At 46.7% G+C, this 251,961-nt stretch overlaps 1 protein-coding gene and 1 pseudogene across 5 annotated transcripts; one reads left to right on the forward strand and one right to left on the reverse strand.

Moving 5' to 3' along the window:
• Positions 1–26,074: 26,074 nt before the first annotated feature.
• Tbc1d1 (TBC1 domain family member 1) lies at positions 26,075–240,441 on the reverse strand. 5 transcript variants are annotated; one of them, XM_045130255.1, is made up of 22 exons: positions 240,345–240,441; positions 223,805–224,310; positions 138,956–139,408; positions 134,251–134,340; positions 131,596–131,706; positions 129,366–129,498; positions 110,897–110,988; positions 100,550–100,660; positions 94,898–95,026; positions 93,023–93,109; positions 90,354–90,634; positions 87,796–87,960; positions 87,096–87,215; positions 86,126–86,265; positions 68,034–68,219; positions 62,358–62,519; positions 57,513–57,671; positions 47,870–48,114; positions 44,863–45,022; positions 39,846–40,015; positions 30,771–30,944; positions 26,075–27,814 (listed from the first exon to the last, which is right to left on the reverse strand). In XM_045130255.1, exons 2-22 carry the CDS (start codon positions 224,219–224,221, stop codon positions 27,608–27,610), a joined length of 3,792 nt encoding a protein of 1,263 aa, XP_044986190.1. In that variant the 5' UTR covers positions 224,222–224,310; positions 240,345–240,441; the 3' UTR covers positions 26,075–27,607. The 5 variants fall into 5 exon arrangements, with proteins under 5 accessions (XP_044986190.1, XP_044986192.1, XP_044986191.1 ...); XM_045130257.1 differs by lacking the exons at positions 223,805–224,310; positions 240,345–240,441 and adding an exon at positions 177,746–177,844; XM_045130256.1 differs by lacking the exons at positions 87,096–87,215; positions 87,796–87,960; positions 240,345–240,441.
• On the forward strand, positions 174,264–175,709 carry LOC123453310 (annotated as a pseudogene).
• Positions 240,442–251,961: the final 11,520 nt, after the last annotated feature.

Genomic DNA, 251,961 nt, shown 5'->3' on the forward strand with positions numbered 1-251,961 from the left:
CTCTCTCTGCCTCTTTCTTTCTCTGTCTGTCGCTCTCAAATAAATAAATAAAAATAAAAACAACAACAAAATATATATTTGACAGAGAGAGAAAGAAACAGAGAGACAGAGAGAGAAAGGCAATATATAAAGAGAATGGGCGTGCCAGGGCCTTCAGCTGCTGTAAATGAACTCAGAATCATGCGCCACCTTGTGCATCTGGCTTATGTGGGTCCTGGGGAATCGAACCTGGCCCTTTGGCTTTGCAGGCTAGCGCCTTAACCGCTAAGCCATCCTTCCAGCCCAGATGGGGCCTTTTCCATGCACGCATTTCAAGACCCTCCTAAGGCATCATGTGAGCAGAGATGGACAAGAGCAGTTGTTTATACTTCTTGTCACCGTGCAGGCGGCTGTGATTCATCCTCTTGTGCAGAAACCCTTGCGTATGCTTCTGATTAGTTCTTAGAGTCTATTTCTGGTGTAGAGTTAATGAGTCAGAAGAACAAATGTTTTTTAGGTTCTTGAGACTGTCCTAAAACCGCTTTCCATTGAGCCTTTTCATTAGATTTGTGGAAGAAGCAATTGACAAAGACCTAGATTTCAAGGTCTTTTTAGGACATCTTGTACAATGCCTAAATATGCAAGAGGATTTTAAGGGGTGCTTCTACCAGACTATTTGAGCTTCTCTATGCCCAAGATGTAACCCAGCCCTTCTCACCCCCACATCCCTACGTGTTTAATACTACAATTGTGTCTTAGATTGTAGAATTTTAGCGGGAGAAAGAACCCTGGTGATTATGTCTAAGCCATCTCCTTGCATTGTTGTTTTGTTTTGTTTTTGTAAATTTTATTTATTTAGCTATTTATTTAAGAGAAAGAGGCACAGAGGAAAAGAGAGAGAGACAAAGAGAGAACGTGAATGCCAGGGCCTCTAGCCACTGCAAACAAATTCCAGACACATGCACCACCTTGTGCCTCTGGCTTTACATGGATACTGGGGAATCGAACCTGGATCTCTAGGCTTTGCAAGCAAGTGCCTTAACCGCTAAGCCATCTCTCCAGCCCCTGTCTCCTCATTTTATAATTGGGAAAACTGAAGCCCAGAGGATATCACTGACTTGCTCCAAGCGTCATGGTGAGTTCACGGTCAGTCTGAGGTAAAGCCTTATTATCCGGGGTTTCTGTCTCTGCAGCTAGAAGCAGTGGCAGATGAAATAAATGTCCATGTGGTATTTTGTGATGACCCAACTGAAGGCAGACATTTGGAATAAATACTCATGGATTCAGCCTGCCAGGGTGACCAGCCTCACAGGTGGGGAGAGTATTGATTACATAGTAAGCATAAAGGGCATAAGGCAGAGCTGGGCATTGTAAGTGATATTTAGAATGTTTGGTTTTTAAATTTTTATTTATTTGAGAAAGTGAGAGAGAGAGAGAGAGAGGGAGAGAATGGGTGCACCAGGGCCTCCAGCAACTGCAAACGAACTCCAAACACATGCCCCACCTTGTACATCTAGCTTACATGGGTCCTGGGGAATCGAACTGAGGTTCTTTGGCTTTGCAGGCAAACACCTTAACCGCTGAGCCATCTCTCCAGCCCTGTAAGTGACATTTAAATGTTAGTGATGGCTACGACTTTGATGGCAAAGAGAGATGTGCCCCGCAGCAGATTTGAGGGGCCCATAGGAAAGGTCATGGGTGAGGGGTGGTTTAGAATCGTGTGCTTGGAATCTGTAGTCCTGGACAGAAGAAGACGTCAGCAGAAAGGGGCTGGCCTCACACCTACAGAATCCCAGCAGCTGGGGACAGAGTCACATGAGGCCACTCAGAGGCATAGAGATGCGTCCTTCTGCCCAAGTCAGGAGACCAGCAGGAGAAAGCGGGCCAGCTGGAAGCCCCTGACGAGGTCAGCTTTCATGGGCTGCCAGACCTCTCCAGGGAGGCCAGCTGCCCAGCCCAAAGGCTTGGGCCACCCAGCCACGTGAGAAAGCTCTGGTTCCCTCCTCACCTCGCCCCTTTCTGGGCTGCACTCCAGGTATGGAGGGGAACAGTGCCTAGTAAGGGGAGGAAGTAAGCAGAGAGAGGAGAGAAGGAGCGTGCCCCCTTCCCAGGGCAGGCGTCCAGGACAGGGAAGTCTGGGCCAAGCTGGAAGATGTCAGGCCAAATCCGTTTCAGAATCCTAACTCTGGTTTGGGACTCGGAACCCTAAGATCTAAATGGAGGTTACTTTTTACAATTCAAATAATTCTTCATCTTCATCTTCTTTTTTATTTTTTTATTTTTATTTTTTATTTATTTATTTACTTGAGAGCAACAGAAACAGAGAGAGAAAGAAGCAGAGAGAGAGAGAGAGAGAATGGGCACACCAGGGCCTCCAGCCACTGCAAACGAACTCCAGATGCGTGCGCCCCCTTGTGCATCTGGCTAACGTGGGTCCTGGGGAATCAAGCCTTGAACCAGGGTCCTTAGGCTTCACGGGTAAGCACTTAACCACTAAACCATCACTCCAGCCCTTTTTTTTTTTTTTAACTGCCTCAACATGACAAAGAAGTTACAGACAAACCGGGCAGTGGTGGTGGGGCACGCCTTTAATCCCAGCACTTGGGAGGCAGACGTAGGAAGATCATTGTGAGTTCGAGGCCACCCTGAGACTATGGAGTGAATTCCAGGTCAGCCTGGGCCATAGTGAGACCCTGCCTTGAAGAAAAAAAAAAAAAAAGTTACAGGCAGGAGGATAAGGAATTCTGCAGGTCACAGACGACATCTCAGTAGCAATGGGAGACTGTGTTTAGTTACTCCTCTCTCTGCTGTGACAAAACGACTGGCAAAAACAAGTTAAACACAAGACATGGGACATGGTGGCAGAACCTGGATGCAGTTGGTCACACGTCTGCACTTAGAAAGAAGCAAGAGAGAGAGAGAGAGAGAGAGAGAGAAGAATGCAGGTTTTCAGCTTGCTTTCTTCTGTTTTTCTGGGGTTGTTTCCTTTCTATTCAGTCCAGGCCCCCAGGGCATGGAATGGGGTGACCCAGGTTCATAGTTGCGCTTTTCTCCTCAGTTAAACCTCTTTGAAAACGCCCTCGCAGAGTCTCAGAGGTGCGTCTCCTAGGTGACTCTAAATACCGTCAACTGTGGCGGTTACCATCACAGAGATGTACAAACCTTGGGCCTGCCCCTACTCTCTTGGCTCTCATGGGCCAGATTGGTGATGGATGACAAATAGATGGATTGACAGATGGGTGATAGCTAGCTAGCTAGATAACAGGTAAGTAAATAGATGATAGAAGATAGATAGATGATAGACAGACAGAGGATGGATAGATAGATGGACAGATGATAGATAGATAATAGATAGACAGATAGATGATAGATACATAGATAGATAGATACATAGATACATAGATAGATACATAGATAGATACATAGATAATAGACAGATAGATGGACAGGAGCATTTGTTCTTCATAACCCTATTCATGTTTTCCAGTGTGCACGTGAGGTTGACCATCACTCTGGCTGTCTTACGCACACAGAGCGGTTTCCTCGATAACCTCTTTCTGCTGAAAGGATTCACTTTGGCTCTACTTTCATGCACTCACTCATAAGCAAATGGAATTTTGGAGCTGCCTGTAAAGCCCTGGCCGTATGACCGCACTGCAAGTCAAAGTTTCATTTTCTTTTTTTTTTGTTTGTTTGTTTTTCGAGGTAGGGTTTCACTGTAGTCCAGGCTGACCTGGAATTCACTATGTAGCCTCAGGGTGGCCTCGAACTCATGGAAATCCTCCTACCTCTGCCTCCCGAGTGCTGGGATTAAAGGCGTGAGCCACCATGCACAGCTTCAAAGTTTCATTTCATAAATCCTTTCACTGCTCAGAGCCCCAGCCACATCCCTTATCCAGGTCAACATTACTTTGAATACAACCTAAACTCATAATTGCCACCACTGGTTGTCAGTGTCTCCATAAAGGCCTCTGCAGCGCGTGGTGGTTTGAGTGCAAATGTATAGGTAGCCCTCACAGCCCGAGGCACTTTCCACTAAGCTTTCCACTTAAGTCTCCAGCAGGCTGCTGGAGGAGGCGTCCCTGGGGGCGGGTCTTCCAGTCCAGCCCTGAGGTGTGCAAATAGCCTGTTAGTGTTTGCTGGCCATTGGTGGTGTCTCTCTACTGCAGGTCTGTGGAGGTGAGCCAGCTTCTTCTGCCATGAGGAAGCTTCCCCTGGACCCTGTAAGCCTGAAATAAACCCTTTCCTCCCATGAGCTGCCTCGGGTGGGGTGTTAACTACAATGCGATGTTTTTATTTTCCTCAGTGCCTTCCCAGCCCCCCACAGATTATAGGTGGCTACTCTTCCACCCATTTGTCCTTCACTGGACTGAGTGGGGGCGGTGTCCCTGACATACCAATAATTCTGTGCAGTGTTGGAGTATGCACTTTGAGGCAAGCCTAACAGACTGGCTTTTTTTTTTTAAATTTAAATCTATTTTATTTATTAGAGACGAGAAAGAGAGAGAGAATGGGAGCACCAGAACCTCCAGCCACTGCAAATGAACTCCAGATGCATGCACCACCTTGTGCATGTGGCTTATGTGGGACCTGGAGAATCGAACCTGGGTCCTTAGGCTTCGCAGACATGCACCTTAACTGTTACGCCATCTCGCCAGCCTTCTTTATATTTTTTCAACGAGAGACAGTGAGCGCGAGAGAGAGAATTGGCATGTCAAGGCCTCCAGCCACTAGAATCAAACTCCAGACGCGTGCCGCCTTGTGTGCTTGTGCGACCTTGTGCTTACTGCATCTGGCTTACGTGGGATCTGGGGAGTCGAACATGGGTCCTTAGGCTTCTCAGGCAAGCGACTTAACCACTAAGCCATCTCTCCAGCCTGGAGTGTGCACTTCGGAGCTGAACGGCAGGCCCTGCTGTGCATGATCCCATGATTCTAGGGATTTAGAAGTATTACGACAGCAAGAGATAGGAATGATACCGCCATTGTGTGCAAAATGCAGTAGATGGACAGGATGCTGTGGTTTTAACGGCCTCACTAAAGCTATGTTGAAACTTTAATTCTCATTGTGCGGCACTGAAAGGGCAGAAACCTAATCTGATGACAATGTTTTGAGATAGGACCTTTGGGAGGTAATTAAGCTTAAATGAGACCATGTGGTAGTGGGGCCCTCATCCAATACGGCAGTGGCTTTACAGCGCAGAGAGACCTGAGCTTTGGTGCTGTCCCTCCCGCCATGTGACGCCCTCCTCCGTGTGCCGACCCAGCGCAGAGACTCTCACCAGATGCCAAGCAGATGCCCACATCATACTCTTAGGCTTTCAGAACTGTGAGCTAAAGAAATCTCTCTTCTTTGTAAATGTTCCAGTCTCTGGTATTTCAGTTACAGCAACGATAAACAGAACAGAATTCAGAGGCGGTCACTAACTCTGCCTGGTAACAGGTCAGACCAGCTTCATAGACAAAATAAAAAGTAAAATAAAATAAAATAAAATAAAATAAAATAAAATAAAATAAAATAAAATAATAGCGTTGTGAAGCCAGGCATGGTGGCGCATGCCTTTAATCCCAGCACTCAGGAGGCAGAGGTAGGAGGATCGCTGTGAGTTCGAGGCCACCCTGAGACTACATAGTGAATTCCAGGTCAGCCTGGGCTAGAGTAAGACCCTAACTTGGAAAAAAAAAAAAAATCGTGTGGCTGGAAGGAATCACAGGCCTTCCCAAGGCTGGTGGGCAGGGGGGAGTCAGAAAAGGGAGAGCAAATAGCACAAACATATCACACAGGTCAGCATGGCCCAAGTTAAACCGTGGTAACAAAATAACTCTGAAGTCTTGGTACCTGGGCAAAGGGTACGTTCAGTCCTTACTCAAACCACAAGTGCAACGTCCACCAGGTTGCAGTCAGGGGTAGGGGACAGGACTCGGTGCCACCCAATCATGAGTGGGGATCCAGGCTCGCAGGGCTTATTCCTGTACCACCTCGGAATGTGTGGCTTCCAAATTGGCCTCGTAGACATGAAAGAGCCCTTAGACCATGCACAGGTTGCACATCATTTCCGCTCCCAGCCTGCTGACCAGAACTGGTGCCGTGCCTGAGTGATGGGACGTGAGGATGTAGGAACGCGTGCTGGTGCTGCAGAGCGCGGCATCCTCTCCTGGGCTTAGGGAGCTGTCGGTAGCTCACAGCAATTGGAGAAGGGTGCAGAGGAAAGGGGCGACCCTATAAGACCCCACGCGAGCCTGCTCAGATGCATTCCCAGCTGTGGGACCCCTCCCATCCCAACAGGAGATTTGGTTTATCATAAACCGGTTACCCTCGTTTCCTCCTCCTCTCTGAGTGTCTGTCTGTCCCGCAGCATCTAATTCTTTGTCCACCCTAAGGACAAACCCAAACACCCAGAAGGCAACCAAAGGGTTCCCCCAACTCACCCCGCATCAATAGCTCCAGAAATGATAGATTCAAGAAGGATTTCTGTCACATTCCTAGGCTGGCCTCAAACTAATGGGGAAATCTTTCTGGGATTAAAGGCATATGCCACCACACCCAGCTTCATCTTGAGGCTTTAAGATATCACCTCTCTGAAAGAGATATTGATGTCTGGATACAAAACACCCTGACTTCTGATGATAAAGAAGAGAAATGAGCCAGGCGTGGTGGCGCATGCCTTTAATCCCAGCACACGGGAGGCAGAGGTAGGAGGATTGCCATGAGTTTGAGGCCAGCCTGAGACTCCATAGTGAATTCCAGGTCAGCCTGAGCCAGAGTGAGACCCAACCTTGAAAAGCCAAGAAAAGGGGAGAGAGAGAGATGAATGGAAACAGGAAATGTTCTGGAGATGTGAGTCTCTTGTAAGATTCTAGTGACTTCAGGGAGTGAGGAGGCCTACAGAAGAGCAATAAGGATTGGGGTCCGTGAAGACATTCACAGAGCACAGAGAACAAGGTCTATCTGAAGCAGGGGACCCCTGAAGCTCCTACAGCCAGTGAAACCACTGACACCATCCAAGGAGCTGTGCCACCCTGCCCTGGCGAGACTGGAAGGGAGCGCCACTCCGATTCAAGATGGTGACCCGAAACAGCCTCCTGGATCTTTCTCCCTCACTTTTCACCAGCCTTTTTTCCTTATTTATTTATTTATTTGAGGGAGAGACAGAGATAGAGAGAGAAAGAGAGAATGGGCGCACCAGGGCTTCCAGCCACTGCGAATGAACTCCAGATGCATGCACCACATTGCGCATCTGGCTTACGTGGATACTGAGGAATCAAACCTGGGTCCTTTGGCTTTGCAAGCAAGCGCCTTAACCCCTAAGCCATCTCTCCAGCCCGCCAGCCTCTTTTTCTACCAAGGGGTTATTTCTGAGTCTGTACTCCCTCCCTGCCCCACCCAACCTGAGGTCCCCCATATACATTTGAACTTGGCAGTGAGACTCACATCGCTTGAGAAAACCCCATCCAAGATGCCATGCTCAGAACCCTCCCAACTTGAGAGCTTTTCTGCTTTATTTTCCTAAAAATAAGTCACTCGTAACCTGCCTTTCATTGTGTCTACACTTAGCAATTCTTTGCTAATCGTAAGGCAAAGAGCTCGAGTGCCACTTGGCTTGGGGAGTTCGAAGCCCATGCAGAGCCCAAAGGCACTTCATGGCTCTCAACTCTCCTAACAATATCAGGTAACCGTCCCCAGATCCTTGGGCAAACGTTCTCATCCCCACCACGGTTTTTGAGAAACAGCCAGTTCCAACGGATACTGTGGGTGAGGAGCAAGATTTTTCTGGGAGTTAGCTAGGGCCTGGCCCACAGAGACATGCCTCCTCTGGCAAGACTTGGCAGTAAGCCATAAGTTCTTAGCAACACTTTTGGCTTCTTCCTCAACTTATTGTACCTGTGGGTTGTGCCATCCTACATCACCCTCTTGAGCCCACCAACCAATCAGGTCTCTTCCCTCACATACCCTAGTCTGACAATGGGCTCATCCTAACCGGATGTTTGATTCACATGAATGGACATAAATGGGCCTGTTGGGCGTGTATGTCTCTTGGCTCCTTCCCCTTTGCTTATTTTTTTTCTTAATATTTATATTTTATTTATTTGCAATCAGAGATGGGGGAAGGGAGAGAATGGGCACACCAGGGACTCCAGCCGCTGGAAACGAGCTCCACTTTGTGCGTCTGGCTTCACGTGGACACTGGGGAATCGAACCTGGGTGGTTAGGCTTTGCAGGCAAGCACCTTAACCGCTGAGCCATCTCTCCAGCCCCCATTTGCCTCGTGTTGGATATGGGCTCCTTTGGTGAGCTCTTGGCCTTTTGCTCATGTGAGAGAGATATTCTCCTCACCACCTTCCCACCCAAAGGGAGAGAACTACCTTGGGCTCGGGTCTTCCTGCTAGACGGAACTCTGGATCGTAACTCTCCCTTAAACAAAGCTGATAATTCATCATTTACCCTTCTCCGAGTCTGCATTTTCCAGTCTCTGAGAGCTTGGACAAGGACTCCAAGTTGGAATTCACTGGCTTGTGTGTGTGGGGTGGGGGGGGTCTCCTGAATTTTAATGGGCATCTGATCCCTCCCAGAAGTCCATCCCCTGTCACAGCACACACATGACAGATGCCTAAGGTCCTTGGGAGCTTCCCATCCTACAACCTTTCTGCCCCAGACACAGCTGAATTCAGAACTTCCTCGGGTGCCACCGAGAGCGTTCCCAACTCCTGCACCCCAAAAGTAGCACAGATGGGCTGGTCCTCAGTCGTCATTCTCTCCCACTCCCTCCTTGCCAAGAGCTGGCAAAGCTCCTGCGGCTTGTGTTCCGAGCTGCCATGAGACCCAACATGCCCGCCAGCCCGCCACACCCAGACTCCTGGTGAGCTTAAACCAACAGCCCTGGAAAATCCGACAGGCCATCTTAGGATAGGGTGGAGGGTGGGGAGACCCACCAGCTGCTGCCTAATTGGGCTTCTAAATAACCAGAGGCTGCCAAGTGCAGAAATGAATTAAATAAGCTTCCCCCCCACCTTCAGGGTGGAGTCGCAGGATCTGGGTCTCCACCCCAGTCACACCCTGGCTGTAGCTATTTATAATGTCTAAAAGCCAGATGGAACCTGCCAAGGATAAAAGCAAAAAGACATGTGAGGCCCAGTTCTCCCCAGGAGCAGGAATAGATCCTAAGGGGACCCTGGGGACTGGAGGGGTCATGCGCAAGCATGCAGAGGAACCCCCCTGCCCAGCCTTCTGGGCCACGAGACACAGGCTGTGCCTGCTGGATTGGGGTGGGTCAGCAGGGTCCAGGTGCGCGTGTGGACCTGGTCAGGCTGGAGAGCGGGGCTGTCCTCCGCCCAGCCAAAGGAGCGCCCTGTGGGGTCAGAGTGCTCCCAGGGAGACGTGTGTGTGCCCACAGTGAGGGATTCCCCCTGGGACACTTCACCTTCTCCTTGATGACACGCAGGCTGCCAGTAAACCACCCCGATGAGAATTTTTTGTTGCTGTTGTTGTTTGAGGTAGGGTCTCACTGTAGCCCAGGCTGACCTGGAATTTACTCTATAGTCTCAGGGTGGCCTCGAACTCATGGCGATGAGAGTTTTGATAATGTGAAATACGAAGAAAGTGCTCAGATTAGTTTTGCAGCACGGACACCACAGGACTTTGTGCCCGAACTAAAGTAACTTAAAATAAATAAAAATAAAAAATGGCAAGCTGGGCGTGGTGGCGCACTTTTTTAATCCCAGCACTCGGGAGGCAGAGGTAGGAGGATCACCGTGAGTCCGAGGCCACCCTGAGACTACAGAGTGAGTTCCAGGTCAGCCTGGACTAGAGTGAGACCCTACCTCAAAAAACCAAAAAATAAATAAATAAAAATAAAAAATACAAAATGTCTCTGTGTTCTCTGCTGCACCAGTGTCTTGCAGTCTTCCTCTCATAAGGCTGAAGGAACTGAAAGATGCATTGCATCTCAGTTTAGCCCTTTCGACCCCTGAGCAGACAGAGCAGATGGTATTCTCTGACTAGAGGTTCTCTCTCTTTGTGTTTCTCTTCCCATGTCTCCACATTTTTCTGTCTTTCTGTTGTGTCTCAGGCCGTGGTCTGAAACCACGAGCCCAAATAAGCCTGTCTTCCCTTCACAATGTTTTTCTCAGGTATTTTGTCACAGTGGTGGAAAGGTCACACACCTTCAAGGCATACTGGTGATCTTTTCCCCCAGCACTCCTAGAGCAAGGCTATCCCATGGAAATACCATGCGATGCACACATGCCCTGTTGTCTAGTAGCCTCAGAAGTAACAGTAAAACATTTTTCAGAGGTAGGTGTATTGTCATGAATTAGGGTCAGCCTGGGACTACAGAGTGAATTCCAGGTCCGCCTGGGCTGGAGTGAGACCCTACTTTGAAAAAAAAAAAGTAGCTAATATAAACATTATCAGTGGGACATTTTCCATTTTCCCATGTGTGTGTATGTGTGTGTTTCAAGCAGAGAGATAGAAGACAGACAGAGAGAATAGGCAAACCAGGACCTCTAGCCACTGCAGACAGACTCCAGATTCATGTGCCACTTCGTGCACTTGGCTTTATGTGGGTACTGGGGAATTGAACCTGGGCTTTGCAGGCAAGTGCCTTAACCGATGAGCCATCTCCCCAGTCCCTACATTCTATCCAGTATCTGATGTGTATTTTGCACAGCAGTATATCAAATACTTTCTCACTGCTGGGACCAAATAACTGACCAGAAGTAACTTAGAGAAGGAAAGGATTTTTAAAATTAATTAATTTATTATTTTTATTTTTTAGAGAGAGAATTGGTGCACCAAGGCCTCATCCAATCCAGATCAAGCTCCAGATGCTTGCACCATCTAGTGGGCATGTGTGACCTTGTGCTTGCCTTACTTTTGTGCATCTGGCTTGCGTGGGATCTGGAGAGTCAAACATGGGTCCTTAGGCTTTGCAGGCAAGCACCTTAACTGCTAAGCCATCTCTCCAGCCCGGCAAAGGGTTCTATTTCTGCTTTCAGTTTCATCACGGTGGCAAAAGCAGGGCAGGAGCAGGAAGCGGGTGTCACATCCTTGTGTCAGTAGGGCAGTAGAGAACATGCTCAATACTCTCACTCAGTAGCTTTCTCCTTTTGAATCCAGTGGAGACCAGAGGACAACTTTGGGTGTCATTCTTCAGGAAGACCACCCACCTCGTTTTGAGGCAGGGTCTCTCAATGGCCTAGAGTTCACCAATGAGGCTAGACTTGGCCATAAGCCCCAGAGATTCATCTGTTCCCACTTGCCCAGCACTAGGATTTCAGAGGCGGCACGGCCTCCAGCACTGTGGCAAGAGTAGTCAGGGCCTCGTGTGTGCAAAGCAAGCACTCACCTATCTATTTAGCTATCTGCCCAGCCCTCTCTCCTCTCTTGATGGCCCCACAATGCAGTCTTCCAGGCTATTTACAGAGAGGATCTAGAATCTGGGTGTAACCATCCTGGCAGGAGTAACGATATCCTGAAAAGAGACCCCTCCCTTTGGCTATCAGACTGTTGAAACGGTGATCCCTAAGGAACTGGAATTTCCCCAGGAATCTCATGCTGGGATAAGGGAAACTCTGAAGCCTCGTCTCAGCCAGAGAGAGGTGTGTCTCTGGAAGAGATCGCACAGTGCTCATGGCTTGCAGGACTCGCTGGAGCCGAGCATGGACAACAATGGGTCAATGAGGCTCGGGGTCACGCCTTGATGAGGACTGCTGAGATATGCGTATTTTTTTGCCCACTACTTAAAGCTAAATCTTGTCTCGGAGCTTTGAAGGCAGACTTGGGGGCAGTGAACTTCTGCATCTGTTCCTCTTCTCAGTGTGGCCACATTGGATAAATCTCCTCTGCTTCTTTTTATGGATGGATGGATAGATAGATAGATAGATAGATAGATAGATAGATAGATAGATATACATACATACACGACAGAGAAAGAGAGAAGGAGGGAGGGAGAGGGAGATAATGGGCACACCAAGGCCTCTAGCCACTGCAAATGAACTCCAGATGCATGTGCCACCATGTGCCTCTGGCTTACGTGGATACTGGGGAATCGAACCTGGGTCCTTAGGCTTCGCAGCCAAGCGCCTTAACTGCTAAGCCATCTCTCTAGTCCTACTTGTCCCTGTGATTGTCCTATTGAGGATGGGTGGTTGAACCTACTTTATTAGGGCTTCCAGGACCCTAATAACAACTCTGGAAACACGGAGACTTAGAGTCATTTTTGGATATGGTGACATCTATGCCTGGAAACCCAGCACTCTGGAGGCTAAGGCAGAAGGATTGCTGAGAGTCTGAGGCAAGGATCCCATCAACAATATAGCAAAACCCTATCTCAAAAAACAAAAAAAATTGAGATGGGAGGTAATATGATGGAGAATGGAATTTCAAAGGGGAAAGTGGGGGGGGGGGAATTACCATGGGATATTTTTTTATAATCATGGAAAATGCTAATAAAAAAAAAGAAAAACAAAGACAGCCAGGCGTGATGGCGCAAGCATTTAATCCCAGCACTTGGAGGCAGAGGTAGGAGGATTGTTGTGAGTTCCAGGCCAGCCTATGACTACAGAGTGAGTTCCAGGTCAGCCTGGGCGAGAGTGAGACCCTACCTCAAAAAACCAAAACCAAACAAACAAAAAGACAAAAAAAAAAAAAACCCACAAATAATAAAGGAATTGCCACATGTGATCATCAGGGGGAGGGTTAAGGAGACAATCTGAAAAGCAGGACATCTCCTGGCTGACCTGCCTTCTGCCCACCTGCCCCCAGGGAGATGCCAGTCTACCAAGAGAGGAGCCAGGAAGCACAGCTTGGCCTCACTGGACTGCTCTTACATGCATTTAAAAAAAAAGGTGGAGGGAGACCACATGAATACCCTGTCCTAAAAGTCACATTTCCCAAAGAAATTGCCACAACTCACTATGCCTTTGAAAAACATTTTTCTCCTTTATTACCATCAAATATCCAAGTTAGATGTAAAGAAATGAGGTTCTTCTGATAACTTTTTCCTAGTTAACAGGAAACTCTTATTTTAATCAGAAATACTAAAAACCTCTCACAGACCAGTGCCTGGGTCTGTTTTTAATCATCCAGGACCCTGCTGGGCTGCAGGGTACTGGGAATGCTGATGTGTACACTCACCATGGAGTCAAATCACATCCCAGACCTGCCATTGGCTGTGGTGTCTCATATCTGGTTTTTTTTTTTTTTTTTTTTTTTTTGTCTAGACTCTTTATATGAGCTTATCTTGTTGTAGTATGCCCCCTTTTCCCTAAAATTGAAGCATGAAAATTCAGTTCAAGGGCTCAAGTTCACTGGGTTCCACCAGAGGCCTGGCTCTAGCTGGAGCAAAGTGCTTCTGGCTTTTATATACCATAGCGCCTGACCGCAATTCGACTATGGGATGACTTTAGCGTTTACTTGGCAAGGGCATTTCCATTTGGCTCCCTGTGAAGTCACAGACATTTCAGTTATTTCTGTAGTGGGTGATTGCCTGGTTATTTATAAGAGCCATCCACGGGGACCCTGTGTCTCTTGTGTCTGGAGCCACTGGCGTTATCATAGTTAGGAAATGTTTATTTTTCAGATCAGCATCAGCTGATGAGGCACTTTGGAACCATTAGAGCCCTTCTGACTCAAGATCATTTAGATAAGAACATGGCTTTTTTTTTTTTTCCTGGTGGGGGTAATAACGTTAAGTGGGAGTGACTGCCACATAACCCCCTTTGAGACTTGGGGTCCCCTAGTGAGGGAGAGTGCTGCCAAGCCCTTTTGTTTTCTTTGGCCCCCCACCCCAGCTGGGAAACACAGCCCAAGGGACGCTAGGAGGTGAGATCACTTCAGAGAGGCAGGGGTACAATGATGTGTGTCACCCTGGGTATAAGAGGTCCAGAGAGAATATCCCGTGTCGGTGAGAGGTTGAGTGGAGAGGGAGAGAAATGCAAGTCTATTTGATGGGCACCCTGGTGGTGGCTTGTCAAATTGGAAGCCAGGCTCATGGGTTGAGGGACTGTGCGCACCTCTTCTGCGCACGTGCGGTCCCAGGGCAGAGCTGTGAAGCGGACTGGTCGGTCTTCCTATCACCGATCTTGCCTGGTGACTGGGACAAGGAGATCGGGAGCATGCTGGTGGAGAGCAATAAGGGGTACGGGCACAAGGAGGGTACAAACACAGGGCAGGGCCTCCTGGTTAGGGTGCTCAGAGTAACTCTGCGCTGATCCTCGAATGCCGTGTGACTGTCTTTGGACTGTGCGGTGTGTGTTGAGAGTCTTAGAGGACATTACTGTTCTGTGCAGTTTGCTGTATTTTTGAGCACATGTATGTAACAGATCTATCATAGAAAAAAATGGTTTAGAAAGATCACATGTTAGAAAGGTAGAAACTATTGCTTATTTTTATTGTTTCTTGCTGTTTTCTTTCTTTCCTTTTTTTTTTTTTTTTTTTTTGGTTTTTCAAGGTAGGGTCTCGCTCAGGCTGACCTGGACTTCACTATGTAGTCTCAGGCTGGCCTTGAACTCACCGTGATCCTCCAACCTCTGCCTCCTGAGTGCTGGGATTAAAGGCGTGTGCCACCACACCCAGCTGCTGTTGTATTTTTTAACCTTAATTTATTTAAGAGACAGAGAGAGAAAGAGGCAGATAAAAAGAGGGAGAGAGAGAGAATGGGTGTGCCAGGGCCTCTAGCCACTGCAAACAAACTCTAGACGCAAGTGCCACCATGAGCATCTGGCTTACATGGGTCCTGGGGAAATCCAGCCTGGGCCCTCAGACTTCACAGACAAGTGCCTTAAGCACAAATGCACCTCTTCAGCCCTTTGGTTTTGTATCTTAAGGGAGGATCTCACTGTAGCCCAGGCTGGACATGAAGTCGTGGGGACCCTCCTAACTCAAACTCCCTAAGTACTAGGACTATAGGTGTGAACTGCCATGCCTGGCTGTGTGTGTGTGTGTGTGTGTGTGTGTGTGTTTGTGGTGTATTCCATTGCGTGTATGTGGACAGCCTCAGGACGTTGGTCCTTGTCCTCTGTCTGTTTTGTTTTTTTTTTCCATTGTGGATGCTAGGCTAGATGGCCTCTGAGTTTCAAACTTTTGACTCCAACTCCCATTACCATAGATGCTTGGACTACCAGGCTTCTGCGAGTTTTGGGGATCCCAACTCCAGTTGTCAGGCTTACGCTGTAAGGGCTCTTAACCACTAGGCCACTTCCTGCAGGCCTTCCCAACATGCATAGCACGGGCTGACATCTGTTGGAATTCCCAGTGGAGCGAGCTTCTGCGCTCTTCCGAGCAGCCCTGGTGTAGCCAGTGCTGCTTGATAAAACCCTCGCCATCACCATCCAGGAAGTAGAGGTGGGTCTGGCTGGCCACAGCAAAGCCAGTCCCAGATGTTTTCCAGGACTCAACCTTTAGCTAAGAAATCTGCTTTTGAATGTGACCGCTGTCAAAGCAATTCACTCTGTTAAAAAAAAAAATTTCCATGGGGGAGGGAATACATTCCTGATACTGAAAACTTAAAACAGGGGTAGTCATGAGCCCTAGGGGTGTAACATCTGCTGAGGTCTGAAAATATGTATATACTATGCTTATCAAACTGCCCAGTAAGCACTTCTCCTGATATTTACACCCTTATATTAATGCTACTCTCACATTGGATAGAGTATCTTCTCTTTTCAGATGGCAGTTACCTTGGGATGACGCAGAAGGTATCATAGTGCTGGAAAGAAGTGACTGGAGTACTGAGTAATATCTCGATCACACCTTCCAAGGCTCAGGGTCTAATGCGGAAAAGGTGGCAGAAAGAATGTAAGAGCCAAAGGAAGGGTAGGACTCCTTACAACGTGCTCCTCCAGACACAAAATAGCCTGGATATTCATGACCTCACAGTGCCTGACACTACCTACACAAGACCATCATAAGAGGAGGAAAAGATCATGACATCAAAATAAAATGAGTTTGATTGAGAGGGGGAGAGGATGTGATGGAGAACAGTGTTTCAAAGGGGAAAGTGGGGGGGGTATTACTATGGGATATTTTTTATAATCATGGAAAATGTTAATAAAAATTGAGAAAAAAATTGTCTTTATTTATTTGAGGAAGAAAGAGGGAGAGAGGGAATGGGCACTCCAGAGCCTCTAGACACAGCAAATGAACCCCAGACACATATGCCACCTTGTGCAGCTGGCATCACGTGGGTACTGCTGAACTGAACCTGGGCCCTTTGTCTTCACCAGCAAGCACCTTAACTATTAAGCAATTTCTCAGCAATTCACTCTTAAGGGAAGCTCCTCACAATGTCCTTGGCTTCTCTGGGTTATCCCGCTCTTTGTGTATGAACTGGACGTGGGGGTGGGAAAGTATCTGCACTCTACCAACCAGACCCATTCCCTTCCTGTGTCCCAAGGGGAGCATGCTGACAAGCACTCCGGGCTAGGGAGACCCCAGATGCATGCGCCACTTTGTGCATCTTGCTGCAGTATTCCTTGCGCTCTCGCTCTTTCTCTCTAGCCCAGGCTGACCTGGAATTCCCTCTGTAATCCCAGACTGGCCTGAAACGCACATCACTCCTCCTACCTTTGCCTCTTGAATACTGGCATTAAAGACATGTGCTACCACACCCAGCCTTCTCGTTTCTTCCACATGTTGAGGCAGAATTTTGTTTGGTTTTTCGAGGTAGGGTCTCGCTCTAGCCCAGGCTGACATGGAATTCACTATGGAGTCTCAGGGTGGCCTCAAACTCACCGCGATCCTCCTACCTCTGCCTCCTGAGTGCTAGGAATAAAGGCATGCGCCACCATGCCTGGCTGAGGCAGATTTTTCTTATTCTTTTCATCTGCTCTTTAAAAAGAAAATATTTTATTTATTTATTTGAGAGAGAGAGAGAATGGTTGCCCCAGGGCCTCCAGCCACTACAAATGAACTCCACATGCATGTACCACCTTGTGCATCTGGCTGGGGAATCGAACTGAGGTCTTTTGGCTTTGCAGGCAAGTGCCTTAACCACTAAGCCATCTCTCTAGCCCCTCATCTGCTCTTTTTTGGGGGAGGGGGTCATGGTGAGGAGATAAATGGGTGTGTGATTGTGCTAAATAATTCCTGGTGATCATTTGTTTTTTAGTTGTCTTTACTACAGATCCCAAAGATGCTAGGTACATTGAGCTGCCAGTGACCTATGGCAGACACTGAAAATGAAATGATCCCATCATCCTTCAGTGCCGCTGTCCTGATAATCTCAACCACATCTTTAAAAAATAGTTTATTAGGGCTGGAGAGATGGCTTAGTGGTTAAGCGCTTGCCTGTGAAGCCTAAGGACCCTGGTTCGAGGCTCAATTCTCCAGGACCCACGTTAGCCAGACACACAAGGGGCTATACACGTCTGGAGTTCATTTGCAGAGGCTGGAGGCCCTGGCGCGCCCATTCTCTCTCTCTCTCTGCCTCTTTCTCTGTCTGTCACTATAAAATAAATTAATTAAAAAAATAGTTTATTAGCCAGGCGTGCTGGCGCACACCTTTAATCCCAGCACGCAGGAGGCAGAGGAAGGAGGATCGCTGTGAGTTCGAGGCCACCCTGAGACTACATAGTGAATTCCAGGTCAGCCTGGGCCAGAGTGAGACCCTACCTTGACAAACCAAAAAAACAAAATATTCATTTATAAGTATAGTGTGCAAGCTAGAAAGAGAAAGAGGGTGGAGGGAGAGAGGGAATGGACACACCAGGGCTTCAGGCCATTGCAAATGAATTCTAGATGCATGTGCCACTCTGTACATCTGGCTCTACACAGGTACTGGGAGTTGGCTTTGCAAGCAAGCATCTTTTTATTTTATTTTATTTTTTTTTCAGATAAGCCCAACAGACTAGCTTTTTTTTTTTCATGCAAGAGAGAGAGAGAATTGGCATGCCAGGGTCTCCAGCCACTGCAGTCGAACTCCAGACACGAGCGTCCCCTTGTGTGCATGTGTGACATTGCGCGCTTGCATCACTGTGCATCTGGCTTACATGGGACCTGGGAGAGTTGAACATGAGTCCTTAGGCTTCACAGGAAAGTGCCTTAACCGCTAAGTCATCACTCCAGCCCACAAGGAAGCATCTTTAACCACAAAACCATCTCCTCAGACCCAACTATGTCTTTTGTTGTTGTTAAATGCACAGATCTCCATCTAAGTGGCTCAATATCTGGCATATGGCCCCAGCTATGTTTTATCTATTATTGCCTCTTGATACTCTAAATTCCACCTTTCTTGCAACTGAACTGTGTTTGGAATTACTTGGATTTACAATCAACAGATTTACACTATGAATATGGAAAAAAGACATAAGAAAATCGCATGACCTGCAAAATATGGAAAATGGGGAAGTGAAAAACCTAAGTACAGATCAGGAGCCGACTTTTCTTAGGACCTGGGGAGACGGCACGAGAGCTCTTGCTGAACAAGTACAGGAGCCCGAGAGGGACTGATTTGCCCTGTTTGATCCCCCAGTGCTCACATGAAACTCTGAACATGCCGACAATCCATCCTGCAAGAACTGGAGCTGAGAGCATGGCTGAGGCTTACTGGTCAGCTCGAGTCATTGAAAATGGCAGCTCCATGCCAGGCAGGGTGGCACACTCAGGAGAAAGAGACAGGAAGAGCATCGTGAGTTCAAGGCCACCCTGAGACTCCATAGTGAATTCCAGGTCAGCTTGAGCTAGAGTGAGACCCTAGCTGGAAACCCCTGCCTCACCCCACTAAAAAACGCAGCTCGTGAGCTGGAGAGATGGCTTAGTGGTTAATGGTGCTTGCTGACAAAGCCAAAGGCCTTAGGTTCAATTCCCCAGGACCCACATAAGGCGGTTACACAAGGTGGCGCATGCATCTGGAGTTCATTTGCAGTGGCTGGAGAATGGCACACCCATTTTCTCTCTCTCTCTCTCTCTGTATCTTTATTTGCCTTTCTCAAATAAATAAATAATTTTCAAAAAAAAGATTTAAAAAGTGGCAGCTCCATGGACTGGAGAGGTTGCTCAGTGGTTAAAGGCACTTGCCTGCAAACTCTGATGGCCCAGGTTTGATTTCGCAGTACCCACATAAAGCCAGATGCAGAAAGTAGTCTATGCGTCCAGAGTTTATTTATAGTGGCAGGAGACTCTGGCACGCCCATGCTCATTCTCTGTCTGCCTCTCTCTTGCTCTGTCCAAATAAATAAATATTTAAAAAAATGGCAGCTCCAAGCTCAATGAGAGACTCCATATCAAGGAAACAGAGGGAGACATAAATGTTCTCCTCTGCAGAGTGCACACACATGCACACACTGTACACATACTACGCCACGTATACTACATACATACACATGCAAAAATTAAGACTTTTAAGCCAGGCATGGTGGAGCACGCCTTTAATCCGAGCACTCAGGAGGCAGAGGTAGGAGGATCACTGTGAGTTCGAGGCCACCCTGAGACTCCATAGTGAATTCCAGGTCAGCCTGAGGTAGACTGCCTTGAAAACCCCCCAAAATAATAAATAAAATACACTTTTCATAGTGATTGCTGTCACTTACACAGATGCTTTTCCCCTGCAGTGTTTGTCCAGTGAGATTCTCCCCTTCACACTAATGGCTCATAAACTTCAGTGCACATCTGAATCCCCTGGAAGACTTTAAAATAAATTTTTTTAAAAAAACAGTGCTAAACACACCCTCCAGTTTCTGAGTCAGTAGGTTGGAGCAGAGCCATTGGATATGTCTCTGACAAGCCCCAGCGCACACTGATGGCGTTGGTCTGGGCCTACGCTTTGGGACCCTGCCCTTCCCATAAATAGGGAACCTGGCATAAGAAGTGCATCTTCCTCAAACCAGGTCATCTGTCCTGCCTGTCATCAGTCAAGGTCCTGTCACGCACTGTGTGTGCTTGGAGGTGTCCCCACATCTGAGGGGCACACTCCCCACCTCTGCATCCAGCTGACTGACAGTTGTCCACCAGGCTGGCTAAGGGCCTACACAATCAGTTGACCCTTAAATGAATTAAAGCCCACCAGGCAAGTAATGAGTTCTTAGCCTCAATCCATTATCAATTACAGCAGTTTTCAATCTCTACCAAATTTTAACGTCACTAGGGAGTTTAGAAGACGAGCAAGGAAACCAATGGTCAAGCCCTGCTTACAGGTGTTTGCACATATTAGCTCGGAGACGCTGTCATCTCTATGGCACTGGGATTTTTTTTTAAATATATTTTATGGGCTGGAGAGATGGCTTAGCGGTTAAGCGCTTGCCTGTGAAGCCTAAGGACCCCGGTTCAAGGCTCGGTTCCCCAGGTCCCACGTTAGCCAGATGCAAAGGGGGCGCACGCGTCTGGAGTTCGTTGGCGGTGGCTGGAGGCCCCGGTGCGCTCATTCTCTCTCTCTCTGCCTTTCTCTCTGTGTTTGTCTCTCTCAAATAGATAAATTTAAAAAAATATATTTTATTTATTTATTTGAAAGAGGGAGAGAGAGAGAGAAACTTGATGCATGCGCCCCCTTCTGCATCTGGCTTACATGGGTCCTGAAGAGTTGAACCAGGATCCTTTGGCTTTGCAGGCAAACGCTAAGCCATCTCTCTAGCTCTGATACTGGGATTTTTAAACTCTCTCTGGGTATCCTACTGCCTGACTGGGACTGAAAACCACCATTTAGAGTTCTTATTTAACCTTTTAAGCAATCCAATTGCACACCTTCTGCCTGTGTAAAGTTTTAATTGATTTATGATTAAATCACTTAATGTCAATATTTATGTAGGAGAATGTCAAAAGCATTGCTGACATCAAGATATATTTCTCTATAGCTGCCCTTTTTGATATTGGGCCTATGCACTTTCAGAAACAGTGTTATATTATGAAACGACTCCTACTAACAGTAAAGATTGCCTATTTCAAATATTTACAATCTGTGCAGGAATATCGCCTGGAGGTGACTTCAAGCTCACTGATCCATTTAGTTTATGACATCATGATGTAATGAAAGCTAGCATTTATTGTTAACTTGCTGTCAGCCATAGAGCCCAGTCCTTTCCATAAATATTCATACAACCCTCCTGCAGAATGGTTCTTTTCATTTTATAGAGAAAGAATCAGAGTTGATTCTACGGCCTGAACATGCTTCTCCTGTTACGGCTAACAGGCTCCATTGCATTCATCAAATATATGGAGGATGTTCGATATTTGAGAAAATATAAGCAAGCCAATCTATGCTACAAAGGACACCCTGTGTTTTATTTTATTTATTTATTTTTGGTTTTTCGAGGTAGGGTCTCTAGCCCAGGCTGACCTGGAATTCACTATGTAGTCTCAGACTTGCCTCAAACTCACAGCAATCCTCCTACCTCTGCCTCTTGAGTGCTTGGATTAAAGGCGTGCGCCACCACGCCCAGCTTGTCTTTTTTTATGTATATATTTCATTTATTTGATACACAGAGGGAGAGAGAGGGAGGGAGGGAGAGAATGGGTGCGCCAGGGCCTTCAGCCACTGCAAACGATCTCCAGATGCATACGGCCCTTGTGCATCTGGCTTACGTGGGTCCTGGGAATCGAACCGGGATCCTTTGGCTTTGCAGGCAAATGCCTTAACTGCTAAGCTATCTCTCCTGACCCACCCTGTTTTTTGTTTTTTTTTTTTGTTTGTTTTGTTTTTTTTTTTTGAAACAGTGTCTGTAGCTTTGCCTATTCTAGAATTTCCTACGTAGACCAGGCTGACTTTGAACCCGTAGTGAGCCACATTAGGCCTGAGACTTTTTTTTTTTTTTAATATTTGTGTGTGTATGGGCACACCAGGGACTGTTGCCACTGTAAATGTATGCCAGATGCCTGAGCCCCTTTGTCAACCCCTGCTTTACGTGCGTACCAGAAATATGCACCACTTTGCAGTTGGCTTTTACACGGGTGCTGGAGAATTGAACCAGGGTCAGCAGGCTTTGCAAGCAGGCACCTCTATCTGCTGAGCCATCTCCCCAGGCCCCTGAGTCTCTGTCTTAATAAAATTAGATAAAATGAAAGCACAGACTAACCAGAAATAAAGCAAAAGTGGCCAGAGTTAGAGTAAGTCATGGGTCAGGACTAAAGCTGGCCCTCTGTGATGAGAAGACATGAATTTGGCTTTGAATGTTTGTCAAGACAAGAGAGGATTGGGCGCATGTTCTGTTTATGCAGTTAACACTGGGTTAACACAGCTCGAGAGGGATAGCTGTAGAGGTCCGGGGGTTTCTTAAAGGCACCAGGATTAAAGGGGCGCCTGCAAGAACAACTCATGATGCCTGCACCAAGTGCCCTGGGGCTCCGTGAGCCACAATTCATACCATCCACTTCCTACCTCTTTACACTCTGTGACCTGCTATGTTCCCATCTCCAGAACCTCTTTCCACCATTGCCAAGTCATTCCACAGGAATACAAACAGTAGGGACTGTGGAGATGGCTCCGTGGTTAAAGGCAAAAACCTGAGAGCCGAGGTTCAGTTCTCCAGCTGTCCACTTAGTCAGGTAAGTGTACCCATACACACACACACGCAAAAATAAAAAATAAAAAAATTTAGAAGACAGGTGTGGTAGTGCGCGCCTTTAATCCCAGAATTTGGGAGGCAGAGGTAGGATTGCCATGAGTTTGAGGCCACCCTGAGAGTACATATTGAGCTCCAGGTCAACCTGGGCTAGGGTGAATCCATACTGTGGTGGTTTGATTCAGGTGTCCCCCATAAACTTAGGTGTTCTGAATGCTAGGTTCCCAGCTGATGGAGATTTGGGAATTATGCCGCCTGGAGACAGTGTGTTGTTGGGGGCGGGCTTATGGGTGTTATAGCCAGTTTCCCCATGCCAGTGTTTGGCACATTTTCCTGTTGCTGTTGTCCACCTTATGTTGGCCAGGGGTGATGTCCACCCTCTGCTCAGGCCATCAGTTTTCCCTGCCATCGTGGAGCTTCCTCTTGAGTCTATAAGCCAAAATAAACCTTTTTTTTTTCCCCCACAAGCTGCTCTTGGTTGGGTGATTTCTGCCAGCAATGTGAACCTGACTGCAACACCTATCTCAAACAAACAAACCAAAAAAGTTCTAAAGACGAATAATAATTAAGCAACTCTTCTCAGCCTTCTCAGTGACCTGAAATGTAATTTGTACTGTCTAGAGCTACTGACGAGTTTGGTTGAGTTTCCTTTATCCTCTCATTCCATGGAATTAACACCTAACTTTTCCTACCCTCTAGCAATGTCTTCTCTCGCAATCGTTACAGCATGTCCATGGGCTGCCCGTGGGGTCTGCAGACAAACCCACCATGGGCTGAAAGAAGGTTGCCCCTGTCAGGCACCATCACAATGTCCTTCTCACCAACTCATTCTTCCTTGTAGATTAATGCTAAATTGAGAACAGTAGATTTCACTATGTCCTTTGAAATAGTGGGTCAAGATAAATAATTTGCCATTCTGATTTATGAGGCATTAATGGAAAATTTATCTTGAAAAATATTGGTTAAAAAAAAAATTGAGGGCTGGGCTTGGTGGCGCATGCCTTTAATCTCAGCACTGGGGAGGCAGAGGTAGGAGGATCACCATGAGTTCAAGGCCACCCTGAGACTACATCAGGAATTCCAGGTTAGCCTGAGCTAGAGTGAAACCCTACCTGGGGGGGGGGCGGGGAGGGAACACAACAACAAAATATTTGATGTAAGAGCCAAAGGAAGGGTAGGACTCCTTACAACATGCTCCTCCAGACACAAAATGGCCTGAATATCCATGGCCTCACAGTGCCTGACACTACCTACACAGGACCATCATAAGAGGAGGAAAAGATCACGACATCAAAATAAATGAGCGACTGATTGAGATGGGGTTAGGGTTAGGGTTTTCAAAGGGGAAAGTGGGGGTGGGAGGTTATTACCATTAGATATTATTTTATAATCATAGAAAATGTTAATAAAAATTGAGCAAAAAATTAAAAAATTGTAAAAAAATCATTTGAGAGCGATTAGAGAGAGAATGAACACACCAGGGTCTCCCGCCAATGCAAATGAAATCCAGACACATGAGCCACTTTGTGCATCTGGCTTTAAATGGGTACCAGCAGGCTTGGCAAGCAAGCGCCTTTCACCTCTGAGCCATCTCTCCAGCCCAATATTGGTATTTTTGAGTCATCTGAACAAGACGTGCTGTTATGTGAGCTTCTTATCATGGGATGCTTAGACTGGATGATTTATCAACAGAGATTTGCTGCTCACAGTTCTGGTAGGAATCCAAAACTGAGACACAGGAGAATGGAGGCTGGTTATCTCACAACTCGAGTGCTCTCACACTGGGTCTCATCCACGTTCCATGTGGCAGCGCCTCCTGAGGGCTCACGTCTTAGCACGCATGTGTGGGGCCCTTGGTTTGGACCCCAGCATTCAGTCCGAGTCAGGCACCGGGATACCCAGAATTTAAAAACCTAGTGCCACAGAGATAACAGCGCCTCCGGGCTAATACGTGCAAACACCTGTAAGCAGGGCTTGGCCATTGGTTTCCTTGCTCGTCTTCTAAACTCCCTAGTGACGTTAAAATTTGGTAGAGAGGGCTGGAGAGGTGGCTTAGCGGTTAAGTGCTTGCCTGTGAAGCCTAAGGACCCCGGTTCGAGGCTCGGTTCCCCAGGTCCCACGTTAGCCAGATGCACAAGGGGCACACGTGTCTGGAGTTCGTTTGCAGAGGCTGGAAGCCCTGGCGCGCCCATTCTCTCTCCCTCCCTCCATCTGTCTTTCTCTCTGTGTCTGTCGCTCTCAAATAAATAATTAAAAAAATAAAAATAAAATTTGGTAGAGATTGAAAACTGCTGTAATTGATAATGGATTGAGGCTAAGAACTCATTACTTGCCTGGTGGGCTTTAATTCATTTAAGGGTCAACTGATTGTGTAGGCCCTTAGCCAGCCTGGTGGACAACTGTCATTCAGCTGGATGCAGAGGTGGGGAGTGTGCCCCTCAGATGCGGGGACACCTCCAAGCACACACAGTGCGTGACAGGACCTTGACTGATGACAGGCAGGACAGATGACCTGGTTTGAGGAAGATGCACTTCTTATGCCAGGTTCCCTATTTATGGGAAGGGCAGGGTCCCAAAGCGTAGGCCCAGACCAACGCCATCAGTGTGCGCTGGGGCTTGTCAGAGACATATCCAATGGCTCTGCTCCAACCTACTGACTCAGAAACTGGAGGGTGTGTTTAGCACTCTGCTTTTTTTTTTTTTTTTAAGTCCTCCAGGGGATTCTGATGTGCCCTGAAATTTATGAACTACTGGCGTGAAGGGGAGAATCTCACTGGACAAACTCAGAATTGGAAACATTTGTGTGAGTGTCAGCAATTGCTATGAAAAGTGCATTTTACTTTTGCTTGCCTCACCTTTGTGCATCTAACATGGGATTTGGAGAGTTCAATACGGGGTTAACCACTAAGCATCTCTCCTGCCCCACCTTGTTTTTTTTTTTTTTTTTGAGACTGTCTCTCACTGATTCAGCTAGACTTACTAGCACAAGGTTGCACAAGCCCAATAAGTGGCACAAGCGTCTGGAGTTCACTATCAGTGGCTGAGGCCCTGGTGCACCAATTCTCACCTCTCCACAAATGAGAATAAAATAAAATAAAACAAACAAACAAAAAAACAAGGTAGAAAGCCACTGATGAAGATACCTGATGATCTCTGGCCTCCACACACACATGCACACATGTGTATCATGTGCAACCCAAGGTGACATGAAAAAAGAACTTCCAAGTGCACATATATGTGCTTATGGTTGTGTGGTGAGCAAAACATTAATATGGAAGTTTCATTAACATTTTTCCAGAGGATAGCCAGTGATGCGAGTTGACGCTAATGTCTATTTCTTTCCTTGCTAAGCCACAGGCTGTGACTATGTCTAAATTATGCCCGTGGGTCTGTGTGAACAGTGCTCTGGTCCACTGCAATCTTGTAATGGCGCTCAGCGTCATGCACAATGGGAGGGGCCGAGGTGATGAGCCCCGACAGTCCAGCTCCTGTGGAGAGCTGTCTCAACACCAGCAGTGCTTGCACACTGGTACTGGGAGCAGAACTGGTACCTCGAATGACGACACTGATGGTGAGGTCACACTCATTCACACTGAAGATACCATGGCAACAGGCAAGAAGTACTTGTTTTATTGCTCTGGTTTCTTACTATAGAGTCAATGTTTTCAACAGTAATAATAATATGTCCAAAATTCAACATTATTAAACATTCAAATAGTAAAATACAATTGGAAAGAAGCCCTCAACTGTTGGCTCTTCTAAGCTCGCTCTGGCAAAGCCACTTGGAAATGAGTCAACTGGGATTGATCATCTTGGTTTATGGAGAGAATGGCTCCCCTCTGACCCAAAACGAGGAGTCTCAAAAGCCCCCCAACCGTATGGCCTCCCTTGGAAATGGCGGGAACATTCCTACTGACTCCAAGTCTGGTGAGTGCTCCTTTCTCACTCCCCACCCCACAAGAGCCAGGAGACCACTGTGGGTCTGAGGGAATTACGATTAGAACTCCAAGGCCAGAGCTGATTCTGTTGTTGAGGCGACCTATGCTGGTAGGTCTCCCTTCAACCTTTGTAAAAAACCACAGAACTCTAAGCACACAGGGGCGACACCTTGCATAGGACCAGTGAAAGGAGGGAGACTGAGCAGCATTTTGCTTGGAGGCACAGGGTCTGTTGCCCCACGGGAGGAGTGCCACTGTGCTTCAGTTCCTTTGGCAACACATGCCCTTGTCAGCTCTACACATCAGACTGGAAGTCAAGCCCGATCTCTTTTTCCAAGGTTCTAGATCTTGGATACTCCTGGAAGTCTTGACGTGCCCAGTTCCTTCTATGGAAATCAGATTTCCAAGGGGCACTGGAGACTCAGAGGAAGACGTGGCAGCAATACATCATACAACAGGCAAAAATAAATATGAGACTCAAGTGGAGATAAGAAACGATCACAAAGAAATAAATACCTCGGGCCCCACAACTGCAGGACACGCTAGTAATGGCTGACTGAGTCGAAAACCTGGTGATTTTTCTTATGAAACATTTATCTGCCATGACTTTGATCAACTATACTTCAAGAATGAGCAAAAGTGGATGGAAACATAATATTGTTTAAAAAGATAAAAACTTCCTTCAGTACCAGTGAGTCACATTTTGGTCAACAATGAGCAAGATGTCTAAACAGATCTTTCAGTTCTTCCCCACGGCTATCTTAGGCTTCCGTAGTAAGAAGAACCAAGGGGCCAGCTGCACCTCCTCGTGCTATGTGGAGGGTGTGGCCAACATGAACTCTCACACTTTGGCCTGAGGAGTCACCTCAAGCCCTTCCTGCTTCTGAAGTCCCAGTGTCCTGAATGTTCTTTGCCAACATGGTGCCACCAGAAAAGGACATGATGAAGCACAAAGGGGCATTATTTGTGCCCATGCCATCTAAAGCTAACCAGTACAGTAATCAAGACTGGAAAAAGAACGGATGAGAACCCAAAATGACAACAGCTCTAGGCCCTTTCCCTCCTCAACTGCCAATCTGAGCTCAAAAAGAACCTTCAGGCTGGTGAGCCTGTTTCCTCCCTGAGAAGTTCTCTGCCTCCAGCTTCTGTGTCTGTCGATTAAGGCCTGGACAGTGAGTGGCGTGCAGTCTCTCCTGCGGGCTGTCAGTCAGCTGTAGGCTCAGGCTGGGCACAGTGTGGCTCTGGGGCACCGGGCTGGGTGTGGGCAGGGTGTCTCCTCAGCTCCTCCACCAGCTGCAGCAGGGCGCAACGCTCCAGCTCCAGGGCCTGCGCGGCCTGCTTCAGCTTGCTCTCGCTGGTCAGGAGCTTCTCCACTGTGGCTTCAAGGCTTCGGATCCTACCATTTGCCACCTGCAGAATGAAAGGAGGGAAGAGGATGTACTACTGGGCAGGAGAGATGGCTTAGTGGTACTTGCCTATGAAGCCCGAGGACCCAAGTTCAATTCCCTAGTACCAGTGTAAGCCAGATGCACACAGTGGTACATGTGTCTGGAATTCGTTTGCAGTGGCTGGAGGTCCTGGTGCACCCATTCTCTTGGCCTCTTTCTCTCAAATAAATATTTTTAAAAACATGTACCACCTCTGATTACACAGGGAGACTCTTGTCATCCAGCCTTAGGGGGGATTTGGCAGAGACAAACCTATGGCTGATGACCACTTCTGGCCTCAGCTTCCTGTGCAGGCAGGTGGTGGGGCCCTCACAAACACCCCGAGATCCTCTAGTGCTTCCCTCCCTGCTGTGGGCTCTCTAAATGCCAGGTGTTGAGGGGGAAGCTGACCACTGGCTCGCCACCATGGGGCGGACCATGCTGACACAGCCAAGAGTCCTTTGGGACAAAGGGTGGTCTCAAGGACACACGGGCCACTGTCATGCCAGACATTGGAAGAAGGAGCTTTCTTACTTGCACCTCAAGTGGACCATGTCAACTAACCACAGATATCTCCATGAAGAAAACAATCTGAGACCGGCAAGTCCAAAGTGGTTTCTATGTGAAGGTCCAAGCAGTACTCGCTACACTGATGTAAGTATTTTCACAGAGTAAGAAGAGATCACGACGCAGGGAAACTGGGCATCTCCCCCGGGGCATGGTGTGTCCAGAATGGCAGCATCCTAAGAGGTTTCCCTCCACTGTCATTTGCCGGCCACCAGCACCCTTGGAGAGCAGGTCCTCGCTCCCCAGGAGGGGAGGACGCACCCTCTCAGTGACCGAGCATCTAGCACACACCAGGTAAAAGCAGAGCTCGACACTTTTCTAGCTATTGGCTCCTCCCTGTAGCCCAGGGGGGCAGGCATCCCAGGCACCGAGGTTTGGTGACACTGTGGGTTCTCTGAGCACTGCAGAAGCTCTAACGTTTTACTGAGGCCTCCACGGCCTTTCGGCCCGCTCTCTGGCTCCTGGTGGCTCCTGAAGCACTCGGTCAGTAGGGGGCGCTGCCAGTGGCTCCACCGCAGCAACCAGTCCAGCCAGTCCCTCTGCAGGAGACCATTTATTTTAGCTGGGGACAAAAGGCACTTTTTTTTTCAAATCATTTTAAAACCAGGAAATGGTTTTTGAACAAGACAACCTTTGTGCCAGACAGAAAACCAATGACTCAAGTCTACCTCCGGCTATGCTGCTCGAGTATTTAAAAGGGGAAGATGATTGGCAGTGGCAGTTCATCGGCTTCAGAGGTGGAGGTGGGTTGTTTGGTGCACGTCCCTAACAGCACCAAAATGTGACCCACTGTCAAGGCCTGGGCCAAGTCCTGTGTCCGTGTTCTGTGGTGGACCACACAGCTCAACACAGCTCAGGCGGCAGTGACCTCGTCTGTATGGTCGGTCATTCAGCACCCAGCTCAGGAATCAGCTCATGTGTATGGCCATGCTGCACTTTACTGACTATCTCCCCACCCCCAGGATTTAGATTTCAGAGCAAATTTTCGCAACTCTCTCACCTTAGAACATGTGCAGCTTTCTACTTTCCCTAAGACCCACATGAGTATGAGAACCGTGTGCATGTGTGTGTGCGTTACTGCTGAATGCTTCGACAAACTACAACGCGTATGTGCACACGAGCTCACTCAGAAGTGATCTCTTCGTGATCGTCTATGTCAGGCCTCCACTGCCAATGTGGAGCCACTGAAAATGATCGCTTGCATTGGCCCCGTGGGCCAGAGCTGGCTTGCTTTATGCTCTTATAACTTCCCTTCACATGAAAACTGAGACTTCCACAGAGGATGCATACAGGCATATTTTCATTACTTTTTTTAAAAAATAGTTTATTTGCTTGAGAGAGAATAAGAAAGAGGCAGACAGAAAGAGATTGGGCACACTAGGGCCTCTAGCCACTGCAAACCAACTCCAGATATATATATCATCTTGTGCAACTGGCTTTACTTGGGCCCTGGGGAATAGAACTCGGGTCCTTAGGCTTTGCTAGCAAGTGCCTTAACTGCTGAGCCATGTCAACTCAGATCAGGATGGAGAACTTATTCTATAGCGAGCCTAAGGAGTTCACACATGACTGGTTCCAGAAACCTCTCCAATTTCTAAGCAGTGAAGCCTTCTCCCACTTAGGACATTAACAAAGTAGAATGAAAGGTCACTCGGTGCCACCTCACCAGGCAGGAGCTGACTCTGCACTGAGGCCTTTGTTCCGTCCTGACTCACAGATGAGGGCCCAGGACACTGCCTGGGGGACAGTGGGGGTAGGCTTCCCCAGTGTGGTAGGGCCTGAGTCTCTCAGCTGTGCCTCAATGCTTGCTTCATGCATCCCTTCAGCCTTCTGCTGGGGCCTCATCTGCCCTGATCCGTGCTGAGATGGAAGTTTCTAGTGAAGCAAATTGTGTCCCCCAGTAATCAAATCTCACTTACACCAAAGACTTTCAAATGGCTATATGTTCTAGTTTCTTCTGTGAGGTAGATTTCCATGGCACTTCGTGCCTTCATTGTCCCTCCCTGACCCAGCTTGTCTTGCCCATGGCAGGGAAAGCCCTCGATGGGGCCATTGTTATTCAAAGCACAAGTGCCAGCATTCAGCTCAAGGCACCAGAGCATCCGGAAGCAAGTTGCAAGTTGCTCTCTGGGCCTGTCTTGTGAAAGGCTAAGTGCAAAAAGAGCCTGTCAGAGCTCCAACTCCGTGACCTTAGCACGGACGACCTGTCTGCTCTGCAATAAAGAGGACCGATTCTCTCAGTACCTTTGATCACAACTACAAACAGACAGGGGCGGGAAAGGTCCTCTGGTCATGGGAAAGCCCAGCCTGCGCGGCCTGGTGAGCTCACGAGCGACGACTCTGGCCCCGGGAGCCGCGGGGACATGCTCTACCTGCAGCTGCTCCAGGAGGTCGAGGTTCTGCTTGCGTAAGCTGCTGTTGGCTTTCTCTAGCTTATCCATTCGCTGGTTGTCACTGAGAGGAGAGGACTCAATCAGCTCTTCTTGAAGCACATGGTACTCAACCTCATACGCCTGTAGCTGCTTAACGAGGTCCATCTCAAACACCTGGGGATGCAGAAAAGCCGTCAGGCTCCGAGCTGCCACAGGCATTTACATGTGCATCCATGGTCACGCCAGTGAGCACCCCATCACCCTCCTGGCTTAGCTTGGTAATATACAGGATAAATAAAGGAAAACATCCCAGCACTGAGGTCATGATTTTGTGTGGGGAAAAAAGGATCTAATGAGAATCTAGAAATAATTCCAAGGGAACAGGTTCTTGATAGTCATCTTCCAAAAGGCAAAAAAATAAAAATAAAAAAAAGATAAAAACTTACATAAAGTTTATGTTTAGTTTTTTACTTGTTTTCTCTGAAAATTCTATTAGGTCAGATACATAAGTCATGGGTTAAAAGGAGAGAAAACCAGAGAATCAGCCCATTTGCATAGTCACCAAGTCAAAGTTTCATTATCATTCAGCTGGGTTTTCAGAGTTGCAAAAACAGTGAAGTGATGGAACTGCTTACTAAAAAGTCCTTTGTACACAGACAGGCAGAAGTGCGCTAGCCCTAAATGTCACCACAGAGGAGTGAGTACAATGCCTGAGCCGTCTCCTTCCCGTAACAGCAAGAGCGACGGCAAAACCATACGCGTGCAACAATCTCCAAGTGCACGAGTGACTCAGGTGAGGGGTGTGTGCTTTCTCTTGGTAAGGAAGCTGGAGGAGAGGCAGGCGGTCAGCGGTCAGAGGAGACACAGTGCTGCCCAACACGCCCACCTCCCCTCCCGAGACTGTCTGGAACAAGCCCGCTAGAGGCGAGCACACTCAGAGATGTGGTCAGGTTTCATGAGAGCAGACGCTGCCTCTCCACCGCACTTCCTCATGAAGGAAAGCCTGGCACAGTTCAAAGCCAGCGGAGAATAAGCTTCCCCTGGACACCCTATGAGCGGTCCAAGCCTTTTCAGACACCATGCTACTCTTACCGTACAAAACGATCTTATGTTCCCTTCCTTAAGATGGAATGTGTAGTTTCCTAGCTTTTAATATTATTTTATTTATTTATTTGAGAGCGTCAGACACAGAGAGAAAGACAGGTAGAGGGAGAGAGAGAGAATGGGCGCGCCAGGGCTTCCAGCCTCTGCAAACGAACTCCAGACACGTGCGCCCCCTTGTGCATCTGGCTAACGTGGGACCTGGGGAACCGAGCCTTGAACAGGGGTCCTTAGGCTTCACAGGCAAACGCTTAACCGCTAAGCCATCTCTCCAGCCCAGTTTCCTAGCTTTAATCTAGTGATTTAAACTAAGTTCAAGTCATTCTATGACTGTACATTAAAACACCTGATATGGGCTGGGGAAACGGCTTAGCAGGTAAGGTGTTTGCCTGCTAAGCCTAAGGACCATGGTTCAATTCCCCGGACCCACATAAGTCAGATGCATAAGGGGACACATGTACTGAGTTCATCTGCAGTGGCCGGAGGCCCTGGCATGCCCATTCTCTCTTTCTCTCTGTCCCCACTCTCTCTCTAAAATAAATTAAAAAAAAATACTTAGCTGGGCATGGTAGCACACGCCTTTAATCTCAGCACTCGGAGGCAGAGGTAAGAGAGTTCAAGGGCACCCTGAGACTACATAGTTGATTCCAGGTCAGCCTGGACCAGAGTGAGACCCTACCTCAGAAAAAAAAATTAAAAAAATACATGATATTGGGGTAAAGTCAAATATCTGATTTTTCTTTTGTCCCTCAGAGTGACCAATCATATGGTCAGTAGGGCTGCCATTCTATTTCACAGTGCAGGTAACTGACTCAGGCTTTGGAATTCAGGTTGACCCTGAGCCTCCTGGCTCAGTTCCTGGCCTCCTCCAGGGTGGTAATAACTAGCTCCTGGCACTGGAAATGAAAGGAGGGAACTCACAGAACTGCTCAGCACATGCCTGGAGCTCGGTTATGAGTCCGGGGATCTGGTTCCAAGGACCTGTCACAAACCCTCCAACTTCAACCTCGTACCTCAGCAAAACAACGATGGAGGCCACATCACAGGTCTTCTGACTAGTGAGAGCAAAGCCAAACCCAAAACATGAAAAACAACACTGGTGTGGTACACATGTGCATGCCATGAAACCTAACACTGCCATGGCACACGCATGTAACATGAAACCAACACAGTACAACTGTAAGTGCCACACACAACCCCATCACTGCTTTCCATCAAATACTTGCTTTTGTTAGAGAGAATGAATGCACCAGGGCCTCCAGCCACTGCAAATGAACTTCAGACGCATGTGCCACCAGCTTACGTGGGTCCTGGAGAGTTGAGCCTAGGTCCTTTGGCTTTGCAGGCAAGTGCCTTAGCCACTGTTTCCTAATGTGGGACACCAAGGCACAAAGCCTCTGGCCTTTGAGGTAGGTTGATGATGTGTTAAGGTTAAGGATGCTCAGCTGTGATCACATGCGACACCTGCCCGGGGACCGTGAATCCTAGGCCCTGAGTGTCTAGGCTTAGCTGATTCATTATCTCCTGCTGCCCAAAACTACTTACAGCCCTTGGCTCTGAAGCTGTGCCTTGGGCCTGGTCCCAAACACCCATCTTTGGCTGGTGCGGGAAGAACCTTGGTCTCTGAGTGGTACGGTCAACTTGTGGGTGAGGGCTTGGGCAAGGAACAGAAGAACAGGAGGGGTGGACCCTGTCCTAGAGTACTTTGAGGGCACAAGTGACAATGCTTAGCTGAAGACGACAGAGCAGAAAGGCTCAAGATTAAAGTCTCACCTACTATTTTTATTACTGAAGCAATGAAGCTATAGCATGCAAGCCATGGAGGAAATAAAAACCACCAAGACAACCTCTGTCATCTCACACTTCCTTTCATGTTTACTATTGCAAGCACACTTCCCCAGCTGTAAGCACAACATATATTTCCTGTCCCACCATTTCCACTTAGCATTATACATAAGGCTTGACCATGCTGCTGCGTTCCTCAGAACCACAGACGTGACGAGCTCCATGGTACTCAACAGCCCAACCCACCACAGACAGACCAGCCCACTCCCCACGCACAGGACATTTTGACACTCAATGTGTGCTATCATAAACGACAACTTGTTCCACAGCAAATTCCTCACACTGAAATATTCCCTCCTGGAGGAGGGAAGGAAGAGCCAGGAGGTCAACAAGTCTATGAGAGCTGAAACGGAAAGGTCACAGGACACTCCCCAAGGTCATAGGAGCAGTAAGCAACTGTTGGGGAGCAGACTCTGGTCAGGGGTGGATAGTGATTTTCTAAACTTAAAAGGGGGCTGGAGAGATGGCTTAGTGGTTAGGCGCTTGCCTGTGAAGCCTAAGGATCCCGGTTTGAGGCTCAATTCCCCAGGTCCCGTGTTAGCCAGATGGACAAAGGGGGCGCACGTGTCTGGAGTTCGTTTGCAGTGGCTGGAGGCCCTGGCACGCCCACTCTCTCTCTCTGTCTGTTGCTCTCAAATAAATAAATAAAAATAAATGAAAAAAAATTTTAAAAAGTCTTGAACTTAAAAGGTCCTAAGACCCCTCCCTCCCTAAGGCTATAAAAAGCGCATGGAGGGAGACTCTGAGAGACACACGCAGCTTCCGAGAGGCGTCGCCTGGGTTGAAATGGGCTTTTTAATGACACGGCTGCCTTTTGAGTCATATGCTGCTCCTATGAGCCACCGCTCAGCCTGCTCTGGAAGTAACTCCAACAGACTCACGGGTCCACTGAGACTGGTTTTGGCACGATCATGCTCTGATCTGTTGTGAATAGACAGGTGTCCGTGTCTCCCCAGGGAAAAAAATTACACACAACACACAATCCGCAGAGAATCTCTGTATGCATATGGCTTTTCCTGTAGTTTGGACTAATGCCTAAGGATGTATTCCAAAACTTGAGAATACTGAATCAAAAAGGCTATGACTATTTCACTGACTTAGGATACATGGTGCCAAGTTGATGCCCAAGTGGGAGCAGTCAAGGTAGAATGCCACCAGCACACAGTGCCATGCCAGCTCTAGTCTTCCCTCGGTGTGGTGGGCTGGCATTAAAGACAGGTTGTTAATCTAGGAGGTGAGGCATTCTACGTCATGCGTACATTTAAAGTAAACATGAAGGTAAATCTTCAGCCAGATGCATGTCTGCTAGATGGCTCTCCTCTTCAGTGAACTATGTCCTTGGCTCATTTCTCTGCACAGTCTGTGGACAGGGTACAATGAAGCCACTAACAGATGGCTTGCAGAGCTAGCCCCGTTCTTAACTGTCTAACTTCTCACCCTTGCCCCAGTCTGGTCTCGTTGGCAGCCAGGGCGAGAGCAGTGGGAACAGTCTGCTCGGGTATCAGCAACAAGGGGCACAATCTGCAGTGAATTTCAAAACGACAACAGGGCTCATGAAATGCTGGCCTGCTTTCCGATACGGAGCAGTTCTAAACAATGTCAGCAGGAGAATACATCTCCCTGCTGCACTCCACCCTCTTGGCATGGCGTGGCAACTGACTGTGCTTTTATACAGCTACTTTTCTTTCTTTTCTATTTTCCCTTTGGTTTTTCAAGGTAGGGTCTCGTTCTAGCCCAGGCTGACGTGAAATTCACTCTGTAGTCTCAGGCAGGCTTCGAAATGACAGTGACCCTCTGCCTCCCAGAGTGCTGGGATTAAAGGAGTGCACCACCACGCCTTGCTACAACTACTTATTTTCTTCCTTTTTTCATATTGCATTGTATTTATTTACTAGAGAGAGAGAAAGGCGGGGGGGGGGTAGGGAGAGAAAGGACACACCTGGGCCACTAGCCATTGCAAACAAACTCCAGACACATGCGCCACCTTGTGCATCTGGCTTACATGGATACTGGGAAACTGAACCTGGGCCCTTACGCTTCCTAGGCAAGTGCCTTAAACGCTAAGCCATCTCTCTAGCCCCACAACCACTTATTTCCCAAGAGCTAAAGTCTCCCTGCAGGCTCAGAAGAGGCTGTCTCACCACGACAGCATCCTCTGAACACAGTAGCTTGGTGAAGATTCAGGTTTCCATCCACCAAGCTCAAGTGCAACACTAAATCGCTCTTCTAATGCTGTCCACTGCTGAGCTCGCACATGGTTTTGTGTATGTGAACCCCGGGGGATCTTGTGAATGTGTGGATGTTGAATCGACACGTCTGGGTATGGGGCCCCCATTCTGCCTTTCTCATAAGCGCCTTCGTGATCTGATGATGCTGGTCTGGGCCCTGAGCCGGCCTGACAGAGGCTGCGACCTCTGCCTCCCAAAGCTGCCCTCTGGCCCTTCCTGCAGTTTATTGAGCGGAGGCTCTAGAGTCCACAGCACCGTGACAAGGCTGCGACGCTGCCCCCGCCGCAGTGCTCATCATCCCAGTCGCTTTTCTCTGGCCAGAGAAGTTTGTGGTTGACACGTGCTCCTGCTGAGCACAAGGTCACGCTGAGGAAAGCCACAGAGGCTCACAGACCCCGCACTGTCTGCTCTAGACCGCCAACCTTGGAACTGACTGAGTCCGAGGCTGCTCTCGGCACGATCATGGCGACCCGGGGCTCTGGAGCCCTGTCCCCAGCTGCTTTCTCCCATCCGGAAGCCAGGCGGTAGCCCAGCTGCTCAAGCTGAGGCGATTCGCAGAGAAGGTAGTTAATGAAATGGGACCATGCTCCCGCCACAGCCCGTCTACACAGAGGGCCACACGCTCTGCATGGGCAACACTAGATCTACCAGTTCCATGCTGGGGACCTCCATGGTCACAGCCTAGGAGCCTCGCTGCACTCAGACACGCACTCTGTGTAGGACTCAAGAGTCAAGCGTCCAAGTGCAGCAGGGGGAGTGCTCGGAAGTTCAGCGCTGAGACACGGGGCAAGGAGGGCCGGCAGCCGCCTCACTCTTCACGAGCTTTCTTTCAGAACTAATGCTGCAACGAAACCCAGGCTCTGAACGCTGATTTCACACAGCCTACCCCCTTGTGACTTCACTACCAAAGCCAGAACTGCTGTCTTTCTCACTCTAGGCTCTCTGACATGTGCTGTGATCTTCTAGCTCAGGGCTCAGTAAACTAGCTTGTGGACGACCTATGTATCCTATTGTCTGCTTTTATAAATAAAGTTTTATTGTCACATGGCCGCTTTGTGCAGCCTCAAAAGCAAAGCTGGTTAGCTGTAGCACAGGCCTTGGGAGCTGCAAGTCCTGAAGCACCTCTTATCTGTCTTCTACACAAAATGCTGGCCACCATGACTTAGCTCATTCTTCTAGGCCCAGCTGGACTCTACCTCAACTCTAACTGCAGCACTCAGGCATCTGGTGGCCTTACTCCCACAGGCCCTGCCAGTATACACACAGAGTCCTGAGTCTACTTAGTCTCCTCATTATAAAGGTGGAGATTAGAAATGCTTAGGGGTCAGTGGAATACTGAATGCCAAGTTTAAGAACAGATGCTTGAACCAAGTCCACACGGTCCTTCCAACAGAGGACGTGGTGCATACTAGAGTACACGGCAGCCTCAGTGAATGCTACTCTTCACAGAAAAGGAGAGATATTCTTTATTTACTTATTGAGAGACAGGCAGAGAAAGGGGGAGAGAGAGAGAAAGAATGGGCACACCAGGGCCTCCAGTCACTGCAAACAAACTCCAGACGCATGCACCACCTTGTGCATCTATCTGGCTTTACATGGGTCCCAGGGAAACTGAACCTGGGTTCTTAGGCTTCGCAGGCAAGTGCCTTAATGGCTGAACTCTCTCTCCAGCCCTTTTGTTTTGTGTGTTTGCTGAAGCTGTATGTCCAGGAGATAAACCAAGTGTCTGCCAAGATGGCATGCCTTGGAGTCTGGGGCAAGGTGGGAAGTCACCATTCATGGGATAGAAGCTAAGTAACTGGGACACTCTGGGTTGATCCCAGAGACTATGAGACAATTATTTGCAATGAAACTGTAAGATGGGAATAAAGAAATAAAAGGACATCAGAAATTAGGGATTCAAAAGTTTATCTAGCATCAAAACACAGGTAAAGTAGAGAAAAATGCCATAAGCAAATAATCTCTTGAGATATTTGGTATTTAAAGCTGCTAAAAGCATTCTGAGATTTGCAAACACCACCTCTGTCTTTTTCAGCAGAATGAGTGTGGGCCACCTGGCTCCCCACTTTCCATCTTTGAGAATGTGGTCATGACTGCATAAGGTCATGCGTAGATGGATTCCCAAGGAGGTGACCAGCCAAAGCTGTCCACACGGGTAGGGTGGTGCCAGGCAAGATGGAGAGCTCATCAGTTAATGAAAGGTAAGTGAGGATGACGAGAACGCCTCCTCCCGGCACGCGCATGGGCAGAGACGCAAGGCAACTGCCCACAGGAAGCCCTCGCCGTTCTCCTGGCCAGGTTGCATCTCCATCTGAGCTTCATGCCTAGGGTGGAACAGCTACAAGAGCCGCACACCTTACCTAGAGGTGATCCACTGGAACTAATGCACTGCCCCGGAAGAACACGAACCCTACTGGGTTTTAGCCGCTTTCTCGAAGCCTTCCTATGTTGAACATATTCTAGGCAGAGGACAACGCTGATTGTTCACTCTGCAGTGACCCAATGGTGAAGCCCTTCCCAGGGGGTTCTCAGTGTGATGGTTCCTCTGGACTGAAAGATGCCAGGAAACTGGTAAAGCACACCTCTTGGTGTGTCTGCGAGACTCTTTCCAGAGATGACTGGTGTGTGTCACAGCAACAATGGGAGGAAGGCCTGCCCTGAAGGTGATCAGCATCATCCAATAGGCCGAGGGCCCAGGCAGTACACAAGCTGGAAGAGGAGGAAGCTGGCGGGCAAACATAGCTACTGCCACTGCCACGCTCTGCAGACATGGCTCCAGCTCCTCTGGCCTCTCAGCCAGTGGCTCCCTGAGGCTTCCAGGTCTTCAGCCTTGGACTGGGGGTTCATCATTGGCACCCCCTTGTCCTGAGACTTCCAGCGTGGACTGAGCAGCTATCAAATTTGCTGGCTTATTAGTATGCAGGTGGCAGGTGGAATATCCAGTCTCAAAATTGTGTAAGCCAATCTGATTACCCTCTTCAAAAAAAAAAATAAAATTATTTGCAAGCAGAGAGACATAGAAGAGAAAAACAGAATAGGTGTGCCAGGGCCTCTAGCAAGCATCTGGCCTCATGTGGGTACTGGGAAATTGAACCTGGGTTGTTAGGTTTTGCAGGCAAGTGCTTTAACCACTGAGCCATCTCTCTAGCCCTGATAGCCCTCTTTTTATAATTATGTGTATTTTATGAGTCCTATTCCTATAGGGAACCTAACACACTCAGCCACCAAATCTTTGGACACTTCTGCTTGTGACCCCCCCCCCCCCACACACACTGTTAGGCAGCTCAATCCTCCATTGGCACCAATTATTACAAGATCCGCCTGCTAAAGAACCAAGGTTGCCTCACCTAACCCATTCACAATCTGGTCCAGCTTTCATGCCCAGCTAAATCTACCTTCATTGAAACTTCCAACATTTTAGAGTATGGTTTGAATGCTTGCAGAAACTATGTGTTAAATCAGATGTGAAAGTGATTTCTGAGAAATCCCCTTCCCTCCAAAATAATAAAAAAACACCAAAGGAGAGATTTGTGGAATATATGTTCCTTATTATAACTGTTAACTGTTACAAAGAGTCATTTCAGAACATCTAAATTAGTATCGCTGACCAGAAAGATTAACACACTCATTTAACAAAGTCCTTCAGTTCACAAATGCACTGACTAGTGCTTAAGCGTCTTAAATGTAAGACACTATTGTTAACTTGGTTTTGCTGGTGTCTTTTTACCACTGACATACAACACACACACCCAGTCACACTTTCAATTGTTCAATGCTTATTTGTGACGTGCCTCCCCCAGTGCCCTTCCACACACTGTTCAGAGCAATAAGTATTGGAACCAGCTCCCACCCAAGACCTCCCCAGGCCTTTGCAGATGTGAGGACGTGGGGGAGACCGTACCTGACTGATGGTCTTCTCCATCTGCACCAAGCCCAGGTTGGGTAGTGTGTTCTTTATAAAGTCCACTATGGTTTCGAGGTTTTCATGCTGGAGAATCAACGGCTTGTGGCTTCCCAGCAGACTTAAAGCCACTTTAAATATGACCTCTGATCCCTGAAGAAAGATCATATCTGGGGGAACACAGAAACGCAGGGTTGCACCAAGCAAGTTTCTGGTGGAATGCCATTCTGTTTTGTTTTTCCTCATATCTTAGTGTAGAAGGGTGGGGAACAAGCCCAAAATGCAAATTGTTTCCTTTTAAAAGATTCTCTTTCAGATAGGGTTGCCAGGACAATACTGCACATAATTAAAAGAAAAATATATTGCTTAGTCTCTGTCATAGCTTCAGATAAAGCCTTTTAAGCCCATCCTTAAAATCAATTAAATTTAAGAGAGCCAGCCACTGCGGAATGTGGTGTGGAGGTTCTTAAAAACCTAAATACAGATGGGTTATGAGACCATTCGTGGAGCACAGACCCTAAGGACTCTACCTCCACTACAGAGACGCCTGCTCAGCTATGTGCACAATAGCTGGGAAATGGACATCAGCTGACGGAGTACAGAGATGTGCAACAGCCATGTATGGTGGCGCACCCCTTTAATTCCTGCACTCAGGTGGCGGAAGTAGGAGGATCGCCGTGTGTTCAAGGCCACCCTGAGACTACATACTGAATTCCAGGTCAGCGATCTAGAGTGAGACCCTACCTCAAAAAGCTCCCCCCCCCCAAAAAGATGTGGAACATATATACAGTGGAGTTCCATTTAGATATAGAGAAAAATGACATTATGAAATTCTCAGGAAAATGGGTGGGTCTGGAAAAAATTATTCAAAGATTAACTTGGGCTCAGCAAAACAAATGCCTCATCCTCTCTTTCATATGTGTATCTTAACAATGGAATGGTTATATTTGTTGGTAAGTTACAGACGTGTCAGTAGAGGAGGCCAGGAAGCCGGCAGGAGGCTTGGAGGCAGGAGTGGGGAGGGACCGTAGAAAGGCAAGGAGAGGGACACAGTACTGCGGTGCGGTGCTAGTTTGAATGGGAGAACGTAAACGGGTGCCCCATAGACTCAGGTGTGTTATTAAAACTGAGTTTCTAACTTCAACCTCCAGGAGGCGGATTCCTGTTGGGCATGGGGAGGTGGTTACTGGGCGGATTGGATTCCCACCCAAAGGTGTGGAGAGCAGTTTGGACTCTGGGGTGCTTGCTTGTTGCTTTTGGTGTTTGCTGGCAGTTTGGTGGTTTCTCTCTCTTGGCTTGGATCTATGAAAGGGAGCCAGATTCTTCCACCATTGATCCAGGGACTTCCCCTGGATCTGTAAGCCTGAAAGAAATCCTTTCCTCCTTAAACTGTGTCTGACTGGATATCCAACCTGCCAACTATGGCAGCTGACTATGACAGGTGGAAAAGTAAGGAGTGGTACACAAAAGTAAAGATGAAAGTCCTACAAAAGCCTACCTCTTTGTTAGCTAATTAAAATACAGAGCTTGAGAGAGAAACAGAGACAGAGAAAGAGAGAGAGACCCTGAATTGTGGAGGAAGCTTTCCCTGAGCCACAGGTTGTTGCAGGGCTGGAGAAGGGTCACCTCCCCAAATGAGGTGTTAGTCAAGGAGACCCGAGGGCCCCAAAACAATGCAGGCCACTGCCCAAATGCTTGGTTATTCACTACAGCCAGATGGTAAGAGCCTATTGTTGAAGACACAGTATGCTGCAGTTGCAGGATACTGGGAAATCAAACTGGAATTGTGACAGAACCCCTCTCCCTGCCCACTAAATGTCACATTGCTGGAAAGTGCCTATGTGAGCTGCTGTGGTGGGGGAAGTCATCAACCGTTTTAGCAAGCAGGGGACCCTGCAAGCTACACAATCAATGAGCCAGGCTCAAAGGTTTAATAGTGGCACCTAAGTTATGAAGGCAATCAACTGCTCTCTGATGGGGTATGAGACAGGCTTAGTGGGAGGGAATTCATGCTTTGTACTGAGGAGTCAAAAGCCCATGGCTTGGAAGGTTACAGACTCTCGAGGGAAGCTTCCACTGTTCTTTGGCTATCAATGCTATGCACATTAAAACACCTTGTAGGGCTGGGGAGATGGCTCCATGGTTAAAGGCACTTGCTTGCAAAGCCTGTTGGCTGAGGATTTGATTCCCCAGTGCCTATGTAATGCAAGAAACAAAGTGGCACATATGTCTGGCATTCATTTGCAGGCAAGAGATCTTGGCATGCACACATGCACACAAACACACACAGGTGTAAATAAATAACAAAGCCTTCTAAAGGTTTATGTCTATACTCTTTCCAAATTAAGCCAGGTGTGGTGATGCTCACCTTTAATCCCAGCAGTAGGGAGGCAGACTGCTGTGAGTTTGAGGCCAGCCTGGGACTACAGAGTATGTTCTAGGTCAGCCTGGGCTAGGGTGAGACCCTACCTCGAAAGAAAGAAAGAGGGAGGGAGAAGGGGGGAATAAATTAAGGGCAACAGTCAATATTTCTTCTCTCTCTTGTTTTTGGTAAAGATGACACTGCAATGTCAAATCAAGGAAATGAAGGCACAAGAGCAGGTAAGCAGAAGAATCGCCATGATGACAGAAAAGTAAGGGCGGGGAGGGGCTGAGGGGATGGCTTAGTGATTAAGGCATTTGCCTGTGAGGCCTAAGGACCCAGGTTTGATTCCCCTGTACCCACATGAGCCAGATGCCCAAAGGTGGTATATGCATCATTTGCAGTGGCTGGAGGCCCTGGTGTTATCTCTATCTGCCTCTTCCTCCCTCTTTCCCTGTCTATCCGAAATAAATAACTTCTTTTTTAAAGGAAGGAAAAGTAAGGGTAATCTGCTGCCTACTGGCCGAGTGAGCTCTTGAGATGCTCAGGGAACCTTTTCAAGTGCCTGAGGTTTGAGTCCTGAAGGCTGGGCTGGACTACACAAAACCCCATCAGTGATGGTGTACTAGAAAGTCTGTCTTGAGATCCCACTCCCTGCCTGAAATCCCAGGAGAGCTTGTCAGCCAGAGAGGAGCCCACAGTGGAGCACAGCACAGCTGCAGGACCCAGAAGGTGCGCAGACACTACTCTGGGCGGACTGCATAAACTCCCCAAGACTCGCCACTGGCATAGATCCTGCCTCTAGCTTTTCTTTATTAGAGGTTTTGTTTGTTTGTTTGTTTGCTTGCTTGCTTGTTTTTGAGGTAGGGTCTTGCTCTAGCCCAGGCTGACCTGGAATTCACTACATAGTCTCAGGGTGGCCTCGAAATCATGGCGATCCTCCTACCTCTCAAGTGCTGGGATTAAAGATGTGTACCACCACGCCCGGCTGGCTTTTCTTTTTTACAGTCTGAGTTATTCTGCAGCAGAAAGGCTGTCAGCTCCAACAAGGGAGCTGCTTGCGTTCCCCGTGGTGTATGCTTACACAGCCAAGATCTCTTTCCTGGAACCCAGAACTTTTGGCAGGCAGCATCTCCAGGAATGACTGTGACTTGCCATTAGTTCCTCAATTCTAGTCCCCTATGTGACCCTTATGAAAAACAGAACTAAAGAATTAGAAAAAAAAGTAACAACTTTCTTTTCATTTCCAGGATGTAGACATTAGGAGGCCGAGAAGCTACTGGCAAGAAAGACTGAAGCCCGAGAGAGAGAGAAAGAGAGAAGGGGGGGGAGGGGAATTGTTTGAATGAATGTGGAAGTATGGAACATGTTCACAGCATTTCACTGGGCTGCTAATACCCAGAAGTCTGGTCCCATTCATGACAGCTCAAGGCAGTGTTGAGTATGTGTGAATGCCAAGGTTCTCATACAAATCAAGAAAAGAGGAAGGCTGGGCGTGGTGGCACACACCTTTAACCCCAGCACTCAGAAGGCAGAAGTAGGAGGATCGCTGGGAGTTCGAGGCCACCCTGAGAATACAGAGTGAATTCCAGGTCAGCATGGGCTACAGTGAGACCCTACCTTGAAAAACAGAAACACAAAAAGAAAGAAAAGAGGATGGTACTATGTGTGAAGCTCTAGATTTAACCTTCAGCACTAAACAAGAAAAAATATAAAAGAGGAAAGGAAGGAAAAGGGGGAAGGGAATGGCTTGATGTGTGAACAACCAATGCTGACTGTGTGGCAAAGAAGTGCAAGTGGGGCTGGAGAGATGGCTTAATGGTTAAGGTGCTTGTCTGCAAAGTCCAAGGGCCCAGGTTCCATTCCCCAGTACCCACGTAAACAGATGCACAGGTGGCACATGTGTATGGGGTGTCCAGTGGGGCTAGAGGCCCTGGCGTGTCCATTTTCGCTCTGTCTCTCTCTGCCTCTTTCTGTCTCAAATAAGAAAATCATTAAAACATTTTTTAGAAGCGGCCATGACACTGGAAATGTGGAGTCAGCACAGGAAGTGTCACTTGACACCATGACACAGTAGAGAAAATGAAGAGCCCAGGGCGGAGTATGAAGAAGAGGAGGAGGAGGAAGAAGAGACAAAGGGGACCCGGGAGGGGCAATGGTTCAGCAGCTACAGGCTGAGCATGGCACAGCTTATTAGTCACCAGATGGTAAGGCTGGCGCTCCCTGGCCAAGTCTTCTAAAGGTCTGCTCTAAGGTGGACCTGGTGGTAGAGGAACCAAGTGAACTCGCAAGATGAAGACACCTAAGGGAGCCCAGGATTACCAAAAACTTAGCATGGCACAAAAGTCCCCAAACCAACTCCAACTAACCCTAGATGACTAACCAATTCCCTGTTCATAGGAAGATGCAGCTCTAAAAGTAAGCGAACCCAGCCTGGTGTGGTGACGCACACCTTCAATCCCAGCACCCGGGAGGAGGATCGCTGTGAGCTCAAGGCCGGCCTGGGACTACATAATGAATTCCAGGTCAGCCGGGCCAGAGCGAGACCCTACCTCAAGAAACAAAAACAACGAGCAGACCACCAGAAAGTGATGACAAATGCTTCTCAGGTGACAGGAGAATGCTGGTGCTGGGGGACAGAAGAGGGCAGCTCACCGAAGACTCTGGCTACAAAGCCCAGCGGGAACTGGGAGGCGAACACGGTGAGAAACCAGGGGGCGGCATAGAGGCTGGGGCCGATCTCATGCTCCTCCAGGTGGTTGTAGAGGTCTCGGTGGTAATCGTGGAGAAGCCGCGAGAGCTGGTACATCTGGATCTGCGGGGACAGACACCCACAGGGGCTGAGACACAAATTCCCGTGAGGCTAAGACTCATTGGCACACTGAAAATAATTCTGCTCAGCTGCTCAAGATCCAAGCAGAGCTTCCTGGAGCCTGCCACATGTGAAGAAGCACTGGGTGGGATAGACGCACACCACCAAAGCTGGGTCTCCTACTGCTTCCTGCGCACTGTCCCCTGTGCTCCTTGGCTAAGAGAACCCAAACATCTGCCCGTGTAAACATCTCAAAGGTTCTCTCACAAATACACACTTTTACAAATACACATTCCTAGAAAAATTCCAGTCCAGGGGAAATATAAGCAAAAAGCTTCTGCTGTGAGTGCGTGCCTTCCAAAGGCCTGGAGGGCCTATCACGACCCACAGAATAAGCCCATTGTCTGTGGCCACACAGTCAATTCTCTCTGGATTCCCCAAACCACCCAATGGCAGGGCAAGTATCATTTCTTTATAAAACGTGAATTGTGTGGATCCTGGTTAAGTGTTTGTCTAAAGATGAATCAGTGAGTTTGTCAAGCCCAGTGTCAAGGGTTGCTTCTCCAGGGAATGATGTGGCTCTGGTACTCAAGCCAGTCCAGATTTGAGCAGTCCTATGCCTGGGCCTAAACTGAAAGTAACCTAGATGGGCCCAAATCTGAGAAGATGCTCTGAGAAAAAATAAATAAAAGTGTTCTGGAGGCTCAGACCATAAACTCCTTCTACGCAGCAGCCGTGTCTCCTCAGTATCTAAGAGCCTCATCAACTGAGGCCCAAAAAGACTGAATTACATAAAATCGAAACATTCCAATCTGCTGACAGCTGCCCCACATTAAGACACTGGAGAAGATGCAGAGGAGCCTGGGAGCTGGGGTCAAGTCTCCAGTGGAAAGCTTCCTTCCATGGGATTCCTATGTACAGGGTTTTTAAAAGAAGAAAAGTTATTACAGACAGAAAGCAAGTTTAGACAAAAAGCTAGCTGCAGAGAGAAAGGAAACTTTATTGTATAGAAAAAGCGGTGAGAAGAGTTCTTATATGAGGAGAGTGTATATGAGGGAACCCACAGGCCGCCTAGTGAAAAGCAGAAGTGCCAAAAGTAAAGGTTCTCTACCAGAGAGAGGGGTCCCAGAAAGTGGGTTGCCAGCAGATAGATTAAAAAATATATTTATTTATTTGTAGGGGGAGAGAAAGGGAGGGGGAAAAATGGGCACACCAGGGTCTCCATCCATTGCAAACGAACGCCAGACACGTGCACCACCTTAAGTATCTGGCTTACTTGCATCTTATTTGCATCTGCTACAGGGAATACAACCTGGGTCCTTAGGCTTTGCAGGCAAGTGCCTTAACGGAGCCATCTCTCTATCCCTAGTAGATTTCTAACACTTGATTTCTGCTCTTAATGATACTCTATGTGTGTGGATGTGCGTGTGTATGGAGTGGTCTAACAGATAAAGCATCTGATTCTGAGTGCCCTTGTATGTGGAGGCCAGAGGACGACCTTGGGTGTCATTCCTCTCCACCTTTTTTTGAGACAGGCTCTCACACTGCCCTGGAACTCAACAAGCGGGCTAGACTGGCTGCTAGCCAGCCCCACAGCCCCTCCGGCGTCAGTCCTCCTGGTGGTGGGATTGCAAGCGTCCACTACCACGTCTGCCTGCTGCTGCCTTTTTTTAACATGAGTTCTGGGGATGACACTCAAGTCCTAATGATTACAAAGCAAGCACTTTGTTGATAGGACTATCTCTCCAGTCCCTCTAACTTGGTGTTTTTAAAGTTCTCAAGTTACAGAAGCTTGCTATATGCTCCAACATTGTAAGGAATATTCAGGAATATTCCTGAGTCAGGACCCAGAACCCTTTCTCCACCTCTAAGAAGCACCAGGAACAAGGTCGGTCACACGGAACACACTGTTGTGCTGGATCCCTTCCTTTCCCTCCCTGCTGAGAATGGAAGATAGGACCCTGATATATGCTAGACAGGCGCTCTACTACTGAGCTATATCCTCAGCTCTTGGCTTGTTAGGACAGGGCCTCACTATGCAGCTCAGGTTGGCTTTGAACTTGCTATACAGGCCAGACTGACCTTGAACTTCTGATCTGCCTCAGTCTGCCAAGAGCCAGGATTACAGGCGTACAGAACCAAGCCCAGCTTGGTTTCCTTTTCATACGTTGTTCATTCAACAAATACTGACGGGGTGTCTACTTCATCCCAGGCGCTGCTCTAGAATTGAGGGGTACAGGTCCACAACTAGCAAACCCTCTCCTCGTGCAAAGCTTAGACGTGCAGAAAAATCAGAAAACAAACAGGGAGGCGAACAAGCAAAGCAAAGGGGCAATTGCTGGCAGGAAATGCGTTGTGCTGAAGACGTGAGACGAGACATCACGATTCAGTGTGCCTGGGGTGGCAGCAAGGGGAGGCAGAGTCTGTGTGGGCAGAAAGAGCTTCTCCTGCGACAGTGGAGTTGAGCCCTGAGACATACAGGGTGGGGAGGGGGAGGGGAGAGGATTCTGGGCAGAGAAAAGAGGGTACACAAGCTAGGAGGCAAAAGCAGAATGGAGGAGATAACAGCGATGGCCTTGGAGTTGGATGGGCCTGGGTCTGAATCCTGGCTTGGTCACTGACTAACTGTATAACTGCTTTAGGCCTCAGTTTTCCTATCTACAAGGTAAGCCAATACACAGTGTTGTCCCGCGGGTCATAATGAAGTGAAATGCATGCGAAGCACAGGGACCAATGCCCAACAGAGGAAGTCACCAGCGAAGACAGCCATCGCGGTGGAAAGTCCCTTGAGAAGGATGAAGTCCCCATTCAACATCTGTTTACACTCATGACCTAAGGACTGCTCGATACCTGCAAAATGATCATGTCCGGCCGATACTGTTTCCGCAGTCCCATGTCAAACATCAGGAACTTGAGCATTTTAAATGCCTCTTCCTCACTCATATGAAGGAGCAAAATGCCTGCCACGAAGCTGAGGCCCTGGCAGTACCCTACTTCTTGGTCCAGAAGCGAGTAGGCCTTCAGAATGTTGTACAATGACAACTGCCCGGCTCCGAGCTGGGCAGAGAAGTAGGGATGTGTTGGAAAGGTTCGTCCTGTGGGAGAGAATACAGGGATTGGTTGAAATGAGAAAGCAAGCCCACTAATCCGGACATGCAGCATGCTTCAGGCTAGGGAACTGGGACCTTGAGGAGCTGGGCCGTGGCACAAACCAGCTCATCACCTAGGTCAGGTGGCAGTTCCTGAGATAATGTTTACAATTAAAATCACCAACTGCGATCTGGAGAGACGGCTTAGTGGTCAAGATGCTTGCCAGCAGAGCCTAAGGACCCAGGTTCTATTCCCCCAGTACCCACATAAGCCAGATACACAGGATGGCACATGCTTTTAGAGTTCATTTGCAGTGGATGGAGGCCCTGGTATGTCCATTCTCTCTCTCTCGTTGTCTCAAATAAATAACAATAAAATATTTAAAAGACATTTAAAAAATAATCACTAACTGGGACTGGGGAGATGGTTCAGGGCCACACAAGCATGAGGATCTGAGTTCAGATCCCAGCACCCATGTAAAAGCCAGGTGTGGCTGTGTGTGTCTTTAATCCCAGTGCTGGGGAAGTACAGACAGGAGACTCCTTGGGCATGCTGGGTGGTTGTCTGTGCTCCAGGTTCACTACAATATGTTGCCTCAAAAAATACAGTAGAAGGCGGGAGAGATGGCTTAGCAGTTAAAGGCACTTGCCAGCAAAGCCAAAGGACTCAGGTTGGATTCCCCAGGACCCACATAAGCCAGATGCACAAGATGGTGCATGTATGTGGAGTTTGTCTACAGTGGCTGGAGGCCCTGGCACACACTAATTCTCTCCATGTCCCTCTCTCCTCCCTATCTCTCTCTGCTTGCAAATAAATAAATAAATAAAGATAAAATTTTAAAGTTATGGTAGAGGGCTGGAGGGTTGGCTTAGCGGTTAAGGTGTTTGCCAGCAAAGCCAAAGAACCCAGGTTCTATTCCCCAGGACCCACGTTCGCCAGCTGCACAAGGGGCACATGCACCTGGGGTTTGTTTGCAGTGGCTGGGGGACCTCGTATGCCCATTCTCCCTCTTTCTCTCTCTCTCTGTCAAATAAATAAATAAATAAATAGTTTTTTTTAAAGTCATGGTAGAAAGACACCCAATATCAACCTCTGTCTTGCACATGAATGTGCACACATGCGTGCATGCACACGCATGCACGCACACATAGTCACAAAAATCATTTTTTTCTTTGGGGTTTATTTAAAGGAGAAACCACAAAATGTGGGGTTTAGCAAACACTGCATAGTTTATGAGGTTTAAGAGAAACTTTTTTTTAAATTTTTTTATTTATTTATTTGAGAGCGACAGACAGAGAGAAAGAAAGATAGAGGGAGAGAGAGAATGGGCGTGCCAGGGCTTCCAGCCTCTGCAAACAAACTCCAGATGTGTGCACCCCCTTGTGCATCTGGCTAACGTGGGACCTGGGGAACCAAGCCTCGAACCGGGGTCCTTAAGCTTCACAGGCAAGCACTTAACCGCTAAGCCATCTCTCCAGTCCAAGAGAAACTGTTTTTATTTATTTATTTATTTTTGAGAAAAGCTGGACTAGAGTTGCAAGCATGTGGGCTTAAAAGAACAGGAGGCTTTTAAAGAGAAATTAGAGTAAAGCTGCCGGCGCACGGAAAGTAGCACCTAGGAGCTTGTGTAGGACACGTGGGAAGAACCCGCACACAGCAGATTCAGAATCCAGAGGAAAGTCAGGCATGTAATCAGAGAGAGAAGCTACTCCAAACTATGAAGCAGAGGGAAACAGAAAAGCCACCCAAAGCAAGAATCGGTTTTATGTTCTTCCTTGCCTGCTCCCCGCTCTCTTCCTGCCCCCACAGCCAGGCTGGGTGAGGGAAAGTGGATTCAGATGTACTCTTGAGGTCCTGGTGAGAGAAGTGGGCAGGCGGAGCAAAGAAAAGGAGATGAGCTGAGCAGGGCAGGGCCGAGTAGACTAATTCTGAAAACTATCAACTAAGTCTTTTTTTTTGACAGTGGTTTCAGTGAAAGAAACTAGAGTTAACTTTATCTTGCAAATATCTAGATTTCAAGCGAAAACAAAAACTGCTGGTGCTCTAAACATAACCTCTCAACTCAAGAGGGGCACAAGGGTGGCCTTTTCTTCACTCTATCCTGTGTCATTCAAATGTGACCACAAGACCTGGCCCTGCGGCAGACCTGCCCCGCCAGCTTTTCCTGCACCACACAAGTTCTGCCCACAAATGGGTCTCACCCCATGACACTTCTGCACTTGAACCTAGAGGCTGCATTCTGAGACAGCCCGAGGGCAGCAGGTGCCACCAAAAATTGGCATCCAAACACTTTCTTTTTTGGTGGTTTTCAGCAGGCTTTTGGGACTGATACCCTTGGACCATGAACAAGGGAGAGGGGTTTGCTAAGGAGGAGGAGGTACCTGGCTGAGGTCAGCGTGGGGCCCAGCAGTCTCGGCGGGAGCACGAGGACACATGTGGGGGCTCCTACTCAGCTTCCTGCATTTGGGAAAGGCATCATGCCAGACACGCACGACTTACCCTCAGCCTGGCTTCCCGTCTGCTAGGGTGAGGAGACGGGCTGTAGGGTGAAAGAGCACACCTGTGACGCCCTCGGCAGCAGGGCCTGGGGCTTCATACAGGGCACAGCTGGACGCACACACCTCACCACTCACTCAATGCCTGATGCCTACAGGCGAAACAGTGGCCCCTGTTAGCTACACTCGTCCAGTTTTATTTTTATTTTTAAAAAATATCTTATTTATTTATTTGCAAGGAGGTGAAGGACCACTGCAGAAGTATGCAACACTTCGTGCATCTGGCTCTACATGGGTACTGGGGAATCAAACCAGGGTCATTAGGCATCGCAGGCAAGCACCTTAACCACTGATACATCTCTCTAGCCCAGAGATTTTTTTTTTTTAATGAGGTAGGGTCTTGCTCTAGCCCAGCCTATGTGGAATTTACTACATAGTCTCAAGTTGGCTTCAAACTCACAGCAATCCTCCTACCTCTGCATTCTGAGTGTTGAGATTAAAGGTATGTGCCAAACTGGAGGGATGGCTTAATGGTTAAGATGTTTGTCTGCAAAGCCAAAGGACCCAGGTTCGATTCCCCAGGACCCACGTTAGCCAGATGTACAGGGGACGCACACATCTGGAGTTTATTTGCAGTGGCTGGAGGCCCTGGCGCACCAATCCCTCTCCCTCTTTCTCTGCCAAATAAGAAAGAGAGAACGAAAGAGGAGAGTGAGAATCCTACCTTGAAAACCAAATAAACAAAGGTATGTGCCACCATGCCTGGCTACTTATAGGGTTTCACTCTATCCCAGGCTGACCTGGAATTCACTGTGTAGTCTGAGGGTGGACTTGAACTCACCATGATCCTCCTACCTCTGCCTCCTAAGTGCTGGGATTAAAGGCCTGTGCCACCACGCCTGGCTCCCAGCTATCATTACTTAAAAAAGAAAAAGTTCAGGGCTGAGTCTCTGCTCCAGCAAGCTAGGCTGGGGAAGGCCAGGGACAGCAGAAGATCCCACCACAGGGTAAAATAACTCACTTCTGCCAACCATGAGGGAAGTGGGCAGAGCCTGTAGAGTTCTCCTATAAAAGCACCAGAAGAAGAGCTGAGCGTGTGTGTGAGTGTGTGTAGATGCGTGTGCAGGGCAAGCACGGCCACACGTGGCTTACCACACAGAAGAAGAGCTGAGCGTGTGTGAGTGTGTGTAGATGTGTGTGCAGGGCAAGCATGGCCACACGTGGCTTACCACACAGAAGAAGAGCTGAGCGTGTGTGAGTGTGTGTAGATGTGTGTGCAGGGCAAGCACGGCCACACGTGGCTTACCACACAGAAGAAGAGCTGAGCGTGTGTGAGTGTGTGTAGATGCGTGTGCAGGGCAAGCACGGCCACACGTGGCTTACCACACAGGTGCTGGGGTTGAACTCGGGTCCCCATGCTGGCGCATCAGTGCTCATGCATCTTATAACTTACCACAGGGTGGAGAGAGAGGGAGGGAGACACTGGATACCACACGCTGGCTGCTGCACACTCAAATACATGCCCGCACATATACTACCACACATGCATATCACAGCCATGCTCACTCACGTATGAACATGCATGTATACCTAACGCATACACACAGAAAATTAACAGCAATAACAAAGGCATCCCTGTGGGGTATGGACCACACTGCCGCTTTATACAGATACAACCCACAGTAAAGAGACCGTAAGGAGCTAATGGGGGAAGACGAGCAGCTGCTCCTGCTGTCAGACTGGCGACTTCCTGTGTCTGCGGACTATTAGCCGAAGTTCCTCCTGTCACAAGAGGCTACCCAGTGCCACTGGGAAGAAGCAGCATGGCTACTGGCAGGGAGCAAAAGGAGCCTGAACGGGCTGCAGAGACAGCGCAGAGGTTAAGACACTGGTCTGCAAAGGCAAAGGACCCAGATCCAGTTCCCCAGGACCCATGTGAGCCAGATGTACAAGGTGGCACGTGTGTGTGGAATTCATTTGTAGCTGCTGAAGGCCCTGGCATGCCCATTCTCTCGCTCAAGTAAGTAAATAAAAATAACAATATTTTTAAAGGAGCCTGAAGGGGAGTCTAGCTAGTTGTCCAGTGTCCCAAGCATTCCCCAATCGAGCAGAAGGCAGGACGACTGGGGATCCATGCTGCTCGCCCAGGACGGACAGTCCTGGAGCTGAGAGTCTTCAGATGGCTGCATGAACGGATGTGGCTGGAGCCAGAGTAAAGGGTGGGGTTGGGACAATGATCAGCCAAGTGTCACCTGCTAAGATGGGGAGCAGCGTTTTTCCAGGCTAGATGCGGCCCACACTGAAGGAGGGGTGAAGGATGCCCTGTAGGGAAGGAGTGGGCAGAGCCATGAAACACAGAAGCAGCCAGGCACGGTGGTGCATGCACTGGTGAGGCAGAGAGAGGAGGATCACTGTGAGCTCGAGGCCACCCTGAGACTCCGTAGTGAATTCCAGGTCAGCCTAAACTAGAGTGAAACCCTACCTCGAAAACAAAACAACAACAACAAAAAATAAACAAGCGAACAAACACAGAAGCAGTGGATGTCCTGGAAGAGGTGGGTCACTGAGACCCAGGAGACCTAGAACTAGAGGCCCCAGAGTGGCCGGTCACTTGGGCAAAACATTCAATCTCTCCTGCCTTGCTCATCACTACCTTAGTGGCAATCCCACACCATGCTGTGAGGGACAGAATTGGGCCAAGTTGAACAAAATATCTTACAAACTAGAAAACACATCCAAACTATAAGGCCTGCTAATTTTTAGAGGAATAAATCTATTTAAATTAAAACCCAATTTCAGAGCTGGGTGTGGTGGCGCATGGCTTTAATCCGAGCACTTGGGAGGCAAAGGTAGGAGGATCACCGTGAGTTCGAGGCCACCCTGAGACTACATAGTGAATTGCAGGTCAGCCTGGGCTAGAATGAGACACTACCTCGAAACCCACCCCCCCAAAAAAATTCAGCTGGGCATGGTGGCACACACCTTTAATCTCAGCACTTGGGAGGCAGAGGTAGGAAGACTGCCTTGAGTTTGAGGTCACCCTGAGACTACATAGTGAACTGCAAGTTAGCCTAGGCTTGAACAAGACCCTACATTGAAAAATCACACACACAAAAAAAGATTTCAAGCCAGGCATGATGGTGCCTGCCTTTAATCCCAGCACTCAAGGCAGAGATAGAAGGATTGCTGTAAATTTGAGACCAACCTGAGACTACATAGTGAATTTTAGGTCAGCCTAAGCCAGAGTGAGCTCAATCTCAAAAAACCAAAACAGGGCTGAAGAGATACATGGTTTAGCAGTTAAGGAGCTTACCTAGAAAGCCAAAGGACCCAGGTTTGGCTCCCCAGTACCCACATAAGGCCAGATGCACAAGGTGGCACTTGTGTCTGGAATTCGTTTGCAGTGGCTTGAGGCCCTGGGATGCCCATTCTCTCTTATCTGTATTTCTCTTTCTCTATCTGCCTCTTTCTAATAAATAAAAATGAATTTAAAAATGGAACTGGGTGTGGTGGTGCATGCTTTTAATCCCAGCACTTGGGAGGCAGAGGTAGGAGGATCACTTGTGTTCCAGGCCACTCTGAGACTACATAGTGGATTCCAGGTCAGCCTGGACTAGACAGTGAGACTCTCCCTCGAAAAATAAAAACAAACAAAAACAACAAAAAAAAAAAAAACAATTTCAGAAAGTAAAGCAAGAGTCAAGAAAACGCCCATGAAAAGCCAAAATACTTTCAATAAACAAGCACCTTCCTTCCCCAAGCCAATTCTGGAAGACCACTTTAAAAAACAATGGAAATGTCCTCTCTTTTTGTCCCTAACACCTGCATTGAGCCTTGAGTCAGCCACAGCACAACAACATACAAGTGTGGACTGAACAACAGCCCCTGGGGAGAGAAGGGAGTTGTCACAGGAAAGTGGGAGGTACCCATGCCAGGCCTCCCTGATCCTGACTCACAAAGCAGATCTGAGGTCCAGCAGAAGGGCACCAGACCCACCACTGGATTTGCGAGAATGTCCAGCCTGCCTAGTTCAAGTGGGCTGAGAAGCCGATGTGAGGAGGGTCCCCGGATAAACCCTGGGCATCTGGTATAGGTGACTTGGGAAATGGATTACTGCAATCAGAGGGGTTAGGGTTAGGCCCTTGGGAGATGTATGAAGGGCAGCCAAAGTGGAGGCCTGATCAGCGCTGGGCCAGAGGTGAGGAGGAGGACTGTGTGTGTGCGTGTGTCTGTCTTGGGGGTGGTGTGAGACCTGAGTGCAGAAGGGAGAGGGTGGGGCTTGACGGGGTCAGAGAGGATGTGAATCAGGGGCTGTTTACTGGGGGAGAGGCCGGGGCTCCGACAAACACTGCTCCCTGGAGACAGGCCTGGTCTGCCCTGCCCAGCCAGGCAGGGGCTGTGGGACTGATCTGGACTTTCTTCTCACTTTCTCAGCAGCCTGAGGCAGGGCTGACTGTGTCCTGGAAGAATGAAGGCGATACTGCAGGGAGCCACAGGAGAAAACGCAGCGCGGACCCAGCTCTTCTCTTCCCGTCCAGGGAGTAGAGAGGAGATGAGCAGTATTCAGCCCTTCCAAACTCCAGCAGCCAATTCATTTTCTACTTCTCTTCATGACAGAAACATGATGTCACTTTTCCTGTCACACATCACATGAGCAAACACGGCTGCTGCTGCCAGTGTATGGAGCGGCGGTCTGCGGGCCCCTGTGGGTCAGGCAGCCTGGGGCCCTGAGGCTGGCCATGGCTCTTAGCAGCATCGCTAGCTCAGTGTCCCCTCACCAACCAACCTGGGTCCTCCTGGGCTTAGGGGTCTTAGAGATGGCAGGACCTTACTGTGTGCAGAGTGACAGTGATGGTATCCCCACTCTGAAGATCATGTGACCTGACCGCTCAGTGCATGTCTCCTTACTTCTTAGGGTAGAGGGAAGCGGTGGGGGTCACACAAGGCTGTGGTCCCTCCCAGTCAAGATGACAGACAGATTATGGAATGCTGACTACATGTCGGGCGCTGTCCTAGGAGTTGTGGTACCCTGGTAAACAGTTCAATTCACCCAGTGGAAGGCTGCAGACTACAGGGGAGAGATTAGGGATGTCATACTGCTCAGTAGCAAAGTGGCCTGTGACATTCAAAAAACTATTTTACTTATGAGAGAGAGAGAGAGAGAGAGAGAGAGAGAGAGGGAGAGAGAGAGAGAGAGAGAGAGAGAGAACGGGCACACCAGGGCCTCTAGCTACTGAAACACACTCCAGATACAAGTGGCTGCCTTGTGCATCTGGCTTTATGTGGGTAGTGAGGAATTGAACTCAGGTTCTTTAGGCTTTGTGCCTTAACTTCTATACTATCTCTCCAGCCCTGTCTATGACATTTTGAACTAGTTTTGTAACCTCGCTCTATACTAATTTTTAAAAAATATTTATTGTTCATTTTTATTTATTTATTTGACAGCAACAGAGAAAGAGGGAGAGTGAGAGAGAGAATAGGCGCTCCAGGGCCTCCAGCCACTGCAAACGAACTCCAGACGCGTGCGCTCCCTTGCGCATCAATGTGGGTCCTAGGGAATCGAGCCTCGAACTGGGGTCCTTAGGCTTCACAGGCAAGCGTCTAACCACTAAGCCATCTCTCCAGCCCTCTATACTAATTTTTTAAAAATTATTTTTGTTATGAACTTACTTAGTATGGAAACATCATATGTTGGTACCATCCTTTCCCTCTCCCCTGCCACTTTTCTGAAGGGGCCCTCCCCGTGGATGCAGGTTATTGGGAGAGGCCAATGCCTCTGGGCATAATGTCATAACCTGTGGCTCTTATGCTCTTTCTGCCCCCTCTTCTGCAAAACTCTCTGAGCCATATTGGGTGCATTTTAAGTCTACTTTAGTGATGAGCTCTTGGGTGTCTTTATTTTCTTCCTTCACCCTTGCACTGAATTTTTTTTTTTTTTGCTAATTTTCTTAAGATCTATGTGATAGTATTGTAAGGACTAATGCAAGTAGATTAAGTAACATTAAACAAAATTCAGCCCAAGGTTGAACCATTAGCACTAAGTAACAATAGCATTAAGAAGAGCAAATGGGATACTCATCACAGAGGAGTAGAGAGTGGGATGGGGAGGAGGGGCTTAGCAGAGGCACCCAACGAGACTGGATGTGGTGCACGAAGCTCAAAGCAGGCACAGGCTCTCAAAAATGGCATGCAAGGTGAGCCCGGCAGCGTCACCCCGAGGGCTCTGAGAGCACGAGGTCACTGGGGCTGCGGGTGGCACGGAGCGGGGCCACTGTGGCACCCTGACCGCTGACAGTCTACCACAGAAGTGAGGCGGGCCTGGGGAGAGGCACGAGAAGGCATCCGGCTCCTTCCACCCCTACCAACCACTGACAGTCAGAGTCTTTGGTTCAGCACAATTGCATTCCAATTCAGCGAGGTCTTCACCATGGCAACCACAAAGATGCCCAGCGCAACGCCTCCATTTTTGTGCTTTCCAAAGTGTTCCACAGGCAAGGTGCTGCGCTGTTTCCAAAATAAAACTGCCCCAGGTACAAGCACAGACTTGTGGCTTTCTAAACTTTTTTGATGATTTCAACAAGTCTATGTATTTCCCAGAAACTTCCTTCGGTTGACCATGAAGCATCCAGTGGGTGCGTGAACTACTGAACTGAGTCATAGTGTGGACTTAATGAACAGACTAAAGGACACTGCATTACTCTTTTTATGCCAAGCAACATAAGGCAGCCACCCTGAGAAGGTGGGTTTTGTACTCCAGAGGAGGGTGTCTGTGATGACCCCAGGGCTTGTAACAGGAAAAGGCGCTCGCGTGCACTCGCACTGCTGACGGCAGCGGCAGATCACTAAACGCCCTGGGCCGCGTGTCCAGGCCTTTCCGGTGCAGGAAGCCCCTCTGCAGACTCACTCACCGAGGTCAATGAGGATGGCGTGCTGCTGCGAGGTGAGCTGCTTCAAGAGCTCTTTGTAGGGCACATCCTTCGGCTGCTGCTTACTGGGAAACGGGTGTTTAAGGTGGAACTGCTCAGCTAGAAATTTCCAGATTTCACCCCGGTGATGACGTGGCACACCTTTCAGAGGAGGAGGATAGAAAACATAATGTCATGTGCATGACTCAGCTTCTTAATAAAAATGAGTTGTGCTTCATTCCACGGCTGCACATTCTTGCTCTGCGATGAAGTAACTGTACAAGAAGCAACCAAAACTTTGTCGTCCCCCCACTCCACCTCTCTTCGCTTGGCCCTCTTTCATCTCACCTCTCATCAGACATTTTGCTTTATGGTCTGACTAGATTAGACTCCACAGGGACAAACCCAGGAAGATGATGTGAGCCCCACCTACTGCTGTTTATAATAATGTAGAAAACAAGATGAAGGATTAAAAAAACAAAACAAGGGGGCTGGAGAAATGGCTTAGTGGTTAAGGTGCCTGCCTGCTAAGCCAAAGGACCCAGGTTCGATTCCCCAGGACCCATGTAAGCCAGATGCACAAGGGGGCACATGCATCTGGAGTTCATTTACACCGGCCAGAAGCCCTGGCGTGCCCATTCTCTCTCCCCCCACCCTTTTCTCTCTCTCAAATAAATAAAGAAAAATAAAATATAAAAGCAAAACAAAATCCAAGCACTCAGAAGGCAAAGTAGAAGGATCGCCCTGAGTTGAGTCCACCCTGAGACTACATAGTAAATTCCAGGTCAGCCTGGGCTACAGCGAGACCCTACCTCAAAAAAGCAAACCAAACCGAACACGAAGAGAATCAGTGAGGCAGAGCCCAGGAGAAGGAACGCTTGCCTGACAATGAAGGCTGCACGGGCAAGCCTTAGGGACGAGTGAAAAGGAGACAAAGCACCCAGAGGAAGGTAACTTAGACACGTCAGTTCACCTTGTGCAGCTCTGGACTTTGGTGTCGTTCCCCCCACCCCCGTGTATTATCAACTAGAGACAAGAGGGTGCGTGTGCTGGCCTGTGGGATAAATGGCACAGGCCAGCTAGGTGACCACAGCCCATGCCTCCTCCAAATGTTTGTCTAGGCATTCATCTTATGATTGAGGAATAAATGAATGGTGATTCCTGAAAGGATATATGCCTGCTTCCTAACCAACCCCTGGAGCTCATGAATGTGACTTTATTTGGGAAGAGCATTTTTGAGCTAGGGAGTGCCTAAGTGGTTAAAGGCATTTGCTTGCAAAGCCTGCTGGCCTAGGTTCAATTCCCAGGTACCCAGGTAAAGCCAATGTACAAAGTGGTGCATATATCTGCAGTTTGTTTATAGTGGCATGCCCATTCTCTCTCTAACATTTTTGAAAAGCAGCAGCATCTTTACACACACACACACACACACATTTTCAAGTCAGGATGAGTGATGAGGAGGTCATTATGGATTATAGTTGGACTCTGCATCCTAGGACAAGTGTCATGACCACAGACACACACAGGAGGAGACCAGAAGAGCCAGTGTGAACATGGAGGCAGACAGTGGGGCAGCCTCAAATCGAGAAGATGACAGCTAGCAAAATCGAGGAGATGCCCAAGGACAGCCCCACTTGGACTTGACTTTAGGCTTCAGAACAATGAAAGGAAAACTTCTGTTGTTTCAGTCACCAGTTCTGTAGTCATCTGCTGTGGCTGCAACGGGAACCACCGCACCCTGATAGCGCCTCTTTATATGATTCTGTCTTTTCTCTTCCCCTACTGGTGAGACCTATGTTGTAGAGAGACATGGTCCCTAACACTTCAAACCCCGACTACAGGCAAATGTGAACAGAAAATACCACCATGATAAATGATTTATGGATTGATTTTTTTGGGGGGGGTATTTTCAAGGTAGGGTCTCACTCTAGCCCAGGCTGACCTGGAATTCACTCTGTTGGCTCAGGGTGGCCTCAAACTTACAACAATCTTCCTACCTCTACCTCCTAACTCTGCTGGGATTAAAGGCATGAGCCACCACGCCCAGCTAAATAAGTGATTTATAGTGGGGCTTTTTTGCCCAATACTTTCTATCACTAGAAAAATTTCCTAAGCCTATGAGATGTGCAATTTCCTCTTATTACTACATCACTGTCACGCTCTTATCGGCACTTCATGTTTTGGAGGAAGAGAATACTGGCTGGGTCCCTGGAGACCAGACATTCATCTTTCAGGATGAGCTTACAGCATGTGATGTAAAGCAAAGGTTCATGTTGTCAAACCCAATGCTTTTGCTAAGAATGACCTAGAATGCCCTTCCCTGCACTTAGTTTTGCTTTAAGCCTAACTCAAGAAAGGAATCTGGCTGTAAAGGAAGGGCCTATAGGCAGGGAGAACTGGGGAGGCAGGAGGCTGTTCACTCTGCCCCTAGGTAAGTAACTTTTTGTTTTTACTAACTTGAAAAGTAATATATGCTCACTGTTCAAAGAGAGGAAAAAACCCTTTAACATCACAAAAGGTAGAAAGAAGAAAGTGAGTAACACCCAGCACCTAGGGTGGCATACAATTTACCATCCAGACGGAAAGCTTCTGAACGTTGAGAGAAGAGCTATGGAGTGTTTCCCCGGGATGAGAGCTGGGAGCAGGGGTGCAGCCATCCACCTGTAACGCACACTCTGGCAAACATCCCACATGCAGAGAAGCCGTCGGCTGCGCAGACACCACATGCACACGAGACCATGACAAAGTGCACTCTCTTTCCTCCTGGAACTGGTTACGTCAGGTACCAGGTACGTAAAGACAGCTACTGTGGGACGTTCACGTGACTGCTTGCCTGCTGTGAGTTTTGGCTATTAAACAAGGGCACAACAGGCAGTCCTTACTGTAGCACACTCTGGGCTGATTCTGGGCACTGCTGGGTCTAAGGTAAGAAGAGTGTATGTCGGGCCCACACTGGTAACTGCTGAGATGGCCACTTTATATGTATACTGTGAGAAAAATACTTACTAATGCCCAGATTCCCTGTCTAGTTATCTTTAGAGAAGACTACATTTTGAATCACCTGATACCCTACAGAATTCTTCTCCCAAGATGATTCCTTAATCCTGTACTCCCATTTCAAGCGAACTTGTAAACACTTCTAACTCCCTTTATTTTGCCTCCCGAGGGGCTGGAGACCACGGGGAGGAAAGGCTTCATCACCTATGCAAGAACTGTCCTCTCTTTCAAAGTTTCTGAGGTGACTTGGCCTCTACTTCAATGTCAAAGTTACAATTCTGATTTAATTTCATTTTTAAAATCTAAGTCACCAGGCTGGGGAGATGGTCCAGGGTTAAAGGTATTTGTTTGCAAAGCCTGCTGAACTGTGGTTCAATTCCCCAGTGCCCATGTAAAGCCTGTTGACCAAAGTGGCTGACAGAGACCCTCAAACTACCAGACAGTGTGTGGGGCATGGTGGTGTTCTAGGGAGGGGCTCCTGCCAGCTGAGGCCATGGTCCACACAACGGGGAAGGTAGTAGGTCACAACTAGCAAAAAGTCACAACTAGCAAAAACTACCCACGGTCTCTGTCAGCCAGCGACTTCCACGTTATGAGACTGACAAGTCTAACCAAAGTTCAGCAGGCTTTGCAAGCAAATACCTTTATTGTTTTGCTTGAACAATGAAATCCATCTAGACTGAGCTTTAAGATGTTGCTTCTCAAACTCCTTATGACGGATCAGTTCTTTAGTTTAAAAACATTTCCAGGCCAATTCAGACTGATGTTTTTATAATATATATTAAAAATACATGAGAAGAAAACAAAATGAGAGGGGCACATAGAGAAGGGAGGGGGAGATGTAATTATAAACAAAGTCTAATAATACACATGTATGAAAATGCCATAACGAAACCCATTATATTGTATGCTACCGAAAAAATTAGTACTATAAAAAAATGAGAGATGCTGAATGATAAAATATGTAACTACACATTTTCTAAATCAGGATCACTGGAAAATTCATCTCGAGTTCTGGTCTGGAAGCAGCTCTTCCCGGAACAAGGGCAGGTCGGAGTGGCAGACCAACACTTCCCAGCTGTAAGACCTTGCAGGGCAGCAGCTACACGTGTGTGGCGTGTCCTAAAACTCAGCTAATCCCTCTTCATAACCACTATCACCACTTACATCATACACATATGGAAACGAGAGCTCCAAGAGATTCAGATTAAAGTAACTTTTAAAAATATTTTAGTTATGAGGGAGGGGGTGCAGATAGGGGAAAGAGGGAGAGAATGAATGAGAATGAGCATGCCAGGGCCTCTAGCCAATGCAACAAACTCAAGATGCATGTGCCACCTTGTGTATCTGGCTTACATGGCTACTGGGGAATCGAACACGGGTCCATAGGCTTCACAGACAAGTGCTTTAATGCTAAGCCATGGCTCTGGCCCAAGATTCAGTCTTTGCTTAGTATCACTCTGCAAATACTTGGGCAGGCTGGTTTCTAAACCCAGAATGACTGTCTAGAATGTGGTCCATGACTGTCTATGTTGTCTCCCTAGAGTACCCATAACGTTTGCTTCCTACTCCTTTCATCACGTCACTCATCCAAAGTAAAGGCAACTAAACCCTGGGCTTTCCTTTGTCGTCTTACTGTTTCCTGGATTTCTGGGCATTTTAATTAATGTAATTTAGACCATGAAAGATGATGGAACACCAATTAACTAAGACATCTGAAAACAGAGAGGTCAAGATGTGATCAAAAGGAGGGATGGCTGTTAAAATCAGCCCTGAAAATGTCTTCACTCGACCCTTCTCCCAGTCAGCATTAAGGATGAAGCTGGCTGGACCTCACTTGAGACAGCTTACCCTGCCCAACAGCTGTGTGCATTTTTTCCATGTCAAACTTGATTTTTGCTCTTCCTGGAGTGCTAAGCATCTTTTCCCACACTGCGGTGACTTCCTTAAGACAAGGTGTGATTTCTTCATAATCCAGCTTCAGGCGCTTGTTCAGTAAGTCGTTCTCAGAGGCTGGAAGAGAGAGGTGAAGGCATGTTATGTTAGAAGCTTTAAAACCTCTAGCACCGACGTGCCCATCTGCTTCTTGCTACTGGGACAGGGAGCAGCCACAGTCAGCTTGGCAAGTCAAACTGAAGTGCCTTGTCTTAGAAATGCTAGGACTCCTCTTTGCCCACACCACCCTAACTGTGCCCGAACAGGTGACCTCAGAGCCTAACACAGGGTGAGAAAGTGAATGGGAGAAGTGTGAAAAACCTAGGGGAAAAAAGTCCTGATTCCTCATAACCACTCACTCTGTCCTGTTGGCCCTCTTGCACAAATATCTCACTTCCATTCCATTCTCTCAATCTCCATGGCTACCCTGTTAAAGCACAAATACCTCAAGGGCAGGGGTTCTGTGTTAAAATTCCCAGTGTTTAACACTGTCAAGCTCAGTAACTTGCAGCTCAACCAGGAGAGACGTACTAAGTGCTCTGTTTTGAGCCAAATGTCGTTCCGGTATTGCCAACCATGGGTCCTGCTTCTGCTTCCTGCAGCTTAACCAGAGTAAGTCTACCCCTTTCGTAGGATACCTCCTGACATATATGAAGGTAGTTATGGTGTCCCACCAAATCAAGCCCAGCGCTATAATAACAAGAATTAGACCTAAATTATTAAAGCATGGGGAAAATCAATAAATGAAGATTTTAAATGACCATTTAGTTGGATTCCTAGTGTAGCCCCTCACCTCAGGGACACAGAGCCAAGACTGAGAGAGACTAAGCAACTTGCTTCTTAACAAGCCCTCAGACTCTATGGCCCCTTCCCACCATCTTTCCCTACGATATTGAAGAAGTACTTGTAGGTCCTGCGAAATAGTTCCCCACGTCTCTGGAATTTACATTCTTATTTTTTAATATTTTATTTATTTATATGAGGGAGAGAATGGGCGCGCTAGGGCCTGTAGCCATTGCAAATGAACTCCAGATGCATGGGCCACCATGTGCATCTGGCTTACATGGGTACTGGGGAACTGAACCCAGGTCCTCAGGCTTTGCAGGCAAATGCCTTAACTGCTAAGCCATCTCTCCAGCCCTGGAATTTACATTTTCTTAAAAGCAGCCAACTTGGTTTTCTTTTCTTGGCTATGAGAAATCACAGTAATTGTCACTAGAGTCAAGTTCACCCTTGTGCAAATCAGGTTCATGGCCAGCTCACTGGCGCCTGCCTTGGGCTGTCAGCACCAGTGCAGCTTCGCTGGCGGGGAGCCTGCCATGAGCGCCATCTGGCTTCTCCAGCAAAGACCCACGAAAGATGTGCTCGCTCTGAGGTGCACACAACTTCACGGCCAGGAACAGCTGGCCAGAAGATGTGGCCAGTAGCTTCATCCAAACGGCATCCTGTTTCAGAACCCGGACAAATAAGGCTGCCAAAAATCAGTGGCCTGTGAAGTGCCTTATTCACCAAGGCAGGTGACACAAACTGCAACATCAAGAAAGCAGGAGTCTTAGCTGTGGAACACACCCTTCACAGTATCACACGGAACCGCACGCCCGCAGTTCACGAGCAAGACCACGCGGGCTGACGACAGCGCAAGTCGTTCTGCCCGAGTTTCCTGAACGTCCGTTACCTTGTAACATGGGCGCTGTGCCAACCTGGACTCCCGGGTGCTGCTCAGCTCTGGGGTGTGAACCTCCCCCCCCCCCCCCCGTGCAAGGCATCCTACTGCTCACAACTGCTGCCACAGACAAACTCTCCCCAAGTGCCACCATCCCTTGAGGGCTCAGAAACAAAGCTAAGCGGCTCACCACTGAAGAACCCCCACGCTGGTAGAGACTTCAGGAAGGGTACAGTGTTCAACCTTTATACACGTGCGTGCGTGCATGTGCCACGGCCCACACGCAGTGACTTACTCTGACAAGCACAGACCACAGCTGTGTGGAATTCATCAGGCCATTGTGTGCATTAGGCTGTTCACATCTTTATATAAGTATATGATTTATTTATTTGGGTGAGGGGCACTGCAAGGCCTTTTGCTATTGTAAACAAACTCTAGATGCGTGTGCCACTTTGTGTGTTTGTGTTTGGCTTTATGTGGGTACTGGGGAGCTGAACCCAGGCTAGTAGGCTTTGTAAGTGCTTTAACTGCTGAAGCAACTCCTCAGCCCTCTTTATTTTAGTTTTATTTTATTTAAAAGAGGGAAAGGCAGCCTTGCAGAGAGGTGCAGCTTAAGGCTGCTGGCAGGGAGAGGACATGCAGTTCAGTCCCAACACCAGTGCAAAGTGTCTGTGGATTCAAAAGGCAGAAACAAGGCTTAACCAGGAGAACTTTTCTAACTTGCTTCTCTATTTTCTTTCCCAAAGAGGATGTAGGATCAGCCTGAACTCTGGTCAAGTTCCAGAGCCACTCACTTTGACCACATGATAAACATATGTTAAGCTTTAAAGACCTAAGAGAAGGGCTGGGGAGATGGCTTAGCAGTTAAGTTACTTGCCTGCGAAGCCTAAGGACCTATGTTCTATACCCCAGAACCCCCATAAGCAGATTCACATGGTGGTGCGTGTATCTAGAGTTTGTTTGCGTGGCTGGAGGCCCTAGCGTGCCCATGCTCTCTCCCTCCCTCCCTCTCTAACAAATAAATAAATAAAAGTTAAAAACAAGTAAGAGCTAAGAGAAATGAACGCACACAGTAAAAGTAAGCACGGTGGAACAGGCAGCAGCAGAAGAGGCTGGCAAGGACCACTGCACTCAGGGCACAGCTGGTGAGGTGCTCCAGAAACCGTCCTGCTTTTCCAGTGTCTTGTCACCACTGCACGGGGCCAGGTGCTTGGCTTTGTGGTATGCTATCCACCTCATCAGTTACGATTAGTCCAGACTTCTCCCAGCATTCCCAGAAGCCCACCGGCATCATTCTCTTCTCCGGCTGCATCCTTAGTTTCACTTTCTATGGCTGTCATTCCAGATCAGCCAGCCACGCTGAGGGTTTCACCACCCACTTGATGAGCATTACTGTCCTGCTTTTTTTTTTTTAAGGCCACCCCTTAGTCTTTAGACCAGCCCTTTTTAAAAATTAAAACATGCAAGAGAGAACTGGCACGCCAGGGCCTCCAGCCACTGCAATCAAACTCCAGATGCATGCGCCACCTTGTGCGCATGTGCAACCTCGTGTGTTTGGGTCACTTTGTGCATCTGGTTCAGTTGATGCCACTTAGTAATGTTATGACTGTTTAATGTTTTTGTGTTTGCTTTTGGTTTTTTGAGGTAGGGTCCCACTCTAGCCCAGGCTGACCTGGAATTAACTATGTAGTCTCAGGGTGGCCTCGAACTCACAGCCATCTTTCTACCTCTGCCTCCCGAGTGCTGGGATTAAAGACGTGTGCCACCACGCCGGGCTTGTGTTTGTCTAATGTTTTAAGTTGCCTGCTGCTACAGTTCCCTTCTTGCAGGGATAAAGCACCAGACCAAAAGCAGCTGATAAGATGAAAGTTTTTATTTTGGCTTACAGTCCCAAGGGGAAGCTTCTTGATGGCAGAGAAAGCATGGCATGAGGAGAGGCTGGACGTCACCTCTGCCACAGCAGGTGGAAAACAGTAGCAGGAGCAAAGGAAAAAGCTTGGCTCTAACAGCCCTAAACCAGCCCCCAACAACAGAATTGCCTGCAAGAGCCCACAAGAAAATGGTAGAAAAATAAAGTTAGAAAAACTTAGCACCCATCTGTTAAAAAGTTCCCTTCCTGTACCCTCCCATGGCACGCACCTTCCATGACACCCTGACAGGATCATCTCTCTCTTAGCTTCAACACTGTGTACTGACTAAAGTGCTGGCTCATTTCTAAGCAACTATTCCAACCAATTACTTTACATTTCACTTTTTTTCTGTCTAAAAATAATACATCTGGGCTGGAGACATGGTTTAGCAGCTGAGGTGCTTGCCTGTAAAGCCTAACAACCTGGGTTTGATTCCCCAGTATCCACATGAGGCCAGATGCAGTGGCTACAGGCCCTGGTGCACCCTTTCTCTGTTTCTGTCTCTCTTCTTACAAAAAATAAATACAAATACTAAAAATAATACATCTATCTTGGTTCTGCATCTCTTTACATTTCATCTATCTATACCTTTCTCAACAGCAGCGGCAGCTGTCTTCCTGCCCCACAGCGCCTCTGCGGCTCACGAACACCGGCAGTCAAGCCGGACACTTCCAGCTGGCCAACAGCACTTGCCAAGAGCAACAGAGGTTCCTGCATAGCAGAACTGTATGAGACACAGACGTTCTTGTGACTTCATTCTTTAGATTTGGTGTCTTAATGACTTTCCACTCTATGCAAACATCAAGCTCACTACTAGAAGACATAATTTGTGATTAAGGAGATTGCTCAAGGAAACATTCTTTGAAAACTGCTTCAGGCAATGGCAACACCACTGAAGACCCTGCTATGGCCTCCTACTGGAAGAGTAAGTCAGACTTCACACTCAAAATCTTCACTACTTTAAATCCAGGCAGCAGTCCACACCCTACAGCCCATACCCTTTCCATGGAGCACACAGTTAAGCTACTCTGGAAATGTTCCTTGGAATGGAAGTAGGAAGTGAACAAAGTCTCAACTCTCAACAGTCACTGTCCTATTAGCTATTGTTGGTATCAGTACAGGTAGAGCTCAGCTAGTGTTTGTCAGAAACCCATAGGAACATCACACCAAACAAGGCTTCAAACCTTAAGGACTCACATATGATCATTTTATACTTAATATCCAGACAAAAAAAGATGACTGAGGACAGAGTAGGGAGAAAAGGGAAAAATTACAAACCAAAAAACATCAACAACAGAGGGTTAGAGCTTAAATGACAGTTGGCATCTCAGGAGCTCTAGACACCGGTAATAATGAGCACATAGGGTAAGTATTATAGTAGTAACACTCTCTTTAAAATGTCCAGAAAGTAAACAGCATTGACATTACTTTGAAAAAAATAAGCGAATCTGGTAAACAGCTAGCTATGTATGTTAAGCACTGAGATGGTTAAGTTTTGTGTCAACTTGATTTGTTTAGGAACCCACAGACATTCCTCATAAGTGGGTGTCTGAAGTTCCTTCCAGGAAGGATTAACTAAAGGAGGAATCCTTCCCCCAGAGTGGGGCTTTATCTAAAGAAGCTCTGGGAAGAAAAGCATTCTCCTCCCTTCCCACCTGGCCGCTGTGTGGCTTGCTGCTTTCCAGTGTGGACCGAAGCCCAGCGTGGACGGAAGAGCAGCGTCTCTCCAGGGCGCCTCCAGGCCTTTGGTGCCGGATGGGGACTGCTGAGGCCTCCAGCCTGGTGGACTGAGCAGCTACCAGGTTCCTTGACTCTCAGGCCTGCAACCTGCTCTTGTTGGACTGCCATGAGCTAATCCAATAAATGGCCCTCTAAAACAATTCATTCTATCAGTTCTGTTCCTCTAGAGAACCCTGACTAACACAAGCACGCCTGAATGTTTTCAGACACCGGTGCTTGGTTTCAGAGCCCCATCAGCTAAGTTCACCTGTCCTAACACCTTCAAAACATCAACCCTACCTTGGAGCTTCTGATTTTCCTTCTCCATTCTGAGCAGCAGTATTTGCTGCAGAATAGCCTTTCTCCACAGTTCTCGAAGCTCACGTGATGTCCTTTTCTTTTCTTCCTGGACAGGGCCAAATGGTCCGTCCTCACAAACCGGCTCTAAAGGAGATCGTGGGGGAAGCTCTCCCAGTTCTGAATAATCTGGAAGAGAAACAAGTATTCCAGAATGGTCATTTTCTACCAAAAAAAAAAGTCTACATTCTAATTTGGTGCCAAGTCAGCAAATTCTCCTCATATAATGAAACATGATATTACCAAATTTAAAAGTTAAGAGTTTTTTGTTGTCTTTTTTAAAGTATTTCTTTATTTACTGAGAGGGAGGGAGGGAGGGAGGGAATATGGGTATGCCAGAGCCTCTAGCCACTGCACACAAACTCCAGACGTATGTGCCCCCTTGTGCAGCTGGCTTACATGGGTCCTGGGGAATTGAACCTGGGTCCTTTGGCTTTGCAGGCAAACGCCTTAACTGGTAAACCATCCCTCCAGCCCTGTTTCTTTTGGGGAAGGGTCTCACTCTAGCCCAGGCTGACCTGGAACTGACAGTGATCCTCCTATCTGTTTCCTGAGTGCTGGGATCAAAGGTGTATGCCACCACGCCTGGCTAAAATTTATGTTTTAATATTCACGGGAATAAATTATATCTGGCTGGCAAGCATGAAATAAATGACACATCAAATAACAAGCACAAGCTGGAGTGGCTGAAGGATTTTCTGCGTGTGCAGTGTATGTGGTATGGGTTTATGCATGGTATGCATGTATGTATGTGTGCACGCAGAGGCCAGAGAACATCAGGTCCCCTTCCTCCATCCATTCATCTGTGTGTTTTCTTGAGCTGAAGTCTCTCACTGATTCCCAAGCTCCACTGACTTTCCAATCTCTATTCCCCACGTGACTGGGGTTATGGGCATGTGTAGCTATGCCCAGCTATTAACATGGGTGATGGGGACTGAACTACGGTCATCTCAGAACCCCTCGTCCCTTATGCTGGTACGGAAATGCTCCCAATTCCTGAGTCATCACCCCAGCCAAGGAAATGTTAAATGATGCTTCCTTTTATTGTTTGTTTTTTCAAGGTAGGGTCTCACTCTAGCCCAGGTTGACCTGAAATTCACTACATAGTCTCAGGGTGGCCTTGAACTCATGGTCATCCTTCTAACCTCTGCCTCCCAAGTGCTGGGATGAAAGGCATGCACCACCATGTATGGCAAATATTTACTTTTTAGAGTATAATGCTATCTTCTGAAGTTATTTAGTAACTGTATTTTGTGTTATGTGGCTTTAAGTGGGTACTGGGGAATTGAACTCTAGCCAGCAGGCTTTGCAAGCAACCAGCTTGCAACTGCTGAGCCATCTCTCAGCCCCCTAATGACTGTACTATTGGCAGTAACAATCACATAGTAATTAATGCTTATATAATCACTTATTCAATATCCATATGACTCCAAGACACAGGCATGCTAGCTATTTAGTTTCATATAAAAACAAACCAACAGGCTGGAGAGATGACTCAGTGGTTAAGACACTTACCTGCAAAGTCTAACAACCTGGGTTTGATTCCCCAGTACCCATGCTAACCCAGATGCACAAAGTGGTGCATTCATCTGGAGTTCATTTGCAGTGGCTGGAGGCCCTAGTGTGCCCATTCTCTCTCTGTCGCTCTGCTTGCAAATAAATAAATAATTAAGAGAAAAAAAGGGGAAAAAATCTAAACTGAGGTGTGGGTTATTTAAGCAATTTGTGCCCAACATCACATAACTAGGAAGTAGCAAAGACAGCCTGAAACCCAAGAAGTCTGGCTTCATGAGCATTCTCACTGTCCTGTGGCTACCTTTTCTGGGAGGAAATTAAAGCATGTGAAAGCCAATAACAACAGTGACATTTCCTCTGTTTCCATAGTAAATCCTGCTTGCCTGATTTTAGACAGTTGAGTTTACCTTTGACTAGAATAATCTTCTTACTTCCAAAGTCACATCTACTTTATTGCAGTTACCTTTGCATTGCCCAGACAAAGCACCCGACCCAAGGAGGAAAGGATTTATTTGGGCTTACAGTCTTGGGGAGAAGCTTCATGATGGCAGGGGAAAGATGGTAGATCAAAAGTTCACCATCAATAGTGGCACATCTGTCATGGTGGAAACCAACTACCCTCTAATTGGACTAAAGGCCCACTCCATGGGAGGAAATACATCCCTGATACTGAAAACTTAAAACAGGGGTAGTCATGAGCCCTAGGGGTGTAACTTCTGCTGCTGTCTAAATGTATATACTATGCTTATCAAACTGCCCAGTAAGCACTTCTCTTAATGTTCATACCCTTATATTAATGCTACTCTCACTTTTGGTAGAGAATCTTCTCTTTTCAGATGGTAGTGACCTTGGGATGACTCAGAAGGCATCATGGTGCTGGAAAGAAGTGACCACAGTGCTCAGTACTGCAATATCTCTATCACACCTTCCAAGGCTCAGGGTCTACGGCGGAAGAGGTGGCGGAAAGAATGTAAGAGCCAAAGGAAGGGCAGGACTCCTTACAACATGCTCCTCCAGACACAAAATGGTCTGGATATCCATGACCTCACAGTGCCTGACACTACCTGCAAAAGACCATCATACGAGGAGGAAAAGATGATGACATCAAAATAAAAGAGAGACTGATTGAGAGGGGGAGGGGATATGATGGACAGTGGAGTTGCAAAGGGGAAGGTAGCTATGGTGGTTTGATTCAGGTGTCCCCCATAAACTTAGGTGTTCTGAACGCTAGATTCTCAGCAAATGGAGATTTGGGAATTAACGCCTCCTGGAGGCACTGTATTGTTGGGGGCGGGCTTATGGGTGTTATAGCCAGTTTCCCCAAGCCAGTATTTGGCACACTCTCCTGCTGCTGTTGTCCACCTGATGTTGGTGAGGAGGTGATGTCCACCCTCTGCTCATGCCATCATTTCCCCTTGCAATCATAGAGCTTCCCCTCGGGTCTATAAGCCAAAACAAACCCCTTCCCCTCCCCCCCCAAAGCTGCTCTTGGTTGGGTGATTTCTGCTGGCCATGAGAATCAGACTGCAACAGTGAGGATGAGAGAGAATTACCATGGTTTGTCTATACCTATGGAAGTTGTCAATAAAAAAAATTAAATAAAAAAACTTCCACACTTTGGTAGTATTAAGGGCTGAGTTCGATTATATTATCCATTTTGTTCTCTCTGTTGTTTACCATCCCATTTCCCAGGCTAGCCAGACTGCAAGCTTCCCACAGGTTCTCTGCCTCCCCGTAGGTGTGCTAGGATTACAGATGCTCGCTACAGCGACTAGCTTTTTACATGCATACTGGGGATCTGAACTCAGGGTGTCGTGTGTGTGTACGCCAGCGCTTTATCCTCTTAGCCATCCCCAGCCCCCGGCACTGATTTTTAAGGCGTTGTCAGACCCCCCCCAACATTCACCATGTACACCGCAGACACTCTGGGAGTGTAGCCACTGCTCAGACCCAGTCTGGTTCTGGCAGAGAAGGGAGACGCGCCTGACGAGCCCTGACAGCACGCTGGTCCAAGTCGACCGAGCCCGGGCCATGAGCTCCGTCTTCGGGACTTTGGTTCTGAGAGCGGCCGTTGCAGCTGCCACGCCCGCAGCCCCCCTGCTGTCCTGAGAGCCCCGCTCCCCTTTGTCCAGAGCTGCTAAGGCACAAACTCCAGGGAAGACTCAGAAACCGAGGTTTTGAACAACTGAGAGTTCTAATTTACACAAAAGTTTTGAGAGCCCCTTTTTCTGTCATTAATTTAGGTTATATGTTTAACTCAATTGGTGGTGTCATATTATGTGACATTGTTAACACCAGGAAACAAGGACATCTTTTAAGTTTTACAGTTCTGGGGATTTAACCCAGGGCCTTGTGCATGGTAGGCAGTCGTTCTGCCGCCGAGTTATACACCCAGCCTCAGGAGTACCTTTAAATCAACTTAAAAGTAATCAAACAATGACTCTACCTGTCATGTGCACCCTGACCATTTAATAAAGTACAAAAATACATCTTGCTCTTCAAATGCTGGCCAGATTGCAGTATCTTTGACACAGGCAATTGTTTAAATGAAAATTAATACCATTTTCTTTAGAACTGACCCCTCCCTGGTGACCCAGATCACAACCCACATTAATCAGCAATAACAAATGTCCTTCCAGAAAACTTCCAGAGCTGAACATAAAGAGACAGACCAATGAGTCACTCAGCACAAACAGAAAAATGCATACTAAAAACTAAGAGCAGGATTTCCCAACCCTGTGAGTTAGCCATCTGCAGGAAAACAGCTGGCTTACATGACGTCCCTTACCCCTACTGCTGCTGCCCCACTCTGGCCCCTGCAAGCTGGGGCACTCCTGGCCACCACTCTGCTGGGACAGGTGTGCTCAGGATCTCAGGGGCTTTCTGTGTCTCTGATTTCTGTCACATGGTGAAAAGAAGCATAGAGGGGGACAAAAATATTCCTCACCTTCAAACTTCCCCCAACCACAGCAAAGGTGCTACAAGGGCCAAGATTAGACCTACAAAGAGTAAAGTCAACTGCATTCTGTAGCAACAACTCTTCAAACTAGACTGCAAGAAGGGGCTTTCAAAGTCCACGGCTGAGGTGGGGCGTGGTGGGGAACAGGGCTATCTTGAGGGTTTAGACTGTTACCTTCCAGGCATGACATGTCCCTTGACCCTTTGAACCATTAGCATCTGAGATCACCCAAAGGTGATGTGCACAAGATTGGGCCCACAAGCTTTCTGTCAAGGAAGGGGGAGGGGCTAGTGAGGAGGCCATGTCCCCCCCCCACAAGGATTTAATTGAATATTTATTAAGCTTGGAGTATAAATGGACTACTAGTAAAGTTGTAATACCCAAGCTTGTGAGATGTGTGCCAGGACACAGTAGTCTATCAATAAAAGACAACATATCTACCTTCTCTTACAGTGCAAAATTTCTAACTCAGAACCTTGAACTTGGCTATCATATTCCTAGCATTCCCCATTCTTCTTCTACCTTGGTGTTTGCTATTTATCTCCCTCATTATTATTGAGTGTTCCTTTATTGATCAGAAACCCACTTTAACCCAACCCCACTACAGTGCTTAGGATACAAGTCTGCACTCAAGAGGTTAATACCTGATAAAATCATCTCATCACACCAGGACAGGGACTGTAAACTGTAAACCTACCTCCGTCTCTCTCTCTCTCTCTCTCTCTCTCTCTCCCTCTCTCTCTTTCTACCTACCTACCTACCTACCCACCCACCCACCCTACCATCTGCATTCAGACACCTGCAAAGGAACTCCAGATGCATGCACCATCTTGTGCATCTGGCTTACATGGGTACTGGAGAATTGGACGTGGGTCCTTAGGCTTCACGGGCAAATGCTTTAACTGCTAAACTCTCCAGTCTTAGATATTGTATATGTTTTTAAAGGGAAAAGTTACCTATAATCCTACCCTCCCAAAGATAAGCATTTGTATGTATCCCTGTATTTTCCTTTCAGTCTGCCACTGGATTTTCCATGGATGTTTACATTTTGACAGCATAGCAGCATGTCCACAGTTACCTCTTTATAGCAACGAGATCAGATGCAAGGCACAGGGTCTAAAAGCATCAAACAAACACGTACACACACATGCACATGCACACACGCACACTGGGTCAGGGCTCGTTGGCAGGAGGATCATGATGTCTGGTTCATAAAGAGGCAGAGCATGAGCATGAATTTGTGCGCTCATCCCTGGAGAAGGGCACTGGAAGCTTCTCAGCCAGAAATAAGGAGAAATGAGCAGGTCATACCATGGCCCACGCTAGGACAGAGACTTGGTAGGAACCGCTGGGAGGGGGAAGAGAGTGGGGATGAGGAGCAGGTGTTGTCATAAGGAGCTCAGGGAGACAGAAACATGGGCATACAGAATAGAATGTGTGACCAAGGGGAGATGCAGGAAAGGCATGATGTATCCAGGTGACAACCAAAAGTCCAAAGGAACCCTTGACTGGGTTACTCTTGCACAACAGGCCTGAAGCAGACAGAACTCGGTGCTGTTGTGGCTGGAGAAAAACTGACTGCCGGACACTGTAGTCCAGATGCTGTCCTGTGCTCTCCCCTGCCTGGCGTGCAGCCAAACGGCAGCTCCACCTACCCATACAACGCTTATCTGGACGTGATCTAGATGGGAACCCATGAAAGGAAGACCTTGACCTCCAAGTTAGGAAACACTTTTGTGCTTTGCTAGGGAGAGGAGAGGGGGTAGTCCATGCAATGAAGCAAGAAGTTTAAAATAGAGAGAACTGCTCCGCCTCCCCGGATGTTCAATGAGTTTTATGTGGAAATGTGACCTTTCCACCTGGAAACCCCCCACAAAGTCCATATCCTGGACAGAATTGTCTTTGAAACCAGCAGCATTCTCCCCAGGTGACCATGACAAGCTGGAAAGCCAAGGCAACTGGAGTACCAAGCACAGGTCCTCTTTTGGCCACACGACTGTCCTCTAATGTCAAGTTGCTGTGAGCTCAGCATGGTTGTGGAGACACAGCCCATAATGCCAGCACTCGAGAGACCAAGGCACAAAGACTGAGAATATGAGACCAGCCTGGGCTATACTGAAAGACTTCAGGTCAAAAAACAAAGCAGGGCTATGGAGGTGGCTCAGCTGTTTAAGGTCTTTGCTTGTAAAGCCAGGGTTCAATCTGCCAGCACCCATATAAGGTCTTGGCATACACTTTCACTCCTCACAAATAAATGAAAATATTTTATAAAGAACAAAACTAAGCCAGGCATGGTGTGGCATATGTCTTTAATCCCAGTGCTGGGGAGACAGAAGCAGAAGGATCACTGAGTTTGATGCCAGCCTGAGACTACATAGGTCAGCCTGGGCTAGAATGAGTCCCTACCTGGCGGAGTGGGGGGGGGGGGCAACTAGAAAGCAAAACAAAACAGACCAGTAGGGAAAGCATAGGGCACAGTGACGCATGTCTAGAATCTAAGCACTTAGTAGGCTGAGTCAGGAAGAATGTCAGACCAGCCTGGACTGCACAGTGAAGTGTTTCAAAACAACAGAACAGAGAGTCCAATCCCCAGCACAGGGCAAAACGTAGAGCATAGGGTGGGGAGGGGACTGAAGTTATACATAAATAGCCAACAAGGATATGGAGAAGTGCTCCAAAAGTCATCAGGGAATGCACATCAGAAACAATGTGATGATCTGCACACCCATTAGGGTGGTTGCTCCTGAAATAACCAGGCAGTGGCACACGTTGGCGGGCAGTGGGCAAGCTGGAGCCCTGGAACACGGCCGGGAATGGACAGCTGCTGTGGAAACAATATGGAAGCGCCTCAAGAGATGAAAAACAGCCAGGCGTGGTGGCGCACGCCTTTAATCCCAGCACACGGGAGGCAGAGGTAGGAGGATCACTGTGAGTTCAAGGCCACCCTGATACTACACAGTGAATTCCAGGTCAGCCTGGGATAGAGTGAGACCCTACCTCAAAAACAAAAACAACAACAACAACAACAAAAGATTAAAAACAAAAGCCCGTATGATCTAGCAATCCCACGTGTAGGCATACACCAAAAGAATCAAAAGCAAGATCTCAAAGAGACATCTGCGCCCACGTTCACAAGAAGTATTTATTCTCACAACCAAGAGAGGCACAATGTGACTATCCACAATTAGGTGTGAGCAGAAGCCAGATATGGTGCACACATATAACAGATTACATTTCAGCCTTAAAATTGGGAAACCTGTCAGGCTACCATGTGGATAAACCTGAGGATATTAAGTAAAACAAGCTAAAAACAAGGGCTGGAGAGATGGCATTGCTTGCAATGCCTGACAGCTTGGGTTCAATTCCCCAGTACTCACATAATGCCATATTCTCAAAGTCAAGTGTGGTGGCTCACACCTTTAATCCCAGCACTCAGGACGCTGAGATAGGAGGATTGCCCTAGGCTACAGGGTGAGCTCTAAGCCAGCCAGGACTAGAGTGAGGCTCTACCTAAAATAAAACAAACAAACAAAAACAGACAAAGGAGGGCTGGAGAGATGGCTCTGAAGGTACTTACCTGCAAAACCTAGTCACTCAAGGTTGAATCCCCCAGTACCCACATAAAACTGGATGCACAAGGTAGCACATGCATCTGGAGCATGTTCATTTGCAGTGGCTAGAGGCCCTGGCATGCCATTCATTCATTTTCATATTCACTCTCTCTCTCTCTCTCTCTTGATCTCCTTGCAAATAATAAGAATATTTTTAACAACAAAAAAAAAGTTCAATAGCCTAAACACCCTTGACTGGAACAATGCATGGACTCTACAACTAATCAGGCATTTCCAGTTATACAGGGTTTGTCCTTTCCCTCAGGGGGCCAGAAACCACAAGTAGAATTGTTTACCACAATGTTGATTTTTTCGTTTGCTTTTGTTTTCTGGGATAGGGTCTCACTCTAGCCCAGGCTGACCTGGAATTCACTATGAAGTCTTAGGTTGGCCTCGAACTCACAGCGATCCTCCTACCTCAGTCTCTCGGGTGCTGAGATTAAAGGCATGTGCGACCATGCCCAGCAAACAAACTCCAGACTCATGCACTGCTTTGTGCATCTGGCTTTACATGGCTACTGGGGATTGGACCAGGCATTACAGGCCAACACTTTAACTGCTGAGCCATCTTTCCAGCCCCTTCCTTTTTAATTTTTGCAATGCCAGCCTAGTGTCGAACTCTCTGATCTTCCTATCTCAGGCTTCCAAGTACTGAGGTACTGGCATGCCCTACCATACCACTCAACTCCTGATGTGGCTTTGCTTATCTCGTGACCAGCAAACAAAGCAACAGGCAATGGGGAACGCTACAGAACCCTGTTTAGATGGTGGCAGCTGAGAAAGGTGCGTGTGAGAAAGGAGGCCTGTTGCAAATGAAGACCTGAGATTCCAGTCTACCTTTCCCAGAGGTCTCACCACTTTGAAATATGAAACCCCAGCATTCCCAAGATCTGCTCTCCATCACATCTCTCTTTAGTTCTCTGTGATTTTCTGAGGGCTTGCACTTTTTTGTCCAAGGGAGGCCCAAGCATGTGCAATACTGCCTCTCGTGGTATGAGACAGTTACTGCTAGCCCATCTTACACAAACGGAAACTGAGACAGGCGTGACAACCTAGAGGTTGCAACCCAAAGCCCAAATCTGCCCATTTCTAATCTCCCAACCAGAAGCTCTGTTGCTGACCAGAACATATGCAGGCTGCTGTGGTTATCAGGCTTTTGGGCTCAGACTTCTAGTCTATAAAACAAGCACTAAATTAAAAACCCACTTTTTCACCAGGCATGGTAGAACATACCTTTGATCCTAGCACTCCAGAGGCGGAGATAAGAGGCTCACTGTGAGATGGAGGAGGCCACCCGGAGACTACAGAGTATGTTCCAGGTCTAGAGGAAGACCCTACCTCAAAAAATGGGCTAGAGGGCTGGAGAGATGGCTTAGTGGTTAAGCATTTGCCTGTGAAGCCTAAGGACCCCGGTTCGAGGCTCGATTTTCCAAGACCCACGCTGGCCAGATGCACAAGGGGGCGCACGTGTCTGGAGTTTGTTTGCAGTGGCTGGAGGCCCTGGTGCACTCACTCTCTATCTATCTGCCTTTCTTGCTCTGTCGCTCTCAAATAAATAAATAAATAATGAACAAAAAACAATTTTAAAAATGGGCTAGAAAGAGAGCTTAGCAGTTAAGACACTTGCCTGCAAAGCCAAAGGACCCAGGTTCAATTCCCAGTACCCATGTAAGCTAGAGGCACAAGGTGACACATGTGTCTGGAGTTCATTTGCAGTGGCTTGTGGCCCTGGTACACACTCATTCCCCTTTACTGTCTTCCACTCTCTTTTCTCTGAAATAACATGTGAATAGTTGCCGGGAGTGGTAGCGCATGCCTTTAATCCCAGCACTTGGGAGGCAGAGGTAGGGGGATCACCGTGAGTTCGAGGCCACCCTGAGACTCCATAGTGAATTCCAGGTCAACTTGGGCTAGAGTGAGACCCTACCTCGAAAAACAAAAAACACATGAACAGTTGATACGTGCATGTGCATAGTTATGCATGAGTAGAGTTGCTGTGCTTGCTCAGCAGCAGAGGCTTGAAGGTGACACCAATAACCCGAGGCAGTAAGCTGCACGCCACTAGGGGCAAAGGGAAGCCCTAGAGAAGCATCAGGAAAAGAGAGGCTGATGGTGCCTGTGAGGAAAGAGGAGCAACGGTGGCCTGACAGCCTGCCCCAAGTCTGCCAGTGCTAAAGTATCGTGGTTTGGCTGGGGCGTGGAGGGGGGGGGGAGGGGACAGTGAGTGGGAAGGGCTTTCTGGACAGCGGAAGTCATCTCTGCAGTCACGGGCTGAAGAACGAGGCACAGCAGGAGCGCAGACACTCCACACAGGACGCGCTGCAGGACCTCAGACCCGCCGTCAGTCCCTTCTCCCCAAACCGTGGGCAAGATGGCAATGTCCTCAGCCGAAATCCATGCCTCCCAGCTTCCTGGTGGCTACAGGTGGCCAGGGGACAGTGACATGCTAAAGGCTGTTGTGGTAGCTTGAATGTGTGCCCCACAGACTCAGGAGCTGTATTAAAGCTAGTCTCCAGCTGCCTGGCTGGCGGAGGTATGGTGGGACGGATCCTGGGAGCCAGCCCTGAGGTGTGGCTGGGGGAAGATCTGATCTCCAGCCAAAACTGTATGCAGAGGTTTGGGCTCTGTCTGGTTCCCTGTTGTCTGCTGCCTATTCGTGCTTGCTGCTTTTGCTTTTCAAGGGCTGTCTGGTCATTTCTCTCTGCTTGGATGTATGGAAGCAGTTTCTCCCACCATTGGTTAAACTCCCCCCCTGGATCTGTAAGCTTGAAATAAATCCTTTCCTTCCATAAACTTTGTCTGATTTGGATGTTCATCCCAGCGATGAGGAGCTGTCCACAACAGCTGTCCAGGAGGCGTTTCTGGAGTTTTGCTCTCTGGGTAAGAGCTTTAAGGTTCTTCCTTGATGCGTCTTTGCTCTGCTCAGAAATGCAAGGAAGGCTGATGGGGAGACATGTGCATGGATGAAACAGAAAAGAAGGGCCCAGGCTGTCAATATCACCGAATGAGCTTTGCTCCACCATCGCATAGGCTTCGTAGGAGAGACAAATTAGTTCCTCTTTGGTGACATCAGTGTGCAGTCAATCAGATATGATCCCTAAATAATCCAAATTTTGGAAACTGGAAGTGAGGCTCTGAAAAAAGAGAGAACTGCAGGACAAAGACACCTGAGCAGTGGAAGATGACGAGGAATCCAAATGGGTGGATGAAAATCCAAACGAGGACAGTGTGTGTGACCAAGGTGGCGGTGCTATGGTTAATGAAAACTTTTCCAGTGTGGTGCATACTGGTTTCTTTGAAGAGTGATGAACTTGAACTATTTTCCTTTTTATAAACAGTGACAAGAATAAATACCACATTGTGAAGGAAGGCATACCCCCCCCCCCAAGGCTTCCCATCTAAGGCCCCACTGAGGCCTCGCAGGGCTGAAGGAGCCAACTGTGTCTATCCTGCACTCCAGCCCCAAACAAAAGCCTTGGCAGGGGAAAAGGCTGGCATCGGAAGGAAGAAGAAAATCCTTATCTCGGTTACTATGGAAGATGCTGGTTCAAAATACAAGCCTAGAGCGGACACTGAAGTGCCAGCTGAGACTGGATGTGACTTCTGGTGAGCCCTCCAGCCAAAGCACATTTATTTCAACACCCGGTGACAGCGCTAGTCTCCTCTCCAACAGAAAACGCATAGCTTGGTACTACCTGTTAGTCTAAGAGCTCTCTACTCATCCCCTGCCACCCTCCCCTTCCAGCCTGGCTGTGTTAACCCTGGACTGCCTCCCGCTATGATGATGACAAGGGAAGGTCGCCTTCCCCAGGCCCTGCGTTCTACACACCGCCTGAGGCCCCTCCCTCGCAGAGCCGTTGCTCAACTCTTCCCATAGCACCCTCCCTGACGGCTCTCCTCTTCTGGATCTACTTCTCAGGTGAGAGCATCTCTCCTTTCCTCCCCTCTCTTGCTCTGGTGCATACACCCCCTTTCTCTTCTCTTCTTCTCTTTCTCCCATTTTCCCTCTCCCGTTACAGTCAAGTCTTAGGTCCAAAAAGCTGTCCAATTTGGTCCTCCCTTGTGAACCCCAAAATCCAACACTAACCATTTTCAGAGTCGTGCACGTCTGTAACTACAGTGTTCCTACTTTGGGGAATGATGTTTACATCTTTCAGGACTTAGGCAGCAAATATTTTCACTGGTATGGAAGTGTTACAACAAATGTACTTGGGAAAGTCCATTAGTCAGCAGAATAACGTTCTCCTTTGGCTTTGTCTCTAGACTCTTACAAAGTCAAGAGCTCGCTCAATGTGCCAACAGTTGTAATGCTGGAGCCTCCAGCCTGTGCGCAGCGGGTGCACTTGGCCTCCCTGTCTGCAGCAGACACACGTTCCTTCACTTACGTAAACGTAACTGACAGAAACCATTCCGCTAGGCAGAGTCAAATCCTGCTAAAGCCCTAGTTACTGGTAATGCCTAATTTCAGCGTGCCTCCTAGCAAGCCTGCCACTGTCACACAGCCCACTGCTGCATGAACACCGACTGCGGCGAGCAAGGCAGCCCAAGCCCCTGATCATTTGTTCCTAACGTTGTGAACGCTCCATGTGACAGAATAGTCACACCTCAACTGTGTTGACTGAGCGCTGGGGGAGCCACGGAGTTATCATTTCATCTCTAGCCTCGTGTCTTAAGCTGGGCAGTGACACATGAGAAACTACGATGTAAAAACAAGGACACCAGATGCTGATGACTTGGTGGGGACAATCACAGTGGCTACTATTAGTGTCTGATGAGTTCCACGCAAAGAAAACAGGACTATGTGGCTGCTTCGGCTGTAGAATGTATTTCTACTTTTCAACCCGTTGTCTGTTTTTAGATCAGAATAGGCCTTACCCTTTCCTGGCAGCCAAGGCCACCTGAAGGCTCCAGCCAAGAGTCCAATCCTCAGAATGAGACAGCTGGGGGGAGGAGGTGATGCAGAGTACCCTGTTTTCACAAGCCAAAGAGATTCTAGGGCACACTGGACTTCAAGATGGTTGAAAAAAATCTGGCTCTTTGTAGATGCCACTAATCTGTGACCCTCGGGCTGGGTCCCAGGGGTGGGTGAGGACAAACTGTGGGAGCTCTGAGGGAGGCTTCCTGGCAACGTGGCTTCCCACGAGCGCGTGAGAGCGGCCGGAGGAGCCAACACCCCCCACCCTGCACATTTGCAGTCTGAAGCAGAAGAAAGGCGAGCAAGGCCAGCTGGCAGGGAAACCTGATGTTCCTCCCCCACATCAGCCTAACCATCCCAGCCCCATCTTAACAGCTTCAAGCGTTCCCCAGTGCCTGCAGATTAAGAGTTTAAAGGTAAAATTACGTATGGAGGTACACACCTCCAACCCCAGCACTTGGGACGCAAAGGCAGGAGAACCAGGAGTTCAAGGTCAGCTTCGGCTACACAGTGAAGCCTGGGCAGATCAAATCTCCAGCTTTGGAACTGAACAAAGACCTGGAGAGAGCAAAGTCCAAAAAGCTGAAGAGTTGATTTGCCCTCAGTAGGCATAAGGACATAGGAGGAAGAGGAATGCTCTGGCATCCAGGTGCTAGAAGCAAGTCATGGTCACTTGTGTCCCATTGTGAGAAAGTAGGGATCAAACTCTAGTTAGGTATATCCTGCTCCAAAAGCCTGCCTACCAAGAAGCAGGGGTCAGGTGATGTCTTCCAATCACCTTTAAGCACTGGCCTCACTCAAAGTTTAAGGACTGGTTGTTCATACGCTAGTGACCCTTGAGGAAAAGGTAACTTGGTGCTAGCTGAGCAATGTTAACAAGCCTAAGAGCAGCAAGCTGAGGTAAAGTCCTGTCATCCACTGTGGTGTCGCTAGCATCTGAAGGGACATGCCAAGAAGGCACCATGTGGAAAAATATCTTGCTACATCAACTGACAAAATGTACATGCAATCAGATCCTGGCCCTGCAGAAAATGCTTCCTCTCACAACTGGTCATTATTCACCACAGAAAGGAAAGTTATATGAGAGGCAGTTAAGAATCTTGCCAGTTATGGTAGCACATGCCTGTAGTCCTGGCATGTGGAGGCTAAGGCAAGAGGATCCCAAGTTTAAGGCCAGTCAGGGCTGCACAGTGATATAACTTGTCTCAAAAAAGTAATTTTTATAGCCGGGCATGGTGGCACACACCTTTAATCCCAGCACTTGGGAGGCTGAGGTAGGAGGATTGCTGTGAGTTTGAGGCCACCCTGAGACTCCATAGTGAATTCCAGGTCAGCCTGGACTAGAGCGAAATCCTACCTGGAAAAAAAAAAAAAAGTCATGTGTTTGTGTTAGCTGGAGACAAGTTTGCTGTCTCACTTTGCCCATGCCATAAAACCCTACGGAGACAGAGAAACATCTGGAGCCGGAACTAGCTTCCTGGTCAGACACGTTGCGAATGGGTCATGAGTCACTATCATAACAAGGTCTCACAGAACACTGAGGAGGAATAGGAAGCCAGCACACCTCCTTGGCTTACAAAGAAACCAGGGCCATCAAGACAAGGGAGTCACACTGCCACCAAGTGGCGACAGTTTCTCCAGTCTCTCGAGGTCCACTGGTTGGCTGGTCTCAATGGCAGTAGCTATCAAAACTCTCAGTGGGGAGGGAACACCATGCCAATGTCCTGCCCCACGCTCGTGACCTGGGCAGGTCTAGCTTGGACACTTTAACCCCTACCTGGGTGGCTGAGGACGGAGCTCCATTAGTAGAGTCGCCTTGCACCCGCAAAGCCCTGGGTTTGAGTCCCAGCATAAAGACAAAACAAAACTGAACTAAACAAACCAAGGGAAGTGGTTTACACCTATATTCTCAGCACTTAGGAAGAAAGATCAGAAGTTCAAGGCCATCCTCAGCTACATAGTAAGTTCAAGGCCAGCCTGGGCTTTCAAGACTCTGTCTTGAAACAAAACAAAACAAAACAAAGGGCTGAGGAAATGGTTTAGTGGTTAAGGCATTTGCCTGTGAAACCTAAGCTCAATTCCTAACCTGGCTCAATTCCTTAGGACCCACGTAAGCCTGATGCACAAGGGGGTGCATGTGTCAGGAGTTCATTGCGCCCATTCTCTCTCTCTCAAATAAATAAAAATATTTTAAAAAACACAGCCAGGCATGGTGGCACATGGCTTTAATCTCAGCACTTGGGAGGCCAAGGTAGGAGGACTGCTATGAGTTCAAGGCCACTAAGACTACAAAGTTAATTCTAGGTCAGCTAGAGCAAGACCCTACCTCAGGGGAAAAAAAAAAAAAATCCTGCTTAAAGCAAACAAAGAAACTCTCTTGCCTCAAAAAGGGTCCCAGATGGCTCAGTGGCAGAGCACTTGGCTAGCATGTGTGCAACCCTGTGTTCACAAAGAAAACAAGATCACTGGTACGTGAGACATAGTTGAGGCTTGAGTTCTTGGGAGATCCCGAGTCCATCTGCAGAGACACACGGAGCTTCCTGAGAAGCCAGGATAGGACTAGCCGACCTGGACCTACCTGTCCTGACTGCTTCCTTGGAGCCCTCACTACTCAAAGTGGACCAGCCACGTCGAGAGGAGCTCAGGATGTACCAGAGCCACCAAATCAGAATCTGCCTTCTGACAAGACCCCACAGGACTCTGATCCCATGGTGAAATGCGACTCTGACCCACGGCTGATCAAGTGACTTAATCTAGGTGTGTTCACATCTCCATCTGGGGGGTGTGAGCACCTCCACTTGCCTGCCTCCAGGAGGGAGCAAGAGGGAGGCTCCAAAAGGCAGGAACACAGGCACAAGTACCACGCTCCTCCACTCAGGCCAGTGAGTGTGCCACCAGCCATATCCCCAGGTGCATTCCTGAGCACACCAGACTGCAGCCACTTGGACCCGGTTTAACTAGCACTCCCCTGAGACCCCCTTTGATCCACTGAATACTTTACCAAGTATGGTTCTTTCCAGTGCTCAGTGCTGCAAATTTTTCAGCCAGGGAATCCAAGGAGAGAGAGAGAACATGGCTTCCTGGGACAACAGCCACAATGACCATGACAAGCCCCGTGCTTTGCCTCTGAACCACCGCGTAGCTCCCAGTGTCCTGCTTCAGACCGTGCTTGCTTCGCTGTGAAAACACTCGCCTTGCCACGTGGCAGTAACACCTGCTCTCTCTGACTGGTCACACCGAATAAAGAAGGAAATGGGCTAGGGCACAGCCTGGTGGTGGGGCGCTTGCCTGGCAGTGAGAGTCCCTGAGCCCCGGGCACAGCATGGGTAGGTGGGGGGCAGACAAGACTTGGGGAGGTTTACCTTGGTCTTACAGACAGTAAATTTCTAAATCCAAAGTAACTTCTACCTCTTTCACATAGATTTCTAGGATGTAAAATTTAGATTCTTGAAACTTAATTATTTCAGAAACTTGTACACAGAAATTGTCACACATGCCTAAATGCTGGGTTAATTTGGTCAGAGACAGTCCAGTCTAATCTCTCTATACCTCTAGCCCCAGTGCTGAACTTAGCACTTCTTTTTACACATTTATTTTTTAATTTAAATTATGTTTTTGTTTGCAAGCAGAAAGAAAGAATGGACAGACCAAGGCCTCCGGCTACTGCAGACAAACTCCAGATGCACACGCCGCCTCATGAGCACGTGGCTTTATGTGGGTGCTGCGGAATCGAACCTGGACCGAAAAGCTTTGCACGCAAGTGACTAACTGCGGAGCCACCTCCCCAGCCCTATATATATTATATATACTTATATTATTGAAGCATACTCCTCAGTTACTAATAGGGTTACTGCCAGGCTTTAGCAATTTTGTGAAACTTGGAAACCCCAAACCACCCCTATTGTTTCTTTAGTGGCACCATCATCATGAAGACAATAGCATGGTGGAAAAATAATTGGTAGCTTATTTTAGCAGCCTTGCAGAGCTCACATGTTCCTCCTGGACTCCTCAGGACCATGCCCGTTCCTCATAGAGTGCTGCTGGGATCTGGGAGGAGGAGGATGAAGCCTCGCTGTGAGGCAGAAGAAGAATGAGACACTTCACTGTGATGCGCAGGCTAGTGTGCAACAGCAAAACCATCACGCTGCTTGTGGACCGCTCTACGCACGCAGCAGCTCCCCCGCAGGAAGGGGTCAACAGAGTGAGTGGCAGCGAGGTAAGAGAAGGAGTGACCAGGAGCACAGAGAAACCACATCACCAGAGGTGACCCTATTCTGGAAATATCTGCATGGGTGATTTTTGTCAGGTTATGATTTTTTTTAATAAATATTTTATTTTTATTTATTTCTTTGACAGAGAGAAAGGGAGGAGAGAGAGAGAGGAGAGACAGAGACAGAATGGGTATGCCAGGGCTCCTGCCACTGCAAATAAACTCCAGATGTGTGCGCCCCCTTACGCATCTGACTTACATGGGTCCTGGGGAATTGAACCTGGGTCCTTTGGCTTTGCAAGCAAATGCTTTAACTGCTAAGCCTTCCCTCCAGCCCCCCTTTTTATAAATATTTTATTTTTATTTATTTCTTTGACAGAGAGAAAGAAGGAGAGTAAATTTTTATTATTATGTTTTTGTTTTGTTTTTCAAGTTAGTCTCAGGCTGGCCTCAAACTCACAGCAATCCTCCTACCTCTGCCTCCCAAGTATTGGATTAAAGGCGTACATCACCATGCCTGGCAAATTTTGAATATTTTAAAAAATATACCAGTAATGTTATCATGTTCCCTTGTGCCACTGTAGCAAACAGCATAATCAGTAGTGTGGCAGTTCAGGTAGCTGGTTCTGGTTCATGGCTGGACACAACCAAGGCCGATGCCTGACCACCTGAGTGTCCCAGTGCCGCTCCTGCTTTCGGGGAGGGTGCCCTGAGTGACTCCTGAGTTCCTCCCTCAAGCACCTCTGGTCCTCTAGGGAAGAAGCCAGGTCTCCACTTTCCTCCGGGGGGGGGGGGCATCAGGAGAGCTCTCAGGGTGGGCCTTACCTTCATATCTGCTTGGGGAATCGCATGCCTTCTGCGGAGTGGCCACTCGGAGGAATATCTGTTGTCGCCATGAGTGTCGCCGGGTCTTCACAGGCGTCCCATCAGAGTCACCCAGGGGGGTTGCTTTGGAGTCTACATCCCTAAAATTGCCAAACAGTAGATTTAGGACTAATGAGGAGGTGGGTGTTAACGGTTTCTTTTTAGCTTGACTCCTTTTTTGAACAAAAGAATTAAATTGAGAATTATCTTCCTACAGACATGGAACCTGAGAACAACAGAGGCTGAGCTCCTGGCCAGCGGCAAGCTCACACCGTTCTGACTGCAAAGGCACTAAGAAATAGGCTCGCAGACCAGTGGGTCTCTTGCGTCCGTGTGACTACAAACAAAGCAGCTGCCTGGAAGGGGTGTTGTATCAGAACCCCAATCCACGGCGGCCTACACGTGGGACTCTTCTCAGCACAGGCCTAAATCTCCGAGATCACCATGTAAGAAAGAAAGAAATGACACAGAACCACTGAGCAAACACCACGAGGTCACTTGCAGATGGCGTGTGCTGCAATGCCTGGAGTTTGGAAACCACAAGTGTAACTGAAGTACATACAAAGCGTCTACTGATAACTTTCTTTCCATTCACAGGACAGCAGGGGAGGCCCTTATATTTTACAGTCAAGTACATACCCACTGACACATCAGGCTTACTGAGGACAGAAACACGTTCACTGTCCAGAAACGTTCTGCTCCCACAGAACAGGTGAGGACTCTCAATATTCTGAAGGTGACATTACAAAACAACTACTCAAAACTGTAAAACATGCTAGCTACACAATGTAAAAAATGACATTCACTGAGAAAAAAGTACAGGAAAGGGCACAATAGACTTAGACAAAATAATTTTTTAACAGTTAAAATCTCCTCATATATCTAACAATTCAGCACTTACAATGTTTGATATATCTAAAAGAAGCCCTACCTTTTTGTGTTCATAAAGTCAGAGGTGTTATTTTCATCTACAGGAGCCAGAAATTTTAGAAAATTTGGCACAGAAGAGGAAGAATGCAGTTTTTTCCGCAGGGCGTTACGGTAGGAGATGCTAAGAGTTTGGTTGAAAAAAGAGTTTAGGATAATGAAATATAAATACACTAAGTATAAAATACAAACTTTAAGATATAAACATTTTCACTCCAATGCCAAGAAAAGTAAGGTAGGTATGACATTAAAAGTTGCACATAAATGAAATGTAACTTTCATGTGCAGCCACTAAAGATTCAATTTTAAATGAATGGCTCATTGGATTAAAGTTTTGACTCTTCCTTTCAAGCTGGGAAAAAAATAACTTCTCAAAATTAATCAGGAGGTTTCTGATATGGCATAAACCGCCTTGTTCCTAAACACAGTTGTTAGCCTGTGCACATGCATGTGTGTTCACACGCTATGGTGGAGGGATGTGAAATTAAGTATGCAAAAAGCAGTTCACCATCCAAACTTTTATATTAAAGAAGATTAGTAACAAACGGAGTCACTTCAAATGACAGCTGAAAATAAAACGACCCACATAAAGAAACCGCACACAAGCAGTGACGGGGCTTCCCGGCCCGGCAGCCCCATGCCGCCATGCTCAGGGCGCTCCAGGCGCACGGACGACACCGCACCTGCCATGCGCGTGAGCTCACCTCTTCGGCACAGCATTCCCGCTGTTTTCTCCACTGGAATTGTGTTTTAGGGACTTAAAAAAGTTTGGCGAGGAAGCAGAGGGGTTCAGACGAGGAGGAGGAGGGACAGGAGCTGCAGACTGACCTGGGCGATGCTTAGGCTCGCTCTCAGGAGGGCGGTCCACACTAGACAGCAGAAAGAGAAAGCTGGGGTTAGAGGGGACGGGGGCACCGCAGGTGGGGGGCAGAAACGGAAAGACAGCCTGGGCCTTGACTCATGATCTCCATGGGACCTCGTCGGACGGAGGAGTACTTCCGCCCACTTCCCGTGTCAGCTCTTGGGGACAAACACAGCTCTCAGTGAAAACAGCACGAGGTTCGGTTCAGTCCTAGTCTAGGCTCCCAATCATACTTCTCTCTCCCCTTTCTGAGAACTAACAGAACACTTTGAACGAAAAAAGAAAGAAAAGAAAGAAGGGAAGGAGGGAGGAGGAAAAACCCTAACTTTCAAAATACACATCCTTTCAAAATAAGCCACATCTGAATGTAACATCCTGTTTCCTGTAGTTTAAGGAGAAAAGTTGGCAAGACAAAAAGAAAGCACAATGCACACCTTCAATCCCAGCACTCAGGAGGCAGAGGTACAAGGATCACCGTGAGTTTGAGGCCACCCTGAGAGTACAGAGTTAATTCCAGGTCAGCTTGGGCTAGAGTAAGACCCTACCTTGAACCCTGCCCCCCAAAAAATAAATAAATAAAGGAAATCACAACGACCATGCAGAGAAACAGTCACTCCCCTGCTGATGTGCAGCACGACCCATCACAAAGCTAGTTCTTAGTGTCACTAGTAGTGCCACACGGTCCCTGGCCCTGTGCTGACATGTGACAGCAGACTTGGCATAGTATAGGGGCTCTTCAGGTAGGAACCATCCTCACTAAAAGCACCACAGAGGGAGCGGAGGGGCACACGGCAGGGGACAGAGAAGGAGCAGGGGCGCAGGGTGCTAAGAAACACAGGACACGGGAAGACGATGCGGGCCAGCGAACCTCGCCTTGGGGATGTCCTACTTGTCAACAGCTTCCAGCACACATCACATTTCTATGACCTGGGTTGCCCACGTGACGTCCAAAGAACCAATCACAATTTCCAAGTGACGAAAGCAAAGGTGACAGCTCTGGGATGTGGTTCCAGGACTGTTCACACATGTCACGTGCTCCCTCAGAACGCCTCACGCGGAGCCATGACTATTCACACATGTACCTCTTCACATGTGTCACTTCTTCCCTCAGAATGTCTCACACAGGCCCAGGACTGTTCACACGTTTCCTCTTCCCTCAGAATACCTCATGTGGTTCCAGGACTGTTCATGCATGTCACTTTTTCCCTATAAACATTTCAAACTGCACAAACTCACGTGGCTGCACAGACCCCCCCCCAACCTTTACCTGAGCATGAGCCACGTGAACACACGTCTGTTGCCAGAAGGCAGCCACCATACACAGGCATGGCCTTTGCTCACACTTAGGGGAGAGCATTTTAAAAGTTATTTTCAGGATATTTCTGGGTCCATTTACAGCCTCTGGCATTTAGGATTAATCAATAAGGGACCCTGAAAGGAACAAGGAAAGCTGCTATCATATTGCTTAAACTTCTGTATAATGAGAATATTCTAATTGTTCATTTGAAAAAAATGAGTAAACTTTCTTAGCCGAATGTAAAGTTCTCATAGTGAGAGATTTTAGAAGTATCGACTCTGGATTCTGTCACACACAGCTGTTTAACTAGCTCAAGACTAGACAGGCTGGTGGGTCCACCCTAGGCATCCCGGCACACCGCTCCCACTCTGCTGGTGTGGACACTGTCCCCATCCAGGTCTACTCAAACGAGGAAACTCCTCCACTCACCCGCTTGCCACCTTCCCCAAGGCCAGAAGCCAAGTCCCAAAGTCAACAACTCATGCATTCAATGAGCATCATTCAAATATAGTAAGGCCCATTTTGGCTCATGATCACCTGCTTCCCAACAATGCTGGAACCTGAACAAGTTGCAAGCCTTTCCTATATCTACACACTCGCCAAGGGAGCCACAGCCTCCGTGTTTTTTGTTTGTTTGTTTGTTTGTCTGTTTTGAGGTAGGGTCTCACGCTAGCCCAGGCTGACCTGGATTCACCATATAGTCTCAGGCTAGCCTCAAACTCACAACAATCCTCATACCTCTGCCTTCCCAGCGTGGAAATTAAAGGTGTGTGCCACTCTGCCCAGCTGAGTTTTATCTTTTTAAGCCAAGAGGAAAACCTTACTTGAGTTCTCTTTCACCCAATAAGCATACCCAGGTGGCACATACCTGATTAGTTAGATATGCCCTTTCTTAGCTGTGTATGGTGGTGCTCGCCTTTAATCCCAATACTTGGGAGGCAGAGGTAGGGAAGATTGCTATGAGTTCTAGACCAGCCTGAGACTACATAGTAAATTCCAGGTCATCCTGGGCTAGAGTGAAACCCTACCACAAAAACAACAGCAACAAAATGATATGCCGTTGCTATTTACACAACAACTTTTATAGTTTAAAGGAATCTTACTTTCGTTCGTGAGGTGTCTCTGTGCTCACAGAGTGGTACCTCATAAGCTTTCTTTGCAAGACCCCTGGAGAGCTCTGGGCAGGTTCTGGAAGCGCCGGGCACTCCACAGGGAAATGACTCAGGGTGTTCGCCCGCCTTCGGAAGGCCTGCTGGGGTGACAGTGGAGTAATCTCTTCCATAGCGTGGCTCTCCGAATCACTGGACAGGTCATCTGAGGAGCCAAGGAGCTTGAAGGAACACTCAGAGCTAGGCAAGGCCTCCTTGTCCCCCAAGGACAGCTCCTGGCAGCAGACAAATAGCAAATTAGACAGACCATGGTGGAATGCACAGGGCTGTCTAACAGAGGTGCAGGGTAACATTTAATGTGGGCATCTGGTGAGAATGCCATCCAGAGTCCACCAAAGGATACAAAGGTTTGTGAAATGCTGCTTCTAGGAGATAAAGTGCTAGTTTGCTGAAGAGTGCCATCATGTGCATCTGACTTATGGGAATTGAACTAGGGTCCTTAGGCTTTACAGGCAAGTGCCTTCACCACTAAACCATCTCTATAAATAAAAATTTAATGGGGGGAGGGAGAGCATTACCATGAGATATTGTTTATAATTACGGAAGTTGTTAATAAAAAATAAAATAATAATAGTAATTTTAAAAGAATAGAAAATAATGCTAGTATAGGGCTGGAGAGATGACTTAGTGGTTAAGACACTTGCCTGTGAAGCCTAAGGACCCATGTCCAACTCTCCAGATCCCCTGGTAGCCAGTGACACAAGCGCACAAGGCTGCACATGTGCACAAGGCGGCACATGCATCTGGAGTTCCATTCCTGTGGCAGAAGGACTTGGTGCACCAATTCTCTCTCATTATCTCACATAAAAAAAAAGGCCAGCATGTTGGGCCTGCCTCAAAAGTAAATAACTAAAACTGTAGCATGTATGTTGCCTATTATCCAGGGAATATTACTTAATTTTGTGTGGGTAAGTATGTGTGTTTATGAACTACATCACAATGTTAAATGTATTTTTATTTGGTTTTGTGTGTGCCCCTCTGTCTGTGTGCGGGAGCACACGTGTGCGTCTGGAGAGAACAGAGGTTCACCTCCGTTCTACTTGGTTGCCCTCCACCTTGTTTTCTGAGACAGGGCCTCTCATGGAACCATAGCTCACCGATTCAGCTCATCTAGCTAGCCAGCTTGTCCAGGGATCCACCCACATCTGCTCCCAAGTGCTGGAAATATAGACGTGTGATGTGAGTCGCCATGCCTGGCATTTATGGGGGCATTTTGTGGATCCAAAACCCAGGACTTATTTTTGCATGGCAGATGCTTTATCCAGTCGTCACTGCAGGCCTGTTAAATGCTTTTCTCACTGCTGCTTCTGACCTGAAAACTTTGAAATCCACTTGTCTAGGAGGGAATCTCAGACAAATATAAATCATTCCTGTGGTGAGGAGCTGGAATCCACAACATCCTCCTCCTGGTACCCGAGCACCAGACAGAAGGAGGAAGCTAAGCTGCCTCCTGAGCACCAGACCCCAGGCCAGTCTTGGTTGAGCCAACCAGGTTTAAATATGCTTAAATGCCCACAAGCAGGATCTGAAAACAAGGACATTCACCCAGATTTGTCACAAGGGGACTGTTATTGACTCTTCACAGCTGTGCTAGGTGACACACAACAGGACTAACCTTTACCGCTTGTTTTAACAAAACACTAATGTGTAGTTACAATTGCGGGGTCAGCTAGAGGACAAAGTCTCAGGTTCAGTTACACACTTTCCAAGTTCACAACCTCCCTTTTAAAGTTCTCTCAATTTTTCTTTTCTTTTTGTTGTTGTTTTTAGAGGTAGGGTCTTACACTCTAGCCCAGGCTGACCTGGAATTCACTGTGCAGTCTCAGGGTGGCCTCAAACTCATAGCGATCTTCCTAACTCTAGCTCTTGAGTGCTGGGATTAAAGGTGTGACCCACCATACCTGGAAAGTTCTCTCAATTAAAAAAAATTTTGTTACTGCAATATCTACTTGGGTGAGAAAACCATCGGTTGTATTGTTACATGCAAAGTCTTATTCATCTCAATTTGTTGTTTATGGATCATGTTTATAACTTTTTAAAAAATTTATTAGTTTTCTTTTCAGCAAATACAGGCAGTTTGGTACCATTGTTTAGGTTCACCCATGATCTACCCCCTCCCAATGGACCCTCCTTGTTGATGTAAATGGGTCGTGCATTGTGGAGTTAGTCCACAGTTATTGGTACGATAAATGTTTATGCATATGACCCAAATGTGGCTCTGACATTCTTTCCGCCCCCTCTTCCGCAAAATTTCCCTGAGCCATGTTGGGTTCATTTTTGGTCTGCTTCAGTAATGAGGTGTTGGGGGCCTCTGAGGCTCTAGCTCTCTGATTTGTAGGAGTTGATTTTTCTCTGTGTTGGTCTCCTTCCCCTTTGTGCTGGTATCCAGTTCATCAGGGGATCATGTTTATAACTTTTTATAGAATCTCTTTGTTATTATGGTAAAATTGCATGACTAGCCCTCCTGTGCCAGGAAGTCTAAAGCTGCACATTTTTATGACTGGAGAGATGAAGGTTTCTGCTCTTTCTCTTGGAGCCCAGTAGGTAACAAGACACACTGGCTGGTTTCTTGGATGTGTCACTGAAAATAAAAATGTGCTTACTTTGCTGGTATTACTTAATGTACTAGACAGGGAGCTGTCCAGGTCCATGCTGGCAGAATGTTCTTGAAGGCCTCTGGCTTTATTCCCCTATATAAAGAAAAGGCAATCGAGTTAGGAGCCTGGAGACTTTGCAAAGGCACAAGGCATAGGTGGCATGATCTATGGAAACAAGCTTAGGAACAACGTGCACTAAGACCAGCGCATCTCTGTCATCTTGAAGTGCCACACCGACCTATGTCCACAGCACCTTGTGGAGCAGCCACTGCAAGGATGGTGGGCAGAAGAGGAACACACCTACTTGTCTATGAAGACGGGCTATGTTTCAGCAAGTACATTCAAGAGCTCACAATTGGTCTGGAGAGGTGGCTTAGCAGTTAAGGAGCTTGCCTAAGAAGCCTAAGGACCCAGATTCGATTCTCCAGGTCCCATGCAAGCCAGATGTACAATGTGACACATGCCTCTGGAGTTCATATGCAATGGCTAGAGGCCCTGGCACGTCCATTCTCTCTCTGTGTCTCTAGAAAATAAATAAATTATACACACACACACACACACACATACATACATATTAAAAAAAAATACAAAAACTGCCAGGCTAGGTGGCATAAGCCTTTTATCCCAGCACTGGGGAGGCAGAGGCAGGAGGATTGTTGTGATTCCAAGGGCAGCCTGAGAATACATAGTGAATTCCAGGTTGGCCTGGGCTAGAGCAAAACCCTACCTCAAAAAAACAAAAAACAAACTTTACAAAATCAGGAGATGGGGGTGGGCTGACCTATGGGTCAGATAGACTAGAGGTCTCTACTACAGGGACTTCCAGACACTGAAGAAAAGCAGCTGACAGTTGTTTTTCTAAATTGTCCCTAGTAAAAGGGGAAAGAACAAAGCCACACCTTGGCACACTTAGTGTATGTCCTTTATAGGGACTACATAATGACAACCTCTTGAAAAGAAGAAAAAGAAATCCCATGGAGCAGAATACAGGAAAACAGAACTTCCGAGCACTCAGGAAGCTGAGGCCGGTGGATCAAGAGTTTGAGGCCAGCTTATATTTCGCAGTGAGTGTGATGCTATCTCAAAAATAAATGATTAAATAAAAATGTTGTCAATATTGTTCTAAGTTGATGGGACAATAAAGATTCTACACTTGGGGCTGGAGAGATGGCTTAGTGGCTAAGGCACTTGCCTGTGAAGCCTAAAGAGCCAGGTTCAATTCTCTAGGTCCCATGTTATCCAGATGCACATCGGGGCACATGTGTCTGGAGTTCGTTTGCAGTGGCAAGAGGCCCTGGTGTGCCCATTCTCTCTCCCTCTCTCCCTCTGTCCTTCTGTATCTAATAAATAAATAAAATGATAAAAAATTAAAAAAATATTTTTTAAAAAAAACTCTACACATTTTTGATTTCACACTTGTCTAGTTTATGATGAACAATAACACAATAAATGCATAGAGCTAAGTCTTATGTTCTCTTTAAAAAATGTTTTAGGGGGCTGGAGAGACAGCTTAGCGGTTAAGGCGTTTGTCTGTGAAGCGAAAGGACCTCGGTTCAATTCTCCAGCACCTATGTAAGCCAGATGCACAAAGTGGTGCATGTGTCTGAAGTTTGTTTGCAGTAGCTGGAGGCCCTGGCACACCCATTCTTCTAAGTAAATAAATAAGTTATTTAAAAAAAAAATTTGACAGATGTGGTGGCACAAACCTTTAATCCCAGCATTTGGGAGGCAGAGGTAGGAGGATCGCCATGAGTTCAAAGCCACCCTGAGACTACATAGTAAATTCCAGGTCAGCCTGAACTAAAATGAAACCCTACCTCAAAAAACAAAAACAAATAAAAATAAAGATTTAACTTAAGTCAGAAAAACAATGCTACTTACCCGGGACAAAATGCTTTCCAAAGATTCTGTTAAGGATCTCTTTGCTTTGCTCTTCAGCATGTCTAGTCTAAATCGAGTAGCGCTGGGCGCTAACTCACTCCCAATATTCTCAGCTGCCATTTGCGGGATCTGAAAACAAGAATGAACAAAAGCTAAGTCTATTAAGTGTCCCTTTCCCCCTCTCCCCCCGATTCAGAGAATGAGTGTCTCTAGGACCACCTTCTGAAAGCAGGCCATCTTCTGAACCTGCCTGTGACCCCGCCTGTTCCTTCAGAGTCATGGCTCCGGTCCAGGAAACAATCTGCCTTGCGAGGAAAGCAGCCCACAGCTGAGGGCTCAGCGACCCCGGCCACACACCTGCCACCTGCCGACTGTGGCCTTGCACCCGTTTCCCACTTTCTCTGGGCTACAGTTTCCTCCAGTTTCTACTAATTGGGAACAACAATAATGTAATCACAACACTGTGTTGTGAGACTAAAACAAGCAAAACTATGGAAAACGCTGCACATAGAATCTCATACAACAACAGCTCTTGTGGGGGTTTCCAAAACAAAGTAATACTTAACTTTTAGCATGTATCAGAGTAAGACCAGTAATTATCAACCGAAAATTTCCATTCTTTCCATCCTACTTCCTTCATCCCTGCCTATAATCTGTCACCCTTCACTCCTCTGCTATTTCACGCTCTCATTCCTGTCCACACCCCAGCTTCTCCCCCACCCAAAGCGCCACGCTCAGGGGGATGATCCAACTTAAGTAACCAGGACATCCTCGCTGCGCCACGTACACCAGACGCTATTCTCTCCCTGAAATGGTGCCAGCTCACAGGCCTGGTATCAGCACCCACAAGGCAGAAGTGGGGGATTCCTGACAATGCCCTGTTCAGATGTTTACAGGGCAGCATCAGGGATCTTCCACTTCTCCAGCTCTGACAGCTAGCCGCGAGTCTTTTTAAAAAGTATTTTATTTTATTTTATTTTATTTTTATTTGAGAAAAAGAGGGGGAGAAAGAGTAAGAATGGGCATGCCAGGTACTTTAAATAAACTCCAGATGCATGTGCTACCTTGTGCAGCCGGCTTGGTGGGGCCTGGAGAATCAAACCTGGGTCCTTTGGTTGTGCAGGCAAGAGCCTCAACCACTAAGCCATCTCTCCAGCCCCCGGGGTTCTCTTAATACAGCTCCCCTAAGTCCTACTGCTAGAAAGCTTCTTTTAATTCTTTACTTTTTTCAAGGCATAAGAAAGAAAGACAAAGTTTGGATAAGAGCTACATTCTAACAAGGTGGGAAAACAAAAATCAAAGCCGTGGTGGTCTTGGGAGGGGGCAGAGAGGACTGGCTGGGAAAGGAACATCCTTTCTGGTGTGACAGAGACACTCACAGATTTTGTCAGGGGTTTGGGCAACCTGATGGAAGTTCTCAAAACTCAGCAAAAGCTGACACTTCACTGCTATATGTGAAATTTACTTCCAAAACATTGTAAGAAATCCCTGATGGCTAGGGTGTAGCTCAATGGTCATTGTAACAAGAGCTAGGTAACTGTTCAATTTTACATGATTTTATTCCTGTGAGACTTGGAACGAATATGAAAACAATGCCTATTAGGTTAAAAGTTCCCTCAAGACAGCAGAGACCTTGGGTTTGATTCCTAGCGCTACAAAAACCAAGCAAACAAACACAACCTTCGAATTTTAGTTGATAAGATGTATGCCAACATGTTTGTACTCCTTGCTGGGACAAGATACCTGACAAAATTCAGTTTAAGAGAGGAGGAAGATTTATTTTGGCTTACAAGCCACACTCCACCATGATGGGGAAGGGAGGGCGGCAGGAGCTCTAGGAAGCGCCGCCATATTAAGCCCTCAGGAGAAAGTGGGGAGCAATGACGGCTGGTTCTTAGCCAGCTCTCTCCAGGACCCTGGCCCAAGGAATGGTGCCACCCAAAGTTAAGGTGGGTCTTCCCACCTCAATTAACCAAATCAAGATGATCCCTCACAGACATGCTCCGGATACCCTAACCGGGATACACCCTCAGGGACATGCACAGAGGATGCCCTAACCTGGATGCCCCCTCACGGGCTGCTCTTGGCTGAGCGCTTTCTGCCAGCAATGGGAAGCTGACTGCACCACAGACAGTCAGCTAGGAGTTCCTGGCCAGCCGGGCTACGGCGTGAGAACTAGTCTCAAGAAAGTTGTTGTGGCCAGGTATGGTGGCACACACTTTTAATCCTAGAACTCAGAAGGCAGAGGTAGGAGGATCACTGAGTTTGGAGTGTGAGGCCAGCCTGGAGACTACATAGTGGGTTCCAGGTCAGCCCGGGCTAAAGCAAGACCCTACCTCAAAAAAAAAAAAAAAAAAAAAAGTTGTTGTGGACTGGATGAAATAATTCATTTAGCAATCAGACCTGCCTCTGATAGATGGCAATTACCCAATTAGTATCAATGGATGTAATATTATTTCTTATACGACCTCCGTAAAATAGAAATTATATAAAATTAGGACTGGAGAGATGGCTTAATGGTTAAGGCACTTGCCTGCAATGACAAAGGACCCAGCTTCAATTTCCCAGACTCACATAAGCCAGATGCACAAGGGAGCACAATGTCTGAGTTTGTTTGCAGCAACTGGAAGCCCTAGAGCACCCATCTCTCTCTCTCTCATCTGTCTGCCTCTTTCTCTGTCTCTCAGATAAGCAAATAATAATATCTTTTTAAAAAGAAATTATATACAATTAGTTAAAACATGACACCTTTCAAGTCCATACGGGTACATGTATATACGTGTATGTACACAAGCACATGCACACACAGAGTAACTTGCCCAAAATGACTCCTTTTTTTTTTTTTTTTTTGGTTTTTCAAGGTAAGGTCTCACTCTAGCCCACGCTGACCTGGAATTCACTATGGAGTCTCAGGATGGCCTTGACCTCACGGCAATCCTCCTACCTCTGCCTCCCAAATGCTGGGATTAAAGGCGTGCGCCACCACGCCCGGCCAAACTGACTCCTCTTTTGAGTTTTCAAATTGAAGTTTTTGTTCGTGACTGTTAAGAAGTCGACAACTCCCGGCACTCTTCGTGTCACCACCGACTCAGCCTCACGCGGCGTCCACGTACGGGCTGGCAGACGGTTCATCCAGTCGAGCACTTGCCACACAAGCATGGGAACCCGAGCTCAGATCCCCAGAATTCCTGCCAAGGCCAGGCATTGGGGGCAGGGGATCTGGTAATCCCAGCCTTGTAGAGATGGAGACAGCTGGATCCCCAGGACATGCTGGCCTGCCAAACTGGTGAGCTTTGAGCTCCAGTGAGAGATCTTTGTCTCAAAACGTCAGGTGGAGAGAGACTGTGGAGATCCATGACCTTGACCACCAACCTCCACATACACACTCCCACACATATGCACACATATACATTGAACATACATCCACATAAGCATGCACACCACACAAGCACAGAAAGAGAGACTTCTTGTCAAAGCCATGATTCCACCCATGCAGGTTACAACGTAACACACTGCCAAAGGCTTTGAGAACTTTCAGGTGCAAGCAAAGGCCATGTGGCGGCAGAAGATGTGGGCTGGTGAACCCCAGAGACGTCGCTCCTTCTATGAAGCAGCTGCTGCTCAGAGCTCGTGAGGGTGCGTGGCCTGGGGGCACCAACTGCACCTACAGACTGGAGCAACTTCTTTTTTCCAAGGTAGGGTCTCACTCTGGCCCAGGCTGACTTGTGTAGTCTCAGGGTGGCCTCAAACTCACAAAGCTCCTCCTACTTCTGCCTCCCAGGGGCTGGGATTAAAGGCGTGCGCCACCACGCCTGGCTGGGACAAGTTCTTTATAGATTCAGACATAAGCCTTCTTGACCTCAGGCTGGCAAGAACCCCTGGAGAATGTGTTGACGTGCCAGTCCCGACCATGAGGCCCGGTCTTTTTTATATTAATTCTCTGATGATTGGAAAATGAGGCAACGTCATTAAGTCTATTTCTCCACTGGTCTGATCTATGCCCAAATCTTAATGATATTACCTAGGCTCCAAAAACCTCCGTTTGCACTTAGGTGAAAGGTTTCCATCCACCAAATGTGCTTAATTTCCTTTGCTCTGGGTATAAATTATTTCAAAGTTCCAATTTCCTGTCAGAACATGCTAGACTCATTCAGGAAAAAAAAAATCAGAAAAGAGAAAAAAATTATTGAGCCAAGAAGCGAAAAAGGAGTGGAAGAAAAAGGGAAGAAATGGATTGAGAACTCCCTGAGAACCTAGACTAACTGGAGCCATCCACAAGTAAAAGGGTGGACCCAGAACCCCAAGGCTTTCTTACAGGAACATCTGGGAAGGGAGGGATGGCAAGAGGCTGAACGCCAAGGGCACTGATGATCTGCAGGTGTCAGTCAGGCCACTGCTCTGGACCTGGTTCAGCTAACGAGGTAAGAAAAGGAAACAAAACACAACAACTTCAGGTTCTATACAGCTCAGGAAGAGTAATGGTGCCCAAACCAACTGGCCAGCAAATCAAATGAGCAGAGTAGCTGTGTGCGTCCAGTGAGAAGAGCCAAGCGTTCAGCTTCCTGGGCGGCGAGCGCCTGTGGGTGAGGGGGGGACAGGTCTGCACATTCACGTGCCTGGTGCCTTGGGAATCTGCATCTGGAACTGGTTTTAAAATAAAAGGCAGCACAGTTCTGCAAAGTTGAGGCACCTGGACACCCTTCCCTGATTTCATTTCCCTCTGGATTTTCTGGAGCAGTACCTTAGCAAATATAAGATACTCACAGACTGAAGCTATGAACCATGCCCTGACTTACAAGGATTCAAGAGAGTCTAACCTGAGTCTAACCGCAAATAGCAAAGCTACATAAAGCCTGTGGACAGTAAAAGGAAGAGAAAGCTGGGCGTGGTGATGCACGCCTTTAAAGTCAGCACTTGGGAGGCAGAGGTAGGAGTATCGCCATGAGGTTCAGACAAGAGGGAGACTGTACTTCCATCAACCAAGTGAAATTAATGGGAGTTCTACACTGAGTAATACATAAGCCAGGCTTCCTGACAATGAACCTGACATTCACACAGCACTTTTATTACCAACAACTTTCACACGATTTATAAAATGCCAAAGGCATCTGAACAACATCATTCCAACTTTTCAAGGATAAAGGACAGGGACAGAGACCAGCTTCCCTCAAGTCACACAGCTTGTCATGGCAGTGCCACGCTTGGCTTCTCCTGTGCTAGGGAACTGCTCAGGTCAGAAAATTGGCTCCAGTCCTCAACAACGCAGACAGAAACTTCTCTCATCATCCTTTAAATATTTTATTTTATTTTATTTACAAGCAGAGAGAGAGAGAAGAGACAAAGAAAGAAAGTTGCAGAGAGAGAGCATGGACATGCCAGGGCCTCTAGCCACTGCAAACAAACGCAACACATGCACACTGGGGAATCAAACCCAGGTCGTTAGGCTTGAAGGCCTTAACCACTGGGCCATCTCTCCAGCCCCTTCTCTCGTCATTGTTAAGCTCAACAAGGACTCTGAAATTTGTTTACGTGCAAAAAAATGAAAATGAGGGGGGAAAAAGAGGCTTCAGCATTTCAGAAAATCCCAAGGCTTTCTTCATATAGTATCTTTGTAAAATCTGCAAGGAGAGGGTAAAACACAAAGTGTCATACCTGCTTCACGTCTCCAATGTGCATGTGGTCTTTTTGTTTCTCTTCATATAGACATCTCAGAAAAGATATAATTAATTCATTCTCTCGTTGCTCATTTCTTGGTCTCAATTTCTTTAAAAAAATCAGAAATAGGAAATGATACATTTAGTTTAAATTGTCAACAAAATTGCTAATCCATCCCTGTCAGTACCAATAGCCTTTGCCAGCTAGCTAGTGCTTTTACCCATGGGTCTCACTAGGGGGCACCAGTGAATCGGATAGTGAAGGTAACTTTTAAAAAGGAACAGCCAGCCAAGCCTTTAGGCCAGATTTAGCAGCTGATCTCTAATGTTCTCTTACCCAAAATAAATTTTAACATCAGATAAAGGCAGCTGAAATATTTAATAAACAAACATCTTAAAAAGAGAAGGGAAAAATACAATCTATGAAAATACCCAAAGGTCAGAGGCCAGAATCAAGACATATTTAAAAATTCTTAGGTCAGGGAACTGGAAAGAACATGCAACTGGATTCAAGGTCACAGGGTCACAGGGCCAATGTGTTCATCATGAGGTACTGTGTGGCAGACCCATGAAGCAGGCACTTCCATACAAAATTTGGTGTCATGTTCTACTCCCTCTAGCTCCCCCCCACACACAATCCTTCCCCTTAATTTTTTGAATTCTCGCTAGGACTTTTAATTTGTAGACAGTGGCAAACTCACTGCTCTAGAAATCAGGACATGTGGGCTCCATACAGCCTTACTGACAGAAGCCCCGTCATTTCATCCTAGCTTCCCCCTTCAGTAACATAATAGACTCCACGCTAAGTTCCCATCATTTGAAATATTAGTAACTGTCCAGTTTCAAAGTACCATCTAATTTAACATGACTTTCCCTGAATGTGACGAAAACTCAATGAATTACCCTACAGATACACAAAATTTTGTCTGTACGCCGTGAAAATGCATCCCTTGTATTGACAGTTATCTACAGCCCTGTTCCTTCCTCCTTTCTCCAAACATCTAGCCTGTAATCAACAGAACCAGAGTGACAAGCGGATTAAGTCTGAGTAAATGCTACTTTTGGCAACTTTTCCCCAGCTAACTAAGGATTAATGGTATTATCCTCATGTCACCAGTGTTAAGAGCAAAGTAACTTTAACCGAGACACACACTCTCTCCCTTAGAGGACAAAGGCTGCTGCTGCTTTACCGCAGGAAGACAGTGAGCAATGACAGGGTTCGTTTTTACTCAGGCTCCCTGCACTTGCTCATGTCACACTTGGCTGTTCAATATTGTAGAACCCAGAATGGGCACTCCCAACCTGGACCTGGAGCCACAAATCTTGATACAAAATTTATATGACCTGTCCATCAAGTGGCTTTCTCCACAGTGTTTCCAGTGACTGGGTCCTCAAAAAACAAAGGTGGTGGCCACGGACTGCCATGCCAGCTAAGTGTTTCCTGGACCTTGATCACAACCTAAGAGCCCACAGACCAATAGCAACTCTCATTCGTCACTGCTGGCAACGCAAAATAGTATACTCATGTTGGAAGGCAATATAGCAGGAATTTTATTTTATTTCTGAAACAGGACCACGGATACAAATCTTTCTGCTTCAACCTCCCAAGTGCAGGAATTATAGTCACATACCATGACACAAAGCTGGCACTTTCTTAAAACGAAACATAATCTTACTTAACCTAGGGGGAGCTGTTATTGCTGCTTGGCTAAATGGATCTATTATGCCCACAAAATTGCTCTCTAAATATTTATCTTTATGCCATGTATTTATTGGTGCTGTGTTCACTTTTGGTTATAGAAGCTTCTCTTTTAGTGACTAGTGGGTGCTGAGAAGTGACAGTAGAGTGTTCAGCACTAAGTAAGACATTTGTATCACACCATCAAAGCACAGGAACCATTGTGGAAAAAGCAGGGAAAAGAATGTTAAGAGCTGGCTTAGTGGTTAAGGCACTTGCCTGCAAAGCCTAAGGACCCAGGTTCAATTCTCCAGAACCCAAGTAAGCTAGATACACAAGGTGGCGCATGCATCTGGAGTTCATTTGCAGTGGCTACAGGCCCTGGCATGCCCATTCTTTCTCTCTGTCTCTCTCTCCCCCCTTCTCTCCGTCTCTAATAAGTAAATAAATCAGAGGAAAAAAAGAATATAAGAGCCAAAGGATGGAGAGGAGTGCTTTGAGACACTGTCTTCCGGACACAAAGTAGCCAGTGCCTTCCTGACCCCACAGTGGTTGTCACTGCCTGCACAAGACCTGCACAATGTTGTCCTGGGTGACAGGTGAGGACAACAATACATAATACATAATAAATAAGAGAGGACTAGTTGGAAAGAAGGGCTTCAAGAGAGGGATATGGTGGAGGACAGAAACAGAGGGAGGGAGGAGGGAATGATCAGTGTACATTGTACATATGGCGGTTGGCAAAAAATCTAGTTTTGAAAAATGTGGGGGCTGAAGATATGGCTTTGCAGTTATGGCATTTGCCTGCAAAGCCAAAGGACCTCAGTTCGATTCCCCAGGACCCATGTAAGTCAGATGCACATGGGGGTGCATGCTTCAGGAGGCCCTGGCACAGCCATTCTCTTTCTCCTTCACTCTGCCTCCTTCTCTCTCTCTCTCTCTCTCTCAAGTAAATAAATAAAAATAAAGTTTTTAAAAGATGTATTCTTACCACATGACTTGGCAATTATATCTTGTACTATGCATCTAATGAGTTGGAAACTTAGGGTTATACATAAACCTGCACAAAGATGGCAGCCTCACTCACAGTTGTTAACACTTGAGGGCTGGCAAGATGGCTCAGCAGTTAAAGGTGTTTGCTTAGAAAGCCTGCTGACCCAGGTTCAATTTCCCAGCCACCTACACGCAGCCAGATGCACACAGTGGCACCTGGAGGACAACATGACATTCTTCTGTGACATCTGCACAAGAACACATGGGCATGCCCACATGCCACCCACACCATAACCCTGGGCACACACAGACAGGTGCAGGACAACTGAGGACGCCTGGCATGCACAGAGCGACGTAGCCAAGAACACGATCGATGGCGAGAAGCTGCCCCCAGTGCAAAGATGAGGGGGGTGTCCTTGCCCTAAGTCTCCACTTGCTTGAGGCATCTTGTGCAGTGGCAAAACACTGCTTCTTCACCAGAAACAGACCTGAGGGAAACCACGTGAATGAGTTGGCTAACCTCGCTTTGTGATCCACCATCACCCCTCTAGTGCCCAACGAAGGCAGCAAGGAGCTCAGAGAGAGGAAAGGTTATCCTTCTCAACCTTGGGCTGCCCATGCAAGTATAGGAATTTTGTAATAATTCAAGGGCTGGGAAGATGGTTTAGTGGTTAAAGCACTTGCCTGCAAAGCCTAAGAACCCAGGTTCGATTCCCCAGTACTCACGTAAGCCATATGCACAAGGTGGTACATGTATCTGGAGTTTGTTTGTGGTGGCTGGAAGCCCCGGGGGCATCCATTCTATCTACTCCACCCCTCCCTCCCCCATAAATAAATAAATAAAAAGAATGAAAGAATTCAATAATATAGGCTAGAGATGGCTTAGTGGTTAAGCGCTTGCCTGTGAAGCCTAAGGACCCTGGTTCGAGGCTTGATTCCCCAGGACCTACATTAGCTAGATGCTCAAGGAGGCACACATGTCTGGAGTTTGTTTGCAGTGGCTGGAGGCCCTGGCGTGCCCATTCTCTCTCTCTCTCTCTCTCTGCCTCTTTCTTTCTCTGTCACTTTCAAATAAATAAAAATAAACAAAAGTTTTTTTTTTTTAAAAAGGAATTCAATAATACACACATACACTTTCAATTTGCGAGATTTTTATTGTACCATACTGTACTGTATTGTATTGTACTGTATTGAAAAACAAACAAACAAACAAAAAAGAACACAACACTCTCTGTGGATCCTAGCTATAGGTGATTGGACTTCTGTGTGAGTAGGAAAAAAACTCAGTAGCAAAGGCAGTAAGCTAGAAAAGAGATATAAAGGGAAGAGAAAGGAAAGGAGGGAGGTACTTGATAGATGGTATTGTATATATGTAAGTAGAAGAAGAGATTAGGCCCAAGTGCGGTCAGGGAAAGAGGTTGAATAAAGGAAAGGTGGAAGGAGGGCTAATAAAAATTTAACAGGATATAAATAAATCATATGGAAACCTACTTCTTTGGATAATGGAACACTTAGGAGCCATAATTGTTACTAGAAAATTTTCAGTGCCAGGGATGGGATACCTTCCAGTGAGTTGTTGGCCAGGGAGGTCTCTAATGCCCCCAAAACATTACAAGCCATTGCCATGGCCCTTGGTTTCCCACCAGGAATAGATGGTAAGACCTTATTGCTGAAGACTCCATATACTTGGGCTGCAAGGCCACCGAGAAATCCTGCTGGAACTGAGTTGATAACCTTCTCCATGTAGACCAACTGACAGAAAGCTGGAAGAAGCCATTCTGCATGCAGTTCAATGGGAGAGAGAGAAATCACCAGTGAAGATACTCAACAGTGGACACTGCAAGCCTTATATTTGGCCAGCCAGGCCAAATGAGCCAACGGGTACAATAGTGGCATGTCTGTCATGGTGGAAACCAACTGCCCTCTAATTGGACTAGAGGCCCGCTCCATGGGAGGAAATACATCCCTGATACTGAAAACCTGAAACAGGGGTAGCCATGAGCCCTAGGGGTGTAATGTCTGCTGTCTGGCTAAATGTATATACTATGCTTATCAAACCCAGCACACACTTCTATTAATGTTCATACCTATATATGAATGCTACTCTCACTTTTGGTTAGAGAACCTTCTCTTTTCAGATGGCAGTGATTTTGGGATGACTCAGAAGGCACTATGGTGCTGGAAAGTGACAGAGTACTCAAGCATTGCAACATCTCTATCACACCTTCCAAGACTCAGGGTCCAATGCGGAAGAGGTGGCAGAAAGACTGTAAGAGCCAAAGGAAGGGTAGGACTCCTTACAACATGCTCCCCCCAGACACAAAATGAGCTGGATATCCATGACCTCACAGTGCCTGACACTACCTACACAAGACCATCATAATAGGAGGAAAAGATCATGACATCAAAATAAAAGAAAGACTGACTGAGAGGGGGAGGGGATAGGATGGAGAATGGAGTTTCAAAGGGGGAAGTGGGGGGAGGGAGGGCACTACTTTGGGATATTGTTTAACAAATCATGAAAGTTGTTAATAAAACAATAATAATAAAAAAAAGAAACACAACAAAGTAGGGCATGGTAGCTCACATCTTTAATCCCAGCACTCAGGATGCTGAGTGAGGTAGGAAGATCATTAGGAATTCAAGGCCAGCTGGGGCTACAGAGTAAGTTCCAGGTCAACCTGAGACCCTGCCTCAAAATAAACTAATGCTTCCGAAAGGAACAAAACTAATTTTCTTGTTTCATTAATCTCATTTCTATAAGGGATTCAAGAAATATTATAAAGGCAACTGAAAAATTCCCAACAATGATAATGACTATCAGAAGTCAGAGTGTATGCAGTGTCCCACAGGAAACTACTCAAAAAAAGGATACGGCTCCCTTGGATAATGCACTCCCAATATCTTTAACACATGATCATATAAAACCATGGGAAGTTGGGCATAGTGGCACACAACTTTAACCCCAGCCCTCAGGAGGTAAAGGTAGGAGGCTCGCTGTAAGTCTGAAGCCGGTTTGGGCTAATAGTGAGTTGCCGGTCACTCTGGGCTAGAGTGAGACTCTGACTCAAAACAAAATAAGAAAAGGTTTTTCTGGCTGTTTCTTTTTAAAAGAATTTAATTATTTAAGGGGGCAGAGAGAGAATGGGTGTGCCAGGACCTCAGACTGCAAACAAACCCCAGAAACATGTGCCACCTTGTGCATATGGCTTTCCTGAGTACTGGGGAACTGAACCTGCTCTTTAGGCTTCGCAGGCAAGCACCTTAACCGCTAAGCCACCTCTCCAGCCCATTATTTTTTTTAACTTGTTAACCCTGTTTAATGCTGAGCATGGTGGCACATACCTGTAATCCCAGCAATTAGAAGGCAAGAGGACAGCCACAAATTGAGACTAGCCTGGTCTACATGGTAGAACTCTGTAGTGAGACTCTGGGAACAGGGAGTGAGAGAAGGAAGAAACAAGGGAGGGAGAGGGGGAAGTGGGTAGGTAGGTTATCTGTTTAATGAATCGCCATTGCCTACTGAGTACATATCTACTTGATTTATCTATTCAGTGTTGAATTAAACCATCCCTTGAAATCCACTCATCCCAATTAGAAGAGTCAGAGTTTGAACTTCACTAGACCCACTTCAGCCCAAAAGCAACTCTTCATGCCAACACAGTCATTTGATTCAGGGCCACTTGGCTAACAGGAAACTGCATGGGTGCCCAGCCAGGCATGCTTCAAAGCGATGCACTTGCTACCCTAAGTCACATGATACAAGAACCAGCTCACAGCTAACAAAGGAGTGTGGAGGAGTCACAAGTTCCTTTAGAATGGTAGGGCTAATGAGCCCAGCTGCTCATTGGCACCAAATTCTCACAGAGCCTAAGGCCAGCACCATCATCATGGTTATAATTTACTTCTTTTTCTTTATGGATATGCCGCACTTATTTCACATTATTTTTATTTACAAAACACTGAATATGGCATGCATGTTTTAGTAATCATTCATCACTAATTTCTTTTTTTTTTAATTTTATTAACATTTTCCATGATTATAAAGTGTATCCCATGGTAATTCCCTCCCTTCCCACCCCCACACTTTCCCATTTGAAATTCCATTCTCCATCATATTACCTCCCCATTACAATCATTGTAATTACATATATACAATATCAACCTATTAAGTATCCTCCTCCCTTCCTTTCTCTATCATCACTAATTTCAACAGCAGTCAGATTTGCCTTATAAAATAACACACCCTCAGAGGCATTCTTCAGAAACAATCTACTTCCCAGGAAAAGATTAGATGCCACCTTTTTCCTTAGAACCGTTTTGCATTGTATGATTTCCAAACACATTAGTAGGAACTGCTCTGCAGAAAGACACCAAAGACTGGGTTTAGAAAATGCTTTGGAAAAGTAGGATGTGGTGGTACAAGCCTTTAATCTCAGCACTTGGGAGGCATAGGTAGGAGGATCCGGCTGTGAGTACAAGGCCAGTCTTGGAATGCAGAGTGAGTTCCAGGTCAGCCTGAGCTAGAGTAAGACCCTACCTCAGAAGAAAAAAAAATGTGTTTTGGAAAAACCAAGAGTGGTTGTTAAGGAAATAACTCGGTGAGACCATCAGTACGCCACCATAAAAGATAAATGTTAGCTGGGCATGGTGGCACATGCCTTTAATTCCAGCAGTAGGAAGGCAGAGGTAGGTGGATCACCATGAGCTCAAGGCCATCCTGAAACTACATAGTGAATTCCAGGTCAGCCTGAGCTAGAATGAAACCCTAACTCAAAAAACCAAAAAAAAAAAAAAAAAAAGTCAAATTCATATCATTAAAAAAGTTCTATTTGCAATGATGACAGTGAGACGTGAGCTGGGTTTTCTAAGCCAGGGAACAATATGACTACTTTTGATTCACAGGGAAAAAAAAAAAAAAGACATGGGTAAAACATAGTGGGGGCTTGGGGTATTAGCTAAATACTTTAAAAAAATTTTTTTAAATTTTTATTTATTTATTTATTTATTTGAGAGCGACAGACACAGAGAGAAAGACAGATAGAGGGAGAGAGAGAGAATGGGCGCGCCAGGGCTTCCAGCGTCTGCAAACGAACTCCAGACGCGTGCGCCCCCTTGTGCATCTGGCTAACGTGGGACCTGGGGAACCGAGCCTCGAACCAGGGTCCTTAGGCTTCACAGGCAAGTGCTTAACCACTAAGCCATCTTTCCAGCCCAATACTTTAAAATTTTTTAAATATTTTTATTTATTTGCAAGGAGGGAGACTGAGTATGGGCGTGCTGGGGCTTCTTGTCACTGCAAACAAACCTCAGACACATGTGCTACTTTATGAATCTGGATTTATGTGGGTACTGGGGAACTGAACCAGGGCCAGCAGGGTTTGAAGGCAAGTGCCTCTAACCACTGAACAACTTCTCTAGCCCTAGTACTTCTGGTTTATTATTACTTATTTATTTTATTGTTTTTTTTTGAGGTGGGATCGTGCTCTAGCCCAGGCTGACCGGGAATTAACTTGGTAGTCTCACGGTGGCCTTGAAATCACGGTGATCCTCCTACCTCTACCTCTCAAGTGCTGAGATTAAAGGTGTGCGCCACCACGAGCGGCTTGTTCTGTTGTTTGTTTGGATGCAGGGTCTTACTCTAGTGCTCATCTGGACCTCAACTCTCTAGTCTCAGGGTGGCCTTGCACTCAGTGATCCCACCTCTACCTTCTGAGTGCTGTGAAGAGCGTACACCACCATACCCAGCGACTTCTGCTCTTTAAGGGAACTTCTACCATCTGCTTTTCTCAAGTCTCTGCTCAACTGTGTTAGGTGTCTGAACACCTGCATGTTTAGATGGGAAAGATACGCAGACACACATCATTAGGAACTCTCCCTGCTGCACGAGGACTTTGAACCGTCCACACAGTCATCACCTCTCTCTTAGGGAATGTTGTATGGTGCGGTCTGTATAAAGTGAGACCCACATTAGGAAAGGAAGGTCCACCCTCCATGCCTGTTGGAAGACGCTCCCCTAAGTGACTTTCATCTGTCTCAGGGACTGTGCACTTAGAACTCTAAAGATTCTTTCAATAAAAACAAAGTAGTGAGCCTGAAGTTAATTCAGTAAATAAAACACAAAGCAGTTGAAAATTGTGAAAACAGCTCTCTAAACTGTGTGTGAAAATTAAAAATATATATATAACAGGGGGCTGGAGAGATGGTTCAGTGGTTAAAGGCACTTGGTTACAAATCCTGATGGCCTGGGTTTGATTCCCCAGTGCCCACATAAAGCCAGATGCACAAAGTCGTGCAGCAGCCAGAGGCCCTGGTGTGTCCATTCTCAATCTCTCTCTCCTTATAAATAAAAATATATTTTTAAAAAATAACCAGGTGGCACATGCCTTTGATCCCAACACTCAGGAGGCAGAGGTAGGAGAGTGGCTAAGAGTTCGAGGCCACCCTGAGACTACATAGTGAATTCCAAGTCAGCCTGAGCTACAGTGAGACCCTATCTGAAAGAAACAAAAATAAACAAACAAACAAATAAATAAGACTCCTCCTCCTATTCTTTCTACAATGTATGCCAATCTTACTGCAGGAGAGAGAAGACTCCTTTAATTCTTGCCTCCACAAAGGGCGACCTTAGTCCCTGCAGTGGCTTCAGTGTTTGGGTTCAATCACTCCTTATCAGTAGAACCCACCCAGTCACTACTGACCTTCACATACACACACAAAAGATATATTAATTTTCGGTCCCAATGTGCTCTCCTCCCTTGAAAGGTGCCAGGAAACCGCACACCTGGCCCCTGGCGGAGGTAAAAATGGAGTCTGTGCTGAGCTCACTGGGGATTCATGCAGAGCAGGGCTGCAGGCGTACCAGCCCTCGCAGCCCGTTTCCCCAGACACAGCAGCTCTGTGCAAGGAGAGCTGAGGAACTTGCCTTTTGTGTGAGGCATTTCTGTTTTGGTTTCATTTGCTCTGATTTTTCAGCCTTAACATATTATATAGCTCTATATATAACACGACCGAAATTTGTTTTCAAAATTGAAAGGAGGAATAATTGTGTTCAACCCCATGCATAAATGTCTCAGGCAACTCAAACTTGTGGCTGACTGAAGTCCTGAGTGGGACTGAGCTATTGGAGGTTCCCAGGGAGCACAGGAGACCATGGAGGACTACAACCAGGAGTTTATAACTCATCTTAGTCTAACACTGAAGAGAAAGAGATGCCCCTGTTTTCCCCATATAAATCAAGAAAGTTTGCCCAGGGGCTAGACAGATGGCTTACTGGTTAAGGCACTTGCCTGTGATGCCTAAGGACTCAGGTTCAATTCCCTAGTACCCATGTAAGCCAGATGCACAAAGTGGCCCATGCATCTGGAATTCCTTTGCACTGGCTATAGCACCTGGCATGCCCATTCTACATCTGTCTATTTCTTTCCTTCTCTCTCTCTCTCTGTCTCAAATAAATAAATAAAATATTTTTTTTCAAAAGAAAGTAAGTTTGCCCAACATGCATCTGTATCTCCAATCTACCCACTCTAGGGGACTCCTAAAGCTTAAACCAACAGCGCTGGAGCCCGCCCCAGGGCCGGGGCAGTGAGACTCCCACTCCTTGCACAGGACATTCACTCATGGTCTGCCTAGCTTTGTCTTCCTGCTGCGAGTAACCACAGTGTACTACTGTACCTGAACCTCCTCAAATATAGTTGCTTGCTCCTGATTGGTCAATGTGGTCAGGTGCTTCTGGAGTTCTAGCTTGGTTTTAGAAGAATTCATTCCTATTTGGGAGAAAGGATAAAGACAAACACTGTGAAGATTAGGAGGTAGGCAGAGACCACAACCTCACCCGCCCACTCCCGGCTGGCAAGGCTGAGTGCACATCTCACGATACTGCCATCACTGTGAGCCACACGATGACAGACCAGGCCCTGTACACTAACCTATATCACTTCACGAAGTTCTCAAAACTACCTGATAAAGAGGATGCCATTATCCCCATGTCACCATTGGAGCACTGAGGCTCAGAGTGTTCACACAGTTTCCAAACATTGCATGCCCCCAACTATGAGTGTCTCCAAGTTACTTTTTCAACACAGTCTGAACATTCTCTTCAAAACTGATAAACATGGGCTGGAGAGATGGTTCAGAGATTAAGAAGCTTGCCCACAAAGTCTAAGGACCCAAGTTTGATATCCCAGTACCCACGTAAAGCCAGATGCACAAGGTGGGCATGAGTCTGTCTGGAGTTCCCTTGCAGTGGCTGGAGGCCCTGGCATGCCCATTCTTATCACCCTCATTCTCTCTCAATTTTTTTTTAAAGATAAACACTTGTGAACATAAGAGAACATGAAAATGTTTCCTTAAGGAAAAGAAACGTGTACTGTTTGAAAACTGACTTACAATCTTGGGCTGGAGAGATTGCTTAGTGGTTAAGGTGCTTGCCTGCAAAGTCAAAGGACCCAGGTTTGGTTCCCCAGCACCCATGTAAACCAGATGCATGTGTGCATGTGTCTGGAGTTCGTCTGCAGTGCCTAGGGGCCCTGGTGTACGCGCGTGTGTTCTCTCTCTCTCTAATAAATAACATTTTTAAAGATTGGGGAAAAAAAGCTGACTTATCTCCCTTGAAAGCTATTAAATGTTCCTTTCATATAAAGTTGATTTACATATCTAACAATTTTCCTTTCACCATTACATATTTAATATAGTCTCAAGACTATTTCATTAACAGTACAAAGGATTTTGAGGGAAATTTATGACAATTACTATAGAAAATGATAGTGCTCATTAGAATCTCATACTTAAAGAGGTTCCATTCCTACATGAAGACAGCTCACGGCCTGTTTCATCTGTTGTTGGGTCCAGAGATAACTCACGCAAGATGAGAAGACTGTGAGGGAAGGAATCTGCTGACACAACAGCCCGGACAAAGCCCGCGGCTGGTCCCGACCCTTCCCTCCCAGGGGTGGCCTGCCTCCCACAGCCCCATCTCAACTTGTTCCTTCTATTCCAAGACAGCCTTCCCTCACCCACCACCAATGTCATCTCCTGCCCTGAGCGGTGAGGCCCTGAGCAGGGGCCAGGCTAAGCCTGGAGCTTGAGCAGTGCTCAGCGCGCCTCCATGACTGAGGAGGGCCAGCTCAGAAAACACGCCTTTACTAGAGTTTGCTGACACCCACGGACGCCTGGTAACACTGCAGGGTCAGGGGGCCCACCAGCAGCAAGTCTGCCCCACAAGCAATGCTCCTCACTCCCTCCCAGCAGGCTGCTGGGCAGAAGGTACACACTGCGCAGCCAGCTCCACTTCTGGAAAGGCCCCCTTTGATTTTGTTTCGTTTTAACCCAAGATAACCAACCCTAAACGGCCAACATAAAAACAGCCAGTATTTCTGGAGTGACTTTTAGGCTATGCCGCTCAACAGTTTACAGTAGTATTTCATTCAAGTCTCTAAATACTTGCAGGTTTTTGTATTTAAATATATATTATTGATTTATTTATTTGAGAGAGAGAGAGAGAGAGAGAGAGAGAGAGACAGACAGAAAAAGTTAGAGAGTAGGAGAGAGAATGGGCGTACCAGGGCCTCCAGCCACTGCAAACAAACTCCAGATGCATGCACCACCATGTGCATCTGGCTTACATGGGTCCTGGGGAACTGAACCTAGGTCCTTTGGCTTTGCAGGCAAAACGCCTTAACTGCTAAGCCATGTTCTCCAGCCCCAGGTGGTTTTTTTAAAAACTAATCCCTATGCATAGATGAAGAAACTAAGACACAATGAAGTCACACATTTGTCCAAAGCCATCCACTGAATATGGGAGTGTGAACCACATCTGTCTGCCTCCAGCAGTCTCTACAGCCTCCCTTGATAAGCAGCGATGAGTGACCTAACACACAGGTGTCCCCAAGCACAAGTGACTTCAGAGGTGGTGAGGTGCAGAAAGGGTTCGTCACAGTGTAGCTCATGAACTCTTCCAGCCAGCTGCCAGGGCACCAGAGTCAGGGACTCAAACACAAGGCTTTCTAGAGCAGCTACTTAGAAGTTTGAAGCAAGGAAGTGCTTCAAATTATGAATGAGGGCTAGAGAAATGGCTAGAGGTTTAGGTGCTTGACTGCAAAGCCAAAGAACTCGGGTTCAATCTCCCAACACTCATTTAAGGCAGATGAGCAATGTGGTGCACACATCTGGAGTTCATTTGCCGAGGCTGGAGGACCTGGCCACCCATTCTCTCCTCTAGCTGCCTGCTCTCCCCTCAGGTAAGTAAATAAATAAATAAAACTTAAGTAAGCATTCAATAATCATTAACTAATAATCCGTCCCAAATACGGAAGGCTAGCTGTCTGACGCAGTGTAAACATCACACCTGGAGATTCTGTATTGTCAGTGGGAGCTTCTAAGCTCTAGTGAGAGTGAGCGTCAGAGTAAAGAGGACGCACTTGAGCGCCTCAGGTGAAATCATAAAACCACAGCCTCTTCTCACTTCAGAACATACACAGGGGTCCTCTGACCAGTTAGCCTGACTCCGTGCCTCAATATACCACGTCCAACCTGAGCACTTCCACACAGCAACCCCCCCCCAGGGCTCCCTGTGATGCCAAATGGGTTTGACTTGGGGGCAGGAAGTATGGTAGGTAGAGTAGAAATGGGCAACCAGAACAGAGGCAGCCCCACTGGCAGTGAGCTCCTGTGAATGACCCTGCTCTGCCACAGGAAACCCGGCGGAGAAGAAAAGAAGCCGCAGCTCAACTTGTTTCTTGGAGAAAGCATCATCATTAATTCTAGTCATTTCCAAAACACTCCTCAACTTTAAAAGAAGCAGGGCAGCCTTTAAATGCGACAGTGGCTATACGGTTTTGCAGATCACACACAAAGTCAGGGGCATCCCACAGGCCATCAAGCATGGAAGAGTGGCGGTCTGGTGTCGCCGACACACACAGGGTACTGAGTTCTATGGCAAACAGTCTAGAAGTCCATCTTGTGGCCGTGTCAACGGTCCTTCTGTGGGTTCTTGGACAGACCATGATCTCTTTACAAGAATACGCGATATGAGTTGGAGAGAGGGCTTAGCAGTTAAGACACTTGCCTACAAAGCCTAAAGAGCCAGATTTGATTCCCCAGGACCCAAATAAGCCAGAGGCACAAGATGGTGCATGCACCTGGAGTTCATTTACAGTGGCTGGAGGCCCTGATGCATCCATTCTTTAAGGAAAAAAAATACACGACAGAAAAGACAGGGCAGCAAATCTGCCCGTGAAATAATGAGCTCTCCTCTCCTGAGCAGCCCCCATAGTGCACTAGCAGCCCATTTCACACGGCTTCCCACACGGAGGGGGGAACACGACCTCCCCAGATTCCTAAATGTCTCTGTGTAGTCGCTGGGTTTGACATCAGTAGCACTTTGGGCCTCAGCTGAATTTTTATCAGGTAAAAGCTGAGTTGAACGATTCTACCCCCAAAGTACAGTGATCTCAGTCCTGATTAAACCTGTCAGCTGCAAGTTTGCTAAACACAGCTCTATCAAGTGGGACTCTGGCTGTCCTCCAGTTCCGCAGATCATAATCTGCTTTATGTTCAAGGCCAAAGTCATTCTGGCTTCCTAACAAGCTCTTAAGGAACATGTCCATCATCATTTACGTTATCTTGACAGCCACCATGGAAAGGGTTAGTGAGCCTCTCAGCTGAGATCGCCAGTTCGAGAAAAACTTCTCTCATTCCCAGATATATTTTGTATGCTGTCAGCATACAAAACAGGAACAGCATGAAAACAGCTGATATATGAATCATGCTCATTTAAAGAGCGCGGTCATGTCACAAATGAACCCTCCCAGGCCTAAAGATGTCAACTGTTGATTTATTTCATTTTAAAAGATGAACCAAATAGGGCTGGGGAGATGGCCTAGTGGTTAAGTCAATGGCCTATAAAGCCAAAGGACCTCTGTTCTATTCCTCAAGACCCATGTAAGCCAGATACAGAAGGTGGCCCATGCATCTGGAGTTCATTTGCAGTGGCTGGAGGGCCTGGTCTGCCCATTTTCTCCCTCACTCTCTCCCTCCCTCTGCCTTGTTCTCTCCCTCAAATAAATAATAAAAATAAAATATTTTTTTAAAAATAAATGATACCTTTAATCCCAGCACTTGGGAGGCAGAGGTAGGAGGATCGCTGAGAGTTCGAGCCCACCCTGAGACTACAGAGTGAATTTCAGGTCAGCCTGAGCCAGAGTGAGACCCTACCTTGAAAAACCAAAAAATATAAATAAATAAATGAAAGATGAACCAAAGAAGAATTATGATCACAACCATCACTTCACAGAAAAAAAAAGAAGGAAGGAAGGAAGAGTGCTGGAGAGATGGCTTAGCAGTTAACTGCTTGCCTGTGAAGCCTAAAGACTGGGGTTCTAGGCTTGATTCCCCAGGACTGATATAAGCATAAGGTGGTACATGTGTCCAGATTTCATTTGCAGTGGGTGGCAGCCCTGGTGCACCCATTCTCTCTCTGCATCTTTCTGTCTATCAAATAAATAAACAGAAATACGCAAAAAAAAAAAAAAAACAACTTTTTAAAAGGAAATAAGGACAATAAGTTTTGTTAGGGATATAGAGAATGAGGATCCCTGCATACTGCCAGCATAATCACTGCAGGAATGGTAGTTCCTTAAAAAAAGAAATAAACGTGCAATTACCACAGAACTCCTCCAGTTCACATCTGAGGATCCACCCCAAGGAGCCAGAAGCAGAAACTGGACAGATATTTGTACAGCAGTGCTCATGGCGTCAATATTCACAACAACTCCAGGGTAAAAACGACCCAATGTCCAATGGGGAATGAGTAGATGGTTGAAAATGACTACTTTCAGTCTTAAAATGAAATGAAATTCTGACACATACTACATGAGTGAACTCAGAAGACATAATTCCTCAGTATGCATGTAAAGCCAGATGCACCAAGTGGCCACACATCTGGACTATGTTTGCAATGGCTGGAGGCCTTAGTGTGCCCACTCTCTCCGCATACCCTTTGTAAACATGAAAAAATATTTAAGGGGCTGAAAAGATGGCTTACCGATTAAGGCAACTGCCTGAGAATTCTAAGGGCTAAGGTTCAATTCCCCAGTACCCATGTAAACCAGATGCAAAGGTGGCACTTGTGTGTGTTTGCTGTGCCTAGAGACCCCCTACACTCATTTTCTCTCTCTCTCTACCTGCCTCTCTTTCTTAAATAAATAAAACATTTTTTAAAAAATTAAAACAAGGTGAAAATGGTAAATTTAAAGTTTTTGCTACAATTCTTTGGAAGTAAAGGAATTTAAGTCTAATGTCAATGAGGTTGTTCTTTACATGATTATAATTTCTAACATTTGGGATTTGTTTTGTTAAACAAAAACATGGGTAGTTTAAATCATACGACGTTCTAGACCAGCCTGGGGTATAAAGTAAGTTCCAGATCAGCCTGGGCTAGAGTGGTACCTTACCTCAAAAACAAACAAAAAGAGCTTAAATTAAAACACACAAGACCCACTTCCGGTTAAGATGGCGGCGTAGATACCACGCCAAAGCAGCCGAGGGGGGAAAAAGACCAAAAAAACTCAGCAAAATACACACTTTTACTAAAAAGTGAGGTGTATAGGAAATTGAGGCGGCAGCAGAGAAGTAGAAGAGTTATAGAGCATCCAGAGCCTGTACAGGCGGGAAAAGCGGCTCCGGCAGCTCGGCCAACCGCCGTGGCCGCGGTGCACCAGAAAGCCGCCAGACTCGGCTCGAGCCGCAGGACAAGCCAGGTGCGGGATTTTCCCCTCACACCACGCTCTCCGCAACGCGGGAAACGTGAGGGGAGAGCGGCAGCGAGCAGCGGAGGAGCAGACCGTGAGGTAGAACACGTGGAGCAGTGAGAGAACCAGAGCAGCCGCAGCTCCCTCCCCTCCCTCACGGCCTGAGCCCAGCTCCAGCGAACAGAGCAGCAGCCCGGTACCTGGCCACGCCAACTTGGGCTGACAACGGGACCCAAGCAGGAGCAGAGTTCCGGAGCAACATCAGCGGCTCCAGCACCGGTACCAGCGGCCCCAGCAGCAGCAGACCCAGGAGCGGCAGCAGCGGCAGATCCCGCAGCAGCAGCTTCAGGGGGAGCAGCGGCAGTGGACACAGCAGCAGCAGCTTCAGCAGCAGTGGTGGCTTCAGCAGAGGCAGCTACAGCAGCAGCAGAGGCAGCAGCAGCGGCTCGGTTTGCCCCGTAGGAAAAGCAAGTGCCCAGCTCCAGAAATCAGAACAGCAGCCCGACGACCCAGGCAGCAACTTGACTGAGACCAAAATCACCCAAGGTAACTGGGATTGCACCAGGGAAGGGTCTCACTTGGTCACAAGCTGACTTGGATCACTCAACAGACGAGAAATCTAAACCTCTTTGTTGATAGAGGATCTGGTCATTATAATAACTACTCTTGCATACATACTCGGGGCTGTTTTTGATTGAATGTGTACAGTGTTTAGTTAAATTTTAGAATCTACCTGTATTTTATTCCACTCAGCCTGCTTGAATACTCCTATAGCAGGGAAACTCAACCCCTAAGAACATCTTTGTAGATACTCTGAGAGTCTTAAGAGCCACACCTAATACCTTAAGGTCCTACCCTGAAAATATATTACATCAAATCAATTGATACAGCTAAGAATACACAGCGAGCTAGAAAATCCAAGCATTAACTTAATCCAAGATGCAAAAATATATACATTATAACACAAGAAACACTAAAAAGCAAGACGATATAAATCCACCTAAAAGTATTAATGCATCAGAAATGTCCTCCAGTGAGAAAGAGTTAGAGGAAATGCCTGAGAAAGAGTTCAAAAGAATAATTATAAATATGTTCAAAGAGGTCAAAGAACACATGAAAACAATCAAAGAGGAAATCAAAAGAATCAAAGAAGAGGCAGGACACCAATTTAATGAAATAAAGAAGGCAATACAAGACATAAATAGGGAAATAGAAATAATAAAGAAAAACCAGTCAGAATTACTAGCAATGAAGAACACAGTTAATGAAATAAGAAACTCTGTAGAAAATCTCACCAGTAGGATGGATGAGGGAGAGGACAGAATATCTAAGCTAGAAGACCAGGTAGCAGACCTAATGCAGTCCAACAAAGAGAAAGACAAACTTATAGAAAAATATGAGTGGGAATTTCAAGATATTCGGGACACTATGAAAAGATCCAATATAAGAATTCAGAGCATAGTAGAAGGAGAAGAACAACACTCCAGAGGCATAGTAGGCATCTTCAACAAAATCATAGAGGAAAATTTCCCCCAAATTGGGAAAGAGGTGCCAATACAGATACAGGAAGCCTTTAGAACCCCGGCCAGACAAAACCCAGAAAGAACCTCTCCTCGCCATATTATAATCAAACTTCCAAACACACACACCAAAGAAAAAATATTGAAAGCAGTTAGAGAGAAAAATCAAGTTGCCTACAAAAGCAAGCCCATCAGGATTACAGCAGATTATTCAACACAAACTTTTAAAGCCAGAAGGGCTTGGAGTGATATATTCCAAGTTCTGAAAGATAACAACTGTCAACCAAGGTTACTTTATCCTGCAAAGTTATCCATTCAAATAGATGGAGAAATAAAGACATTCCATGACAAAAGCAGGTTAAAGGAGTATTTGAAGACAAAACCAGCTCTACAGAAAATACTTGATAGAATCCTCCATGCTGAACAAAAGGAAAAGCACACATATAAGGAACCTAGAAAAAACAAGCTATACTCAAATACCAGTTAACAGAAGAGAGCACAGGTAGAACCAGAAACACACACACACACACAAAATGGCAAGCATAAATACACACCTTTCAATAATATCTCTTAATATCAACGGTCTCAATGCCCCAACGAAAAGACACAGATTTGCAGACTGGGTTAAAAAGCAGGATCCTACAATTTGTTGTCTCCAAGAAACTCACCTTTCTACAAAGGATAGACATTATCTTAGGGTGAAAGGTTGGAAGACGGTGTTTCAAGCAAATGGGCCTAGAAAACAAGCAGGGGTTGCTATCCTAATATCAGACAGGGTAGACTTTAGTCCGACGTTAGTCAAGAAAGATAAGGAAGGTCACTTTATATTGATTAAGGGCACACTCCAACAGGAGGACATTACAATCCTAAACATATATGCACCTAACATGGGGGCTCCCAAATTCGTCAAACAAACACTATTAGAACTAAGGTCACAGATAACACCAAACACAGTGGTGGTGGGTGACTTTAACACCCCACTCTCATCAATTGACAGGTCATCCAGGGAAAGAATAAACAGAGAGGCATCTGGACTAAATGAGGTCATAGAAGGAATGGACCTAACAGATATATACAGGACATTTCATCCAAAGGCTGCAGAATATACATTCTTTTCAGCAGCACATGGAACATTCTCTAAAATAGACCATATATTAGGACACAAAGCAAATCTTAACAAATTCAGGAAAATTGAAATAATTCCTTGCATTCTATCTGACCACAATGGAATTAAACTACAAATCAGTAGCAAGAAAGGCTATAGAGCATACACAAAATCATGGAAGCTAAACAATACACTACTAAATGATGAGTGGGTCAATGAAGAAATCAAAAAGGAAATCAAAAAATTTATAGAGTCAAATGATAATGAGAACACAACATACCAAAATCTCTGGGACACAATGAAGGCAGTTCTAAGAGGTAAATTTATACCTTTAAGTGCCTATATTAAGAAATTAGAAAGGTCGCAAGTAAACGACCTAATGCTTCGCCTTAAAGCCTTGGAAAAAGAAGAACAAGGCAAACCAAAAATCAGTAGACGGGAAGAAATAATAAAGATTAGGGCAGAAATTAATGAAATAGAAACAAAAAGAACAATCCAAAGAATTAATGAAACAAAGAGTTGGTTCTTTGAAAGAATAAACAAGATTGATAAACCCTTAGCAAATATGACCGAAAGAGAGAAGAGACACAAATTAATAAAATCAGAGATGAACAAGGTAACATCACAACAGATTCCAGAGAAATTCAAAAAATCATAGGGACATACTATAAAAGCATATACTCCACAAAGTATGAAAATCTGAAAGAAATGGATGATTTCCTTGATCTATATGACCTACCTAAATTAAATCAAAATGAGATTAATCACTTAAATAGACCTATAACAAACATGGAGATCCGAACAGTTATCAATAATCTCCCAACTAAAAAAAGCCCAGGCCCGGATAGATTCACTGCTGAATTTTACCAGACTTTTAAGGAAGAGCTAACACCATTGCTTCTTAAGCTTTTCCAGGAAATAGTAAAAGAAGGAATTCTACCAAACTCCTTCTATGAGGCCAGCATCACCCTGATACCAAAACCAGGCAAAGATAGAACAAAAAAAAAAAAAAAAAATACAGACCAATCTCCCTCATGAACATAGATGCAAAAATTCTCAACAAAATATTGGCAAACAGAATACAAGAGTATATCAAAAAGATCATTCACCCTGACCAAGTAGGCTTTATCCCAGAGATGCAGGGATGGTTCAACATACGCAAATCTATAAATGTAATACATTACATAAACGGGTTAAAGGACAAAAATCACATGATCATCTCATTAGATGCAGAGAAAGCATTTGACAAAATCCAACATCACTCGGGCTGGAGAGATGGCTTAGCGGTTAAGCGCTTGCCTGTGAAGCCTAAGGACCCCGGTTCGAGGATCGGTTCCCCAGGTCCCACGTTAGCCAGATGCACAAGGGGGCGCACGCTTCTGGAGTTCGTTTGCAGAGGCTGGAAGCCCTGGCGCGCCCATTCTCTCTCTCTCCCTCTATCTGTCTTTCTCTCTGTGTCTGTCGCTCTCAAATAAATAAATAAAAATTAAAAAAAAAATCCAACATCCCTTCATGATAAAAGTCCTACAGAGACTGGGAATAGAAGGAACATACCTCAATATAATAAAGGCTATTTATGACAAGCCTACAGCCAACATATTACTAAATGGGGAAAAACTGGAAGCTTTTCCCCTAAAATCAGGAACAAGACAAGGGTGTCCACTGTCCCCACTTCTGTTTAATATAGTTTTGGAAGTCTTAGCCATAGCAATAAGGCAAGAGACACACATAAAAGGGATACAAATTGGAAAGGAAGAAATCAAGTTATCATTATTTGCAGATGACATGATTCTATACATAAAGGACCCTAAAGACTCTACTAGCAAACTGTTAGAGCTGATCAAAACCTACAGCAATGTAGCAGGATACAAAATAAATACACAGAAATCAGTAGCCTTCATATATGCTAACAACAAACACACAGAGGATGAAATCAGAGAATCACTCCCATTCACAATTGCATCAAAAAAAATAAAATACCTTGGAATAAACCTAACCAAGGAAGTAAAGAATCTATACAATGAGAACTTTAAAACACTCAAGCGAGAAATTGCAGAACACACTAGAAAGTGGAGAAACATCCCTTGTTCCTGGATTGGAAGAATCAATATCGTGAAAATGGCAATCTTACCTAAAGCAATCTACACATTTAATGCAATCCCTATCAAAATTGCAAAGGCTTTCTTTATGGAAATAGAAAACATAATCCAAAAATTCATTTGGAATCACAAAAAACCTCGAATATCTAAAATAATACTGAGCAACAAAAAAGAGGCTGGTGGTATCACCATACCTGATTTTAACCTATACTACAGAGTCATAGTAACAAAAACAGCATGGTACTGGCACAAAAACAGACATGTAGATCAGTGGAACAGAATAGAGGACCCAGATGTAAGCCCAAGTAGCTATAGCCACCTGATATTCGATAAAAATGCCAAAAATACTCATTGGAGAAGAGACAGCCTCTTCAGCAAATGGTGTTTTGAAAACTGGATAAATAATCTGCAGAAGGATGAAAATAGATTCTTCTCTCTCGCCATGCACAAGAATTAAGTCCAAATGGATTAAAGACCTTAACATCAGACCGGAAACTTTGAAACTGCTAGAGGAAAAAGTAGGGGAAACCCTTCAACATATTGGTCTTGGCAAAGACTTTCTGAATACAACCCCAATTGCTCAGGCAATAAAACCACAGATTAACCACTGGGACCTAATGAAATTACAAAGATTTTGCACCGCAAAGGACACAGTGAAAAAAGCAAAGAGGCAACCTACAGAATGGGAAAAAATCTTCGCCAGCTATATATCTGATAGAGGATTAATATCTAGGATATACAAAGAACTCAAAAAGTTAAATAATAAGGAATCAAACAAGCCAATCAAAAAATGGGCTAAGGAGCTAAATAGAGAGTTCTCAAAGGAAGAAATACGAATGGCATATAAGCATCTAAAAAAATGTTCTACGTCACTAGTCATCAGGGAAATGCAGATTAAAACTCCAATGAGATTCCATCTCACTCCTGTCAGATTGGCCACCATCATGAAAACAAATGATCATAAATGTTGGCGGGGATGTGGAAAAAAAGGAACCCTTCTGCACTGCTGGTGGGAATGTAATCTGGTCCAGCCATTGTGGAAAACAGTGTGGAGGTTCCTAAAGCAGCTAGAGATTGATCTACCATATGACCCAGCTATAGCACTCCTAGGCATATATCCAAAGGACTCATCTCATTTCCTTAGAAGTACATGCTCAACCATGTTTATTGTTGCTCAATTTACAATAGCTGGGAAATGGAACCAGCCTAGATGTCCCTCAACAGATGAGTGGATAATGAAGATGTGGTACATTTATACAATGGAGTTCTACTCAGCGGTAAAGAAAAATGAAGTTATGAAATTTGCAGAAAAATGGATGGACCTGGAAAGGATTATACTAAGTCAGGTAACCCAGGCCCAGAAAGCCAAGCGCCACATGTTCTCTCTCATATGTGGATCCTAGCTACACATGACTGGGCTTCTGTGTGAGAATGAAAATACTTAGTAGCAGAGTCCAGTAAGTTGAAAAGGAGACATAAAGGGTAGAGAAAGGAAGGGAGGAGGATACTTAATAGGTTGATATTGTATATATGTAATTACAATGATTGTAATGGGGAGGTAATATGATGGAGAATGGAATTTCAAATGGGAAAGTGTGGGGGTGGGGAGGGAGGGAATTACCATGGGATATATTTTATAATCATGGAAAATGTTAATAAAAATTAAAAAAAAATAAAACACACAAGACACTGATTTAAGTGGATTAATAATACACTACAGAAAAGCTAGATGAAGAGCCAAGAATGGTGGCAGATGGCTTTTATCCTAGCACTACAGAATGGGTTCCAGGTCAGCCTGGGCTACAGCAAGACCCTACCTTCAACTGCCACCCCTTGCCCTATACCTCAATGTTGCAAAGAGAAACTCAGTCAAAAAGACTCTAAGAGCTGAGGGTGTTGATGCACACCTTTAATCCCAGCACAAGGGAGGCAGAGGTGTTGCAGTCAGGTTCGCATTGCTGGTAGAAATCATCTGACCAAGAGCAGCTGGTGGGAAAAAAAGGTTTAACTTGGCTTATAAGCTCGAGGGGAAGTTCTACGATGGCAGGGGAAAATGATGGCATGAGGAGGGGGTGGACGTCACCTCCTGGCCAACATCAGGACAACAGCACCTGTGTGTGTGTGTGGGCACCACACCTGGAAAACATCAGAAAACAGTGGGGGGGGGGGGGTCACACCAAGGGGGACAATAGCAACAGCAGAGTGTGCCAAACACTGGCATAGGGAAACTGGCTATAACACCCATAAGCCTGCCCCCAACAATACACTGGAGGTGTTAATTACCAAATCATCAGCTGGGAACGTACCATTCAGAACACCTACGTTTATGGGGAACACCTGAATCAAACCACCACAAGAGGTAAGAGGACTGCCGAGAGTTCCAGGCGATCCTGAGACTACAGAGTGAATTCCAGGTGAGCCTGAGCTACAGGGGGAAAGTGGGAGGAGGGGGGCATTACCATGACGTATTGTTTATAATCATGGAAGTTGTAGATTGAAAAAAAGGGAATATTTTAAAAAGGAAGTGGATTGATTTCAATGATTGTATGTAATCTGGAACAACCACCACACCTGTCTACTTCCACCTTACTTCCCAAATTAGACTTTGTCTGAGATTTCGATCTAACCTCCAGTGGAGGATGACTTGGCAGGTGTGAAGCTGCTGGGTTTCTTACGTCTTTCTTGGGGTTTTCCCGCATCACAGCTCTTCCCCTGTCACAGGCGGCTGCGAGGACTTCTTTCAAGGATGCTCAGTTCAGGTAAACAGGGCACTAGTGATCGCCCAGCATAAAATCAACACATGGTTCTTATTTGTGTCTAAGGTGAAAATTCACTCTCTGCCTTCATCTGCATGCTAGTAGACTGGCAAGTCCACTACAATTGTTTTTCGTCCATGAGATAGAGATATAGAGAGGGAGATAAAGAGAGAGAAAATGAACAGTGATACCAACTACCTTGCTGGCCATCAGGCCCATAGAAGGCAGTGGGTAAACTGTTTTTTTTTTTAATTTTTTATTTATTTATTTGAGAGTGACAGACACAGACAGAAAGACAGGTAAAGGGAGAGAGAGAGAATGGGCGTGCCTGGGCTTCCAGCCGCTGCAAACTCCAGACCTGTGCGCTCCCTTGTGCATCTGGCTAACGTGGGACCTGGGGAACCGAGCCTCGAACCGGGGTCCTTAGGCTTCACAGGCAAGCGCTTAACCACTAAGCCATCTCTCCAGCCCAACAGATCTAGTGCCTACTGGCATGCCTTTGGGGGACATGCCAGTGGTAAGGGTGCAACCCCACCCCGTTTCTATGGTTGTGATGGGAAAGAGCCAGAGGAGAGATGGGAAAGGAAACAGGAGGAGTGGGATCTACTTGCATGTGACTGGGGCATTGGTTTGAGGGGGGGCTCAAGGACAAAGGGCAAAGTAGAAGGAGGGTGGGGAGGTGGGAAATGGGAGGAGGCACAGAACTGGCACAATGGACAGGGACGGACGGGATGGGGGGGCGCAGCAGGGGGAGCTGGGGTGGGCAGCGTGGAAGTGGAGAAGGACAGAAAGGGGGCAGCAGAGAGGACAGGCCGGGCAGCCCGAGGGGCAGTGAGCGCTGCCTTGAGCCGCTCTCTCTTCTTGTGTCTCATGGCCCGTAACCGCGCCCTCCTCATCTCGCTGGCGCTGCCTTGACTTTGCTCCTTAGGCAAGGCGAGCAAGTCCTGCCTGAGGTCCAAACACGGAAGCTGGGGCGGCACCGGCAGCTCCCCTCGACCCCAGAACAGCTGCAGCGGCAGCGGGGGAGGCAGCGGTGTTGCTGGCGGCCTTGACTTTCTCTTGATGGTTCTCTGAAGACGGTCTCTGGGTGCAGCACGCCTCGCTGGTGCTTGGCTGCGACATTCTCTGCCTTTAACGTCCTTCCACGACCCATGAGGAACCTCACCTGCCTGGGGGACGGGCTGAGGCTCTGCCCTGGCCACTGTCTCGTGGACTGAAGGGCAGGGTGGCGCTGGGTCGGGATGCCCTGGGGCACAAGCACCAGAATGCCCAGAAGTCTGGACAACCCCAATGGGGCAGTGCCCAGTGCACCCTCTAGCAGGAACAAGTTCTGCCCTGGTCATGTGTGTCCTACATGTCACTAAAGCCCCAGGGCCACATGAGCCCCTTTGTTTTCCATCTGGGACACCTGCCTCTTGTACCTGGTACAACAACTTTGTCTTCTCCTTTTCCACTTTCCCCACCTCATTTAGTTCATCTTTAATCTCTGCCTCCTCCTCCTTTTCCTCTACCCCCACTACTTCCTTCTTCTTTTCCAGATGCACCTCTCTTCTCCCCTCTGTATCTGTATCCCCTCTGGCCCTTGCCTCCTTGTCCTTCTCACAAAGCTCTGGGCGGGGTTCCGCTGTCACAGCCTCCTCAGCCCCTTGTCCCAGGCGCACTGTCAGAGAAGGTGACAAAGTGTCCTGCCCAGAAGGACAGATGCACACACTTCTGTGGCATGAGGAGCTGTTAGTTTTGACCATAGCTTCCCTGAGGATGGCACTGGCATCGTGGGGGCACTGTCAAGGATGCTCTGCAGAAGTGCGGGAAGGAAGTCGGGCCTGGGCACTGGCAGCTTGGCCTGACCAGCCAGGGGTCTTGGAGGGGAACAAGGAAGCTCGACCTTGGCAGTATCGGGGCTGTGTGCGGCAGGCAGGGTGGGCTGACCAGCCAGGGGTCTTAGGCAGCTACGATCAAGCTTAACCCTGGCAGGCCTACCAGGGCTATGTGCGGCAGGCCGCATGGCCTACCAGCCAGGGTTCTTGGAGGGCGATGATCCTCCTTGACGGTGGCATGAGTACCAGGTCTGTGTGGGGCAGGCAGGGCAGACTCATAAGCCAGGGATCTTGCAGGGGAAACATCCACCTTGACCGTGCCAGGAGTACCAGAGCTGTGTGGGGCAGGCAGGGCAGACTCACAAGCCAGGGAGGGCTGCCGGCAGGGTGGATGGCCACGCCGTCTCAGAAAGCCATCCATACTGAGTAAGTTTTGCAGCAACAATGATGCGCAGCAGTGGGTCTCAGGAGAGCTCACGCCAGGCTTCTCCAGCTTGTGGCTCCAGAGAAGTACTAAGGGTCCTGAGGGCCTCTTGCCACTTATGAGCAGTTGGCCTTTGTGACATCAGACTGGGACTTCTGACCAATAGGGGCCTCCTGGGGGGGAGGGGTAGACCAGGAAGTGGGTGATGAGCACAAAGGGGGTGGGGAGGGGTAAAGAGGTGACTCCCCCTGGGCAAGGGAGAAAGAAGCCCACTGTACTTTAGAGCTTCTTGACTTTCAGATGCTCCCGCAGGTGTTGGAACTAGAAGGTCCACTGTGCACAGGGTGGGGATCACAGTCATGCCCAGCAATGCTCCTCACCCCTGCCAGGGCACAGCATGTCCAAAGACCAGGGCCCAGGCAACTCGGCCCTCCAGGGGCCTCTCCTGAGTCTGTGTAGTTTTGCAGCGGCCACCTTCGCAGTGATGACCCTAGGGGACCCGGCTACGCTGTACTTTCCTGGTTAGAGAAGCGTCTCTTTTCAGGTGGCGATGACCACTGGGATGACTCAAAAGACAACACATTGCTGAGAAGTAGAGATGGAGGAGTGTCCAGCACTGAAACATCTCACACCCTCCAAGGCTCAGGGTCCACTGGGGAAGAGGTGGCGGAAAGAATGTAGGAGCCAAAGGAAGGGTACCACTTACATACAGCTGTCTGGACAGAACTTGGCCTCGATATCCAAGAGCTCCCATTGCCTAGCAACACCCACACAAGACCTTCATAGTAGGACAAAAGACGATGCCATCAAATTAAAGGAGAGACTAATGGAGAGAGGGAGGGGTGTGATGGATAACAGTTATGAAGGGGAACGTGGGGGAGGGGACCATGGTTTGACCTTGTCAATAAAAAATATTGAAAAAAGAAATAAACATTGGTTTTAAAAAAGAAAGACAATAAGTTTTGTTAGAGATATAGAGAATTAGGATCCCTGCATACTGCCAACATAATCACTGCAGGAATGGTAGTTCCTTAAATAAATAAACGTGCAATTACCACAGAACTCCTCGAGTTCACATCTGAGGATCCACCCCAAGGAACCAGGAGCAGAAACTGCACAGATATTTGTACAGCAGTGCTCATGGCGTCAATATTCACAACAGCCCTAGGGTAAAAACGACCCAAATGCCCAATGGGGAATGAGTAGATGGTTGAAATTGATTACTATTCAGTCTTAAAATGAAATGAAATTCTGACACATACTACATGAGTGAACTCAGAAGACATAATGCTAAGTGAGATGAACCAGAAAAAAAGGTATCAAAACCTATTTATTCAACTTATATAAAGCACCTAGGATAATCAATCAGTAAGCATAGAAAACAGAATGTTGGATGCCAGGCAACAGGGAAACTGAAAGAGACGAGTATTCAAGGAGTGGCGATTACAACAGATGGGCAAGATTTGGAGATGGGTGGTGCTGTTGGTGGTTGACACAACACTGGAAATGGACTTAAGACCACTGAAGTACACAAGCTTCTTTAAAAGAGGTTAGAATGGGACTGGAGAGATGGCTCAGCAGCTAAGGGGCTTGTCTGCAGGGCCTAACAACCCAGGTTTGATTCCTCAGTATTCATGTAAAGCCAGATGCACCAAATAGCCACACATCTGGACTACGTTTGCAATGGCTGGAAGCCTTAGTGTACCCACTCTCTCCGCATACCCTTTGCAAACATGAAAAAATATTTAAGGGGTTGGAAAGATGGCTTAGCGATTAAGGCACTTGCCTGAGAAATCTAAGGGCCCAGGTTCGATTCCCCAGTACCCATGTAAGCCAGATGCAAAGGTGGCACTTGTGTTCGCTTGCTGTGCCTAGAGACCCCAGTACAGTCATTCTTTTCTGTCTACCTGCCTCTCTTTCTCAAATAAATAAAACTTTAAAAATTTAAAACAAAGTTAAAATGATAAATTTAAAGGTTTTGCTACAATTATTTTGAGGTAAAGGAAGTTAGGTCAAATGTCAATGGGGTTGTTCTTTATATGATTATAATTTCTAACAAGTATTTAAATACATAAGCCCTCATCAAGTCTATCATTTTGGTTTTTTTTAACAATAACATGGGTAGTTTAAATCATACAACATTCCCAAATCTTGCCAAATACTTCGGACATCCTCCTATAAGTGGAACAAAATACACACTCCAGAAGAGAAACCAACCTGTCACTTCGGGGATTCCCGCGCAAGAGCACCCAAACCATCATGTCTCCTGTAGCCTGTGTTGCTCCCCGCCAGGAAACTATCCTGCTGAGGGCCGTGGTGACCCTCTAGTTTGCAATCATCGTGGACGTCCCCTAGGTCTTACCTCACTAGGTCTCGCTGTTGTGGCCAATATGACTGACCTGCCCCCACACACACCTTGGCCAATGTTGGCAGACATGTTTCCCTAACACTTCCACACTTCAGAGTGCTTTGGAGGGGAGACGGAGTGAAGGGACGTGGGTTCTTATCTTTCTGTTTATAGAGCCCAGAAAAATCAACTGATGTACCAAAGACAAGAATCCACCTACAATCCCTGTGCTTGACACAACCTGTCAGTCAGAACCTTGCAACAAGCGCTCCCTCTTAGGCTTCCCCACAGGCACCTGTGCTGTAGCCTGAAAGAGGCCACGCTCACCTTCGATCCTCTCGCAGAGCTTGTGCAGGCTCTGCAAGGGGCAGTCCTCACACAGCTGGGCTGGCGCCTTGGTCGTCTGCTGCACCGCGGCCACCGTGAACGCCTGCTTCAGAGTCATCATGATCTCGTCAACCTGAGGAAAAGGTGGAACCAGCAGAATGTCAACTGGCCATTAGCTGGACCAAAATGTTGGCAAATTCATGAAAGACTTAGCACAAACTGACAGAAAATAGTGGCAGTAACTGACAGACTACTGTTAGATACATTACCTAGAGATCCAATGATCTTTATTTGTATTTGTATTTATTTGCAAGCAGACAAGAGAATGAGCAAGTGACACGCTCCTGCAAATGCATATGGACTCTCGAATCATGCACCACTTTGTAAATCTGGCTGTACATGCATACTGGAGAATCAAACCCAGACAGTTAGGCTTTGCAAGCAAGCGCCTTTAACCACTGAACCATCTCCCCAACCCTGGATTCATCAATATTAAAACAGGTAAGGTACAATGTAAGTGTGTGTGGGAAGGGGGAGGTAAGAGATACTTTTGATCTTCTTTTTCCTGTTTGGTATTTCGAGGTAGGTTCTTACTCTAGTCCAGGCTGATCTGGAATTCACTCTGTACTCTCAGTGAAGGCTTGAACTCATCCTAACTCTGCCTCCCCAGTGCTGGATTGCAGGCATGCAGCATCATGCGCAGCTGAGTTCGATTTTTGAAGCAGGATCTCACTGTAGTCCCATAGTGACCTGGAACTCACTTTGTAGGCCAAGCTGGCCATGAACTCATGGTGATCCTCCTACCTCGGCCTCTTGAGCACTGGGATTAAAGAAATGGGTCACTGGGCTGGAGAGATGGCTTAGCGGTTAAGTGCTTGCCTGTGAAGCCTAGGGACCCCGGTTCAAGGCTCGGTTCCCCAGGTCCCACGTTAGCCAGATGCACAAGGGGGCGCATGCATCTGGAGTTCATTTGCAGTGGTTGGAAGCCCTGGCATGCCCATTCTCTCTCTCTCCCTCTATCTGTCTTTCTCTCTATGTCTGTAGCTCTCAAATAAATAAATAAATAAATGAACAAAAAAAAAAAGAAATGGGTCACCATGCACAACCCAAGTAAAAATATTTATACTAAGTAAAAAGCAAATGCCTTGGGCTGGAGAGATGGCTTAGTGGTTAAGCGCTTGTCTGTGAAGCCTAAGGACCCCGGTTCGAGGCTCGGCTCCCCAGGTCCCACGTTAGCCAGATGCACAAGGGGGCGCACGCATCTGGAGGCTGGAAGCCCTGGCGCGCCCATTCTCTCTCTCTCCCTCTATCTGTCTTTCTCTCTGTGTCTGTCACTCTCAAATTTAAAAAAAAAAAAAAAAAAAGCAAATGCCTCTCTGTCTGAAAGTGCAAAATTATTTTTGCTTTTAAATGTGTGTGTGTGTGTACTTATTTATTAATTTATTTCCCAGAGAGATTTATTAGTGGTTAAGGCTCTTACCTGCAAAGCCTCTTTTGACTCTTCAGATCCTTCATCAGCCAGACACACAAAGGTGAGGCAAGTGCACAGTCACAAATGCCCACCAGGTGGCACAAGCATCTGGAGTTCGACTGCATCAGTTAAGGCCTGGTATGCCAATTCTATGTATCCCTGTCTCTCTTAAAAGAATTATTGGTAGGCAGGGAGAGAGAGAGAGAGAGAAGACAGACAGAGAGAATGGGCATGCCCGGGCTTCCAGCCACAGCAAATGGACTCCAAATGCATGGGCTACTTTGTGCCTCTAACTTCACATGGGTACTGGGAAATCAAAATTCAGGCTATTAGGCTCTGCAGGCAAGAGCCTTAACCACTGAGCCATCTCTCTAGCCCCAATTTGTTTGTTCTTAAACTTAAGATGGGGGTTTCACGATATAGCTCCAACTAGTCTTGAACTGGACATGTAGCTGACCTGGAACTTGCAATCCTCCTGCCTCCACCTCCAGAGTTGTGGAAGCACAGGTACAGGCTACCACACTCAGCCAACATGATTATCAAAATGTTACACCACACAAGAAAATAAATGGATCATGCTCTTCAAAAATAATGAAAGTTTAAAATGATAATTCAAACAAGCTTCAGATGCATCAGACAGCATTAATCATGAGTGAATAATTAAAAGCAAATAACAAGTCAGTGAAGATATGCAGTTGTGCTAAGAAGGACTGGAGTGCCTCCCAAGGTGCCGTGTAGGAAGCGCCCATCCTCTCTTACCAGAGCCTCACTGGTGCACTGGAACACGTAACAGACGAAATGAAAGCCGCCGCCGCTGCTGCCCGAAGACTCCCGGCAGATGAACCCAAAGTGGTCCACGTGGCGGATGCCCTGAGGGAGGCAGGGGAAGAGGACAGAGGGGCTGAGTTCCATCCAGCAGAGACGCTGCTGCCAGAAAGGCAACCTCAGAGGGACACCGCCTCATCTGAGAGAACACCACGAGACCACTATTTTCCCTAGTAGTTTTAAATTTTTAAAAATCTATTATATGAAGATCAACCATCATAAAATGTTGTTTTTATTCCACACTGAGAACTAAGGTTTGAAAATGCAAGTTATTTTTTAGAGAGAGTGATAGTGAGAATGAGAGAGAGAGAGAGAACTGGCACACCAGGGCCTCAGCCACTGTAACTGGACTCCAGGGGATTGTGCCACCAGGTGCAACTCATTTTTGTACTAAAAAAGTGGAGAAAAGCTGACAGAAATTTTTCAAGTTTTCTTGAGCATTATAAAACTACCTAATAATCCGGGCATTGTGGTGCACACCTTTAATGCCAGCACTCTGGAGGCAGAGGTGGGAGAATCACCATGAGTTCAAGGCCACCGTGAGACTACATAGTGAGCTCCAGGTCAGCCTGGGATAGGTAAGAGTGAGACCCTACCTCAAAAAAACAAAACAAAACAAAAAAACCTAAGCAAAAAAACAGCCATAGATAAAGAAACACATCTAGGGCTGGAGAGATGCCTTAGCTATTAAGGCATTTGCCTGCCAAGCAAAAGGATTCCAGTTTGATTCTCCTGGACCCACGTAAGCCAGATGCACAAGGGGACACATGCATCTGGAATTCATTGGCAGTGGCTGGAGGCCCTGGCATACACATTCTCTCTTTCTCAAATAAATAAATATGTTTAAAAAATAAACTGTAACATATACATGAACAAGCACATACAAGTCGTGTATAAATATGCTAAAAAAGAGACTTAAAACATGGTTGTACTCTTAAAATAACTAACAAGTAAATACTAAAGTAAACTGACTTGAAAAACTTTTATGTATACTGAGTAGAGAAGACTTTTAGGCATAGGATACTAAGGGCAAGGCTCTGCCCCACGGTCCTAAGAGCTCTTTCTGATAAACATCAACACACAAACTTGTTTTGAAGGCACTGGCCAACAGAAGCAACCTAAATACAAATGGCATCCTTCCTATGAATGTTAATGCACCAAGGTCTGACAGGCATAGTCATGGAGAAACATAATTTCTAGCTAATTGTATAAGCATACAAACTAGTTCTTTAGGAAATAAGATTATCACACTCAGAAAAAGAAAATGTATAGTATTAATTTTTCAACATAAATGCAGCAAAATTTCTGTGCACAATTTCACTTTCAAGCACAGCACATTTCAGTACATAACTGCTGGCACAGCCTTGGATTTCACCATGTTCTCCAAGAGCAGATTAAGCATATAATTACACAAATTAAACAGAGGGAGTGACTTAGGGGAGTGGAATTTAGAAAAGCATCTTCTTTGAAGATATACAGGAGCAGTTCCCTCTTTAATTTATTTAAAACTTTAATTGCATCCTTAAAAATCACCCCCTCTTGGGTTGAAGGGATGGCTTAGCAGTTAAGGCATTTGCCTGCAAAGCAAAAGGACCCAGGTTTGATTCCCCAGTAACTACATTAGCCAGATGCACAAGCGAGCGCATGCGTCTGGACTTGATTTGCAGTAGTTGGAGGGTATGATGCGCCAATTCTCAATCACACACTCTCTCTCTCCCCCCCCCTTGTCTGTCAAGTAAATAAATAAAAATATATTTCTTTTAAAAATCATCCCCTCTTGATTTGTTAAGTAGCTTACATTATAGACCACAGGCACTCAGATTTTCACTCTATCTCATTAGTTATGGAAATAAAAAGTCTGAGTTTGAAAAAGAAGAGTCAAAGACTAGTATAGGGATCTATTCTCTTGGGACAATCTGGTGGAAAAGACACAGCTCAATAGACTTGACAGATTCCAGAAGTAGTAGTAGACACTACATTCTAGGTAAAAACATCCTCAATGATCAGCACAACTTTTGCATTTTAGAAAAAAGAAATAATTGTGGTTGACATTTAAAACTATGAATTTCTGCTGGGTGTGGTGGCACAGGCCTTTGATCCTAGCACTTGAGAGGATTGCCCTGAGTTTAAGGCCACCCTAAGACTGCATAGTGAATTCCAGGTCAGCCTGGGCTACAGTGAAACCCTACCTCAAACACACACACACACACACACACACACACACACACATATATGAATATATATATATATATATATTTATATGACTTTCTATAAAGTAGAAAAGTATGCATGGTATATATGTCAGTATATGCACAAAATGCATACAAGGATACCCATGACGATAATGCAAGGCTTCACTACCAATAACTGGAAAAAGAAAGAAAGGCAGGTTTATTTTCTTCAGTGTGTTGGTGCTTAAGAGCAATATTCTTCCATTTCAACCTTACAATTGGGCTTGATACACTAAGGGAGAAAGAAAGACCACAAACTGAGTACTTAAAACACATCCATGTGTCACACAACAGAACTTCGTCAGGGTGACAGATATGAAAAGAACCTGGACCACATCACGAACCTGTCTGCACGTACCTGAGAGCAAAAGGAGATCTCCTTGAAACTCTTCTCCAGTGCTACTTTTTTGGTGTCAGGACTGATGAGGTAAACTTCCGATTGGCCAATCTAAAAAGACAAACAAACAGAAAACAAGCTGGCTTCTCATGGAAATTTAATTCATTTTTATTATAGAGGTCATGACCCATGAAAATAAAAGGTGGCAGGCTCTTATAAAATCCTAACTGCTAGCTGGAGAGATGGCTGAGTAGATAAAGTGATGGCTTGCAAAGCCTAATGGCAAGGGTACAATTCCCTAGTACCCAAGTAAAGCCAGATGTACAAAGTGGCATAGGCATCTGGAGCTCATATGTAGTTGCAGGTGACCATGGCATGCCCATACTCACTCACTTACTCTGTTTCTCTCTCCTTCTAAATAAATATATATATATATACACACACACATATATATATATACTATAAAACTTCCAACTAGGGCTGGAGAGACGGCTTAGAGGTTAAGTAAGTGCTTGCCTGTGAAGCCTAAGGACTCCGGTTCGAGGCTTGATTCCCCAGGACCCATGTAAGCCAGATGCACAAGGGGGCGCACGCGTCCAGAGTTCGTTTGCAGTGGCTGTAAGCCATGGCACACACATTGTTTCTCTCAATCTCTCTCTCTCTCTCTGTGTCACTCTCAATAAAAATGGAAAAAAAAAATTTAAAACTTATAACTATATCACTGTAGAAAATAACTTCAAAAGGTCATAGTTTATGTCACCGATTTCAGCTGACAAGCGGAAACTACAATACCTTCACCTATATAAAACAGCAGGCTTCAGAGAGGAATGGGCCACATATCTAAGTCAGTAGTAAGCCTCACAGCCCAGGACCCTGTCAAAGGCAGCGAGCTGGGCATGGAGCACGCCGCTAATGCCAGCACTCAGGAGGATGGCTGACTTTGAGGCCAGCCTGGGACGACACAGTGGGGCAGGATCCGCCCGGGCTAGAGTAAGAGCCTACCTTGAAAACCAACCAACCAGAACAAGTAAATAAATAAAAACAATATAAAAGAAGTGAACTTGACACATATTTGAAAAATTAAAACTTTCAAAACACTTTCTATCACCATGTTCACAACCCATCAGTGTTTTAAAATTACTGTCAAAAGTATCATTTGTACAGCCGCTATTATCGGACTTAACAGTGGGACACCAGCTCGACGTGGCGCTGACGTGCGGAGCCGGACGTCGTGACGCACAGCGCAGCGCGCGCTACCCCTCACTGCCATCGGCGCATGCGCTACCCGCCTCACTGCCATCGGCGCATGCGCTACCCGCCTCACTGCCGTCGGCGCATGCGCCACGACGGCCGCCGCCTCCAGCCCTCCTGGAGAGGGCAGAGTCGCACCCCACGCCGTCGCTCACTCACTCCTTCCTGTCTTCTGAGCGTCCATACTCTGCAGTGGACTACGACTTGCGTGAAGGCACGGGTTACAGGCTAGGAAGTACCCATTCTCTCCCTCTCCAAGTATTTAAAAAATAATAATAAAGGGTCTGCACTTCCATAATTACTTCTCAGTTTGTTTGTTTGCTCCTTCCTTCCTTCCTTCCTTCCTTCCTTCCTTCCTTCCTTCCTTCCTTCCTTCCTTTCCTCCCTTTCCCCTCTCTCTCTCTCTCTTTCTCTCTCTCTTTCTCTCTTTCTCTCTCTCTTTCTTTCTTTCTTTCTTGGTGGTAGGCTCTCTCTAGCCCAGGCTGACCTGGAACTCACTCTGTAGCTCCAGGCTGGCCTTGAACTCACATTGATCCTCCTACCTCAGTCTCCCAAGCACTGGGATAAAAGGTGCACACCACCACTCCTGGCTCATTTTTAGTCTACAGTTCTACTGTATCGTCTACAGGGCACAGGTAGGCTTTAGGGTCAGAAGTTTTCTCTTCCAGTCCAGCCTAGAAAGATGACCTGGAGGCCTTACATCCTTGTCCTTCCACAGAATTCAAGCATGGCAAATACATACGGTCAACAGTAGTATCTTCCTACAGTAGCCCGGACTGTGTCTCTCTGCAGTAAGAGCTGACTCAGTATTCCTCACTTTGGATATATTTCATCTTATCTCATTATAGAGGTCGATGATTTTAACCAACATAATGAAGATAATCCACCCCCTCCCCTTTTTCTTGAGATAGGGTCTCTTTTTTTTTAAAGATAGGCTGGTCCTCAGCTGGGTGTGGAAGTGCACTCCTTTAATCCCAGAATTTGGGAGACAAAGGTAGGAGGATCACTGTGAGTTCCAGGCCAGTTTGGAACAACAGAGTGAGTTCCAGGTCAGGCTGGGCTATAGTGAGACCCCACCTCAACAAACAAAGCTCAAATGGTCTCAAATTCACAATGTAGCTTAGAATGACCTTGAACCTCTGACTCTCCTGGACCATCATGTACAGTTTTGCATGGTGCTGGTGTCCAACAAATGGTCCTTGTGCAGGCCCAGTACTCTTTTTTTTTTCAAGGAAATCTGAAAAATCTCACAGCTGAGGAGCAGAGCATTTTTATTTAGTTGAGGCAGGGCTATAAAGACCCCATCAGAATTAAAGTCAGGCGAGGCTCCCGAGAGCCTTTGCACATCCTCTCAACACTCTGTCCCTCAGCTCCACCTCCTGACATCTCGTCCATCCATCCACCCTTCTCCACTCCACTGCTGTCACAGTCCATGCACCCTACCTCTCGCCTGGAGTACTGCAACTGCTTCTGAGTCCTGCTTTTCCTCCCCCAGGGACGTCCTTGCTCTGTAACCAAAGCCACTGCATGCTGTGTTTTAAACTCTGCAGTGACTCTCCATTGCTTTCAGACCTAAAACAAAATTCTGGCTGGGTGTGGTGGTGCATCCCTTTAATCCCAGTACTTGGGAGACTGAGGTAGGAGGATTGCCACGAGTTTGAGGCCAGCCTGAGACAACACAGCGAAGTCCAGGTCAGCCTGGGCTATAGCAAGGCCCTACCTGGAAAAGCAACAACAACAAATCTGAATGTAAGCCATAAAGTCCCTGCTCCCCACAACCCATCTCTACCCACCTGTCCACTTCTTGGACAGTCCTCTGGCCCTGTCCCTCAGCAAGGACCACCTGAACACCTACCCACCAGCTGTGCTTCAGGCACTAGTGACAATGGCAGTGAGAACACAGATGGAAACCTACACTGTCATGGAGTCTAAAATTCTTAGGTTTCATGGAATATAGAATATTTAACTTGTTTCTTTGTAATGAGGGTAAGAAGCAGTAATCGGGGGTGGGGTGCTATTGACATCACTGACGTATCTCCATGACGTATTACCCTCTCATCAGAGACCTAAGACGGTAAGGAGGCAAGACCCAGGACAACTGAAGGGAGTCTGCCAAGCACAGCAGCCGAGCAACGGCTTCGGGCTCTCTCGAGTATTGCGCTCCTTCCCACCCTTCATGCCTTCTCTCCTGCGGCTATCTGGACCCAGGACACCCTGACAGCTGGCCACACTGACACCACTGCTTGGTGAGACCTGCATCCTCAAAGATGCCTCCTGCGGTTCCCTGGGTGTTCCACAGCAACCTCTAGCTCCTTACACAGCTCAAGGTAGTTGTAACCGGATAGTCACTGGAGTATCAGTTGACTGTCTGCCTTTCTGAAATCTAACGTCCACGTGGGCAGAGGCTGTTCCTGTCTTGCTCACTGCCATGTTTCTAGCATGTTACAGTCCCACAGTAAGTGCTTGTAAGTAAATACCCCAAAGCAGCTAGCTCATCAACACCCCACAGTGTTTTTGAAAAAAATACATGGACTGCAGATTAAAACACAAGTCTCATGACCAACAAACAGCATTCCCCAGTGTCCTGGGTCAACTGAGATAAAAGTGACATCTGCCTTTTTCACTGACATATTATCTGGATTTCAAACCCGCAGCATTAACCTATGTGGCCAGCTTCCTTACTCCTTGGCCATTTTCCTGCCTGGGTTAAATACGAAAAAAGCTACCTTACATTTAAGTCAATTTGACTAGGTAGAGTCAGCAATAAACCCAAGAGGTGGAGGAGGGCAGCGTGGAGAATCAGTTCCCTTGGGCAAAGCCCATCACTGCAGGGAGAGTTGAGTCCTGTTGGTTCAGACCCAGGAAGTCCCAGAAGACAAGCCAGTCCAAAAAACCCTTCAAGTCAGCCACAAACCCCAACAGCAAGGCCAGCTGCCTCACCCATTTCCTTTCTGGTATTTGTCTATCAACTTAACAATTTCTTTGGAAAAAAAAAATTACTCTTCGGCGGGGGGGGGGGGTGATGGTGGTGGTGGGGAAAGTCACTAGCTAAATTAATATTCAAGTTTGGGCATAAGTTTTAAATGTAAAGCTATCCAAATATCAAATTACCCTAATGAAAGGTAAACTGTTTATAAATTCATAAAAATATTCCTATCTAGAAAAAAATCTGCTGAAATTTAGAGGCATTGTTTAAAATCCCTTTTGGAATGATTTTGTGTAATTATTCTTTCCACATTGAAAAGGAATCTTTACAACCATGGGCATGGTGGGGGGGGATTCCAGTCACTCAAAAACATTAAGAAGGATTCTCTTAAGCTTTCTTCAGATGCTAGGGCTATAAATACCATATGTGAGGAATTACTGGGCATAACAATATGGATTTGCCCACCACTACAAAAGCACGTGCCAAGAGTGTTGCATAAGACAGATTTCTCAGAGAGCCGGAGAGCAGAAAGCTTGACCAGTATTTTACCGTGAAGAGCATAGTCCGGTTTTCCTCCATGTCTGTGGGCTGCACAACACTGTGCCCGCCGATGAGGTGATTCTCGATGTCGCTCTCCTCGAAGGAGCTGAAGAAGGCCCTGCTGCGGAGGCCGGCGTCCTGGAACTCCTTGCGGAAGGCCAGCGAGCGCAGGCCGGGCTGCGAGAAGGACTTGCGCATGGGCTTGTGGCCGGGCTCGGGGTGGGGATGCGGCTGGGGCGGGGCGGCCAGGTCCGCCCTGCGGCTGCAGCTCACGTGGTTGAACTTCTCCATGCACTCATCGATCAGGGCCGGAGGTGCTTTCTTGTGTCCCACTGTCACACGGCCACAGAAGAGCACCTCGAACTTCTTGGCGAAGGTGTCATCGAACTCCGAGGGGCAGCGCAGCTCCTCCTGGCGGGCGATCTTCCCCGCCTGTCGGATGGAGCTAATGATCTCAGGCACCTGAGGAGGAAGGAAGCCTAGCTCAGCACAGCGGTTCTTATGAGCACCCACACCCGTGCTCTGGGCCCATGCAGGAGGGATGCACAACCTCCACACTGGGAGCAATGCCACCTTGCCCGCCAGGCCCCCTGCTAGGCACCCACAGGCCAGAAGTCCCCTACAGGGTTAACTGACCAGCCCCAGAGCGCAGCTCAGTGAGCAAGCAGGCTTTGGCCTGTAAAGCGAAGGATCCTCTGGAGAAGTCACCTCCAGAGAGGTTTGTCTCCAACATGGTTCACCAAAACATGCTTGATTATTCTAGAGTTGGAGGGCGTGCCCTTGGGAAAAGTCTTCCTCAGTAAGTGGTAAGATAAAGAAGACTGAAATGGTCTTATAAAAACATATTTAAGCCGAGTGTGGTGGCACATACCTTTAATGGCAGCACTCAAGAGACAGAGGTAGGAGGATCGCAGTGAGTTTCAGGCCAGCCTGAGACTACATGGTGAATTACAGATCAGCCTGAGCTAAAGTGAAACACTACCTTGAAAAAAAAAAGCATATTTAAAGCCTGGTGTGGTGGCCCATGCCTTTAATCCCTGTAGTAAAGAGGATCACCGTGAGTTCAAAGACACCCTGAAAATACATAGTGAATTCCAAGTCAGCCTGAGCTGGAGTGAGACCCTACCTCAAAAAAAAAAAAGCGTGGTGGCAGAGCCAGCCTAGACCGAGAAAGTCAAGTCATCCTGAGCTAGAGTGACACCCTACCTCGCTGGGATGGGGGGGTGGGGAAATGGAAACACTTTAAGTCACAGCATCATTATTTTCTTGTTATGATTTGGTCCTGTACTTCCTCGTGTTGAACAACACAGAAAGTTAGGAGGTTTCAGCCAGGCAGTGAGCAACACACTGGGGCTTCTTCACAGGAAAAACATTTGCTTTCTACTGTGAAAGTCATGATTAATAGAATGTCGCAGCCAGGTGTGGTGACACACACCTTTAATCCCAGCACTGAGGAGGCCGAGGTAGGAGGATCACCATGAGTTCAAGACCACCCTGAGACTACATAGTGAATTCCAGGTCAGTATGGGCTAGATAGAAACCCTACTCTTAAAAATAAAACAAAAGAAAAAGAAAAAGAATATAGCAAGCCAGACTTGGAGGCACACCCCTAAAATCCCAGCTGAAGCATGAGGACTGCCAAGCTTGAGGCTAGCCTGGACTACAGAGTGAGTTCCAGATCAGCCTGGGTTAGAGAACCTACCTCAAAACAAAACAGAAAACTAAATAAATAAATAATGCAGCAAAGATTAATAAGGGTGAAAGGCCCAAGTGAGGTCAGGGGAAGAGATTGAGTGAAGGAAAGGTGGAAGGAGGGCTAATCAAAATCTAAGAGGATATAAACAAATTATGTGGAAACCTACTTTTTTGGACAATGGAACACCCAGGAGCCGTAGACTTGTTACTAGAAAATTTTCAGAGCCAGGGATGGGATACCTTCTGGTGAGTTGTTGACCAGGGAGGTCCCATATGGCCCCAAAACATTATAGGCTATCACTGAGGCCCTTGGTTTCCCACCAGGAATAGATGGTTAAGATCCTATTGCTGAGGACTCCACATACTTGGGCTGTAAAGCCACTGAAAAATCCTCCTGGAACTGAGCTGATAACCTCCTCCATGTGGACCAGCTGACAGAAAGCTAGAAGAAACCATTCTACATGCAGTTCAATGGGAGAAAGAGAAAACATGAGTGAATATACTCAATAGTGGACACTGCAGCCAACGGGTACAATAGTGGCATGTCTATCATGGTGGAAACCAATTGCCCTCCAATTGGACTGGAGGCCCGATCCACAGGAGGAAATACATCCCTGATACTAAAAACCTACAACAGGAGTAGTCATGAGCCCTAGGGGTGTAACGTCTGCTGCTGGCTGGCTAAATGTATATACTATGATCATCAAACTGCCCAGTAAGAATTTCTCTTAATGTTCATACCTATATTTTAATGCTACTCTCACTTTTGGTAGAGAACCTTCTCTTTTCAGATGGCAGTGACCTTGGGATGACTCAGAAGGCATCATGGTGCTGAAAAGAAGGGACAGGAGTGCTCAGCACTGCAATATCTTGATCACACCTTCCAAGGCTCAGGGTCTATTGCGGAAGAGGTGGTGGAAAGAATGTAAGAGCCAAAGGAAGGGTAGGAATCCTTGCAATGTGCTCCTCCAGACACAAAATGGCCTGAATATCCATGTCCTCACAGTGCCTGACACTACCTACACAAGACTATCATAATAGGAGGAAAAGATCATGACATCAAAATAAAAGAGACTGATTGAGAGGGAGGGAATACGATGGAGAATTGAGTTTCAAAGGGGAAAGTGGTGAGATGGAAGGCATTACCATGGGATTTTGTTTACAATCATGGAAGTTGTTAATTTAAAAAAAAGCAGCAAAGGGTCTCACGGCTGCAGAGTCATCCCCACCACTAGACTCCTGGTAACTGACAAGAATCTCCCAAGCAGCACCAGAAACTGTCACAGATAAACACCTGTGCAAGCCTTAGGTGACCAAAAGCCACCGGCCTCCCTCTTAAAGTATTCACGGTTCATGAAAACAAGGCAGGTAGAAATTTAATCTTCCAAATGAAAGACCGAGTTAACCCAATTTTCCATTTTTCTGAGTGCAGAACATCCACAGGCATTACATAGGGGAAAACAAACCCTTTTCCATTTCAGGTGAAGGACAAATCATCAGGTACAGGAAAGAGGGATCTACGCGTTTAAAGCTTGCCTTTATTATGTAGGTTCAAGTGCAGGTGTAATATGTGTACAAAGGAGATAACTAAGGTTTTCAAATGTCCCAGTCAGGAGATCGGCTCATACACAAGGGCGTGGCTGAAGCTTCGGGCACAGTGAAGGAATGAAGCAGGGTCCTGGACAAGCTGGCAACACTGCAGGAGGAGACGAGCAGGAGTGGAGGAATGTGAGGCAAGGAGGATGCCTGGGAGTTCCTTAAGATAGGGGAAGGGCTCAAGAGTGCTTAAGGCACTTGCCTGCAAAACGACTCGGGTTCAGTTCCCCAATACCCACACAGAGCCTGACGCACAAAGTGGCGCATACGTCGGGAATACATCTGCAGCACTGGAGGCCCTGGCACACCCATTCTCTCTGCCATGGCCCCTGGGTGCATGCTCACGGGCTGTGGGTTGTACACTTCTGGCCTCCGTGTACATGCGCATGGCATGTGCACATCTGCACACGCATCATACCACATATGCTATACACATGCGTCAAAAAGAACAGAAGGGATGTCAATATTAACCCCAAGAGAAACAGACCAAAAGAGGGCCTGTGTGATCTCTAAAAACATACTTCAGGTGACAACCTTTCCTGCAGAAGGACAGACCCTTCTAGACTAATAGACTGAGGTCAGTAGAGTTCATGGCTCTGATAGGATCTGGTACTTAGTTCTGTTTGCAGATAAGCAGATAAAATTAATCAGAACTTAAACACAGCAAAAGAACCTGAAAGGGTTTTACTAGAATCAATTCAACAAGGGTTTGATCTTCATTCCAGATACAATATGAACCTCCACAAAAAGATTAGATATAGATAATTAAGATCAATTACCAACAACTAACCAAGAAGCAAGTCTATGAAGACAGAAATCCAGGCTGGGTGTGTTGCCCAGTGGTAAACACAGCACATGCAATGTCCTGGATACAACTCTTTGTACTACCACGAAACTCCTGTGTTCTCAATCAACTCTGCGATATACTAAACCACAGATGTGCTTATGTGTACATCTGCACGCCGTCCACAAGTAAAACAAGTTTCTATAGAATCCCCATAACAACAAACACAGTCAGATGGCTTTTTCGACACAACCCCCACACTACGCACACACACAGGAAAGGACGACGGTTCTGGCACAGGCTGAGGTGAACACTGTTTTATAAAGTGCAAGGGAGGTGACACTCTTAGAGAATCCGAAAATATTCGCGTCTGTAAATAAAAATCCTTCTTTATGCATTTGGGTCAGCTTTCTTTTAAGGATTTAGGGAATTTCAGGGATTATGCACATACTGCAAGTGTAATTTTCTCTGTGAGGATTTAAGAAAGAGCTCCTGAAACAACCTTAGAACAAAAAAGTCATTTTAGATTGCACTGACGCTTTTGTTTTGTGCCAGAAAGTAACAAATATTAAATGGCATTTGTGTTTCAATCTAGCAATTGTCCCTGTTAGCTAACACCACGTCACTGCAGTCCTGCCAGAGCATGGCAGGACGCCCTGCAGAGACACCGTCCTCATCACAGGGCGCTAAGGAAGGCACAGACTGCAACCAGAAACACGTCTACTCAGCACAATTCCTTTCCAAGAGGAACCGCCTGTGCTTTGTTATTGATGATGGTAATTAGTGGCTATTTGTCTATTGGTCATAAAAGGGAGCAAAAGCTCAATTAAACCAAGTTTTTCCTTATTCAACCTTCCATGCTTTGAATTTCATATCAAAAAGAGTATTTTGCTGGGCGTGGTGGCAAACGCCTTTAATCCCAGCACTCGGGAGGCAGAAGTATGAAGATCGCCGTGAGTTCAAGGCCACCCTGACACTACACAGTGAATTCCAGGTCAGCCTGGGCTAGAGTGAGACCCTACCTCAAAAAAACAAACAAACCAAAAAAAGAATACTTTACTAGTGGCCCAATAAGTATTATTATTTTAAATATTTTATTTATTTAATTGCAAGCAGAGAGAGGGAGGGAGAGAGAGCGCCAGGGCCTCTAGCTGCTGCAAACCAACTCCAGATGCATGCACCACTTTGTTCATCTGGCTTTACGTGGGTCCTGGGGAATCAAATCCAGGTCATCAGACTTTGCAAGTAAGCACCTTAACCACTCAGCCCAAGAATTATTATGAATGAGAAAAAATAATCTTCAATCACTAGCCAGATACAACACATGTGGCCATTTGTGGTCCATACCAGCTTGGCCTCACCGGCTGGACTCAAGCATGAAGGTGACAAACACACTGCCTCCGATGACTACAGCACGCTCCCCGCCCTCAGAGGACATAGTCTAGGCAGTCAGAGACGCCTGGAGACATGTGATTGCCAGCAGGACAGGATGGATGCTACGACACACACACATGCACAGCCACCAACCGCATGCACCCGAGACTGCCCTGCGGGCCGTGGCTTCACAGGGTGAGCCGCCGCCGCAACACCTGCTCCGCGCTGACAACGAACCGAGAGGACGGGCACGCTCCACCTGCCGGAGCTGGTAAAGCCCCGGAGTTCTGCACACACACACCAGTCAGATTCCTAAAGAACTGTTTGAAAAGTTCACTACTGGCCCACCAAATCACCACCTTTCTACAAGCTTTCAAAGTAAGACAACCATAGAAGTTAAGTTAAAGGCTTCAGGAGCTAAGAGAGGGTGGGAGAAGGTATGGAACAAGACATGGAAGACGCAGTTATGAAGGGAAGAAAGTGGGGCTAGAGGTGTGGCTCAAAAGATTAAGATTATGTATCAGGTTTCTACAAATCAGAACACTGGGCTGGAGAGATGGCTTAACGGTTAAGGTGTCTGCTTGCAAAGCATAAGGACCCAGGCTTGGCTCCCCAGAACCCACGTAAGCCAGATGCATAAGGTCGCACATACACATAAGACAGCACACACGTCTGGAGTTTGATTTCAGGGGCTAGAGGCCCTGGCATTGCTCTCATAAATAAATAAAATTCAGAACACTGGTCAGTGGCATCAACAATGACAAAATTCACAGGTGTGCTGAAAGCTTGAGACCTGGATGAAAACGTGGGGCCTCAGAGTCTAGCAACCTTTCTCCCTGAAAGCATCAATTTCCAATTAAAATGTGGCTGACAACAGAATGGCCAGCACTCCTGAGCCTGATGTCTGCTGCCTACTTCTAACTGGGGCCACCTATTTGGATGCAGATGCCTGGCATGTAGTTTTTAAAAGTGGCCCCAGCCCTGTTTACCAATGGGCATTTGGGGGTCCCTCGTCAGACTTTGTCATAGGAAACTTTTCCCCCGGGGAGACGCAGACACATGAACTTCACCCCATATAGGACTCAGGCCAAAGTACAATTATACCAACACCAGCTCGATGAACCAGTGAGTTTATTGGGGGTAACATACAGGAATGTGGGGCCCCAAACGTGCCACTATGATGGAGATTCCTGTGTCAAGATTAACCTTCAACCTACCTCAGGGGAAAAAAAAGAGAGAGAGGAGAGAGGGAGGGAGGGAGAAGAAAAGGCTTTGCTCCCTTAACAGGCCTGAAGGAAAACAGCAAAGCTCCCTGGGCAGGCGTAGCAGGGCTCAGGGCACAGGCAAAGAGAAACAGACTCAATTTTTTCTCCATACCCTGGTGACTCCAACACAGGCTGGCAACCATGTGCACACACTCAGGTGGAAACTGAGACAGAAACACCACACGTGGCCTTCTGAACCATGACAGCCACTCTCAGCGAGCAGAACGTGCCATGTCTGAGACGCCTATGACGAGCCCCGCGGAGGCAGCCCTCGTCATCTCAACCCGCCAGAGCCAAAGGAACACTGAGGAGATGGACGTTCTGTCCTTGCCGTCTTCCCTCTTTCATTTTAAGAGGACAATTTCAAAAGTGTACTTCCTCCCCCCACCCCACACACACACCAGTCTCCGCTAAGCCCAGTCTGAATGAGCCGTGGATGCTGTCTCCAGACAGAACACGCACTGTCCCTGGAGGGCCCAAGGTCCCAGGACTATTGCTAGTGAACAGAGCAGATACACCTTGCCTCACCCTCCCCTCCCCGCCCCTCCCAGAGGCCTTGGCCCTGGCTTTGGGCTGTTTCTAGGAGCTGCTTGGTGAATATTATCATTCTATCATTTTCCAATAACTTGTCTTCTTTTTCAAACAGAGCAGCAGAATGCAGTCTTCAATTGTCTTCATTTCTGATGGTTAATACACAACCACATAAAAGAAAAGCACAGAAACATACACCTACCTAAAATCCTGACCCCCAAAAATATTTCATTTATTTATGTTAGAGAGGGAGTGGCAGATAGGCAGAATGGGTGTACCAGGGCCTCTAGTCATTGCAAATGAACTCCAGACACTTGCACCACCCTGTGCATCTGGCTTTATGTGGGTACTAGGGAATCGAACCTATGTCCTTTGGCTTTGCCAGCAAGCACTTTCACTGTGAAGCCACTCTCCGGCCCCCAGGTGGGTTTTTGTATATAAGTGAGTGTAAAAGGGTCACAGCACCCCACACTTTCATCATCACAGGCTTATTTCTTTGGGTTCGTTTCCACTGTGCAAATGCACTACACTACACGTGGTACTGTGTTACATCAGGACACCTTCACGAGCATATGCTGCCCAGGGAGCACACTGCTCGCTGACTACAGGTATTTCATTGACACAACAGCCCATGCCGAAACACCTTGTTCCTTTTTGACAACCATGGCTCAGATCTTACTTACTTTGTGCCAACACCGATACAAGGCATTTCTGTTGGGATCTTACATGTCACCCAGAAGGTCATACGCCAGCTGTCCCTACTGTGCGGCAGTGGAAACTTTAGGAGACGGAGTCTACTTGGAAGAAGTAGTCCATCGAGGGTGGGCTCTTGAAATGATCTTGGGGGTCAGGCCTGTCCTGTCTGCCCTCCTTACTTCCCTGTCACTGTGAGGTGGGCAGCTTTCCTCTTCCATGGCAAACTGCATTACCCAGAGAGAAAATGACAGGGCCAAGCAAATGTGGGATGATCCCTTCAGCCACAAATAATCTTTCCTCCTTTGACATTGTGTTTTTCAGGTATTTTGTAACAGTGACAGAAAGCCAAACAACACACAAGGGAAGAAAAGGTGGCTTGACTTTGTGCAGTGTCTTGAAGCCTAGTCAAGCTCCACCATGAACACTGCTCACTAGCCAGCCACCGTAGCAAACACACGATGATCACCCCAAACTGACCAAACTCCCTGCTGCTTGTGTGCACACTGGAGGCAAGAGAGGGGTAGGGAAAAAATGTAACAATACACTTACTATTGAAATCTAGACCACAGGGGCTAGAGAGATGGCTTAGCAGTTAAGGCATTTGCCAGCAAAGCCTAAGGACCCCAGTTCGATTCTCCAGGACCCACATAAGCCGGCTGCACAAGGGAGCACATGCGTCTGGAGTTTGTTTGCAGTGGCTGGAAGCCCTGGACTGCCCATTCTCTATGGTCAACTCCTCTCAAAATAAATAAATAAAAACCTAAAACAAAAAACTAGACTATAAGCATTCCATTGGGAGTAGAAAAAGATACAGAGTAACCGTTTTTACAAAGATACATGTAGACTTTGGCTGCTGGTCAAAGCCTCTAGGAGAAATCAGCCCACTCCTGCTACAGCTGAGCCCATGAATCTCCTGTGCTGACAGGTCACCCAGAAAATCTGTAGCTGGAACGCCGTGTGTCACTGATTCCTGTGTAGGCCACCCAAGCCCCGGGACCTCGGCTGGCTCTTCTACCAAGTGGGACACCACCAGCTATCTTGTCGGCTCAATTTGCAGACAAAATTAAATAGAAGACAGCCTGGCAGCTAATAGTCGACTGCCAATGAATGCTGTTCATCTTGATGTCTGCAAGGTATAGGAAGACCAACTCTCAAGTGCTGAGAGACAGAGAGAAAGAGGCAGGAGAGAGACAAAGGGCACACCAGGGCCTCTAGCAGCTGCAAACAAACTCCATAAGCATGCACCCCCTTGAGCATGTGACTTACATGGGTCCTGGGAAAATCAAACCTGGGTCAGTTAAAAAAAAAAAAAAAGCACAAATAGAGGGCTGGAGAGGTGGCATGAAAGTTAAGGCATTGTTTGCAAAGCCAAAGTTTCAATTCCCCATGACCCATGTAAGCCAGATGCACAAGGGGACGCACATGTCTGGATATGGTCTCCAGCAGCTGGGGGCACCTGCGCACCCATTTTCTCTTTCCCTCTCCTTCTCTGCCTCTTTCTCTCTCACACAAATAAATAAAAATAAAATATACTTTCAAAAGGAATGAAGTTGAACCTTCTGTGTTTTGTTATCAGCATATGTGCCAATAACCACAGGCCAGCAAAGCTGCATTAGTGCTGCAGAAGGCTGAGGTGACGGGCAAGACTGCTTGGGAACAGAAGGCTTCTAAGGTGAGAGGTGGTCTCAGCTCTCTCTACCGCACACCCCGCATTCCTAGCAATTCTCCATGAAACTCCTCTACCTTTGTCTCTCTCCCCTGAAGGCACCCCAAGGGATAAAGCAGGGTCTTTCTTCTTTTTTTCCCCACAGACTTTGACAACCTTTTAAAAATTATTTTTTTCAGTACATAAAACAGAACACAAAGGAATATAAAAGAACTTAATTATTCTGAAATTATCCCAGCAATGATGATGAAGTGCTGTATCTTGCTACCGTATTTAATGAGATCTGGTGGTATCTACTTATGGTAGGGATAAGGAGCAAGGTAGCCCCATTTGTTGACAGACAGGAGCACAGGCCCCAAATAACAAACAGCAACTTGTCACAGATGGACCAGGAGACAGCTCCAGATGCAGCAACTGAAGTCCAAAAAGTCCTGACTCATCAAGATGTCTGACCATCACCCTCTGTTTTTAAAACCATTTCTCTTTTTATTTACTTATTTCAGAGAGAAAGAGGCAGATAGAGAAAAAATGGGCACATCAGGGCCTCTGGCCACTGCAAACAACTCCAGATGCATGCACCACCATTGGCATCTGGCTTACATGGGTACTGGGAAATTCAACCTGGGTCCTTAGGCTTGGCAGACAAGCAAGTGCCTTAAACACTGAGCCATCTCTCCGGCCCCTTTGTTTTACCTCCTGGTTTCTCCTCCTTGGGACCTTTGGTGGGCATCTCCTGGGCATGCTCCATTTTGTTCCAGGTCGCCCACTTGGGAGGGGTGGCTGGTTTCTCTCACACGTTACTCCTCGTGTTCCAGAACCTCCCTCTCTGCCCCTATTCCCCTACTTCATATCCTCACAAGAAGTACTGAAGACACTGTGGCTGCTGACTACATTAATAAGGAGATCTTAATGGTAATTAGTGAAAATAACAAGGTAGCATTTTTTTCTCTTCCAAGTGTATGGAACTCCTGACCCCAGGTAAAGACCACTGACTAAAGGAGGCCCAGGGAGAGGAGGGAGCCGGCAAAAGACCCAAGAAAACGGAGACGGGCTACACAGGCGCAGGGAGGGCAAGGTGGCTGGAGGCTGATGCAACTGCAGAGCCGGTCCAGAAACGCAAAACCAGCTGGGGCCACATGACTACCGCGATGACCACCAACTGTCCCTGGCTCCATCACAGTGGCACCTCCATGTCACTAGCCTTGCAAAAGCACCTGCTCCCATCAAGCATCTGCCTTATGACACATCCAGAAAGCCTTAGGTGAGGACAAAAAAGTTCATCACACCAAATTCCTGAAATTCCCCACCTTACCAACTTACCACAGGAATACTCTCTCCTTCCACGAAAGTTTGCCATCAAACGAGCCATCCAATCTCCCAGAGACGTGAGCCTCTGGCTACGCGCGCTCTTCCTCTACAGTGGGTACCGCTGGCCTTTTGTGAAACATCTGCCTCAGCATGAGACAAGTGGAGGTCTATCTTTACTCCCTTTTTCTTTTATTTGGCTGCTGCACGTGCACACGGGTGAGTGGGTGCGTGCTCACTGCCACATGTGCCGTGCGAGTCAGAGGACCTCCAGGTGCAGGTCCTCACCTTCCGCCTCATTTGAGGCAGGTCTCTCACTGTCGTTCACTGCTCCATCTACCACTTTCTGGGATATTCTGTCTTCACCTTCCTTCTCTCACTGAGGTACTGAAGCTCGCCACAGCTTCCAGCTTGAAGTGGGGTCTGGAGATCTGAAAACAGGACTCGAGTACTTTATTCACTGAGCCATCTCTCTACGTCTTTGATGTCGTTGTTAATCCTTGTGTGTGTGCACGTGCACGCCATGCAGGTCAGAGGACTATCGCGTGTTAACCCTCAGTGTTGACCCGTGCTTGAGGCAGGGGCTCTTGCTGGCTGACGTGTCCTCCAGGCTAGCAGGCCAACAACCTTCCCCGATTCTCCGGTCTCTGCCTCTGATCACTGAAGCAGCACTCGGATTTCGGTGTGTCACCACATCTGGCTTGATGTAGGTTCTTGGGAGCTGAACTCGGGTCTCACGCTCTGTGTGGCGAACGCTTTTTATCCGCTGATCCACCTCCCCAGGCCCCCAGTATCTTTGTAAAAATAAACCCTGTACTTTAATCAATAAAGTCATTCTTTACCTAAAAATCTCCAAGTGTGTGTCATATTGGCTCACTATATATATATATATAGGAGGTTGCCCCAGGCTGGCTTCAGACTTATGGCACTCCTCCTACCTCAGCCTCCTGAGTGCTGGGATTCTGAAATTCTTAATTCTTTTCTAAGGTATAAGTCAAAAAGATCCCAGCCGCTCCCCCCCACTACAAACACACCAGTAGCGGTCTCAGGAGACCACCACCCCGGTTGCAGTCAGCAGCACTGGGTTACATCTCCACAGCCACACTCCTCATCTCCCTTGCCAGCAGGTAATATGTGTGTGAGGGATCAAAGCCATCTTGTTACTGGTATGGTTCAGAGTCCTAAGGTCACCCACTGGGATTTCAGCTCTTGTTTTCCAGAACAAAGAATTGGACAAGGAACACATGGATATCTGTAAAAATAGAGACAGTCTATTAAAGGAGCACTCCCAAGGGTGGAAGTGGGCACAGAGCTGGGAAAGGTTAGAAGCTCAGCTGCCCAGGCTATGAATCACGATCGTTTACACAGCAACGGCGCCTCCACTGGTATACCGCACACTTTTTCACAAACGCCCTGTCCCCCCACATGTACCCCCTGGTTGGGGGTTTCCAGTCTTTCTCTGCTGTTACTCTTTTATTTATCTATGTGTGTCTCTGTGCACACGCACACACGTGTGCACCAGGCTCTCTTGCTGCCACAACACTAGATCAAGTGCCACTTTTCATGTGTGAACAGTGACACCAGGACGACAGGCGGCTCAGAAAAACTGCCCAGGCCTCTCTGACATTCTGGACAAAACCTGCTCACAAATACTGTTCTTAGTAGTAACTATGTATGCACAGCTATTCTTTCTCTATTTATTTTCATCCCATTTCTATTTATTTTACAATTAAATAGCACTTACTAACAAAAGACTCAGGGCGGGGCTACCTAGTAAGCTCTAGATGCTTCGGGGGTTTTCTTTTTGGTTGTTTCCCTTTTTTTTTTTTTTTTTTTTTTTATCTTTAGAGGTATGGCTTCACTCTAGCTCAGTCTAACCTGGAATTCACTATGTATTCTCAGGATGGCCTCTAACTTACAGCAATTCTCCTACCTCTGCCTCCTGAATGCTAGGATTAAAGGCATGTGCCACCATGCCCAGCAACTTTGGTTTTTTTTTTTTTTTTTTCAAGGTAGGGTCTCACCCTAGCCCAGGCTGACCTGGAATTCACTATGTCATCTCAGGGTGGCCTCGAACTCACGGCAATCCTCCCACCACTGCCTCCCGAGTTCTGGGATTAAAGGTGTGCGCCACCATGCCCAGAAATTTTGTTATATTTTTAATACTAATTTTATTTAATTGAGAGAAATAGAGAGGCCGGGGGGAGGGGGGTGAGGACAGAATGGGTGTGCCAGGGCCTCTAACCACTTCGAACGAACTCCAGAAACATGTACCACTTTAGACATTTGGCTTACATGGGCCCTGGGAAATCAAACCTGCGTCCTTAAGGTTGCCCAGACAAGTGTCCTAACCTCTAAACTATTTCTCCAGCTATACTTTGTTATTTTTGATTATTTGCATGGCATATCACCCTATAATTTACACAAATCTACATTTGTAAACTTTTTTGTTGTTTGTTTTTCAAGGTAGGGTCTCCCTCTAGCCTAGGTTGATTAGGAATTTTCTGTGGAGTCTCAGACTGGCCTTGAACTCATGGCGACCCTACCTCCGCCTCCTGAGTGCTGAGATTAAAGGCATGCTACATCCACTACACCTGGCTTGCTTTTGTAACCTTAAAAAGCATTTTGAATTTAGTTTATTATTTGTGCTATGTGTGTGGAGGTCAGGATGTCTGTCCTCTCCTTCACTTTGCTTGAGACAAGGTCTCCCTTGTTGCTCTGTTCTGTGGCTTCCTGTGTGCGCCAGTCTAGCTAGCCCATGAGCTATGGGATCTCCAGGCTCCACCTCCCACTGCCGTCAGCACATGGAGATCACAGGCACCTGTGTCCACCTCGTGTCCGCTCTACGTGGTGCTGGAGAACTCAGGCCAGCAGGCTTGCACGCAAGCATCACCAACTGCTGAGCCCCTATTTTTAGTTTACATTTTAGAAAAGAATAATTTTTAAAAATATTTATTAATGGGGCTAGAGCGATGGCTCAGCAGTTAAGGAACTTGCTTGCAGAGCCTAATAACCTGAGTTCGATTCCCCAGTACCAACATAAACCCAGATGCACAAAGTGGCACATACATCTGAGGCCTGTTTACAGTGGTTGGAGACCCAGGCACACCCGTTCTGTCTCTCTTCTTTCTCTGCTTGCAAATTAATAATTAATATTTGTTGATTTGAGAAAGAGAAAATGGCAACACATGCCCTGCAGCCCCTGCAAACTCCAGGCACATGCAGCACTGGTGCATCTGGCTTTATGTGGGTACTGGTATTTTTTATGTGGGTACTAGAATTCAGACCACCAGGCTTTGCAAGAAAGCACCTCTAACTGGTGAGCCATCTCTCTGGGTCTCTACTGATGCCTTTGTTCAGCATGTCACCTGCAAAAACATACCTGGCAGCCAAGTGACAGCCCTGTCACCAGCACCTGTGAGTTACACAGCAGTTTCCAAAGGAATGTGTCAAACTTGAACTTGCTGATCCATGAGGTGGGCTCAAACATCAGAATGAGTTCTGCTCTGATTTCTCCTGCAAATCACGCATCTGCCATCCTTCAGCACACCACACACAATGTTACAGCGGTACAGCAATCCTGTATAGTACCACACACGTCCAAGACTCCTGAACTTCGTTCAGACCAGTGGCAGAAGCAGATCTTTGCTCCCCTGACCCTCCTGCCTCCCCCCTCTTCCTACAGGTGGGCACCACAAGCGGCCTGCCTTCTCTCATACCGTTCTGAGTCTTTCCTTATAATATCGAAACCTTTTCCTTACTTCATCCTTTTCTTTAACCTGGTCCACAGGCAGATCAGAACTTGGCCACTAGCAGCTCAGTGAGAAGCAGTGTAATGATCCACATCACACTTTACACATCTTGAACTCTACCTAATACCAAGTGTGACAGAATTATAGGGCTGCTGTTGGTTTTCTCCCAGGTATAAACATGAGACAGCTACAATATATACCTGTGAGCCTCAGGCCGCAGCCTCAGCACAGATCCCCAAACACAGCGGCCGGCCTTGTGCCACCGTCCACAGATGAAGCCATCGCGCACACATGCAACTGAGGCAGCATCAGGTCCCACAGAGAACAGACTCGAGGTCGTCAGTAGAAGCTGTGCCTGGCCTGCCACGAATGTTTCTCTTTGTCGCTTTACCTGCCCAGCTCCATGAGAGTAAAGCACACCTGAGGCACCAAGTGTCCCTCCACGCCAGCTGCCCCAGGGTCATCTCCTCCCCATGTGCCATAAGAAAGGATTAGATTATTCCCATCACTTCTCATTGCAAAATCCTACTATCCTATAGCAATACGACAGCCAAAGGGGCCCAAGTCCAGGAAAGTCTCCAGCATCAGCAGCGCAGTGATTTATGTGAAATATTACATGTGAATTGCCAAAGACAACAAGAAGTGACAAAGAACCCTCAACTGCCAAAGTACCTACGTGGCAGACCCAACTGGCCAAAAGATCATGTGAACTAGATTTAAGGATTTGGCTGTAAGCCCAGGATAAACCCACAGAATGGCCTGGATACAAATAAATGGAAGGAAGGAATCGCTAGGGTAGTAGGAGAAATGTCAACCTGAAGTCAACAGAGGGGTCACAGCCTCCCCATCGTAGAGGAGCAGGCCAATGAGTGAGTTTCACGTTTGGTTTTAGTAGCCTTCAAAAGCAGCAATGGGTGCTGGAGAGATGGCTCAGCAGTTAAGCGCTTGCCTGTGAAGCCTAAGGACCCCGGTTCGAGGCTCGATTCCCCAGGTCCCACGTTAGCCAGATGCACAAGGGGTGCACGCATCTGGAGTTCGTTTGCAGTGGCTGGAGGCCTTGGTGTGCCCATTCTCTCTCTCTTTCTCTCTCCCCCTCTTTCTCAATCTGTGGCTCTCAAATATATAAATATAAATAAAAAAAAATTTTAAAAAAATTTAAGCCATCTGGCTTAGTGGTTAAGCGCTTGCCTGTGAAGCCTAAGGACCCCGGTTCGAGGCTCGGTTCCCCAGGTCCCACGTTAGCCAGATGCACAAGGGGGCGCACGCGTCTGGAGTTCGTTGGCAGAGGCTGGAAGCCCTGGCACGCCCATTCTCTCTCTCTCCCTCCATCTGTCTTTCTCTCTGTGTCTGTCGCTCTCAAATAAATAAATAAAAAATGAACAAAAAAATATTAAAAAAAAAAATTTTAAAAAAAGAAGCTTGCCTACAAAAACTAACAACCAGGGTTCAGTTCCCCAGTACCCACATAAAGCCTGATGCCCAAGGTAGTATATGCATCTGGAGTTTTGGTTTTATGTTTTGTCTTGCTTTGCAGTGACTAAAGGCCCTGACACACCCATTCTTCTCTCTAAGTAAAGGAAGGAAGACTAAGGCACAAAGAGATTTGTGGTGTGAATGCCACAAAGTATCCCATAAGTACACATGCATTTCAGTAACTGTCCATTGAAATTTAAAAAAAAAAAATTGGAGCAAAAGAAAAATGACAAGCCCTGAGATCCTGTCTGAATCTGAGTGTCAGCACTGGTCCACAACATGGGCAGCAGGCGTCTCAAAGCTCAGACGTCCTCCACTCTCAGCTCAGGCCCAGCTCCTCTGGACTTCTGGGCCAGGGTGTGATTTCAACTCCACTAGATCTGCTAGTTTACAATCAGGAACATTCCTAGATATCCAGCCCCGAAACCAAGGCTGACAGAGATAACGACTGAGGGCAGCAGCCAAGAGCTGCTGGTGGGCACGCGCCCAAGGCTGGCTGCCTCTCCTGTGCCAGGGGAGCACTCGAGTGTGTCCAGAAGCCTCCATGACTCACTCTGGCTGATCTCTGACCTCCCCACCATAGTGAGATTCAGTCCACCCAGTGGGAACTATAGACTGTGAATCCTAACATTTCCAAAAGTGACATTCACCGTGGTTTACGAGGACAAGGGGGACAGTAAAATGAAGACAGGCCCATGAGGAGGAAGGCAGCTGTCCCATCTGGCTGACATCACTGCCTCTAGAAGGCCTTTAGTAAGCTGTGCTCACACTGCAAATGTGGGGATGACTGCTGTGTCCTGCTTGTTTCTCCCCTCTCTCTCTAAGGGTCACATCTACTCTCCCCCAATGCCAACAGAAGATCTGTTTAATCTACATCTCACGCCACCCCCCAGCAAATTCTTTTCTAAACTTAACTTAAACCTCCAATCACCTCTTTTTAAAAATTACCAAAGGTCAGGCATGGTGTCGCATGCCTTTAATCCCAACACTCGGGGAGGCCAAGGTAGGAAGATCACATTGAGTTCAAGGCCACCCTGAGACTACATAGTGAATTCCAGATACCAGATCAACCTGGGCTAGAGCAAAATCCTACCTCAAAAAAACAACCCCTCCCCCCAAAAATCACCTATATTTCAAGCAATTTGGCCTTACAATAGCCCAAACTATTCGTTCCTTCTGCCTGTAAGTAGGCCTCTCTTCTTACTCCTTGTTTTACATATGTTTTCCAGGCTATCGGACTCAGAACCTGGCAAGTGACGCTTCTCATTTCTCCTCCCTGCGTCTCAGCATCAGCCAGCAGCGTGGACTTGGTCTCTCAGCATGAGCTCTGAACCTCAAGGACTGGCCCAGACCTGCAAGGTGCTCAGCCAGACCACAGGAAGACTTTCACCTTCCCCAGGACCCTGCCAAGCACCCATCCATCCTGCTCTTCAGCAGTCCTTGGGAAGCACGAGGTCAGCCCTCTGCCCACAAACCTGCTAGAGTTCCTGGTCAGCCTCTACCCAAACACGGCAGCTGATCCCCCCCCACCACCACCACCAGTGGACCACCATGAGTGTTACCAATTAACTCTTGCTGCTTTACTTCAACTTCCCTGAAGAAGTTCGCTCCCAGACATGGTGCACAGAGATGCAGTCTCTGCCCACTGCTTTCAGTCCACCTCCACGCCTTCACTCAAGCAGCTTCTTCCATCTGGAATGTTCTCAAGCCCTGGATGAGACCCTCCCATCACTCATTAAACCAACTCATTTTCGAATCAGGAAAGGCAGCCACACAAGGCTGGAAGGATTGAAACCAGGTCACAGAGCCAGGCTGCACAGAACTAGAACCGGACCTCCCCAGTCAAGACTGCTTTTCCAGATCAATGGTATGCTTTTAACAAATGTGTTTGGATATGAAATTTCTTCTGGGGGCTAAAGTCTCTCAACTTAGCGAAGTAAAAGAAAAAAGGTTAGCGCCCACATTTCTAAAGAACTGGGGAACATCTGAGACCCACAGCCTGACCACTTTTGCACTCCAAGTTGAGCAACACAAGCCATGTAAGCATGAACACATGCCGGGCTTGCGAGCAGTCACTTCTCCCTCAGAGGGTCGGGTCAGGCTGGGGCTCTATGCCTCCGTCTATTTAATCAGGATTAAAGCACAAATTTGCCAAAGTCTACAGACAAAATTAGCAGAGACAGGTGTTCCACGACAGTGTGGCCTTTTCCTAACACCAACATCCCCAAACCGCAGCTCTAGCTCCCAGCCAGACAGCTTTTTTTTGGGGGGGGGGTTGGGTTTTTCGAGGTAGGGTCTCACTCTAGCCCAGGCTGACCTGAAATTCACTATAGAGACTCAGGGTGGCCTCAAACTCACAGCGAGCCTCCTACCTCTGCCTCCTGAGCACTGGGATTAAAGGCATGTGCCACCATGCACGGCCTGACAGCTCTTTTTAAATGTTTACTTGAAAGCGACAGACACAGAGAGAAAGAGAATGGGCGCACCAGGGCCTCCAGCCACTGCAAACGAACTCCAGACACATGTGCCCCCTTGTGCATCTGGCTTACGTGGGTCCTGGGGAATTGAACCTCAAACCGCTTAGGCTTCACAGGCAAGCACTTAACCGCTAAGCCATCTCTCCAGACCCCTGACAGTTCTTTTAAGGATGACAATAAGTAAGTCGTCTACAATTGGTTTTGATTAGTCCTGATTAAAACTGACAGTGCAACTGTAAAAAGAAGGGTATACTCTATACTCTAGGCATGCTGAGAGGCCTGAGAGCTCCTAACCTGCCCTCTGGCAGGGCTGTTGTGACCGACTTTGCACACACATGCCTTCTCCTCCCAGGTCAGGAAACCTGTCAGTGCCCCATGCACAGCAGACACGCACATGTACTCACACAGCACCGGATCAAACTGTGCCCTCAACTTGGAGGGGCAGCAAGACTCAGCCAAGAACGTCTGGCGACACCACCCTGCTCCGCTGGATGGCGCGGTCACCCCACACTACACACAGGGGGCACCCTGAGCGCTTTCTCTGGAGGTCAAAGGTCAGATATCCAGTCTCAGCAGACTTGCACGCTAGAGAGAGGCCAGTCAAGCCAACTTGGTGAGCATTCTTTCAAGCACACTGACGTTAAGTGGCACAGACCACCACAACAGGGCAATACAAAGTCCTGTGTTTTACTTTCATCTGTCTAGAAACAGGATGTATTTCAGAATCCCTTCTTGTCATTGAAAACATTCAGGAATAATGCTATTTCTGAGCCAGTAATGGGATGTAGCAGACTAGATGTCTTAATAGTATTTCATGTGTATAAATAACCTATTAATACTCAATACATAGAATCACTAGCTTATTACTCCTAAGTAGGCAAATTTAGTAAGTTCCAGTATGTTATATATTTAGAAACATACATGTGTTCTTTTTTAAACTGGCACAATACAGGCAGGCACAATAGGCTGTGCAAATGTCTCCAAGCAAATATGGTCAGAAAAACCTTACTGTTCATTTTCACCTCATGACTGGTTTCCTTTGGGCCCACCCAGTAAAACAACTTCTGCAAAATATCATTATTGGCTAATTCTCTGCCTCTGGCGGACCTATAATTATAAACCCCACTAAACTAATAAACTTCCTGCCTATTTGTAAAGATTTCAAAAACTGGAGAATCAACATGTTTGGTTGGCAAACATTTTCCCGAGTATAAAAATCTTGGCAATGAAGAAATCCATTTTGGTGCTTTGACCAGAAACTAGAAAGCAACCTCTCTGGGCCCCTATTTCTGGCAAGGGCAACTAGAGACACAGAATGTGACCTTGGGCAAGGTCACTCAGGCTGCTGGTGGCAGAATGAGTGTACTTCTTTGAGGCCCACTTACTTTCCTCTTATCTGATCTCAATGACCTGTGGCCTGACGACAGCATGCTGTTCCTGTTCTGCACTGCTGAGCAAGACCTCATGGCGACCCACACAGAGTCTCCATCTCCCAGCAAGAGATGCAGAGAGAGCTCTCGAGCAAGCGTCAGACAGCTTGCTGTAATAGTGGTTAACCCTCTAAGAGAGCCATGTCCCTGACAGAAGGCTTCTTGTTTCTTATCTTTAAAAATGAGGGAGGGGCCGGGCATGATGGCACACGCCTCTAATCCCTGCACTTGGGAAGCACAGGTAGGAGGATTGACATGAGTTCAAGGCTAGCCTGGGACTACATAGTGAATTCCAGGTCAACCAGAGCTAGAGTGAGACCCTACCTCAAAAAAAAAATGAGGGAGGGGGGCTGGAGAGATGGCCTGCTGGTTAAGGCACTTGCCTGCAAAGCCTAAGGACCCAGGTTCAGTTCCCCAGTACCCACAAAAGCCAGATACACAAGGTAGTGCATGCATCTGGAGTTCGTTTGCAATAGCCAGAGGTCCTGGCATGCACAATATCTCCATCTGCCTCTCTCTCTCAAAATAAATAAATAAAAATAAATAAGAAGGAGGGGCTGGGGAGACGGCTTAGGGGTTAAGGCGCTGACCTATAAAGCCTAAGGACTTCAGTTCAATTCCCCAGTACCCATGTAAAGACAGATGCACAAAGTGACACAAGCGTCTGGAGCTCATCTGCAGTAACTGGATGGTCTGGCATGCCCATTCCCCCCCCCCCAAACTCGGATCCTTAGTTGTTGCAAGCAAGCACCTTAACCATTGATCCATCACTCCAGCTCCTCACTGGTGTTCAGAAACACAGAAAAAGGTTGACTCCCAGGATCCTTCTCCCCTCTGTGGAAGTAGATGAAGATTTAAGACCCTTGGCCTACTGCAGTCAGAGAAAAACAGGCTCAAACTGGAGAAAGATACAGTGGCTGATCATCTGACTCCACGTGCCCGTTGGAGATCAAGGACAGACCCAGGGAGGCGCAATATGCACAGGTTCAGGAAACATGTAAGCACGTGGCAACTTCCAGTTATTCCTACAAACTTGAGCGAGAAAGGAGAAAAAAGGGGAGAGAAGGAAAAGAGAGAAGAGAGACCCACAGAACAAGTCAACAATAAAATGAATGAAAACAGTCTGTAGTCACCTCAAAACTGAGTCTAGGGCTGGAGAGATGGCTTAGCAGTTAAGCGCTTGCCTGTGAAGCCTAAGGACCCCGGTTCGAGGCTCAATTCCCCAGGACCCACGTTAGCCAGATGCACAAGGGGGCGCATGCGTCTGGAGTTCATTTGCAGTGGCTGGAAGCCCTGGCGCGCCCATTCTTTCTGTCTACCTGTCTATATCTGTATATCTTTCTCACTCACTCTCAAATAAATAAATAAAAATAAAATATTTTTTAAAAAAACTGAGTCTAGCGAGGCATGGTACCACACACTTTTTTTTTTTTTGATGTGTAATGGCACAACTGTTATAATACGACCACCAATCTTCACAAAATAACTTTTAATACTTTGTGCCTGGGTAGCAGCATCTTGCACTGTGACATTCCTATACATACCTGAGCATTTTATCCAAGTACAAATGTTAAAAGCAGAGTAACGTAACCAGTTGCCTATACAAAGGTAAATAGACACTGTACATTATTTTTCTTCTTGAATCATTTTTGCTGCATAGTAAATTACAATTACATGTCAGTATTATGTTACTTATTCATAGAATACCCTTTGAACTGTGAGGTATGGAAACTCCCTGTGAGAGAGCTTAACATGTAAACCTCAAATTTTTGAGTGATTTTTTTTTTTCTTTAGCTGCCATGGATGGGAAAGACAAAGAAAATCTAGCACTCAAGACCCTAGAACCTTATTTCTCTAAAAATAATAATAACAATAATAATTAATAAACAGGATCCAGGCATGGTGGCACAGGCCTTTAATCCCAGCACTCAGGAGGCAGAGGTAGCAGGATCACTGTGAGTTTGAGGCCACCATGAAATTACATAGTAAATTCCAGGTCAGCCTGAACTAGAGTGAAATCCTACCTAAATAAATAAAAAATAAACTCTAAGCTATCATTTCTTTACCCGAGTGTTCTTTAACTGACAAAGATAATGTAAATACTGAAATGAAGCTATGTTTGTTATGGAATTATGGATTAAAACGATTATTAAAAAAAATAGGCCAGGTAACTGTTCATTTACTTTACTCCAAGTTGAGATCCTAATATACACATCTCAACTGTATAATTCAAGATTGTAGTTAATGGTTTCTGATTCACTTGAATTACCATGGTAATTAGACAAGTTAGGAACCTTATATTTTCTTACAAAGGACATGCTTAACATTTTGTTACATTACTTCTAAACACATATTAAGCACAAAATCCCCCTAAAATGAACAGTCTGCTCTAAAAGTTACGTGGTCAAAAGTTGGTATCAAAAGCTATCATACTTTTACCATTACCACCATAAGATAAATTCAAATCAACAAAGTTAACTATTGTCTATACATCTAACAGATCTGAAGTTAAAATGAACCAATTAGCTAAAATACTGCCATTCCATCTTGAATATTTTCAGTATGTTTCATACTTTCAAAGTGGACAGTAATGAGGTTCCCTGTTTTAACACAATTTCACTTTAAGTTTTGTATCTAGATTTCATACTTATGTTTAAAATGGGTGGTTTCCCATGCCATTCAAATCCTCTAGAAAATAAATCGTGATTGGTCATGTTTATCACAACTATCACAAAACATTACTGGAAATAAGAGTCACAAAATGGAGCCAAATAGAATAAATAGGAAGAACTACTTCAACAGAAAACAGAGCCAAGAAGAACTAAACTTGTGATAATAGACCTCGTGTTTTGTCCACAGCATCAGTGTACTCAAAATGACGGCAGTCCCTATGGGTACCACACACTTTTAATCCCAACACTAGGGAGGCAGAGGTAGAAGGACTGCTGTGAGTTCAAGACCAGCTTGGTCCTGTAGAGCAAGTTCCAGGTCAGCCAGAACTACAGTTAGACCATACTTGGTGGTGGGGTAGGGGGTAACCCGAGTCTATCATCTGATTGCCCTTAACATTCTTCCAATACTGACCTACCTGTAGTTTTCTATCCAAGTTTCTTTCCTAATTCCTGGTTCCCCCGCCCCCCTTTTCTTCTTTAGTCAAGAATGCCATGAAATACAAAAGCAATAAAAGTATCTGTTACAGGCTAAGGAGATTGCTCAGTGGTTAAAGGTATTGTTTGTAAAGCCTGATTGCGGGGGTTCAATTCCCTATTACCCAAATTCCCCATTTCCTACATAAAGCCAGATATACAAAGTGGCGCATGTATCTGGAGTTGGACTGCAAAAGCAAGAGACACTGTCAGGCCCATTCTCTCCCTCGCTCACTAGCTTTCTCTCTCTCTCCCTCTCCCCACAAATATATAATATTTTTAAGAAAATATTTGTTATGAGCCATGCGTACTACCGCACGCTTTTAATCCCAGCACTCTGGAGACACAGATAGGAAGATCGTTGTGATTTCAAGACCACCCTGACACTACATAGTGAATTCCAGATCAGCTGAGACTAGAACAAGACCCTACCTCAAAAAGCAAAAATAATAATAATAAAATATTTGTTGTTTCAATTGGTATGAGCCTTGTACTCCTATTTTTTCACTGAAAGGAGAAAAGTTCAGTCTGTCAGAGGAGAAGATACTTTTCAAAATTCTGCCAACCTTGTTTTACATGCTGAGTGTGCCCAGCACTTCCTGTTACACAGAAAGCACAGCTACACCAGGGAAGGTGTGCATTGAGAGCCGGGGCCCGGCCTCCAGTCTTCACAGCTGTGACTTCAATGTACACCCTGGGGACTGCAGTCAACCACACATCATACACTCGAAACTGCTAAGAGAAGGGATAAAGTGTTCCTCCACAAAAGTATCAACTATGTAAGATAATGCATGTGCTAATGAGCTACATCCAGTCATTCTACAATGTCCATATAGTTCAAAGTACCAGGATGAGCATAGTAAGTACCACTTTATCTCCCCATTTAAAAACATAAGTTTAAAACAATAGTCACAAGTTACCTAACCTCTAGACTTAACTTTTTTGTATGTTTTTCAAAAAACACAAACAACTAGGCATTAACACTGGCACCACAATTGTTCCAAGAGTCAAGTCAGCTACAGGATTTGGCTTCCAACACAATGGCTGGCCTGTGGTGAGTGTTCAGAAACACACTCATCTCCCCTCGTCTGTGGAGAGCTGCAATGTGCCGCGCCCTAAAGATGGCGTCGGCTTCCGCCTTCCGCTAGCCTGATAGCGAGCGCTCTCTGGGATAATATTTGGCTGAGGCTGCCTAACTAATTCTGCTTCCTTAATCGTGGACCTATCTGCATGGGCCACGTGGCTCACTAGGGTTGGCTAGCGCAGGACTACTTAGCTTGTGGGTCGGCTCTCCCCGGGGTCAGAAGATAGTTCAAGGTTCCTGAATAAACAAACTACTTAAAGAAGAGCTCTCGGGTCGCGTCATTCTTGCTGGTCGAGGTGGTCGCGACACTCGTTGGTATGTAAATGCTAACCAAATCTCCCCACCTCCTTAATGCCCGCTGCAGGCAGTATTTTTCCAGACAACATCCATGTTTCCGACTAGAGATGCATATACAGTCGCCCATATGCCTCCCTGGACAAAAGAGACCTACGTGGAATAGGGGGTCCCAGCAGGGCAGCTGGGTGTGAGGACGATGAGATCCCACCCAACTCCAAACACTTTCACTGCACACACGCTCAGGCCATGTGTTCGTCCTGCACACGTCACGCCTGCCTGGTCCTCCACACTAAGGGAACCTTGTGTTTACCACACCTTTCCCATGTCAAAGGATCTTCACCCACGCCCACTACCCACACGTCCCCTGACCATTCTCTATGGCCACACGGACCTGAAATTTGTAGGTAGACTCTCAACTGATGAAATAAAGTATTAAGAAGTACACTATATTACCTCAAAGACATGTACACTTTTCTGTTCTTTTTTATTTTATTTTATTTTTATTTATTTTTTTATTTTATTTTTTTTTTTTTTTTGGTTTTTCGAGGTAGGGTCTCACTCTGGTCCAGGCTGACCTGGAATTAACTCTGTAGTCTCAGGGTGGCCTTGAACTCACGGCGATCCTCCTACCTCTGCCTCCCGAGTGCTGGGATTAAAGGCGTGCGCCACCACGCCCGGCTTATTTTATTTTTATTTATTTATTAGAAAGAGAGAAAGGGTGAGCCAGGGCCTCTAGCCACCACAAATGAATTCCAGACACTAGTGCCACCTTGTACATCTGGCTTACATGGGTTCTGGGGAATCGAACCTGGGTTCTTAGACTTTGCAGGCAAGCGCCTTAACCACTAAACCATCTCTCCAGCCCTGCTTGTCACATTAGAACATTTTTTAAATATTTTTTGCTTATATATTTATTTATTTGAGAGTGACAGACAGAGAGAGAAAGAGGCAGAGAGAGAAAGAGAAAGAAAGAGAATGGGCGCGCCAGGCCTCCAGCCACTGCAAAAGAACTCCAGATGCGTGTGTCCCCTAGTACATCTGGCTAACGTGGGTCCTGGGGAGTCGAGCCTCAAACCAGGCTCCTTAGACTTCATAGGCAAGCGCTTAGCCACTAAGCCATCTTTCCAGCCCACGTTAGAACATTTTGAGACAGAGTGCCAACAAATCAGCAAGGCAAGGTCTGCAATAATCAGAACCCAAGGTATTCGGGTTTCAGTGCTGCTGCACACTAGCTGCAGGAGCTTATGAACAAAAAAAAAAAAAACCAAGTTCTTCACTGTTCTGGGTGTCCATTTCTTTATGCAGAAAACAAATGGAATTATAGTGGAAGCTGTGTGAATAGGAAGAAAACTCAGCAGAGACCAGTAAGCTAGAACAGAGATATAAATGAGCCAACGGGTACAATAGTGGTACATCTGTCATGGTAGAAACCAAATGCCCTCTAATTGGACTGGAGGCCCGCTCCATGGGAGGGAATACATCCCTGATACTGAAAACCTACAACACAAGTAGTCATGAGCCGTAGGGCTGTAACGCCTGCTGCTGGCTGGCTACATATGTATATACTATGCTCATCAAACTTCCCAGTAAGCACTTCTCTTAATGTTCATACCCATATATTAGTGATACTCTCACTTGTGGTAGAGAACCTTCTCTTTTCAGATGACAGTGACCTTGGGATGACTCAGAAGGCATCATGGTGCTGAGAAGTGACAGAGGAGTGCTCAGCACTGCAATATCTCTATCATACCTCCCAAGGCTCAGGGTTCATTGTGGAAGAGGTGGTGGAAAGAATGTAAGAGCCAAAGGAAGGGTAGGACTCATCTGCAATGTGCCCCTCCAGACACAAAATGGCCTGGATATCCATGACCTCACAGTGCCTGACACTACCTACACAAGACCATCATAATAGGAGGAAAAGATCATGACATCAAAATAAAAGAGACTGATTAAGCTGGGTGTAGTGGCGCACACCTTTAATCCCAGCACTCTGGAAGCAGAGGTAGGTGGATCACTGTGAGTTTGAGACCACCCTGAGACTACATAGTCAATTCCAGGTTAGCCTATGCTACTGCGAGACCCTGTCTTGAAAAACCAAAAAACAGAGACTGACAGGGGTGAAGGGACATGATGGAGAATGGAGTTTCAAAGGGGAAAGTGGGGAGAGTGAGCGTATTACCATGGGAAATTGTTTGTAATCATGGAAGTTGTTAATAAAAAAAGTAATAAATAAAGGGAAAATTTTTTAAGATTTTTTTTAAAAAGGGTCATTTAATTCTGATCTCCCTGAGTCCCAGTGATTTGGTTAATATGCCTTCTTCAAGATTAAAAATGACTGGTCTTGGGCTGGAGAGATGGCTTAGCGGTTAAGGCATTTGCCTGCAAAGCCAAAGGATCCCGGTTCCACTCTTCAGGACCCACACGAGCCAGATGCACAAAGGGGCACATGTACCTGGAGTTCATTTGCAGTGAATGAAGACCCTGGTGCACCCATTCTCTCTCCCCCCCCCAACTCTCTCTCAAATAAATAAATAAATAAATATAGTTTTTTTTAAATGACTGGTATCTAAAACAAGACAAGAGCCAGGAAAATGGCTCAGTAGGGAAATAAGGTAACTGTGATGAAAGCAGAGGACCTGAGTCGTCTCCCTTGCACCCACATAAAGTTCATATGTCCTGCACACTTCACATGGGCAGGTGGGCCATGCCATGATCCCAGCACTGGAGAAGCAGAGACAGGGGATCCCTGAGGCGCACTAGCTAGCTAGCATAGCCAAATTGGTGAATTGTAGCGTCATGAGAGAGCCTGTCACCAATATGGTGGAGAGCAATGGAGCAAAACTCCCAGTGTTGACCTCGGGCTTCTACATGTGCGTACACACACACATATTCACACACATACACACACACACAAATGGTAGAAGTGAACTTATATAACAAGCGTCCCACAGCCTAGCTAGAGAAGGTGTCACGGGGAGTGGATCTTGGAGTCCATTCCTAAAGTGGGAAAAGAATAGTCTGGAGCTCTGGCTGTTGGTGGTATCTTTCTACTTACATCTATGGAAGTGAGCCAGCTTCTTCCAAGACTGATGGAGTGCCCTTGGAATTTGTAATCCTGAAAGAAATCCTTTCTTCCCATAAGCTGTGTCTGGTTGGGTGTTTGTCCCAAAAACCAGAAGCTGATCTCAACATTCATGCAAACATCCATACACACACACACATACATGCATGCAAAAAAAAAAAAAAAAAAAAAAAAGCAGTTAGAAAATAACCCAAATAATTCTGAAACATGCTAAAAATTAGCAGAATACCTATTATTCTCAAAACCAGCTGCATCATGATCAACACCTGCCCTTTTCTACAGACTTCACTCACCCTCACCTCCTCCCCAGGGCCCTGGCTGGCTACCTGATTCTCTCTGCAACAGCAAGAGTCACAATATAATAGTTCAGCAGTTGTCACGGGTCTCCTCTCCCCATTAGACAGCAAGAAGCAAGAAGGCTTGGAGTGCCTTCTCATCTCGGTCCCCACAGCACATAACATCACCATGTAACAGCCTCGGACTTCCACTGCCCTGTTCTGCCAGGAAGTTTTCCTCAGGCTTTCATAAGCACATTTTGACATTACTCTGTCATTTATAAAAAGAAATACTGAGCTGGAAAGATGGCACAGGATAAAGTTACTTACCAAAAAAAAAAAAAAAAAAAAAAAAGGAATACCAAAACCTTAAGTATCAGGTTAAATTTTATAGATGAGAAAACAGGCTTAGCAAAATCAACTTAGCCAAGCCGGGCATGGTGGCGCATGCCTTTAATCCCAGCACTCAGGAGGCAGAGGTAGGAGGATTGCCATGAGTTCAAGGCCACCCTGAGACTCCACAGGGAATTCCAGGTCAGCCTGGGCTAGAGTGAGGCCCTACCTCAAAAAAATAAAAAATTAACTTACCCAAGTTCAAAGTAAGTAAGCAGAGCACATGACTCTTATCTCACTATTACACATGGCAAATACAAAAATAATTTTAGGGAAAACAACAACAAAGTACACAAAAATTAAGGAAGTTATTTGCTATTATTATCTTTGTAGGTTTTTTCCACGTTCACAAATATCACTGTATAGAATTCAAAAGACAACATTATTTCTTCTCCTTAAATTAATTACATGACAGTCAGAAAATACAAACTAAAACAGCCCCGAGACATTACTTCATTCCTATAATTACTAAAACCCAACTCTCAGCCTCAGTACCCTCTTCCTCCTAGAAACTTCTGTGTCATGAGCAAAGCAGAGGAAGCAGCAAACGTGCAATTGGAAGTGTACACAGGAAAGATGAGGCAGGCGTCCCGGGAATGAATGGAGCCTGTGCACCCACCGGGCCTGCAAAGACAGGAATGCCCAAGGCTGGAGACACTGGCACAAGCTTTAGGACAGCATGCTACTGTTGATAATTTCTCAGTGAATCTAGAAGTTTCATCACCATCTCATGGCCAAGACCACCCCTCAGAGTCCTTCCTTGGTTAAAACCCAAACAATGTTGGTCAGATGGACTTGCGGCACCCTGGGATAAGTTCTTAGTTGTGTGCCGTAAATGATGTCTTCAGCTGTTTCAGAAGAAATAACAATAACGGGGGCTGGAGAGATAGCTCAGCAGATACAGACTTACCTGCAGAGCCTAACAACCCCAGGTTCGATTCCCCAGTATCCACGTAAAGCCAAGATGCACAAAGTGGTGCATGCATCTGGAGTTCGTCTGCAATAGCAGCTAGAGGCCCTGCTGCACCCATTCTCTTCCCTCCCCTTATCTCTTTGTTTGAAAATAAATAATTTTAAAACTTAAAAAAAAAATAACAACAATAAAAAATTTGCCAAGATTCAAATGCTGGTGAGAACACACAGCATGAAGAACTGCCACTCATTGCTGGTGGAAATGCACAGGGGTACATGGGGTAGAAGACAGTTTGGCAGCTTCTTTCAAAGCTAAGCAAACAGGCTGGAGAGATGGTTTAGTGGTTAAGGTGCTTGCCTACGAAGCCTAAGAACCCAGGTGCTATTCCCCAATACCCACGTAAGGCAGATGCACAAGGTGGCACATGCACCTGGCACTTGTCTGCAGTGGTGAGAGGCCTTGGTGTGCCCATTCTCTCTGCCTCTTTGTCTCACTTTCTCTGTCTCTCTTAAATTTATTTTTAATGTTTTTTGTTTTATTTATTTACTTGAGAGTGACAGAGAGAGAAAGAAAGAGAAAGAATGGGTCCGCCAGGGATTCCAGTCACTGCAAATGAGCTCCAGATATATGTGCCCCCTTGTACATTTGGCTAATGTGGGTCCTGGGAAACTGAGCCTTGAATGAGGGTCCTTAGGCTTCACAGGCAAGCACTTAACCACTAAGCCACCTCTCCAGCCCCTAGATAAATATTAAAAATAAAAAACTAAGCATATTCTTACTGTATGACTTGGACAGAGTGCTCCATGCGGTGTACAAAGACAAGGTGAAAATATGTCCACAGAAAAGCCGATACATAGATGGTCACAGTAATTGTATTCAAAGCTGCCAATACTTGGAAACAACTAAGGTCTCCTTCTAGCACAAGTCAACTGGTCATCCACAGAACATCTACGGCAGCTCTTTTGCCCACTGCTGTGATCAAACACCTCACTGGAAACAGCGTGGGGGGGGGGAGCTTCTTTAGTCAGCTTACTTTCCAAGGGAATGCTTTCCGTGCTGGTGCATGGACAGGAGCCCAGCGGGGCACATCACATCCCCAACCAGGAAGCAGAGAATGAACAGGAACCAGGCCAGGCTGTGAACCTCAAAGTCCACCCTGCAGGGATACTTCCTCAAACAAGGTTCCACCCCTTAAAGGCTCCACAGCCTTCCCAAACAGCACTACCAGCTGGGGACCAAGTGGTCAAATCCACAGGCTTATGGGAGACATGTTATTGTCAAAACCGCATCCTTTAAGTAATGGAGTGTTTTTCAGCACTTAAAGGAAATAAGCTGTAAAAAGACAAGGGTGGAATATGAAGGCGTATCACTAAATGAAATTAAACCTGTATTCCTCTCACTACATAACACTCTTTACAGGCAAAACTCTCTTTGCAGAGAGTTAAAAGACACCTGAGGGTTATAGGTGTACAGAGAAATGACCGAGCACGACAAACTGAGAACAATGAAAATGTTCTAGACAGTACGACAGCAGACGTGTCACTGCACAAGGACTGGGACAGGAATGAAAATGCTCCATACGATAAAGATGGCAGACACGTCACGACACACCGTGCATCTAGTGTAATGCCAGCGGGAGCTGTAAGCTCCGGGTGACCCAGCTGTGCCAAGGAGCGCTCACCGTGAGTGACAGCTGTGCACTCCCGTGGGGGTGTGGGTAGCACATGCGCCGAAGCAGGCCTGTCTGGGAAATCTCTGCGCACACTCTCAGGCACACGTGCACGCATACACACGTGCTCTGAGCAAAGGTGGGTTTTTTCCTAAGAAAAGGAAGCATCAATCATTTTAACAAATAGTGTCTGATGTCTCATCTCCAGTTTCAATAACACCCTAACAGTATACGAGGCAGGGTTAAAACCACTGAAGAGTGAAGGCCAGAGGCATTTGTAATTTGCTGAGAGGAGTAGTTAACACAGAACAAGTTCAATTGTTTTATATTTTGGTATGTGATGTGTGCACCATGGGAGTGTGTGTGTGTGTGTGTGTGTGTGTGTAGGTATCTGCATGGTGTGTGTGTGTGTAGGCCAAAGGTCAATGTCAAGTGTCCTCCTCTACGACTCTCCACCTTACTGAGACAGGAGGAGTCAGCATTATTTATTTACCATCTCATTGCTGGGACAAACATCTGGCCAGAAGCAGCTTCTGGAAGGAAAGGGCTCATTTCAGGCTTACAGATCCCAGGGCACGCTCTACCACAGTGGAAGAAGCTGGCTCACTCCACAGATCCACAGCACAGAGACAGCAGCCAACACACAAGCATGAACGGCCAGAGCTCAAGCTGGCTATTGGGCCGGATCCACTGCCAACCACCAACAACAAGCGGGTCTTCTGCAGCAGGGATCTATCTGCTGAAGACCTACGTAGGAAGTTTACTCAAAAATGCCTAGATCTGGCGGGAGGGATGGCTCAGGAGTTAAAGACACTGTCTTGCAAAGCCTGATTGCCTGGTTTGATCCCTCTGTACCCACATAAAGCCAGATGCCCAAAATGACCCATGTATCTGAAGTTCATTTGCAGTGGCAAGAGTGCCTGGTTTGCCCATTCTCTCCCCTCTCTCTGCTTCAAATAAATGAATAGAGAAAAAAATTTTAAATACCTGAGTCTATGGGGAGCACACATTAGTATTCAAACTTACTGAGTGTGGATTCAGTAAGCCTGCCAGGTCACTCACTTGGCTAGACAAGCTAGCCAGCAAGCCCCACAGCTCTTTCTGTATACATCTCCACCTTATGGGTGCACACCACTGAACCCAGCATTTTATATGAGTGCTGGGGACCCGTACAGCAAGCATTTTACACATTGAGCCAGCCCCAGAAAATTCAATTTATTTTATTTTATTTCTATTTATTTGAGAGAGAGAGAGGTACAGAAATAGGCAGGTAGAAAGAGAGAGAGAATGGGCACTCCAGAACCTCCAGCCACTGCAAACGAACTCCAGATGCATGCACCCGTTTGTGCATCTGGCTTACGTGGGTCCTGGGGAGTTGAACCTGGGTCCTTTGACTTTGCAGGCAAGCACCTTCTCCAGCCCCATTTTTTTTTAAGTGAACGAAGTATATGATACAAATGTTTTCTTCAACGTGTCTTCTAAATACCCAATTAAGAGACCTTTGCTTTTGGAGGTTTTTTTTCGTATTCATTCATTTGCAAGCACATGAAAACAAGCAGAGAGAGATCCAGAAAGGGTGTGCTAGAGTTAAACCATAAAGAAAATGGGTAGCCATTGTTCCTCCTCACTCCCCAAGTCCAAGCCGCCATCACCTCTAACAAAACCACAACAGCCTCGTCTCCCAGCTTGCGTCCGAAGTACACGGCAGCCAACGTGACCCCCCCCCCCACATTCTTCTCTCACTTCCCACTGTAAAAGCAAACCGAAACGGTGCTCAGAGCCACCACCCAGAGGGCCAGAGGCCTCTACACACCTTAGCCCACCCCTCTGCACCGGCTATCCTGGGCCTTCTTCCTGCTTCCAGACCCAGAGTGTGCCAGGTGCCCACTGTCCACTCAGACGTAACATGGCCCCCCACCTGCACTAAGCACCATCAGAAACCCCCTTGTCCATCTGTCTGCTTTGCAGTCTCCCCTGGTCAGAATCTGAGCTCCTCAAAACAGGGCCATGGGCTGCTTCTGCATGGCTAAACCCAGCTCATCTCACAGCCTGGCAGAGAGGTAGGCCTGTGCGGCATGCTTGTGAAGTGACCTATTGAATGAATGATGGTGAGAAATCCACCTAGAGGATCAAAATGGAAATGGAATCGTGGTTTTACATAAAATATTAATTAGTGATCAATTATGTTTCAAAACCATCATTCCTTCCCTGTTGTATTTTTAAATATATGCCTTACAAAATGTCAATGGAGTTTTTTAAATGCTTTTATTTATTTATTTGCAAGTAGAGAGAGACTGACAAAGACATTAGGTGTGCCAGGGCCTTTACCTGCTGCAAACAAACTGCAGATGCATGCACTACTTTGTGCATCTGCCTTTATGTGGTTATTGGGAAATTGAACCTGGGTAGTCAGGCTTTGCAAGCAAGCGTCTTAACCACTGAACCATCTCTCCAGCTCCCAATGTGTAGTTTGTTCAATGGATAAATCTGTTATGCAAAGTGAATCAATTCCTCCAGGGCATGAATTCTGAGGGGTACAGAGACAGTACCCAACAAACACCTCCTCAATGAACATAAGGAGTGGAGAGACAGGAGAGATGGCTTAGGTGTTAACGGCTGCAAGCCTGTTGACCCACGTCCAGGCCCCAACACCCAGGGAAAGCTGGATGCAAAGTGGCGCAGGCATCTGTATCCCACTAAGCCTAGTGCAATGAGTCAAGGCCAAAGAATCCCAAAGCTCTCAGCCCACCCAGACTAGCCTTTCAGGTGGCAAAAAGACAGTAAGAAAAATCCTATTCAAAAACAAGGTGGGGCTAGAGAGATGGCTTAGCAGTTAAAGCACTTGCCTGCAAAATCAAAGGACCCAGGTTCAATGCCCCTGCCAGATGTACAAGGTGGTGCACGTGTATAGAGTTCCTTTGCAGTGGCTAGAGGCTCTAGAACCCATTCTCTCTTTGCTTCTTTCTTTCTCTCTCAAAGAAATGAATTTTTTTAAAAAGTAGTATTTTAAGCTGAGTGTTGAGGTGCATGCCTTTAATCCCAGCACTTGGGAGGCTGAGGTAAGAGGATGCCCTTGAGTTCAAGGCTACCCTGAGACTACAGAATGAATTCCGGGTCATTCTGGCCTAGAGCAAGACCCCACCTCAAGAAAATGAAACTTTAAAAAGAAGTGTGCCAGCCAGGCATGGTGGTGCACGCCTTTAATCCCAGCACTCGGGAGGCAGAGGTAGGAGGACTGCCATGAGTTCGAGGCCACCCTGAGACTCCATAGTGAATTCCAGGTCAGCCTGGGCTAGAGTGAGACCCTACCTCGAAAAAAAAAAAAAAAAAAAAAAAAAAAAAAGAAGTGTGCCTTTCTTTCACGCCCTCCCACCCCATAACAGATCTCATTAAAACTTTCCATCTTGGGCTGGAGAGATGGCTTAGCAGTTAAGGCATTTGCCTATGAAGCCTAAGGACCCCAGTTAGATTCCTGAGGACCCATGTAAGCCATATGCACAAGGGGGCGCATGCGTCTAGAGTTCATTTGCAGAGGCTAGAGGCCCTGGTGCACACATTCTCTTTCTCAGTGCCTCTTCCTCTCTCTCTATCTATCTAAAGAAATAAAATATTATTTAAAAAAAAACTTTCATCTTGACTCATTACGGAATTGCTCCCAGGACACAGTCAACGCTTAGCAAAGAAAAACAACTTCTGCTCTCTCAAGAGTCTCTCTTTGTCTGTCCACACCCACCCCCCTTTTTCTTTTCCTACCAGGTGCTGAGCTGCAGTTGCAAAGGCCAAAATGGGAAATAAATCAGCTAAGTGACTGGGGGGCAGGTGCCATGGGTTGCAGGTGTCGTGCCTCATATGTTTGTCACTTGAGTGCTCTTAAAGAGTTATTTTAAAATCAAATACATGGGGCCACACGAATTTAATCCCAGTCCTTGGGAGGCAGAGGTAGGAGGTTCCTCGTGAGTTTGAGGCCAGCCTGAGATTAGATAGTGAATTCCAAGGTCAGCCTGGGCTAGAGTGAGACCCTACCTCAGGGGGGAAAAAAGTGACAGTTATAGATTTATACCAAAAACACTGAATGAATTCTTGCTGTTGGTGTTCTGAGGTGTACAAAGCAGTAATTCTGGAATAACATGATTCAAAATGGAATCTGGCCCACAGTCCACAGCTCAGCCCCTTAATTCCTCCGAAGTCCTGCCATTTGGAGGAGAATGACAATCTTCACAAAGGTCCTTGGTGCTTCTGAAATGCCCCTGGTGTTTTCACTGTCCTCTCTGTAGCAAAGTAAACAGAGATCTACCTCACTCCTACAGTGAACAGCAACTTATAAAATATGTCTGGAAAAGTAAATAAAACCTACAAACAGACTAACAGTAGCAGCTTTTAAAAAGAAATAGCCCCCGCGTCCGCCGCGGCCGCCATGGGAGTGCAGGTGGAGACCATCTCCTCCCGCCCCCCGAGGCAGGCGCGGGGGCACCTTCCCGAAGCACGGCCAGACCTGCGTGGTGCATTAAACCGGGATGCTTGAAGATGGAAAGAAATTTGACTCCTCCAGGGACAGAAACAAGCCCTTTAAGTTTATGCTAGGCAAGCAGGAGGTGATCCGAGGCTGGGAAGAAGGGGTGGCCCAGATGAGTGTGGGTCAGAGAGCCAAACTGACTATTTCCCCAGACTATGCCTATGGAGCCACCAGGCACCCAGGCATCATCCCACCACATGCCACTCTCGTCTTTGATGTGGAGCTTCTGAAATTGGAATGACAACAGTGGCCTCCTCTCTTAGCTCCCTACACATGGATTGGCCATGGAGGGATGCGGTGACTCCAGACGCGCGCACAGGAATCCGCGAGGAGCTGTTCCCGATGTCCCACTACACTCTGTATAGACATCTACCCGACTGAATGTGTTCCTCACTCGGCTTTGCTTCTGACACCCATGTCCTCTTCCCTTTCCCCTTGTATGTGTGTTTACCTGAACTAGATGCCATCAACCTCAAGTTATTCATTTTGTTTTGGGGTGAAGGATTCAGTTTCAGTCTTTTGGATCTAGGTTTCCAATTAAGTATATTGTCAAGTATTAACAACACAAACAATGGGTTAGCTTTAGAATAGGAATTGGTGTTGGGGGTGGGGTTTGCAAGAATTTTTATTTTATTTTATTTTTTGGATGAAATTTTATCTATTATATATTAAGACATTCTTGCTGCTGCGCTGTGAAGCCATAGCAGATTTGAGACGCTGTGGAGGGCTGAACTCTTCTCCGTGTGAGAGACGTCCTGTGAAATTCCAAGCCCTGCTCAAACCGAAGTGGGGAGGGAGGGAGAGGGCTTTGCCTCCACCAGCTTCTCTCACCCTCCCCTGAAACCCACTGCCTTTTACAGCAGGTCACTTTCACTGCGATGTTGGACACTACAGGTATCTGTCCCTGGGCCAGCAGGGACCTCTGAAGCCTTCTTCATGACCTGGCCTATTTTTTTTTTCATCCTATGTTTTTTCTAAAGGATTTTCAGGGCTTTTGTAACCTCATAACTATCCAAGCTCCACTTTCTAAATATTAAGAACTTTAGTCGAAAGTTTAAATTGAAGGTGCTGTTTGTAGACTTAACACCCAATGAAAGCCCAGTCATCACAACAAATCCTTGAGTGTTCTCTAAGAAAATGATGCTGGTCATCACAGCTTCTGCCTCTCCTGGGTTTTGATGCTTGGCTCTCTGCTGATCTCCGTTTCCTGGTTCTCCTCCCTTGTTCCCACTTCACCCTCCTGTCCTGTGTAGTGATTTGGTGAGAGAAACTATTGCTTTTGTCCCCATCCCCTGCACCACATGAGTTTCAAGTTTTATTATTGCAATAAAAGTGCTTTATGCTGGCTTTTCTCAAAAAAAAAAAAAAAAAAAAAGAAATAGCCCATCTTTGAAACTTACTCCGCCGCTGGAGAGATGGCTTAGCAGTTAAGGTGCTTGCCTGCAAAGCCAAAGGACCTGACTGTGATTCCCAATTACCCATGTACAGCCAGATGCACAGGGTGGTGCATGCATTGGAAGTTAGTTTGCAGTGGTTAGAGGCTCTGATACACCTATTGTCTCTATCTGCCTCTCTCTCCATCAATCAATCACTAAATAAAATATTTTAAAAATATTAAAATGTACCCCTTACTGCTTCTGAAACAAAACAGCTCAGGTGTCTCAGTTTCTACCCCCCTACATGTGGCTTTACAGGTACAACAATAGGATGACACATCGCAAGCACCCCCCTCCAGCATGAGCTAATGACAACTAAAGATTGTCAGAGAGAACGAGCCATTCTCTTCCCGGACTCAGCCACTGGTTAAGGGATGAGGAGTGTAGTGAGAGGGATGAAGGAAGGCAAAGTGGGGTACAAGTGATCAAAATATAATACATACATATGAAAGACCAAAAATAAGTGCAAGCCCTTGGGAAGCTGGGGTAGGGGAGGATCATGGGAGTTCCAGGACAACTCGGGACTAGAGTGAATTCCAGGTCACCCTGGACTATAGCAAGACCCTACGTCAAAAAAAAAAAAAAGAATAGGAATAATAGCAAACTTTTTTGTTGATTTTTCTTGTGGTAGGGTATTGCTTACAGCGATCCTCCTACATCTGCCTCCTGAGTTTGTGTGCCACCACACCCAGCTAATTTATTTTTAAGAAAAGCATAACAAAAGCAACTCAACTCCTCAACCTAGATTGAGTATAATCCCATAACACACTAAACCACTTTTCAAATTGCACTAATATTTTCAAGATTTACTATTATATCTAAAAGATGAAGATCCTTCGAACCAGAAAATGTGGACAAAACAATCTTATAATGACTCAAAACTGTTTTTATAAGCCAACTCATTCCAACAGCAGCTGTTTCAGAAGGCGGTTCTGATGGGGATGCAGAAGGAAGGTTATTACGCAGGGCCTGCCTCGGAACTAGAGCTAGCTAGTTCCTCCCCGTCTTTCTTGTCACTTAAATTACAGGTGAAGCCACATGTGCCCACAAGCAGGTATTAGGAAAAATGTAATTAAGTTTAAAAAAACAAACACACTATAAAAGCATCACATCACAACTGCAGATGTAACCCCCACCTAGCTGGTATTTGTAAAGGGTCAAGAGACTAGTTCTCTCCAAGACATGTTTATTATTCAGCCCGTCGCCCCCCCCCATACAGAGAGGGTGGGAGAGACCAAGAGCCCAACAAAGGATGAGTGTCCCTGGGTGTTGCTAAGAGTCTTTAAGGGCTACGAGGAAGGTTGTCGCACACACCTGGGGGTCCCAGGCATCTGGAACAATCACGCGTAACCTGGCTGGAGGGCACCCTAGCAATTCCCAGCAGTGGAAGTGCCCGGACTTTGTAACAGTTCTGAAAGGGCTCAAGTTGTAGACATAAAACTTTTTGTTTCTTTGAAAAAGGCTCTCACTCCAGCAAGGGGCTGACCTGGATACTCAGAGGACAAGCCCAGGCTGGTCTCGAACTCGTGGCGATCCTGAGAGCGCCACCACGCCGCGAGACATGAAACTTTATGGAAATGGAAAGAACAGTTTACACTTCACAGGCAGACGTCAGAGCTGGTCCTTTTTCTTAAAACCCGGGGCTAAGACCGTGTGCGGGCCCCGGGCTCCCCCAGCGACCATCCATGCCAGCCTCCCGGGCACAGGCGCGGCTCCGGGCGGGCGTCGGGGGCGGTCCCGCCGGGACACGGCGGCTGCCCGCCAGCGCCCACGCTCGGGGGAGGTCGCGCCGGGCGTCCCCCTGTGGGAAAACGGGCGGTCGGCCCCCGGGGCGGCAGGATTCGTGGAGGAACCGGCGGTTGGACGGCCCGAGACCCCCACCGCGAGCCCCGGCCGGCCGCGGGAGCCGCGCTCCAGGGCGCCCGCCCCGCGCCCGACACCGCCTACCTTGGCCACCCAGCTGAACAACGGTGACATCGCCGCCCGGGCGGCGGCTCCTCGCCCGCCGGCTCCGCTCACAGGCTGCTCCGGCCCGTGGGCCCGCGGGCGGCCGGGGCCGGGCTCGGGGCGCGGCGGGGCGCGGGCATCCTTCCCGGCGGTGGCGGCGGCCGAGGAGGCGGCGGCGGCGGCTCGTCCCCGCGCGCGGCCGCCCAGAGAGAGGTGGCGCCCGCGGGCGGCCGGGAGAGGAAGGGGCGGAGCTGGGGGCGTGGTCAGTAGTAGCCACGCCCACCGGGCCCGCGGCGGGAAGTTAGGACGCGCTGGGTGTCGCCCCCTACAGGAAGCTCAGGAAAAACCCGGCTGACTTGAGCAGCTCAGGGGCTTTCCAGGCCTCTGGGCCTTTTTGTTTTTGTTTTTGTTTTTGTTTTTTCTTTTTCTGCACAACTTGAAGAAATCTTAGACGTCTCCCCGCCCAGCCCGTGAGGTTTAAAAACCGAAGAGTTGCCCAGGGATGAGGGGAGAGGGATGGTGCACACACTCTTAATCCCAGCAGAGGTGAGTTCGAGGCCACACTGACTCCTGGACTAGACTGAGACCCTACCTTGAAAAAAATAAATAAATAAAATAAAACCCGCAGACTTGCAGGGGACACCATGACATGCCAGACAACTATCCAGGGCTCACCCCACCCTCACTTTGCTCGGATCCCTGATAACAAAAGGGCCACTGTTGCCTGGCCCTCTAAGACGTTTATGTAACCAGAGGTGCTTTTCTTTTTTTTTAATACAGTTTATTTATTTATTTACTTGAAAGAGATAGAGAGAGCAAGTGTGTGTGTGTGTGTGTGTGTGTGTGTGTGTGTTTGAGAGAGCAAGAGAGAGAGAGAATGGGCACACCAGGGCCTCCAGCCACTGAAAACGAACTCCAGATACATGCGTGTCCCCCTCACCTTGTGCATCTGGCTTACTTGGGTCCTGGAAAATTGAACCGGGATGCTTGGCTTTGCAGGCAAACACCTTAACCGCTAAGCCATCTCTCCAGCCCAGAGGTGCTTTTCCTGGCTTCCTAACACCCAGCTACGGAAGAGTGGAATGGGTTAGGGTAGTGGCAAAAGACCTGAGCTTCCAGCTACCTGGTGGTAAAAATCCACCTACAAAGACAGACAGACCCAGAACTGAAGTCATTCATTTTCTCTAGGCCAGATGAGGAGACAGGGTAGTCATTTTATGGCCTCAAAGGTTAAAGTGAATTTCCAGGCAGAAGCTCCTGACTTCCACGTAGTGACCAAAAATAAATAAATAAATAAAAGTCCAAAGTTTATAGTGGCTGATATGGGATGTATGTGTCACAAAGACTTACTTACAGTTCCTTAGCCAGCTGGCCAGCCCAGCCCACAAAATCTACTGTTGTGACATTAAGGGAGCATTATCTTCACAGTGAGACAACATGATACTTTTTAAATTTATTTTTATTTATTTATTAGAGACAGAAAGAGAGAGAGTGAGTGAGAGAGTGAGACAGAATGGGTGCACCAGCGCATCCAGCCACTGCAGACGAACACCAGATACATGCACCACCATGTGCATCTGGCTTACATGGGGCCTGGAGAATCGAACCTGGGTCCTTAGGCATTGCAGGCAAGTGCTTTAACCACCAAGCCATCTTTCCAGCCCCATCATGATATTTTGATATCCTCCAAATGACATCACATCTTCATTGATGTTACTTGTTTATTATCACCTAACAAACTACCTCCAAATGGAGATGCATGCAATAACAATTTCTGTGGGTCAAAAACCCAGGAATAGCCAGCCTTGGTGGCCCACGCCTTGAATCCTAGAACTTGGGAGACAGAGGTAGGAGGATCACAGTGAGTTCGAGGCCACCCTGAGACTACATAGTGAATTCCAGGTCAGCCTGGGCTAGAGTGAGACCCTTCCTCAAAAAATAATAAAAAATTTTAAAAAAATAAACAGGAACATCTAGGCTGGGTGTCTGAAACTCAAGGTTTTGCTTGAATTTCAATCAAGCTGTTAGCTGGGACTGCATTTATTCCACACTTGAAAGGGACTAGAAGGCAGGCGTGATAGCACATGCCTTTAATCCCAGCACTCTGGAGGCACAGATAGGAGGATTGGTGTGAGTTCAAGGCCAGCCTGAGACTACAGAGGGAGTTACTCCAGGTCAGCCTGGGCTAGACTGAGAACCCTACCTCAAAATTAATTTTGTTTAATTAACCACCTCTAAGCCTTCATGAAGAATTGTTCCAACTGTCAAGGCCTGTGGGATATGGACCATGTCTTGCTGGTCTTCACAGAGCTGCTCAGCTGGGATCCCCCAACACCTCCATGTCCAAAAGAGAAGTTAGTCATTTTTTCAGACAACTTTGTGTTGCTGGCAGAAAACAGCTAACTAAGAGCAGCTTGTGGGAGAAAGGTTTATTTTGGCTTACAGACTTCAGGGGAAGCTCAATGATGACAGGGAAAAATGAGACATGAGCAGACAGTGGACATCACCCACTGGCCAACATAAGGTGGACAACAGCATCAGGAGAGTGTGTCAAACACTGGCAAGGGGAAGCTGGCTGTGATACCCATAAGCCTGCCCCAAATAATACACTGCCTCCGGGAGGCTTCAATTCCCAGCCTGTCACCAGCTGGGGTCCTAGCCCTCAGAACACATAAGTTGGGCTGGAGAGATGGCTTAGTGGTTAGTGCACTTGCCTGAAAAGCCAAAGGACCCAGGTTTGATTCTTCAGGACCCACAGAAGGCAGATGCACAAGGTGCCAATGCATCTTTTGTTGGTTTTCAGTGGCTGGAGGCCCTGGCACACCCATATTCTCACTTTCTCACTGTGTTTCTCTTCCTTCTACTCAATTAAATAAAAATTAAAGTATTAATAAATTAAAAAAACACAACTTAGGCTGTGTGTGGTGGCATATGCCTTTAATCCCAGCACGCATAGGGCAGAGGTAGGAGCATCGCCATGAGTTTGAAGCCACCCTGAAACTACACAGTGAATTCCGGGCCAGCCTGGGTAGAGGGAGACCCTACCTTGAAAAACAACCAAAATAATAAAAGAACACGTAAGTTTCTGGGGTACACCTGAGTCAGACATATTGTTAAATTCACTACCCAGCACATTTGCCTTTGATTCCTTAATACAAAGAAATGTCGGAGCTGTATTTAGGGAGAAAACACAAGGGCATGATAAGAAACAGGAAAGGATTGGGGGCAGAGTGGACACCCGCCCCCTTCCTGAGAACACAAACCACAAAGGCACAGGGAAAATCCAGAGTGGTCACTCCAAGGCCCAGGGTACTGCGAGGGGCCTTGGGCACATCTTAGGGAGGCACTGTGCCCTCCTTCTTTAAGTAGTGCTGTTCCCTGAAGGTCACAGAGAAGAAGCCCGGCGTGCCACAGCCACTTAGCTGAAGCTATCAGCACACCACTTTCTGAGCAAGCTGAGCGGCTCATTAAAGGGAGATCCCTTCTCTTCTAAGCCTGTCCACTCAAGGTGTGTCCGGGGACCAACAGCACAAACATCAACTGTCAATTCCCTACAAATGCAGGACCTAGGGGACTGGGGAAATGGCTCAGTGGTACGGAATTGGCCTGCGAAGCCTAAGGACCCAGGTTCGATTCCCCAGGACCCATGTAAGCCAGAGGCACAAGGGGGCACATGTTTCTGAAGTTCGTATGTAGTGGCTAGAGGCCCTGACGTGCCTCTTTCTCCCTCATAAACAAATAAATAAAATATTGGGCTGGAGAGATGGCTTAGCAGTTAAGTGCTTGCCTGTGAAGCCTAAGGACCCCAGTTTGAGGCTCGATTCCCCAGGACACACCCAAGCCAGATACACAAGGGGGCACATGTGTCTGGAGTTCCTTTAAAGTAGCTAGAGGCCCTGGCTGCCCATTCTTTCTCTCTCTCTCACTGTCAAATAAATAAAGAAATAATAATAATAAAATAATAATAAACAAATAAAAATAAACAAAGGCACGCACCACCACATCTGACTACTTTAAAAAAAAAAGCAGAATCTAGAGCCAGTGTTGCATTTCACAACTTTATTCCCACACTCACTCACACTCCAGAGGCTGAGATACAGGGACTGCAGCGAGACTGGAGGCAGCCTGGCTTAGAGTGAGACCCTATCCAGCGCCCCCAAGCTACCCCTGAAGAAGAAATGCAGGACCTTCGCTTTCCCGTGATTCCTGGCACCATATGATACGTGTGCTTTGGCATCTGTCCCTGCCTCATAACACCCTCCTGAAAACCAGCCAAAGAAATGAACTTTGCTTCCCCCGAGCTGGCCACAGAAACTAATCTTCCCTCATCTTTCTTCTCAGACCTGGCCAGAAACAAAGTCTCTGATCCAGTCTATTCCTGTCCAACAGCAGGTCATAGCCTCGGTCATGCCAGAGGGGCCTGCCCTACATCCCAGCAGGGGAACGCTGCACACAGACATCACGAGGAGCAGTGACGTAGATGGACCTATGCCAGTGAGGGCTCCATGATCCCAAAGGACGAGGTTCCGAGGTTTCAGAGAGCTGAACGTGGGAGGATCCAGGAGAGCAGTGTGCTACAGGGGCAAGGGGCTCCACGTCTGCCCCCCAATATCTCACCCTGCACATCCCACCTGTATGCTCTATAAAATCTTTTACAAGAAACTGCTCACTGTGTTCCTTGAGTTCTCCAAGCCACTAGAGCAAATGAACCCAATGCAAGGAGGGGACTGGGGGAGTTTGTAGAAAGTGGGTCAGGAGCACAGGTAAACTAAGTCAGGCACGGTGGCACACACCTGTGGTCCTAGCACTCACGATGCTGAGGCAGGAGCATCCCAAGTCACAGCCAGCCTGGATTACACACTGAGAGGACCCAAGAAAGGAAGGGAGGGAGAGAAAGAGAGAGAGAGAGAAATAAAGAAAGAGAGAAAGAAAAAGAAAGCCAGGGAAGAGAAGAGCAGAAGAGAATGAGAGAGAGAGGGAGGGAAGAAGGGAGGAAAAGAAAGAAGGGAAGAAAGGAAGGAAGATGAAAGGAAGGAGGGAGGGAAAGAGAAGAGACAAAAGAAAATGAGAGAGAAGAAAGGAAGAAGGGAAGAAAGAAAGAACAAAAGAAAGAAAGTAGGAAGGTGGGCTGGAGAGATGGCTTAGCAGTTAAGCACTTGCCTGTGAAGCCTAAGGATCCCGGTTCGAGGCTCGTTTCCCCAGGACCCAGATTAGCCAGATGCACAAGGGGGCGCACACGTCCGGAGTTCGTTTGCAGTGGCTGGAAGCCCTGGCATGCCCATTCTCTCTCTCTATCTATCTACCTCTTTCTCTCTCTCTGTCCATCGCTTTCAAATAAATAAAAATAAGAAAGAAAAAAAAAGAAAAGAAAGTAGGAAGGAAGGAGGGAAGGGAGGGAAGAGAAGAGCCAAAAGAAAATGAGAGAGGAAGGGAGGAAAAGAAAGAAGAAAGAACAAAAGGAAAGAAAGGAAGGAAGGAAGAGAGGGAGGGAGGGAGGGAAGAAATCACACAGGCAAACCAACCTGGACCTGCATCTGAGGAAGGGTAGTGGTCTTCCCAGTTGAGTCCCTCTCATTATCTCATTGCTGAGACAGAGTACCCAACCAGAAGCAGCTTACAAAAGGAAAGGGGTTGTCTTCAGCTTGTGCTTTCAAGAGGCCGTTTCATCATGGTGGGAAAGCTTGGAAGAAGGAGAGGACAGGTGGGTGTCACACCACCTTGGCAGCGGGGAGGAAGGAGAGGGAAAGTTCAGTGTGACAAGTAGGGCTGAGCCATAACGCACCAAGGCCCATCCCCGGTGACACGCCTTCTCACTCAAGGGTCACCAAAGGCTGCACGAGCTGGGCAGGAAGTATGAGGCTCAATCACAAGCACATGAGGCGACGGGGGACAGTCTGCATTCACATCACCACAGGCTCCAACCTATGGGACTTGACACTGTCTGCAGGTGGTGTCAGACTGGATTGGATTAGATGGTAGCAGTGGCTGTTTGTTTATGGGTGGGAGGAAGTCCATACGTTTTGAGGCTATGGAAGTCTCCTGTGTGGGTTATGTTGTAAGGACAGCAGGCAGCTAGACACACCCAAACACTAGCTTACATTAAAGTTTGAGAAGCACTACTATGACATTCATTGATATCAGTGTGGGTTTTTTTTTGGGGGGGGGTTTTCGAGGTAAGCCCTGGGGTGCCCATACGCTCTCCCTTTCTCTCTACTGGCAAATAAAAATATAAAAATATAAATTAAAATATTTTTAAAGACTTTTTAATTTTTATTTATTTATTTGAAAGTGACAGACAGAGAGAGAATGGGCACTCCAGGGCCTCCAGCCACTGCAAACCAACTCCAGACGCGTGCGCCCCCTTGTGCATCTGGCTAACGTGGGTCCTGGGGAAATCAAGCCTCGAACTGGGGTCCTTAGGCTTCACAGGCAAGCGCTTAACCACTAAGCCATCTCTGCATCCCTAAATAAAAATATTTTTTAAATGAGAAAACAACCTTTAATCCCAGCACTCAGGAGGCAAAGGTAGGAGGATCGCCATGAGTTCAAGGCCACCCTGAGACTACATAGTGAATTATTCCAGGTCAGCCTGGGCTAGAGTAAAATCCTGAGGGCGGGGGGGCGGGTGGGGAGAGGAGGAACAAGTGAACTATGACCAAATCCTGACTATAACAGCTATAAGAAGAAAGTATAGATGGGTGAAATTGGAACAGGCTTCATTGTTTAAACGTAGACTCAGACCTCTATGTCTATACGTCTGTCTGTCTGTCTGTCTGTCTGAATGAATGAATGAATAATGATGAATCCAGGGTGCAGGCTCAGGCAATTCTAATTTGAACTTAACCTTAAGTTCATGTACTTAAAGATATAAAAAAGGAGACTCACAGAATTCTCCTTTTGAGCTATGTCTCCCAGCCTGTGCCAAGAACGGGCAGAATCACTCCTTTCATGGGAAGGTAGAGGCTTTTACAGTGAACTTCACAGTAACTTCTGGAACTTTAACACCAAGTATTTTGAGAAACATACGTGAAAGGCCCTTTTTTAGTTTACTGGCAGCATGTAACTTAACAGTCACAAGGCACAAAGAAATTCTGTGTTATAGTCTACAATTTCATTAAAGGGAAATTGCTAACGTCAGACAATCAACTAACTGCTCCTACATTCAAAGGACAATTTACCTTAAAATACTACCTTTCCTCCCATCTGAGCAATGTCTCTTTCCCAAGACACTGTATTCCCCCACGAAAAGACTCTATGTGGGCTGGACGGATGGCTTAGTGGTTAAGGTGCTTGCCTGCAAGGCCACAGAACCCAGGTTCAATTCCCAATACTCACATAAGCCATATGCACAAAGTGGTCCATGCGTCTGACACTGCAGACCTCTACATGTGACACTACTGTCACCACAGAAAATCCAGGACTGCTGCCTTTTGAAGTGAATTTGTGTGTGTGTGTGTGCATCTGGCTTTATGTGGTTACCGGGGAATATAACCTAGATCCTTTGGCTCTGCCGGTACGTGCCTTAACCAATAAGCCATCTCTTCAGTCCATGACTTTCTTTAAAAAAAAAACAAACTATGCATTTCAGAAAAAGAGAGGAGAGAGGGAGAGAGAGAATGAGTGTGTCAGGACATCAGGCCACTGCAAATAATCCCCAGATGCATGTGTCACTTTGTGCATCTGGCTTTACGTGGGTACAGGGGACTTGAACCTGGACCTGCAGGCTTTGCAGACAAGTGCCTTTAACCACTGAGCCACCTCTCCACCCCTTCAAGATGTTCACAGATCACTGACGCCGCTCCTCCCCTCTCAGTTTTCCTGAACACTAAGGGAGGGTTTCAAAGGTGGCAGACCTTAGGAACGGGACAAAGCATTCCTACTAAGCCTGACCATTCCTTCCCCCAACAAGCCCAGACTCTCCTGCCCAGCTTTTGTGCCAAGTTCCTCCTTTGAGAAGGAACAAGAAGCAGAGACCGGAAGTACCCAGAGTTCAGGAGGTGAGGGCAGACAGGCTGCAAGCCTCCAGCTCAAAGGAGGAGGGCAGGGAGGCAAGGGAGCCCATATGAAGACATGACCTCACTCAGCCTGCGAGCTCCTGCCTGCCGCAAGCCCTGGCTAAAAATGGGCCCATTGTAATCCCAACTCCACAAGAAAATCCAACTGAGTTGCAGTGAATCAGAACCCCTGGGCAACTGCTCAGGAATGGATTCAGCTCCCAAATATGAATATTCATTAGCATATATACTGTAAGGCAGAGTCCTTGCAGGAACCAAGGAGAGTGAGTCAGATGCCAATCCTGCCCTCAAGGCGTATAAAAAGTGGCAGGAAGCATGAGCAGGAAAGACTGGAAAATACCATGGAAAAGGTGATGCTTTGGGGTATTCCCACCAAGAAAGAAAAGTCACTCCAGGCTGCAGAGGAAGAAGGGCTAATAAGACATGGTGACACACAACTTTAATCCAAGCACAGGATGCTAAGGTAGGGGGTTTGCTGACAGCTTGAGGCCAGCCTGGGATAGGGTGAGACCCTGCCTCAAAAGAAAGAGAGAGGGCTGGAGAGATGGCTTAGAGGTTAAGCGCTTGCCTGTGAAGCCTAAGGACCCCGGTTCGAGGCTCGGTTCCCCAGGTCCCACGTTAGCCAGATGCACAGGGGGGCGCACACGTCTGGAGTTCGTTTGCAGAGGCTGGAAGCCCTGGCGCGCCCATTCTCTCTCTCTCCCTCTATCTGTCTTTCTCTCTATGTCTGTTGCTCTCAAATAAATAAATTAAAAATGAACAACAACAACAAAAAAGTATTTAAAAAAAAAAGAAAGAAAGAAAGAAAGAAAGAGCTAGGCATAGTGGTACATGCCTTAATACCAGCACTAGGCAGGCAGAGGAGGAGATTGCTGTGAGTTCGAGGCCACCCTGAGACTGCAGAGTAAATTCCAGGTCAGCCTGAGCTAGAGTGAGACCCTACCTCAAAAAACCACACAGAGAGAGAGAGACAGAAAGAGAAAGGAGAGACTAGTTGGAAAGAAGAGACTGAGTGGAGAGGGTAGAGGAGATAGGAAAAAGAGAAGGTGGTGGGAGATTATGATCGTGTCATATTGTCTGAGGTTGCCAATAAGTTTGAAAACAAATACAGAGCAAAGGAGCCAGGCACGGTGGCCCACATCTTTAATCCCAGCACTCAAGAGGCAGAGGGAGGAGGACTGACATGAGTCCCGGGTCAGCCTGGAACTACAGAGTGAGTTCCTGGGCTACAGAAAGACCATACACTGAAAAATAAAAAAAAATTTTAAAAAAACAAAAAAGAGCTGGGTACATGGCTCAGTAGTTAAAAGCACCTCTTTTTCTTCTTCCTCTTTAATTTAGAAAGACAATTTTATTGTATAAAACAACCATCTATTTCTTTATTTTTAATTTTTTATTGACAACGTCTATACTTACAGACAATAAACCATGATTATTTTCCCTCCCCTCTCCCACTTTCCGCTTCACAGATCCACACTCCATCATCCCCCTCCTCTCTCCGTTAGTCTCTCTTGTTGATATCATCATCTTTTTCTCCTATTATGAGGGTCTTGTGAAGGCATTGCTAGGCACTGCAAGGCCATGGATATCGAGGCCAATTTCTGTCTGGACAGTTGCATTGTAAGGAGTGGTACCCTTCCTTTGGCTCTTACGTTCTTTCTGCCACCTCCTCCATAATGGACCTAGAGTTTTGGAGGATGTAAAAGCACTCTTTATAAAACCTGATGACCCAGGTTTGATTCCCCAGGACCCACATAAGCCAGATGCAAATAGTGGATCATGCATTTGCAGGTCCTTCTGCAGTGGCTAGAGGCTCTGGCATACCCATTCTCCCTCTCTCCCTCTCTCTCTCTCTCTCCCTCCCTCTCTTCCCCCCTGAAATAAATTTAAAAAAAAAAACATAATTTAAAGCAAAGGAAAAAATACATCAGTAGCTACCCTGGAGGAGTGGAGAGTAAATAGAAAGAGACTGCTAATAAAAACTAGGTTTCTCTTTGCAGTGGAGAAAGTGTTTTGGAATTAGATAGAAATGATGGTTGCACAAGTGTGTGACCTACAATTTTATAAGAATGAGTCATGCCTCAGTTTCAAACATCTCAACGCACGATGATTGCGCAGCATCAGACGAGCTAATTCCTTGTGCTTTTATCGTAGCGGGGCTTGTACGGAACAGAGCTGGCTTTGGGCCTGAACGAGAAGAAATGTGCAAAGCAATGAATGGGAGTCGGGGCATGCAGTAGGTGCTCAGAAAAAGTCACCGAGCAGGGCGTGGCGGCGCACGCCTTTAGTCCCAGCACTGAGCAGGCAGAGGTAGGAGGATTGCTGTGAATTTGAGGCCAGGCTGGGACTACAGAGTGAATTCCAGGTCAGCCTGGGTTAGAGTGAGACCCTACCTCAAGAAAAATCAAAAAAGGAGGCGGGGAGGGGGAGAGAAAACGTCATCAAAAGTGTGATGACAGCACTAATTATTGCCATGCAACAATGATACTACAAGCTTTTTTCTTTTATTTGTTTTTATTATTATGATGATGATGATTACGATTATTATTTGGTTTTTTGAGGTAGGGTCTCGCTCTATCTCAGGCTGACCTGGAATTCACTCTGTATTCGCAGGGTGGCCTTGAACTCACGGCGAACCTCCTACCTCTGCCTCCCGAGTGCTGGGATTAAAGGCATGCACCACCACGCCAGGCTCTTTCTCTTTTTCTTTTGAAGCACATATGCCTACACAGTATGCAGTCTGTATGATGTGTGGTATATGCATACGTGTGCGGATGCATGCACCCTGTGTACACACGTGTGGAGGCCAAAGGAGAAGTTTTGGTGTTCTCCTCTTTTTCTCAGCCACTTCTTCGGAGTATCTCACTCAAACCACAGCCGCCAATTTCACCATTTTTTTTTTTTCCTTTTTTTACTCAACAAGCACCAGTAACCCTCCAGTCTCTGGCCCTCACAGGATTGGGGTTACATACATATATGGGTCTACGTGGGTACTGGGGAATTGAACTCACGTCGTCTCAAAGCCCTCATGTATAGCAATCTCTCATTAACTAACTGCTCAGCCATCTCCCCCAGCCCCTGGTGTAAGTTTTTTTTTATATATTTTTTTGTTCATTTTTAATTTATTTATTTGAGAGTGACAGACACAGGGAGAAAGACAGATAGAGGGAAAGAGAGAGAATGGGTGCGCAGGGCTTCCAGCCTCTGCAAACGAACTCCAGACGCGCGCGCCCTCTTGTGCATCTGGCTAACGTGGGTCCTGGGGAAACGAGCCTCGAACCGGGGTCCTTCGGCTTCACAGGCAAGCGCTTAACCGCTAAGCCATCTCTCCAGCCCTGGTGTAAGTTTTAAATGGAGAAGTCCAATACAGACTCCAAGTTCAGAGCTGGGTTTACAGAGACATGAAATATGACAGGAAAGACAGTTACGATCGCAGAGGACGTTGTGTGTGAACCCAAATCAACTCCTGCAGGCCTTCAGGATGCCTCTCAAGGTTTCTCTCTCCTGGTTATGAGCTGCTATGACTGGCAGCAGACTATGCTCCGCTGATGACTGGAACCACGTCCCAAAGAGTCCAGGTCTCCTGGGCAAGTTCCTATCACTCCCGCTGGGCAGAGCTTCTGCCTGTGTGCACTTCACTGGCCCTTTCTCTTTCTCACAGGCTCAAAACTCCTCCCAAGGCCTGCTTTCTTTCCTGCCACTTATGCAGGGTTCCACCCTCCCTTTTTCACCCCTGTCCACAGCTCTGACATTCTCTCCAGGACATACTCACACTCACTTAAGTCATGTCCAAACAGAGCCTTTGGGGTCAAGACTAAGTCAAATTCCAAACCATCGGTGTTCAATAAAGGGGAAAAGTCATAAAGCACATGAAGCTCAGGCACAGATTTGGTGAACACGTATTTCTGGCATTAGGCTGTAAGCTCAGGTGATTATTTACACAACATTCTACAGGCTGGATATCCCATGCTTGGGACTGAAGAGATGGTTCAGTGATTACAAGTACTTGCCAGCAAAATCTGTTGTGTCAAGTTCAACTCCCCAGCACCCACTTTAAAGCCAGAAGCACAAAGTGATGCATACATCTGGAGTTCATTCACAGTGGCAAGAGGCCTTGGTGTGGCCATACTCTCTGTCTCACCATTAAATAAATAAAAACAAATAATTTTTAAAAAAGATGGGGTTGGAGAGACAGCTAAGTGCTTAAGGCATTTGCCTGTGAAGCCTAAGGAGCCCTAGTACCCACGTAAGCCAGATGCACAGGGTGGTGCATGCATCTGGAGTTCATTTGCAGGGGCTGGAGGCCACTGCAAATAAATAAATAAACACAAAATAATATTTTTAAAAAGAGGCTGGAGAGATGGCTTAGTGGGAAGACATCTGCCTGCAAACACAAAGGACCCAGGTTTGATTCCCCAGTACCCACACAAAAGCAAAAGCATGCATCTGGAGTTCATTTGCAATGACTAGAGGCCCTGAAATGCTCATTGTCTTTCCCTCCTTCCCTCTCTGTCTGTCTCTCTCTCTCCCCCTCTCTCTCTCTGTCTCTTTTTCTCTCTCTATCAAATAAATAAATAAAGTAATTTTTAAAAAGAAATACATGGAACTCCCAAGTGTTTCAGGTTTCGGAGTTTTGCTTGCATATATCCAGTGAGGTGTTTGAGGGATGGGACACAAGTATTTACAAAAAGCTCATTCATAATCCACTTGCACCTTATATAGACAGGGTGAAAAATAATCTTATATAATTCACTGCACCTCCAGTTGACTGGCCCATCACAGGACATAGGTTTTCCACTTGAGGCATCATATTTGTATACAAAAGGTTTGGATTTTAAACATATATATATTTATTTGCAAGGAAAGACAGAGAGAATGGGTACGGCAGGACCTCTAGCCACTGCAAATGAACTCTAGATGCATTTACCACCTTGTGCATCTAGCTTTATGCCTATGAAGCCAAAGAACCCAGGTTTGATTCCCCAGATCCCACGTAAGTAAGATGCATACAGAGCACACACATCTAGCTTTATACAGGTACTGGGGAATCAAACCTGGGTCATTAGGTTTTGCAGCCAAGTGTTTTAACTGCTAAGCCAACTCTTCAGTCCCATCCATGCCAATGTTTAAGTTCAGATCTCTGGTTTAATGTTTTCATTTTGTGCACTCAATTGTAACAGTGAGCAAATTTAACATGAACATTTTCAATGGTTCCAGCCACCTTTAAATTTATCCCAAAGCCTGGAAAAATCAAAAGCTGGCTATAGCTCAGCTAGAACTACCAGAGTGAGGAGGGAGAAATGGCTTAGCAGTTAAGGTGTTTGCCTATGAAGCCAAAGGACCCAGGTTCGATTCCCCAGGACCCACATAAGCGAGATGTACACGGGGCACACACATCTAGAGTTCCTTTGCAGTGGCTGGAAGCCCTGGTATGCACATTCTCTATCTCCCTCATTATAAATAAATAAACAAACAAACTAGAAATACCAGGGTGACTGGGCAGCATAAACAGGGATGGTTGAACTTGTAATTCTGGGAAAGCCCTCTTTACAATGAAGTCCACAGGAGCTGTTTGAGGCGCCTCTTTTCTCTAGCATGCAAGTCTTGTTAAAACTGTAACTTATCTCTTCCACTAAAATGATAGCCAAGTCAAAATGCTGCAGCATTTCAAAAGCTACTATATTACACAACCTACATTTTTCTATTTGAATACCTGTTCCTGTCACAATATTTTGTTAATATGTACACTAGCCATGTTCACTTTTTAGCTCATAAAGCATGCCAAAATTAGAAACAGCGTTTATCTATTTTTAGTTCAGTCTATACAGTTTAAGCAAATAATCTCCTTTCCCAAAGCACTGCACATATGTTTTAAATTCCAGAAAAAAAAAACCCAGCAGTAATGAGCTCAAAAAAGAAAACAGTAAAAATTCAGAGTCAAAAGATTTTGACATACCCTGTGTTGTAACAAAACAGAGGTTCTTAACTTTAAACCAAACTTCCCATTTCCTCTGTTTCCAGAGTAAATCCCGCTTGCCTGATTTTAGATAGTTGAGTTTACCTTTGACTAGAATAATCTTCTTACTTCCAAAGTTACATCTACTTTATTGCAGTTACCTTCGCATTGCCCAGACAAAGCACCTGACCAAAAGCAGCTGATGGGAGGAAAGGATTTATTTGGGCTTACAGTCTTGGGGGGAAGCTTCATGATGGCAGGGGAAAGATGGTAGATCAAAAGTTCACCATCAATAGTGGCACATCTGTCATGGTGGAAACCAACTACCCTCTAATTGGACTAGAGGCCCGCTCCATGGGAGGAAATACATCCCTGATACTGAAAACTTAAAACAGGGGTAGTCATGAGCCCTAGGGGCGTAACGTCTGCTGCTGTCTAAATGTATATACTATGCTTATCAAACTGCCCAGTAAGCACTTCTCTTAATGTTCATACCCTTATATTAATGCTACTCTCACTTTCGGTAGAGAATCTTCTCTTTTCAGATGGCAGTGCCCTTGGGATGACTCAGAAAGCATCATGGTGCTGGAAAGAAGTGACCACAGGGCTCAGTACTGCAATATCTCTATCACACCTTCCAAGGCTCAGGGTGTAATATAGAAGAGGTGGCAGAAAGAATGTAAGAGCCAAAGGAAGGACAGGACTCCTTACAACATGCTCCTCCAGACACAAAATGGCCTGGATATCCATGACCTCACAGTGCCTGACACTACCTACACAAGACCATCATAAGAGGAGGAAAAGATCATGATATCAAAATAAAAGAGAGACTGATTGAGAGGGGGAGGGGATATGATGGAGAATGGAGTTTCAAAGGGTAAAGTGGGGGGGAGGAAGGGTAGTACCATGGGATATTTTTTTATAATCATGGAAGTTAATAAAAATTTGAAAAAACAAACAAACAAATAAATAAATAAAAGCTCACCATCACCTTCTTAACACAGCTGCAGGAAAGTGATGCAAACTCACATTGGCAAGACCCACCACCTCCTCCAGTAAGTCTCCACCTCCCAAATGACCATCAGCTGCATATCAGAAATTCAGAATGCATGAGTTCGTGGGGGATGCCTACTTCAAACCACAACATTCTGCCCTGGCCCCCGTGAACTGACGAAAACCCATGATGTAAAATGCAATGCACCCAGTCCACCTTTAAAAGTCCTCGTACTAGCCAGGTGTGGTGGCACACGCCTAATCTCAGCACTTAGGAGACAGAGGTAGGAGGATCACCATGAGTTCAGTCAGCCTGGACTAAAGTGAAACCCTGCCTCAAATAAAAAGAAAAAGAGGGCTGGATGAGCATGTTGGTACAAGCCTTTAATCTGAGCACTTGGAGGCACAAGTAGAAGGATCACCATGGGTTCAATACCACTCTGAGACGCCACAGTGAATTCCAGGCCAGCCTGGACAAGAGTGATACCCTACCTCAAAAAGCCAAAACAAGGGCTGGAGAGATGGCTTAGCAGTTAAGCACTTGCCTATGAAGCCTAAGGACCCCGGGTTTGAGGCTGGATTCCCCAGGACCCACATTAGCCAGATGCACAAGGGGGCACACGTATTTGGAGTTCATTTGCAGTGGCTGGAGGCCCTGGTGAGCCCATTCTCTCCCTCTCTCTCTCTTTCTCTGTCTGTCGCTCTCAGATAAATAAACAAAAATAAAAATAAATTTTTTAAAAAGTCAAAATAAATAAATAAACTTTAAAAATTAAAATAAAACACCTGAATCTATCATTGATCTATTGGGGGACGTACATTCAAACTACCATGCAGCCCTTCTCGAAACTCAAGGCTCAGGAGAGAGAGAATGTCCACTGAGCAGATGTTGCCCGTTATTATTTCATTAATCATTGCAACCCTTGCAGCTAAGAGAGGTGACAATGGTAATAAAAGCCCATGCAGATTGAGAGTGCTATCTGCCAGACCCCACTGAAGCCAGCAAGCCTTGGAAGGAGTCCACTATACCTCAGGCAGTACTCCAAGTGTTCCCAATATGTGCAGGAGGATCCTGGTGACCTATTGGGATGGGAACTCACAGCACCTAGCTGGAGGAGACCAAACCGAGGATTTAGATGTAGGCGCTCTACCAACCTCACCACGTAACTCCACAGTCCCTAATTACCATCTTGGAGACCTGCTGCAAGGCATTATTTGCTCTGTTTTGCAGATGCGGAAACTGGGCTTCAGAAAGTTGAGAGAGGCTCTCCCCAGCTTGGTGCTGTGCCCTTATGGGCCACCAAGCAGATCCCAGGCGCTATAAACACTAACTAGGCTTTGTGCTGTAAGATCGTGGGTCCCGGGCTGGAGAGATGGCTTAGCGGTTAAGCGCTTGCCTGTGAAGCCTAAGGACCCCGGTTCGAGGCTCGGTTCCCCAGGTCCCACGTTAGCCAGATGCACAAGGGGGCGCACGCGTCTGGAGTTCATTTGCAGAGGCTGGAAGCCCTGGTGCGCCCATTCTCTCTCTCCCTCTATCTGTCTTTCTCTCTGTGTCTGTCGCTCTCAAATAAATAAATAATAAATGAACAAAAAATATATATATATTAAAAAAAAAAAGATCGTGGGTCCCATATGGCCAAGAGAGACTCTTGAGGCAGCTGCTAAGTTCCGGAAGCTTCTATCCACTGTGGGCTTTGTCAGGGAAGGGGTCCACCTCTCTGATGAAGCTGGGGGTGCTGTCTGACGCTAGGCTGGAAGGTGAAGGGTTAATAGCTTTCCTGAAAGCCAGATGGAACTAAAGAGTTAATAACTTCCAGTCTGGAGGGATGGCTTAGCAGTTAAGACACTTGCCTGCAAAGCCAAAGGACCCAGGTTCGACTCCCCAGGACCCACATTAGCCAGATGCACAAGGGGGCTCATGCATCTGGAGTTCATTTGCAGTGGCTAGAGGTCCAGGTGCGCCCATTCTCTCTCTCCCTCCCTCTTTCTCTGTCAAACAAATAAATAAATAAAAATTAACAAAAAAAGAGTTAATAATTTTCCCTAAGGCTAGAAGGCCATAAAAGAAACAACAGAGGCGTTCGGCCCTGACAAGCCCGACACCTCTCCTGACTGATGTAATCACCTTAGCTCAGATGGCTTTGAAGGACCAGAAGCCAACTGGGTATCCTCCCCTGGACAATCCTGGCTGAAGAAGCCTATTCTAAACAAGGACACAAACAGCTACACGTTCTTTAGCTACTGTACCCAGCACAGTGTGTTTCTTAGGATCCTCCTTGCAAACCTGAACCCCAGCCTGGCTCAGTTTCAAGCCTCCACCCCGCGGGGAGGTGGCTTCCCCTCACTGTTCCTCTCAATACGCAGTATGTCTGTAGAGATCAAGTCCCAAGTTCCCCTTTGCTTTTCTCTTACACTTTCCTCACGGAAGGAATGGAGCCAGAAATGGCAGCAAATTCTAATGAGTGAATGGATGAGAAAGGAAGAGAGGAAGTGAAGGAGGGAGGGAGGAAGGAAGGGGAGGGGAGAGAAAGGGAAGGGGATGAAAAGGAAAGGAAAAGAAAGGGGGAAAGAGGTAGGAAGGGAGGAAGGAGAAATGAAGCAAGCTCTCTTCGGGTTTGAGGCAGCATGACCCTTCTCAGGGGCATAGCCAGGCCAGAAGCTCTTTAGAAGGAAACCAAGCTAGCTGCCCCTTGAGGCCATGCAGGGCGCTGCAAGTCAGATGGACCTGCACCCAGAATAAAGTAGGGCCTTTACGGCTTCAGGGATTCAAGTAACAATCGCATACATGCAACCCGGTTCACTGTGAGTGTTACAGCACTGACTGAGAGGTGGGCTCCATGGATCAGCCACTCAGTCACCTACCACATGTCTGTCACACATCACCACACCCCAGTCCCTAGGGTGCTGCCCTTAGTGGAACCTTTTCTGGTCCAGCAAGCCCACACCACAAGCAAACAGGAAGGGGCACAGCTGGTGATAAAAGCAGGAGGAGAGCTATGAAGACGTACAGAGAAGGTTCCAAAGCCAGTATCAGAGCCCCATAAGGCAGCCTGGGGACCTAAGCAGTGTAGAAATGCCAAGCTGAAATTGCCACCCCCCCCCCCCCCGCCATGGGAGACGAGGTTCAGAACAGTCTTCCGGACATGAACAGTGACCGTCACATTCACGACATCTGCTATTGTTACCTGCACAATATTGGGCCAATCAACATTCCGTCATGGATGATGGACGAGGGCAAAAATCAAAGGACATTAAAATAAATGAGGAAGGAGGCTGGGCATGGTGGCACATGCTTTTAATCCCAGCACTTGGGAGGCTGAGGTAGGAAGATCACTGGGAGCTCAAGGCCAGCCTGAAACTAACTCCAGGTCAGTGTGAGCGAGAGTAAGACCCTTCCACAAAAACTCAAAAAAAAAAAAAAAAAAAAAAAAAAAAAAGGAGGAGGAGGAGGGAACTAAAGAGTTAATAACTTTTGGTCTGGAGGGATGGCTTAGCAGTTAAGGTACTAGCCTGAAAAGATCTGGGTTTGATTCCCCAAGTCCCACATAAGCCAGATGCACAAGGTGGTGCATGCTTCTGGAGTTCATTTGCAGTGGGTGAAGACCCTGGTGTACCCATTCTCTCTCTCTCTCTCCCTCTCTCAAATAAATAAATAAAATTTAAAGAAAATAAGAAGAAGGGGTTGGGTTGAAGAGGATAGGGATGAAAGAAGGTAACAGAGAAGCCGGGTGTGGTGGCGCACACCTTAATCCCAGCACTAGGGAGGCAGAGGTAGGAGGATCGCTGTGAGTTCGAGGCCACCCTGAGACTACATAGTGAATTCCAGGTCAAGCTAGAGTGAAACCCTACCTCGCAAAAAAAAAAAAAAAAGAAGAAGGTAATAGGGAAATTATGATCAAGATACATTATGTGTATGTATGAAAAAATGTCAATAAAATGTTTAAAAAATAGGGCTGGACAGATGGCTTAGCAGTTAAGGCGCATGCCTGCAAAGCCTAAGGACAAGACTCAATTCTCCAGGTCCCACATAAGCCAGATGCACATGGTGGCACATGCGTCTGAAGTTTGTTTACAGTGGCTAGAGGCCTTGATGTGCCCATTCTCACTCTCTCTCATCTCTCTCTCCCTGTCTCTGTGTCTAATAAGTAAATGAATGAATAAAATCTTTTTTTTTTTTTTTTTTGGTTTTTCGAGGTAGGGTCTCACTCTAGCTCAGGCTGACCTGGAATTCACTATAGAGTCTCAGGGTGGCCTCAAACTCATGGCAATCTTCCTACCTCTGCCTCCCAAGTGCTGGGATTAAAGGCGTGCACCACCACGCCCAGCTAAAATAAAACTAGGAGTCTGGGGAAACGGCTCAGTGGTTAAAAGCGCTTGCTTGCAAAGCCTCCCAACCTAGGCTCAATTCCCCAGTACCCACACAAAGCCGATAACAAGAGACCCTGAGGGCTGGAGAGATGGCTTAGCGGTTAGGCGCTTGCCTGTGAAGCCTAAGGACCCCGGTTCAAGGCTCGGTTCCCCAGGTCCCACGCTAGCCAGATGCACAAGGGGGCGCACGCGTCTGGAGTTCATTTGTAGTGGCTGGAGGCCCTGGCGTGCCTTTTCTCTCCTCTCTCTCTCTTTCTCTCTCTCTCTGTCACGCTCAAATAAATAAATAAAAATGACCAAAAAATTTTTAAAAAAAGAGACCCTGAGGTGTCTATACACACACGAGCACGAGAGCAAGCACGGGCAGCAGGCACACACTCAGGTTCCAATAAATAAATTTAAAAAAAATTTTTTTTGTTTTTGTTTTTCAAAGTAGGGTCTTGCTCTAGCCCAGGCTGACCTGGAATTCACCATGTAGTCTCAGGGTGGCCTCGAACTCATGGTGACCCTCCTACCTCTGCCTCCAGAGAGCTGGGGTTAAAGGTGTGCGCCACCACACACACCCTTTTTCTTTTTTCTTTTGGTAAAATATTTTTAAGAAGAAAGTATCTCATTTGGGAAAAAAAAAAAAAAGGGAGAGATTATTCCAAATCTATTAAGGACTAAAATCAGATACTAGAGTTTTAGGGTAGTATTCTTGTTTCCTGTAGTTTCTTTGCCAGGTAAAATGCCCCAGCCAATTAAATAACATAGGTCAGAGAACTTGGACAAAAGTGCATGGCCATTACATAGAAGAAGCAGGGTCAGGACCAGGAAGTCCGAGTCAAGAAATACTTCCTGTCTTGTCTTGACATACGCCTATCATACTTGGCCTGAATTCAGGAAGCAAAGATATGACTCCTCCAGGAGAAAGAGGCATTGGCGTGGACCTAATACGATCATCTTTATACAAGAAATCCAGTTCACCCGGCCAAGAGGGCCATGAATGGGTAGGACCAGATGCCCACTCCTACTGTAAACTCACCTTTGGTCTGTGTGAGCCACTAACCCAAGACAAAGGTACTGGGCATAGAGAGGCTTACTGCAGAATTGGCTCCACAGCAAGGGCGCACAGGGTGAACAAAACAGAAACTGTCTGTCCTCACGGATCCTTGTAGACAATGCAGGCAGTAAGCATGCCTGTCCCAAACATTTTGTTATTTTTTTTATTCATTTATTTTGGCAGCGATAGAGAGAGAAAGAGGCAGAGAGAGAGAAAGAATGAGCACCAGGGCCTGCAGCCGCTGCAAACGAACTCCAGACGCGTGCGTCCCCTTGTGCATCTGGCTAACATGGGTCCTGGGGAACGGAGCCTCGAACCAGGGTCCTTAGGCTTCACAGGCAAGCGCTTAACCGCTAAGCCATCTCTCCAGCCCATATTTTGTTATTTGTCGTAAGTTGCCAAACTTAAGAAGCCTTTTCTTGATTTAAATATCATGGAAGCAAAAAGGATTTTAAAAAAATAGGGATGGGGGCTGGAGAGATGGCTTAGCGGTTAAGCGCTTGCCTGTGAAGCCTAAGGACCCCGGTTCGAGGCTCGGTTCCCCAGGTCCCACGTTAGCCAGATGCACAAGGGGGCGCACGCGTCTGGAGTTCGTTTGCAGAGGCTGGAAACCCTGGCGTGCCCATTCTCTCTCTCTCCCTCTATCTGTCTCTCTGTGTCTGTCGCTCTCAAATAAATAAATAAATTTAAAAAAATATTAAAAAAATATTAAAAAAAAATAGGGATGGAGGAGAGACACAGCTGTTTAACTGATGATAGGCCGGAATGTTATATGCAAGAGGCTCTTGACCTGACCCCGGCCTTTTTCTCTTTGTCCGTTGCCATTTCCTGTCTCCTGTTTGCTCTGCTGGAGTAAAACACGGTTCTGAAAAGGGAAGTCCTCGCTATAGAAGGACTTTACAAGCAGAGAACAGCTGAAGACAAGTAAGTGGGAACAGGACCAGCTGTATTTAAAGATGTCAATGGTGGAAATCAGTGCTGTGGTGACCAACTTGCATGCTTAGCACATGACCCGAGAGCCCAGACCACAAACACCACGGAGAACGCCTCGGCTCACATTCCAGACCATTATATGATAGGAACTACAGTGATTTTAATGAACATAGGGAAGTGTTCTGTGCTTATGGAAACATACTGACTTAACTACAGAAAATGAAGACATTTCATATTGTCCTACTGTCATTCCTTAGCATGTAAGCATCAAATTAGTATATCTTTGGATGGAATTGTGTTAGAATATTTGATTTTAGGTCTGGAGAGATGGCTTCACAGCTAAGGCGCTTGCCTGCAAAGCCAAAGGACCCAGGTTCAGTTTCCCAGAACCTATGTCAGCCAAATGCACTAGGTGGCACATGTATCTGGAGTTCATTTACAATGGCTGAAGACCCCTGTGCACCCACTTTCTCTCCCTGTCTGCCATGTCGATGTCTCTGTTTCAGCGACTGTTGGGTAGACAACTGCAAATATGAAAAATTCAGCATCATAGTAAATTTCATCACTGTAAATGTTTATGAGGAAAGGGGCGCATGAAAACTGGCCACAACCCAGCTACTGTGGCCTGAAAAGAGATCAGCAAAAATAACATCATTAGGGGCTGGGGAAATGGCTTAGTGGTTAAGCGCTTGCCTGTGAAGTCTGAGGACCCCAGTTTGAGGCTTGATTCCCCAGGACCCATGTAAGCCAGATGCACAAGGGGGCACGTGCGTCTGGAGTTCATTTGCAGTGGCTAGATACATGTCCATTCTCTCTTTCTCTCCATCTGCCTCTTTCTCTTTTTCTCTCTCTCTCTCTCTCTAATAAATAAATAATGACTGGGCTTCTGCGTGAGAATGAAAATACTTAGTAGCAGAGGCCAGTAAGTTAAAAGGAGACATAAAGGGTAGAGAAAGGAAGGGAGGAGGGTACTTAATAGGTTGATATTGTATATATGTAATTACAATGATTGTAATGGGGAGGTAATATGATGGAGAGTGGAATTTCAAATGGGAAAGAATGGGGGTGGGGAGGGAGGGAATTACCATGGGATATATTTTATAATCATGGAAAATGTTAATAAAAATTAAAATAAATAAATAAATAAATAAAAATTTTTTTAAATAACATCATTTTTTTTAAAAAGCTATAGTTGAAGTTATATTTTCCAGGAAAGTTTCCATGAGTGACTGCCGATCATTTTATTTGGCATTTAAAATTAAATATGCCATCGGGTGTGGTGGTGCACACTTTTAATCCCAGCTCTCAGGAGGCAGAGGTAGGAGGATTGCCATGAGTTTGAGGTCACCCTGAGACTACATAGTGAATGCCAGGTCAGCCTGGGTCAGAGTGAGACCCTACCTCAACAACAACAAAAAAATTAAATATACACTCTTTGGGCATCTTGGAAAACTATCACCCTTCAAACCGGGCATGATGGCGCACACCTTTAATCCCAGCACTCGGGAGGCAGAGGTGGGAGGATCATAGTGAGTTCAAGGCCACCCTAGAAGTGCATAGTGAATTCCTGGGCTAGAGCAAGTGAGACCCTACGTCTGAAAAAAAAAAAAAAAAAAAAAAACTGTCAGCTTTTGCAGTAATAAACAAGAGGAATGAAAGGAAGAGTGAGGGTGATGAAGTTTGGCATCAAGCGTAAGAATCAACTTAAAAAAAAAAAAAAAAGCAATCCCAGGCGCGGTAGCACATGCCTTTAATCCTACCAGTCAGAAACAGAGGTAGGAGGATCATTGTGAGTTCAAGTCCAGCCTGAGACTACATGGTAAATTCCAGGTCAGACCCTAACTTGAAGAAAAAAAAAAAAAAAAAAACTAAATAAAGAAATAATGTGGTGGGGGCAATGGCTCAGTTAGCAAAGTGCTTTCTGCCCAAGGGGATGAGGGCTTGAGGTGGGATCCCCAGCAGCGATGAAAGAGGCCAGGCATGACGAGCTCACCTGTAACTCCAGCGCTCGGGACGTGGAGCGTGCAGTCGCTCTAGAGCCTACCAGCGAGGCAGCCTAGTGGAACAGGTGAGCTCCGCGTGCAGCGTGAGCCCCTGTCTCGACGCGGACCCCTGGGCTCTCCGCACAGGAAGCTTTACAGCAGAGCGCCCTCCCGCCGCGGCGCTGGGGATGCACGTCCGAGCGGCCATGCTCAGCTTTTGACGAGGGTGCTGGGGACTTGCTTGTTGCATTGGTGCAGAAAGCACTCATTTGCTGAGCCATCTTACCCAAACCCTAGAGTATTTGTTTTTATACTTTTTTCTTTCGTTCTTTTCTATGAAAGAGAGAGAGAGAAAAAAAAAAAAAAAAACTGGCACGCCAGGGCCTCTAGCCACTGCAATCGAACTCCAGATGTGTGTGCTACGTTCAGCGTATGTGTGACACCTGAGCTCTTGCATCACCTTGGGCATCTGGCTTACATAGGACCTAGAAAGTCAAACATGGGTCTTTAGGCTTCACAGGCAAGCACCTTAGCCACTTAGCCACCTATCTAGCCCTTACTTTTTCTTTCTTTCTTTTTAAATAGTTTTTTTTTTTTTTTTTTTGAGGTGGGGTCTCATTCTACCCCATGCAGACCTGGAATTAACTCTGTAGTCTCAGGTGGCCTTGAACTCACAGTGATCCTCCTACCTCTGCCTCCCGAGTGCTAGGATTCAAGGCGTGTGCCACCACACCTGGCTTAAATAGTTTTTTTGACTCTGGTTCTTACTCTAGCTCAGGCTGACCTGAATCTCATTTTAGTCCTAGGCTGGCCTCGAACTCATAGCAATCCTCCTACCTCTGCCTCCCGAGACCTGGAACTAAAAGCCTGCACTACCATGCCCAACTCCCCTATTGTATTTTTGTTAATATTTTTATATATTTACAATGAGTGAGATTGAGAAAGAACGGGCATGCCACAAACAAACTTCAGATGCATGTAATACATCTGGTGTTATGTGGGTACCGGGAAATCAAATCAGGGTACTTAGTCTTTGCAGGCAGAGCCTTAACCACTGAACCATCTCTCTATCCCCCTCATCCTCAGGAGCTCCACCGACCCCCTCCAGCCATGCATAGTTGGTTTTTCTTTCTTTTTATTTATTTATTTATTTATTTATTTATTTATTTATTTTGGTTTTACAAGGTAGGGTTTCACTCTGGCCCAAGGTGACCTGGAATTCACTATGTAGTCTCAGGGGTGCCCAGAACTCACCAAGATCCTCCTACTTCCCACCCACTGCAATCCACCTACCTCTGCCTCCCAAGTGCTAGGATTAAAGGCGTGCACCAAAATACCTGGTTCTCTATACCATTTTTCAATTTTTTAATTTTTTGGCAGGCAGAGAGATAGAGAGAAGAGAGACACAGAGAGAGAGGCAGAGAGAATGGGCACATCAGGGCCTCCAGCCACTGCAAACAAACTCCAGACCCATGCACCCCCTTGTGTGTCTGGCTTATGTGGGTCCTGGGGAATCAAAACTGGGTCCTTTGGCTTTGCAGGCAAGCACCTTAACCACTAAACCATCTCTCCAGCCCTATAGTATTTTTAAAAAATTTTTATTTATTTATTTATTTGAGAGCGACAGACACAGAGAGAAAGACAGATAGAGGGAGAGAGAGAGAATGGGCGCACCAGGGCTTCCAGCCTCTGCAAACGAACTCCAGACGCGTGCGCCCCCTTGTGCATCTGGCTAACGTGGGACCTGGGGAACCGAGCCTCAAACCGGGGTCCTTAGGCTTCACAGGCAAGCGCTTAACCGCTAAGCCATCTCTCCAGCCCTATAGTATTTTTAAGCAAACTAAAATAACTGAGTTAAGGAGGTTTTGGGTCAATAGATAATGGCAGAAATCAGTTCATGACACATTAAGTGAAGCTCAAAGTCACAGAGCCATGGGTAATATGGCCATATGTTAACTACAGAGTTGCTTTTTTTTTTTTTTTTTTTTTAAGCCACCTACTATCATATAGCTGAGGAGGTTATCTCAGTAAATCGTGTCTTCCTTATGGTGTACACATGATATCCACACCTGGAGACCCTTGCCTCACAGCGGCCTTCCAGGTGCAGGACTTCCTCCCGTCACCACCTGTCACCATCCTAAGCCAGTCCTCTCTCACCGGTGTCACTCCGAAAAGCAGCTCACCACCTACACCTGGCCGTGCTGCTGACGTCACTGTCTGGCTTCCCCAGGGATGACTGGATCAACTCGCTCTGTGCAAGAATTCCCAGGCCCTTTCAAATCTGTCCTCAACCTGCACATAGCAGATCTCGATTCGAACTCAGTAACAATTCCCCGTGTCCTCTTCACTGTCCCAATGGACAGACCCTTGTCCTCAGCTTCCACTCCAAGGGAGACTCCTGAGTTGTCAAACTGTCAGCAATGATTCTTTTTTTTTTTTTATAATTTTTTATTTATTTATTTGAGAGCGACAGACATAGAGAGAAAGACAGATACAGGGAGAGAGAGAGAATGGGCGTGCCAGGGCTTCCAGCCTCTGCAAACGAACTCCAGACGCGTGCGCCCCCTTGTGCATCTGGCTAACGTGGGACCTGGGGAACCGAGCCTCGAACCGGGGTCCTTAGGCTTCACAGGCAAGCGCTTAACCGCTAAGCCATCTCTCCAGCCCTCTTTTTTTTTTTTTTTTTTTTTTTTTTTTTGAAGTAGGGTCTCACTCTAGCCCAGGCTGACCGAGAACTCACTTTGTAGCCCAAGCTGGCCTCAAACTCACAGCGATCTTCCTGCACCCACCTCCCCAGGGCTGGGACTAAAGGGGTACACCATCACACCCAGTGGCAGTCAATTTTTTAACACAATGAATGAACAGTATATAGTGGCTATGCCTTTCGGCTTACCAAAACTAAGTCTAAAAGTCAACATGTGGGCTGGAGAGATGGCTTAGTGGTTAAGCGCTTGCCTGTGAAGCCTAAGGACCCTGGTTCGAGGCTCGGTTCCCCAGGTCCCACGTTAGCCAGATGCACAAGGGGGCGCACGTGTCTGGAGTTCGTTTGCAATGGCTGGAAGCCCTGGCTCGCCCATTCTCTCTCTCTCCCTCTGTCTTTCTCTCTGTCTGTCACTCTCAAATAAATAAATAAAAAATGAACAAAAAATATTTTTAAAAGTCAACATGTGACCCAGACCCGGCTAATGAGCTCTGAATAGGCACCTGTGCCATGTTGGGGAAAGAGCTACAGCTGCTGTCATGCAACTCTGAGGCTAGAAACAAAAGGCCAAAACGCAGATGGGCATGGTGGTACGGGCCTTTAATCCCAACGCTTGGGAGGCAGAGGCAGGTGGATTGCTGTGGGTTTGAGGCTAGCCTGAGAGTACATGGCGAATTCCAGGTCAAACGGGGCTAGAGTTGAGACCCCACATTGAAAAACCAATTAGGAAAAAAAAAAAAAAGAGGCCAAAAAGTCCCCACAGCAAATATAGCAGAACAGAAAGAGATGAGAGCTCCCACGACTGATGAGGAGGACCCAGCCGCACTGGAATGGCACACCTCCAGACCCGTATTAAGTTAGATATCTAAACAAATTTATTGTCTAAGCCACATTTTAATGTGCTAATGAACTCTTGGAAGTCTCACTAAAATGAAAATTCTGGTTCGATAGAGCTGGGGCAAGGCCTGAGAGCCAACATTCATTACAGGCTCTCTGGGAAAACTGCCAAGTTCTATGTTACGAGGGAAGATGTAAAGCCACTATGAATTGAGCACTTTGTGACTGGCTGAAAACACATCCTCACTGCCTGCCTCCACATCCAACATAACCTCATGAAGCCTCCCAGACTTCTTTTTTTGTTCTTGTTGTTTTTGAGGTAGGGATCACTCTGGCCCAGGCTAACATGGAATTTACTATGCAGTCTCAGGGTGGCCTCGAACTCACGGCGATCTTCCTACCTCTCCCTCCCAAGTGCTGCGATTAAAGGCGTGCGCCACCATGCTGGGCAACTCCTCCACCCCAAACTTCTAACTCCACACAAGCAGCCTAGCAGACCTGGCTTGAACTCCCCCAGCACCCCCACCACCACAAGGAGCTATCAGCTACTGTGCATTTATTTTTTGTTTTTTTTTTAATTTTTTTTGTTTATTTTTATTTATTTGAGATCGACAGACAGAGAGAAACAGGCAAAGAGAGAGAAAGAGGCAGAGAGAGAGAGAATGGGCATGCCAGGGCCTCCAGGCACTGCAAACGAACTCCAGATGTGTGCGCCCCCTTGTGCAGCTGGCTAACGTGGGTCCTGGGGAAATGAGCCTTGAACCAGGGTCCTTAGGCTTCACAGGCAAGCGCTTAACCTCTAAGCTATCTCTCCAGGCCCCTACTGTGCATTTCGACACCACCCCACACATCAGCCTCAGTCACTTTTCCCATAACCATCTGTATCTGTGTTTTCCCAGATGTAGTTTTTACAATCTTATTAAAGTCATCAGTAAACAATGACAGTGACATACTTAATGGGCAAACTGCTACTGAAAGACTTCACATTTAATTGCAAAATGATTTAATTCCCTAGTTCCTATACTATATACCATATCAGGGGTGTATGTCAGGGACGTGGGAATGTAAAACCACAAAAACAGCTTTCCGTTTGCAGTCATGACACGCAGGTGGCCCTGCCTGACGAGGCTGGAAGTGCACATGGCACTTGGAAAGCATTTTGTTTAGTTATAAAAACTGCTATAATTAAAGCCAGGCATGGTGGCGCATGCCTTTAATCCCAGCACTCAGGAGGCAGAAGTAAGAGGATCACTGTGAGTTCAAGGCCACCCTGACACTACATAGAGAATTCCAGGTCAGCCTGAGCTAAAGTGAGACCCTACCTCAAATCAACAACAACAACAAGAAAAAACTGCAATAATTATGTAACAGCATAAAACTGAGGCTGGCCAGGTGTGGTGGCAAACATCTTTAATCCAAGCACTTAGGAGACAGAGGTAGGAGGATCGCTGTGAGTTCAAGGTCAGCCTGTGACTTCATAGTGAATTCCAGGTCAGCCGGGGATAGAGGGAGACCCTATCAAAAAAAAAAAAAAAAAAAGAAAGAAAAGAAAACCAGACAGGGAATGATGGCTCAGTAGTTAAAGGCACTCACTTGCAAAGTTGGCTAGCCCAAGATTCAATTCTTTTTTTAAAAAAAAAACCTTTTTTTTAATTTTTTTTTTTTTTTTATTTGAGAGCGACAGACACAGAAAGACAGATAGAGGGAGAGAGAGAGAATGGGCGTGCCAGGGCTTCCAGCCTCTGCAAAGGAACTCCAGATGCGTGCGCCCCCTTGTGCATCTGGCTAACGTGGGACCTGGGGAACCGAGCCTCGAACCGGGGTCCTTAGGCTTCACAGGCAAGCACTTAACCGCTAAACCATCTCTCTAGCCCCCAAGATTCAATTCTTAAGCCATCGACGTAAAGCTGGATGAAAAAGTAGTGCAAGCATCTAAAATGCATTTTCAGTGGCAAGAGGGCTTGGATGACCCCCCCCACACACACACACATTTGCAAACAAAAAATATAAAATATCAATCAAGCCAGGCATGGTTGTGCACGCCTTTAATCCCAGCACTCGGGAGGCAGAGGTAGGAGGATCATCAGGAGTCTGAGGCCACCCTGAGGTCACATAGTGAATTCCAGGTCAGGCTGGAATAGAATGAAACCCTACCTTGAAAACCAAAAAGAAATAAAAATGAAAATATAAATCAATCAAAGTCTGTTCACAAAGTATAGCACAGATACCACTGTGAAGTAGGATGCAGCTGTCTGTGCAAGTGCAGAGGATGGACTATGGGAATCTCCGCATCTTCCTCTCAAGTTTGCTTGGAACCTAAAACTGCTTCATAAAAACAGTCATAAGATGGTTTTGAAACCATCAATTTTGATGTGAAGTTTTCCTACACAGGTACTTCTTAGTTATTTATTTTTATTTTACAGAGAGCAAGAGAGAGAGAGAGAATTGGCACACCAGGGCCTCAGCCATTGAATTTAAACTCCAGACACTGGTGCCACCTAGTGGACATTTGCGACCTTGCACTTGCCTCACCTTTGTGTGTCTGGCTTACATGGGATATGAAGAGTAGAACATGGATTCTTAGGTTTCACAGGCAAAGTCCTTAACTGCTAAGCCATCTCTCCAGCTCCAGCACAGGTGCTTTTCCATGAATAAAGGATCCACATGATATGCTCAGCTCAGGACTCAGCAACAGCTAAATGCCATGCTATTGGAAGTCTGCTATGATTTTGCTCAGATTAACACATAAATTCCTCCTGATAGCATTTTGTGTAGGCTCTGAAATAACTAAGACATATTTATTTCTCTGAAAGCAGAGAGAAAAAGAGATAGAGTAGGCACGCCAGGGCCCCCTTCCACTGCAAGCTCCAGATGCAAGCGCCACTTTGTACATCTGGCTTTATGTGGGTACTGGACAATCAGGCTTTGGAAGGAAGTACTTTTAACTGCTGAACCATCTCCCCAGTCCAGTAATGCCCATTTTGAGATTAAAAAAAACAAACAAACAAGGCACAGAGAAAGGTCATCCACCCAGGGTGATTAAAAAGCTGGAGAGATGGCTTGGCCTTTAAGGCATTTCCCTGCAAAGCCAAAGGACCCAAGTTCAACTCCCCAGTACCCACGTAAGTCAGATGCACAAGGTGGTGCATGTGTCTGGAGTTCGTTTGCAGTGGCTGGAGGCCCTGAGTGCCCATTCTCTATCTGCCTCTTTTTCCTTCTCTCTTTCTCTCAAATAAAAAAATAAAAATAAAAATATTTTTTAAAACAGCAAAACAGCAGCTCCCAATTCCCTCCTTAGACTGGGGTGATGCGGCATTAAATACCACTGTTCTGGCTTGTCACCTGGGTCCCCAAAAATAGCCCCAAGGAGAGAAACTGGGCCAGGGAGTTCATCTTCTCAGAGAGTTCATGAAATACCCAAGAAGTTTGACCAGGCATAGGGAAGAAAGAAAAGAACATGGGAATGAACGGGTTCCCTCTGGGAGGGTCACTGGGGTCAGGTTCCCAGGAGATCTCTGGAGGAACTTCGAGGACAAGGGGTCAACATGCAACAAGCAGCAGATCATATCCTCCCCCAGCAAAGCCCTTTTCCTTTTATAAATAAAGTTTTATTGGACTATAGCCCAGCCCAGTCCTTTCATACATGACATGGCTCTGTTGCTAAAGCTGCAGAGTAGAGGAGGGGCCACAGAGATCTTATGGCCCTGGAGAGCAAAGGTTTGCTGACCCCCGATGTAGAACATCCGGAAGGAAATGGGGAGTATTTATTCACCGCATGTGTGTTAGGTCACCCCGGGGTTCTTAGCTGACTCGGCCTTCAGGCAAGTCTGAGCCAGTGCTGGGGGCTGGCAGGAAGCCCAGATTCTAGGGCTGATGACGGGCATGGGAACCCAGAGGCCAGGCGGAGGACCGGGCGCCGGAGTCCGAGGGCATCGGAAGTCTCCTCCGAACCAGGGAAAGCAACACCTCACTCAGAGAGTGGTTAGGAGCTGTACCAGAAAATACATGTTGGCCTCACAGCAAATGCCTACCGTGTGGGGGTAAACATTACCAACCAGCTCACAAACACTCTTCCTAACGACACTAATAATTAGGAGACATGATCATTGGTGCCTATGGTCCAAGTCTAAATTCTGTGCTACACAGGAAAATATTTCAGAAGAGTCCTCACATATTTTCTTAATTAGAAAAGAAACCAGATGGCCTGTAACTGAGAGCCTTCTGCTATAATGGCGTTTGTGCCTGTGATACCCACCCCGTCATGCGTGCCTGTGGTATATGTACGTGTGTTCAGATATGTGCTCTCCACGCTCATGTGTGTGAGACCAGACAAAGATGTTGGGGTCCCCCACTATCACTCTTCTACCCACTTTTCTTGAGATAGAACCTACAGCTCAACCTTTTTTCAATTAGACAGGCAAACCCCAACAATCACCCTGGCTCCGATCCAGGGGCACATCTGGGCACGCATGGCTATGCCCAGCTTTCTACAAGGGTGCTGCACATCAAATTCAGTTCTCATGGTTACGTGACAAACACTCTTCCTTGCCATCTCTCCATCTCTTGTATAAACAAAAGTGATTTCCAGGCTGGAGAAATGGCTCAGTAGCCAAGGCATTTGCCTGCAAAGTCGAAGGACTAGGGTGAGATTCTCCAGCACCCATGTAAAGTCAGATGCACAAGGTAATGCATGCGTCTACAGTTCATTTGCTGTGGGCTGGAGGTCCTGGCACACCCATTTTCTTCTCCCTCATCTGCCTTTTTCTCGCTCACAAATAAATAATTTTTTAAATGATTTCTAGCTGAGATTGGTGGTATGGGCCTATAATCCAGCACTCAGGAGGCAGAGGCAGGAAGTAAGTTCTAGACCAAACGAGGCTACATAGAGTGTGGAAGGAAGAATGTGCAAGGACAGCCATAGCTATGCAGGGAGATGCTACGTCAAACATAAGGGTTAGGGGCCAGGGGCAAAATGCTGGCTGGCACAGTGTTCGCTTTGTATGCATGAGGTCCTGTTCTCCATCACAGGACTTAAGAAAAAAATAAACCAATAACTGAGAATAGCTGCATTATTTGTAACAATAGAAAAATAAAAATAACCCAAGTGACCATCAGTTGATGATCAGATAAACCAAATTCTACACAATGTAATATCATTCAGCTATAAGAAAGAATCAAGTGGGTGAAGAGATGGCTTAGCGGTTAAGGCATTTGCCTGTGAAGCTAAGGACTCAGGTTCAATTCTCCAGGTCCCACATAAGCTAGAATGCACATGCACCTGGAATTTGTTTACAGTGACTAGAGGCCCTAGCACACCTATTCTCATTCACTATCTCTCTTTCTCTTTCTCTTTTTCTCCCTTTCTCTGTCTCTAATAAATAAATAAAAATAAATCGTAAGAGCGGGGTGTGGTGGTTCATACCTTTAATCCCAGCATTCAGGAGGCAGAGGTAAAAGGATCACCATGAGTTCGAGGCCACCCTAAGACTACATAGTGAATTCCATGTCAGCCTGGACTAGAGTGAAACCCTACCTCAAAAAAAACAAGGGGGGAAAGAAAAGAGGGGGGGGGGAGGAGAAGAGATGGAAGGAGGAAAGAAAGACAGCAAGAGGGGAAAAAAAAAGAGGGCCTTTAGCCATTGTAAATGCACTCCAGGGCATGCCCCACCTTGTGCAGCTGGCTTATGTGGGTCTTGGGGGATTGAACCTGGATCCCTTGGCTTCACAGGCAAATGCCTTAACCACTAAACCATCTTTCTCGAGCCCTTTAATTCCAGCACTTAGAAGGCAGAGTTAGGTGGATCACCATGAGTTTGAGGCCACCCTAAGACTACATAGTGAATTCCAGGTCAGCCTGAGCTACAGCGAGACTGTACCTCGAAAAAAAAGCAAAACAAAACGGGGGTTGGATCACACTGAAAGGCGATATCATTACCCTGCTACAACGTGTTTCCAACTAGAAATAATCAAGGAAGTGAGAAGATGAGAACACAAGATTTTTTTTTTAGGGTGTCTTCTGTTGGAAGTATAATTCTGAAACATTTGTTCATAATGTTTTGATGGCTCTTATGTTATTACTGTGTGACAATAAATATTGTGAGGTTGTTTTTATTTTTTAAAAAACTAATCAATCATCAGTGCACACCAGGACATGGATGACCGCTGACAAACACTAAGAGAAAGCTGTCAGGCACACGGGGCTCAGAGGGTACGGCCACGCATCCGAAGCCCAGAAGAGGCAAAAGTAAACAACAGAAAGTAGATTAGTGGTTCATGAGGCGGGAGGATGGGAGGCAAAGACGGAGTGACAGGGGTCTTAGGAAATCACAACAGCTGTGCATCCCTGTGACCCGCCTGCATGAGATCTTGGGCCAGTTATTTTTTATTTATTTATTTATTTATTTATTTATTTATTTATTTATTTGAGAGTGACAGACACAGAGAGAAAGACAGATAGAGGGAGAGAGAGAGAATGGGCGCGCCAGGGCTTCCAGCCTCTGCAAACGAACTCCAGACGTGTGCGCCCCCTTGTGCATCTGGCTAACGTGGGACCTGGGGAACCGAGCCTCGAACCCGGGTCCTTAGGCTTCACAGGCAAGCGCTTAACCGCTAAGCCATCTCTCCAGCCCTTGGGCCAGTTATTTAATCTCTCTGACCTTCAGTTTCCTCATCTGTAAGGTAAAGAAGTTTCCTTTCTCTGTAAGATAAAGATACTAATGTTCATTTGTTGTTACTACTATAACATATTTATTGAACACTTACTAAAACAGATCTTGCTCCTCCTTTGTACTTTTTCAAAAATATTTTTAGTGTCAACTTCCATAATTACAGACAACAAACTACCTCACTTTCCCCTTTGCAACTACATTTTCAACTCTTTTACTTAAAAAATATATATATATATGTTTATTTATGAGAGAGCAGATAGATAAATAGATAGGTAGAGAGAAAGAGAGAGACAAAGAATGGATGTGCCAGGGCCTCTAGCCAATGCAAACAAACTCCAGATACATGTGCCACCTTCGGCATCTGCCTTAAAAAAAAAAGGTGGAGGCTGGAGAGATGGCTTAGCAGTTAAGCGCTTGCCTATGAAGCCTAAGGACACTGGTTCAAGGCTCAATTCCCCAGGACCCAGATGCACAAGGGGGCGCATGCATCTGGAGTTCGTTTGCAGTGGCTGGAAGCCCTGGCACACCCATTCTCTCTCTCTCTCTCTCTCTCTCTCTGCCTCCTTCTCTCTGTCTGTCACTCTCAAGTAAATAAATAAAAAATAAACAAAAACAAAAGTTTTAAAAAAACAAAAAGGTGGACAGCCAGGTATGATGGCATATGCCTTTAATCCCAGCACTTGGGAAGCAGAGGTAGGAAGATCACCGAGAGTTCAAGACCACCCTGAGACTACACAGTGAATTCCAGTCAGCCTGAGCAAGAGTCAGACCCTACCTTGAAAAGCTATGATTGTCAGCAGGGCATGGTGATGCACGCCTTAATCCCAGCACTCAAGAGGCAGAGGTAGGAGGATTGACGTGAGTTTGAGGCTATCCTGAGAATACATAGTGAGTTCCAGGTCAGCTGGGCTAGTATGAAAAAAAAACAAAAAAACAAAAAAAAAGTCCCCATGATCTTAGATCCTTTTGGCTAGCTCAGAAGTGTATGCTCAGAGCCAATATCTTTTTTTTTTTTTTTTTTTTGATTTTTGAAGTAGGGTCTCACTCTAGCCCAGGCTGACCTGGAATTCACTATGTAGTCCCAGGGTGGCCTCAAACTAACAGTGATCCTCCTACCTCTTCTGCTGGGATCAAAGGCGTGTGCCACCATGCCCGGCCCCAATGTCTTTTAAAAAAAGTATATTGTTATTTATTTGAGAGAAAGAGGCAGATAAAGATTAGATAGATAGATAGATAGATAGATAGATAGATAGATAGATAGATAGATAGATAAAAATGGGTGCACCAGGGCCTTCCAACCATCAGTCAGTACTCTTGATTGTATCAAAAATATTTCCTTGGAATACTCTGGCTGTTTTCCATTCCACCTGCTCCTACGTTGCTTATGGGGGTTATAATCAGCCTCCCCTCACCACTGTTTGGCACACTCTCCTGTTGCTGTTGTCCTCCTGATGTTGGCCAGGAGGTGATGTCCACCCTCTGCTCATCATTTTCCCCTGTCATCATGGAGCTTCCCCTCGAGGCTGTAAGCCAAAATAAGCCCTTTATTTCCCCACAAGCTGCTCTTGGTCAGGTAATTTCTGCCAGCAATGCGAACCTGACTGTAACACATCTCTTCTCTGCTTTCCCCATGAACTTTGGCTGGAGCACAGTTGTGAGGTGGACTGTATTGCTGCCACAAATGCCCACTGATTGTCCCTCCAGAGGGAAGATGCCATCTTGACACCCTACCAGCCCACCCACAGGGGACGCGTCTCTACAGCAGGAACTCTGGGCTCTCTGCTAGAGGTTCGGGGGTCCCGCGTTGCTCTGGTTGGAAGAGGAGCAGACCCCTGAGGAAACGCAGCCAAGTGGGGCCTCTGCAAATTTCCCTTGGTCAGATGCCCCTCTGCTGACCACCGCCGGTTTCCATCCTACTAGAAGAAAACCCATCTATGCCTCTCTTCTGCTCTGTCATGTCTCCTTTCTGGATCTATCCTAATTGTGTGTGCGGCGGTTGCGGGGGCACAACAGCAGAGGCAACCCATCTTCCCCGTACCCCCTCCGATCTGTCCTTGCCCTGCTGTGGCCTTTGACTTAAATTCTTTTTTGTTGTTGTTTTTGCTCTTGTTTTTCAAGGTAGGGTCTCACTCTAGTCCAAGCTGACCTGGAACTCACTATGCAGTCTCAGGGTGGCCTTGAACTCACAGGATCCACCTACCTTTGCCTCCCGAGTGCTAGGATTAAAGATGTGCGCCACCACGCCCGGCTGACTTAAATTCTTAAACCCTGTCTCTAGTGCTCAATCCCATTCTTTGGCCTGATTCTGGCTGAGCTCATTCTTGGCCCTGTCTCCATCCTGGGGTGACTTGCGTGGGCAGCCTGCAGTCACTCACGCTGGCCAGTCTCTGCACGCGCTGCCCCTGGGCTGCCCAGGCCCAGCGTCACTCGTCCTGCGCTCCCGGCCTCGCTGCTGGGTAGACGCCTGTGGGGTCAGTTGACCTCTCCAGATCCCAGGCGGTCTGGTTCCGCCCAGGGCCACAGTCCGGCCTGGCAGCCCCAGCACTCAGCCAGCAGGTCCAGAGGGGCACGGCTCACCTGGAAACAGCTGGCTGCACCAGTGTGTTCATGTATGCAGAACACGTGTGGCATAGGGGCTCTGCCCTCCTTGGGGCCTCCACGTTCAAAGCTTAATAATACTTACTGTCTTCCAGACACAAAGTGGCCATGGTTTTCATGACCTCACAGTGGCTAGACTCTACCTACATATTAGAACCTGCATAAGAGGAGGGGAAAAATGACAACAAAAAAGAGAGGGGGGACTGGAGAGATGGCTTAGCGGTTAAGTGCTTGCCTGTGAAGCCTAAGGACCCAGGTTCAAGACTCGATTGCCCACAACCCATGTTAGCCAGATCCACAAAGGGGCGCACATACCTGGAGTTCGTTTGCAGTGGCTAGAGGCCCTGACGTGCTCATTCTCTCTCTCTCTCTCTCTCTCTCTCTTTACCTGCATTTCTCTCTGTATCTGTCCCTCTCAAATAAATAAAGAAAAAAAATGAACAAAAAAAAGAAGAAGAAGCGAGGGCTGGAGAGATGGCTTAGTGGATAAGGCATTTACCTGCAAAGCCAAAGGACCCAGGTTTGATTTCCCCAGGACCCCCGTAAAGCCAGCTGCACAAGGGGCGCACGTGTGTGGAGTTCATTTGCAGTGGCTAGAGGCCCTGGTGTGCCCATTCTCTCTATATATGTCTCTCTTCTCTCTATCTCTCTCTGCTGGCAAATAAATAAATTAAATTTTAAAAAGTCAGAAGCTGCCTGGCATGGGGGTGGTGACCCTACCTCAAAAAGAAACATAAATATCTTCTCCAAGTATGGAGGGAAAAAGAGTTTCATTTTATATGAACGCCCATCTAATGACTGCATTAAAATTAAACAATGAAGTTCATTAGAGGTCATTCTTAGTTTTTTGCATAGTTAAAAGTTCAGAAATGAAGTTAGATATTTTTCTTTTAGTGAGCCAAAGAGCTCACCAAGAAAGGAAGGGGCTGAAGAGACCAGACACGGGCTATTTTTATAAGGGGCAAGTAAACGGCTCCAGCAGAACCCATCCTTCAGCAGTGCCGGGAGTTGGGTTTCAGAGACTTTGCTAAACACTCGGACTATTTATTCTGGCAAAAGCCCATGAATGCAATCTTTAGCTTCACTGGGGAAAAAAACAGTGACAGATGAGTTCAAGATATTCCAAAGAGATTCCAAACATTCCCCAACCAAAACTCATGGGGTAAATATGGAAAAGATACAAAATAGAATTTAACGCATTATTTTTAAATTTTGTTTGTTTGTTTTGTTTTGTTTTTTCAAGGTAGCGTCTCACTTTAGCTCAGGCTGACCTGGAATTCACTCTGTAGTCTCAGGGTGGCCTCGAACTCATGGTGATCCTTCTAACTCTGCCCCCCGAGTGCTGGGATTAAAGGCGTGCACCACCACGCCTGGCTCATTATTTTAAATTTTATTTATTTTTTATCTATTTATTTTTATTTGAGATAGAGAAAGAGAGAGAATGGTGTGCCACGGCCTCTAGCCACTGAAAAGAAACTCCTGAAACATGTGCTACCTTGTGCATCTGGCTTACATGGGACCTGGAGAATCAAACCTGGATCCTTAGGCTTTGCAGGCAAATGCCTTAACTGCTAAGTCATGTATCTAGCCCTAAATTTTACTCCTTGATCTTGATGGGTTATTACCACAGGGAAAATAAGTTAAATTTGAAGTACAAGTCTGAGTAAAAGTTGTTTTACATTAAAGGATGACTTTATAAAACATCTTCTATGAATGAATTTGAAGAGAATGGGATAGGGGGAGAAGAAAAAGGTCAAGGGATTGTGGGCCTAACAGTTCTTTGTGGATGGGAACTTTTAAATTTTATCGAGGGGGGGGGTCTGGATGGATGGCTTTGTGGTTAAGGCATTTGCCTTCAAAGCCAAAGGACCCAGGTTCGATTCCCCAGGAACCATATAAGCCAGATGCACGAGGTGGTGGGTGCATCCTGAGTTCGTTTACAGTGGCTAGAGGTCCTGACGTGCCCATTCTGTCTCTCTCTCCCTCTTTCTCTCTGCCAAATAAATAAATAAATAAAAATAAATTATGTTTTATCAAAAAGAATTTTGTGTGTGTGCATGCATGCATGCATCTGTGTGTGGTGCGTTCCATGGTGCACACGTGGACATCTGTGGACAACCTCAGATTATTTCTCTTGTCTAGCACCCTTTTTTGGGCTTTTGGGTTTTTTTTGAGGGAGGGTCTCACTCTAGCCAAGGCTCATCTGGAACTCACTTTGTAGTACAAGGCTAGCCTTGAACTCACTTCAGGCCTCCTACCTTTGCCTCCAGAGTGCTGGGATGAAAGGCATGCACCCCAGCTTCCCTGCTCTTGTTTTGGAACAGGGTCTCTGGGGGCCTTTGGCGCATATGCACAGTCTAAGTGGTCCACAAGCCTCCAGAGTCTTAGGGCTCGGTCTCCCATTGCTGTGGACGCACTGGAAATCACAGACATGCGCACCAGTTTGTGTCTGTATTTATGCGGGTGCCTTTAACCACTTAGCCATCTCCCCAGGATCTGGTTAGGAATCCTTTAGATAATTAGAAATAAAATACGTAAGTGAGTGGCCTACACAATGTATTGCAGTCAGCTTCACATTGCTGGTAGAAAATACCCGACCAAACTCCATAATGGTAGGGGAAAATGATGGCATGAGCGGAGGATGGACATCACCTCCTGGCCAACATCAGGTGGACAACAGCAGCAGGAGAGTGTGCCAAACGATGGCAAGGGGAGGCTGGCTATGACACCCATAAGCCCATCCCCAATGATACACCACTTCCATGAGGATCCAGTTCCCAAACTGCCACCAGTTGGGGACCTAGCATTCAGAACACCTAAGTTTATGGGGGACACCTGAATCAAACCACCATACTAGGCATGCAAAAAAACAGTAACAACTAATAAATAAAAATGAACAAAAAAAAATTTTAGTTAAGGGCTGGAGAGATGGCTTAGTGGTTAAGCGCTTGCCTGTGAAGCCTAAGGACCCCGGTTCGAGGCTCGATTCTCCAGGACCCACATTAGCCAGATGCACAAGGGGGCACGCATGTCTGGAGTTCTTTTGCAGTGGCTGGAGGCCCTGGCGTGCCCATCCTCTCTCTATCTACCTCTTTCTCTCTCTCTCTCTGTCACTCTCAAATAAATAAATAAAAATGAACAAAAAAAGTATTAAAAAACAGTAACAACCGTCCTTCCTATGCACTTGGTTGCTACAAACACAAACACTCCTCAACGTACAAGGTCTCTATAAACCCATTATAAGTTAAAGTGTGGGAAAACGTCTTTAGTAACTGGAAGATGCTTAGGAATGGAACTTCAGGATCACTGAGGGCATCCAGCAGCTTTCCACTGCCGTAACAAAGTACCTGAGACAGGCTACTTTATAAAGAGAAAGAGGTCTACTGAGCTCACAGCTTTGGAAGCTCAAGGGCCTGGCACCTGCGTCAGCTCTGTTCTGGTGAGGGCCCTCCCTCTGAGCTGGGACATCATCCTGACAGATGTGCATGTGTGGAAGAGCTAGACAGCCAAACAGGAAGAGGGAGGAGAGATTCCACCATTCTTCCCAAGGCCACTCCTCAGTGACCTAAGAAGCCCCAGAAGTGGAGCCTCCAATTACAATGGTGTAATTTGGTGACACGATCAAGCCATTCCAAACCACAGCCTAGGATCTGCACATGATCACCTTTTGTAGATAATAACAAGGCCCTGTCCAAAGTGACAGTCCTATTTCTCTTTCATTCATTCACTTCTCAGTCTTTTTCTATTTTCCTGTCATTCCTCCCTTTCGTCATTTTTTTTTCTCCCTAAGAGACTATAGCACCTCCTCCCAAAAAGTCAGTGAATGACAGCCTCACCATCAACATATTCAAATTGCAGCAGTTGACAGAACACATTTCCTTTAGGAATTCCTCTACAGATAGGCCAACCTCTATGTACCTATTGAAGCTGATATAAACATAATCTTTGTTGATACCCTATGTTTGCAAATGATCTTTGCTACCCTATGAAAGGGAAGCCTACCTTTTTCAAACCAACTGCCAGAAAATGTGGAGACAAAGTCACCCACCTAAAGTAACTCAATAGGTCAGTCAGCACTTCTAGAGTGCATCCTCCACAGACACCCTCATCAGGGTTTCAGTGGGTCAGGGGGGAGCGAAGGCATATTCAGAGATCCTAGAGGGACACCCAGGAGCCCGCATTGGTGACACATCCCTTACAGGGAGTCCAGTGAATGTCAGCATTTGGCTGCTGGTTCTGCATTCTCACACTTCCGACTTGCATATTAAAACCATTGTTCCTGGGCCGGAGAGATGGCTTAGTGGTTAAGGCATTTGCCTGCAAAGCCAAAAGACCCCAGTTCAATTCCCTAGGACCCACATAAGCCAGATGTACAAGGGAGCACACAAAACTGGAGTTTGTTTACAGTGGCTGGAGGCCCTGGCCTGCCCATTCTTTCCCTCTCTCTCTCTCTCTCTCTCTCTCTCTCTCTCTCTCTCTCTCTCTCTCTCTCTCCCTCTGCCTCTTTCTCTCTCTCAAATAAATAAATAAATAAATAAAATATATTTTTTAAATGTTTTTTTAAAAAACCTTACTGTCCTTCTTTGTCCTGGCACACATTTTTTTTTAAGAACAGAAAGCAAGAGACAGGAGAGACAGGGAATTGGTGCTTCGAGGCGTCAGCCACTGACCTTGTGGGAAAATGCCACCTTGCTCTTGCCTCACCTTTGTGCATCTGGCTAACATGGGGTCTGAAGAGACAAATATGGGTCCTTAGGCTCTGCAGGCAAGCGCCTTAACTGCTAAGCCATCTCTCTAGCCCCACAATCTTTTTTGTTTTGTTTTTCAAGGTAGGGTCTCACTCTAGCCTAGGCTGACCTGGAATTGGAATTCACTATGTACTCGAACTCATAGCGACCCTCCTACCTCTGCCTCCCAAATGCTGGGATTAGAGGCGTGTACCCGCCAGGGCCAGCTCACAATTTTAACCCATTAGTAATACTGGATTTCTTGTACACTTGTGAACACTGTTGTGGTTTGAATGTTTAATCACCCCTAAACTCAAGTGTTTGAACACTTAATCCCCAGCTGGTGGTGCTGTTTATAAAAGAGGAGGAGACTTGAAAGAAGCGCAGCTCAAGAGAGAAAGTGGGATTTAAACTGGCTACAGTAGGAGAAGCCAGGGCCTTACCACAAGGATCTGGAAGCCAACAGAAACAGACACTCAACCAGAGAGAGGAATCCAGACTCTGATATCAAACCTCCACGCTGCAGCCTGCTTTGCATTGCTGGACAACCACCCGACCAGAAGCAGTTTATGGGAAGAGAGGGTTTACTTGGGTTTACAGGATCCAGGGGTACACCACCACTGGTGGAGGAAGCTGGGTCACTTCCATAGACCCACGCAGAGAGAGACAGCGCTCACAGCCAGCGCCACAAAACCACCACACTCTAGCTGCTCTCCACATACCTTAGGACTGCACCTTAAGATCCACCCCCAAACACACCTCAGGGCCAGAATCCAAGATCTGCACCCAGGGACATGCCCCCTATAACAGGGATCTGCTTGCTAGAGGCTCAATTTTTAAAAGCTGTATTTCTTAGAAAGAGACAGAGGCAGAGAGAAAGAGAGAGACTGGGTACACGAGGGCCTTCTGCTACTGCAAATGAACTCCAGACATATATGCTGCTTTGTGCATCTGGCTTACGTGGGTCTTGGGGAATTGAACCTAGGTCCTTTGGCTTTGCAGACAAGCACCTTAACCGCTAAGCCTTCTCTTCAGCCCCAGAGGCCCAGTTTTAACGAGACACCTCAGTCTATGGGGCCATACATTCAAACGATCACACGTAAACCACCTCACTGTCCTACCCAAGAGAGAAAACTCCCTAGTTAATTCATTACCAAAGGCTTACAAAACAAAACACTGCTCTCTGTTTAAGATATTTAAACATCCGGTATTCGCCACTGTTGGGTAGAATCACAATCTGCTTGCTCAAAGAATTAGAAAAGAAGCCAGGCGTGGTGGCGCACGCCTTTAGTCCCAGCACTCGGGAGGCAGAAGTAGGAGGATCGCAGTGAGTTCGAGTCCACCCTGAGATGACATAGTGAATTCCAGGTCAGCATGAGCTAGAGCAAGACCTTACCTTGAAAAACCAAACTAAAGGAGGGTACTTAATAGGTTGATATTGTATATATGTAAGTACAATGATTGAGATGGGGAGGTAATATGATGGAGAATGGAATTTAAAAGGGGAAAGTGTGGGGGGAGAGGGAGGGAATCCCATGGGGTATTTTTTTATAATCATGGAAAATACTAATAAAAATTTAAAAATAAATAAATAAATAATAAAAGGAGGAAAAAAAAGAAAAACCAAACTAAATTTAAAAATAAAGATAAATAAACAAAAATAAAATGAGGACTGGAGAGATGGCTTAGAGGTTAAGGCACTTGCCTATGTAGCCTAACGACCCAGATTCGATTCTCGAGGTCCTACGTAAGCCAGATGCACAACATTGTGTATGTGTCTGGAGTTCATTTGCAGTGGCTACAGGCCCTGGGGTGCTCAATTCCACCCCCTCTTTTCCTCCCTATTTCTCTCCCTAATATATAAATAAAAATAAAAACTTTTAAAAATTATTTTAAAAAAATAAAATAAGATAAAATAGCCAGGCATGGTGGCACACGCCTTTAATCCCAGCACTCAGGAGGCAGAGGTAGGAGGATCGCTGTGAGTTCGAGGCCACCCTGAGACTACAGAGTGAATTCCAGGTCAGCCTGGGCTAGGGTGAAATGCTACTTTAATAAAGAAAAAATTAATTAATTAATAAAAAATAAAATGAGTCACAGCAAGCTAGCTGAAGCCATTGGAGGCAGAATTTATTCACAGAGGCACGAAAGGAGGGGCTTTCCTCGTAGTGTGCATCCAGTGTCTCTGGCGCCGTCTCTGTCTCTGGCCTTAGCATTAAGTAATAATGTTTAATGCCAGAACTTGCCATCGTCTTTCCTGGAGAGGTCTTCCTCTACACCTTCCTTGCACGGTACCTTGCTTCCAAAGCCACGCATTCCATCCACACAGTCAGAGCTCACGCAGACAGAAGAGGGCACGTTCTTATGGTGACCACACTGCCATCCCAGGACACCATCTGCTGATTTTCTCAGATAAATGCTCTCCAAACAGCACGACATAAATCAACTGTACCTGAACTGACTGACTTAAACGTGTTAAAGGTGGATGGGAGCACTTTTGGGGCCAACTTCTCCCTTTGGTTTTATAAAATAAATGTATACCTAACGACTCTGATCTTTTCCAATAGAAGCTGTTACATCATTTTGTTAATGTAGTATAACCTTTCATGAAAAAATTTCTCTCTCTATGGCATGGTGATAGGGTACTATCTGGGTTGGCTTATTTACTTATTTATTTATTGGGTTTTCTTGTTTGTTACTTTTTTCAAGGTAGGCTCTCACTCTAGCTAGGGCTGACCTGGAATTCACTATGTAGTCTCAGGGTGGCCTTAAACGCAAGGTGATCCTCCTACCTCTGCCTCCTGAGTGCTGGGTTTAAAGGCATACAGGGGATGGAGAAATGGCTTAGTGGTTAATGCACTTACCTGCAAAATCAAAGGATCCAGGTTCAATTTCCCAGGATCCATGTATGTCCATTCTCTCTCTCTCTCTCTCTCTCTTCCCCCTCTGCGTCTTTCAAATAAAATATTTAAAAAAAGAAGAAGAAAGAAAGGGAGGGTTGGGAGAGGGGAGGGAGGGAAGGAAATAAACAGAAGAACCATAGGCTTCACCGTTATTCCACCACAGGAACCAGGCATCGTCATGCAGTAGATGTGACCCAAGGCTAAGATCACACGGGAGTGCTTGTGCTGAGTACTTAAGGCAGTGGACAGATTCCTCCGCCCACCCATGGGTGCACTGTGAGCCTCTCTACTGTTCCTTTCTTGTGTACTATGCCAAATGGCATCCCAACCCCCCACCCCTTGGGCCCAACTGTGAAAGTAGCTACATGGATTATATTTTCAATTTGTGTAAACTAATCTTTATGAAATGGAAAGTAGCTTTAAACTAGTCCTGCAAAGAACTATAAATGACGCAGGTAATAATGCAAACAGGAACGGACAGGAAAGGTGGTGCATGCATCAGGACTTCATTTGCAATGCTAGAGATCCTGGTGCACCCATTCTCATTCTCTCTCTCTCTCTCTCTCTCTCTCTCTCTCTCTCTCTCTCTGTTGCTTTCTGTCTCTCAAATAAATAAAAAATAAAACTATTTAAAAAAAAAAAAAACAGGAAAAGAACAGACTTCTGACCAAGTCTAGTATTTTTCTCTGAGACACAGGAGATAAAACAGTAACAAGGTAACCAGATCTGACAAGAAGTTGGGGAAAAGAAAAAGACACAAAAGAAGCCCAGACTGTGTCAAAACGTGACTCATATCCACCATCCTCATCAATGACCTTGCCCAAGTCAACAGTATGCCTTGGGAAGCTGGCTAAAAGTAGGTTGATGCAGTTTGTAAATAATCGCGTGTTTCTTAATGGGATTGAAAAATGTAGAGCTGGGCTGGAGAGATGGTTTAGCAGTTAAGTGCTTGCCTTTGAAGCCTAAGGACCCCGGTTCAAGGCTCAACTCCCCAGGACCCATGTTAGCCAGATGCACAAGGGGGCGCACGCGTCTGGAGTTCGTCTGCAGCGGCTGGAGGCCCTGGCGCGCCTATTCTCTCCCTCTCTCCCTCCCTCTCTCTCTCTCTCTTCTCTCTCTCTCTCCTCTCTCCCCCTCCCTCTTTGTCTGTCGCTCTCAAATAAATAAATAAAAATAATAAATAAAAATAACAAAATAAATTTTAAAAAAACTGTAGAGCTGCCAGGCAAGGTGGCACTCGCCTTTAATCCCAGCACTTGGGAGGCAGAGGTAGGAGGATCGCCTTGATTTCAAGGCCACCCTGAGACTGAGCTAGGGTGAAACCCTACCTGGAAAAACTAAAAAAAAAAAAAAAAAAAAAGTAGGGCTCACTAAGAAATTCCTTACCCATCATGCAACTTGCAAGGGTAGAGTGTAGGCATCACCTGATCCTGATCACATGCGGGAAACAGTCTTCAGGTCCAATAACTCAGTCAGGATTTGGAAAGGGGATGCGTTATTTTTCTTTTCTTTTCTTTTTAGAAAGATTAAAGCTTTAGAAGACACTTGAGTCCTATCACTTTGGTTCTTTTTTCAATTTTGGTTTTATTTATTTATTTGACAAAAAGAGGCAGGTAGAGAGACAGAGAGAGAATGGGCATGCCAGGGCCTCCAGCCACTGCAAACAAACTCCAGATGCATGCAACACCATATGCACCTGGCTTACGTGGGTACTGGGGAATCGAACCTGTGTCCTTTGGCTTTGCAGGGCAAGCACCTTAACCACTAAAGCCATCTCTCCAACCCATTTTTTGGTTTTTCAAGGTAGGGTCTCACTCTAGCCCAGGCTGACCTGGAATTCACTATGTAGTCCCAGGCTGGTCTTGAACTCACTGCAATCCTCCTATCTCTGCCTCCCAAGTGCTGGGATTAAAGGCGTGTACCACAATGCCTGGCGAGATGTTAATTTTTCTTTTTTAACTAGACATGCCAGGGCCACTAGCCATGGTGAATGAATTCCAGCTGTATGTGCCCCTTGTGCATCTGGCTTATGTGGGTCCGGGGAGTTCAAACCTGGGTCCCTTGGCTTCTCAGGCAAACGCCTTAGCTGCTAAGCCATTTCTCCAGTCCACAATGTTGAATTTTTGAACATATACCTTATGTTTATCATTCCCAACAACTGTTATACACATCCTTCCAAGAAAAAAAAAACTATTAATTATCCCATAAATCCCAAAATCAGTTAAGCAATCTGTATACAGCTGCCAGCATTTTCTGCTTATCCAATCCCAGTGTACTCCTTTGCCACACAGACCATGCAGCCATGCCCTGTGGTTTTGGTCCCGCCTCACACTTACTTTCGTTTGGTCATCAGCCTTGAACACATAGCAGACGCTCTGCCGGGGGGCGGCATCCTCCTTGAGGAGACAAGCGAAGTAACTGGGGTCGTGACTGTTGTGGATCAGCTTGTGCACATGCTGAGGCCTGCAATCGAAGATGCTAGAACAGATCAGAGGGTCCCAGTGCTGACTTCTCCCGGGCTCAGGCTCACATCGCAGTCCACAGGGTGAAACGCAGAGCCGGACTTGCTTGGTTGCCCCTTCCTTCCTGGAGCACTGTCCGCTGAGTCTCCGGACCTCTGCCACCACCCAGGGCAGCATGGGCATCGTGGTGAGAGAATGCACGGGCAAGGAGCCCACCAGCTGCAGGCCGAAGTCCACCGAGGCCTCGTGGGGGGCCACATGCCTCCTCGCCGTGAAGGTTATGGGTTCCATCTTAGGAAAGACCTCAGCAAAACCTCGCCCGTGTTTTCCCGCTTTAGAGCGAGTGAACAATCTGTTGGACACGCTTCTGATGCGCAACCCTGGGGAAGAAAAACAGGGCATTAGGACATAATAGCTGGACCCTACCTTGAGAAACCAAAAAGACAAAAAAATTTATGTCAATGCTGGAGAGATGGCTTAGTGGTTAAGGTGCTTGCTTATGAAGCCTATCGACCCAGGTTAGAACAAAAAAAGAAAATTACAGACCAATCTCCCTCATGAACATAGATGCAAAAATTCTCAACAAAATATTGGCAAACAGAATACAAGAATATATCAGAAAGATCATTCATCCCAACTAAGTAGGCTTTATCCCAGAGATGCAGGGATGGTTCAACATATGCAAATTGGTATATGTAATACATTATATAAATGGACTGAAGGACAAAAACCACATGATCATCTCACTAGATGCAGAAAAAGCATTTGAAGAAATCCAACATTGCTTCATGATAAAAGTCCTACAGAGACTAGGAATAAAAGGAACATATCTGAATCTAATAAAGGCTATTTATGACAAGCCTACAACCAACATATTGCTAAATGGGGAAAAACTGGAAGCTTTTCCACTAAAATCAGGAACAATACAAGGGTGTCCACTGTCCCCACTTTTATTTAAAATAGTACTGGAAGTCTTAGCCATAGCAATAAGGCAAGAGATGCACATAAAAGGGATACAAATTGGAAAGGAAGAGATCAAGTCATCATTACTTGCAGATGACATGATTCTATACATAAAGGACCCTAAAGACTCTACCAGCAAACTGTTAGAGCTGATCAAAACCTACAGCCATGTAGCAGGATACAAAATAAATACACAGAAATCAGCAGCCTTCATATATGCTAACAACAAACACACAGAAGATGAAATCATAGAGTCCCTCCCATTCACAATTGCATAAAAAAATAAAATAAAATAAAATAAAGTCCCTTGGAATAAACCTAACCAAGGAAGTGAAGGATCTGTACAATTAAAACTTTAAAACACTCAAACGAGAAATTGCAGAAGACACTAGGAAATGGAAAAACAGCGTTTGTTCCTGGATCGGAAGAATCAATATTGTTTGGTTTTTGGTTTTCTTTTTTCTTTTTTTTTTTTTTTTTGGTTTTTCAAGGTATGGTCTCACTCTAGCCTAGGCTGACCTGGAATTCACTATGGAGTCTCAGGGAGGCCTTGAACTCACGGTGATCCTCCTACCTCTGCCTCCCGAGTGTTGGGATTAAAGGCGTGCACCACCACGCCCGGCTCCAAAATGTATTTTTTAAGGAAAAGATTAATTTGGGGTCATGGCTTCAGGGCTCCAGTCTCTGACTGGTTGACACTGATGAAGCGGCACACCGTGGCAGGCTATCTAGCAGAGCCACGTTGGGAATAAACGTGCAGGAGAAAGTGGCTGGTGTCCTACTCCGTCTTTCAGGGTCGCACCCTCAGTGACCAAAAGACCTCCTTTAAGGCCTCACCTCTCTTCCAGGGGACTAACCCTTTACCGTGCAGACCGTTAGGGAACATTATAGATCCATACCACTGCACTGGCCATAGAGCCATTTAGACTCCATCCCATCGCAACTTCTCGCTGACACCACTGGAAAAACTCATCACGAATTGAAAGAGGGGGTGGGAATTAATAGGACAGTATTGTATCTATGTAAGTAGACGAACAGACTAAAGGGGGTGAAAAGGCCTGAGTGAGGTCAGGGGAAGAGATTGAGTAAAGATGGAGGGAAGGCTAACCAAAATCTAAGAGGATATAAATAAATCATAAGGAAACCTACTTTTTTGGACAATGGAACACTCAGGAGCATAGATTGTTACTAGAAAAATTTCAGTGCCAGGGATGGGATACCTTCCAGTGAGTTGATGGCCGGGGAGGTCTCTGATGCCCCCAAAACATTACAGGCCATTGCCAAGGCCCTTGGTTTCCCACCAGGAATAGATGGTAAGACCCTATTGCTGAAGGCTCCACATACTTGGGCTGCAAGGTCACTGAGAAATCCTGCTGGAACTGAGCTAAAAACCTCCTCCATGTAGACCAGCTAACAGAAAGCTGGAAAAAGTCACACTGCATGCAGTTCAATAAGACAGAGAAATCACCAGTGAAGATACCCAACAGTGGACACAACAAGCCTTATATTTGGTGAGCCAGGCCAAATGAGTCCAAGGGTACAATAGTGGCATGTCTGTTATGGGGGAAACTAACTGCCCTCTAATTTCACTGGAGGCCCGCTCCATGGGAGGGAATACATCCCTGATACTGAAAACCTACATCAGGTGTAGTCATGAGCCCTAGGGGTGTAATGTCTGCTGCTATCTGGCTAAAAGTATATACTATGCTCACCAAACTGCCCAGTAAGCACTCCTTTTAATATTCATACCCATATATTAATGCTATTCTCAGTTTTGGTTAGAAAGCCTTCTCTTTTCAGATGGTAGTGACCTTGGGATGACTAACAAGGCACACAGTGCAGAGAAAAAGTGACAGAGGAGTATTCAGCACTGAAATATCTTTATCACACCTTCCAAGGCTCAGGGTCTAATGCGGAAGAGGTGGCAGAAAGAATGTAAGAGCCAGCCGGGCGTGGTGGCACATGCCTTTAATGCCAGCACTCCGGAGGCAGAGGTAGGAGGATTGCCATGAGTTCAAGGCCACCCTGAGATGACAGAGTTAATTCCAGGTCAGCCTGGACCAGAGTGACACCCTACCTCAAAACAACAACAACAACAACAAAAAAAAGAATGCAAGAGCCAGAGGAAGGGTAGGACTCCTTACAACGTGTTTCTCCAGACACAAAATGGCCTGGATATCCATGACCTCACAGTGCCTGGCACTACCTACACAAGACCGTCATAATAGGAAGAAAAGATCATGACATCAAAATCAAAGAGAGACTGAATGAGAGGAACGGATGATATGATAGAGAGTGGAGTTTCAAAGAGAAAAGTGGGGGAAGGGAGGGACTTACCATGGGATATTATTTATAATTATGGAAATTGTCAATGAAAAGAAAACACTCATTTCCTCTCCTACAAAAAAGGAGCACCATCCTTCAATCCGTACCTGAGAAACTAATGTTTTTTAAGTAAAGCCTCACTCTAGCCCAGGCTGGCCTCGAACTCACACACACACACACACACACACACACACACACACACACACACACCATGAACTCAGAGTATGAAAGTTCTCTTTGGATCTGCAACTTGATACGCTCCCACATGACCTCCTTCAGGCCCTTTTTGGCTTTGAAGCTAGAAACCCAGTCACAGTTCCCACATAAGATGTGATTTTTCCTGGCCCTGCGCCACAGGGCACACTGTCCCCCTCTCTCTTTGGAATGTAATGCCAATCACAAACTGTAAAGGGCCTGACATTTTATCTTACTAGCAAGCTAAAAATTGACCTGTCACAAGTTAACTTGCTGAGAGAATAAACAAGATTCCTAGGTCAGAGGCAAAAGATAATTGATCCCTTGGATCAACAGTGGTAGTCACAGAGTCAGGACTTCTGTCAATTTCCTGGCCCCCAAACCTACCTCGGCAAGGTGACACTTGCATCACGGGGAGTTTCAGGGAGGCTGTGTCATTACTGTGGGGAGTGATCCATCCGTGCGGGGATGGGAAAGGTCACACAGAGCCAAAGCACCCCGGTCCCTACTCCTTGTCCCACAAAGGATAGCTATTAAATTAGCATGTTTATTTAGGAAAGTACAAAACCAAGGGAAGGAAAATGAATAACCCGTGTGGTCTGGGAGCCCATGTGGGTCTAGAAGAAACGTGGAAAGAGGAACGAGATCTTAGAGAGAAAGGATGAGCAAGTGCAGAGTGCGCCTGCGTTGTGAAGGGAAGAAGTGACAGAGAGGGTCACGGGGTTCTCTCCTGCTCTTGGCCCAGAACCCAAGCAGCCGACTCTTGTCCTGGAATTCCAGCGTATAATTCCACCGTGGTTGGAGCTGCCACAGCCTCTTACTTCCTACATGGTCCAGAGCAGCTATCAGCATGCCCTTTTTTTTTTATTAATTTTTTTTATTTTTTTATTTGAGAGCGACAGACACAGAGAGAAAGACAGATAGAGGGAGAGGGAGAGAATGGGCGCACCAGGGCTTCCAGCCTCTGCAAACGAACTCCAGACGCGTGCGCCCCCTTGTGCATCTGGCTAACGTGGGACCTGGGGAACCGAGCCTCGAACCGGGGTCCTTAGGCTTCACAGGCAAGCGCTTAACCGCTAAGCCATCCTCCAGCCCCAGCATGCCCTTTTATCTTTTCATTTTGTGCCTAATCATCATATTGAAGAGTTTGAATAGGCATCCATCACTATCCAAACTTTTAAAAATATTTTTTTCAGGGCTGGAGAGATGAGTTAGTGATTAAGATGCTAGCCTGCAAAGCCCAAGGAACCAGGTTCGATTCCTCAGTACTTGCGTAAGCCAGATGCACAAGGCGGCTCATGTATCTGGAGTTTGTTTTGTTTGCAGTATCTAGAGGCCCTGGAGCACCCATTCTTTCTCTCCTCTCTCTCCCTCTCTCTCTCTCTTTCTCCCTCTTTCTCTTTGTTAAATAATATATATATGTTTTTCAAGGTAGTGTCTCATTCTAACTCAGGCTGACCTGGAATTCACTATGTAGTCTCAGAGTGGCCTCAAACTCATGGTGATCCTCCTACCTCTGTCTCTTGAGTGCTGGGATTAAAGGTGTGTGCCACCACACCTGACCTATAAATATATTTTTTTTCTTATTTATTTGCAAGCAGACAGAAGGAGAGAAAGAAAGAAAGAATGGGTGCACCTTGTGCCTGACTTCTCTGTTCCCTTAATATATGGCTATTTCTGACAGTGAAAATAGTATTGAAGTTCATAGATTCCAACCAAAAATTCATTCTCCCTCCCTTTCTTTTACTCTTTCCTTTCCTACCTCCTCCCTCAGCCTCTCTCTCCTTCCCTCCTTTCCTCCCTCCCTTCTTTCTTCCCCCTCTCCTCTCTATACAGGTGAAAATGGCATTAAATGTCTGGCCTGACCTCCAGTCCTGTAACTGAATCTGCTTTCAGTTCTAACCGTTGACAGCTGCTAATCCCAAGACATGTTTAAAGAAGTTCTAGAATTACCACAAAGGACACACCCGAGATCTATCAATTACTTTAGGGTAGGCAGTTATTAATCAGGCAGCAACAAGCATAGAAAAATCACTTTCACTGTTCTTGTCATTTAAATCACTTGATAAGTAATGAGCGGTCAAATTGGTTCTGCCATGTTATTAACAAAACTATTTGAGGAGTGGAGAGATGCCTTAGAGGGTAAGGCACTTGCCTGCAAAACCAAACGTCCTCGGTTCGAGTCCCCAGGTCCCACATAAGCCAGATGTTCAGGGTGGGTTATGCATCTGGAATTTGTTTGCAGTGGCTAGAAGCTCTGGCATGCCCGTTCTCTCTCTCCCTCTCTCAAATAAATGAATAAAATTAAATAAAATAATTTTTTAAAACTATTTGAATACTTAGTTTTCACTTTTCAACCATCTGCGGCAGCTTTCATTTCTCCGTAAAAGTAGAGTCGGTGGTAACTCTGCTCAGAAAACACTAAGTTGAACAGCAGACACAGCCACAATTATTTATAAATAGTTCAGATTCTTCTGGCAAAGGCATTACAGCTTGGATATGAAACATCCCCCACAGGCTCCTGTTTGAAGTACTTGGTCCTTAGCCAGGGGCACTGTTTGGGGAGGTTGTGGAAACTTTGGGACATATGGCAGCCGCCGTGGGTTCCTGGGGACAGGACTTGAAGGTTTTATCTGCCTCTGGTTCCTGCCCCAGCTCTGCTTCCTGACCATCCAAGATGGGAGGACTCCCCAAGATAGGAGAAGCCTCCTCCAAGATATAGCTACCCCCACCCCATATTCCCACAACATAAGACTGGTCCACTTCCACCTCCACGCCTTCTCCACCATGATGAACTGATATTTACTGAAACCACGGGACAGAAATAAATCCTTTCTTCCTACCATGACTTCTTTCTGATATTTTGTCACAGCCACAAGAAAGGTTGCTAACGAATGCAATGAGATTCTGGGTAAATAATTACCTTATTTTCCAAAGGGTCAAGAAATAGATGAACTATTCAGTAATACTAGCAAGCCATTACTGTACTCTTTTCTTTTTCCCCCTGAAGTAGGATCTCACTCTAGCCTAGGCTGGCCTTGAGCTCACAGTGACTCCCTACTTCCACATCCCGAGTGCTGGGATTAAGCACAGGTGCCACCACACCCGGCCACTGTACTTTCAAAACTATCCTGGGCTGGAGAGATGGCTCAGCAGTTAAGGCACTCGTCTGCAAAGCTGAAGGACCCAGGTTTGATTCCCCAGGACCCACATAAGCCAGATGTACAAAGGGGCACATATGTCTGGAGTTCATTTGCAGTGGCTAGAGGCCCTGGCATGCCTATTCTCTATCTGGCGCTTTTTCTGCTTCTCTCTCTCAAATAAATAAATAAATAAGCAATTAAATAAGTGGCAAATGCATCTAGTGTTTGTTTGCAGCAGCTAAAGGCCCTAATGCCCGCATTCTCTCCATCGGCCTCTCTTCTCTCTCCCTCTCTCTCTCCTTACAAATAAAAATATTTTTTTAAAAAAAACTATCCCAGGGCTGGAGAGACATCTTAGCAGCTAAGACACTTGCCTGTGATGCCTAAGGATCCATGTTCAACTCCCCAGATCCCCTGTAAGCCAGATGCACGAGGTAACACACGCACAAGGTCACCCATGTGCAAAAGGTGGTGCACACATCTGGAGTTTGACTGCAGTGTCTGGAAGCCCCGGTGCACCAATTCTCTCTCCCTCTCTTTCTAGTTAAAAAAATCTATCCAAGGGCTGGAGAGATGGCTTAGCGGTTAAGCGCTTGCCTGTGAAGCCTAAGGACCCCGGTTCGAGGCTCGATTCCCCAGGACCCACGTTAGCCAGATGCACAAGAGGGCGCACACATCTGGAGTTTGAGTGGCTGGAGGCCCTGGCACGCCCATTCTCTCTCTCTCTCTCTCTCTCTCTCTCTCTCTCTCTCTCTGTTGCTCTCAAATAAACAAATAAAATAAAACAAAAAATTTAAAAAAAATCTATCCAAATAGATAGTAAGAACCTATTCATGAAGACTCCACATACTTGGGCTATAAGGTCACTGAGAAATCCTGCTGGATTCTGAGCTGCAAACTCCTCCATGTAGACCAGCTGACAGAAAGCTGGAAAACACCACACTGCACGCTGTTCAGTAGGGGAGAGAGAAATCACCAGTGAAGATACTCCACAGTGGACACTGTAAGCCTTGTATTTTGCCAGCCAGGCCAAATGAGCCAACGGGGGCAACAGTGGCACGTCTGTGATGGAGGAAACCAAGTGCCCTTTAATGTGACTGGAGGCCTGCTTCATGGGAGGGAACACATCCCTGATACTGAAAACCTACAACAGGGGTAGTCATGAGCCCTAGGGGTGTAACATGTTCTGCTGTCTGGCTAAATGTATATACTATGCTCATCAAACTGCCCAGTAAGCACTTCTCTTAATGTTCATACCCTTATATTAATGCTACTTGCACTTTTGGTTAGAGAACCTTCTCTTTTCAGATGGCAGTGACCTTGGGATGACTCAGAAGGCACCATGGTGCTGAGAAGAAGTGAAAGAGGAGTGCTCAGCACTGAAAGGTCTCTATCACATCTTCCAAGGCTCAGGGTCCACTGAGGAAGAGGTGGCGGAAAGAATGTAAGAGCCAAAGGAAGCATAGGACTCCTTACAACATGCTCCCCCCAGACACAAAATGGCCTGGATATCCATGACCTCACAGTGCCTGACACTACCTACACAAGACCATCATAAGAGGAGGAAAAGATCACGACATCAAAATAAAAGACTGAACGAGAGGGGGAGGAGATATGATGGGGAGTGGAATTTCAAAGGGGAAAGTGGAGGAGGGAGAGAATTGCCATGGGATATGGTTTACAATCATGGAAGTTGTCAATAAAAAATCTATCCAAGCCACATGTGGTGGCACACAGAGGTAGGAGGTTCGCCATGAGTTCGAGGCCACCCTGAGACTACATAGTGAATTCCAGGTCAGCCCAGACTACAGTGAGACACTACCTCAAAAGATAAAAACAAAAAAGTCTATCCCAATCCAAATTATTTTCACTCAGGCTGAGAATGAACCATTGGTAACTTCAGTCCCTGGGGGCCTCTGCCATGTCATATCCACAGTAGGAAACACTGTGACCCATCACTCCAGGGGGCTTGTGTACCAGGTAATTCCTCTTGACAGCCCCTTAAACACACCAGCCGCCCAAAGCCAAGGAGGCTCTGCTCCCGGGAGACTGTCCATTGCATGACGTGGGCTCTGCTGGACCGCCTGCCACGGGCTGACAACCGGACACTTTAAGGAGAGCCAGGACCTTTTAAGCCATTTAGAAACTCCCCTCGTATTTGAAACACACCAACTGAGTGCCGTTAAGTGGCTTGTCGAAATACAGAGACAGGACAGGGCAGTGCCCATCCCTGACTCCAGCCCGCAGCTGCAAAGACCCTCAGCTCCTCACAAGAACACTTGCCAGTGGGAAGCCGAATACATCTAGTCACTTACCTTCTCCACATCCGAAGTCCATTCTTTTTCTTCAATATTTTTATTTATTCATTTGCAAGCAGAGAGAGAGAGAGAGAGACAGAAGACAGAGAGATAGAGAGAATGGGCACACCGGGGCCTCCAGTCCCACAAACAAACTCCACATGCATGTATCACTTTGTGCATCTGGCTTTACTTGGCTAACTAAGGAATTGAACTCAGGTCTTTAAGCTTTTTTGTTTCCCCCTGGCTTATGGAGGTGGAGTCTTGATCTAGGCCAGACTTGCGATCCTCCTACCTCTGCTTCCCAAGTGCTGGGAGTAAAGGCATGCGCCACTACACCCAGCCCTGTAGTCTTTTTTTTTTTTTTTTTTTGGTTTTTCAAGGTAGGGTTTCACTGGTCCAGGCTGACCTGGAATTAACTATGTAGTCTCAGGGTGGCCTCCAACTCATGGCGATCCTCCTATGTCTGCCTCCTTAGTGCTGGGATGAAAGGTGTACGCCACCATGCCCAGCTTAGTCTTTTTGTTTTTGTTATTTGTTTGTTTTTCAAGGTAGGGTCTCACTGTCTGGTCCAGGCTGACCTGGAACTAACTATGTAGTCTCAGGGTGGCCTTGAACTCATGGCGATCCTCGTACCTCTGCCTCCTAAAAGCTGGGATAAAAGTCGTGCACCACCACGCCCGGCTGAAGTTTATTCTTATAGAAGGGAAAAGGCCGATCAGCTCCATGTTTCCTTCTGTCTCTAAAAGCTGGTGAATGTAATTTTCATAATTTGAAGTACCAAATGTCCTCAGCATTGTGTGAGGATACAAAGCTGCTCCCATCCTCCCTCCAGGAACAAAACTGCGGGGGAGGTTCATGAAGGATGGGACTTATGGATCAGGAAGTAAGAGAAGCATGAGTAGGTTTGGGGAAGCTACTGGGAACCCCCACTCTTTGAGTCCCATATGCCCCCTGCAAGGGAACCGCAGAGGGTGGTATGGGGACTTGCCAGAGCTAACAACACAGGCCAGCCTCCGCCAGATCAGGCCTCACCTCCTGGCAACGCTGGCGAGAGGGCACTAATGGCTTGAAGGGAGTTCGAGTGCATGTCCTGAAGATTCGTGCCCTGGAAGTTTGCCCTTGGTGCACTGGAGTTGGAAGAAGGTAGAACCTTTAAGAGGAAGGGCCTGATGCAAGGTGACTGAACCCTAACTGCTCTCGTGGAGTAGGTGATTTCTGTAGGAGTCTGTTAGTTCTCACGAGGAGACAGGTGTGGGGGCGCACGCCTTTGATCCCAGCACTGAGGTTAGAGGATTGCTGTGAGTTTGAAGCCATCCTGAGACGACATGGTGAGTTCCAGGTCAGCCTGGGCTAGAGCGAGACCCTACCTCGAAAAGCCAAATAAATAAATAAATAAACGGAACAAAACAAAAACAGCACTTTAATCCCAGCACTGGGGAGGCAGAGGTAGGAGGATTGGCATGAGTTCGAGGCCACCCTGAGACTCCATAGTTAATTCCAGGTCAGCCTGGGCCAAAGTGGTACCCTACTTTGAAAAACCGAAAAAAAAAACAAAACAAACAAACAAACAAACAAAAACTGACTCTTCAAAGTCACTGGGTGATCTTAATTAAGGTGTGGTGGTGGGTTTCAGATTTCAATCTAAAGATATGCAAAAGTGTGCCTAGCTGGAGTTCCTGAAGTGTGCTGTGGCTTTTGACCTTTAGGCTTGTGTGCTTCTCTCTGCTTGGGCCTGTGAAGGTAGGCCAGCTTCTTCTGCCATTATGGAACTTCCCCTGGATCTGTAAGCTTCAATAAATCCATTTCACCATTAAAAAAAAAAAACAAACTGCCTCTTTCTTTGTCTTTTCTCACAAATAAATATATACAAGTATTTTGCAAAAGCAAATACAATAACCATAGCAATGAGCAACTCTGAGTGCACACGCGCCAGCTACTGCCTTCGTAAGCTCTGCACGTGTGTAAGTTCAGAAGTTCTGACGACGAACTGGCAAGCGCTTACTTACTTTGGAAGTTTATATTCACTGACCATTTAAAATGTCTTGTGTGTGGTGGTTTGTTTTTGAGATACTGGGCACCATGCCAGGCAAGCGCTCCAACACTGAGCTGTATCCCTCACTCCTTTTTCTTTTGAGTCTCGCTAAGTTGACAAGGTTAGCCTCAAAGTTTAAATCCTTCTGCCTCAGCCTCAAGAGTAATCGGGATGATAGGCATGTGCCTATATATATATATATATATATATATATATATATATATATATATATCTCCATCTATATATCATGTTTTGCTAAATGAGTACATTATGTGTGGAAGGATTTGCTTGCTTGGGTTTTTTAAAAAATATTTTATTTACTTGTTTGCAGAGAGAGAGTGGGTGCTCCAGGGTCAACCACCACTTGCTAGAAACATGCTCCAGATGCATGTGCCATTCTGTGCATCTGGCTTTACATGGGTACTGGGGATTTGAATCTGGGCTGAACTCCAGGCCAGAGGCTTTGCAAACAAGTGCTTTTATGATATTAACACCTGAGCCCCAGACCTGTGGAATTAAAAAAAAAATTTTATTTATTTATTTGCATACAGAGAGAGAAGAGAGAAAAAACAGGTGTGCCAGGGCCTCCAGCCGCTGCAAACGAACTCCAGACGCGTGCGCCCCCTTGTGCATCTGGCTAACGTGGCTCCTGGGGAATAGAGCCTCAAACCGGGGTCCTTAGGCTTCACAGGCAAGCGCTTAACCTCTAAGCCATCTCTCCATCCCAACACTATCTTTTTAAAGAAAGAAATGGCTATTGCCTTGAAGAAAACAGGGGCACTCAGAATTAAACATAATTGTTAGTGGTAGGATATAACCCTATATTCTTCATGGTTTTACTGGCAACTAATTGTCAAAATTATTTCACATGGCCTAAATATTTTTCCAAACATTTGGAACATAAAAAAAGGATACATTGCCTTTAAATCTATGATCCCATTAAATTTTGATTTGAAAATATCAAAACTCTTGAAAATGGAAACCATTGTGTCTTTTGTGAATAATCTCCTTTAAAAATATTTTCACAAAGGGTGGAGAGACAGCTTAGCAGCTAAGGCACCCACCTGCACAGCCAAAAGACCCAGGTTTGATTCCCCAGGACCCACATAAGCCAGATGCACAAGGTGGCACATGTGTCTGCAGTTCATTTGCAGTGGCTAGAGGCCCTGGCATGCCCATTCTCTATCTGGTGCTTTTTCTGCTTTTCTCTCTCAAATAAATAAATAAATAAATAAGCAATTTTTTAATTGAAAAATATTTTCACTGGAATGTAGGATTGAAGAGGAGAAAAGACAGCAAAAGGAAACTACAAGGAACAATTCTGATTGAAGACTAAATCCTTTGCCAGGGAAATGGCTCAGCAGTTAAAGGGGCTTGTTTGCAAAGCCTACAGGCTTGGGTTTGATTCCCCAGTACCCACGTATAGCCAGATGCACAAAGTGGTGCACGCATCTAGAGTTTGTTTGCAAAAGCACAAAGACCTGGCGTATCCATTCCTCCCTCTCTCTCTCTCCTCTGGTAAACTAAAAACGAAAATTCCTTTGTCACTGCTACAGTGACAGGAAACAGTACTCTTGGCTCCTAAGTGGATTCCGTCCTTTTTATGAACGGATTCTACTTCCCTGAGCTGTCATGGCCAAGAAAAGAACAGGCTGCGAGACAGATCACGTACTGCGTTCACCGTAGTCCTTAAACTTGAGAAGGGCACACAGAGAAAGGGCAAGACAAACTGTGCCAGATGTCCCCGAATGGACGTGTGTGTTTGAGGCTCTCAATGGGCGTGGGGCACCACGCCTTTAATCCCAGCCCTTGGGAGGCTGAAGTAGGAGGGTCTCCATGAGTTGAAGGACAGCCTGGGCTAGAGTGAGACCCTGTGACAGAAAAAAGAAAGAAAAAGAGCAGGGAAGAAAACTAGACACGAGAGTATTTTGTTTTATTGTTTGTTTCATTGGAGGCAAGATCTCACCGTAGCCCAGGCTGTCCTCAAACGCACAGTAACCCAGCTCCTGGTTTTCCTCTCAAGCAAATGATAGCGCAAAATAAAAACAAATCAATAAGAAACACCCTCCTCCAGGCATGTTCCAGAAGATCTGGGTCAGAAAAGGATGCCTGCGCACACCTAGCTCTGCCCCTCCTGGTCAGCACAGCAGTTCTTCATTCTCTTAGCATATTTTCAGATACTGTGACAAAAGTGTGGTCGAGAAGAAGCTCAAAGTTAAGCTGATTTCCTGAATTACTGTAAGGGTTAATTACTGAGCCGGGCATGGTCGCGCACGCCTTTGATCCCAGCACTCTGAAGGCAGAGGTAGGAGGAGGATCAGCGTGAGTTCGAAGCCACCCTGAGACTACATAATGAATCCCAGGTCAGACTCGGCTAGAGAGAGACTTTACATCAAAAAACCAAAAAAAAAAAAAAAAGAAAGAAAGAAAAAAGAAAAAGAGCTTATTAATGAGGATCTAAAACTTCTCTGTACCTTTTTTAGGAGATGGAAAAATTCCAAAGAAGGAACTGTCCAGAAAGGGCCCAAAGGGATGATAAAAATGGTTTAGGTCAAAACAAAGTAAAATAGAGTTCATAATTAGGGTGGCGTGACAACAAAAATGAATGATAAGCAAACGAACACATCTTGTTTGTTCACTTCCCCCTCCCCTTGGCTACGAAAACTATAAATTAAAAATAGAAGCTCGGGGTCCGAGCTTCTGTGGAGGGCTACCCCAAGCTTCTTGGCCCCCAGGTAATAAGCTCCTCCACTTTCACTCACTCCAAGCTGGAGTGATCTTTCCAGAGAATTTCTACAACAACGGTATAAAAAGTGGGTACCGGCCAGGCATGATGGCATACACCTTTAATGCCAGTATTCGATGAGGCAGAGGCGGTGAATTTAGTGAATTTCAGGCCAGGCTGGACTAGAGCAATACCCTACCTTGAAAAAAACCAACCTACCAAACAACAACAAAAATGGCTGCTGTCACGTCTGCCACTCAAGCAGAAATGTCAAAACTTTGTCATGAGCCAGGCCTGGGGGCTCACGCCTTTAATCCCAGCACTTGGGAGGCAGAGGTAGGAGAATCATAAGTTCAAGGCCACCTGAGACTACGCAGTGAATTCCAGATCAGCCTGGACTAGAGCTACACAAAAACATAAAAACAAAACAAAAAAAAAAAAACTTTATCATGATGAACCCCAAGGCTGGTTAGGAGGTCTACAAAACTTTCCTCTCCTGCTAATAATTCATAAATACACAAGCAAGTTTTTCCTTCTTCTAGTTGTCTGCAAATAGCTGAACAAATCCACAGAAAGGCACTTATTTTAGTCATCACCTGATTCGTTAATGTACTCTTCTGAGTCACAACTGGTCCCTCTAGCGTCTTTGACATCAGTTAATCGGGACAGTGCACTTGTTTTGGGCATCTTACAGGGTTCCCTCTAACTCATAAACTGTGCTCACTGGCCAGCACCTCATGTATGTGGATGGCTACTTACAGCCAAATGTCATGGCAATGGCTACTTATGGATAAATCCGGAGAGTTATGCTCTCTCCTCCCCCCACCCCATGACTTTGTAGAAAAGCACAAACTCTCACACTTGTAAATAAAACACCTGCACTGGGGAGGTAGAAGTGGGAGGAGCCCCTTGAATTCAAGGCCAGCCTGGTTTACAGAAAGAGTTCCAGGTTGGCAGGAGCTAAAGTGAGGCCCTACCTCAAAAGACAACCAACCAGAGCTGGAGAGATGGCTTAGAGGTTAAGGCGCTTGCCTGCAAAGCCAAAGGACCTCAGTTCGATTCCCTAGGACCCACATAAGCCAGATGCATAAGGTGTCTCATTCTGCCTTTTTCTGTCTCTCAAATAAAATAAAATAGCCGGGCATGGTGGCACACGCCTTTAATCCCAGCACTCAAGAGGCAGAGGCAGGAGGATCACATGAGTTTGAGGTCACTCTGAGACTGTATACATAGTGAATTCCTGGTCAGCCTGGGCTAGAGTGAAACCCTACCTAGAAAAAACAAGAAAGAAAGACAGAGAGATAAAATAAAAAAGACAACCAGACAGATCAGAGACTGTGATAACATCCAATCTCAAATAGTTGGGAATTACCTGTATATAGCTTTTTCTTTTAACGCAATTTCATGACTCCTTAAGACATTCTTGGGGTCCCCAGGCAGGAGCTGATAATGAGACACTGTTTCCTAACCACAGGAACCCCCAGAACTCACTTGCTTTAGGGAGCTGTAATATAAGCAAGTTACAGAACATGAAAAGTCAGCTTGGTCAAAAGTGCTACCGGCTTATTAAAAATCCCAACACTTGGGAGGCTGAGGTAGGAGGACAGTGAATCGGAAACACGTAAAATAAAATTTAAAAACAAGTGATTGCCAAGGAGCATTCCTGCCTCTTGGACCAACTGCTGTTCTTTTCTTCCTCCCAGCCCCGCCCACCCAGAGCAAGCTTCCCAAACCCCCAAAACCCAGGAGTGGCCATCCTCCAGCTCCCAGCAATTCCACCTCACATGGGGGTTGGGGGAGAAAAATTCTTCGGCTCTCCGAAAGGAGGGTTCTTTCTCAGGGCCTGGACTTCTGTGTAGGTGGAGAGCAAAGAGTTTAGGGGTTTAAACTCGTGGAGATAGCCGAGTTTCATGGGTGTGACTCACTGCAATCAGGTCATTTAGAAACTCATCCTGAAGATGTTCATCAATGAGATCTTCCAGTCATATAATGCAAAAGGAAGAATGAGGGCTCTATGACGTGAACACCCAGCTACCCACTCATATGGAGCACTGAAAATTAAACAGTTTGGTGACAGGAACAGCCATCACTTTCAATTTCTTTTCCCTTTGATTAAAAAAGCAGCTTCCGGAGCTCAAGCAATTTTAAATGAAATAACAAGTAGGAAAGCCGCATCTTAGGTGAGTTTCAAACAAGATGTAACGTCTTTTAGAAAAGAGCGAAAAAAACACCCCAAATCAGCCACGCGTGGTGGACTTTGAGGGAGTCTGACGCTCACCGAGCGATGCGGAAACTGCTAGAAACAATTAAACGGGGGTTTCAACATGCCTGGGACAGGATGTGCCCATAGAAAGAAACGTTGCGCGCTCCGGTGACGCCGCCGAGTTAACTACGGCAAAGTACCATGTACTTTGAAAGGGTGGCGCGGGGTCACGCTGACCACCGTCCCCCCCAGTCTGGTGACCTCACAAGCGCGGCGGGCCCGGCGGCACTTGGCGGGCGGAAGGATGGCAGGAGATGCCAGGGAGGAGAGGCGGGGGCAGGCCTGATCTCCAGATCTCCCGGGCGCTCCCAGGTCCACCCGGGGACACCGAGTGTCCAGTGCGGGCACCTGCGCCCCTCCCCCGGGCCCGACGCCCCGCGGGGGAGCAGTGCGCAGCGCAGAGCTGGGGATGGGGAGCCGCGGGATGGCCCGGAGGGGACCGCGGGCCAAGTCCCCGAAGGTGCCTACCTGAGCCTGGGCACGCTCAAAGCCCGGGGTCCGAGCGGGGCGTGGAGGTGCCCGGGGGCGCCCTGGAGCCGGCCTGGGCGGGCGGGGTCCCCATCAGCATCCTGCTCACCCCGGCTGCGCTCCGGCCGGGGTCGGGAGCTGGGCGAGGGCCGGAGGACCTCTCGGCCGTCCGGCGTCTCTTCTCCTCCGGGAGGCGGACGCGGGGTCCCGCGGCGGCAGCAACAGGCGGGGGGAGCGGGCGGCGGCGGCGGAGGAGGAGGAGGAGGAGGCGGTGTCTGCGCGCGGCTCGCGTTTCCTCCTCCTGGGCTGGGCGATCGGGGGAGGCGAGGGGGAGGGCCGAGACCGGGATCTCTCTCCTCCGTCCCGGCAGAGACAGACAGATAAACGGGGGTTGGGGTGGGGGGGTGTGCAATGTCCCCCTCCCCCACGGCGCCGCGTGATCGGGACGCGCGAGCAACAGCTGCTGCAGTGCGGTGTGCCCGCGCCTCTCCTCCCCTCCCTCCCCTCCCCGGAGGTGCATCCCCACCCTGCCCCGGGGGCACCCAGCACCGCCCGAGGAAAGCCCGCGGGGAGGGTACTCGGACCGCCCATCTCCCCAGTGCCACCCAAGGGCCTCTCGGGGGAACGCGGAGACCGCGCGTTATAAATAAAGATTTGGAGAGAGAGAGAGAAAAAAAGCCCTCGCGGCGGGATGTGTGGCCGCACACGGTGTTCTCGGCCGCCTATTTATAGCAGGTGGCAGTGCCCGCTGGGCTGTCCAGAGACGCTCGCGGCGGGAGCTTCACCAGCCCTGCCCATCCGCGCGGTCTACTTCTCCCTCCGAAATGGACCTGGTGCAAAATGCGCAGCAGCGCCCAGGCCACCCGGGCCAGCGTCGCCCTGCTTCCCGCCCGGGGGAAGGATGCGGAGCCCAGGCCAGGATGCCCCAAGGGGCGCTGGCACGTCACGCGCGAGAGTCCGGGGAGACAGCGAGGCTGAAGTGCCCTCCTGGGGTTAATCATCACTACGGCAGGTTGTGACCAGGTGCGGGGGTGACGCAGAGCCCGAACTGCGCGCGCCAACACACAGGCACGCGCGCGTGTGTACACACACACACACACACACACACAGAGGCAGACACGCACACACTCGTGCCCGTCCCAGCTCACCGGGAAAGTCCCCAGCGGTGTTGGGGCGCGTCGGGAGAGACACAGGGGAGATGTGAAAGGAAGGCCAGGAAAGCCAGGGCGCCACGCAGGCTCCCAAAGCCCTGTCCCACTGATGTACCTGGAGGCTGTTTGACTCCCCAGAGGAGCTGAAAGCATCGGCGTTAAGTGGGGGACACCGAACACCACCTCCAAGGGGAGAGCAGAGAGCAGCTAGCTGGAGGCAGGGGATGCAGGGCTGGAGGGACGCTGGTGGGGAGGGGTTGATGCTAAGAGCAGCTGAAGGCGGGCTGGAGGGGAGCTGCTGGCCCCTGGAGCTGCGGGCTCGCATTGTGGCCCTGTTTGTAGCTGTCTTGTGCTTAGCTCGTTCTTCACGATAGCAAGTGGTGAACTTAGCCTTAGATGTTTCATAGGCGATCAGCGGGGCTGGAGAGATGGCTCAGCGGTTACGGAGCTTGCCTACAAAGCCTAACGACTCGGGCTCAGTTCCATCATACCCATGAAAAACCGGCTGCCCAATCTTTCTGTATGTCTTCTTTCTCTCTTTGCTTGCAAATAAATAAAAATATCGATTGATTGATTGATTGATTGATTTAAGAAGAGGGAGAGAGAGAGAGAGAATGGGAGCGCCGGGGCCTATAGCTACTGCAAACGAATTCCAGATGCCTGCACCACCTTGAGAATCTGCCTTACTAACCACTAGGCCATCTCTCCAGCCAATAAAAATATTTTTAAAAAGAGGTGAGCTCCAGGCATGGTGGCACACACCTTTAATCTCATCACTTGGGAGGCAGAGGTAGGAGGATCGCTGTGAGTTCAAGGCCACCCTGAGATTACATAGTCAATTCCAGGTCAGCCAGGGCTAGAGCAAGACCCTACCTGAAAAAAAACAAATTTAATTAATTACCTAATAAATTAATTAAAAAAGAAAAAAGGCGAAGAATAGATGTGTTGAATAAGTTATGAATTACTTAGCTTATGAGAATTGTTCTTCAGAAGAAGACCAGATAAACCAGTTAAACCACATTGTTGTCTCCAGGATCACTACTTCACATTTTTATCTTCAATTCCACTGTATGGTTACCCACCCTTCCCTCTGCTAGGCCTGCTGACTGTCCACCCCTCCCCCAAGGTCTGCCATGTCAAGACTGGAACACACATGACCAACCATTCAAGGCCATCCCACTCTGTGGGTCACACTTCCCTGAGAGATGAAACTTGGAACCGTTGCTAATCACCCTACCTAGTAGCCCCTGCTGTGGGAAGAAGGGGTCAGGCCAAGGAGAGGACAACAGATTTGCTGGACACTTCTTCTTACAGTGTGTCCTGGACAAAGCCCTCTCTCTCCCTGCCACTCCATTCCATGTGTGCATATATATTTATATTTGTATCATTGTACATTCCCTTTGTAAAACAAATAATTAAAAAAAAATAAAGTAAAAGGAAGCCAGGCATGGTGGCATACACTCTACCTCATAAATAAATAAATAAATAAATAATTTTGGGCTGGTGAGATGGCTTGCTAGTTAAGAGGCTTCCCAGCAAAGCCTAAGGACCCAGGTTCAATTCCCCAGGACCCACTTAAGCCAGATGCACAAGGTAGTGCATGCATCTGGAGTTTCTTTGCAGTGGCTGGAGATCCTGGGTCAACCATTCTCTTTCTATGTGCCTCTTGCTCTATTGCTTGCAAATAAATAATTTTAAAAAATAATAATTTTTGCTGGGCGTGGTGGCACACGCCTTTAATCCCAGCACTGGGAGGCAGAGGTAGGAGGATTGCTATGAGTTTGAGGCCACCCTGAGACTCCATAGTGAATTCCAGGTCAGCCTGGGCTAGAGTGAGACCCTACCTCAAAAAACCAAAATAATAATAATAATAATTTTATCTATTTTTTATTTATTTGAGAGCAACAGTCAGGCAGAGAAAGAAAGAGGCAGGGAGAGAGAGAATGGATACCCCATGGCCTCCAGCCACTGCAAACGAACCCCAGATGCATGCGCCCCCTTGTTGCGTCTGGTTTACATGGGTCCTGGGGAATTGAGCCTCAAACCAGGGTCCTTAGGCTTCATAGGCAAACACTTGACTGCTAAGCCACCTCTCCAGCCCAATTTTGTCTATTTATAAACAACAAGAGACAGACAGAAAAAATGGGCATGTCAGAGCCTCTTGTGGCTGCAAATGGACTCCAGATACATCTGCCATTTTGTGCATCTGGCTTCACGTGTACAGCAGACAGCTCCAGGTTCGCTGAGATGAACTTCCAGACCAGGCACAGTTATGGGGGAAGGGATTTATTGAAGCTTACATACCCAGGGGAAGTTCCATAATGGCAGAAGAAGCTGGCCTGCCTTCACAGGCCCAAGCAGACAGAGAGAAGCACAAGCCCAAAGCCACAGCACACATCAGGAACTCCAGCTAGGCACACTTTGCATATCTTTAGATTGAAACCTGAAACCCACCACCACACCTTAAGATCTACTACTCAGTGACACTGCCTCCAACCAGGTAGCCAGCAGATGCAAACTACAAACAATAAAGAACTGAATATATTGGGGGCCATCTATTCAAACCACCACAATGTTTATACTGGGGAAGTGAATTCAGGTCTTAAGGCTCTGCAGGCAAGCACCTTAACTGCTGCTAAGCTCTTTCTCCAGCCCCCCCCCCCCTTTTTTTCCATGTAGGGCTTCACTCAAGTCCAGGCTGACCTGACATTCTCCCTGTAGTTTCAAGGTGGCATCGAACTCAAGGTGATCCTGCTACATCTGCCTCCAGAGTGCTGAGATTAAAGGTACGTGCTCCATGCCCAGCCCCTCTTTTTGTTTTTTGGGTTTTTGTTTGTTTGTTTGTTTCTTCATTTTATTTATTTGAGAGAGAGAGAAAGAAACGGATACAGAGATATAGAGAATGGGCCTGCCAGGGCCTCTAGCCATTGCAAATGAACTCCAGATGCATGCATCACTTTGTGCATCTGGTTTTACATGGGTCCTGCACTCGGATGACATGCAGGTTCGTGAAGCGGTCCATACATTGTGGGAACTGGGCATCCACAGCGTGACATCACCTTAAGGTGCTAGGAAAAGCCTGGTATTTGCATCTAGTTACTTATGAAATCTGTTTTGAAGATGCGTTTTCCAGCACGAACTGGAACCTGTCAATACTTCATCATACATGAGACCCCAGACACCTCCCAGGGTACTTAATAGCAAATTGTGGTTGTTGGAAGGGCGAGTCATGTTCATCAGCGATGTGGCCTCTAGTAAACTGCTCATCCTATAGTAAGTAAGCTAATAACTAATGGGTTTATTAAAAAAGAAAGAAAGAGGGCTGGAGAGATGGCTTAGCGGTTAAGCGCTTGCCGGTTCGAGGCTCGGTTCCCCAGGTCCCACATTAGCCAGATGCACAAGGGGGCGCACACGTCTGGAGTTCGTTTGCAGAGGCTGGAAGCCCTGGCGTGCCCATTCTCTCTCTCTCCCTCTATCTGTCTTTCTCTCTGTGTCTGTCGCTCTCAAATAAATAAATAAATAAATAAATAAATAAATAAATAAAAAAGAAAGAAAGATGGGCTGGAGAGATGGCTTAGCGGTTAAGCGCTTGCCTGTGAAGCCTAAAGACCCCGGTTCGAGGCTCGATTCCCCAGGACCCACGTTAGCCAGATGCACAAGGGAGCACATGCATCTGGAGTTCGTTTGCAGTGGCTGGAAGCCCAGGCATGCCCATTCTCTCTCTCTGTATCTGTCTTTCTCTCCATGTCTGTCGCTCTCAAATAAATAAATAAGGGAACAAAAATTTTAAAAAAAGAAAGAAAGAAATTGGCCTTTATACCCATGACCTCCCAGTGCCTAACACTACCTTCACAAGACCCTCATATAAGAGGAAGAGATGATGACATCAAAATAAAACAGAAACTAATGTAGAGAGGGAGGGGATATGATGGAGAGTGGATTTGTGAAAGGGAAAGTGAAGGAGGGGTGGAATTATCATGGTTTATGGTCTGTAATTATGGACGTGTCAATGACAAAAGTTTTTGTTGTTGTTGTCATTGTTTTTAAGTCTGGAAAGGGCTGGAGAGATGACTCAGTGGTTAAGGCACTTGTTTGCCAAGCCTAAGTACTCAGGTTTGGTTCCCTAACACCCACTTAAAGCCAGATGCACAAGATGGCACATGCATCTGGAGTTTACCATGGCTAGAAGCCCTGGCATGTCCATTCTATTAGCCTCTTTCTCTCTCTAAAATAAATATTTAATTTCAACAGTCTGGTTAATGTAGGAACCTTTAATAACTATTATCAAATTTTAAAAAATTGTTTTTTGAGACAAAGTTTTTTTTTATATAGGCCAAACTAGCTTTATATATTTGAGATCCTCGTGCCTCAGCTTCCTGAGTGCTGGGATTATACAGGTGTGTCATTGTCCCGGTTATTATTAAATCCATCATCTAGGTATCTCAGTGTTTATCTTTGTGAGGAATCTAAATGCTAATTATTATCATGATACACATATACTTAATTTCAAAACTGACATATTAGATAAAGAGCTCTTAATCAGTGGGTCATTTCCAAAATTTACATCAATAATGACAAAAATTGGGCTGAAGAGATGGCTTAGCAGTTAAGGCATCTGCCTGCAAAGTCAAAAGACCCGGGTTCAATTCCCCCATACTCATGTAAGCCAGATGCACAAGGTGGTCCATATGACTGGAGTTTGTTTGCAATGGCTAGAGGGCCTGCCGTTTGCTCTCTCTCTCTCTCTTTCTCTCTCTCTCTGCTTCTTTCTCTCAAATAAATAAATAAGTAAAATATATTTAAAAATAATAAAATGAAACCTGGCGTGGTGGCATATGCATTTATTCCCAGCACTTGGCAGGCAGAGGCACTGTGAGTTCGAGGCCAACCTGAAACTACATGGTGAATTCCAGGTCAGCCTGGACTAGAGCAAGACCCTGCCTCAAAAAAACGAACAAAACAAAACAAGTAAAATGAGGGCTGGAGAGATGACTCAGCAGTTAAAAGACATTTGTTAAAGGCCACCCTGAGACTATATAGTGAATTGCAGGATTCCAAGTCAGCCTGGGCTAGAGTGAAACCCTACCTTGAAAAAAAAAAAATTCTATCTTGAACCAGGCATGGTAGCACACGCCTTTAATACCAGCTTTTAGGAGGCAGAGGTAGGAGGAGGATCCTTGTGAGTTCGAGTACACCCTGACACTACATAGTGAACTCCAGGTCCGCTTGGGCTAGAGTGAAACCCTACCTGGAAAAACAAAATGTAAAATTAGAGTAGATAACCAGGGAAGCTTTTGGAATCTCAGCAATTTAAACAAGCAAAAGTTGTACTGTGAGAAGAACTGGCGCATGCCTCAAGTGGGAGGTATAAATCCACGCAGGGTGAGCGTGGCAGCCTGGGCACTCCAAGACCAGCTCAGGCTTCTGGGAAGTGTCTGGTCTCCTTTTATGGACAACGCACAGAAGACTCCAAGCGCTGTTCCCACTTCCTCTTTCAGCCTCTCCTACTGGCCATGGCTCTACAGCAGCCCTCTGAGGAGATCAGCCTTCTCGTGGGGTTCCTGTTTTCACCCCACGACGATTATCTATCTCGTCACCGACTACGCAACAGAAATTGGGCTGGGTAACAAACACATCACCCTTTATTGTAACATCTAAACTTGGCTGAGGCTGGGCTGGGGAAATGGCTTAGCGGTTAAGGCGTTTGTCTATGAAGCCTAAGGACCCGGGTTTGATTCCCCAGGACCCATGTAAGACAGATGCACAAGGAGGTGCATGCATCTTGGAGTTCGTTTGCAACGGCTGGAGGCCCTGGTGTGCCCATTCTCTCTTTCTTTCTGCCTCTTCCTCTGTATTTCTCTGTCAAATAAATAAAATATTAAAAATAAATAAATGAACTTGACAGAGGTTAATGGAAATCTTCCTGTACATGCTCAGAGCTAATTATGGCTATCAGTGATTTCACCCAAAAATTGGGCTGAAGAGATGGCTTAGCACTTAAGGCATCTGCCTGCAAAGTCAAAAGACCTGGGTTCAATTCCCCCATACTCATGTAAGCCAGATGCACAAGGTGGTCCATATGACTGGAGTTTGTTTGCAATGGCTAGAGGACCTTCAAGACCCATCTTCATTTCCATCCCCATGGCAATCATTGTGCCCCATGAGGACTTCCACAGTGCTAGCTATGTATGATTTTGCCCTCCCCATTCAAGCAGTCTCAATATAGCCAAGGGGATCTGTTGAAGTGTTAGCTGGGCGTGATGCACTGTTTTACTTTAGAACCTGCCCATCCCTTCTCAGAGTAGAAATCAAAAGCATTACAGGGCTGGAGGGATGGCATAGCGGTTAAGGCGTTTCCTGCAAAGCCAAAGGAGCCAGGTTCGATTCCCCGGGACCCATGTTAGCCAGATGCACAAGGGAATACAAACGCCTGAAGTTCCTTTGCAGTGGCTAGAGGCCCCGGCATGCCCATTCTATCTGCCTCTCCTTTTTCTGTTAAATTAAAAAAAATTAACTAATTAAAAAAAAAGAGCATTACAACTCAATGTGGGCTTTTTTGTTTGTTTGCTTGGTTGGTTGGTTTTTTTCAAGGCAAAGTCTTGCTCTAAACATGGCTGACCTGGAATTCACTCTGTAGTGTCAGGCTGGCTTCAAACTCACAGTGATCCTCCTACCTCTGTCCTAAAGTCCTTGACTACAGTTACATAGTAACAAAGTATCTCCCCACCTGGAACCCACCAATCCTGTTAAAGGTCACCCAACTCCTCTCTTAGCGGCACTTTGTTTGCCCAGCACCTGGTTGTGATTTTTCCTTTTAAAAGGCCTGTGAGCCACTTCTTCAGGGTCGCAGTTCCACCTCCTGACTGTGGCTGCATCCCTGATGAATCCAGCCTGGTTTTCATTGAACTTGAGCAGGCTCTGCCACATTATTTGCTTGACCCCTAACCCAACATCTCTATGTAGTCTCAGGGTGGCCTCGAACTCATGGTGATCCTCCTACCTCTGCCTCCTGAGTGCCGGGATTAAAGACATGCGCCACCACACCCTGCTTGAATCTTCTCCAGCACCTTCCTGCCGATAGGTCTCCCTCTATTCAGCCCTGGGTCTCCTCATGTTTCCCACTTGTGGTAGCAGGGGAGAGGGATTTTTTGTTTTTTTTTTTTGTCCTTGTCTCTGGTGATCTGGGTGGTAGAGCATGTGACTCTTTGTTTGACTGTCAACAACCTGATTTCCAGAGATACCACAAAAGAACAAAAAAGTTATGGGACACTTGAGATCTCACCCACTTGCAGGACGGGTCCAAAGTTTGGTCACCAAAAGTATGATTTTAGGGCTGGGGAGATGGCTCAGCAGTTTAAGCGCTTTCTTGCAAAGCCTGAAGGCCTGGATTCCCCAGGTCCCATGTAAATCCAGACAAAGAAAGTTTGGAGTTCGTTTACAGTGGCAGGAGACCCTGGAGTGCCTCTACTACCACACTCTCTCTCTGTCTCTCTCAGGTTGATAAATAAAAATAAATTTAAAAAAAAATAAAAATAGGCAGTTGGTCACAGACTCATTGCCAAACCTACCTACTTAAAAAAATATGGCCTTGGGCTGGAGAGATGGCTTAGCGGTTAAACACTTGCCTGTGAAGCCTAAGGACCCTGGTTCGAGGCTCGGTTCCCCAGGACCCACATTAGCCAGATGCACAAGGGGGCGCACGCGTCTGGAGTTCATTTGCAGAGGCTGGAAGCCCTGGCGCGCCCATTCTCTCTCTCTCCCTCTATCTGTCTTTCTCTCTGTGTCTGTCGCTCTCAAATAAATAAATAAAAAAAAAAATTAAAAAAAAATATGACCTTGCATGGTGGAGCATGCCTTTAATCCTGGCACTTGGGAGGCATAGGTAGAATTACTGTGAGTTAAAGGCCAGCCTGGGACTGTAGATTGGGTTCCACGTAGCCTGGGCTACAGTGAAACTCTACCTCAAAAAAAAAAAAAAAAAAAATGGGGCTGGCTTAGCTGTTAAGGTGCTTGCCTGAAAACTCAAAGGACTCAGGTTCAGTTCTCCAGGACCCATGTAAGCCAGATGCACAAGGTGGTACATGTGTCTGGAGTTCATTTGCAGAGGCTGCAGGCCCTTGCCCGCGACCCCATTCTCTCTCTCTCTCTCTCCCCTCCTTCCCTCTTTCTCTCTCTGTCATAAATAAGTCAATTAATTTTAAAAAGAGAGAGAGAGAAAAATAAATATAGCCTTATAGCCTGGGCTAGAGTGCTGGGATTAAAGGTGTGTATCACCACACCTGGCTTGCCTTTATATATATTAGTTTGTTTTTTCTACTTTTATTCTTTTATTTCTGTGTGTGTGTGTACATTGGACAACCTCAGGGTGTTTCTCCTCTCCTTCTATTTTTACTTTGCAACAGGGTCTCTGTTGCTGCTGCTGCTAAATTCTCCTGGCTTTGCCCCCATTGGGCTACAGCCGAGTGCACCATTTTGCATTCAGCTTCCTGTGAGCTCTGAGGACTCTCAGTCGTGGCAGGCTTGCAAGTTAGCGCCTTTAACCACTGAGCCATTGCTCTGGCCCAGGCTGGCCTGTAATTCACTGTGTAGTCTCAGGGTGGCCTTGAACTCAGTGCTGATCCTACTACCTCTGCCTCCTGAGTGCTGGGATTAAAGGCGTGAGCCACCACGCCCCACCTCCAACCCTTCACTTCTAAACTCTTCCGGTTTTGTAAATTGCTTGTTTGGGTGTGATATTTCAGAGGTGTATTGTTTGCTTGGCTAATAAGAAATGGGAGGGTCTGGTAATTTCCTTGCGCTTTCAGAGTAGCCTCTTTGTTGGGGGGTGTTCCTGGTATCTCTGGGCCTCCTTGCCCTGTGACTTCAGGAGACCATCCTGAGAAGGAGGGTTCCTCTGACCAACATATCTTGGAGAGAAGTGTGACAGGTTCGCCTCCTTTTGATCTGTTTACCGCTTGCATAATAATAGTTCAGGCTGTGAATAGCTTTAGAGAGGAGCTTTCTTTATTACTTGGCAATTTGCTTTAACTTTAAAGGCTGAGCTAGAGACTTTCAGCTGTCCTCTCCTTTTCCTCTGGCTAAATCTGCACTGTAGGGTGAAGGCCAGTCTCCTGCATGCCCGGAACACGAGTCCTAGACTAGGAATGTTAAGGGAAAAATAAGAAGACAGCTAGAGTTATCCAAACTAGCAGATCAGCAGCCCAGGGTTAAGTACGCTCTACCGGGAGACACTGACTGGCTGACAGCTTCCTTCCCCACCCTGAGCAAAAGGGAGAAGACTCAGGAGAGCCTATCAGTGTCTCAGACTTTGCTAATTTAGTTGGCCGCATTTCACTAAAGGCCGACTTAGTAAATCTTTTAGGTTTCACAGGCCATTCACACCATGTTCCAGCTCTTAATTCTGCAAGTTGTGCAAGAGTAGCACTTGTAAAAAAAAAAAAAAGAAAAAAGAAAAGAGAGAGAGAGCCACACCTTTAATCCTAGCATTCCAGAGGCCTAGATAGGAGGATCGCCCTGTGTTCGAGGCCGGCCTGAAACTACATAAATGAATTACAGGTCAGCCTGGACTAGAGTGAGACCCTACCTCAGAAAAAAAAAAAAAAATATATATATATATATGTATACACACACACACACACACACACACACACACACACAAAATACTTTTTTTTTTTAAAGCGCACATGTGTCTGGTGTTCATTTGTAGCCAGAAATCTTGCCATGCCCCCACCTCACACAAATAACTACATATAAAAGAACACCTAACAAGTGAGGCAAGACTCCATCGTTTCTTCTTTTATGCCCCAGGACAAGAGGGAAAGTGCCCTTGCTTCCAGCATCTATGGGCATGAATACTCATACCTGCCCCAGTAGCTGGCACCCAATGGTCAAAGATCTTTTTTTCCTTCCATCCCTTCCTACCTCCCTCCTTTCTTTCTCCTTCTTTTATGGTACGGTCTCACTGTAGCCCAGGCTGGCCCTGGTTGACCTGGAATGCACTTTGTAGTCTCAGGGTGGTCTTGAACCCATTTGTGATCCTCCTACCTCTGCCTCTTGAGTATTAGGATTAAAGGCATACACCACTATGCTTGGCTGAGACCACCTTTTTGTTTTTAAGACAATTTCTTAAAAATATTTTTTGTTGTGATGCCCACACAAGTGCAATAGTGGCACACAGCCATGGTGGGGAACCAACTGCTCTTGATTTGGCTAACTAATCCCCTCAGTGTTATGGGACCCATATCTGGAGCTGGGAAACAAATCAGAACCATAGCCAAACATAAGCCCACTGTCCATGATCAAGCCACCATCAATCATGGGCTACAAGAGAGCCTACACCTATTAAATTCTCTACAAAAAAAGTAAGGGTTATCTCATTTGTCCTGGTGCTAACTTACTCCCCGTTGGAGAATCTGCTTCTCTTTTTCAGATAGATGTAGATCCTAGGGAGAGAGCCACCCCATCAT

This window comes from Jaculus jaculus, chromosome 11 (genome assembly GCF_020740685.1).
Source record: "Jaculus jaculus isolate mJacJac1 chromosome 11, mJacJac1.mat.Y.cur, whole genome shotgun sequence".
In the NCBI taxonomy this organism is placed as follows: domain Eukaryota; kingdom Metazoa; phylum Chordata; class Mammalia; order Rodentia; family Dipodidae; genus Jaculus; species Jaculus jaculus.

Excerpts from the sequence above, each read along its gene's own strand:
- Tbc1d1 (XM_045130255.1), bottom strand. The coding sequence starts at position 224,221 with ATGGAACCCATAACCTTCACGGCGAGGAGGCATGTGGCCCCCCACGAG. Across the intron at positions 95,027-100,549 it reads ACATTGGAGACGTGAAGCAG|ATCCCGCAAATGGCAGCTGA; the intron begins GTATGACACTTT and ends TCTTGTTTTCAG. Across the intron at positions 48,115-57,512 it reads CGCCATCCTCATTGACCTCG|GACGAACCTTTCCAACACAT; the intron begins GTGAGTGAGTCT and ends TCTCTCCCACAG.